The 288,358-nt window shown below is 37.1% G+C and overlaps 6 protein-coding genes and 2 pseudogenes across 14 annotated transcripts in view; 6 read left to right on the top strand and 2 right to left on the bottom strand.

The window, feature by feature from the left end:
* LOC109101121 (zinc finger protein 644-like) overlaps positions 1 to 3,463 on the bottom strand; it is a 7,426-nt gene extending 3,963 nt beyond the window's left edge. The window contains exons 1-2 of the mRNA XM_042725796.1: positions 912 to 3,463; positions 226 to 753 (exon numbers count right to left, since the gene is read on the bottom strand). Coding sequence (XP_042581730.1) covers positions 226 to 753; positions 912 to 3,405 — 3,022 coding nt within the window. The 5' untranslated portion in view covers positions 3,406 to 3,463. The remainder of the gene's footprint in view (positions 1 to 225; positions 754 to 911) is intronic.
* Positions 3,464 to 56,109: 52,646 nt separating this feature from the next.
* LOC109092049 (transforming growth factor beta receptor type 3-like) lies at positions 56,110 to 162,289 on the bottom strand. Its single transcript, XM_042725794.1, has 16 exons — positions 162,057 to 162,289; positions 154,431 to 154,591; positions 121,134 to 121,321; positions 97,137 to 97,274; positions 84,193 to 84,376; positions 80,744 to 80,906; positions 79,489 to 79,636; positions 76,980 to 77,169; positions 76,174 to 76,467; positions 75,266 to 75,420; positions 74,285 to 74,431; positions 73,896 to 74,078; positions 68,605 to 68,901; positions 65,578 to 65,740; positions 62,026 to 62,133; positions 56,110 to 57,665 (listed from the first exon to the last, which is right to left on the bottom strand). Exons 2-16 carry the CDS (start codon positions 154,498 to 154,500, stop codon positions 57,547 to 57,549), a joined length of 2,547 nt encoding a protein of 848 aa, XP_042581728.1. The 5' UTR covers positions 154,501 to 154,591; positions 162,057 to 162,289; the 3' UTR covers positions 56,110 to 57,546.
* Positions 162,290 to 166,527: 4,238 nt separating this feature from the next.
* On the top strand, positions 166,528 to 190,027 carry LOC109092050 (bromodomain testis-specific protein-like). 3 transcript variants are annotated; one of them, XM_042725792.1, is made up of 21 exons: positions 166,528 to 166,675; positions 169,058 to 169,354; positions 169,466 to 169,603; positions 169,694 to 169,835; positions 169,944 to 170,065; positions 170,345 to 170,710; positions 170,798 to 170,926; positions 171,020 to 171,229; positions 172,237 to 172,412; positions 172,689 to 172,963; positions 174,956 to 175,048; positions 175,139 to 175,267; positions 176,620 to 176,681; positions 176,831 to 176,993; positions 177,192 to 177,524; positions 177,781 to 177,869; positions 181,683 to 181,794; positions 181,890 to 181,957; positions 182,045 to 182,238; positions 183,903 to 184,101; positions 188,848 to 190,027. In XM_042725792.1, exons 2-21 carry the CDS (start codon positions 169,157 to 169,159, stop codon positions 188,914 to 188,916), a joined length of 3,267 nt encoding a protein of 1,088 aa, XP_042581726.1. In that variant the 5' UTR covers positions 166,528 to 166,675; positions 169,058 to 169,156; the 3' UTR covers positions 188,917 to 190,027. The 3 variants fall into 3 exon arrangements, with proteins under 3 accessions (XP_042581726.1, XP_042581725.1, XP_042581727.1); XM_042725791.1 differs by having other exon boundaries at positions 166,539 to 167,298; XM_042725793.1 differs by lacking the exon at positions 177,192 to 177,524 and having other exon boundaries at positions 166,541 to 167,298.
* Positions 190,028 to 190,998: 971 nt separating this feature from the next.
* On the top strand, positions 190,999 to 203,707 carry LOC109092051 (epoxide hydrolase 4). Its single transcript, XM_042725790.1, has 7 exons — positions 190,999 to 191,700; positions 193,888 to 193,973; positions 195,641 to 195,798; positions 197,220 to 197,348; positions 198,313 to 198,416; positions 199,671 to 199,819; positions 201,918 to 203,707. The coding sequence occupies exons 1-7, from the start codon at positions 191,458 to 191,460 to the stop codon at positions 202,159 to 202,161; spliced, it is 1,113 nt and encodes a 370-aa protein (XP_042581724.1). The 5' UTR covers positions 190,999 to 191,457; the 3' UTR covers positions 202,162 to 203,707.
* A 2,411-nt stretch (positions 203,708 to 206,118) lies between these two features.
* Positions 206,119 to 235,710, top strand: LOC109106314 (AP2-interacting clathrin-endocytosis protein-like). Of its 4 annotated transcripts, none has more exons than XM_042725789.1 (19): positions 206,119 to 206,309; positions 207,727 to 207,885; positions 210,369 to 210,548; positions 210,700 to 210,833; positions 211,024 to 211,141; positions 215,551 to 215,640; positions 218,388 to 218,468; positions 218,594 to 218,690; positions 220,564 to 220,652; positions 223,434 to 223,536; positions 224,171 to 224,353; positions 224,433 to 224,606; positions 226,262 to 226,391; positions 227,378 to 227,439; positions 228,464 to 229,049; positions 230,795 to 230,882; positions 230,991 to 231,103; positions 231,191 to 233,062; positions 234,777 to 235,710. In XM_042725789.1, exons 2-19 carry the CDS (start codon positions 207,782 to 207,784, stop codon positions 235,310 to 235,312), a joined length of 4,740 nt encoding a protein of 1,579 aa, XP_042581723.1. In that variant the 5' UTR covers positions 206,119 to 206,309; positions 207,727 to 207,781; the 3' UTR covers positions 235,313 to 235,710. The 4 variants fall into 4 exon arrangements, with proteins under 4 accessions (XP_042581723.1, XP_042581722.1, XP_042581720.1 ...); XM_042725788.1 differs by having other exon boundaries at positions 206,120 to 206,309; positions 207,743 to 207,885; positions 228,461 to 229,049; XM_042725786.1 differs by having other exon boundaries at positions 206,120 to 206,309; positions 228,461 to 229,049.
* A 15,916-nt stretch (positions 235,711 to 251,626) lies between these two features.
* On the top strand, positions 251,627 to 260,774 carry LOC122137667 (annotated as a pseudogene).
* Positions 260,775 to 261,333: 559 nt separating this feature from the next.
* Positions 261,334 to 266,016, top strand: LOC109092043 (annotated as a pseudogene).
* Positions 266,017 to 268,630: 2,614 nt separating this feature from the next.
* Positions 268,631 to 271,939, top strand: LOC109092371 (protein Dr1-like). 4 transcript variants are annotated; one of them, XM_019106149.2, is made up of 4 exons: positions 268,631 to 268,905; positions 269,147 to 269,376; positions 270,405 to 270,568; positions 270,731 to 271,939. In XM_019106149.2, exons 2-4 carry the CDS (start codon positions 269,157 to 269,159, stop codon positions 270,875 to 270,877), a joined length of 531 nt encoding a protein of 176 aa, XP_018961694.1. In that variant the 5' UTR covers positions 268,631 to 268,905; positions 269,147 to 269,156; the 3' UTR covers positions 270,878 to 271,939. The 4 variants fall into 4 exon arrangements, with proteins under 4 accessions (XP_018961694.1, XP_018961693.1, XP_018961692.1 ...); XM_019106148.2 differs by having other exon boundaries at positions 269,098 to 269,376; XM_019106147.2 differs by having other exon boundaries at positions 268,632 to 268,905; positions 269,011 to 269,376.
* Positions 271,940 to 288,358: the final 16,419 nt, after the last annotated feature.

Raw genomic sequence — 288,358 nt, 5'->3', positions numbered from 1 at the left:
GTACAGACATATAAAACCAAGCTAATCAACTCAAACATTGTTTTGAAATAAAGGTACTTTATTGAACCTTGTTACTGAAAGAAACACAGCTGCAGTACTGGTGTTTTAAAATTGTAGTTCTGAATTTCAGAGGTTGACATAAAATAAGCTTTGTAAAGTAGTATTTAATTAATTTTCTGGGTAACAACAAATGACACATGAATGTGTGAGTGTGTGGTTGCTAACCTTGGCTCCAGGTAGGATCCAGCTTCACAGATGGTGTTCTGGGTAAACTGCCACTAGTGGAGGAGATGGCCTCCTCGGAGTGACCTTCAACCTCCATTTCCTGCTCCACTTTCTTATTCCCCAGCAGATCCTCTAAAGTGCTAGATTGGGCCTTATCGGTCCTCTTTCTCTCTCTGTCACCCTGGACGGTTCTGATCATAGTCCATTCATCTGGTGGGCCAGTTGTATGGTGGATCTTCATCGGAATGCCGGAGGATGTAAGAAACAGTCCATCGCTGCTGGCAAACTTCTGAGAGACAAATGGTTTTGACAAGTGCGGTCTGGAACCAAACACCCTTACAATGTTCTTGTACTCCATCTCATCCTGAAGAAGTTCCGTCAAGATGCAGAGAGGCGACTTGCTAGCGCCCGAAATTGGCTTGCCAATCCGCTTCAGGTGACCCCGCACATGATTGGAGAGGCCGGTCTTAGTGTCAAACCAGCCCAGGCACAGCGGACAGGTATGCTCGGTTTTAGACTCTGGCTTATCTGCCATGATGAAAGCACATAATTACTTTAAATGAATAAGTTACATGTAGAAATGTTTGTACACATACATAAATATAGGTTATGCATGTGTGATTTTAGTTTGAGAACATTATCTAAAATCACAATGACTTGAACAAGGAAAGGTGAACAATAATCACCTTTTCTGATTCTGCGATTCACTGAGGGGATTCTTCTGCGTATGCGAGGCTGGCGGTCCTGAGATGCCACTTGTTCTGGTGACACCACATGACGAGCATCATAACTTAGCCCCACCCTATGTAAGTGTCCTCTCACGTGGTTGGACAAGCCCACCCCAGACTCAAATACTGCGGGGCAATAGGGACAGCACTTCCTGCCCACCAAAGGCAAAGGGTTGACAATATACTCTGCATAAGGGTCACTTTGCTGATAAACAACATGATCAGGGTTATCCTCACTTATTATACTCTCAATACACTCTTCCTTCACTATAAATGTACAAATATCCTCACTGTCCACCTCTATGCTATTGTCTGGATTAGTATGATTCGCATAGTCCGGAATGTTGTTGTTGAAAGGGATGAAATAATCACTAGAGTTATTGCTATGAAACCGATCCGAAGACTCTTTGGTGCAGTCGCTGAAATCCTGAGCACCTTCATAGTCATCTCCCTCTTGTGGTGTACTAGAGTCCCATTGTGGAGACTCAGGCTCACATTTTGGAAGACGCACATGAGGAATATCGGCATGGGTGTTGCGATATGGGATTGACATTTTTCTTTTCGAGGGTACTTTGTGCCGCAGTGTTTGCAGAGCTAAAGTACTGCCGGTTGAAGGATCTTTGGGACAGCTCTCAGTGCCAGGGTTCAGACAGGCTGCTTTACTCACGATCTCTGTTTTCGTTGTAAGATGTACGTCAAAGCTGGAAAGATATTTTGTCCTCTTTTCGGAGACAGCGCTTTCATATTCTTGATTGTCTTCTTCGACATACGGGAGACCTGTTGTCACGTCTATTTTCTCTGTAGGCAGAGGGGATAATTTGCTTGGCTTGTCACTTCTCAGTGAGAATGGTGACAGCTTGTTTGCTGGGCTGCCAGGGCTCCATTTGATCAGCGAGGAGCTGAAACCATCACAGGCTTTTTGTGTGTCTTTGCTTTTCACATTAAGGTCAGCTGAGCCATTGGGCCTAAAGGGCAGCTGAACTCTGTCCTTAACAGACCGCCGCTTCTCTGTGCTTTGAATCTTTGGCATAAGTAAAGAGGAATCCATGTTTTTGGGTTGGTCCAACACAGCTTTTATGTGGTCATCCACATTGCTGTGTGGTTGAGGTTCATAATTCTCAAAATTTTGCCCGTGGATAAGCTCCACGTGCTTTCTGAAACCATATATGTTCTTACTTCTAAATGTGCAAATTTGACATACAAAAAAGTCGCCAGTCTTGCCACATGTATTGTGGTGAGCTGTGCACTCTTGTGCCTCCATTTCAGTCGTAGTCATGTGATCACATTCCTCACAGCTATAAGACGTCTTCTCCTTCTCATTAGTTTTGCTATGATGGACGAAAGTTTTGGGGCACTTCGCTCCAAAGACACACTGGGGACACTGAAGACAAGCTCTTCTTCCCTCGACATCTATCTTACTGAAACCTTTAATCTCTTCCATCAGCCTCTCCCTCCGCACCTGGTGGATTATCATGTGCTTTTGCAGAGAGGTTAGATCTCGGAACGAACGCCCACACTCTCTACATATAAAGGGTCGGGGAATGTCTTCTTGTCTCACCTTATTATTCCTATCTAAATGATACATCATATGCCTATGCAAATGCCTCTTCTCCTTGAAATTATCGTTGCACTTTGAACAGGGGAAGAAGGACAGCTCCTCTCCTGTTTTTGTCTCTGTCTTTAACTGAGCCGATTTTTCACCCATGTAGGTGTTTGTTTCTACGTCGCTGCCACCTTCATCACATCTCTCTTCCTTCTCGCTTGAAATTAGCTCCTGCATGGCAGCTGACTTGTCGCAGAATTTCTCCAGGCGCAAGCCGGCATATGCTTTCAAACTTTCCGGCTCTTTCCTGAAGGCATGTTCTTTGTTAATGGACGACTCAAAATCTGAGTCTTCATCGGTTAGGGAATTCTGGGATGCGTAATCAAAGCCATCATAAACCTGTCCTCCAGTGTCAGCCCTCTCCATGGCATGATTTTTACGCATCCTCCGTCTTCGCTTGGCAGGTGGAGCTCCATCAATCTCTACCTTTGTTCTTACTCCATCACCTGCTACGCTGCTTTTCAACAGTATCCGCATGAACTTCTCCTGCAGGCCCCAGTTCAGACCATCACAGTCATCAGAGGAGCTCTCTGACAACTCCGAATCAAAGTCCCATAAGCACCCTGCTTTGATTCCCTTTCTAGCCAACAGTCGGCTGATTGGCCTGTTATCCAAGCCTTCCCCCACCAGCACATCTAAGGGGGCCTCACCTTCACTGTTGTTTGATTCAGATGAGGCCCGTGCGGGCTGCACTTTTAGGGCGCACCCTTCTGTTTTCTTCGCGGGTGTCTGATTGAAGCTCACTGGGAGGTGGTAACACCTCAGGGCTGGTGTCTGTCCCGGGAAGAGGGGACATGTCTTTGTTGTGGACACAGGGCTCCTCTGAGGTACAGTGTGAAGCAGCTCCATTAACAAGTGCTCCTGAAGGCAATGAGTCGTTTGTGCTGGGGGCAGCAGGGACGCTACCACAGACAAATGGGTTCGGCTGGACTCCATTTAAAGGGTTTTGGTGGCTGTCCAAGGGCAGGGGCTCTGGTGGATCCAAGCTGTTATTGTTGTTGTTGTTGGGAGAAGATGTGCTTGTCAGCTCTTGAGTGTCATCAGAGGAAGATTCCACCTCTTTGTCTTCCTCTGCACTTTCTTTTACTGCCGCCATAACAGAGACAACACAGTCTGCAAAATAGAGACAAGCGATCAGTTTCAAGTCAGCATCTCCATATAACTACTTGTAAGGGTCAATGTCATGGTGCACAGTGTCCATGATAAAGGGCAATAAAACATATAGATGCCAAGGTCTCTTTGTATGTTTTTTTTTAGCTTTCACAAAAGTTTTCTTTTCTTTTTTCCCAAATATCAAAAATATTTATGAAGATGGTCCTCTCTCTGATAAACATTCCTGTATCTTGTTTTTTTTTTTTTTTTTTTTTTCTGTATGTTGGTTGGAACATTTTATAGGCAGCACGACATACCTTTTAGCACTCAAAGGTAATAAGCAGTTAAGCATTTTTGTTATTTAAAATATTATAATTCATTATGATATAGGTACAGTTCTTTTTGCACTGATTGTTTTTTATTTAAGCAATCAAACAATATATATCAAATTAACGTTTAATTTCTAAATGAAAACAGATATCAAAAAGAGTTCAGGTCATTATAGGTATGAATTGTGTTTTAATGTATTTCTGAATAAATTAATATATCCTAAGGAAAAGAAAAAGTACATCACAAATACGAAGCATCAAAGAATCAGGCTCTTTAAAATGTACTAATGGTGGCCTAAAAACCACGGCCATCATTTTTTTTTTTTTTTTTTGCCACAATATGCATCTCAAACACCCACTGTCACCACTTTTTTTCACAACACACCCCAACGTTAGCCCTAGAAGTCCTGGTGAGGAAGCTTAATTATGTGAATGCACCTCTGGGATCTAACCTTCCTGTTTCTTCCACCAAAGTTCTCAGCCGCCTGCTAAAATTGACCAATTTCCATGGGAACAAAGCACACCACCAATAAGATCATATTATTCTGTCTTATCACTCTCTGATGGTGCCAAAGCACATCCCAGCACGAGACTGTTGTTGCTTCAAACCTGACAAATTGGCACACTGCAGACACATACAGTATACACAGGGAGACAGACACACACACACACACTCAGGTAGAAATGCTCCCGTTCATGACTAGCCAAAGAAATAAACCTCAGGTGTCATCAGCCGATCTAATTATATTTGATGGTTTTCAACAGCTCAACACCAGCAAACCTGTGGGACAACAGGACTGTGTTTAAAGGGTGTGTTAAAGGGGCCCAGGCTTGCTGTTGTCCTGCTAGGCCACAATATATGCTCCGAGGATTTGACATTCAGCACTAGCTGCTCTCAACAGGAAGCCGCGTTGCTAACGAAGTGTTAAATTCAGTGTTAATGAGTGGCTTCACTGTTACCACCTCCTAGGTAAACCTTCCGAGCTCCATATTCTCTCCATCTGTTGGGGTGTGAGGGGCTTTCGGAGGGAGAACAGACGCTCTGCATTTAAAAACGAACTTCACTGCAAACCTCTAAACAGCAGGGTGGCAAAGCCTCAGAATATGATTTCAGCTTTAAATTTACAGGCCTCATTAGCTTCCAGTTTCCACACTGATCTGTTCCATACATAACAAACAGAGTTCAACTGCAATGCGTCTTTTAAAAATTCATTCGCTTCTATTTACTTCATTTAGTCAATGTTAAAAGGCTGCCTTTGCCTTGCTGGAAGCTATTTACAAGGATTATGAGCTTAAATATATTTACGCTCGGCGCGGAGATCAATCTGAAGCGATTAGCTCTTTTTCTCAATCTCGCTCTAACTCTCTCCTTGAAATATGCTCAGTAATGAACATGTTTGAATTCACAAACAACAATGAATCAGAGGAGGTCCCCCTGTGATCAGTCTAAATTAACTGCACAAGTAAAAGAGCACTTAACACTTACACGACACACATATGTCATGTGCTCTCTTTCTCTCTCTCTCTCAGCCCCTATTCTTTCCATCAGCACTTGTTCTAACACTCGAGTTGCACCTCATCTTGAGGTTACTGCTGAAAAAATAAGAGGTGATAATTGCATATTATCATTACACATTATTCTGGAACCCCAGAAGGTAAACTTTTCTTGGATATTTATTAATCATAGGAGAATACAAACTACTTGCTATGTTCCACTTTGGTGTCTTCAACTTTTTTTTTTACCTACTACACTTTTATGATGGTGACAGAAGGCCAAAAGCTGGAAGTATATGTTCCAAGAATACAATTATGTGGTGCACTACAAGTGCAAAGAACCATTAAGTATATGAGACACACTCACAGGGACAAAGAACTAAAATCTCTATCTCTATTTAAAAATAGCTAAATTCCTAAAGTAGGATGAAGACATGGAGCTATAATGCATTTTCCATTTTTAGATGTAAGCTATGAAACAGAAACTGATTGCCAAAACACTTCAGACTCATTCAACTGAATGAAGCTGTGAAACCTCTTGTAGTTTCCTCAGATGCTTCCCCTAAAAGAGAGGACTACGAAAACAGGACCAGGTGGGGCAAGTCATTCAGGGCAGTTATCTGTCTATGTGAATCGGCAACATGCCCAAATCCATTTTACTTTATCTATTACTCTCTCTCTTTTTCTTTCTTTTACCTGTCCTTCATTTCCCCATCCTATCTTTCCTTCACAGAAAAAAAAAACACATCTAAACAAAGAAGAGAGGCCGTGGCCCCTCAAGTACAGAGCAGAGAATCTTCCTCGGTTAATGGGGGTTATTGATTTGTTTGACACACTGTGAATTTATGAAGCCGCCTCTCAAGTGTGAAAGACTAACAAAGCACCGCTGTGAGCAAACAAACAGGTAGCTATTCAACCTGACACCTCACAGAGACTGAGGAGAGCCTGTCTTTCTCTTCTTCTCTTGCCATGTTGAGGAAAAGCATTGAGTTCAACTCAAACAGACTCATGAACACAGAGCAGCAGTGACATGGGAAACTCTTACTGGGTTTCACAGCACATGCTACAGGTTTTTTTCACACACTCATATATTTGGGAATTTCATGTTATAATTTGATTTATAATTAATAAAATTACTTGAATTAGAATTTGCAAAATGAGTTTAGAGGTCTCAGCTAACAAGTCTGGGTAACACTTTATTTTAAGGTGTCCTTGTTGCACCTGTTGCATGTACTTACTATTAGAATAACAATAAATTATGCATAATTACATGCAAGTAAGCCAACCCCTTTTTCTAATCCTAACCATATAGTAAGAACATGTGGTTATTTAATATTACTCAGTCCTTAAATGTATAATTACACTGTAACATCTTAAAATAAAGTGTACTAATGATAAACTAATTATAAACATATTGCAAATTGTTTCTCCTGCTTCACTATTAATTTATTTAACTTAAAACAACATTATTTAAGTCTCACAACAGTAAGGAGCAGTGTCTACACCTATAATAAATGTAAGCTATTTGCATTTTGATCCACTCTGCTAGTTATGTTTTTCTACTTAATTTTTCCAAAAATGTTACTGTTTATAAAAAAAAAAGACCTTTCCACTTATAGATCAAATAGGTAGCACTTTATTTTACAGTCTTTTTCTCATGTACATAGTTTTTACTTATTATAGTAATTACAATAACTAGGTAATAGCTAGGTACTAACCCTGAACCTACCCCTAAACCTAATCCTACCCCATGTAGTTACCTTATATTACCAGAACTTACTTATGTAGGTACACGGTAAGCACATTGTAAGTACATGCAAGTACACGTAGTGTAAATAAAGTGAAACCATTAAATGTTTATATTAGAAGATTTGGCAGAAGCTTTTATCCAAAGTGACTGCATTCAAATTATATATTTTTTCCATGGGAAAAAACCTTTGCACCCCATCACCACACTGTCTGAGCTAAAGGAAAGCATATATACATTAGATAGCCATCATTTGTTGCACACAATTTTTGTACCATACATTACAATTCTTGCAAAATGTTGAGGTTGTTTATCCCCCTCCCCCCTTTCTCCTTCATTTTTAAAATAAACTAAGATGCACGCAGAGTGGCAAGAATCCAATTTCTTTTGAACCCTGTGTGGAAATTGAGAGCTCAGCAATAAATCTGCTTCAATACACAATCTCCACAGAGTGCAGGGGCAGCTACCTTAGAGATCTCTCCCTCTGTGTCTAACAAACCGCTGCTTTACCAGGAGCCAAGGCTGCCAACTCTAACATCTCGGTTGCCACAGCACTGCAAAAGTTGCATTTTCCAATGCCATTCATAGTCAAGGTGATGCAACGTTGCGGCTTTGTCAACTAACCCGGATAAAAAAAAAACAGTCCACACAAATTTGGCTCTTGATTTCAAAACAAAAGAGCACATCCTTCCACAACCCAAATTAAAGAGCATCAACACGTACTCAAGGACTCAATCACGCAGCTCGCCTCAGTGCTCCTTCCTAAAATAGAGCGAGTGAAATGCCTGCTCCTCCTGATGGTAGATTTAGGATCGGGGAGAGGGGAAAGGGGGGTCACTGGGCATGATAAAAGGGGACAGGGAGTGAGTGACAGTTGGGTTAAGACAGAAGTCATGTTCAATAGCAGGTAAGGAACATCAAAAGGCGAGTTCACAGGAAACCTATGCAACCTTATCTAGAAGGAGGATTTTCTGTTGTGTGAAGTAGATTAGTGGTGCCAGAGCTGCTGACATGGCCTCATTTGCTGCCCTGTAGTGTTAGAGGAGGATTAAACCATATAAACTTTGAAGCCTTAAACAATACCTTTCAAAATTAGACAGATTAAGGGAGGGATGTCTGATGGGGATTTCCCGTGGCTTTGTCAGTTTAAAACTTCTCTTTTTTAAAAAGGGAGCAAGAGCGCAGGAAAAAGAAAAAGCTGAGCAGGTCTGGGGTTTCAGTTTTAATGAGGGCGCTCTTATAGTGAGCCGGGCAGTGGGTGCGAAGTACCGCAGGTCGACAGGCCCTTAAACCAGTAGCCTCTCTCTCACATTAAAGAATGATGCAAAGAGTTTGTCACTTAAAGAAGGGGGCGAAAGTTTTCTGGCAGTTGCATCACTGTGGTAGTTTTACACGGTGGCACATATCTTGATGAAAAATAAACAGTTGATTGTTCCCCTTTATTCTGTGTAAAATATGAAAGCAATGCGCCATAAAATATACTTCCTCTCAGGTCATGAGTTGTGTTGTACGGCGTCGATTTTTCTTTACATGAAATGTGATGATTACTGGAGATCTGATTTGAATATGGTGGGGCTACGAGGGCGTGTATCTACCGCTGTGATCGAGGGCAGACGCACATGCGTCTGTCTTGCTTGAGTAGTGCGAAAGAAAAAAGCTAACTTTGTCACTGCCGCTTTGCTGAAGACACGTGACCAATCAGATGAAAGCGTGTCAATGTCAACGCTTGTCTACATGCTGAGGATGGGATCGGGTCTAAGCGAGCAGACATCAATACGCTTAAATTTGGAGAAATGTCAAGCACCTCAGGTTTCGGGATGAAACAACTTTTATTACCTTTTCTTAAAACGTAATGTGCCGCGCAAGCTAAGACATGAGCAACATAATAAAAGTGAGGAAAGCGGAAAAGGGTAAATATAATGGCAGAGGATTCCTATCTAAATTAGGACCAAACATTCAAACTGACTATCTGTTTAACCGATACTTAATCTAAAATAACACTGCTAATCATAAAACGACCCATTCTTAACCGCACAAAGCAATGTTTGCACTTTCTGGTCCATCTCCCCCTGAACAGGCTCCCTTAGGATATTAAAAAATCATCACATTTTTATCAGTGCCTGCTGCTTGTCAATGGCATCTATTAAAGCTGAATGAGGGGGCGGAGCTGCATCCAGACTGGTCATTAACACCAGAGCCCCACTCAATCAGAGCAACTCCCAAACATATCAGAGAGGAGGCTGCATGCGTGCAGAAGGAGAGGTAGGGGGTGTGCTCGGTAACCTGAGAAAGGCCCCATGGAGAGATGTAAATAACCTCCCGAGAGACTCCCGGCAAGCTGTAAAGAAGATGCTAGCTGGGAGACAATGGGAAGCTAATGAGTATAACAGTAAATGTATACAAAAGACAGAAGGAGAGGCCCTCCCTCTTTATTCCAATTAAGGTGCTCTTATCAATAACAGGGCGCTGAAGCCACTTTCCCTTGCTGTACCGTCTGGTTGTACGTGCCATGCAGCACTCCATGAATGTAGCTGACTGAACCAAAAGTGAACAAAATGTGGTGTTTGATAAGCAACAAATCAGTTGATCTTTTAATATTTTTGCTATATAAAGAAACATAGCATGGTGTAAATATATTCATTTCAGAAAACATATGTAAACATTTACCAGTTCTGCCAAGGGCAGGTATATTGGAAATTAATTTTTTTCAGCATCAATATAAAATAAATACGAGATTTTAATGCTTACACTTTTAATACTTAAACAGGTCTCAGCAAAACAGCTAAATGTGATTTTCTGCCACAGATGTAACCTGCACAATTCAGTTCTTATTTTACAAAAGTGCAAAACAAGCACTGTATTTATTTAAATCCAATATTCTTAAGTCACTAATTATGATTATTTTTATTTATTATTATTATTATTATTATTATATTTACATTTAAGCCACGAGCTAACAGAATCTGTACTTCCCACTGGTCAGTACCACTGATGACCAACAGATGGCTCTAACAACATTTGACCATACTTTCTATAACCAGATTACATAAAATAAACATTTAAAAGCAAAGAATACACACATAAAAAAAAGGAAAGGAAAGGAAAGGAAAGGAAAGTAAAGGAAAGATATAAAATAAAAAATCAAGAGCAAAAAATATATATTTGTTTAGGGTTATATTTAATAATAAAAATAATAATAAAAGAAAGGGTTTGTGTAGCTGTTTGAGGACAAAAGTAAACGATTTCTTCCTTTTAATTTTTTTGTTTAATATTTCAAGATTTTTCTTAAAAAAATATGAAATTATAATAATTAATGCTTTGACATCAATTTTTCTATTTTTAAACTCTGATTGTACAAATGGCGTTTCAGAACCTTCTTGTGAACGCATCAATAAGCAGAATATCAGTATATGTAATGACTGCACAGGTACACCATTAACACACTCTCATCTCTCTTAATACCACGTATAATTCAGTGATCTCTTCCTGACAGAAATGCTCTATAATCATACATCACCCTGCAACCTCTGTTCAAAGCTCTAAAATATCACATCCAACTCCTGGAATAATTGGGAAATTTAATGAGATTGGTGAACCACAACCTTGAAGGATTTCGCAAGAAAAAGGTTTTGGGGGCTTGACAGTTAATTCTCAGGCAAACTTTTGCCTTTACCCTTTCAATCAATAAAAACAGTGGATTTAATTTTGGTTAATTGGTGCTCAGTAAGAGACACCCTTCAGCGTCGATAGAACATTCTTACGGCCTTGGTCCTATTGATTCTGGAATCTCTTACAAACACGTCTGTTCCGATGGATTCTGTTCCTCTGCGGTCACTTTTTTTTAAATGCAAGAGACCTCAAATAAAAGTGGTATTAAACAAGTATGTAATTTCACTCAAGCAAAATCAATGCACTTACTATCAGGCACTACAAAAATCAAGCAATACACAATTTTTCCAGGTATTTCCACAAAGTTTTCTGCTGTTCATATAAGGCTAAGCAACACTGTCAAACTGTTACCAACATTTCATATACTGACACAACTAAGATTATTTAAAAATAGACTATGAATGGCATAGCAGTTAGTGAATCTTCAGAGAGAAGCATTCATATCTTTTAACTGTAACAAAGTTTAGCACCCTGCAGAGCATTAGTGATCAAATCCTGGCCCCTAGTGGTGAAGTCATCAGAGTGAGCTCTGGAGCCCGAGGCTGCTGCAGTCCGTTTGTAGCTTTTGGTGAGCTGAGAGACTTTACGTGTGTAACTTCTCTCATAAAGTCTTTAATAGGAAGAAGTGTTCTCATTTGCTTATCTGGGGTGCGGGTAACTGAATGGCGGGACACCCATGCCATTTCTGTTTCAAAGTTGTGAGAATTGCACTAAGAGAGAGGCAAGCTCTCGACTTGGAATGAGACTAACCGGCGACAATCGCATCTGTCAAATAATTTTGGCACACATCCCAAGACAAACTTCAGAGACAAAGATACCGTTTGAATGCAGAACGCAGACAGGTTAACATTTTTCGCACTATCATCTCGATTCTGTTGGATCATTGTCCAATTACACAAAATTATTTTGGCAGTTTTGCTCACACAACATTATACCCAGATTCCTCTTTCTGGCCTTTTTCTGGAGGGCTGCTAGAGGAAGATGAAGGTTGCCAGGTTTCCAGGCTGACTTGAAGTATGCCTGTGACAAGCGTAACTGACAGCTCTGATTTAATTTGACTGGTGATCACACCCAGCTATAGTATCAGAGCAGTTCACACATCTGTGCCTCAGCTCAAGGTGTTGAGACATGCCACCAAATATCTGGAACATTACACACACCCCTGGTGCTGTGTATAGGCAGCGAGAGCACTGTCACTCCAGCTTTCCAGCAACATTAGCGAAGACACAAATCTTACATTCGCTGTTTCCATCCTAATTCTGTCAGCATTTAATCTCTTTTTAAATGAAATTTCCACACGTTTATTAACAATTTGCAATGATTAATGAGACTATTGTGATTTGCTACAATACAGTAAACAAAAGACTAACACTAAATTGATATTCTTTTAAATACATATATGGTTCCTACCAGTCTTTTCCAAAGCATTGGCACCCTGTAGTTTTCAGTAAACCCACCTGGAACATGAACATATAGATAGACAGAGAATTGTTAATATTAGACATGTCACATTAGGAGGTTAAAAAGGATATGTGTGGCAACATGTAAGCCACAAATAGCAAGCGACGACATATTAGTAGTAGTAGTTAATCAAAAAAACAGTATATTATTGCAATTTAAAATAACTTTAAAAATCAAATGTATTCCTTTGATAGCAAAGCTGAATTTTCAGCAGCCGTTACTCCATTCTTCAGTGCCACATGCTCATACTAATATGCTTATTTGGTGCACAACATTTCTTATTATTATCACAGTTATGCTGCTTAATATTTTTATAGAAACCATGGTGCATTTTTTTAGGATTCTTGAATGCATAGAATTCTATATTTTTGCTACAGTAACACATATAAATTGCTGCTATCCTATTCACCAAAACACAGCTGCTTAATCATTAAGCTCAACATCTCATTTAAGCAAAAAAGCTCATTACATTCTAATACAGTGATGAGTCTGGTGGCTGTAATGAGAGGTCACGCTAGAGGTTAAATGATATGGAATGAGCAGCTAATAGTCAGAGCATAGCACTGGATAAATAGGCCTCTCTCTCTCTTGGCCTCTTCCTCTAATAGATTTATGCAGGTCTCAATGTTCTGGCTAGATCAACAGCTTACTGAAATATCTCCCCGGCCCAGCTGCAGTAGTGCTGGCTTGCTAATTCAGGCCAGTGTACTTCCATTAAAACAGTCCCCTGTGTCTTCATTTAGAACACATCGAGCTGGGAGCGCAGCAAAAACAGGGAAGATGGGACCGATTTTTATCATTCTGCACATTCTAGAAATGCGCCTCAGTGCAAATATTTGACCTTGCTGAGTGACACATAATCAATTTGTTTGAAATCGGTTCTGGAGTCTGGCTATGTAATCTGTCTTTAAAGGATTTGATTATACATTTGCGGACATACAGGTTGCAAGGTTGCATGTGCCTGAGCCCTGTTCCTGGTCTTGACCCTCCTCATTTATCTTAAGTAATTGGATTTTCCCCCCTAAATCTCTGTTAAGACTGCTGTTTACATTATATTACGGTGATTATTATCAAATACACACGGACTGAGGCAAGGCCCTGTGATGACCTCTGAATTTACTGTTAGCTTTTCAGTAGAGAAAAGCATCTTTCAGATGCAAATGAAGTGTGCATTATACAAGCTCTCTGAAATTCTTGCTTCTGATTGGTCATTTGCTAGATCCAGCAGTGAAATAATTCCAAATAATGATTCTTGTCCATGGCAACACTTCATTGCATTGGGGAATAAACTGCTCATGTCATTTGTGTTCTTGTGTTCAACATCTCTACAGTCTCTATAAGTAAAATAAAAATAAAACCCAAATCAATATTTAAGTAACTGTGAAACTAACACTGTAATTGTGGTTCACCTCTATGATAAAACTTAATACCAATAGAAAGGGTGTTCTTTTGTTTTCTTGTGTTTTCTTGGCCTCCATTTATCCAGTGTTCATGGTAACAAGGCAAACAATATCTGTATGATCACTGTATGCAGTGTAAAACAATGCTCAGATAATTAAGAATGGAAAAACAAAGATTTGCAAAGAACTAATGATCCAGACCATAAGGGTACTTACAGCACATGAAAATAAAAAATAGAAGAAAATTATGCAGTCAAACATTTGCATTAACAGTCCACAGAAACACCAACAAAGCCAACAAAGCCAAAACCTGGGTTATATTTCCGAACAAGCCAAACTTTCGTTGATATTTAATAATAGTAAACCGACCAATGGAGGTAAAGTGGGATTTATCAAAATTAGAATTTAGATGGGCCATGGTCATAGGTCACACACAGGTATGATGTTATTTCATTTTCTAAAGCTATAAAAATGCATTTACAGCTATTAAAAGTTCTGGGAGCGTGCAAGAAATTTTCATATTGGGCCTATTTTTAAGCACCATTCAAAATGATCGACTGTGGTTTACAAGAGAAAGCAATAGGCGGCGGGATGTTTGTATGCCGCGGTGCGCAAACGCGTTGCGCACAGATTCCCTCCAATCAAGGTCGCGCAGAGCGCCTTCAAGACGAGCGTCTAAACGCGTCTGCGCTCTTCAAGTGTCAAACCCGCGACACAAACTCCCCGCTGACACGGAAAAACGGATCGTCTCATCCAGTGACTGACACCGCTTTGGATCGATTCTGACACCCATCTTGTAAAAGTGTGTATAAAGTGGCTTTCACGGGGAAACGAGAAACGGCGCGAGTGCGCTCAGATGTCAGGGGAGCGTCCAACTTTTCCCCAAATGCGATACTATTCAGAGCAATAGCGTATGTGACAACGGAGGGGTGAAATGTTAGCTTGCGCGATTCGCGACTGGCACGGTGTTGACATACCTGATGCCCGTGTATAAGCTCTCGTGCCCATGCAAGGACTCAAGCCACTGTACCCTTCGCGCACTCATCTCCCAACACGGTTAAACACACATCCGTCAAGGGAAGACGTTTGTAAGCTTCAAACCTACCTTCCCAGAGAATGACACTATAACATGGGACAAGTTTGTCATGGTACTTGATTACAGTCCTTTTTTTCGTCCTCCATCCGTTACAATGTCGCCATTTTGCCTAAAATTCTGCAGGTTGAACTAAAACTCCAGCAGGGATGTTCGGTCTGTGCGTTCACAAATCACACCATAAACTAAGAGAAAAAGAAACGTTTACATCCTTTCGAAGACAAAGTGAAAAGTTAAGGTCGTGTTGTTTTTCACGGAGAAATGGTGCATTGGGTGTTTAAAAATAGGAGTGAAGTAGAGACATACTGTAAATCCCCCGCTCGCGATATGGATTATTCCACAGACAGAGGGTGAATTCTTCTTAGGTGAAGTTACTGCTGGTGTTGAAAAAAACACAGGAAAGATGGTGGGAAGGTGGACTTGCACACCTAGCGATGTGGTGAATAATGGAATGCTTTTTATTTTGTCATATTATAAACATTTCTTGCTGGAAATTGTAATTGCAGTTATAAGCTGTTTGATAACACCAGACACACAACTGTATTGTTTACAAGCATACAATACTGAATTAACAACACAATTTTTTATGCTAAGGAAAGGAAACACACACACACACACCCGGACACACCACTTGAAGTTGGGGGTTTGGTGCCTTGCTGGAGGGTCTCACCTAAGTCGTGGCATTGAGGGTGAAGAGAGCACTGGTTATTCACTCCCCCCACAGACAACATATATTTTAATTACAATATACAATTATTAGCACAGTTACATAGTAAGCATTCGACAAAATTTACACTTTTTTGTTGTCATCAGAAGGGCTATAAATGTCTAACATTTTTGTTTTAGACCTAAAGGAGCGTCTGCCTTTATTGTTTGAAAGAATATATATATATATATATATATATATATATATATATATGTGTGTGTGTGTGTGTGTGTGTGTGTGTGTGTGTGTGTGTGTGTTAAATATTTTATGTGTGTGTGTGTTTGTGTTAAGAAACAATTTCTAGTAAAATGTTATGTAATTTAAAGTTTGTGCATCAAAATTATCTTTTGTAATTTTAATTGCTGTTAATAGTTTTTCAATGTAAAACAAAATTCTCTATATATGAACATGCTATTATAGGTCAGGCTTATATTTCTGCTTCCTTCCTTTCATTCACAGCATCTCACAGTCCTGTACAGCTTAACATGGTTGAAATCGCTTCACATTAATGAGCAGATGACATCTCATAGCATCAGATGTGTTTGACAACTGAGCGGTGGGTTCAGAGAGATGTGTGATAAAACAGTGAAATCAAATGAATATTTTATAAAATAAAATCTACATGTGAAACTAAAACCAACACTTACAGTTTAAAATCATATGCTGGAGCACCTTATTTTCTTGCAAAGACCATTAAACCCAGGCAAGTTAATTAATCTGAAGAGTGTATTTTACATTTCTGACGAAATATCAGAATTAACTTTAGGCCTCTGTTTTCAGAGCATGAAGAAATTCTTTTAATGGCCTGCCAAGCGTACACTGAAAAGTTTGATTTTGGTCTGCTGGAACAAGAGCAGAGAATAATTTATTATGCTGTTTGTGTCTCATGTTAGTAGTTATTCCCTACCTTGGGGTACAATGGGCCATTTTTATCCATTTTCACTGGCTCACATTTCTTCTTGATCCCGTACGCTGCCGACTAAGCTTGAGCCTGGAGCAATGGTTTCGAAACATCACAGGAAACTACATTATTATACTGCTGCCTGTTAACAGGCAGAAAAGAGACGGTGTACCCGTTTTAAATCTCGGATCTGGGGGCAGAAGAATGAATACAAAGGATTAGAGAGTTCATCATTTTACCAGAGGTGGTTTGTCTTTAAAGCAGGGCAGAGCAGACAGCACACTGTGTTTCATTTGTCCTGTTCCACAGGCAGATTTGTGACCTAAACATATTAATGAAAGACATTCTTTCACTCGCTTCGCCTGTCAACTCAAGGTCACTTGTCTGTGCTCACCTGTCCTTAAGGAAGAAGTTCAGTGTTTTTAGGAACACACTGTTTAACTATGTCTCATAATTGTTTAATTATGTCTGATCATATATATATATATATATATATATATATATACACACACACACACAGCGGGTAAAATAAGTATTGAACACGTCACCATTTTTCTCAGTAAATATATTTCTAAAGGTGCTGTTGACCTGAAATTTTCACCAGATGTCGATAACAACCCAAGTAATCCATACATGCAAAGAAAACAATACACATAAGTATTATTTACTAAAATTATTAAATACCTTTCCCCTGGGTCATTCCATTTTATTACACAGAACTTAATTTCTGACTTTATTTGTTTTGCTTTTATTTTTTACGTTGTTACCGACATCTGGTGAAAATTTCGAGTCAACAGCCCCTTTAGAAATATATTTATTGAGAAAAATTGGCATGTGTTCAATACTTATTTTACCCGCTGCGTGTGTGTGTGTGTGTCTGTGTGTATATATATATACAAATATATATATATAATGGAATGGAAAGTATGGAAACATAGAAGTGAATGTAAGAGAAAAACATTTCCATTCCAGAATGAAGTCTCCTCTTTGCAGAAGATGACAAAGCCACAAGGTGGCAGAACGTCTCAGTGTGCGGACATGCAAGGTCTTGGACAACATGAATTGAAATTCTTCTAAAGTATTCTAATAAATTATACATTTATAGTCTATTGGGGCATCAGTCTTTCCAGTCTGTTCATGCAACAGTTCAGTAGATGTAACATTTTGCAATAGCTTTCATGTTTTTACGGAATGCTGTTTAAAAAAGGACAGGCAATTTCTTTGTCTTGTGTGCAGTGTATCAAACGGTATCATTTAAATTGCAGCATTTATTATTTATAATCATTTCATTTTATGATAATAGAAACATGATCTTCCCTCACAAATAGCCAAGAAGAATAATGATCTTGTTTGCTTTCTCTTCCTTCTCTTTTTAGCCAGTCTGTGTGTTGTTTTCAGTGTCATTATATGTAAATGTATTGAATTCATCTCCACTTACCTTCCTGGAGTTTGTTGTTGTGGGAAGTGTTGACAGCATTTTTGTTATAGGTTTATTTGATTCTTTTAGTTTTCACTCATAATCATTCACTTTCCCACTCTGTATTGTCTCTCTTCCTAGTTTGAAAGTGTTCTCTGAGTTTCGAAACTCTGAAAACTTTCCCTGCCAGAGGCTTCGTCTACCTCTTTTAACTGAGTATTGCATGCGTGTAAACTTAGCAGAACTGTAGTTTATATTCTTTGTGCTGTGCTTTCTGAATGTTATTAGCAAAGCAATTATGGCAAAACAGAGAGTTTAGGTTATCACACCAGTTCAATTATTCATGTCAGAGAGGTAGTGATGTCTTCCCAAGAAGTTTTGTAGTTGATCTTTCTGTAAACAAGTTTTAAGAATGCTGGATTTGAAATAGATTACAAAGCCAGAGCTCTTTTGAGTGCAAGTCTTCTGCTTTGATGTTGCCTTTGTTGGGGGTGCTGAACAACGTTCATCAGAAATGGAGAGACCTTGGGCAACAAGCGAAGACTGATTAGTTCTGCACACTGGAGATATGGGCAGCAATGAATGTTTCTCTAATATTTGTTTTCATTCCACTGAATATCTGTGGATGAAGAAAAAGAGAAAAGCTTTACATATCACCGATTCTTTTTCTCTTCAAAAGACTAAGAAAATCTTGTGATTCTTTTGGTACGTCCTATGTTCATGCTCATTACTGCAATAAGCCGTATTTGCGCCTCCACAGATCATTCTAGAAAGAGAATTGTCAATGACCCACTGCTGTTTTCCACTTAATGTATTATTACAAAAGAATAAAAGAAAGTGGCGGGTTTGTGCCAAGGCTACAGGAATACTGTCAAAAAAAAAAAAGACCTCTGGCTGGAATGTTTGTTTTGGGGCCCCGTCAAATAAATTGAGTCCTTTGGTAGATGGCTGTGTTTTAAGCAGAAATCTGGAGATTTGCACTGTCTGTTCATCTCCATTCTTTCACAATTAGAAGCAGCACTGTTGAGAAACAACAGTGATTTTTTTTTTTCAAAGAGAAACATAATTAAAGCAAGTGTCTATGTATCTTATATCTGTGCAGATGTGTGTTATTTGCTCTGAGATCTGGATAACTACACCGGGGAATCAGAGTTCAATCAACACTGCCTTAGGAATCTATGATGATGTATCTTTCACCCTCTTTTGTTTATGTTTTACCATTTTTTTCTAACCCAGCTCTCTTCATACAATATCATCCAATTTTAGCTTTTCGGTTTAATTGCCAAAGTGTGAAATAAAACAACAAACAAATATTATTTCAATGGGAGAGGCAATTTTTTTTTTAACCTTAATGATTTATTGATCGTATTGTCACACTATTGTCACACTATATTGGATAGATTGTTAAATGCCCACGACTGACATAACAGAGTTTTCATATAGATTTATATAAATGTAAATACTAAATATAAAAATGTAAATAAACAACAATAATAACATAAACTTACAAAACCCCTGTCTTGGTTTTATTGTTGTCTCTTTTTTACCCAACAACAACAACAACAAAAAAAAATGATATTGAATAATGAAGCATTTGCGCATTTGGACGTTTGACTCAAAACCAGTGACAACTTGCCCCGGTCTCCCCTACATTGTCCATGTAACTAGTTAATGATAACAAATTGAATCTAATTAAAGGGGCTGAAAGTATAGGCTGAATAAGAAGTATAGCAGGCTATTGATTCTGATTACAGGTACTAATTCATCTTACTAACTTCTTCACTGCTGTAAGTTTTAATTTATTGAAAACGACTGTTAAAGAAAAACCAAAAAAAACCATGAACGCTAAATGCATTGTCCTGACTCTTGAAACAGCAAGGAGGCCAGTGCCAGTGTAGTTTTGTATTCGACAGCTTTCTTATGTAAAAGACAGTTTTGTACTTAAATTTAAAGCTGGATACAACTACGATCTGTATAGGTCATCAGCAACTATGAAAACGGATCTTGTGCTTTCTGATAACCTTCCCAAGAGGTAGCATATTAAAGCTACAATGATGGTGTATTTCACTTGATACAAAGATGTCTGAAGCCTACAGAGATTCTTGAGTGGTTGTCTCATTGTGCAGAAGAATTGCAGTTTGTATTTCAGTAATTCGCCCCCACCCCCCTGTCTCCTTCCATTGGCATCGTAAACGGTATCTGTCCAGCCAAGCAACTTCCCGTACAACCAGCTGCAAATGTGCACATATTCAGGGAGCATACGGCAAATGACTGGAATGCAGACTTTGGTATGATGAACACACTCTCTCTCTCTCTCTTTCCTTCTAACAGGCAAGCGGCTTCACTGCCAAAAGCGCAAAACATGACTAGAAATTGTCTTCAAAATGACAGTTGTGAATGTGGGCTGAACAGAATTTTAAATGCTATATGACCACTAGAGGTCGCTGCCGCAAACAAAATCACCGCTACTCCAAACAGCTGACAAAAGCTGATTCAAACTCATAACAAATACATTCTCTAATGTTATGTAATGGGTTGAGAAAATGGCATTTATGAGTTTACTGAAAAGAGTGACCGCTCTACAATAAAACAGAACAAGTTTTTGTGAATACTAAACAAACATTTAATTACTATAGGCTAATACTGATTTCTCGCTAGAACTAACATCAAAAGTGCAAAAAGTTAGTCAGAAATATACATTTACACACAAACTGACCACTAAACTCAACTTTCAGATGCAATCTTTATTTTTTAGCTCAACTGTCACGGAATGGAACACACAGGATTGTGGGAAATCAAAGGAGGTACCTCCGGAGACAGGAAGTAAAGCAGAATTTGGATTTGAATGTGCCTTGATCAGGGACTTACCCATTGCATTAAGAACTGACATATGAACGGTTGCTGTTTACAGTGTTTATTACCACGACAACCGTCTGAGTCTGTGGCACCTGCAGGTGTACGGCTTTACGTACTGTGAGTACCATGAGTGCTCAGACTGACCCTGATTTGCTCCGCAAACATTTCCGCAGTTATCATAGGCCTGTGTGTGTCCCGCATTTCTGTCGACTGAACCAGCCATGCCATTAATTATGAATTTATCAGTCTTTTGCATGCCAAAGTAAATTTCTGCATAGAAATATTACGAAGCAGAAAATCGTGAACTTTTTGAGATCGGGTTAGCCTACAAAATTTAATTTGTTGGCTATTTTACAAATGGGAATACAACAAATTGATGACATGGATAAAAATAAATAAAAAAAAGAATTGACATATCATACAAAATTGTGAAAATCCTTTACATGTTAAGGTATTCAGAACAGAACAACATAAAAAAACTGAAAAAGCAAGCTATAAAATCATAGGACAAAATTTACATAGCCTATATATGCCATTATAATTTGATTTTAAAATTTTTAATTGTATAGAATTATAAAATAAAATGCAAATTATAATCGGGCCTGTTCTCGGCTTTTCCTTATTTTCATATTTTAGATATCCATCAATTATGGTGATGAAAAAATGTCCGGCCAGGTCACCCTGAGGGGCTTCCTGGTCACTTGGATATCCCTTCTTGCTGACGCATCGAGCGGGAAGTGGAGGTGGCAGTTGCGAGAATCTTCTTGTATATGCTGTCTCAGGTGATGCTCCCCTCGCCAGAGATTTGTAAATTTGAGCTTGCCTCTCCCGTGCGGTTCGGCACCTCTGCGATGCTTAGGAAGCTTTAAGTACGCTAAGCTCTGTGTACTTTCTGAAAACCATATGGTGGTGAGTGTGCACGTGGAACACTTTGCGCACTTTCTAAAATCCACATAAGTGGGAAGTGTGCACGCAAGACTCTGCGCACTTTCTGAAATCCTGTACGGTAAGGGTTACGCGCTCAGCTTCCTTGAGTTGGTTAGACCTTGGTTCCTTGGGCTCCACTCAGCCAGTGTATCTTTATTTATACACTTCAAGCATCGCTTCCCTCAACATGAGGGGCTATTTGGGCGGTTCTCGTGGTAGTTTAGCAGCACTCCCCTTTATCAAAAAGGGTCGCCTATGAGTGCGCTACTCTCTTTCTGAATTCGGAGTTCTCCTCTCACGTGAGATTGAGTTCTCTGTTTTTCCTCCAGAGCGCTCCAGCATTATTACCACAGATCGAGTTGATGACTCTCAAACATATTGTTTTGGGATGCACCATTCCATCTATGAGCTGCTCTATCAGAGTGCCATGAGAACCCCCTCCTTAGAACAGTATTTAAAATCCATGTTATGGTAAGTGTGCATGTGAACTCTTTGCGCACTTTCTGAAATTTACACTGTGGTTAGTTTGCACGCTAGTGCTCTGCGTTCTTTCTAAAATCCTATATGGTGAGGGCTTCACGCGGTTGCTTCGTGCCCTTTCTTGAGTTGGTAAAAGCCCAGTTCATCTTGGGCGCCACTCCACCTATGTATCCTTGGATACCTATCTAAACAGGGTGTTGCTACTGGAGATCTGTTGAGACAGCTCCTTCAGCAAGCTTTTGCGAGAGCAAGCGGTAGCCCCTGTGTGACAGGCAAGACTTAGTATAAAATGCTAGGTTCTTTGCCATACTCCTTTAAAGGAATCTTTCTTGATTCCAAGCCTTCAGCTCTACCCCAGGCCGAGGCCCTAACAGGTAAGTTAGGTATGTAGCCTAGGCCTTTGGCCATTAGGGGTAATGTCACAGACAGCCGTCTAACATCCCAGGGGCAACTCCCATGGAAATGGTAGAGTTGGTACTTAGTGTTCGCCATGATTCTGGCCTGCACTCCCCTCAGCATGGCGGTGTGGGTATACTGTTCCCCATAGCGACCCCTAGAGGACGCAGTTCGAAGTTCCCTTGAAAGGGAACGTCTCAGGTTACGAATGTAACCATGGTTCCCTGAGTAGGGAATGAGACACTGCATCCTCTAGCTCCCTGCCATGTTTCGGACGCAAGCTTCAGACGAAGAAGTGAATGACGTGTCCTCCCGGTGCCTGTTTTACAGTCGCACCGGTAGTGACGTCAGGGGCTGTCGCTGGCCAACTCGTTTGTGTTTTTTCAATGTATGCTTCAGACACGGGTCACGACGAGGTGTTCCCCATAGCGACCCCTAGAGGACTCAGTGTCTCGTTCCCTACTCAGGGAACCATGGTTACATTCGTAACCTGAGACGTTTTCTTTATTTTATAAAAGCACAAAGTTTTACTGATATTGTGAGTGCACACAAATAAAACTAGCCCCTTTACAGTTTAGAATGAGGTATTACTCTTACCTTTATGAGCAAAAATGACTGTGTATTTAGTTGTTTCCACTGTTAGAAAAAAAGGCAAGTGATCGCACCGGCGCCTCCATGTCCTGCAGAGCGAGCTTCAGCTTCAACTCTCCACACAAACGTCTAGGTTAAACATATAATCTAAAATTGTGATATGCTTGAACTGTTTTATATCTATAGATTTTATTTTATGCAAGTCGTGATTATTTGAGAATGCTAAATTGATATACATATAGGCTATGATCAATTCACTGTCTGCAGCTGGCTGTTAAACACACACACACACACACACACACACAATTAACAAACAAAAAATGCTCCAAACATTTTTCTAAAGCTTGCTTTTGATATATGTATTTAAAGCCATTTAACATGTACATGAAAATGTAAAAACATTGGACACAACTATGGGGCACCATTGTGCAGCAGCAAGCATCAAATCAAAAACCTCAAGGTTGATCTAAGAAAATGTGTGAAAATGTATAGGGCCCCATTCCTATATTTTGCCTGGGGCCCCCTATTCACTAAATCCGACCCTGGCCTTGATGCCTTCCTGCCTTGGAATACTGCCTCCGAAGGCAGCATTTTAGAGATTTCGGATGCAGCCAGTATATCATTGTGGCATTACACTGCCATGCCAATAGATGGCGCATCAGGCGCTCATGAAAGACGCAAGAGATTAACCTCTTGCTGGCCGGCGGGCTCAGTAATAAACTGACTGCCGCTGTGGAAAGATGTAAGATGTATGTCTTCTCGTGTTTTTCACAGGTATGAATATATTTCATTAAAATGTTCATTTCATTGTACTTATGTAAATCAAAATGTGTAATACAAAGAATTTGAGTTAGTTTTGAAGTGTATCTAATCTAAAAAAAAAAAACAGACACTCAACAGGTGTTGCATTTCTTCAGTCCAAAAGAATTGAAACCAAAAGCGCCCTTCCATTTAAAAAAAAGTGTCTCACATGGCTCCAGAGGGCGAACAAAGGCCTCCTATAGCGAATCGATGTGTTTTCGTAAGAAAAATATCCATATTCAAAATGTAATAATCACTTTAATCTAGCTTGGGCTCACTGTTGCAAACTAAGCAGTTCTGGGATGTATGGGGTCAGCGTAGCACGTGTGCCGGTGAGTCTCGTGAAAACCAACGTTTGTTTATAGGATCAAAAGAAGCAAAGTTTCCTTACTTTAGCAAAGGAAAATAAGTCTCCTCTTTGCTTATATCGAAATCCTCTGACATTCTTCTTTACAAATCCTCGTTTTGTACTTCTAATTAGTGACCGTTGTTTTGTTTTGATTTCTCTGCTGCGTTTCCGTATGCGTCACTTCTGAGCGGCGCATGTGCAAAGCTCACGTCATACATAATTCCCCCGGAACTGCTTAGTTTACTACAGTGAGCCCAAGCTAGATTAAAGTGATTATAAAATTTTGAATATATTTATCAAAATATATTAATATATTTTTCTTACAAAAGCGCATCGATTCACTACAGGAGGCCTTTGTTCACCCTTCACACCACCCCCAAGAGCCGTGTGAGAAACTGTTTTTTTATGGAAGGGAGCTTTTTATTTCACGTCTTTTGGACTGAAGGAATGCAACACCCGTTGAGTGCCATGAAACGGCTTGTATGAAATATAACTCTGATTGGATTAGTCTGAAAGAAGAAAGTCATATACACCTAGGATGCTTTGTGGGTGAGTAAAACGCAGACTAATTTTCATTTTTGGGTGAACTAATCCTTTAAGCATTCTTTTGTTCTGCAGACGTTTTCCTCTTGTTTTTTATCCACCATCTCTGTTTTTCTGTTGCTCGGCTCGGCTAATGTCCGTTTGAATGTTCTCTCCTCCACATCATGAGTAGACAGGCCCCTTACTGCTGATTGGCTACAAGTTTGTTTTGCTACTCAGCCCAAATCAGTTTTCTAAAGCGTACCGTGGCAACGGCACCGTGGTGAACAGATTGACTTCTGTAAAACAGGAGAGAAACGAGGAGACAGTGCATCAGGTTCGAGCTCTCTGCAGTAATTTATTTTAAGAATTTTCTTCAGCAAACATCTCTATTGTTAAGAGTCATTTTATGTTTCACATATTACATATTCAGTGTCTTTTTTAACATTACAATGAATTTTCAGTGTCCATGTCAATACAAAATCCATAATAAAATAAACCTCTTAGCACCAAATGCATGTTCACTTACTCTTCGTGCTTGTATTTTACACTATTTATCAAAATGAAATGTAAAGACAATGGTAATATTCACCAGCTATTTTTAAGATACTTAGAAACTTCCATTCACAGTATTTTATCAGTATCATGTCAATACAGTACTGCAAAATCATGCTCAGAACTAATAAAGTGCTTCAAATATAACTTTAAACTTCATTTTAAACTGTAACCATTTTTGTCTACACTCATTGAGCAAAAAACATTTCCAACCGATGGTGGGGAACTAACATACAGTGAGCTAAACATATCTGTTAACATTGCAAGCTCAAAAAAAATATCTTCATGTGCATATTTACATGGGAAAGTGTGTTGAGCTAATTTGCTCTCTAACGTAATGTGCACGTTGTCAGTCGACCATTACTCTGCTGGACTTTGCCCTCTCATCTCAAACTCGTTTCAAACAAAATCAGAAACAGACCCTAACGAAAATTATTTCACTAAAACAGTCCACTCATATCTCACATACATTTCAGCAGGGCTAAATTCTAGCTCTGAGTTATTTTTCTACATTTACCCACCTGTAAAACAGGAGAGAAACGAGGAGACAGTGCATCAGGTTCGAGCTCTCTGCAGTAATGAGAAACTCACACAGCTACAATAAACCCGTCACCCGACCCTGCCCCTGCTGGCCCGGAGCAAACACTACACCATTAACTTTGAAGTAGGAAAATCACATAAAAATAAAAACCCTTGAGATACTTGTTTTTAAAAAAAAAAAAAAAATAAATAAAAAATACAATAACTTTTGTTCAAATAAAAGACAATAATTGTCATTTGCATTTTTTTATACTTTTTTTGCACTGTCATTGTTAACTATGATTATTATTAGAAATCTGTATCTATCTAAGATTCTAAATATATATTTTTTCTTATACAAGTATACACTATATTTTGATCAAAGGTATCCCAGACAGCAAGCAGTTTCGGCCCAGATCCGGGCTATATCTGGCCCGCATGGATTTCACGCGGGCCAGATGTGGGCTGGATCTGGGCCAACACTATGTTGCTGTCTGGTATATTTTGCATACTCTTATCAAGTGTACTTCTGGATTTGTTGTTTGTTTAAATTGTATTTCACAAAATTGAGAGTGTTCAGTTTTGAAATAATTTAAAGAGAAATTAATGCAGTAATAAACTGCCTACCGCTGTGGAAAGATGGAACTTCTGTCTTCTCGTATTTTTCACAATTTATTCATCGATCCACAGTGCCTAATGCCTGTATATCATTTGCTGCTGGCCCAGATATCCCCTAGGTCTGGGGCTCGTGCAGGATCCAGCACATCTAGCCTGGGGAGATTGTCATTGCAATGGTGGGAGCCTGTGCCCAGTGTATCAGGGAAGACTGCCGTGTCAAGTGTCCAGAGAACAACTGACACAGGTGATGGATCAAAATGACTACCTTAAACCAACGCCGGGTGGTGGTCTTCAAGATCCAAAAGAAACTTTCAGATTGGAGTCTTAGTCAGTTGCAGACTGTTGCAAGTTCCATAAATGATGGCCGTGAAACTTGCCATGTTGCAGATCTAAGTAAACCCAAACTGTATGACCTGATTGTCAACTACACCAGAAGTGAGAAATTAAAAGCTGCTGAAGATTAGGGCATGACTCAGCTTCTTTGCCCTTTTGACCTACTCGATGTGCTATCAGCTCCAGACACCAGAGCCGCTGAACCTGGTAATGTTGCACCTGTTTTGATGGGGGATTCACCAACACACCACCATGGTCACACTCCAACCGATGACGCTGAAGAAGCTCATACATCATCCTCTCATATGAACAGAGACATTCGAACACAACCATTGCTTATGGACAGAGACACTCACACACAACCCTTACATATGGACAGAGACATTTGCCTGAATACAGTCCCTTGAATCTCTCTTCACTAAATTCAAGATTCAAGATTTTTATTCGTCACATACACGATTATATAGAGCATATATAACCAGCAGTGAAATGTTAGGTCTGCTACATGGACAGTGCAATTATTAAAGAATACAACACAGATGAAAATATACATAAATATATGTATGAAAGAATTAAATAAAAGTAAACAATAAAAATATAAGAATACAATATAAAAAATGTGTATGCTGTAGAATTAAATATAGAATAGAACATAATGTGCATGAAAGTATACTCTTAAATATTAAGATACATAGGATTGTACAAGAGGCAAATGTGCATATGTGCATTGTACTGTAGTCTTAAATATTAAGATACGCAGGAATGTGCAAGAGGTGAATGTGCAAACAAGTTGTGACACTGTCAGTATGTCAATGTGAGGTAGAGAATGATGAATATCTTACTGATTAAGTAAAAATTAAGTGGAGTCATGTAGATGTTAAGAGGCTGGTTTTGAGTTAAGGAGCTTGATGGGCTGGGAGAAGAAACTCCTCCTAAGTCTCTCAGTTTTTGCCATCAGGCTATGGAAGCGCTTACCTGATGGCAGCAAAGTGAAAAGATGGTTACTGGGGTGAATGGAGTCCTTGATGATTTTAACAGCTCTCCTTTTGCAGCGTTTGAGGTAGATGTCCTGCAGAGAGGGGAGAGCAGACCCTGAGATGCGCTCAGCTAAGCGCACAACTCTCTGTAGGGCTTTGCAGTCTTGACTGGAGCTGTTCCCATACCACACTGAGATACACTGAGTTAATACACTTTCTATGGCCCCTGAATAGAAAGGTTTCAGGATTGCTGGTGAGACCCTGAATTTCCTCAGCTGTCGCAGATGGTACAGTCTTTGCCTGGCTTTATTAACCTGTGTTTGGATGTGCGAAGTCCAAGTCAGGTCCTCAGAGATGTTTACATTAAGGTACTTGAAGCTGCTCATCCTCTCCACAGGGGTCCCGCTGATCATAAGAGGAGTGTAGGGCTTCTGCTGTCTCTTCCTGAAGTCAACAATCAGCTCTTTAGTTTTGCTCACATTCAGAGAGAGACAATTGTCCTGGCACCATGATGTTGGTTTCTCTACCTCATCCAAGTATGCAGTCTCATTATTGTTGTGAATGAGGCCCAGAACCACAGTATCATCAGCAAATTTGATAATAGATGTGGAGCTGTGGGAAGACACGCAGTCATGTGTGTAGAGAAAGTAGAGCAGGGGACGTTCAGGGTGATGGAGCTGGAGGTGAACTGGCCTACTTTCACCACTTGAAGTCTGCCAGTGAGGAAGTCTTGAATCCAGTTGCAGAGTGAAGAGTTTAGACCGAGGTCTGTGAGTTTAGAAGCAAGCTTGATGGGAACTATAGTATTGAAAGCTGAGCTATAGTCGATAAATAGCAGCCTTACATAGTTCCCATTATTGCTGTCAATGTGCGTGAGAGAAGAGTGCCAGATGTGAGAAATGGCATCTTCAGTTGATCTATTTTAGCAATAGGCAAACTGAAAAGGGTCTAAAGTATCTGGGATGGAAGAGCAAATGTAGTTTTTGACCAGTCCCTCAAAGACCTTGATGACTATTGATGTGAGGGCAACTGGACGATAGTCATTCAGACAAGAGGGTTTATTGTTCTCATGCACAGGGATGATGACAGATTTTTTAAAGGAGGTGGGAACCACCAAGGTGGCAAGAGACTCATTAAAGATGGATGTAAACAAACCTGCAAGTTGATCAGTGCAGGACCTCATAACACGGCCAGAAATCCCATCAGGACCTGCTGCTTTCCTGACGTTAACTCGCTTTAGGGCCCTCCGAACCTCGGCCTCAGACACGGTGATTACATGATTATCGCTGCTCTTACTGCTGCTTCCTGACACGCTGATCGGCAGATTCGCGCTGCTTAGATTGTTTTCAAAGTGGCCGTAGAAAGAGTTTAGCTTGTCAGCCAGCGACGGATCTGCTCTCACCTCTGCAGAGGATTTATTTCCAAAGGCACAGATGGTCCTTAGTCCCTGCCACATGCGTCGGGAGTCATTGAGCTGGAAATGTGACTATTCGTTCCCTGTAACGGAGTTTGGCAGCTTTTACTGCGTGTTGGAGAGCATAGCACAATCCTTAGTACTCGCTCATGTTTCCCGACCAAAGGCCGCCGTTGTATGCTGCAGTGCGTTTGTTTACTGCTGCACGGATTGTTCTGTCCACCCATGGTTTCTGATTAGAGACGGACCTAATAGTTATTGTTTCAGTTGCTTGCTCGGCTAGCGTGTTTACAAAGCTTAATGCTACATCCTTGAACTCGCTGACGTCAGAGGAACTCACTCGGAACATGTCCCAGTCTATGTCATCAAGAGCCGCCTGTAGCATGGCTTCAGAGTGGGCGGACCAGCGCGTTACCACCCTCTGCACCAGGGGTTCTTGAATGAGCCTTTGTTTATATTCCGGTGTGAGGAAAATGGCGGTATGATCCGATTTGCCAAAAGCCTGTAGTGAGTGAGCTTTGTAGGCATTCTTAAACTAAGAATAGCAATGATCCAGTGTATTCGGTCCTCTGGTTGGACAGGATACATGCTGTTAAAAGTTCAGCATAACCTGCCTGAGGTTGGCTTTGTTAAAGTTCCCAGTGATGATAAGAGCAGCATCAGGATGTTTGTTGATGTTGCCGCTGAGTGCATCGTGAAGCTTAGACAAAGCCAAGTCTGCTTGTGGTGGGATGTAAACAGCAGTAACGAAGATCGATGAAAACTCCCGGGGCAGATAGAATGGGCGGCAAATAATAGATAAATGTTCCAGATGAGGCAAGCGGGAGTGGACAGAGTGGAGATATTCCTGGGGTCACACCATTTCTTGTTAATCATGAAACACACTCCTCCACCTTTGGATTTACTGGCCTCAGCTGTTCTGTCCATCCATAAAACAGAGAAGTTATCAGGCAGCATTACAGCAGTCTCCGGGACCAAGGTCATGAGCCATGTTTCAGACAAACAAAGGATGTTACAGTCCCTTATGTCCCATTGGAAACTTATCCTGGCTCTAAGATCGTCCATCTTATTCTCCAGAGACTGGACATTGGTGAGCAGAATGCTCGGTAGGTGTTTCTTGATCCATCGCCTCGGGTGGTTATTCAAGTGGCCATTGTTCATCTCGGTGTTTCGGAGAATCTCAGATGGCCAAGATGGATTGGAGGATAAAGTACCCTGAAACAGGTCTGTGAAGTGGTGTCCAATGTCCAAAAGTGTTTCTTTGTCGTAAATGATCAGTGCAGACGTTATGTGTGTTAAAAGAAAAAGAAAAAGTAATTTAAAAAGTAAATAAAAACACAATCTAAGGGGAGCAATCTGGACAGTGTCCAAAATCGGCGGCTCCATCTTAACCAGCAATGTCCAAGTCAGTCCTTGGAAATAACTGGAGTTAATGGCACCGAGGTACCTTATGAAGGTTGGGCTGAAGTCAACCTCCAGATCTGTAGCCAGAATCATGGACAAATGTCTATCAGAGTCCCACTTTTAATCAGTCAAAACTGTAGCTGTCCTGTTTTAGGTAGCAATATCATAGCCAAGGTCATAAAAGAAAATGCCAGTCAGAACAAAAAAGTTTATGTTTCTACTATTCTGGAAGAAGCTTTAGGCATTAGTGGTGGCCCTCCAGCAGGTAATTCTGGCCATAACAGCACAATGTCCACACTGGTAAGAAAGGTGTAACAATACCCGCTGGACAGATTCGGGAAATAAAGAGTCGGATCCAGGAATGGTCAGGTGGTGGGACAATGCTGTTTCAGCCTATTGTGGAGAATGACTGCACTGATGGTTTAGAGCTGTTTCCAGCTTTAGTGGATGTTCCCAGGGGATTGTCAAACTGTGTCAAAGTTCCAGTCCAGAACTCCACTAATCATGCTGTCTACCTGCGGGATGACACAGATATTGGTTGCATCCCTGACCTGCAACTCAAAATCTGATTAAAAGATGATACACTAGTACAAAAGTCCTATAATACGGTCCCAAAGCCCTTGTATAGAGAGGTAAAGGAATATGTTCAAAAGCTGCTTGATCATGGCTGGATTCAAAAGTACATGTCACCTTACTCCTCCCCCGTGGTCTGCGTGTGGAAAAAAGATATGAGCCTACATCTTTGTGTGGACTAAATAGTAAAACAATCCCAGACCGCCATCCCCTTCCACTTATTCAGGATCTATTGGATAATCTGGCACATTACTCATGGTTTTCCATATTAGACCAAGGCAGTGTATATCACCAGGGCTTTGTCGAGGAGAATTCTAGGCATCTGGAGGCTTTCAGCATGCCTTGGGGATTGTATGTGTTAGGGAAACGGGTCAATTTAGCTCAAAGGGAATCATTTAAGATTTTAAAGGGAATTTGAACAGAATCACTGTTTTACGCCTGATCACTGAGTCAGCCAGTGATTCATTGAACGAGCGTATAACATCAACTATTAAATAGGATATTAAAATCCAAAATATAGTGAAAACACTATTAATTAGCACAGTAACAAGATTGGCAGTTTAAGACATTAACTTGTAAGCACAAAACACAAGATACTTCTCTTTTCAATATAAATAAGGCTTTATTAGATAAATCTAAGACATATAAACTAATCTAACACATAAGCACATGCACTCACATATTCACACAAGTTGCAGGGAGAGAGAAAGTGAGGAAAGAATGAAAATGTGAAATCCCAAGTTTACAGCAATATGTGCAATTGCATAGACCTGAACAACCATCAATCACTTAATTAACCTTCGAATTGAGCTCCTCAGTGAGGTTAAAATTTATATTAAATGCACCAGTTCAGCTAGAATCTGGAGGTACTTGCATTGCCTGTGTAAGGGGTTCCCTTTGTTGTCGTAGTTGCAGAAAAGGGGGTTTCTCAAGGTTGCTGATTGGCTGGAAGTTCAGTAGTCATTGAAGTGACGTCTTGGGAAGCCAGTGGTTGGGTGCTGGCTGAAGTTGCAGAGTTGTGGGCTGGTTGAAGTCTCGGTCTCGAGTCCCATGGAGGAGCTCCGGAAGGATAAAAAGAGGAGTTACGACAGTGAAGTACGAGAGAGGACCAGGCCTGGATTTTATTTTGTGTTTTGGTTCTGTTTGTGCACGGCAGTCATCCGCGAGGGGCTGTCGTGCTATTTTGTGTTTATTTTATTATTAAAGTTTTTATTTAAATGTTCACCTGTTCCCACCTCCTTCTTCCCGATTTACAAACGATTGTTACACTGGTGCCGAAACCCGGGAGGAAGGAGGGACAAGCTGTCAGAGAGCCCTCTCTGCTGAGGAGATCGGGCAGCAGGAAGGCGCGGAGACCACGAGTGGCTGCCCGAGATGGTGGTGCTGAAACGATGGAAGACGAGGTGGGACGGAGAGCTCGTTGCCGCGCTCCTGGGTCGAGGAGGGTGGCTGCCGTCTGAGAGGGAGTGGAGGAGTCGGCCCTGTTCGCCAGGAGGCCGGAGCCTGCGGCCATCCACCACGATTGGGGAGGAGCAGGGAACAGGGGACTCGCTACCAGTTGCCCTCGACAGGAGGAGCCATCGCCATCCGCCAGGAGTCGGAGGAGCGTCGGGCCGTCTACCAAAGATGTCCAGTACCATCGCATGGCACCGCGAGTGATCCGGAACAAGATTTTTTTTTTTTCCCTCTCTCTCTCGTCTCTTTCGCTCCTCATCCTTCTGTTTCATCCACCGGTCTCGAGTCCCTCCGAGTTAAGACAGTGAAGGACGAAAGAGGACCAGGCCTGGATTTTATTTTGTGTTTTGGTTCTGTTTGTAAGCGGCAGTCGTCCACGAGGGGCTGTCACGCCATTTTGTGTTTATTTTATTATTAAAGTTTTTATTTAAATGTTCACCAGTTCCCGCCTCCTTCTTCCCAATTTATAGTGTTACAGTAGTATCCTCACAATTATATTCCTTCTTAGAGAAAAATGGTATCTGTGAGGATTTCCAGTCAGGATTTAGACCGTATCATAGCTCAGTACTAGGACCGTTACTCTTCATGCTTTACATGTTACCCTTGGGAAATATCATCAAGAAACACGGTGTTAGCTTTCACTGTTATGCTGATGATACTCAGTTCTATTTTTCTTCGGACCCGGTGAAATATACCAATTTGAAAAACTAACGGAATGCATAGTCGATATAAAAAACTGGATGATGAGTAATTTGTTACTGCTAAATTCTGAAAAAAAAAGTTAATTATAGTGTTAATTATAGGACCTAAAAACTCTGCATGTAATAACCTAGAATGCTGTCTAAGACTTGATGGCTGCTCTGTCAATTCTTCGTCATCAGTTAGGAACCTAGGTGTGCTATTTGATAGCAATCTTTCCTTAGAAAACCATGTTTCTAGCATTTGTAAAACTGCATTTTTCCATCTCAAAAATATATCTAAATTACGACCTATGCTCTCAATGTCAAATGCAGAAATGTTAATCCATGCGTTTAAATTCAGATTGGGGGTTATTATGAATGGTTTGCTTTTAATTTGTTTTGAAAGGTTTGTTCTTCAGAACTGCCTTAAGTCTACGTGGCATTGATTCAACAAGGTGCTGAAAGCATTCTTTAGAAATGTTGGCCCATATTGATAGGATAGCATCTTGCAGTTGATGGAGATTTGTGGGATGCACATCCAGGGCACGAAGCTCCCGTTCCACCACATCCCAAAGATGCTCTATTGGGTTGAGATCTGGTGACTGTGGGGGCCATTTTAGTACAGTGAACTCATTGTCATGTTCAAGAAACCAATTTGAAATGATTCGAGCTTTGTGACATGGTGCATTATCCTGCTGGAACTAGCCATCAGAGGATGGGTACATGGTGGTCATAAAGGGATGTACATGGTCAGAAACAATGCTCAGGTAGGCCGTGGCATTTAAACGGTGCCCAATTGGCACTAAGGGGCCTAAAGTGTGCCAAGAAAATATCCCCCACACCATTACACCACAAGCAGCCTGCACAGTGGTAACAAGGCATGATGGATTCATGTTCTCATTCTGTTTACGCCAAATTCTGACTCTACCATCTGAATGTCTCAACAGAAATCGAGACTCATCAGAGCAGGCAACATTTTTCCAGTCTTCAACTGTCCAATTTTGGTGAGCTTGTGCAAATTGTAGCCTCTTTTTCCTAATTGTAGTGGAGATGAGTGGTACCCGGTGGGGTCTTCTGCTGTTGTAGCCCATCCGCCTCAAGGTTGTGCGTTTTGTGGCTTCACAAATGCTTTGCTGCATACCTCGGTTGTAACGAGTGGTTATTTCAGTCAAAGTTGCTCTTCAATCAGCTTGAATCAGTCGGCCCATTCTCCTCTGGCCTCTAGCATCAACAAGGCATTTTCGCCCACAGGACTGCCGCATACTGCATGTTTTTCCCTTTTCACACCATTCTTTGTAAACCCTAGAAATGGTTGTGTGTGAAAATCCCAGTAATTGAGCTGATTGTGAAATACTCAGACCGGCCCGTCTGGCACCAACAACCATGCCATGCTCAAAATTGCTTAAATCACCTTTCTTTCCCATTCTGACATTCAGTTTGGAGTTCAGGAGATTGTCTTGACAACTTTAACAATCTCCTTTCTGAGTTGGAATTGTCATTAAGTGTTTTATTTATGAATATCCTGTGTCTTGGGCCTCCTTTGGAATTCGGCTCCTCGTGTTAAACCATGTTCTTGATTGAATCTTAAATTGTCTGATTTGAGGTCTGATACCCTACATATGATTGGATACACCTTCCCTTTGGCCTGACCAATGCGCCGGCAGATTTCCAAAGGTGTATGGAAGGTGTGCTGAATGGTCTGAGGGATGAGTGCTATTTCCTATACTTACTGTTGATTATGTTCTTTGTTTTTCCAGAACATTTCAGGACCACGTAAAAGACTTGGGAGAGAGGTCAAACAAACAAATGTTTTATTGACCTTTTTATATATCAACTAGTCTTCCATTTGAGCTACAGTCCATCGACTATTTCCAACTTGAACCAAGTAAAGGAGGCTACGAGTATATCTTAGTTCTTATAGATCACTTCACTCGCTTTGCCCAGGCCTACCCAACACAGAACAAATTGGGCAAAACAGCCGCATGAAAGATTTTCTATGACTTTATACCACACTGTGGGTATCCACAAAAGTGGAGTTTGAGAATAACTTGTTCCAACGACTTCAGCAACAAATAAGATTGCCTCTGAAAATAGCAAGAGTTGCTCTGCAAAAGGAAAAAAATACTATGATCGTAGTGTCAGAGGAATTGTGCTTCAGCCAGGTGATCACGTGCTTGTCTGCAACCGATCTGAGAGAAGTGGGCCTGCTAAACTCCATCCTTCCTGGGAGAACAAAGTTCCCTGTGTTGTTGAGAGGATGAGAGACGGTCCTGTATATCAAATTCAAGCTGAAACTGGTGACCGCACCCTCCGTGTACTGCACCGTAATCTCTTTTTGCCTGTGCTTCTGCCACTTGAACATGATGGTCAAGACAATCAGACATGGAAACAACAAAGACAGAAATGACACCACATGAACTGCCAGCCTCAAATGTCTAATACCTTGGAGAATGAAGCCAGTAATTCCTGGGACGAGGAAGTATATGCATGTAATCTCAGACCAGTACCAGTATATGAAAGAAAGAAAGTCATTCTCAAACAGTCCCATGGTGAACCACACAATAATCTTTGAGTAGCGGTACCATAGTTTCGCCCGGTATGCCACAGAGCAGAGGCTGATAACCTCCAGAGCAGAGCAATTGTTTTCAGAATTTAAAGAGAAATTATTGTAGTAATAAACTGTCTGAAAGATGTAACTTCTGTCGTCTTGTGTTTTTCACAGTTTATTCATCGATCCACAGTGCATAACGTATACTTAATTAATACCACGCCAAGAACTTGTTCTATTAGGCAATAGCAATGACCAGAAGTAGTTTGAGTGGACACACACTTGTGGTCTTTGCACTTGACCACTTGTCTACTTAAAATATGTATTTCCTGTATTTGGCCCAAGTGAAGTGTCTAAATGGTGTGAAGATTGCAAGTGTGTGACGTGTGTAGAACTTCAGATTAACTAATGGGACACATTTACAACATAGTGTTGTAAAAATGCATCTTTTGATCTTTATTTGCACTTTTAATGCATTTTTTGCACTTTTAAATAAACTTCTAAATTTGTGTTTATTAGCCACTGAGTGACACAATTTAATTGTGGTGCTTGTAATTATGTGATAAAAAGCAGTTGCAAATGTTTAACGTAATACACATATTAATCTCACTAGGCTATCAATAAAATGTGCAGCAGTTTACATTTTACACAAATTATTTATGATATCTAATTAAATTAACTCACTCTGCAAAGTTTTCCTTGACATCTTGTGATTCTGAAGCATTTAAGTTCCTGAGCGTAATGAAGGATACACTTAGCCTCAAATACCGTTCCGGAGTGGTATTACAGATAGTGTGGATTTAGTGTGCGTTAAGGAGACTGATCTTTGTCACTTTTCAGACCTGGGACATGCTCTCACATGGTCAAGACTGCAAGTGTGGGTATTGGGACAGGCCCATAAAAACTACTTGACACCAGCTGCTGTGCAAAAAAAGCTAAGAACAGTGAAGCTAGTTGTGAGAAAAGAGCATAATTTATGTATCTAGCATGATTTATTACAGTAAATGCCACTAAATGTACAAATCAATTAAATAGTACAAACAAATCCAAACGGTGTGCTTGACAAATCTGAAACTATTATGGAGATTTTGTGACTGTACATGAGTGCTGTGAACATGTCAGTGTCTAACAATATAATGTTGAGTGTTATACTGATCACAATACCTCAACCTTCTCAGGGGAATAGAGTTTAAATATGTTACGTTATCTGCCTTGAATATTGGCCTTGAGAGAACAACAAATGAGCTCATACTACGTCCTCCACGCATATACACACACGCCTGGACATTGTCCAGCTCTGAGAGTGTAAACAGGAACTCACCAGAGAAGGAGAATCGGACACCATAAAACACCATTAGTGTTCAAACACTCCCTGTTCACCACAGTTACATCCTTCTAGGGAAGAAAGACAGTAGAAGGACACATAGAAATATAGCAAGAAATAAGACAAGCAGTTCTTCAGTGATTAAAGCCACAGAGTCCCTGTTGCAAGGCCTGCGCTGAGTGTTGCAGTGATACAGTGCAGGTCTGTCTGTCAGAGACTGGGTCTGCTTTACCAGGGTATGGCACTTCAATTGCTTGTACGGACCCAGGGACATCATGCACCTAGTTTTTATTTGAAGGGGCAAAAGTGACGGGGTAACAGTGCCAGGACCCTGATACCCTAGCAATGGTCGGGTTCAATTCCTGATATAATATTTACATAATGATCCCAGTAAAACTCCAACTGAATTCGATTGCAAGTCATCGTCAGTCTTTGAGCTACTATTTTATTTTGCTTACTATATATTACTACTTTTTTTGTTTGTTTGTTTTTTGTCTTTTGGAAGTTGCATTCAAGTATATCCTCTATATGACAGGAAAATACAAGCCTGTCACAGTAAGATTGTAGAGTTTACACAACCCAGGCTGGCCCAAATCCATCCCAAACCTTTCTGTCATAGTGAGAAACCTCAAATTCCCAGTTATGCCAGTCAATGTAGCTCAGAGTTGCTCTCCTAGCACCATCTAAAAACACAAATATTGAAGATAGACAGCTGGATATACTCTCCTCGCTACACACTCACAGGAGATGACTGGATAGTAACATAAGAACATGTATAAGAATAGAGTGACTCTGTTTTTTTAGACTTGTATTTCAGGTGTCAAGCAGTTCAGGATATAAGTAATCACTGGCTTGTGAGTGACATATTTACACTGTGGATAATTACTATAGGTCTGTTTTATATTGAAGTGGCAGTTGAACTTCAACTGCTGCAGTTAATTCTGACACAGAAAGACGCTGATCTCAAGTAAACTTTTTCTTAAACATAATACTTGACATTTAAGCAAGGATTTCTAAGTCATGGAGACTAAATGCCCTCTAGTGGTCTTTTTTTTAGGTATTTTTGGGGGGAACATTCATTTCTGTCAATCTTTCTGGGAAAAAGCTTTCCATTAACACCAATTCATCTACATGACAATTGCTTGGCTGGTGCATGTACACAACGCTCTCCAACAAAACTAAAAAAAAAAAAAAAAAAAAAAAAATTAATGTATGAATAAATAAGAAAATAAAATGCACTGCTGAAAAATCTAACATTAAAATATGTTGCTTTACATCATATTTGAGAAAGTAGAAATAGAAAAATAGAAAAGAAAGTAGCATAATTTGTTCGCTGTCTTAAGGTCCTGTGTCATTTTTCATTTTCACAACACATTTCCATTTTATTTATTTTATTTTTTTTTTTAATGGAAAGATGTATTTTCAGTCTATATAGTCCTAGGCTATTTGTTGCATTGGCCTTCTACCCCTTGGTCCCCAGTTTTAGATTTTAGATTTAGATTTAGATTTAATTAGATAAGAATATCTAAAGCTTGACCTCAATTGTCTGCCAAAAACAAATAAAAAATACAGAGAATACAAACACCAGTTGTTTTAATTGCAAAGGACCATAGTGGCTTGCAGACAGTTCTGTCAGAAGTCTGGTAGAAGGATGAGTTATCCCTGCTCCGCATCCCGCCAAGGACTAAAGCCTGACTGATCCGCAGTGTCCCTGGCCAGCAGATCCTCACGGGAGCCCCTTCCTCACTGCACGGAACGTTCCGTCATCTCTGTCTCTCCTCCTCTGTCTGGATGCATCTGTCTGCTGGCACTAGAGACAACGTCCTGCTACACACACACACGCTCACACACTTCCATTTCTCCCGCTCTTTCCTCATTCTCTCTACCCCACTCTGCTTCTCTCATCTTTACTCTTCTGTGCTTTCCAAATACAGACAGTTTTCTGGTTGCTGTCCTAGGACACGTGTTTCTTTGCTATCCTGCAGTGAGTAGCAGGTGGGACTTCAGCAAGTACATCTCAGATAAAAGCAAGCAAAAAAAGACAACCATGTATAGCCTACATATCACAAGATCTAATACATTACATCTCAATGTCAGTGCAGAAGAATGTACCATATTTGCATATTTGTGCTTGAAGTTATGTTAAAATATAATTTATTTGTTGTTTTACAGTGACCTATTTTTCCTACTGAACACCTGAGGAACACAATCACAAGCACATTTGTTTACACACCAGGAACGTGTGTGTCGTGCTGTGTTTATTTTATCTTTGATAGTTTTAAGTTTTTTTTTTCCAGTATTTGTTTTTTTTACTTTTTTTATTTAAACTGGAAAGAAAGTTTGTGAAATGCATTTGTATCAGCCACAATGTTTCTAATTCTCCCCATTTCTCTGTTTTTCTTCCTCTGCTAGTGTAATTTCCTGCAGGACAAACATATTTACAGTTTAAAGTGTGTAAAGTCTTCATTCCATGAGAATGACCTGCTGTCTGAGCTTTTGCTCACATGTTTAGTTTGCTCTAATTTCTAAAGGGACAAACTGAAGGAGGCTTATGAAAATCTCTGTAGCAAGTTAGGAGAGCAGAAGAGGGTCGTATGGTCAGGCAAAAGCCTCTTCATATAAACATTTTTCCATACTTTCATGAAGTGTTGATGAGATGTATTTGCTCATGAGAGTGAGATATTTTTTTCCGAACTGAAATTATGTGGTTGAACATGCAAAGTTAATAGTTCACCGGTACCCTGCAGACCACATCAACACCTCTTTCTGGATAGATGAATATTCCAGATCTCCCACCACTCAACCAAACATAAACAGCATTGTAATTCACACTGATTATGTGTTAACACACATGTAACATGTGCCTTGAGTGACATGGTGGATGGTACAACACTTTATAGTACAAGGCATGCTGTAAATGCAAACCATGTTTGAAACCTCTTAAGCAGGATAGTTTGAATAAAAATCTCATGTGCTATATTCTTCACCAGCAGAGATCATGATGAAGAGAGCAAAATCTTTATTAAGTGATAATATTCCACTTTGTTATCTGTGAGGATTTGACCCCAAGAATCATGTGTACTTAAAAAAATGTAATTTTGGCTGAACTCTTTGATTTTCACTTGTAAATAAGAAGAATAATATCATACTGTGCCCATTGTTTAAAGGAATAGTACTCCCAAAGGGAAAATTCTGTAATTAATTACTCACTTTCATGTTGTTCCAAACCCACACAATCTTCGTTCACCCACGGAACACAAATTAAGATATTTTTGATGAAATCTGAGAGCTTTCTGACTCTACATAGAGTGCAATATAACTGAAATGTTTCCAGACCCATGCAGAAACATAGTTAGGACTTTGTCAAAATAGTGCATGTTACATCAGTGGCTCAACAATTCTTCTCTTCGGCATAACCGTCCTCCACCATTATCAAGAGTACCACAATGCATGTGCGTGCTCCTGCTGACATAGAACATGTGCTGCGCCTTGTTTACAAGCAGAGGAATGCACACATTTTAACAATGTTCTTACTACGTTTCTGGGTCTGGGAACATTTCGTTTACATTGCTGTCTATGATGGGTCAGAAAGCTCTTAGATTTCATCAAAAATATCTTAACTCTTTCCCCACCATTGATGAGTTATCTCGTCATTTAGAAGACAACACTTCCCCGCCATGGACGGGTTTTTACGGCTTTCCATGTTTTCACTGTTATACACTCGAAGGGCGCTATTACACATCTTCTGAACAAGTACAAACCCGATTCCAAAAAAGTTGGGACACTGTACAAATTGTGAATAAAACAGAATACAATGATGTGGAAGTTTCAAATTTCAATATTTTATTCAGAATACAACATAGATGACATATCAAATGTTTTAAACTGAGAAAATGTATCATTTTAAGGGAAAAATAAGTTGATTTTAAATTTCATGGCATCAACACATCTCAAAAAAGTTGGGACAAGGCCATGTTTACCACTGTGTGGCATCCCCTTTTCTTTTTATAACAGTCTGCAAACGTCTGGGGACTGAGGAGACAAGTTGCTCAAGTGTAGGAATAGGAATGTTGTCCAATTCTTGTCTAATACAGGCTTCTAGTTGCTCAACTGTCTTAGGTCTTCTTTGTCGCATCTTCCTCTTTATGATGCGCCAAATGTTTTCTATGGGTGAAAGATCTGGACTGCAGGCTGGCCATTTCAGTACCCGGATCCTTCTTCTATGCAGTCATGATGTTGTAATTGATGCAGTATGTGGTCTGGCATTGTCATGTTGGAAAATGCAAGGGCTTCCCTGAAAGAAACGACGTCTGGATGGGAGCATATGTTGTTCTAGAACTTGGATATACCTTTCAGCATTGATGGTGCCTTTCCAGATGTGTAAGCTGCCCATGCCACACGTACTCATGCAACCCCATACCATTAGAGATGCAGGCTTCTGAACTGAGTGCTGATAACAACTTGGGTTGTCCTTGTCCTCTTTAGTCCGGATGACATGGCATCCCAGTTTTCCAAAAAGAACTTCAAATTTTGATTCGTCTGACCACAGAACAGTTTTCCACTTTGCCACAGTCCATTTTAAATGAGCCTTGGCCCAGAGAAAACGCCTGCGCTTCTGGATCATGTTTAGATATGGCTTTTATTTTTGACCTATAGAGGTTTTGCCGGCAACGGCGAATGGCACGGTGGATTGTGTTCACCGACAATGTTTTCTGGAAGTATTCCTGAGCCCATGTTGTGATTTCCATTACAGTAGCATTCCTGTATATGATGCAGTGCCGTCTAAATGCCCGAAGATCACAGGCATCCAGTATGGTTTTCCGGCCTTGACCCTTACGCACAGAGATTGTTCCAGATTCTCTGAATCTTTGCATGATATTATGCACTGTAGATGATGATAACTTCAAACTCTTTGCAATTTTTCTCTGAGAAACTTCTTTCTGATATTGCTCCACTATTTTTCGCCGCAGCATTGGGGGAATTGGTGATCCTCTGCCCATCTTGACTTCTGAGAGACACTGCCACTCTGAGAGGTTCTTTTTATACCCAATCATTTTGCCAATTGACCTAATAAGTTGCAAATTGGTCTTCCAGCTGCTCCTTATATGTACATTTAACTTTTCCGGCCTCTTATTGCTACCTGTCCCAACTTTTTTGGAATGTGTAGCTCTCATGAAATCCAAAATGAGCCAATATTTGGCATGACATTTCAAAATGTCTCACTTTCAACATTTTTGATATGTTATCTATATTCTATTGTGAATAAAATATAAGTTTATGAGATTTGTAAATTATTCCATTCCTTTTTTACTCACAATTTGTACATTGTCCCAACTTTTTTGGAATCGGGTTTGTACAAAACCTCCCGAACAAAATATATGCGAACAGAACGGAAAAACTAGCAATCTCTTATGTAAACAGATGCATATGATAAATAATGCAATCATCAGCAATAGACTGCATATAAATGAAAACTGCATAATGTTATGTAGTAAAATGATGATCCAGGAAGTGGTATATGGCTGTGCGAGCTTTAGAGGTGTTGATGGAAGCAATTTACTGGATTTATACTTTGATAATCGTACTGAATATTATCCAGATGTAGTTTTTGATAAAAATGTGATTTTCTCACTTTTTTGCTCATAATTATACATTTTTATGAAACCTACCTATATTCAAGTGTTGATAAAAAAAGAATGCTTTAAGCTAGAATAAAACTTTTTTTTTTTTTAAACAGAGGCTTTGATCTTTATTTTGGTGTATTGCATATTCAAATATTTATACAGCAAAATATAATGTAGGCCATCAAATGTTAGTGAAAATCATCAAAATCGCTGGCGATGGCTGGCAACTTTTTTAAAAATACTGGCGGGGAAAGAGTTCATTTGTGTTCTGAAGATGAACGAAAGTATTACGGGTTTGGAAAGACATGAGGGTGAGTAATCAATGACAGAATTTTAATTTTTGGGTGAACTATCCCTTTAATTTTGAAGTTACAACCACTTAATTATGAACTGAGATAAAATCTGATTAAATAAAAACAGGATTTAGTCATGCACCACAGGCTGTTCTTTGTATTGTATAATGAAGAAGGTCATCTTCACACAGTTTTACACAAGCTGTCCCAAATCATCACCAGTGTAGCATATCCTCCGTGTCAGACTCTGAGCCTTACATAAGATTTAATAACTTTTTTTTTTCTCTTATGGCTACAGTGCCCAGATCCTAGATAGAAAACACAAAAGACCCCATTCTTCTGAGGTTTGGCCATGTCTGCTTTAATTTTATTCCTAAAAGCCTATTTCTCTGGCCCATCACTTTAATCATGCTTGTGAATAAACAAAACTGAATCAAAATCAATCTCCAGAACATTCTCTCACCCAAAACATTGATTGCAACCATCAATTGTCCTAAACCTTTGCCGTGGAGCACAGAAGTATTTTCCAACAAAATTTGGTTCTTCCATAAACAGACACACAGCTTTAATTATGCATTGATTATGTTATATAAAAATGCCAACACATGTCAAATGATCATTGTCTTGAAAGAATCCATTGGGAATTGAGTTTACTTGTAAATCATTTTAACATCTTGACTTGTTGCCACCCTGTCTTGTTAATTATATATCAAGCACCATTTATAGGCTGGCATATTACAGTCTGGAGAGTCAGGGATAAGCACTGCTGAAAGTGTGGTTACCTTACGTCTCAATGCAAGCCTGGTAATTATTACTGCCGTTGTAGTAATTGTTTCCTCTTGTTTTTCTGATTGTTTAATTAGCTTGATGGAGAACACCTGCATTACAGATCCAGAAGGATAAAAGACTCAGGTAGACTGTTAAACAGTGGTGGAAAGCTGAGTAATGGAATGGAATGTACATACCCATGTTACCAAACTTAAACTGACCAAAAGATAAAGAAAAACAAAAAGCCATTGAACTTTTGAACAATTTGATTTTGTCCAGGTCTTCACTGTAGCAATGTTTACCAGTCATTACTATTTACTTATAGCACCTCATCTTCTTGCATACTTGATTCACCAAATGCCCTTAAAAATTAAACATGTTCTTTAATTGTTTTTTAGTTATTTTTTTAAGTTTAAAATTTTGAAATGCATATTTAAACCTTCTAATCTTTATTTACGTCTTCTCTAGGACCTTCAGTCATATTGGTGAAGTAAAGCCATCCTGCTGCATTTCATGGTTTCTTGTAATAGGCATATGTGTGTGTATGAGTCAATGCTGCGAAAATATCTCGACTTGAGCATTGCGAAAATATGCAGATGGACAATCCAGCTGCTGAAAGCATTACTCATCAAAGTGTGTTTCTCTCATTGTGAGGCATTTGTGCTACAGTTTGCCACCTGTGCAGACCATAGAACACAATATCAATAAGAGCCCTTGATTTAAAGAGCCAATGAGGTGTTAGTGGACCAATAAAACCCAGTTGTTAGTGTGGGTGGAAAAAAAAATGCTTGTTAATATGTGGGGGAAAATGTTTTTCCTACTACATAACAGGGAGAATAGGAATGGCCAGTATTTTCATGGACCATTATATGAAATTTTTAAATCTCAAATGTCTGAAACGTTGAATTTTAACGCTTGGAGTCCTCATTCATATCCTTCACAGATGACAGATAAATCACATATTTAATGGTTAATTCGACATGTTGTTGTCATGTGTTTTTCATAGCAAGTCATGGTATTTTGCACAGCTGTGCTCCACTATAGGATAAGCTACCTCGATAATATATATGCATAATGGAAGACTGGTTACAGATGGTAGCATAAACAAGAAAGTCACTTTAAATAAATAGTCCTGGATTTACCCTTGTATTTCTTTTACATTTGCCTTATTTGGGGAAGAACTTTGCTTAGTTTGCACTCCAGATGAAGTCCAATGAGAGGCTTGTGGGGGATTGTTTACATTTGGAATAATCAAAATGATATGATTTTTGTGAAAACCATTGTAGAATCGTTAAGAGATCATTTAAATCATAGCCCAACCATTTGACAGGTTCAAGAGCAGATAGATACAAATGTCTCAGTATGAAGGCCAATCCACAGATGAGAACTGGCTTTCAGGTCTGGGTTTTCTCCGAGCTGTTTATGTGATCCACACATGGTAACGTCTCTGGAACGTTATCGATCCTACAGAAGAGGGAGGTTAAAGAGATCTGCTCTTTCTGACAGCATAAACTTATAAACAGCCTCCAGCCCCACTTCTTCTTTCGTTTTCATTAAAACAAGAATAAACTTAACAGAACAGCTGGTATGGAACGTTCCTGTGGTAAACTACTAGTAGTGTGACGCTGTTACAGGAATATTCTTATTTTAGGCATTTTATTAGTCAAAGCCTAACATCAGTCTCAGTGCTTACAGTTGAATGGTCCTCTTAATCACTGGAGCACATAATGAGTAATTATGTAATTATAATTTAAAAAGGGCTTTTTTTGCAGCTGATTTTAACACATTTATAGCCAATATGTACGCATTGCAAGACATGATGTTAGGTGTTGAGAAACTGACAGTGGCTAGGAGATGTTGGGGATTGAAATCAGGACCTCATAGAGGCTAAGCACTTTTCTGTACTCTTGTATGTTTACTTTTTATTTCAGTCAAAGTGTATAGGCACAAATTGGGAGATGTGCAAGGGATGCATTAAAGTATTGACAGCTCTTGAAAAGGCTGGGGATTGAACCTAGGACATTCACATTTAAGTAGCTGTAGGTGTTCTAGTGCTTTTCACGTCAGTCATAAGCAATAGGCTCACATTGGGAATTATATGGCCTAACATGTATGGCATGCATTAAAGAATTCACAGTTCTTGAGGATGGAGGGGATTAAACCTAGAACCTCATACATTCTTTATTGGAAATGGGACATATTAAAATATTGACATTTCTTGGAAATGCTGGGGACTGAACCCAGGACCTCATACATCAGTCTTTGACAATATATAGGCTCAGACTGGAAAATATATGCTCTGACATGCATGGCATGCATTATAGTATTGACTGTTTGTGGAGCTGCTTGGAAATGAATGTAGAACTAGAATATCATACATGCTCAGCATGTGCTCTATATCACTGAGCTACATCACTAGCGACCAGCATGTTTTATACTCCTGTATATTTTCTAGTGCTTTTTACTTCCATCATAATAAGGCCACATTGGTAGACATATGCTCTAATGTGAATGAGTAGCATTAAAATATTGTGATGCTAGGGATTGAACCCAAAACCCCCTTATATGCAAAGACTGCACCCTACCAGTGAACTACAGTACAGACAGTTATTGGAGATGCTAGGGGGGAAAAAAACAATTACTATTAACTGGAATTTTAACCAGCAAGTCTTATGAGTGTACCTGTAAAAGGGTTAAGAGAAGAGATACTAAGTAAAAGAGAATGACACATGGAGAGACACAAACTCTGGCCAGGACTGACCTAAGTGCAAAACAGACTGAACGTCTGCTATTCTGTTATTGACAGGAAGTGCCACAGGACTCCTAAGGGAAACCTTAAGGTAACAAGCCTGAAAAATCCAGCCATTATTTCGACAAGTCCCAAAAGCACTGCCCTTCTCACAAATACCAGCTGCTGGCTAAACACATTCACATCAGAGCCAGTGTGCTACTCACAAATACCAGCAGCTGTCCGCAAAGGGAAATTAGAAGCACTTTATGCAGACAAATTCTTCTCTACCTCTCATTATTTAGTCGAAATAAACATGTGAATAAAGGGATCTATGATAAAATATTTACATTCCACAAAATCCATCAGAGATACATATATAAATAATATTACATAATGTGGGTTCACAGCAACAGCTTCAAAATGCAAATGGCATACTTAAAATCAACTCCAGAACTTTTACCTGCTTAACTGATGTAGAAATAATGAAGGAATAGCCCACATCTGTCCATGAAATAGCTTCTGTCCAATTACTTTTGGTCCATTGAAAAAGAGGGGAGGGACATATTAAAGAGCTGTAATTCCTTAACCTTTCCTCCAAATTGTGATGAGAATAACCTCAAATTAAGACTCAGAGTGTGCACTTTAAGTTCATATTCATTATATAACTGTAGCTTGAATATGTTTTGGTCAATAGTTAAAAGAATAAAAACTATGCCTGTGTCCAAATATATATGTACCATCACAGTACTAAATTGACAATTTTGATCTGAAATGTGCATTTCTCAATTAAGTTCATGTGTGCTGAATGGTTGTATAAAAGGAGTATCACACTCACTATCATACTTGTGCAGAAGAAGAATAAATATCAGCATGGTTGTGTTTATCTGTGGCCAATCAAGCACAATCTTGCTTAAATATACAATATAGTACATGATACGGAAAAGTATCATAGTTAAAGGGATACTCCACCCCAAAATGAAAATTTTGTCATTAATCACTTACCCTCATGTTGTTCCCAACCCGCAAAAGCTCCATTCGTCTTCGGAACACAATTTAAGATATTTTGAATGAAAACCTGGAGGCTTGAGACTGTCCCATAGACTGCCAAATAAATAACAGTGTCAACTTTATGAATGATTCCTTTGTTAACGGTCTCCTCTGTGTCTCTCCATATCACCGTATGCTGTGTATGCTCTTCTGTATCATCCACACCACAAGGATGCACTGTTTCTATGTGTATTTAGCTTTGATTTGAAATAAAATAGCGCATCCTAGTGGCGCAGATGATACAGAAGAGCATATGCAGCATACGGTGATATGGAGAGACACAGAGGAGACCGTTGACAAAGGAGTTATTGAATAAAGTCATTATTTTTGTTTTCTTCACTTACAAAAAGTGTTCTCGTCGCTTCATATAACCCAGATTGCACATCTGATGGCAGATGGAGTATTCTGACGACGACTTTTGTACCTTTTATGGACCTTGACACTGTTACTTATTTGCCAGTTTTACGGGTTTTATGGGTTTTTGGCTTTTACAGGTTTGGAACGACATGGGGATAAGTGAATAATGACAAAATTTTCTTTTTGGGGTGGAGTATCCCTTTAACTGATAGTAAACTGAAAGAACTGAGGGACAGACATACATTTCATCTACTGCCATTATAACTTGTCTTCCATGTTAGTTTTAGGCATTTTGAATATCAATTCATATAAGAAAATGGGGTGTCTTATTTTGAGAATGATCCATTTCCTGGTAACAGTAAAAACAATAAACACTAGTGTAGTGTCCAGTTGTATGAGAAGAAGGGAGTTATTGCACAGGAAAACGTGAAAACAGAAAATAGGGCAGAGGAAATATTCACATGCCTCTGTGAGTCCAGTCGATGAGGCTGGGTGGTCACCAACAAAGCAGCCTCTTCTTCTCTACATGGACCATCAATCAAACACTGCGCTCTGATGACTAAAAGCTTGCTCCGAAAAACACAGCTCTTACCACACATGCACTGCGCCCTGACCGACTTTAACATTTCTCACATTTTTATCTTTGAACTGTACATGGCCTCTGCTCCCAGAGGAGTCAACGCAAATACACAAAATAACTGACCCTGCACATCACCGATGACCCTTCTCTTCTACAGTCATGGGACACACTCCTCCACTGCTTGCAAAGAGAAACATACCGGAAGGTTTTAGGTAAATCCAAACAGAATTTAGGATAAGTCTCAAAAACTGAAGCAAGATAATTACAGTAAAGAAGGGATTACATCTCTGGTAGAGTTCATTTTTACACTAGTTCTTAATTTTTTATTTTGAATGATTGGTTGTAGTCATTTTTGTCTATTATTGAAACTTGTATAATTGATGTTTCCTATGTGTCCTCTGGTTTCAACCCCAATCCAAAGACATGCAGAATGTTTTTAGAAACATTCACCAGAAAATAAAAATAAGTGTTAAAACTGTCCTTGTTATGAAAACCTGAACTCCTGAAATAACATTGTTAGTACACAGTTATAATAAATTGTTAAAAATTCTTTGATTTAGTTAAAAAAAAAAAAAAAAGTTAAAACGGTCCTTGTTCTAAAAACCTGAACTCCTGAAATAACATAATAAGTATTATAAAACAACATTGCAAAGTCCTTATGATTTAGTTAACTATTCACTGCTTCCAAAATTTTGTCTTAGAGTAGGTACTGCATTTGATATTTTAAGAGGAACTTACATTGTAAAATGTAAAAAGCATATTTAAAAAGAATGCAAATGTGCCGTATGAATATATTTCAATCTGCCATATTAGCATGGTCGTGACCTGCATCAGTCATGTCTGTTTTAGAGCATTGCAATGAAATTCACATTCACAACGTGACTTACACATTTGTGCAGTCATGTCATGTTTAGCAGAAGCAAGTTATAATATTATGTTTATGTTGAACTCTGACTTGCCAAAGTTAATGTAGATCAGTACATAACAAGAAGAACCATGAAATGATATCAAAACTGGTTGAAGTCTCACATTACATCAGCCAATTCCAAACATAAAACCATGTGCAGCATGACCTAATAAAGGCTAAGGCATATTCCAGTCATGTTGTTCGACAGGAGGTAGCAAGAAACATGTGATCATAGAGGCCCATTCTTGAACTACATTTCCAGTATTGAGACATGTCTCAACACCTGCAGCTGTTGAGTGCATATCTGTTTCAGACCTGAGGCGGAGCCAGTGACTAAAAGAACTTGCAGTCATGACAGTCATAGAACTTTCTGCATCTGCTTTAACTTTCAGTTGATCTGGCAGTTTTTCTCCTCCAAATTCAGGTGCATAGTGGTGGCAGGTAGTGCATCTGGTTGTGTTTACAGTCTGGTGAAAAGGGGAGATACTGAAGCTGTGGTGTATTAAAGAGCTAGTTGATAGAAAAGTGCAAAAATTTTCCACAAAGAGCAACTGGCCCTCCTAAAGAATCTAGGCCACACGACTTGCAAAAGACCACAGCTGGGTTCTTTACTGAGGGAACTTTTCAAGAAGGCTTAATTGGAGATTAAATGGAGTTCTAAACAAAGGTATGGGAGGAGCTGGTTCATCTAATTGTGTCATATATAAAAATTACATTAATGACAAAGCAAAAAACAAATTTGTGACAACTTTGCAAATTTATTACAAATAAAACATTGAAATAACTTCACTGTATAAGTAATCATACCCTTTTCAGGGACAAATGAAATTTGAGCATTCCAACATTGCTTGTAGATGTTACTATGCTTTGAGTGAAGTTATCCTGTGGAAATTGAATGGGTATGATCTGGAAAGGCACACCTCTCAATAAAAGGTCTAACAGCTGGAAAAAAAATCATCAGAGGAAAAAAGAACTGCCTGTAGAGCTCAGAGACAGGATTGTGTCAAGACACAGATCTGGGGAAGAGTTCAGAAAAAAATAAAAATCTGCTGCATTGAAGGTTCACAGAAGCATTTAGCCTCCATTATCCTTAATGGAAGAAGTTTGGAATCACCAGGACTTTTCCTAGAGTTGGCCTCCTGGCCAAACTGAGCAAACGATGGGCCTTGGATAGAGTGGCGACTAAGAAGCTGATGATCATTCCATGATCATGTATGGAGATGGGAGAAACTTGCAGAAGGACAAACATTCCTGCAACACTCCACCAATCTGGGCTTTATGGCTTAGTTGCCAGACTCAAGCCTCTCCTCAGTGAAGACACATGAAAACCCACTTGGAATTTGCAAAAAAATAAAAAAAATAAAAAATAAATAAAATACTTATTGACTCTCAGACTGTAAGAGACAAGATTCTCTGGTCTGATGGACCTCAGTTCCAAGCATCATGTCTGGAGGAAACCAGGCAAAGCTCATCACCTGCACAGTACCATTTTCAGCGGCAAGGACTGTAGGACTCATCAGAGTAGAATGAAAGCTCAACACAGAAAAATATAGAGAAAGTCTGAATGAAAACCTAGTCTATAGCATTCAGAACCTCGGACTGGGCATAAGGTTCTCCTTCCAAAAGGACAATGACCCTAAGCACACAGCTGGGACAACGCAAGAGGAGCCTGTGAAAGTGGCTTGTAGACTGTGAAACACCCTCAAATGACCCAGCTAGAGCCTTGAGGCTTGAACCCAGTCAAACATTTCTGGAGATCCCTGAAAATGTCTATCAGCCCCCATCCAACCTGACAGAGCTTGAAAGGTGAAAAGGTGAATAGAAGAACGGCAGATCATTTCCAAATGCAGATGTGCAAAGCTTTTCACATCATACTCTTTAAAAAGACTTGAGGCTGTTAAAGGTTGCTTCAAGTACGGGGTTGAGTTACGGGTTTGAATACTTATGCAAAATTTGCAAAGTTGTCACAAATCTGTAAACAGTAAGCAATGTTAATAATATATATCATTCTGGACACTGTTATAAATTTTTGACCCATACCTCACTACCCTCCAGCTCAAGCTGAGTGTTGAATCTTGGACAGCAAACCAAAGCTGTTACCTTCATCATACTTAAGTACTTACACAGCACAGTATGAAGACAATGATCATTTGTTTTTAGTATTATCTGCAAGAAATCTTTCAGCTGGTCTTGATCAATGTTATTTAAAATGGCAAAGAAAGAAAAATAGATACATGTCTTTGATGAAAATTGAAATAAAAAAGAGAGGAAGGGATTTGTGTATTTTGACTTTTGACTCAGTTGTGGCCCCCTCAAAAAAGCAAAACAAAAAAGAGCAGCGGATGAATAATAATCCTTCTCTCTCTCTCAGGGAGTGATTCACTGTATTGAAGTCAGCCACAAGTGCAGTTTCATTGGTAAAGAGCCAAATGGTCATGACAGAAACCCACTGAGGTTAAACACAATTCATCACCAGTAGGGTTTTTAGTCATAGTGCAGTCGTTACAGTTTACATGTAATGAGGACGAAATGATCCTCACACTCCTCCCATCTCAACCTCCACTAATATTGCAACTCTCAGATAAAAGTCATCTGTATCCAATTTTTCCATTATGTGTACATAGAAATATTAAGTCATTTTCATCTCCCTCCAGATATTTCATGTGTGGGGCTTGAAGCATTTGGTTCTCATTTGGGCCTGAGGCTGCAATTTGGGGCACAGTTTCGTCTCCATGCCGATACGGTTGTTGATGCTGGTGTGTGGTCCATGGGTGCCATTGCATTATTTCGCTAGTGTAGTTGCAAAGTCTGGGGTTGACGGTGTTTTGAATGATAACACGATTTATACACAGCTTTCACAGATAAGAGTAATTACACAAATACCCACACATGCTGGATGATGACGCAGAATAAAGAAAGTCTTGTTTCGTTCTTTTGTGGTTTTTGCCCTCATATGACCCTGTTGTTTAGCATACTGGTAACAATTTACAAAAAAAAAAAAAGAAAAAAAATAGTTAACCCGAAAATGAAAATTCTGTCCTTGTTTTCTTACCCTCATGTCATTTCAAACTGGTTTGATTTTCTTCTGTGGAACCAGAAGATGATATTTTGAATAATATTTCAACTGCATATTATGAAAGTCACCTAAATTCACAAGTCACTTAAATCACTCCAGTTTTAATCTGTTCAAAGTGATTGTGAATTAATTTCACAGAGTGATTGTGAATTTATTTATATAAGGTTTTGGATCCCATTGACTTTCATTATATGGTCAACAACAGCTAAAATGGTCTTCAAAATATTTTATGTTCTGTTAAACAAAGAAACCATGATGGTGAGTAAATGATGCTAGAATTACAATAAACCTCACATCAATGTTAATTAATACAACTTGAAATGCTAAAAATATATTATTTATGTAGAAAATATTAACCCATTAACAAATGTTTTAAAGTAATATTCATTATCAGTCCCTGATGCCTAAAGTATTAACTAATGTTAACAAATGTAATTTTATTGTAAAAAGCAGTTTTTGAAGAAGCACAACACAAAGGCACGTTTCTGTACATTGGCAAACACAAATGTGTGGGTGCCTATCTGAATAAATTCATATGATATATGTATGCATATGTAAACATACATTCATAGACTTATGCATTACGTAATAATACACACATGCACTATTACAGTATGTGTGGATGTGTGTATTTGAGTGATGGTTTTTGTTGGCACGCAATCATGACAGAGCAGTTTCATTATATGTGGTATAATTTTATGGCTATAGATTTCAGTGCTGGAGACTCTCCAGTGTTTCCAGCCATAAATACTGAGTTCGCCCTCCCTCTTTAGCTAAATATACAGTAACCCCAGTGCTGTCATCAAAATAGAGTTGGCGACTCAGCAAAATTAAATGCTTTTTATTGATACTGGCAGCCATATTTAATGCTGTATATTTAATCCATCATGTGGCTAATTGGCCAGCTGTTGGGGTGGGACTAAACTGAGAACCGACCTCACAAATGTGGAGATTTCAGCCCCTGGAAAAGGTTTGCCAAGGAAACAGAATCTTAGGTGCAGGTGTAATATTATATTTATTTCTTTATTAGACCATCAGTGCAACAAAGAACCCAGAATAATATTCCGAATCTCAGAAAATACTTGTGCCTACTTAAAGGTCATCAAACCTTACCTTGTTTGCCTGCAGAAAAATCAGTTAAATTACTTTAATGTATGCAAAATGTTATGTACCTACTATTTGTATGTCTGAAAAGATTAATAATTAAAGAAAAAAAAACAAACATTTTAAGCACTTTGGAGTTTAGAGTTTAGACAAGGGCCAATAACATAATTTGGTGTTCAATATAAAGTATTTAGTATTTTAGGCTCTTGCTTTAGGAACTAAAACATCCCGGACGAGCCCCCCAGTTTTATGTCTTTATATAGTGTATTATTTATATTCCACTTTATATATTCCACTTGACTATTTTAAGTGGTTCAACGGTGAATATCAACAATGGGCCTCATCCTCCACATCACCTTAACCCAAAATAAACTCTGATGACCTACATTGAGTCATTGTTGATTAAGACTCAAAGCCTGTTCCATGTCAAGTGAATCAAGTATATTTTTTTCTGTAACCTATTGTGATTTGGTCATCATGATCTCAAACTGGAAAAATAAAGTTGATAAACAATTTGACGAATGACATTACAAGTAATATTATTCTGGAAAAATATTTTCATGGAAACGTCCCATAAATGACACAGTCAGTCGATCATGCAGGCTGACAGTCTGGGCTCTTCCTGAGAAGGTGATGTCATATGTTTATTGCCACACACTGGACAGTGTTGACCAGTTTGAAAATTATGTCACCACTTCACAATTCTCTAATAACTGTTACTTAAAAAAAAAAAATGTTATTACTATATATTATTATTACTTTATTTATTTATTTTTAATTGACTCTGATGCTGTCCAGTCAAATTTAGGCAAAGGCCAATATTGTCTATGTTAAAAGTCAGTAAATATTGGATATGTCGGTGTAGGCATATATATGCACATTATGCTCATAGGTGTGGGTGCCAGATCTCCACATGGTCTACATCAAGCAATGAACTCATTATCGAACAGTATGGGGACTAAACAGTCCTAACACAGGATAACAATACTTTATAGAGGCAATCTACATAGCAATCTGGCAGACAATGTTTCATAGATAAAAGAAGAAAAAAAACAACAACAACAAAAAAGTGCATTGTGTAAGAAATGTCATGGTTGACACTCTCCATTAGTGGACACAATGTGCGGCTCGATTTACACTTTTAAATGAGTACAAAAATACACTCCCGAAAGATTACAAGTATTTATTTGGTATATACAGAGCATACATATAGCATGCATATTTACAGCACATTGTATTTACAAACACTAAACAGTTTCACATACCATCGGAGGAACAAAACACAAAAACTGTCACAAATAGTGTATAGTTTCAGAGCAAGACGGTCTGAATAATCTGAAGTCTAATTCTGAAAGGTTCACATTTACATCTTTCAGATTTTCCCCTTTTGTCAGAAAGTCTGATGACTGAAACAGAGTGAACTGTCAAATCTGTAAGATAAAACCTTTGATGTGATATATTTTATGTAACATCAAGCTCTACACAATATGTACATTAAAATATTCTTGATGACAAGACAATGAAACCTTATACACACATAGACACACAAATGAGGTAGATAACAAACACAAAGACAGCACAATCAATTTCAAGCCACGGTGTCAAACACAGTGGTTTGAACTTAAATTTTAAAATAAAGAGTTTATCATGAGTGTTTACTGGAATGAGAAAAAGGCCTTTTGATAAATAAAACCAATAAGGCCTTTGTTAACTCTACAGCCATTAAATGACCCTTGATTACACCTAGCAGAGATTCAAACTCTGTTAAACATGACAGCATTGTTTTAAACACTCCCAAAAGACACAAGACAAGGACTAGGCATATACTTATCCATTTAAACCCACAAACATGGATACATAGAGCTTACAGTGTGACCAAACACACACTTAACAGATCTTTAAATGGCGGAGAGCTTAAAAGAGAGATAAAAACATTTGCATCATCAAAATCTATTTTATATTCCAAATATTATAGTGTTCTCATATAAAAGATAGTTGTAAAAATATATAGCTATAATAAGACATCTTATTTTGTATGTTTATGTCAGGAAATTATCAGTGAATGCAGAAATGCAGCTCACTTCAGCATTATGGACTATGTTTAGATTTAGAGAAAACACGTGACATTATATAGAAATATGCCCACAAAAATTCACAGTATGCAGATAGAATTATAGGGTGGCTCTATATATATCTCTAGAAAAAATATAACTTTATACACAAATAAATGTTTCATCTCTTTCCTCTTACAGGAGACATTTATACAAGTATATTTTACAATGAAATTAAAGTTTGAAATAAAGTACATTCTATAGGTACAGTCTGTAGCAAGCAACACACAAATAAAAAAAGCAACATTAGATACTAAAAACTAACATCTAGATGCACCGAGATTTTTACATCAGTGGGCATATACTGTGCCTAAAGCAAAAGCAAACACCACTTCCCTTCTTGCCTCATTTTATCTCATAATGCATAAACTCAAAGGTAAGGCAATTATAATGTTATGACATTCATGTAAAGTTTTGACGGTGGGATTACTCTGGCTTTGCATTCATACATTTCTTGCACTTTACAAGTGTATCTGTATGCATGTTCTACACAAAATCCCAAACTGTTAAATAAACATACACAGCAGAAATAATGATTTTTTTTTTGTTGAGAAATGTTGATTTTGTGTTCACTTTAGTGGTAGGTTAGTACCTAAACATACACACCACCGCAGGGGCTGCTGTAACACTAAAAGAGAGGAAAGTAAATGCCCATTCTTTGGCATTAGGTCATGTACATCTTTTGTGACTATGCACATCAACTCCTTCTCAACAAACGCTTATTTTGATTTTTAAATTTAAGGACAAAATATCAAAACATTACAGTCTGCTGTTTGCTGAAATCATTACTTTTTATACTAATGTTGAATAATAATGCCCAGCATTTAAAAATCACATTTTATAAAATCTATAAGTCCATTTTGAGTCATAAAATGCTTATTATTACTATTATTATTATTATTATTATCTGCAATTATCTGTACATCAGAATTTGGGTGTAAGAAAACTATTATACCACTAGTATCTACTACTTCTTATCATCTTGCGACTATCTTTTAAAAGGTCAATTCTGGGAAAGCGCTTGTGCATGTATATCTGTTAATTAATTCATATTTGCCTTTATGATTAAATCTTTAATTTTAAAATTATTTTATAAATGGTGTATAATCTTCTGATAAATATCTGGTTTTAGTTAAAGTTTTTATGGAGTTATTTCCACTTTAAATCTATGCATTTCATACAGTATTCACAGAATATACATTATTTTACAATATACATTGAAAATGCCTCTGATAAGGGCTTTTACACCATTCACTCATGGCATCTCGATCCTGAAGGCCAGTCAGAATTAAATAGAATTAAATGATTGGGTTTTTAAAACATATTGAATAGTTTATATTGATATTGGCCTATTTATTAGAGGTGTCTCAAATGTGTATGCTTGATTAGGCAAAGCACTGATCTTTGTTTGGGTGAAGATTGAGCCTTTGCGTAACCTCGCAGAGTTCTAACTGTTCCTCTAGACCGACTTCATGCCATAATGACTGGTGTAAACAGCCTTTGTTATTTTCACACGGATCTCAACCATATAAGGCAAAACAACACTCTCTTGGGGTTCGAGAAAAAAGCAACATTAAAAAACTCTCTTGGATCTTGATTCAGTTATTTCCCTCACCTCTAAACGTAGCTTTTTTCATCCATTTGGATATTCAGCCTAAACATTTCAGTTCCAAATAATGTAAAATAATAAGGCCTCAGGTTATGCTATGAAATACATAGAAAGCATACAATGCCAATGGAAGCATCATCAGTCCAGCTGCTCTATGCATTACTGTTGCTTGAACACGGTGTGCTCTGTGTGCTGCCGATGCTGTGAGCCGCGCTGCTGTTCTCAGACACCGGCTGGGACTTTGGCACCTGCTGCTTTGTTGCTGTGCCACCTGAAGAGGGAGATGGATAAAGAAGACGTTTAAAAGAGAGATACATAGAAAAAGACAGTGTTCAGATTCATGAAGAAAACAATGACTCGCACTAAATGTGACTTTCTGTGATTCAGATCTCTCAGAATGACAGAAGCTGTTAAGCCCTGAAAGCATAGTAACCCTTTCAGACATAGACAACATTTATGAGTTTTCTTTTTTTGTGTGTGTGTTTGTTCTGTTTTTTGCATTAGGTGTTCTTGTCAGATTATATTCATTTTGTGCACTGATTAGCTTCAGAATAGCTTCAGTAGCAGCAGACTGGAAAGTTTGTTAGAGATGAGAATGTTTGATTTGTACAGTATCACCATATCACCATCTTTACTCTTAAAAATAAAGGTTCTTTATCAGCATCTATGGTTCCAAGAACAACTTTTAAAATCCATGGAACTCTCCCATTGCACAAAAGGTTATTTACAGAGAACAAAGGTTCTTCAGATTACTAAAATATTCTACACACTAAGAAAAAAATATTCTTTTAAGAGCTGCTCACTGAAGGATTCTTTGGGGAACTCAGGATGTTTCTTTACAGCACTGATGCCATCTCTTATATTTTAAATATTTTATTTATAATATTTATATTTTAAATTATTTATATTTAAGTATTTATTTAAATGTAGTGCACCACCTGACATTTCGAGGAACAACAAATATTCATCCCAATACCTTAATATACTCAAAAAAAAAAAAAAAAAAAACCTTTATGGGTACAACATCTTGTCACTGGGGCAGTACCCTCAAAGGGGACACATTTGTACCTTCTTTATCCCTAAAGGGTGCATATTAGTACCGCAGAGTAGTCACACAAACCCTTAAGGTAGTAATATGTACTCTTATGGTACTATTACTGTATAAACCCTCTTGGGGTAAAGCAGATAAAAAGGTGTCCCTTTGATGGTACTGCCACAGTGACAAGCTATTTTTGCACATTTTTTCTGAGAGTGTATGCAATATTTATTATTATATATAGTAGTTTAATACTATCAAACCTACATAAACATTCATTTACACTTACAAAATTAAATGTATAAATTTCCACACGGTCACATATCTTTCTTTTCACATATCAAACAAGTCGTCAACAATTCCCCCGTCATCTTTTGTTTAAATTCGCACTGGACTTGAATTGCTTTCCCTTAAAGAAACGTGCATTGCTATATTTCAATTTGGCCAAAAAAGGCATCTAAGGAGGGTTGTATACTCAGTTTTGGAACAAGACTTAACGTCTGTCTCATTCCTCTCTCTTTGTCTTCACTGATTATTGTTCTAGATGGATATAAACATTCCTCTATCAGAGGCCTCAACTCTGAAGCAGAGCGGCAAGTAAGAATGCATGTAATTCATCTTGTAGAGAGCTTGCGCCTGACAGAGGGTTGAACAGTTTTAATCAAATTCCAGGTTTGCTTCACATACTTGCCATTTGACTAAAACACCAATATTAATAAGCACTCCGCTCTCCTACACTACATTCATCTTAAATCTCTGTAAAAACGTCTGTAAATGAATTCCACCAACCCTCTATTGTAAATTGGAAGTGTGTATATATGCGTGTGTTTCTCTTCTCAGCTCAACTGGACGTGTGTCTGCTTCCCTGTTTTAGGCCCCTCTGCTGCTAATATGTGCCAGAGATGTGCTGCCAAGAGCTCCAGCTAAAAACAGCCTATTTCCTCATCCAGCGCTGTGTACTAAACTCAGAGGCTTATCTGCCTCTGTACACCTCTATTTTACGACCAATCATCTCGCGAACGTACACAGTGACAGCGCGCAGATTAACAACATGTGTTGGTTGTATAATTATTTGAAACACTACCCCAAACAGAGATGCATTTTGGCGTATGTGTGAGAAAGAGTTTGATGGCAGCTTGTTGACCTCTTCCACTCGACCGTGTCATTTCATTGTGTAACTCCTACTCTGTGTGCACAGGGGCAACGTCCTTAACCTATCAGTGTGATCTACGACACAGATGGTGACAGGATTACAGGAGCTGTTTTCTAACAGACTCCTGCAACATTCCACACGTAGCTTTCCCTAAAGTAGAAGCATCTCTAATGTATGTTTTACAATTATGTACTCATAATCTTGCATTTATTACACATTAGTATTTTAGTGTAAAAGAGTGAAGGATGTGCATTAAGTGTGAATTGAATGTTTTACTATACTATACTATACTATGCTATGCTATGCTATGCTATGCTATGCTATGCTATGCTATGCTATTCTATGCTGTGCTATACTATACTATACCAGTGTTGTTACTGTTAGGTAAAACTACATTCTACTAAAATAAAGCTCAAATTAAATAAAATTAAGTGCTAATAAGTATTAAATTAATGTTAAATTTAAATATAAATTTAAATATATATAAAATTATTTGCTATTAAAAAAGTAAAAAACAAAATCAGTAAAAAAATAAAAGCTATTTCAAAATATTAATAAATAGTATAATACAATATAGATCATACTAAAATTAGTATGTACTATGCTACATTGTACTATGCTACACTAGGGGTTTGCAAACTGGAGTCTGGTTGACCCCCAGAAGCAGCAAGAAGGAACCAAGGTTTCCTCTATAAAAAAATAAAATAAATTAAAATAAAAAATTAAAATTAAAATACATTTAGAATTAATCCAATGGTTAGAAGAAATATGCTGTTAATTAACAAAATTAGAGCAAATTATTTCCATATAATATTTGAATCACAATTTGGCTTTAGTACAATGAAAATAAAAATGCAAAAGTATGTTATTTTTTTTTTTTATAATGTTTTGTTTTTATTATAATATTATATTATTTAGGTTTATTGTTATTGGAAAGTCTGTAACCCTTGTACTGCACTGCACTGCATAATATGGACTATTATTTGTCTTTGTGAAAGCCAAAGTAACAAGAAAAAACAGATAATAATTTTGCGGGTCTAACTGACAGAGAGAGAAGGAGGATTTTGCCTTTCATTTCACTAAAGCCTCTATCTGGCATTTTCTTGCACCTCCGTGTTTTCACATTTTTCTTTATCTTTTAGCATTTTTTTTTCATCTGACATAAGTCAATAATTTAAGCTTTTCAAAACTGAAAAGCACTTGGGGTTAACGTCAGTATCAAAAATGATTCCATATAGGGCTATTTTAGTATGATTGAATACTTTACAATACTGTGGTTTAATAGGCTTTTGGCTTGTGTGAAGTAATCAATGCCATTATGAGAAACACATGGCTGGAATGATTAGAGCTTACGCCACAACTACACTTTTTTTTCTTTTTATTTCAACATTTTACACCTGTTTCTGACTAGAAAAATCATGGTTTTGACCTTAAATGAACTTAAAGGTTAGTCAAATTCAAAAGTATGGCCCTGATCTGAGATGCCAGTATAAACAGGCACATAATAATAAACTCATTCTCTGGGGCTACCTGATCTGAGCTCTTCAGTCACTTTTAACAACAGTGAGCAGAAACACAGCTGGATAATGTCATCCCAACTGAATACCACAGGCAATATTAATACAAATTACACTGATTTATGTTTAAAAAAAAAAAAAACCTGGAATAAAAATGAAAGCTAATAAAAGCTAAACATGACTCCTTTTATGTCAAGACACGGATATATCCAAGATATACATGTTCTGAAAACCCAAAAATAGATCAAATCCAGAATGGCTTTGATCCTCAGTCAACATACTGATAGTCATCGCCCTACACAACTGCAGATTCTGGAACAGTGACTCCCTTCAATCATGTGCCATGAAACGATTGCAGGTCAACGGCACTGAGGACAGAAACATGTGGCCGGACTAGCGGGAATGCAAAAGGGAGGAAACGGGGGCTAAGAAAGCGCATGCGCTTCCTCTGGAGGGTCAACAGAGGTCAAAGGCCTGGCAACGACAGGGCAATGCAGGGAGGAGGGGCGGGTGATCTTGGCATTCAGAGGGAGGATTGTATATGTATTTTCCTGTGAGGCCTGGAGACACCCTCACAGCAGACAGGGGGAATTCCAGTCCCCTTCGGGCTATTGTACCCAAAATACTGCCGACCATCCAGCAGTCCCCCCCACCCCACCAATGCCTGAAAGAACGGAAAAGACAGATGCGCTTCTGCTGACGAACGGGATATATTTACAAGCTTGGAGTCAATATGTTATTGTTAACATATCGCTGCAGCAAAGAGAACTGGCAAGCCCTTCCGATTATTAAAAATGAGCATGTTTCCTTTCTTATTTTGACAATATGACAAATGACAATGCATAACTCTCAGTACTAATTAGTGTGATGCAGGGAATGGGAATGAAGGTCAAGGCTGTGATGTGAATTTGCAGTATTTTCTCACCTGTATGCGAGTAGATGAACCATAGAGCTCCAGTCAGAAGGGCTCCAATCACAAAGGCAGCAAAAGCAATGCCCACCACAGTTGGGGTGTCCAAGAAATATATAATGCCTGCAAGAAAAATGTTAATAAACATATTAAATTATGTCTGTTAAGCATGTAGTGGTTAACATTTCTCACTCGGTGGTTGAGGTTTCAGTACAGCAGTTTGGTGAACCGTATGGTTCTTTTATTTTTTACAAAACATTTGACTTCTAATGTCTGTGTTTTATCTTAGGATAGCGTGCATGATATGGTTCATGATGTTTAAAGGCTGTGTGGTGTAAGTGTTTGGTGGCCATGTGTTGTATAAAGTAATAGCACATGCTTTGTATGGGCTTCGCAGTGGCATCCGTGAGCAAGCCAAGCATCTCCTTGGACTCGCGCCACAAACCGAATGACTTTCAGAGCTCTAATTAGCTCTAATGATCACAGATCATCACACAGCACAATAGACCCTGTGTGGCCACCAGCTTCATAGCCTGTCTGGTCCAGCGCCAAAATCCCAAGCACAATAGAGGCTATTCTCAGAAAGAGCACCTTCAAATTTTCATCTCCTCTGACAGACTGATGACAGACCATCACTGGAGCGCTATGTAACAGCTCCCACCTCATGCTTTACCCCTTACCCTGAATTCCCACCAGAACCGTCCCCTATATCATATCTGTGCAGAAAAACATAAAGCTTGCCATCAGCATAACTGTCTTTATATATGTGTTTTTAAGGCCCGGGCAAAGAGGGAACATTAAAATGTTTGAGGAAGGTAAATGTTTTTATGGTTCTAAAATTTTACCTACCTTAAATTTTTAAAAGTATAAAAAATATATTTAATACACTAAAAAAGTGGATTCCACTGATTTTCCTGATACTGTCATTTGTGTTCCAAAATCATACTGGTTTGGAATGCAGATGATAACAGAATTTTCCATTTTGGGTGAACTATTCCTTTAAGCAAGGCAGAAAATCAGTAATAAAGTAGAATCTCAGCATGTACTGTATTTATGGCTTACAAGAGGAAGCAAAACAGAACAGAGAACAAAAGCTTGTATGTTTAGAGGATTCCTGGGAGAAACTATGTCAGCTCAAAGTTCAGAGCCAGGGATGTGGTTTACTCCGCCGTTGCCATAAGTTTGGCTGAGCTACTCCACCCACAATCCCTGTAAAGTATCTCAGAGGGAAGTAAATGAACTAGCCCTAATGAATTGGACAACATTTCTATGTAGTCACAACCGCCCAAGATCTCATCCCGAGTGTCAGAACGTATTTGTGCTGTTCTTTACTTCGCCCTTTTTTAGGGCTAGCTGGGTTTCAGAAAGGAAGTAAACTTGAGTGCAAGAACAATAAGCTTGTGTGTATTTTTTGGACAAAGATGGGACAAACTTCAACAAGATGATGTGTTTGCCTGATTCAGCAGTATAGAGCACAGAAGATCTAGAAGTAAAAATTCCATTTATTTTATTCATAGAAAAATACTGTTTTAGCAAAAACCTAAATCTATGAAGACAGCTGTTAGGTGGTGGTATATTATTTCATAGAAGCCACAAGTGACCATGGAAGTTGGAATCCAATCACACAGAGGGTCCAAAAAATCGTTGCTTATTATGTCATTCACAACGCTTCACAGAATGAGGAGTTCTTGCCTCATAAAAAAGGTTAAGTACACAAAGATATAAACCATTTTTTTTTCTCAAATCAAGTTTTTAGTACTGTTTTATCTCAGACCTGACTGGTTTGGTTTAACACTTAAATTTAGTTGTTAAACATTATTTTTTCATAAGGTTTTGGAATTCGCTACACAACTTTTAGATGTTTTGTCCTCCTGATTTGCTTTTTGTAGGAATCGGTGCTAGTGCCCGAAAGTCAGAACCAGTCTGCAGATTTTAAGCTGTCAGATTTGACAGATTTCACTGAAAACTGTGTAGTGTGTGATGGCCACATCCTCCAGCTGGACTAGTTCAGTCTGTCAGGCTATCAAATATGTTGATATGCTGATTTTTGATTTTTCATGCATCTCCTAGAAAAGTTTGTCATGTCCACAATCAATTCAAAACCAACCTAAACTTGATTAGCAGCACATCAAATTAAAATTAAGACATTTACAACCATCTAATTTAACCATCTAACCATAACGATAGGGAATTATTGTTTTCTGATCATAAATCTGTTTTTGGATGGCAACGTTTTGTTCTGCTGTGTTTTTCACAAAGCATGGCACTCCCACAAGCTGCCCTCTTTGATTTGTAGATTAAGCCAAATACTTTGGGATCCAGTCCAGAGCGGCGCTTTGAGCCTTTTTGAGAGGTTGCTTTTCTGCCATGTCTGTACAAGAGTCGTCTTTGTGTTCAAAATGAGACGCAAAGCCTGTTTTCATTACTTTTATGGCATATCTGTGTTTACCTAATCCACACCAGAGAAAATAAGCCTGGCGTTGGCAACATACACAAGCCTGTTTATAAAGAATGAGCCAACATTGGATTCATACTGAATTCAGATACAATCTGGATTCGCTCCCGATTTCCCAGGTATGTGTCATCTGCTTGCCATGTAACTGATCTTTGATTTTTTTTTTTTCACTCAGAAACAACTAAACCTACATAAGACTTGACTTGAGCCAATAAAATCCTACAGGAGTGGCAATCATTTCCCTAATCAAGTGTAACTAATAGACACATGCTCCATTTGTTACAAGCAGAATAGCAACATTGTGTTATTAAACCGGAATGATTTTCATTAAGGCTGCGAGTCAGTAAAGTTGAATCACTCTAACCGCAATAGGTAAAATAGTGCCAAGAGGAAGCGGGGAACAGAAAAAAATCAGTCATGTTCAAATTAAGTTTCTTTGTGAAACATTTAGACACCACCCTGTTGTCCTCTAGTACGCTGCACAATCTATCTATGGCAAATGCACTCTGCCGTAAAGGAGACTGCAGGTATGCAGTGCATAAGAGCCCTTTTTTAAATCACTGTCATGTTTTTTTTTTCTTATCCTCCTCTCCCCTATTCCCCTCTCACTTTATGGGAAAGGGAGGCCTTAAAGATTGTTTAAGTGAAAACAAATGCTATCCAGAATTGGAAAGCTGGTCTTTTTCCTTTCCTCTGATGCATCTATGAGTCCCTTGTCCCACATCTCTAATGAACCACATTCTGTATACTCTCAAACCAAACCACATCGAATGCACAATAAACACACACATGCAAATACACACATACTCAACACTGCCACATATTAAAAGACTCCAGATGGGAGTAATGCACCACAAAGCAAGACAAGGCCTCTGATCTGTAAATGTGACTGACACTTATACAACTTCATAAACACACATTCTCCCATGATGCTTCATTTTTGCTACGTTCTTCAAAATATCTAAGCCTAGAAAAAATAAAACAGCTTCCTCTACAACACTGAAATGACTGGAGTCTTCATCTAATGTGAATGATTTGAAATATAATTTTCAAAGGATTGATTTTTGTAGATTTTTTATTAGAATATTTATATCTATATATGCAATATTTACTTGGATGTCGTGAACTAGGTGGTTCCACAGGTATGTTAACAGTGACAGGCATGTTGTCGGAGACGACCACAATTGGCTTGGTGATGGTCTTCATCGTGCTCATCATCATGAGGAGGATGTTGTCCACACTAAGGGAAGTGCAGGCTTCATCTGGTAACATACACTACAAAGAGAGAAGCAGAAATGTTAGAACAAGATCCAGGTGTAATCTTCGGCATATGGGCACCACAATCCTCAGAGAACATCATGAACCCCACTCATGAGATAAAAGAGCTTACTATAATAAACAGGCTGCATGTCCTTTATTATGAGGAGAGGCCAGATTTTGGAATCTGCTGCAATTTGGCAAACAGAAAACAGAGATACCATTTGTTGTAAAATATTGCTGATTTGTTAACTGTACACAACAATGCAATACTGGCCTTAGATTCAGCTGGCCTGAAACACTCTCACAGTGACCCCATCAGACCATCTTTATTTTTAAGCCCTGTGATGTACAAAATTGTAACTTTGTTCTTCATAAGCATGGATTAGTGTATATAATAAGCCATTAAAGCCATTCTCTGTGTTGCAGCCATTATGCCCGAGCCAAACCGAGCACACGCTCTTTGCAGAAAAAGCACATATTTCATACACAATTATATGGTTTGACGTGTCACGTCTCTTATCCTCGTCCAGATTATGACTGAACAGTAAACATCTACAACTAAACAATGAGTCACTTTCACGATCATGTGAGGTGAGACATAAACAACCTTAATGTGCAATATGATGATTGGAGCGTCTGAAAATGCAGGAGATTAAAAGGATTATGGCTCGAAGCAAGGGAGTTAGGAAAATTTGAAAAAGGACAGTGAAGGTTGGAGATTTGTTTTTCCTCTGTGGATGGTAACTGAAGTAACCTAAGATTTACGCATCCCGCACTCACAAAGAGTGGACTGATGCTAGCAGCTGATGTAGAGTGGCCTGTGCCAAGGCAATGAATCGAAAAGCAACTCTTAGGATGGACAGCAAAATCAAACAGACTATTTAAATGAATTAAAGATTGTATTCATGTCGTCCATATAATAAAGCAATTTCTCTGAAAATACGTCCTAGGGTCAATAAGTTATCTGCGTTCCTGTGCTCTGAATTAATGAGATCTGATAACCCTGTGCAGCCTAAAATTAAACAAACATACACAGTGCAGCTAATTTGGATTTGGTTGATGATGCTGATAATGCAGTTGATTGATTTTCAATCAGATGTGAAAGCCAATACACCTACAGTTTATGTTAATCAGTTAAAACTGATTTGAATTGGAACAGTTTTATGAATTGGAACTGTGTTATCACAGGGTCATCTATAAAGATATGTATAAATAATACAAAGATATTATGTAAAAGAAAGAGAAATGCATATATGATGATAGCAAAGATGAAGGAGGTAAAGGCTATGTACCAAAACATGGTGAGCTGCCTTACTGCCTAATTAGGAAGCTTCTTTTTAAGACAGCATCATAACTGAAATGGAGGTTCATGAGTGACCCATTTGGAAAGCTCTACATAGCAGCCGCTCTAGGATATTGTTATCTTGAACATGAGAAATGCTGCAAATGTAAAAATATATTTATTTGTGCTAGCTTTTTGTTATCTTTCCAAAGTATTTCTGTAAAATCATTAACCTGAGGGGAAAAATGGGATTCACCGAAAATTTTTAATTTGCTGTTAATTTACTCATCCTAAGGCCACCAAAAATATAGGTGGCTTTTTCTTCAATAGAACATTAAGAAGATTTTTAGCTGAAAATGTGATCCTTGGTCAATCATAAAATGCAAGTCAGCCACAACTGCCACTGTGAGAGTCAAAAAAGTATATCAGGGTACAAAATACCCTAATGATTGAGGTGTTAACCCCATTGAGGTGTTATGAAGCAAAACGATCAGTATGTGCAAGAAACTGAACATTGAGGTTACTTTATTTTAAGGTCCAATTCTTGCTATTAACAAACCGTTAACTATGACTTTTGCCTCAATAAACTCCTAATTTTCTGCTTATTAATAGTTAGTAAGGTAGTTGTTAAGTTTAGGTATTTGGTAGAGAAGGGGTGTAGAATATGGTCATGCACAATATGTGCTTTATAAGTACTAATAAACAACCAATATGTTAATAATAGGCATGCTAATAATCAACTAGTTAATAGTGAGAATTGGTCCGTGTACTAAAGTTTTACCAACATTGTTTACTACATTATTACCAGTAATCCATTCAATTAAAAAAGGACAGTGAGCCAATAAACCTACAGTTTAAATTAATCAGTTAAAATTGATTTGTATTGGAACATATTTTTAGGAAGTGGAACTGTGGTATCACAGGTCATCTATTAAGATATATATAAATAATACAAAGATATTAAAGAAATGAGGAAATGCATGTATAATGATAGCAAAGTAACTTGTAAAACTTGCAAACTATTTTAGACTATTTTAAATAACCAGTTCAAAATAATGATTTATTTCATCACTCCAGACCACATGCTTTAGGGCTATGATAAATGATGTCCAGTTTCTAACACAAACCAATCATTTCACTTCATAAGGCCTCAGTATAATGTCAGGAACCCTGGGTATTAATTTTCCCTGATATGCTTTTTGTTTTTTTTTTACACTCAAGTGATGGTAGCAACTGACTTGCATTGCAGGACCAAAAATCGTCACCTATATCTTGGATGGCCTGAGGGTGAGTAAATTAACAGCAAATTTTCATTTTTTTGGGTTAAATATCCCTTTGAAGAAATGTACAGGTAGCTACAGGTAATCTTACTGTGACTAATTCTAATTATACAAACACATTATGATTATTGGTGAGTTGTACTACAAATCAACACAATACAGAAAATACTGTGATCATTTTTAAGGAAAAAAATATATTTTGGAGAGGCAAAAATAAAATTTTATAATGTAGTAGCAATTCTGTACATTCTACAAAATATTGCCTACAAAAGGCAGCTCATTAGCTTAGAGCTGCTATGTTAGATGATGGTTTCTACCTCTGGCAGGTTCATCTCCTTGTCATTTCTTCTGGTGCATAGGGACATCTCACAGTGCAGGAAGATCAGTGATACATCGAACTTTGATCTGAAGGTGAAACTGAAGCGTTTTCTGTCCATCTGAGCATGAGGGATGGGGAAATCAGCTCGCTGAGGGTAATAGCGCACAGAGTCGTCCTTAGGACATATGTTCTCTATGACAACATAGTCCGACGGTGTAAGAGGACTGGAGTCTGGAGATATGAAGCAGGTCTGGATCATGAACCCAAGGTTAGGATCGGCTTTTGTGGCTGAAATCTGCGGAGAAAGGTCACATGTCTCTGTTAATAAAGAAAAAGTCATTTTTCTGTGAGACAAAATATGTTTTTGCTGCAAAAAAATAAAAGAGAGAGACAGCAAGACAAAGAGAAAAAGAAATACTGTTTTCTTTATCTTGATTAATACTACTTTTTTGACCATTTTTCATAAATACCATCAAAAGTGATTCATATAGTAAGAGATGGATCAGCAGAGTGATGCTTAGATGCTATATATTATGTCTAGTCCTCTGGCTGACACGCCCAGTCTATCTTTTTTGATCGGTCTGAGTGAGTTTTTTTCCACCAACTCTCTCAGGCATCGATTCAAATCAGCAAATAATGTACAGAGGCTGTCAATTTGTTTTAACACGGCAGACTGTATAAAGAAACACTGTCAGAGTGGTTATTGTTCCAAGAATAACAAATTCTGATGTCAGATTTCTGTGCCTCAAACAAATCTTCAAGGATCATTCAGTGGTAAAAGTTAGGCCATCTGACAGATGACAGATAAGAGCTGCCACAAAAAAAAAAAAAACAAATAAAACATTGCATTCCATTTCCTCAACAGAGCTTTGCCAAGGAGGTGTCATACTCTGGAGAGTGGCCAAATTATTTCAGGTAGGCAGACGATGATCCTCAAACAGTACTGTGTAAGATCCATACAAAACATGCATTTTCAATTACAACAGACTGTCACACACACAGACACAAAACACAACAAAAATGGCTTACTACATTTCTGAAGTAGCTTTGTGTGATTGTGTGCATTTAAGTCGTTTTCTACTCAAAATCATGCAACACAACACAGATGCATTAGTTATATGTATAGATGTGTTTTCAGTTACACATTTGTCTTTTTGTGGTTTGAGAGCTTGACTAAAGTTCATGTTGAATATAGGAAAATGTATATGACACCCTTTCTTTTTTAAACTACTTTGTTCATTCTTTAAAGCTGCAGTCTGTAAGTTTTGCCTCTTTGTCGCCATCTCTGTTTGAGACCTGCAATTGCAGGTATTTGTGGAATTATCTTCTTTGCGTAGGATTGTGCACCGGCATGGCTCTAGCATGGATGAATCTAATGTTTTGAGGAGTATGTGTGGCTACACTGCACCAGTGTGGATACTATACTTCAGATTCTAGTCTAATCTCTAATTGCCATATCTTTTGAATTTCATATAAAGAAATTATTTCAACCCAAAAAGCAAATTATTCTTCCTTAGAACTGGTTCTCTTTAAAATACAAATCTTATGTAATCCCACATATAAAGGCTATCTGTAATCAGATGCACATTTAAAACTGGAATATAATCTAATTTCAGTCACTTACATATGTTTCATAAACACATAATCCTCTCTGGATTACAATCCGTCATCAAAATGATAAATTTAATTATTCCAGCTGCTGTGAGAAAAGGCTATAAACGATCCGCAGGATCCTCACATGTGATATAGCCTACTATCTTGGCCACCTTCTTTATGTTTACAGATGTGATGTAATGACTTGGCGGCATGCTTGAATTTCCCATGAATTCCTACCAGTACCACTCAAATTTAGAAAACATTATTATAATCTTACTGTTGTGAATCGGGCTATGGTAAGGAGATTTTTTTTTTTTTTTTCAAGTTTTAAACACAAAAAAATTAAGGACTGCAGCTCTAAGTAAACCCACTGTATAATGGTTTTGTGACAAGCTTAAGAATAAATCATTAGCTATGTTTCCATCCAAAGTTGCGAATTTTACTTGTGCGCAAAATTGGAATATCACAAAAAACATTCACAAATAAAGCACCGTTTTCATCTAGTGAGATCATCCCTTCCTGATAAACTGGTGCCAAATATCACTAAGAAAAAGGTAATTTGCTACAGTAGGAGGCTGCAGTTTCATACATAAATTACTTGAGCCTCAGAGCGCGCAGACGAAATGCAATAAACGCAGTCATGTTCTCTTGCTTTCGAAGGCGGATGCCTGCTGTTTAGGAATGCAGTCATGAAAGATGTCCTGGGATGTAATTATACCGAACCACTTAGACTATAGACTTTGGCTTAGGCATTTAAGAATGACCAAAACAACATTTCAGATGCTGTGCAGCGAGATCGGGTTAGTCCAGTTATGCCATCCCATAGCCCAAAATCACTTTACTTTGTTAATGTGCATCAAGGAATTTATTCTGTAAATGCGTTTCCACCTAGTTTGTGCACATTTTCTTATCAGATAAAAAACTATCCAACTCAGTTGAGCGCATACGTTTTTTATGCACATTTTTAGAATTTATGCACATTCTTTGGTGTTTCCATTCAGCGTTTTTTATGCAATATTCCAAAATGTGCATAAAAATATGTGGATGGAAACATAGCTAAAAGCGACGATCAGCACTGATCTGTTATTTTTCATTTGGCATATGAGCTCGAAAATCAGTGGACATATATAATGAAAAAACTATAACCCTGAAAGAGAGAGGGTTATAAACACAAAGTGAGGACCTAAGCATTTCACTCTGAGATCAAATATTGTCTGCCTTCGCCTCTTAAAACCCCACTGATTAATGACAAAAATGACATGAGCCCGGACCAGACAGAATGTAAACACACAGCAGACTCCTGACTTCTTTCACAGTGATAGACAGAAAGAGATCTATACACACGCTCACAAATTCAGGACAATGTCTGATCAGACACACAGACACCAGGCGCTTATGTTATTAGAAACATGAAACAATACACAATGAGAACCACACATTATGGTTAAAGGGTAAAAGCAGATCTTGTATTTTAAGAGCTTTTGGCAGTGACTATATTTGTGTATATGGTTTCTCCTTCAATTATTAAATTAGATTCCTAATGTGGTTACAGAACTGGAAATGGTTTTATTGAACCCCAAAGGAATCTTTTCCATCATAATGCACATACAGAAAATATGTATTAGACAATGTAATGTCCCACGGTTTCCACATATACACTTCTGTTCAAATGTTTGGGGTTAGAAAGAAATGAATACTTTTATTTAACAAGGATGCATTAAACTAATCAAAAGTGACAGCAAATGTTTGTTTTACTTTCTACTCAATTCATTAAAGAATTCTGAATAAGTTTCCACTAAAATATTACGCCGAACAACTGTTTTCAACTTTAAATAATAATAAGAGCACCAAATCAGCACAGATTTCTTAAGTAATATCATAGTATTACTGTTGTCTTTAATGCATTTCTGATCAAATATGTGGCTTTAAAGAGCATAAGAGACTTTTCAAAAACCGACGCCAAAATTTTGAGTATTTTGTACATGTAGGTGCTCATCTCTAAAACACTTCTGCGTTTAGAAAGCATGTGAGTGTGATGAGTCAACAAGCAAGGAATGTCATCTTAATCGATCAAGCCACCGCCCTTTTTCAAAATTATTCGAAAGTGCCACTCTCAGAGAAATAGCAATGATATTGTGGTCAATAAAACAAAATGCATTTGAAAATAAACATGACAATGTGTACAAAACAGCAAGTAATTGTTCAAAAGTCGGAAAAATCCTGTTTATTTTTTACATATCTGTCAATCTGTTGCTATGCTTATGCCTGAAATTCCACAATCTGTTCGGAAGCCTTCTATGTGCCTATTGGGTCGCCGGAAGGAAAAAATAAACTTAACAATATTTTAAACTTTTTTCATCCATAATCAAAGCTATAGTGTGTCGATTTGATTATTTAGAATATTACATAATTCATCATTGCCCATTTGTCATGTATAATAGGCTACACTAACCACATCTGGCACAATAAGTTAAAATTTAATTGGACAATAATGAGAAGTGGAGCTTTCATTTTGCGTTCTTATTCATAAATCAGTTGAAAATTACATGGACAGACGAGCTTACATTTGTGGAGCGATCTGGATCTGCGGTTTGTCTCATTTTATAAATCAAATTACATCGCTGAGAAAATGGATGCCAAATGACTACAAAAGCACTGCACAAAACCGTGCAGCGCCAAAAGTCGCAATAATGGTAATAATCAGTATTCAATTCACTTATATTTATGTATGGTACGTTTACTATTTCACGAAACTATCATAGTTAATGAACCCCAAGTGCCACCTATGGGCCTGTTATGTGAAGTGTAGGTTGGCGAAATGGTGACGTGAACAGACTTTTTTATATTACCATTTTTGATAATTATGCAGCATTATGAAAGTGTCTTATGCTCATAAAACCTGCATTTATTTGATCAAAAATACAGAAAAAAATTGTAATATTGTGAAATGTTATTACAATTTAAAATAATGTTTTCTGTTTTAATATTCTTTAAAATATTATTTATTTATGTGATGCAAAGTTAAAATTTCAGCATCATTACTCCAGTCTTCAGTGCATGATCCTTCAGAAATCAGTCTAATATGCTGATTTATTATCAATATTGGAAAGAGTTGTGATGTTTATTTTATTTTTATTTTTTTTTTGTAACCTGTAATACTTTTTTGGGGTTCACTGATAAATGAAAAGTTAAAAAGTACAGCATTTATTTAAAATACAGATGTTTTCTAAAAAATATAATTTTTTTCTCTTCTATCTCTGTTCTATCAGTGATATCCTTGATGAATAAAAACAATTTTATTTTTTTTAAATACTGACCTCAAGCTTTTGAACGGTAGTGTAAATTGTTATAAAAGTTCTATTTTAAATAAATACTGTTCTTTTTTTTCTTTCTTTTTTTTAATTTATCAAAGAATCCTGAAAAGGTATCACAGGTTTCCAAAACTGATAATAGCTTAAATCAGCATCGCATAAAATTTATTTTAATGTAGATTAAAATTTTGATCAAATAAATGCAGGCTTGATGACCATAAGTGACTTCTTGCAAAAATATAAAATAGTAATGCATCCAAACTTTGGACCAATAATTTATTTATTTATTTATTTATTTTTACATTGCCCCTTTTTTACATCTGAGCCCCTGCCCCTGAGGAACTCTCTGCACGTCCCTGTATATGAATATATATATGCTTACCTCCACATAGATGGGCCTGTTCTCAGTGATGGTGAGGAAGGACTGAGTGCTTGGGTAGTGAAACGGATTGTTATACAGTTCCATGTTGAAGGTAACATTGCCTAGAGATTCTACAGTGAAATCATCAGAAGGGATATCACTGTCAACTGGGGTGTCCTGGTTTTTACGGTATGTGCAGTTAAACTAAGGACAGAGAAACAGAGAGTTGAAAAATATTAATATGCATGGAAAATGACTAACTTTAGTTAATTTGACTTATTTTTTCATCACATAAACGCAGTAGGAGAAAAAAAGACTCAAAAAATGTCTTCATTTTTTATATTAAGTTTTTGGGTGAACTAATCTTGAAGTACCATTTATGTATACTACATGACATGTAAATATCATACCAAGATAGTCGCACGATGTTCGTTTTCAGGTGAAATTCTTTCTGTCACATCCGGATCTCCTGGCATTACAACATCTCCTGACTCCAGATCTTCATATTCAAAGGGCCAGCCGCTTCCATCCTTCTGTTCTGATTGGCTAATAACAATCTGTCAATCAAAGACACACTTAGTTCATGACTTCTCAATAATAAGTCAACATAAACCCAACAATTTCCTAACAATTGTACAATTTCCTCTATAAAACTCTCCTTCGAAATGACATTGTTTCACTCTGTTGCTTAGCACAGATACAGTCAAAGATAATCGAAATGCATCCTTGCCAAAGGTCTCCCAAAACAGATGAGAAAGCTGGATTTAATACATGGGAATGCACAATTTCAGCAATGCGACTCCCAAGGCAGATGAACAAAAAAAACCCATCGCAGTTCTTCTCATCGGAAAAAATATGGCAATCCATTCACATTAAATTATGAGAATCACACTTCCTTTTTTGGCTCAGAAGAGTTTGTGGGTTCAAAGGTGAAAGAGTCCTAAAGAGTGTACATTGTCTAATGGAGGTGACATTGATTCACACAAGACTTGTCAATTTGTCATAGGATTGTCATTGCAAAAACAACCTCCTTTGATGCTTTCTGGATTTTTCTCTGTGAGCCAGTACTGTGTTCTGACCATACGGGTCACATCGTTTTAATTGCCCTTGAGGTTTAGAGTTCACAGTAAAGGATAAATATTTGGGAGGTCGCCCAGTTTTTTTAATGGGTTCAAGGCTAAATGCGTTGTTAGGAATTATCACAGAAGATCAGTGTGGATGTGAATCATCCCTTTTGGGTGAAAACACACTTACAGGACCAATAAACAGAGAAAACAGAGTGTTGGAGGGAACATTGACCCTGAATACCCGCATGCATCAGACAAAGCAACGCAAACAAGGACAATTTCACAGTCAGATACTATTGATTGTATATTTGCTTTAGTACTCACTGAATTGATATAAAGGACCACTGGGCTGGGCTGGGAGGGAATTTTGGTGGTTTGGCAGCCAGACAGGGGCGTCTCCAGTATATAGTGTGTGTTGTTGGAGGTTGCTTTGCATTGGGAGTCCTGAAGAGTGATATTGGGTTTTCCCAAACCCATTGGCGAGAGGACATTAGAAAACATTAATTCAAAGGAAAAAATCTCAACCTTTGACAACATATCAAACAATATATTTTATCAGTCCTCAAGGTATTGCTGTGTAAATCTGAAAACCATTGCGTGTTTCAGTTTCTGACAGTGACAAAGAAGACTTGCAAGCTGGCCTAACTCTGCTCAAAACCATTTTGATTGTAGAATGAGGGTTTTCTCTTCCTCTGAAGTGGTCTAGTACACCACTCTTTGGTTTCTGACATCATTGCATACGGCCCACACATTCTGGGAATTTTGACACTGCATCAGCTAGATGGAAAAACAAAGTGTCTCTCACGCACCATTTCTGCACTTCTTTAACCTTTTTATATTGTTCTTACCAGTGTTAGAGAAGCTACTTTGAAACTATAGCTTATCTATAGTAGTTTAATAACACTTAATCTACAAGTTTAAACAAGTACAGTAGTACTCTACTAATAAAGGAACAAAGGAATATAAATGCATCAAAAGTGTTTAAATATTCAAATACAGCCTTCAGAATTTTAGGTTCAAGGGTTTGTTTTTGTTTGCTTGCTTTTTAAAAAATTTATATGTTAATTTAGCACAAATGCATTAAACTGATCAGATCTTGGGATTGTTACAACAAAAAAAAAATCTGTAAGCTAATGAAAAATTTAAGTAGTAGTCTCACTACTTTTAGTTAGTTACTCTGCAATACTCATTCTTACATCTCAATATTTGTGCGTAGGTTATGTTTCCTGTTACCTGTAGAGTTTCCTTGTTGATGCTGACAACCATTTTGTTCTTCTCACACTGCACATTGAATCCTACATTCGAAAGCCCCTGCTGCTCCTCGGGACCCCCAGCCTGATGATCGTGCTCCTCCATAGACGGGGTCAGAGGTGGGAATGACAGGCCCTGGCCAGCGGATGGAAGGAAGGGAAACGGGAATCTGTTCCGTGCAGAGGGATCCCGGGCGCTGGGCTTAGGAAGTGGGTTGGTGTTAAAGAGAATGGACAACTCTGGTGGGAACATTCCCTGATCCATGATCCCTAGATCTGGAAGTGACAGCAGTTGAGACTGAAACATCAATCTGACTCACAGCTTATTGTAAATGCAAATGCAAGGAAATCACACACAAAGCAAATACAGTAATAACCAGCTCACATTAGGTTGTGAATTGTATAGTTATTTTTAGCAATGCTGATTTTTTTTCTTCAGTGACTTGAGTATTCTTATCTTGTTTTCCAGTACAAAAATACCACCATATAAAAAACAACATATTAATGATTTAAAAAAAAAAAGACCTATGTCTATAAGATTTTTTTTTTTTTTTATTAAGCATTTTGCAGTTGTTTTAACACTAGCATTTTAATGTACAGTATATAAAAAAGGTCACTTCTGAAATAAATGTATCTTGTTTTGAGGATGTTTAGTGTGTGTATTGAAATCATTTTTTGCAGTGCATTCAATTCATTAGGTTTATTTATAATTAAGACATATTTACTAATTTAGCGTAATGTAACCATTTTAAGTTTATACTTTTCATATCTTCAGTTACTGCTCTTGCCTTGTTCTCTGAGGCGCAATTTGAAGTGGTTGGCAACAGGGGTGTTGGTGTAGGAAGTGACGGGTTTGAATCCATTTTCCTCTGCCCACTGGATGAGAGCCTGAGATCCTGCGGGCAGCTTCTGTTTCACCGTCTTTGACACCTGCATCAGCTTTTCTGTGTCTTCACTCAGGCTGACAGTATCTGACGTTTGAGAAGGACAGAGGGGAAAAACAAAATAACACACATTCACTTCACATGCAGAAACATAAAGGAATACAGTCAGAAGAGTTCGTTCTTTGAGTCCAGTTCAACTCCAAATTATTTTTTCTGAGACACATTTCACAACTCTTAAACAATAAGCCAAAGTTGTTCTTGTTTTCATTAACATATTTTGATCTAATACCTTATCTTATGGTCCAAATTAACATTCGCTAAGCCCCAAATGGAATTAAAGAAATGTTGGCCAGAAAAGGAATTGCAAAATAATGCATGTTTTAAATCAAATTGCAAGAATGGTAAGACATCAGTGTTTAAATGCCAAACAATGCTTACATTTTCAGTGTAAATTTACCATCAGAACTAATTCCTAATTCCTTTTTTTATGTTGAATATTTTGATTTAATATTAAAAGGGGAAAAAAAACTGAAAATGTATTTTTCAAAAAGAATTTGGCTTGATTTTTCCTAAGGTTAAAATCCTAGAAAATGGATAAAAATATTCAAGCTGTCAATAATTCTGTTTCCAACATTAAATAAAAAAATGAATGAACACAATGTACTTGGATGCATATGTCTGAGCTTATAGTTAAAAGTATGCAACATTAAAATATTCATTCATTGTCATATCGATGCAATTACATTTTTTTTTTTCAAATCACATGACATTGGTCTTTATTGCAAAACTTTTGGACCATCTGTAGTTTCGACAAAGTGAGTCATGCTGCTGTTAATCTATGACCAATTTACCAGGTTCAATTTGATTATGGTTTGATATGCATCAAATTACATAGGAATGATACGTTAGCTTCTCTTTGTTCTCTGTTGGGTGTGAAGGGCAGATAGTCCTCATTCCCAGCCATGTTTCCCACAAATGCCTCACCAGGCTGGACAATGAGTTTGAGCCAATCTGCCAACAGTAGCAGGGCTTTGATTTTACAAGGCTGTGGATCGTATCACATGCATAACTTACATTCTCCCATGCTCTAAAACACTGTAACTGATTCACTTGGACACAGACATGTTCAATCAAACAAATTCACGGAGACAGATGCTTTTCACACTACCTTAGACATTCACATAAAAATTCTCTAATGAACTTCATGACTCTTTGACTGCCAATCCACACTACCATAGCATAATGTGGGAACACTGCACCCCAATAGTTTAATTCCGAAATTCTGTGTTAACTATTGAGTCTTGGAGCATGTCTCTGAATTGCTGCCATTTAAAAATATAAACATTCTTATATAAAACTGCTGTTGTCTACTGTACTGTTTTGGTTTCTGTCTTTGTATATTCAATGAGAGATCAGTATGTGAAAGAATCACACTTTACTTGTACATTACTCTTTTCCGGCTCAGAAACACATCCATAAGTTATCATATAAACACCTTAAAACTCTTAAAAGTAATGTGACTTGTCATAATGACACTGCAGATTTTTTCTGGTAAGCAGCACTTAAAAACGCACAAATATTTAGCATTAAATTACACAGTGTGCGCAGTGGCTTTCCAAGAGCAGTGCAGTGACAGTTTCAGCGGTCTTGTGCTGCGCTATCTGAAACCAGCAGCCAGACGCTCCCATAATTCATATTCTGAAGTGCCAGGCCAATACTACAATAAAAACACTCCAAAGGCTCTGGCTGAGAAAGAAAAAAAAAAAAAAAAAAAAAAAAAAAAAAAAAAAAAAAAAAAAAAAAAAAAAAAAAAAAAAAAAAAAAAAAAACTCACTACACTCCTACTTCTGTTATTACTCCATTTCATGACAGGCCTCCAGATCTTCTAACAGTCATTGGATCAACTTGCTATCTTTTGCTCATTCTTTTGACACAGAGAAAATAAAAAATATATAGTTTACTTACTAACTATTAAAAAAAAAGTATTGATTTTTTTGATAGTAAAGACATAATGTTACAACCCTGAAAAAAGAAACTAAATTGTGGTTTTCCGACTTCATTAAGCCATATTCGAATGTGATAATAACAAGAAAGCCTTGTTGAAAATAAGAATGTTCTTTCAAAAACATAAAGAAAAATCTACATATAACAGTATTATTTATCTGATCCTTTTCTTAATTTGTTCAACAATACAGTTGGACTTTTATAACAATGTGTAATTTTATAAAAACAATCCTGCTAAAAATTATTTGCATAAAATGCAATCTTTAATCAGTATATTTGTCTTAAACTTCATCTAAACATTATAAATTAGTATGTAAAACAACAATGGAAAAAAATAGTCATGAGGGATTTGCTGTCTTTGCATTTACATTACATATTTTGCATGGAACCAATAATTGCGAAATCATACCACAATGTCCAGTTTGCCGATGACGCTGTGGGCTTTGATTACCCAATTCACTGACTTCTCACATTTCAGAAGCAACACAACGTCACGATGGAGCGGGGCGTCACCATCCAGCGGCCTTAAATCCACAATCACGTCCACCTGGAATGCACTACTCGGAGAGAAAGAAAGAGAGAGAGAGAGTGGGAATGGAAGGAAGGCCATAAGAATCTTGGAAAAATTCATCTTCAGTTTTAACATGTTTTCTGTGTCTCGCCAATTGATTAAAAATCTGGAACGCTTCCTAGAAAACAAAGCTGGACACATGTGAAACAGACCACATAACACAGTGCTGGGATCCATCATGATGCTTGCATATCTTTAGATCTGTTTTTCATTTTTGAGTCACTATTAGGCAATAATGAGTGATATTGGCGGGACAGAGAGAGTTCTACCCAGCATAGTTTTCCAAAATTAATAATATTCTAGTTCCCTAGTTTATTTCCTATTTCCAAATAAACTTTTCAGGAAACACAATGACAACCTAAAATGACAAATACAAAGCGACATGCATGCACATTTACACAAGAAAGCTAACACACCCACCCATGAGCGCACACATACACACAACATGGTACACTAAACACAGAAACACATTTATTCATAGTATGTACTTCTTTTATGTGAAATGGATGTCTGGAAAGGCCTTCAGGTGTCTTTCAACAGCAGATTAAATCATATATGCTACCATTCAAAAGTTAGGGGTTAGTAAGATTTTTGTTCATGTTTTTGAAAGATGTCTCTTATGCTGCATTTTACCTGATCAAAAATGCAATAAAAACAGTAATATTGTGAAATATGATTACAATTGAAAATAACTGGTTTCGAAAATGTTATTCATTTCTGTGATGGCAAAGCTGAATTTTTCACCAATTTTTTTCAGGATACAAATTCAGGACAAATTTTTGAATGGTAGTGTACATTAATTGTATTTAATGCAAACTAAATATGAAAGTGCAAAAGACAGCGATTTTACTTGAGTTTCAAATTGTTGTTGTAATTACAACTTCTAAGCATCCAAAATGAGTATAAACTTTTAAGAATAACCTGAACGTTTACTCATTTACACTTTACTCTGCAGGAGCCGTATTACAGAAACTTCTTAGTTTAATTCCTGACATAAGATTTAAGAAAAGAAAAAAAAAATAATAACAATGTTTGGATATTTTTGTTACACAGGAGAACAAAAAGGAATGCTGTTCAACAGTCTTCTCCTCACCTGCTGGAGTTTGGTGCCTGGAGCTCAATGATGTGGACCTCCTGGTCATGATCAGGACCTGAGAGAACACACCCTGTGGATGGCTGGGGCTGGATGTAGCTTGCCAGGTAGTTTAGAGACAGGAACTTGTTATCGATCTTACATGTTTCGGAGAAGACGGGGTCTGAAACAAATATGAGATACATTTAGGCTAAGGGCTAGAGATTTGGAGGACACAGACATGTTTGACACATTCACCACATTCACCAACAGTTAGTTACAGTCCTATAATCTTATATTTAGTATAATAGCACTGGAACATTTCACTGTTTGTATCACTTGGCTTGTCTGTATCTGCTGTGTGCCAGACCACAGCACAAGAGCAGGAATGGAAACAGAGTTTGTTGCTTTTTTCGTAGTGGTCAAACTAATTTCAATGACCACTGGTGATGCCCATACCGTAAAAGCAGGTTGGCCAAATGCCAATATCATGTCAGAATATAAACAATACTGTTCAAAGGTTTGGGGAGCGGTAGGAATTTTTTAAATGCTAAAAATATACTGTGAAATATTATTACAATTTAAAATGTTTTCTAACATTTTGTAAAATGTAAATAGTTTTCTATTTTATTATTAATGTATTATTGTTTTAAGAAAAATTATTTAAAAAAAATCCAAAAGAACAGCATTTATTTTAAATAGAAAATACATTTATAAAAAAAATAAAAAAATAAAAAAATTCTTACGGTCACTTTTAATCAGTTCAAAGCATCCTTTCTGAATAAAAGTTTTAATTTCTTTCAAACATCCAAACAAATAAATAAATTCAAATCTTACTGATTCAAAACTTTTGATCCAAAAATTAACTGTAAATAGACATTTTTCAACATTTAATTAAAACAACGATAACGACATTCTCACAAATGGCCAAATATTGGCATATTAATCCCTTATAAATTCTTATTAATCAGTGAAAACACAGTACTCTGACTGACTTGTCCAGTTGCAGAAAATAAAAAATAGTTCCCTGCAAAAAATAAACTATTCCCTGAAAAATAAATAAATAAATAAAATCCTCTCCGCTCTTGAACACTGTTTTCTTTGCTCCTGCACAAAAGAGATAATGGCTCTTCTCTTTGCCCCAGAGAAACAGAAGACAGATGCTTCCTTATTTGGCCATTACGCTTTTGGACAAAGCGCAAGGTTGTTGAGTGTGAACTCATCATGAAAAGGCTGGCATCTCATACTCTCGGCTCTTCCTGGCTCTTTGAGGTACTGGGGGAAAGAAGGTTGCCTCTTCTCTGCAGCAAACAGATCGGAAGCATGTCCGCTCTCATGCCGAGCTACAAAGGGTAGAGATAGAGTAGAAGGCCAGAACTCTCCTGTAGAGGTAAACACAGCCTTTTGAGTCGCTGCCAAACCACAAACTCAAAATGTCACGGGGCCAAATGTTTTACGGGCCTGACCGAAACAGGCTCAGAGACTGGAAAGTGTACTTTGAATGATGCAGTCATTACTTCCTTCTAGTACTTGAATCTTATGTTCTTTTACGGACTGAAAAATGAGCACCAGCAGTTTAACCGGGCAACCTGACAGCAGAGAGATGCTGAAGTCAGACGTGTAGCTGGTTTGGTCTTAGAACTCAGCGGGGGAAACACGATGGAGCCCTGGGTGAAACACACAGCCGGATCTGTCCTTTTTTTCTTTCTTCAAACAAGTCCTGCGGCTCCCTGCGCTAATGGCGCGTATTTTGCAAGAATCTGTTTCTACTTTCTCTCTTTCATGCCCTCAACAAGTAAACAACAAAATCTATATGAATGTGGCAGCCATGTCTGAAGTCCAACAGACGGTTTCAAGTTAAATTCCCCCAAACCGTTTCCTTTGAGAATAAGCCAGTACCCCCCCTACAGCTCATGTCATCAGGGCAGATGGCTAAGATACTTTGCCATCTTGCAGGGCTTCCTGGTACTGCTATAAATTTGGACTTTCTGTTTTGGGCTCTATTTTCTTTTGTGCTTGTTCTATACCTCCTCTGCCAAACTTTCCCTTTGCACATTCCCTTTTTCCTCTCAGTCTGCTATTCCTCCTCATCCTTCTCTTTTTAAAAGGACTGTTGTGAAAGGTTTCAGGTTTGGCAAAGGGCCCGTACGCACAAGCTGGCAGTCAAGAGTTTTTGCCTGAAACTCTTCCCGTATGTTTACTTGGCCTTTCCATCAATTCTCCATCACTCGGTTGCTTATGAGTCTAACAGAAGAGAAGGGAGTGACACGCAAGCAAATCAACTGATACAAATGAGAGGCAGAGAGAAAATCTGCCATTTAAAAAGCCCACAGATTTTGCCATGTTGTTTTTAAATGAAACTGAATGTTGCCCAGTGGAAATCAGAATGACTTGAGGTGGCTTCTTTGGTATTTGTGTTATTACCCATGGGTTTGGTTACTAAACACAGTCAATAGGCACCATTGAGAGTGAATTAACGTGCTGGGCCATGAGCTAAAAACACAAATAATTTTCTTAATCAGTATTTGATTTGGAGTAATCAGTTTGATTGTCAAATAAAAACATCCTTAAAGCAAAATAAATGTACTAATTACTTTAGAAATGTTATTGTCTACCAAGTGGAAAACTGTCTTTGGCACAACAAACATTTATGAAAGAGCAAATAAATATTTTATATTAGTGCTGTCAATGATTAATCATGATTTTTATGATAGAGAATATTAGTTTTTTTTATTATTGTATTTTTGTGTTTGTTTTTTTTTTTTATTAAGAATATATAAATACACACACATACAGTATACATTTTGAAAATATTTAAATATATTTACATGTATATATTTATATTCATATAATTTATATTATATATAAATATTTTTAATATATAAACATACTGAAGTTACATGCATGTGTGTATTTATATATACATAAGACATATAAACAGTACACTCATATATGTTATGTAAACAAAAACGTATTTTGGATGTGATTAATCACGATTTATTGTTTGACAGCACTATTATACATATATAAAATCTTGTTTCATATTATATTATCATTATATATCAAATTCTAATAGAATAAAAATCAATTAAGTTTATTTTTACATCTTGAATTACGTTTATTTTTCTTATTTATTTTTACATCTTGAATTACGTTTTTTTTTTATATATATATATATATATTTATTTAAGTTTATTTTTCTTAATAATTTTTTTATATATAAATATAAGAAATTTGTTGTGATAAGAAAAAAAAATTCAAGATATAGTCACTGTAAAGTCTTATTATATTACTATGTTTTTTGGTTGTTGTTGTTGTTGTTTGTTTTTTTTTTTTACAAAAAAGACCAAAATACTGATTTGAACCTTTGTCATGCACTCAGAAGTATATTAATAATTATTATAAAAACGCTTTGAGCAACAGGTACCTAAAAAGGGAATTATAAAATGTGTGTGCTCATATTTACATACCCTCTCCAACCTTGATGTAGACGTCATGGGCCATCTTGAGCTCGCTAAAAGAGGTAACTGCACGATAGCGTTGATGGGCCCAAGAAAGCAGGTGCTCATTGCCATGAGGAAGATTTTCCACCTTCACCTCACACGACTCAGAGAAATTTCCTGCCTCAAAGTGCACTTCAGATCCCTCTGCAACCTAAGAATTCAACAAAATAAAGCCGTTAACACATTTTCTACAACAGCGATGATTGGTTGATTGATCAATTTTCAATAACTAAACAGCTATGTAGTAGTTCCAGCTTTAATATTTGCCAGTTCACTTTGACACAGTAGCTTCTGAATTAGTAATGGAAATGTTTAACAATTGTTTTACAAAGAAGAAATGTCAGGTTTTTGCTGCCTGAGCCACCCTAACGTACAATACAAACCCCTTTTGTTAAATTGTGGAGTGTTTTCCCCCTTGACAGTTCAAGAGACAAAGATCCCTCTGTTGATGAAGACAGGCCCATAAAACTCAAAGCTGTATTGATATGCACATCCCATTTTACAGCGAGAAGGTCTGAAGTAATAAAATTTAAGGGCAAAACTATAGATTATGAGAGGAAAGGAAAAAGAGTATCACAACAGGCCTTTCCAAAATGAAACCTTCCAAGCGATCTTTGCCAAAACACATCTTTAACACTCTGCCCTGATGGTTTTTTGAAGCCGTCTTTGAATGTGTGCTTTATATTTTCACACATGGTCCTCTTACACAATAAGGTGTCTGCTTTCCACTGTTTATATAACACACTGCTGTGCATCAGAGGAGACGGGCAGGAGGTTCTTTGGATGGACGGCACACGGCTGAGATTAGCCTTATAGACAACATATGTACACGCTTTCACACATGCACACCATCAAAGTCAGACTTTAAGGGGATCAAATACTTCATGTCAAGCAGTATGCAGCATTTAGACTCTGCAAATGTGCACAGAATACTAGACATTTGCCAAAATATGCAGTATACACATTGATAACGCTGCACAAAACACTATCGCAAAATGCACTCATTCATTTCCATTTTCCATTTTTTTTATATTCATTCAATCCTATTCATTAGTTAAAGTATACTGGTATTACATTCCAAATATGAGCTTAATGTATAGCAGACAGTGATTGTTTACATGCAGACCTTTTGTCCATGTGAATAAATGAAATCTGACTGCAGATTGCAAACACACTGTTTATATCTACAGATGTGCATCACATGTATTACGAAAACAATTTTTGTGCATGCGAAGAGCAGCATTTAGGCTGGGAAATGCAACCAGCTGACTAAAGAAGTTAGTCACGAGAAAACCAATAGTAACTTTTCAAGAATTAGATTTTTGATACGTATAAAAACACTGCACTATGTACAGTATGTATGCAAGGTGAAAACAGTTCAATTTAAAGGTTAACATGCAGATTATTCTTCAGCATAACTAATCATTAAAAATATGCACCTTCCAAACATGCATTCATTTTAGACAGAGTTTAGTTTACTTTTTCAACTGTTTTCATTTTAGTACTTTTCGTTGTATTTGAGCTATCATTTTGATTATAAAAAGATCATTATTCTACATGTAAACATAGTTCGACAGAGAGCAAGTGAGAGCAGTGTTAGTGTAGTAGTGTACAGGAAGAATAACACAGTATGTACACTTCACAGCTGTCATAGCAGCTCATGACTGAGGAGTCCTGTCAGCATAAGCACTGCTGTGTACTTCTGCCAGCTAACCTTTCATCCAGGATACTCTAACTATGTGTTACGTGCTTGATTTCCTTCAAATGCTATGTTTAAAGAATGAGATGCAAATTATAGCAATTACAGAAAGTTTAATGTGGGCAAAAGATCAAAGTAGGGTAAGAGGTAGGTAAAAAAAAAAGGTGTGTGTTTAAGTTTTATTTAATAGTTGTGCATATGCTTTTATAATGTATGAAGCATTGTGTTGTGAGTTTCTCTGCATGTCGTCTTGCTTGACTAGGGCGTGCTTTGCTCCGAAAGTCCTCCCTTTTGGCTCCGAACGGACCTTGGGTCCACATGCTCCATTTCAGAGAGATAAACATTCACATATGTTGAAAAACTCGCCGTACAGCTCCACACAGCCAAGCACACGGTCTAGACAGCCCATACTCATTACATTTCCATGCTTGTGAGGTTTTTTTACCACTCATTTCTCTCTCTCTCTCTCTCATTCTCCCAAAGGTGTACTTTCTGCGCTCAGCCGGCCCCGTGCTGGCAAACCCAATTAAATCATTATATCACACCACAGCTTTGATGGACCCCATACGAGCTGCGCAGAGAGCCAGACAAGAATTACAGCCAGGGACTTGTGTACTGTTGTGCGGTGACAGACAGAAGAGGTGTAGTAAGGGAGAGGGAGAGATAAAGAGAGGTATATGATGTGCTGAAGGAGCTGAGATCTGTCCCGGTGCATGACCCAGTACCAGGAGGAACATCTGCTCGACCTCTGGATGGCTCCCCAGGCAAACGCCCCATCCTTGCCAGAAGTGATAAATTTCAAAAAAAAAAAAAAAAAAAAGCATGAGGCCGTTGAAGAATTTAGGACTCGGTTGAAGGTTATTTTTAGGGTTCCTCTGTACTGTAGACAGTGTGTTGAACTGTGCAGTTTTACTGTTAAAGGAATATTTAGGGTTCAATACATAAAGTTCGTTCAATAGCATTTGTGGCCTAATGTTGATTATAATAAAAACAACATAATTTCAACACATTATTTTTTATTATTAGAATTTAATTTATATATTTATTTATTTTTAATAAAACTTTTTGTTTTATTATTAGAATTTTATTTGATATATTTTTTATTATTTAATTTTTTTTAAATAATTATACATTTTAAAATTCATGTGATGGCAAAGCTGAATTTTCATGAATATTATTTTATTTCTTATGTGCTGCTTTTCTATTTGATTTGATTATTTTATTCATTTCTCTTTTTTTTTTTTTTTTTTTTTTGGAAACCCTGAATTTTTCCAGGATTTTTTGATATCAGAATTAAATATAAAATATAATTTTTTTTTTTTTTAATTATTGTTTTATATGTCTTTTATATGTCTTAAATACATGTCTTTTAATCAATTTAACACATTAATGCAATGATGAAATAGTTAATTTCTTTTAAAAAATTTCACACTAATGTCATTATGTTAACATGCATATTGTTTACATTTTGTGGCTATACTACGGAAACAGTGAATATTATATGTTTTAAATTTTGGGCACATTTACTTCAATTGAAAGTGTCTCCGATCTGTTTGCATTGTGATTTATTTATTCATTAATTTTCATAGAGGGACAATTGAAAATATAATTTATATAATTTATATATGCAATAATAAACACTAGCTACAGTACAAATGCCGTCGATTTATTTTACTTGAAAAACCTAAAAGAGGAGAGGAGAGGAGAGGAGAGGAGAGGAGAGGAGAGGAGAGGAGAGGAGAGGAGAGGAGAGGAGAGGGGTTTCTTCTGGCAAGCCCAACTGAACACAGAGGAGTTTATCGATTTAATTGCAGGAATAGGGCTGTAATTAGTCTCAAGGAATTAGAAGGGATAACCTAAAACTAAATTAGCTCCAAGCTTTGGGAAGAGTTTCAAACCTCAAGAATTCCAAAAGGGAAAATGAAAGCAATAAACCCACTCTGGAGTTCAGCCAGATCCCCGACCCCCAACCCCAAACCATCTTCATCCCTTCCAAACCCATCAAACTCAATGACAGCATACAGATGGACACATGTTTTTAAACGATTATTGCATATAATACAACATGTGTCTAACTTTTAGTATGGAAATCAAAAGTACAAGTTATATGATTGCCTTCAAAGCTTTAATTTGAGAGATGATTAGTTTAAATACTGCACCTGAGAAGGCCCCCAAAAATAAAATATCTGAAATAATAATAACTTCAGAGTGAGAGGTAAGTAAAAACACAGATAACTTCTAGTTTATTTACATAGACTTTTGTAAACAAAAATAAAACAGAAAGCAATTAAAAGGCAGGTTTATTTTCAAAAGTGTGTCTCATGAGTGATGTGGTAAGTGTCAGTAAAGTAAGGTTAGTGTGTGCTGAAAGCTGCAGCTCACCTTTATTGAGCATAATTAGTGGTGTGTGTTAACAGCAGAAACTCTCCGCGGGAGGCAGTTACCTCAGGCTGTAAACCCTCATCCCAATCCCAAAAGTCAGTTCTTATTTCTGTATATTTATGAAACAGAATCCAAGGTAAATAAGAAAAAAACTGAATTCAGACTATTAGATTATGGTTATGTTTGTTATTCCAACAAGCCTTTTTCATCAGAGCATCTCAAAGGTAACTTCTGCTTTTAATTTAAATAATACAATTATTAAATAACATGTTCTTTTATATAAAATATAATAAAAACATTTTCATTTATAAACAGAGCATACAAAATATATTAATTTAAATATTTTGAAAATTAATACATTAAATGTTCTCAGGAGTGATTATGCAGAAAGCCCTTAAATGGAGATGGTTTGGGTGTATACAAATTTAGAAATTAAAATTAAAATCAAAAACATCTAAATTTAAGGGTAAGAACAAATGTATGCATTTATGTGCCTGTTTAAAAGACATTTTAGCATGTAGGCCATTAGTAGTGAATATGACCCATTGAGTGACGCTGCTCAGCTTTGCACTGTATCTTTCCAATAAAGATACAAAAAGACTAAAAAGATTCTGTCCACTGAACAGTGTCTGTATTGGAGCAGAGTCTGATTTGAGAAGAATGACGTTTTCCTCAGTGTCTTGAGTGTCGTTGCTTCTCAGTCCTGCTCTTCTCACTCTGACAAGCCTTGCATAAATCTTCCTGTTTATGCCTTATCTGTCGGTAAACAGGTCCAGACTGGAGCTTAGCCCTGGGTTAGCTCAGCGATATGAGCTAATGTCCATGCTCTGCTCTCAGGAGTCTGACTCTGTCTGAGGCTCACGGGAACTCTGAAAGAACCTGTCGGATTCAGAAATGTCCTACAGAGCTGCTGAGTCTTACACAGCCCAACTAAATATCACATCATTCAGCCAAACCAAAATGTTTTATCTACTTCTGCTGCGAAAGCAAGAACAGCCTGACATCTGGCATTTGCTGATCCAAAGGTTTGAAAAATTGGGTTATGAAATTTTACACCTCACTGCTGCCATGGTTTTTACACTGGTTTTGTAACGCTACCTACTGTACATTTAAGGCAACATTTGCACAGTTTCCATCACACCTGTGTCCTCAGAATGTCTTAGATTAACATCTGTCCTCCACCTAGTACCCTGCATGCTTCCTAAAAGCATATTTCACTGGATTTCCTGGACTTTCTGTCTATCAACATCTACATATTACAACCATATGTTGAGAATAAGAAAAGATGGGGGGCCAAATGGTTTATATCAATTATAAGCGCACACTAATCTCACTAGGAAACGCCCTCTTCTTGAGAAAGCACTAATGACTGTAGTAGTTGATGAAGTGTTTGAAACAGACGTGAGAGTAAAGAGATGCGACGTGAGCTTCAGGGGGGGAAAAAACGTGCCATGACGTGCTGAAGAGATGGAAGACGGTAAATAAATTTGTTGGTGATTTGTTCCGTTCACTCCAGAAAGCTAATCAAGTTCATGGCAAAATTCCACGGTCGTGTTTCTGTGAACTGGAGAGAGAGACTGCCGTGGAACAAACAACACCATCTGTCTGCAAGCGCCACAGAAGAGCGTTCTTGCAGATCAACCTCCATCGCAAAACCAATATTGGTCCCGTAATGGTTTCAATTAAAAATCAGAGGGAGAGCGAGACTGTTTTTGCAAAACTCCCAAGGCAATGAAAATCAGGAAAACAGCCACTTGGCAAATACAGAAAGAGCAACAAATTTACAACAGCCAAACTTTTTAAAATGTTGCGCCATCATTTCATAAACATCTGCCAGATTGAACACAGTCCCCAATTTAACAAGACCCTGCTGAAGATCACAGTTTAGACCAGAAAGAATTTCCAGGCTGATTAGTGCTGGTTTGACGCTGGTCTAGTCTGTGGATCATAGTAGCCTTCTTGTTTACCATGGTAAGACTGCATCATCCATCCGTATGCTAGTTTAGAACTAACTCTGTACCTTGTTTACACCATTTGTTAAGGCAGAACATAGCTATTAGGTTGCAAGCTCTCCGATGCTTGGCCGTGAAGTTGCTTGACCAAAAAAGCTATAATAGTTTTAAAGATACCAATATCTCATGCTGATCACCAGCAATGAAAGTACAACATATGCCAACTGTTCTGGTCTCCTTCAGACAAGAACAATATTTGTTTCAAGATGATTTTGATATACAATCATCTACCCATGTCCCCCTTCAGGCTCGTTCACGACTGGCGGTAAATTGGCAATGGCGTCACAGGGATTGTGTTTTACAATGAGATGTTTGGATTTCAGGGCTTTTGTTTTAGGGCCGGGTGATGTATACAAAGCAGCCAAAACCAGCTTTCTTCTCAGACTCCAGGACTCTCATTGCCTCTTTGGACCTCCAAGTGCTGGAACCAGAAAACAAGGGTTGGCAGGGCTTATCCACAGACAACCAGCCTTATAAAGCCATTATTCAACTGTAAAAATGTGTGGCCAACTTTGAGGGCCAGAGACGTGGAAAAACCTGGTTGCAGGGTCAATGAAAAATCAACAGAAGAAAAAATATTTTCAAAATATAGTTCTTAGAAAACGTACCCTTTGTATTCATGTGGGTTTTGATAAAATTTTCTACTATTTTCATCAAAAGTTTAAATGTCATGTAGTGTAACCATCAAGTGCAATAATATATTTTCTTTTCATTTCACATCTATGTTTTTTTAGTTTTTTAATATATTTTTCACAATGACAAACTTGAGTTATTCACTTTCTTTCTTTGAATGAGCTTGTTTTTCCATTATGATATTAAGACAGTGTAACATGCAACATGCATGAGTTCACTGAATTTAAAATTTAGAAATTTAAAACAGGTTTACTGATGTCATTGTATGATTTTTTTTTTTTAGATTCAAACAGAAAATGAGCTCATGTCATTGACCCTGAAGTAGCTGAGCTGAATGAGTTGGGTTGATTTGTGCCTAGACATGAGCAGATGTAAACCCTCTTCTTCTTCTCCAGCCATGTTTGTAAGTTTCAAACAAAATCACACAAGACTTGGCTCAAATGCTACACACTCTTGAGCCATCTGCTGCAGCTATGTGCTGGAACTGAGTTCACTTCACAGAGCGTCGAGCCGGAAATAGTTCCGGGCGTGGAACAGGGTGTGTGTGTGTGTGTGTGTGTGTGTGTGTGTGTGTGTGTGTGTGTGTGTGTGTGTGTGTGTGTGTGTGTGTGTGTGTGTGTGTGTGTGTGTGTGTGTGTGTGTGTGTGTGTGTGTGAGCTGCTCTACGAAAAGGATGAATTCTGTCAGTGTGTCAGGATGCCTGGTAAAGAGGTTCTTCTTGTAAAAGTGTGAGCTCATTGCCCTGGCTGATCTCACACTAACTGTGAGGGCTGTGTGTGCATGTGTGTATTCAGATGATGTCATCATGAGACTTGGGCTAATAAAATCAAAGCCAAGAGCAAAAGGAAGACGTGAAGTAAGGGCTGGAGGTACATGCTGACAGCTCAACAATGGGATCAGGTCCTTTTTCGCAGTCCTGACTCATTATTAAGATGTTCCAGGAGACACAGGGTTTGAGGAGTAAAGTTCCCATTTGCAACGAAAGGGCCAACAGATCACATCATCAGCTCACATAAGGCACCAGTAATTCTGTGCTATCAGTCAAAGCTAACGGTCAGTTTACTTTTCAATGGCCAGTGCTGATGCTAATGTACAGAGTAGTGTGTGTGAGAGACAGAGAGAGAGAGAGAGAGAGAGAGAGAGAGAGAGAGAACATCTATTAACTTGCCAAGCAGGCATAATTATTAACTGATGCTGCTAATCTTGAAATGGCCAATATATCAATACCAATATAACACACAAAGCAACATTAATAGTCTCTCACTTATTAAAGGGATAGTTCACTCAAAAAAGATTCTGGTATTAATTACGCACCCTCACATTGTTCCAAACCTGTAAGACCTTTGTTCATCTTCAGAACACTAAATTAAGATGTTTTTGATGAAATCAGAGAGCATGTGACATCAGTGGTTCAAACTTAATTTTATGAAGCTACGAGAATGCTACGAGAAAACAAAAATAACGCTGGTGGACTGAGCCGGAAGAGAAGAAATCGTTGAAATAAGTTGTTATATTTAATTTCTTTGCACACAAAAAGTTTTCTTATAGCTTCATAAAATTACGTTTGAACCACTGATGTCACGGTCTCGGACTTCATCAAAAATATCTTAATTTGTGTTCTGAAGATTAACAAAGGTCTTTCGGGTTTGGCGATGTCGCTGATGTCACATGGACTATTTTCACAACGTCCTCCTTACTATGTTTCTGTGCCTTGAACGTGGTAGTTGCATTTCTGTCTTTGTAGGGTCAGAAAGCTCTCGGATTTCATCAAAAATACCTTAATTTGTGTTCTGAAGATGAACAAAGGTCATATGGGATTTGAACAACATGAAGGTGAGTAATTAATGACAGAATTTTCTGTTTTGGGTAAACTCTTTAATGTTTACAGTTAACAATATTTTTATGTTAGCATGTTGCTAAATTTGTATGCCATTTTTAGGCAGAGGCTGTTTTTGCTACGTACAAATAGCAATGAATGCTATTTACAATACTGTTGCTTGGCAAAATGTGCATTATTTATGCCCACTACTGTAGGAACCAGCTGGGCTTCTGCTTGTTTTTAATGGCAAAATATTTACAAACAGAAGGAAAAAAAACACAAAAAAGAATATCTTAAACATGTAACATGTCGATTCTATGTGGTATGTAAGACTTTCTTGCTTTCTCTCTCTTTGTGTGTGTTGGAGAGAAACACAGAGCACTACACACTGAAATATTCCGTCCAAGAAATATTCTGTGCATCCTTTGATAACATTCGTATTTGTGCGCTCACTATAAACACTATAAAGTGTAGGCGAGTTAAAATATTTCTGAGCTAAACTTATTCTTAGCCTCAATTAATGGCAAGTGAAATCTAACAGTTTATTAGCCAATGGCTAACGAGAGTGATTTAATCACCATGTAGAGGGTTGACATTTATAATCGACATATCCTTTGTATTATATTTTGGGATTCCCTTATCCACAAATGAAACATGTGAAACTGATCTAGACAGTATCAAAGAAGGCAGACATATCTGTAACATTTCAGTCACTCAGCTTGCATTTAACAAGTCAATCATATTTTTTATGAGCACTTTGAGGATGAGTTTTGGTCAAACCACAGCTACCTGCTGAAGTATCTGTTGCAAAAACACAATCTTCATCATTTCTCATAAGTTGCCCTGAAGCATAAATATGCCAAAAGCATAAATATGATCTTTAATAGCATTGCATACAAAACTAGACATTTACAAGAGCGTTGCCTTGCTAATAAATGTCAAAGGATGACCTCAGCATGTTCTCCTCTTAAATATATTTTGCCCGTAGTCGTCTGCCTGAAATTATATGAAGCCGACATAAGAATACATCCTGTCTCTACAGGAAATAACTAAATTTGCGGTCTAGCACAATATTACATTTTTCTCATCCATAATCTCAGCAGTATCTGAAACCCGAGTATTGGTTACAAACCAAAAAAACATGGTTTACTATGATTTGGTTTCATTCTGTGCTCTGTTTTTGCCATGCAACAAGACTGAAATATGTTGACGGGCAGTTTTATAGAATAAATAGTCCTTTCCCACACCCAGGTGATGAATGACAAGCGATTTGAATTTTGGAGGAAAGATTGAATCTAACATGGTCAAAGTGGACTGACTCACACAAAGAGAATTTAGGGTGTAGTACAGTTGAACAATTCTCTGTGGCCACTAAAGGGGTTATGAAGACATTCATAATTTTTTCAGTATGCATGTTTAAGAAAGTTCCTTACATAGACAAAGAAAGCATGCATTTGATTTGAGTCTGCAGAGTCACATTACATCCATATTCACAACATAAGCAGGAGAGCAGAACTTGTCCACATGGATGGAAATAATAGTGGCTCTCGGGCACTACATTCCTGTGGAATGCTACGGTTTTAAAACACATTTGAAAATGATTATTGCATAGAACCGCTAGCTACATAAAAGTATTTACAGTGTATACAAGGCAGGAAGAGTGTGACAGTTAAATCAGTGAGGCCTCTTGCTCTCACTGCATTGTGATTTTCTCATGTGATAGGGACAGGGTGGGAAATTTACACCCATTACCAGCCAAATGTTAGTGTTTTGGTGCATAATTTGTTTAACAGGCTCGGTTGCGGCCAACTTGTCTCGGATTGGCCTTTACAAAAAGTTCTCATTTAGTAACAATGATGTGCAACGTTTGCAGTAGGAGCAGTGTTGTTATTGTTAACTACAACTAAATCTATAACAAACTGTTTTCATTAATTAAAATAAAGGTGGAAAAGTATACAAATATTAGATTAAAAAAAAATTATGCAAAAAAGTTAAATGGAAATTAGATCTACAAAGATATAATGCTTTTTCTCCAATTTCACCGCAATGTTATTCAGTATTGCAACAAAAATCTAATAAAATTTTGTATTTGGCTCATTTGGCTGGTGGGTAAATAGCGATGCTTATGATCAGAGATCCTGAGCAGCCCACTTTCATTTTCTCATTAAGCCCAGTGCTCTCCTGACTAAATATGGTCGGCTGTTCAGGGGGTGGCTCTCTTTACTTAAACCCCCTTCCAGCTCTCCTCTGAGCTCCCTCAGTGCAGTGAGGAACGCCCTGAATCTTGTCATCTTGTTATTTTAGGGTAAAGAGGAGTGAAGTAACTCTGCGCTGTTTCACAGGATCGCTGGAAAACAATAATGTTGTCAGGGAGAATCTTAGTCGCTGATCTCACTGGTCTATTATATATTTGTGAGTAACATCACTTCCATCAAACCGGTGTCTAAATTGTTTCCACAACTCCCTAAACTCCATGACAAACAAATAAGAGAATCTTTCTCTTTTTTTTCTTATTGTAAATGCCCTCTGCAGTGCAGTGAATACAAAGGGTGTGGATTTAAAAAAGGTAGATGCAGATTCTGATTATGTTCCAGGCATAATAGATGTTTTGAAAGCACACTTGCAGAAAAGAAAAATCTCAGGAGGCAATCTCTTAATATCTCAGTTGTTTTTTCTCGAAAACAATGGGCTCATTTATAAAACAAATGTATGAATATCTGTGTAAATCTTTTGTAAAAAAAAAAAAGAAAGAAAGAAAACTGTCTCATGCAGTGGCATAGATATAATGGATATGGATTTATGAGAAAGGATAAACCATTTAGATTTATGCCATTTTCTTCTTGTGAGTGTTAAAATGAGTGTTAATTGTGATGTAACAGAAACAGTAATAGATAAATTCTTTCATATTACAACATCTCAGTGAAATGGATTATCAAAAAAATAGGTATAGAAGAATAATGTAGAAAGAAAGAAAGAAAGAAAGAAAGAAAGAAAGAAAGAAAGAAAGATGTATGGCTAAATTTGTTCACTATTAGATTGTCAAGACGCATATAGAATATAGAATTTCTATTACATGCCAGCTTTAATATAAAAGGTGGTAATATACTGTTCTCTGATTTGGACTATTTTTAGTCCTGTAATATCAGCCAAATAATTCACCTATTTCATTTATGATCTGTTAAGGTATTTTTAAATCCCAAAATTGTCCATTTCAAGCAATTTCAAGTTTCCTGCTAATAAGATTATTTCTGGTCTACCACCAAGTTTCATTCGGATCAAGCTCAAACAGATCGACTGGAGTGTTTACATGTAGGCTTTTCAATCCGGTTATAAACAGATTATTTGTGTACATGTAAACACAGCTATTGAGGGTACACATCTATCCCCAAAACTACACTGATGGTTTTACAAACAATTTACAAAAATCTGCTCTGCTTGTGTTTCATAAATGAGGCTGTCCTGCTGCTCAGATTTTTTTGCGAAAGTAACAGCGCCGAGTCATTTCACACCTCTCCTCTAGAGTTTCAACAGAGATCTCAGGAGACTTTTACATTTCCAGAGATACAAAATTATGCAATCCAAAGTCAGAAATCTCAACATGAATATTACTTATTTTTCTTATACTAAATAATCTAAGCCATACTATACACATTAATAACTCTTAATAAAATAAATAGCTCATTAATAACACTTTCACTTCATGTCAACAGTTGTCCCATTTTTTTCATCTTAGAATAAACATTTGATCCAAAGTTTATGCATAGCTGAGAACTAAACTACTAAGAATTAAACTACGAAAGAGCTCCTACTGAGCGATAAGTGTTTCTGTGGTGAAAGCGATGGGTAAAGCAGTGGGGAACAGAGTGAAGCCACAACTAGAGTACAAACCTCGGCACCGTCTCGCCACCAAACATCCGTCAGGCAGCGTGGTGAACATCCACAGACTACAGCAGTCAATATAAACCTGTGAGCCTGTGCCAGATGCAATTACACAAGCCTCTGTCTAAAGGATGGTTGTGTTGGCATGGGGTGTGTTTACGTGTGTATGGATGTGTGTGTGTGTGTGTGAGCATGTTTGTATTTCCTCTGGGTACACACACCTGAATGCATCTTTGAGCAAGTAAGACCTCTACTGACAGGAGAGTAGAGAAGTTTGTTTGAGGAAGGTAAGACGAGCCAAAGAGAGTGTAAATGAATTGTGTGTTTAAAGATATGCTTGTTAATTTGGAATGAATGAGAATCTGAATATTCATTACAGGGAAAATGTGGATGGAGTTGGCTCAGAAGCGGTGCTGGGGAGGATGGGGAGACAGACAGGGATGTGATAGAGAGATGGTTTGAGAGTCATAAAGCAACTCGGACTCACATGGAAGATGCGTTTGACTCCTGAGGCCAGTTTCTCTGTCCGAAGCATCCAGAAGACAGGCTGAGGGGAGTTCAGGACGAAGACCAGCGGTTTCTGGTGCACAGTCAGGGACTGGATGGGCCGCAGATGTAACGCCACCTGAACACAGCAAGGAAAGGGGTCAAATGAGAACGGCTAAGAGAGAAGTGAAGTGAGTGCTGAGGACAATGAGGACATTCACGAAAGACAGATAGGACACATGGGGCTCTGGACTGTATAAAGACCTCAGAGCTTCAGCTGCTAGAAAGACTTTTTGTTTAGCATTTTAAATTACAAAATTCTTGGTTTTGAGAAGAAAAGACCAAATTTGTTTTAGGGAATTCATTGACACATTACAGTAGACTTATATTCAACTATGAAAACATTTAGAAGTTTAGTATATTACAAAAGTGTATATATATATATATATATGTATGTATATAAATATATATATATATATATTTATATTTATATATGTATGTATTTATATGTTTAGTATATTTATATATTTATATATATATATATATGTATGTATATAAATAACCAAAAAAACATTTATATTTATGAATAATTCATGAAATTTTAAAATATAGTATAATAGTTTTTACCTTAAAAGAAACTTTGAAATTAACATTCATTATTCTTAAACAAAAAAAGAGTAAAAAATTGTATTTACAGCTGATAATAATCACACCTCTAATTAAAGAGCTAATTAAGAATTAAAAATGTGAAAAAGTTACCTATATTTACAAATCATTTACAATCAATCAAGCTAATAAAATGCTTATAAAATATCATAATGAGGAGAGGCACTGACCTTTCTATTTTGATACACGTTTAGTGTGCGTTTAAGGTGTACAGAAAATGTTAATGAATTTTTATTTGATTCTTACACCATGTGACATTTTTAGAAAATGTCTGAATTTTTTTTTTACTATGAAACATAAAAAAAATTCTCAAAATCATATTAAAACATTCAATATGTTTTCTTTTACTTTTACTTTTCTATATTTGATCACTCTTATTTGTCACTGACACTCTAAAACTGAGTTCCCATTTGCTCTTGCGTGAGCCTACATCTCACATCATATTTTAAGCACAAGACAAGCTGCATATTTCATATGTGCGAGTAGGCAACAGCTATAAAAATCATGCTAGACAAAGCTTTTATTTATATCATAAATAAAATACAGTTCACTGAAATACCCCTACAACTCTATTTGCATTTATGGTGACCCCATGTGTGGTTTTGACCCCAATGTGGAAACCCTCGCTGTCACAAAAACCTCTCATTCCTCCAATCCAAGCATCCAAACTTTCCATTCCATCCTCGCCTGCATTCTGTAGTTCTTTTTTAGTAATGTTAGCGCCAAAAACATGACTACAGCAGCACTGTGAACGCCTGTTACATCTTATCAGAGTTTGTGCTATTTATGTCTCCACCCCACTGATAATCACACAGTGACTGAGAAAGCCGTGTTTTTCTTTGGATGGCCACAATATGTGGCCTCACTGGTATTTGAACTTTCACACACAGGCTCTTTGTTCAGAAAAGATGGTGACAGTGGATTGAGCAAAAGGAAGTAGAAATAGAGAGCTGTTCAACAAGGATGAACAGATTAATTAGAATGAATAGTTTATACAGATTGTTCCTATTTAGTTTGAGCTTTAATATTCATTTATAGTATACACAGATATTTAGCAGATATGTATATTTTGAATGTCTGCCAGTTACTCGACAGAATGGCTTCTTGGATTCAGCCTGCGTTATTTAGAAGCATGTAGACAAATGTCTCTGGCCACTGGCTCATGTTTTGTTTGTTCCAGTGTTTTTAAGAAGGTTCATCAAATCCACTTTTAATAAAATGACTAGTAAGTGAAAATGAAAATATGAAAATATATACTTTTGCACTTCCCTGCTATAGAGGTTTGTGGATTTGGGTTCTGTCACTTCATATGTTCCCAAATCTCTTCCAGATTCTGAGGAGACATTTAGCTGGTGTTTTGTTGCTCTATACCTGGGCCTGCAGTCTCTGATGGGGCCCAGTGGGCCAAATATAACCTGCTGATTTAGGGCCTGCAGTGGGGTCGAAACCAAACTCCATTCCAGACATGGTTTGATTAACTACCTCTCAACACTGGCCTGACAAACAAGAACTGCCTCATCACCTTTAGAGCTTTATTACTGACCCTCCTCATCTGTCAGGCCGAGCGATCACCTACACTTCAATTTGCAGTCATTCAAATAAAAATAACTTCAATTCCTGTTTGTTCAAAACTTACTGCATCAAAGGATCACAATTATGATACTTTCATGATGTTTTTTGTTCTTTGGAAGCTTCAAAATTTCATATCCTGTGCCTACTGGGTAAAAAAAAGATGTGTAATGATTGGGAACGATTGATGATGTTGGTGAGTAAATGATAACTATTTTCTTTTAAACTCTAAGAGGACATCCACAGTTGGCCTTTAATCTTACTGATCTAAACTTGATTCTCAGGCTAATTCTATTACACACATGAGAACATATTCTAACGACTTGATCAGAACAGCCAGTGTTGAATTATTCACTTAACAAATTAGTCAATTAAACAATCAGACAGTGAAAACTTATTCTGGGAATGACATTATCTTATATCCAGTCAAAACACAGCTACAAAGTCTCGCTTTGATGCAGTTACTCAATATGTAAGAGAGAGAAAATCTTGAATGAACTGCATATGAAAACTTTATGTGTTATTACTTGCAGCTGAAACACTGATATCTCATTTTATTCTTACTCTTACGAGCAACATTCAGATCCAGAAGGAAATCATTTCTTGCAAATATTATGTTTATGGCCGAAAACCTAACATCTTGTTGAAATGCCTTATGACTTTTAAGACCCCAATAATTTACTGTACATTACTAAGAATGACTAATAGGTAATGGAGACCTCATCTCCAAGGTAAAAATGGACATGTCCCAAATGGGACATTTGAGGTGAATGTATGGTCTTTTAACTTTCTTTTGTATGTTCCTATACATAAGATTAAAGGCGGTCACATTTTCAACTTATGTCTTAAAAGGTGCTCAATAGCGCCCCCTATGTAGTTGCAATGCAAATTTGATAAGCCCCTTTGAAAACTACGTTGCCAAATTGCGGACTGGATGTAGTAATTTATAAACTAATTTCCTGTACATTATTGAGAATGACTATGGATATCAGAGACCTCATGTGGGACATTTAACATAGATGTGCAATCTTGTGGCCATCACTTGTATCTTTCTGTCCACAAGATCACAGGCTGTCACATTTTCTCATGATTTACAAATCTCATGGTTCGAAGGGTAATCAACAGAGCCCCCTATGCAGTCTCAATATGTCTTTTTATGAAGTATGTTGCCAAATTGTGGATTTGGTGTTTTCACAGTTATTTTCTGTAGATTACTGATTATGACTAAAGGTTACAAGGACATCATCTACATGCAAAAAATGGTTGTGTCTCAAATAGGACAACTGATGTTGATGTTCAGGCTTGTGGTCTTCACTTCTTTTTATATATCCCCAAAATCACAGACTGTCACATTTTTTATCTTATTGTTAAAAGGTGCTCAATAGCGCCCCGTATTCAGCTGCAAGCAGCCCTCAATAAACGTCTTTTTTAGGGCTGAAGGTGCCATTTGGGACAAGATCAGTTTGTACCTAGTCCAACAAAAGTGAATGAGATTTAACAGCCATAAACTTTGTCATTTCAAGTTGTTCGTTTTAGAGGAAGCAGATGTGTTTGTGGATGGAACTTTGATGTGTTTATGTGCTGCTTTAAATGACAGGTAGTTGAGCTACATCTCAAGTGAGCTCTGACTGAAGCTCAGAGCTACGTAATGAGCAGCTCCCCCGCAGATGTGGGAGGACGCTGGAGCAAATAAGAATGTTTAGCAATAAAAGTGTGGCAATAATCATAACAGCAGGGCCTTTGGAGAGCAGAGAATGGAAGATATTACAGAGTGCTTATCACAAAGGGTCTGGCAGACACAGTAAGAGACCCTCGATTTTCCTTCCACTGGATTTTTTTCCATTGACTTGCCTCTCTGTACTCAGTGGAAAATTTTCAATAAGCCTCTAATAACCTCCCCCTTGGATCAATCGGAGCAGACGTTCACAAACAAATCTATCTGCATGGAACAATTTTGAGTGGAAAAGAAAAACAGATAAATCAATCAATTTGATAAATAATTAAAGGGTTAGGTCACCTAATTTTTTTTCATCATTTACTCACCCCCTAAGACTTTCAATTATCTTCGAAAATAATTATCTTCACCATAACAAAATTCTGACGCTTCAGAAAGTTAATAAAGGGATTGTAATTGTTCATGTGCATCAAGTACAGCTGAGCTTCGAAAATTTTCACTTGTGATTTGAAGATGAATGAAAGTCGTATAGGTTTGGAATGGCATGAGGGTGAGTACATTTATATTTATGGGTGAACTATGCCTTTCAACAAGAACCAGATAAAGAAACAGGATGAAAGTTTTGTCTAAAGAAAGTAATGTAGATAGTTATAAGGAGGGGGCTCAAGCACAAACTCTCCTGGTTATAAAAATCATGGAATTTCAGAATCAGACAGAAACAATTCCAAAAAAGTGAGTCATTTAGAGAAGGCACAAACACAGTCGCTCTGCCGTTCCAAAACTGCTCCAAGGTGCGAAGCAAATTACCTTGGCTAGGCATGAGCTAAAAACCCAGCTCTCCAGGCTGAGCTCACATACTCCGCATCACACATTGGCAATGCTGGGAATTGGGAGTGATGATTAATCCCACATCGCACAGGTTCGGTGAAACACCATCTGCGATGCTGTAATGCATACTCTAAACTGCACAATACAACATGGTTTACAAAGGATTTCTACAGAGATTCAACATCATGCACGCTCACTGAGAAATGAGTTCATTCTTCAATACAGCATGTACAGAAGGCATGCAGATGATTCATTTCACTGCAAACACATCTCTTTTCCACTGAAATGGTGCCACTGAAGAAGAAGTGGCTCTTAAACCTGTTTGTCCTCAACTAGGAACTACCATCACTTGTGGCTGTGAAGTGGGATGTTCTTTCCATAACTGCTTAACCAGGAGTGTTCTCCACAGCCCCATTCTTACAGTTTATTTATTTATTAGTTTTTTTTCTCTATTTTTGATTTATTTTAATCTATTTGATTATTGTATTTACTGTAATTTTAAAATTAAATTAATTTAATTGTAATATTACTTGTGGCTCTTATAATAAAGCCAGGATTTGATGGCATAAATCTGCGGAAATAAATTACTTGCATTAAAGAAATGTAAATTAACTCTTTTTAAATGCATGTTATTAATTTTGTAATGAACGATTCATCCATGTTTCATTTTATGTATTTTTTACCTCTGACCAAAAATGGCAAACGTGCCTTCTCTCATTTAGTCAACTTAAACTTTTCCTTGCATTTATCTACCACCATTTTTGAATGCAATTCCCACATATCAAAATCCGATCAACTAGCTACAACATCAGCAAAATCACTATTGCAGTGGAAAACACATTACAGATGGAGCCTCCTTCAATCTCAGTGTCACTAATGGAACTGCTGCTGAATTGCAAACAGAGTTGTTAAACTGAGCAAAGCCAGGCCTCAGAAGAGCGAAGCAGTTGAGATGATCGTGTTTTGAGAGATAAAAAGAAATGCATGGCCAGTGTGAAGCCCAGAGTGTGAGTCTGGACCTGATTTCACAGGCCGCTGCACTAACCGCTGTCTGATAGTGTTGCAGGGGCCCATCAGACCTGATTGAGTTACAAAGAAACTACAGGCTCTGATAGGAGACAGCTGCACCTCCCTGTACAAACCCAGCTCAGAGGCTAGCATTACTGCAGGGGGTGATGGGAAACCGATCACACCATGTCATTTAACACACTAGCAATCTACCATTCAAATCAACAAATCACCCTCAGTGAGAACAAACAATTTCAGCTAGACACCGCAAGCAGTTCCTGTCTATCTGTCTGTGAAACCTTCATGATTCCTGCATTCTCATGTAAAGCATTAATAAATCAACTCTGTCAACTCTCTATGTACCGTTTATCTCTCTCTCTTTCTCTGCTGACAGCAGTTCCCTGTTAGAAGGAAAGGGTGTTGACTCTATTGATAGAGCTCATTATGTGACTGATAGTCCTCCCAAAATTTCAGTTCACTAAAACATCCTCTAATTAGATGCCAAATAATGCAAGATAAGCAAAACATAACAGTCAGAGTGTTCCCTTGGCCATGCAAAGGTTTTGGGGAACGGGAGCAGATGGGTGGGAAACAGGGAGTTTGTTTAGGAGAACGATAGGCAAATGATATGGAATCATACAGGGGAAAATGAGGAAACCGACAAAGATGGTGGTTGAAAGACTAGTCCATGTTAACTTAAAGGGTGTCAAAAGTACTGGTACTTGGCTACAAATTTGAGACTAAAATCAAAATCAGTCTTTCTACTGTATGGGTAGTATAAAGTACCAATTTGGTAAAAAAAATATTTTTTTAATAATTATTATGAATTTTAACAACTATTTGAAAAAGAGTAGATCTTATTTGAATAAGAATTACTTAACTGCTTAAAGGACATGTTAGTATTTTAATTTTCAAAATTGCTCTTGAGGATAGAAATATCAACTATTGATATTTTGGCATTGTGAAGTACAACTGCAACTTTATTTCTTATTTGAAACCCCACCTCACTGTGTCTCAGATCCAGAAACAGTCTTTAACTGCACACATACGCAACATTTACTAAACCCAACAAGAATCCATTAGATCTTAAAAACAACTCTTTCAGTTATCTATACTGTTCTATTCACTATTTCCACTATTCTGGAAATAATGCAATGTTTGCAGAATCTCTGTGACTTGTCAGAGAAACACATTGTTCACATTGCTTCGCGAAGCAGAGATTTGTGCTGTCAAGAGATTTTCTTGTAAATTTGATAAAATCTCTGTCGTGTGTCTGTGCATGATCTTTCCTACGACTTACAATTTTGATTTTAATTTTATTTGATGTAGTGTTGTGTTATTTTTTTGTTTTGTACTGTATTTAATTTTGTTTTTTTTTTTTGTGTTTTGTTTGATCTTGTTTTTTTTTGGATGGCTGAAAGAGAATAAATGAGGTAAAGATTGTGGGTCAGATCAATCTGTTGAGTTCTGTTATCAGCACTGCTCAGTGATCTGTGACCTCTCAACCTGAAGCCATTTAGTGCACTGTGATGTCTATTTGTCTGCGTCTGAGTGCACAAACACACAGATATATCTACCTCATCAGCTCTCAGACATATCAAAGCACATAGGCAACCGATAGCAATCACACTGTGTGTTTGTGTGTACTTTTATGAATTCGGAGGCAAGTTTGGATGATAAATCTGATAGCCATAAGCCTCCTGATGTGTCTTATCTGACAATGTGCACAAACACAAGCTTGACCTCATTAAAGAACACCACAGACACTTCCACTTTTGATGAACATGCACTTTTTTGCCTCAGTGCACAGAAGTGGAATTACAAAACAGCTGCCAAATGCGTGCAGTATCTTAGAACAAAAACCTGTATCGTATGCACTTAATTCCCACAATCCAGTTTAACCAGACACTAAATATGCTAAAGTTTCACTTCCGTTTTTTCAGCATCAACACACCCCCTTTCTATATCAATTAGGCTTATTATAAATTCATAATACATATTTGCCTTATTAGTATAACAAATTATATTCTTATTTTTGTTTATTTTTTCTCTTAAAATATCTAAAAATCCATGATTAGTCCATGATAAGTTTACATGAGAAAATAAATTAAGACTTATTTTTAGAGATTTGTGCCCTTGAGTGTACTACATTTTGTTTTAGTGCACTGATCAACTCACTTGTTTTAAGTTTAAACAATTTAAAAGGATAACAAAATACACAAAACAAACTTATATTCAAGACAAAATCTATTAGAACCAGTCTAAATAGTAAGTGTTGTATGCAGTTTTGCTCCTAAGTAAATATTTGGCATCTTCTTTTAATGTTTATTGTAGATATTTTAACATAAACATAAAATATTGTTAAAATCAACCAAAAGACTTTAGGACACAAAACTCTAAAGAGCCATTTAATGATGAAAACATTGTACTACAAATAAATAAAAACTAAACAAGTTTATTTAAAAATATGTTTGTGATTATTTTCTAATTTGTCAAATGATGAACAAGTATTTTGTCTACTTTTCCGCTAAAAAATATCTAAAAATTAAATAAATAAATACTTGACAAGGTACATTTACATAAGATATTAATAAAATTAATATTTTAATACTTGTGCAGGTTTGCTCCTTAAAAATGTATCCTCTTTCAAGGATTTTTAGATACTTTTAATGTAGAATAATTCATATTTTTAAAATATTAACAGAAAGACTTACTAGAAATTAATTAAAAAGTAATTTTTTGCAGTGCACAAAACTCAGTGCTATTTTTCCTGGTGCAAACATTGTGCTATTAACACAGATAGAGAGGACAAAACGATCAAAATATGATCAAATGATGGAGAATGGCATTAGACACAATGTCAATTGTTCAAACTGATTCTCAGGCTGGAGATGGAGGTGTTGTCACTGTCCCCTTCACCTCGTCAAAATGTAATGTTTGGGTTTGCGAGGCTCCAGTCTCTCTATCTAAGAATTCCACCTGATAAAACAATCATCCGCTATGCCTCACGCTGAGCCGCGGCCAAGAGCTGGTGTTTGATGTTTAACTTTCGCTAAATTGATTAGACAAAGATGGCCTGTGAGTTAGATTAAACTGGCTTGGCTTTGTTTATTTTCAGCCACGCTGTGGAATCACACTCTCTTAGAAGGATAAGAGACACAGGCTATCCGCTGTTTGCTCTCAAGTTGCTAAGAGAAAATTATGTTTGTTTGTCAAAAGATAGAGTGTGGTTATTTTTATGACGCAGCCAGTTTTGACAAGGGAAATGCCACACCCTGTAAATGTTTGATAACTCCCATGGCTCTGCACTGTACTGGATGGCAAAACACCAAAAGTATTCTGATTCTGGTACCATATTTTACTAATACCACATTTACCACATGATTTCACCTAATGTAGCTTTAGATAACAATTTTTTTTTTTTATTGTTTTTTTTGTTGCTGTGTTTTATTCTTCTGAATAATTTCTTCTGTTTTTTTGTTACTCATCACTTTTTTGCCTTTAGAAGTTCTAAATCAAGATTTAATCAAGTTCTAAACTGGTGAGTCAAGACCAAAAATGCTAACAAAAACAACAACAACTAATCAAGCATAGCTAAGACTAGCAATAATCGAATTTCTTGGCCAGGCTGATTAATTAGGCCAGAAGTTTAGTTCTGTTTTCATTTGTTTGGGAATAAATGGAGTGTAAAATAATGTTTCTTTTCATTTCAGCGCATTTGTTTATAACTAATTTTGCTATCATATGGTCATCTACCATTCTGCTTTCTAGATACTGCTATCACCATCACCCACTGAAAAACTGAATGCACAGTTTGCCCTCATTAATTCATAAAGCATCCATTCAAAAGTTTAGAGTCAGTATGTTTGTTTTCTGAAGGAAGGATCATGTGACACTGAAGACTTACAGGAAAAATTATAGTAACATATATATTAAAGCAAAATTTTAAACAATTATTTTTAATTCAAATAGTATTTCACTGTTGTTGATCATAAAAATGCAGCCTTTGTGAGTATAAGAGACTTCTTTCAAAAGCCCCAAACATTTGCACAGTAGTGTACAGGTTAAACTTGCAAAGAAATCTGTGTGCCGAAGCAAAAACCAGCTGAGAACCACTGTTCAAAACTCCTCCAGCTGGTATATTTATTCACATTTTGAGTAGTGCATCTAATCTAGTGTAAATGTGCCATAGAGTAATTCTTCTCTTATCAGACTGCAGAGTCCTCTCCAGAACATACGCTCCTTTCCCCACTACTTACTGGCCTTATCACATCTACTGCCACAGAATGATCGCTTTTTTTTCTAAACGCTCCAACCGTCCACACGCACACATATACAGGCTTGCAGGCAGAGAGAAGGATTCTGGCACTTTGATCTTTAGGTCACTGCGGAGACTGATCATTGCAGTTTTGTTCATTGAGATGAAGGAGAAAGAGTTAACCTGGAACTAAAGGATTACCGCCCAAGTGGCCTGTGTCAAAACAGAGCCATTCTCTGCCGCCTGCTGCAGGAGTATCAGACTACCACCTTCCAGCCAGGCCTTTATGGAGGTGGCAGTGATGGAGGGAGCAGATTGCAGGCTTGAAAGGGCCTCTCTGACTGGGCTGGTTTGCTGTCACTTGCAAGGCTTTCAGTGCAAGTGCGTCTGAAGTGGAGAGAATCCATCTCCCTGAACTCTTTAGATAAGGACAACGAGATCCAGGGAAAGATCTCTTATTTCTCAGCTCTCACAGCGAAGGAAAAGCTGTCTTGATGTACAGGGCTGCAGGGATGGCCACAGACACGGCTCTTTATCAAAAGCGCAAAAGGAAGACTCCTTAATGAGTCAGGATCTTACTGCACTGCCAAAAGAACATTCCACTGCATCGTCTCACGTCATCCCAACCTATATTCTGAGAAAAGCCAATGTGTTGTAACTAATGCATTCCACTATTAAGAGCCCATGAAAGTTTAGTTAATGTCTGTTATATTTAAAGGGATAGTTCACCCAAAAAGGAAAATTCTGGCATTAATTACTTATGCTCATATTGTTAAGGGTAAGACCCTTGTTCATCTTCAGGAACATCAATTTTTGATGAAATCTGAGAGCTTTCTGACCCTTCATAGACAGCAACACAACCAATATGTTCAAGGCCGAGAAAGGTAGTAAGGACATCACTAAAATAGTCCAAGTGACATCAGTGGTTCAACCGTAATGTTATAAAGCAAAAAAAAATTTTGTGCACAAAGAAAATGAAAATAACGACTTTATTCAACAATTTCTTCTCTTCCGTGTCAGTCTTCGATGCACGTTCACAAGAGTACCACAATGCAAGTATCAGGGTGAGTAATTAATGACAGAATATCCATTTTTGTGTGAACCTCTTTAAAAGCAAGCTTTGTTCTCAGCACTCAAAACTTCTCTCTCTCTCTCTCTCTCTCTCTCTCTCTCTCTCTCTCTCTCTATATATATATATATATATATATATATATATTAGCTGGTATAAACATTTAAAATGCAATGTTTCTACTTGCAAGAAAATGTCAGCCATTGACAACCCGTTTTTTTTTTTTTTTTTTTTTTTTTTGACCTTTCCAAAAACCCAATGGTCAATTTAATACATTTGTATATGGCCATAGTGCAACACAGCTTTATTTCAATATAATGAATACATACACAAAATTGCTGCAATAGCATTATTATTTATTTTACTTTATATTTATTAAAGTGCCCCTATTATTGATTTTTGAAAATTACCTTTCATACAGTGTGTAACACAGCTCTACGTGAATGTAAACATCCTGCAAAGTTTTAAATCTGTTTGCCCAGTAACAACTGTACACAAAGCAGCAGTTTGTTGCTTCCCAGCAGGTGTGTTAAGGCAACTAAACTCTGCAGGACACTGGCCCTCCAGCACCGAGTTTGGGCACCTCTGATTTAAAAGATTTCAAATATCAGTTGATCACTGCTGAATTTTGCTGAATTTATGTAAACTGAAGGCTATTGGCTGGTTAAAAAAAGGACAAGACCTTTGATATGTCCAGACAGCTTCCTATTTCAATAGAAAATACTTAAAAACAGGAAAGAACTGAGTTGGTCAAACCCTTTCTTGGAGTCTCTAGAGATATTTCTGCACTTTAGCCTCTTTTGACCAGTATCTAGCCTGGAGGCACAAAAATATACTTGGACAGGACCCAAAACCTGCATATCCATGCATACCTTCATATGAGCACCATCATCCCCCACATCGCTGACAAATTTTATATATATAAGTCCCTGAAGTGAAAGGAAATTCTGTTATATTTTCAGAGAGAGTGATGAGAAAATGAAAGCATTATGCACAGTCACTGCTAGGTGTTCAGTTTCACATAATTAGCCAGTGCTGTGGTGCTACAGTCTTGAGCAGTGCCACGGCTGTAAGGGAGCAAAACGCAGCTGTGCATTTCTCTCTGTTATTGAGAGGATAGCCCTCTGCTGTAACACTGTACAACACACTGGCACTGGGAAAAGAGAGGGACAGGAAACCGTTCCTTCTGATTCGCGCAGTAAAATGGAAATGTGTGTATGTTTGAGGGGAGCAGAAGGAGGGAGGCTGTGCTTGGGAAGGATTTTACACAAGGATGTTAGTTCATTGTGAATAAGAGGGCAGCACTGACACCTTGCAGCTGCTGTCTGAGTCTTAATGTATTTCTATGTGTTAGTGCAGTAAACAATTATTCATAACATACTTTTTCATCATTTAATTTTTTTCCCTGAGGTCCTTTTTAATCTTGGTCAAGGTTTTTGTGCCAAACAGACATAATTTAATTTTATGCAACTATTCTCTAGAGAAAACAGGAGAGAATTAAACTTTAGAATTAAGCCTCTTTGCATCTGAAAATAACCAGCACTTACCACACAGGTTTCAAGTTTTATGCAGAATGGTTTCATTTGTCCTGCCTAAACTACAAGTTTTAATAAAAAATAAATAAAACTCCTTTCTCTTTTTGCAGATACCTATCACAAAATCACAGAAACATACTGGGGAGTGACAGGAAATGGGATTGGACATGTTGCAGGCAGGGATCAAACCTGCATCACCCATATGAGCACTCAATATATCTGAAGCAATCGTGCTAACTCCTTCCAAAACAGTTTGCGCTTTCCAATATTACATTGTGACAAATCAGCTGTGCTAAAATTGTAAATTTGCAGCACACACTTTTAAATTTGGACTAAATTATACAGTGTTAAAATATATATTGTACACTGTAATAAAATGTAAAAAAAAATAAAATAAACTGAATTCCCTGCATGAAAATTTATATTTGATGGCATTTTGCCTAAGCGTTTATGTTTCTTTTTAGGTGTTGCTATCATTTATGTTCTTTTGGGTTTTATGTTAAATTTTATGTTAATCACAAATTTAAGTACAGTCCCTTAAAATGTTGATATCATATTTTTATGGTAAAGTTCTGGCAACTGCAGCTGCTTTTTTACTGTAAATGTAAAATTACATTTACTGTAAATTACAGTGTAAAGTTACAATTTACTAAAAATTACAATGTAATTAAGACATCAAGCACTTAGTTGCAACAGTACTTGGATTAAGTACACACTCCCCAAAATAATGCTTAAGCACAGCGACAAAAAGTACAAAAGTACAGTTCATGACCCCAAAACACTCTTGCTCACAATTCAGAGCTACTGTCTTCACCTCTATCTGACAGGGTTAAGCCTGTGAGGGGACGTGGAGGATTTGGAGCGTTTGGTGACTAACCTTTATTGCTGACTGACCAGCCGCATTCATGCTGACTCTGTAAACAAGCATCTAAGACTTAGGCCAAAACAAACAGGACAATGGCCACTTCAAACAAAATGAGATGAATTTATGAACTCTACGTCCTGCCTTACATTCCAAGAGGATGCATGACAAACAGCTTGCAAATGTCACACAATATGAAGGGCAAGTTATACTGTTATTTCTAACAGGAGTATGCGAGAAAGACAGGGTGCATGTATTTGCTCAGTCTCTGAACTCAGAGGCAAAAATATAAATATAGACATAAGATCCATAATTATAGCAATAAGTCATGGTTTATCACAGTATCACTTGCTGTAAATTATTTGTATATCTTCTAATAGAGGTAGACATGCCAAAGCTCTGTTCAAAAACTATATATATATATATATATATATATATATATATATATATATATATATATATATATATATATATATATATATATATATATATATATATATATATATTAGTGCTGTCAAATGATTAATCACGATTAATCACATCCAAAATAAAAGTCTTTGTTTACATAATATATGCGTGTATGCTGTGTATATTTATTATGTAAATATAATTACAAACGCATGCATGTATACATTTAAGAAAAATATGTTATGTTTATATATTAAATATATTTATATATATAATGTAAAATATAAGAATATAAATATATAAATGTATATACATGTAAATATTTTCAAAATATTTACTGTATGTGTATGTATTTATATATACATAATAAATATACACAGTACACATACATATAGTATGTGAACAAAAACTTTTATTTTGGATGTGATTAATCGTGATTAATCATTTGACAGCACTAACAGTTGTTTTCAATCAGGGGCCAGGGCCCACTAGAGGGCCCCAGTAAACATCAGGGGGGCCTGTTAACATATCCCTTATAAAATTACACAGTACAGACCAATGTACTGAATATGTAAACTTAAGAAAAACACTGCTGATCATTAAACAAATAAAATATGACTCATAACATGTTTAAGCCTTCATCATTTATCAGTTCTGTTAATTACCTTTACTAAGGTATAAAGGTTCTGTTAATTACCTTTACACATCCTATAATGGTTCACAAGTCCCGCTAGTTGGCGGAACCAGGATGGCCAGTAACCCTATCGCCCCTCTAGGTTTTCAACATTGTGTTTGGGAGCAGTAAATCAGGGCTTCGCTGAATTGTTTATGTCTTGGAGGATCTGATCCATCTGTCGTTGAAGGCCGGTGGCGCCTGGAAACATGAAACATGACCCTGCCACAGTCTCCATGCTGGATTAGAACTGAAGGACAGTGTGTGTGTGAATGCGTACGTGTGTTTATCTGTGAAAAAAGGGAGAAGGTTGTGCTTTTAAATGTGATTTCAGTGTGGGTGTGTGAATCCAGAAGGCCACATCTGTGCCAGTGCCCCAGGTAGGCAGTTGTTAATGTCAAGGCTCAATGTGATTCAGCCAGATGTCCTTGGGTGCTTATCTTTCTCCATTTAAGTGGAAGAAGAAAAAGGGCCAAACTCTCTCTCTTGCAGCCGTGACCCCACAATCCGGCCTCAGCCCCTTCCAAACCTCCTCTGTGATGCCAAGGAGTCATGGACAGACAGATTTATCTGTCCTCCTACCATCCAGCCAGGACCACACAGGTGAACAAGGCCTGAGAGACAGTGAGCTAGGTGTCAGGACAGAGTTGAGTTTCGGCAATACATAAAATCTCTTAAATATAACTGATGAAGAAAGTTTTGGCGTGCCAGGTATCCCAGCACTTCTTTATTAGCACAGTGAAGCAAGCCAACGAATATTGTACACGCCAAGCACACAGCCCCGCAGAGAAATGGAGAACATCTGGAAACAGTCCAGAAAAAATAGTCCAAAGGGGTTCATATGTAAACCATAAGAAATGCTGCACACTCGGCTGCAAAAAAGTGTTAAGGACAAATAGTCTTGCATGACATTAGAACACTTCTAAAGTCTGCAGTCCCTAAGGAAGGAAGAAATTGCTTGGGCTCAGCATTCTGTGTGATTAGCAAGACAATGCATTTCTTTTATCTCGCAGAGGACCACAATGGGAAAAAAAACATGAACTTCAACCAGGTTGAGAAGCATATATTAAGTAAATGAGTGCCTTCTTAGAACTGCACCATTCGAATGACCCTGTGGTTTCCCTTTGGGACGTTATTGTTTACTGGTTTCCGAGCCACACAAGCTGAATTCGAGACCAGTAACTGGAGTCATGGTTTTTAAAGGAAACATCCGACCACAAAGGTCACTTTGGACACACAGCTACAGTGTGTCAAAAAAATAAACACTTTCTTAATCATTTTCACAATATGTTTGTCTTCCATTATAATCATACTTAATACAAGATAAGTTAATTGTTGAATAAAATTGACTAAGATGTTAATCTATGTTTTCTTCTTCTTTTAGTAATAGCATAAATCTACTACAATATAGTTTAGATAAGGTAATGCTTAAAAAAAAATGTCAGTAAATGTCAAGATTAGGAACGCACAGACTAAAAATATACTGAAAAAACCCTTGTAGCTATCTGAAACAATATAAGTTGAAGTTAAAATTACTAAAAACTAAAGCTGAAACGAAAATAAATTAAAGCTAAATAGAAATATTTCAAATAAATATGATAAAGGCACAAAAATTACACTAAAAACAGACAATATAAAAATATTTTTTTTATTCCAATTCAAAACATTAATATAATAGTAAATAACACTAAAATAAGTCTAGTTATGGCTGATAGTATACTATTTATATACTAAAACACCAAAAACTAAAAATCAGCCATTTTGAATGTTAGAAGTGAATTTATCCATTCAAACCTAAAAAATAGTGGTCGACCAATATTGTTTTTTTGACAGCCGATGCTGATATAAAGCCGATATAATTTTTGTTACATTATTTTTAATATTTAAGAAATTTGAAATCATTTCACAATGGATTAAAAAAAAAAGTAAAATAAACATACTTTAGATGACAAAGTATTTTTCACAAATAAATAAATGTTTAATAAAAATATTATTAAAAAGGAAGTAAACACTGTAACCAACAGGGCACTCAGTATTCTGGGAAGTTTGTGTGCAGTGGGAATCATATTTTTCAAATACAGCAAGGGCAACACTCATTTTACATACAGCACACAGACAAAATGACATGAATATGACAGTGGGCAAATGCATTAAGCGCAGCATAACTTGAAATCACGAGTTTAAAGTTTAAAGCATTCAATATACATGGACCGTTCGTTAGACAGACTAAAATTGAGTTGTTTTACATATGTTGACTTAATAAATACTTAAAAAATAAAAATACAAAATGTTAAAATATTTTAGCAGTGTACCAGGGCTCCAGACTGTGACCAAACACAGCGAATCACATTTGCGAACAAAAATATTAATTTGCGAGTTACGTTTTTGATGAGGTCGCCACTGGCGACTATATATATATTTACATGTTATGACTTAAAAATGTGCATGTTATGCCTTTTTTCCTGTTCCCGTATTAAACTCAGACAATGCGCATCAAAGTTTTAGTGGAAAAAAGAGTTTCAGACAGTCCTAATCTCAGATAGTCCTAAATTCTGATTCAATTTGAGCTTCAGGTGCATTAAAATATTTGAACTTCTGACCGCATTCTATTAAAAACTATGACCGTAAGGTTAGAATTACCAATATTTTGTTCACTTTAATATTATTCTTTAAACACTATTTCTGTAAAATGGTGCTTTAGAATAATTATGGCAGAAATTATTATTTTATAATTATTAAATCATTTACATTGATTAGCCCAATAAAACCTACTGTTTTTATTTTGGGGGTTTGTGACGATGCATTCATACATTAATTACATTCATTAAAATTATTAATTTTACCTTGGTGAATATGCCGTGGTAATGGTTGCTGCATGACTAGTTTGAAAGTTCTGTGCGAAAGCCTGCGACGGTTGTGGTGTTTGTTTGAGAGTGTGGTTTGGTGTATATGCTGTGTTCTGTTAATGCGTGAACTTCATATTATTTGAAGCACTCTTGCCGTCCAGTAATCACAAAAAAAGCTTTGTTACTTTTAATAAACAAAGTATCAGCTTTAAAATAATGCCAAATTCATAACGAAATTCAAACAATAAATGCAGTTTTGGCGCTCTTTAATGCGGCAGGTGCGACCGCTTTAGCGCCTCATTTCAAGCGACACGTGAACCCATTTAATCTTACTCTTTACTACTATAGTACATAATGAACGTGAATTAACATAAAAAGGTAGGGTATTTTATAAGAGAGCCTACAGTACAACTTACTGAAAAAGCTTGTAAACATCGCAACGTAATAATACATTTGGATTACAGATACAGATGGATTAAAATGCTGATAAAGTCAAGAAAAGATGACATAAACATGACAGTATGATTGAAATGTTAAATAATAATAATAATAATAATAATAATAATAATAATGGTTGCACGTTATTTTACAGTACGTGTACTTACAGTGTATTTATCTAAGAAAGTTCTGGTAATACAAGGTAACTACATGGGGTAGGGTTAGGTTTAGGGGTAGGTTCAGGGTTAGTACCTTGTTATTACATAGTTATTGTAATTACTATAATAAGTGCATAGTATGTACATGAGGAACAGGACTGTAAAATAAAGTGCTACCATAATAATAATAAAACATGTTTATTCTGTGGGACCTAAAAAAAATAAGCTGGCCTAAATATGGCATCTAAGTTTTTTCTTATAGGAGCCAATGGCTCCTTACTCCAATTTTTATTTATTTATTTATTTTTTGTCTGGAGCCCAGTGTACATTAGCACACAGCTAAAGAAAAATATCAAAATTTGTGAAAGGGCATTAACATCCTGGTCCTGCAGTTTCTGAATGTGCGTGTGTGTTTATATTCTGATCCTTAGTCCCTCAGATAGTAAAGATCCCTACTGCGGAAGTGTGTACATCAACAGCTGTCATGATTCTTTTGTTCAGTGCATCCTTAATCTTCCTTTCCAATCGCTGAGCACAATATCTGGAGCGGCCTTTGAAATAACTGTGGCTTGGAATGCAGTGAAAGGAACAGTCTTATCTTCCTGTGAGTAGACAAAAATCCACTCATTTGCACAATGCATGAAGCCTATGCAACTTAAAGGATTAGTTCACTTTCAAATGAAAATTTCCTGATAATTTACTCACCCCCATGTCATCCAAGATGTTTACGTCTTTCTTTCTTCGGTCGAAAAGAAATTAAGGTTTTTGATGAAAACATTCCAGGATTATTCTCCTTTCAGTGGACTTCAACGGCTACCAAATGGCTGAAGGTCAAAATTACAGTTTCAGTTCAGCTTCAAAGGGCTCTACACTAGGGCTGCACAATCGAATGCGATTATCATGCACACCTTGTCAGTAAAGCCGGTTCTGTAATCAGTAGTAAATCTCCATCACGTGCTTTCAGATGGAGCAGCATTTACTACACAGTGCCATAGTTCACTGACAAGTTACACAAAAAAAATCGCAGACAATATAATCGTAAGATTATGAAATCGTTGTGATAATGACAGCTGTTTAAGTAGCTTCTCAGTGAAATAGAGCTCTGTGTAGTAAATGCTGCTCCATCTGAAAACATGTGAAAATACCACATTTAATAACATGCTTTTGCTCCAAACTCACTTAATAATGTCAGCCAAGTGTTTAAAATAAATCCTTCTGTGAGATGTGGCTTCTTACACAGAATAAGGCACACAAGATTTCATAGCATTCTAAACAGTGTTAAATAAAGTCTATGTCGATTAGCATTGCATTATTATATGCTTTATTATAATGAAAATTATAATAAGACAAACTCAGGTAAACCATATATTTTCGTAGTCATGTGTTTATTATTTCAGGTTGAATCAATAAAAGCAGTTAAACCTTTTGTTTATTCAGCTGCAGTGATTTCCTGGGTTTCTTCTTCGGGGCGTATTTGGACTTTCCGTGCAAGAGCACCCTCTGGCCTATGGATGGAGATTTAATGCTGATCACAGAACCGTGCTTCACTGAAAGATACACATGACAATCGCAGCTTTTGTCTAATCGCGATTATAAATTCATTTCGATTTATCGTGCAGCCCTACTCTACACAATACCAGGAATATTGGTCTTATCTAGCAAAACGATCAGTCATTTTGTAAAAAAAAAATTTATATGGTTTACAAACAGCTCTGCGATGCACGTCCATGACTTCACATAATAAGAAATTACGTTGAAAAGGTCACACTTGATGTAGGCGGAAGTACCGACTCAGTGTTTACAAATGTGGAGAAGGAGGACCATTCAAAAGTTGTTGTATGTTCAAAGACACATATTTAGTTTTTTTGTAAACTGTGTTTGACTTAGTCTTTGCATGTTCCATTTGTAAACACTGAGTCGGTACTTCCGCCTATGTCAAGGTGATTTTCAAGGTGATTGCGTATTACATGAAGTTGTGGACGCACATCACAGAGCAGTGCAAGGTGAGCATTTCTGTTTAGAAAGCATATACAATTTTTTTTTTTGAAAATGACTGATCGTTTCGCTAGATAAGACCCTTATTCCTCGCCTGGTATTGTCTAGAGCCCTTTGAAGCTGCACTGAAACTGTAATTTTGACCTTTAACCATTTGGTAGTTGTTGAAGTCCACTATTAGGAGAATAATCCTGGAATGTTTTCATCAAAAACCTTAATTTCTTTTTGACTGAAGAAAGAAAGACGTAAACATCTTGGATGACATGGGGGTAAGTAAATTATAAGGAAATTTTAATCTGAAAGTAAACTAAACCTCTAAGTTTGCTGCAGTTTTTAAAAGTCAAAGTGTGTCATTTTTTGGATGTTAAAATACATTCTCTAGTTTAATATATAGAAATAACTTTAAATAAGCAATTTCTTTATTATTGCAATTCCGTGTGCTGCCACTAATGGCACCAAAATTACCTTTCCACCAGCTTATAACATATTTTAGGGAACTACATGGAGAGTTGTAATGTTAATTTCTTAGCATTTGTACTTGGCAAGCTAGCTTTTGCTTTGTATTATTTGTGTTATACTTATTCTACTCTTTCTTTCAATAAATGAAGAAAAAATTCCATAAGAAAAACGAACCAAGACATATTGCAGTCAGGACTCCAACAAAGACTTAGAATGTGCTAAGGTAAACACAGTCCTGGCATCCATTCAACTGTTAGCCAGATATGTGCAAATAGTACAAAAAAAGGCAAATCTGTTACCAAGATACTGATACAAACCCACAACAATGGCATCATGGGGAATTGAGCTCTTTAGCCATTTGCCAACAAAAACGAAAGGCTAATGGTATTATAGCACAGCAGAAAATGACATGTCTCATTCATCATTGCCAGAGCTCAGATTCGCTTTTAGCCATAGGCTGCTGGAATCCTGATGGCTAGTTTAGACATGCTGATTTTCACACATCTTCAGCAAATGGTTTCAGGCCATTGCAAAGTCCTGATGAAGCACATTTAGAGGATAGGATCTAAAAGCCTGATCAGTGACTCATTGTGCTCGTGCACAGAGGAGTCATGCTATCAGACGTGCTGGAGTTTATCCATGAGGACCTGTGTTTGGATCAATTGCCTAGAGACTAGAGCAGAAATCCTGCTGAAAAAGCTGGTCTCCCAGCCAGGTCAGGCTGAACTAGTTTGCTGGTTTTAGAGTGACTTTATTGGCTCAGACCAATCCAAGGTTTGGAAAGAAGTTTTTTATGCTCACCAAGGCTGCATTTATTTGATTAAAACAGTAATACTGTGAAATATTATTGTAATTTAAAATAATTGATCCTTCAGAAATCATTCTGCTGATCTGGCGCTCAATAAAAATTTCTTAATATTATCAGGTGAAAGTTGAAAGCAATTGTGCTGTTTTTTTTTTATCATCTCTGACTCAGATTTTTTTTTTTCAGATGATAAATAGAAAGTTCAAAAGAACAATTTATTTGAAATGTATTTTTATAGCAATGCCTTTATTGTCAATTTGGATTAATTTAATGCATCCTTGCTGAAAAAAAAAAAAGTATTAATTTCTTTCAAATACACAATCATACTTAACCCCAACTTTTAAACGGTAGTGTACAGAGCTAATTTACAGGCTTAAGTGACTTTTCCAGACCATGAAACCACCCAAACAAGCTACACTAAAAATATATATTTTAGAATATTGGTGATTAACAGTAATGAGCCATTCTAAGGCTCAGTGGCAAACATTTAAGCAATTTATCTTCGTTATATGTTCTGTAAAAAAAATGTTCATATCGGTGGCATATCGGCGGCATATTCGCCGATACCGATATATCGGTGACAGGCTCATTTCGGCCAATAATATCTTCAAAACGATATATATCGGTCTGGCTTTAATAAAAGCATTTATGTTTTTTATCAAACACTTAAATCTTTTGTTTGCAAAAGACTTTGGGATTGACAACTTGCAAACAAAAGCTCTCTCTCTCTCTCTCTCTCTCTCTTCCTCTCCCTGTGTTGCTTACTCTTCTGAGATATGTCAGATAGCATTCCTAGGGCTTTTTTTCACACACTGAAGCCACCAACAACAATCTGATCTCTCTGGCACGGATGTTTACAGTGCTCTGCTCCTGTGCTTTGGCCAGTGTGCTTTTCTTTTCCCTCAAGGTGGAGGGAACAACAACCACTCACAGCGATCCTGATTACAATGCATGAGGGCACACAGTACACGGTATGGATATGAGCGGCTGTCTAATGGAGCACCATGGAGTAAAATCCGAGGGGGCTTTGAACCCTGGCAGGGGTGAAGAAGAGAGCTTTTTGTCTGCGCCGACCCAGTTGAGTGATACTTGCTCCCTGATGCAAAAAACACATGACATTGAAAGCGAGGCGGTTTAAAGCCGTCATTGTCTGTGTCGGCAGGAACCGATATTGTATTTCAATAGAGCTGAGAGTCCAAGCCACAAGGAGTTCAGAAAGGAGAAAGAGCCTTTCTCGATCCGCGTGGCTGATAGTGCCCGACAACTGCGCCCATTTGCACTCTTTCTGTCTTTCTTTCTTCTTCTGGCCCTTCTCACTCTCTCTTTTTCTAATTCCCTTTTCACTCACAAAAGTCCAGACAGAGCCTCCAAAACTTACCCCAACTTTCCTGAGGCCCAATGGTGTTTTTCTTGGGATATGTGAGGGCTGAAAACTTGAAGGCCAATCTTTCTCCAAGTACATATTTTCTTTCCATATTCACTGGTTTCTAATAAGACTAGAACAATGTACACATTGGGTAGAAAATGTTCATATATAAGACTCTTATCTCATTATTTTGTGAACCAGAGTGTGTTTTTGTGCATGTGCTTGAAGAAAAGCTTGTAATTACAGGAATGATAATGCAAACACAAGATTGTACCATCTTGTTGTGAACATCTAGAGTCAGCAGTGCTCTCTGCCAAATTAGTCCTTCCAGCAATTACAACATCAATTCATACACTAACCCTGTGGACGCACCCCACACTGTTTCTGCAACACCCCCACCAACTGACAAGAGAACTAACAACTTAACAGCCCAGCCAACTCACCACACCTCAGCCAAGATCCAAATCAAAGTATGTTTAAACCCACTTCATCTTTGCAAGTGAAACCTGCAAGAAACAGCTCTGCCAAGAAGCCATTTATACAATTCTTCGTTTCCAAGTTTTAGTGGTTTGATGTTTCACAACAGGGAAATTGCTATTTGAACAATCTAAAATAGTGCTTACATTGAGTCCTCAACATCCATTTTGTCAAACATTTTTGCTGGTCTATGTTTAAAGCTGCATGGAAATACTGAAGGAAACAACTGCTAAAGTTACAATATAACTTGTGAAGCAACAAACTAATGCTAATTTAAAATGGTTCAAATATAGTCAAGCCACCCATTAAAATAAAATAAAATAAAATAAAATAAAATAAAATAAAATAAAATATATTTTTTAAAGCAAATACAAACTATATTGTAAAAAATGTTAAAAAAAAAATTAAAAATACACTTGGAACCAAATCTTGTATAACTAAATATGAATTAATTAATATAGTAAAGGTATCTCTGTTTCCAATTTTCCATAAAAGCAGACAACTGTTTTCAACACTGATTATAATAAAATGTTTCTTGTGCACTAAATCAGCATACATTTGTATTATTTCTGAAGGATCATGGGACAATGAAGACTAGACTAATGCCTGCTTTGCCATCACAGGAACAACTGTATTACCGTTTTACTGTATTGTTATTTAAATAAATGGATATAAATAAATACACAAGAAACTGTCTACTGAAAATTATCTTTATAATTATGATTTGAGGGGGTTTCTATTCACATTTTTGTTAACTTTGCAGTCATGCTACTATCCTTTTTTAGGCATCCACCTCATGTTCTAATGCTTCATTATGAGCTACTGAATGCACATAAAAGGCAGATAATGACTCTTTGCTGCATCAGAGGTGCTGGTAAAGGTCTAATAGTGAATGAATCTCACCTCTGCTGGTTTGTCTCTGTCTCCTTGTGCATTGCCTCTTCGTAGGTTGACAATGTGCACCTCCTGAGGAAAGCTGGTGGTTCCTCGGCTAGCGCAGCCTGATAGGGCAGTGAAACTCTTTAACATGGCCTGAACCGGGTGACCCACCCCAACTGGCAAAAGTTCACAAGGGCTCCGAGACAATGGACCTGCAAATAATACAAAACATGGCATGAACATCATAAATAAACACACATTCTGCCTCATTATTCTGCAATAAAAATAGCGTTTCAGTGTTTAAATAATATATCACTGGAATGTATACAGGCTTTTATAAAGAACTCTGTGAAGTCTTTTTAAATCCATGCCACAAGTATGTAAGAGCTCAAAACATCCCATATGACTATGTGCAAGCCAGTTATGATAAAAACCTTAAGCAACAATTCTGCACAATTGAAAATGAAACCAGTGTTTGTGTATTGCAGTTCTGTCATTGATAAATGATAAGGGTCAGCTATTATGAAACCATCTAAAGTCCCAAAACAGATATTAATTGAACTACAGAGAAAATTGTGTTTTAGTTACATATATACGTGTGTGTGTGTGTGTGTGTGTGTGTGTGTGTGTGTGTGTGTGTGTGTGGGTGTGTGTGTGTGTGTGTGTGTGTTTAAACATATTTAAATCCTATTGGATCATGTGAAACATTACAGAAATAAAATACTTTTTTAAATATGTTAAACACATTTTGAGTTGTATACATAGTTGTAAGATTTCTCAACATAACTGTTTTTATTGTATTGTTAATCAAATAAATGCAGCTTTAATGAGCATAAGAGAGTTATGTTACATAATCATTGAATTTCTGGATTACTAGAAATATGATTGTCTTGATAATGAGCAAAAAGTACACCATGTACCAGAGAATACTGTAAGCTTTAAACTATAATATACTTTATTCTCATTTCCAAGACTCCTTCTACCCATCTGTCCTCTTTAATAGCCTCTACTGTCTCTATAATATTCTCTCTCTCTCCGTAAATGGGAATATTTATCCTCTTAGTCACTTTCAGAAAGCAAAAAGGCTTCACATGGTATAGTGCCCTCCTATGTTAGAGACTCTTCTAATTGGCTGACATTCGAGGAGGTCAGCAGGGCTGTTACCACAGAAACAAGAAGTAATATTTTTTGTACCATAGAATCGGAACAAGCACACACTCCAAGCCATGACCTTGAAACACAACACACAAAGAGATCATGGGATAATGAGGAGAAAAACACAAGCACTGTGTGAAGATAACAGCACCTAATGATACAGTTCAGCCATTGGTGATGAATGTTAAACATGACCCTCTTGGCACATACATTGAAATGATGGCCGAAAGGTTCAAGGTGCAGTTCCGTTTCGAATGGTCACAAGACTTGTCTGTTCTAATTCACCACAGGTCCTTAGATCGACATTTATGTTTAGGTTGTGCTTTAATAAGATGTGCACCTTCCAGCTGAAGGTCAACTTTAAACACAGACATGCCAAATGGCAGCAAGATCACAGGGGAGGATGAATGAAGGGATGTTTTTTTTTGGGTTAGGGGTTATTAGGAAACAAATCTAGTAGATGAAGGACCCATGAGGGTGAGTGTGTGTGTGTGGTGCTGACCGTGCAGACAAGAGTTCCCTACAGCTATGCATGTGTCTCTCCTACCAAAAGAAACCAAAGGGCCATGAGATGATTGCATTTACCCATCAGCCACTGAAGATGAGCAGACAAGGCAGTAAAGCCAGTGTGTCTCCAATGAGTTTTAAAGAAAAAAGATACAGAGGGGAAACTTTTCATTGCATTTCATTGAAACTGTGTCACATAAAACTATTCTGATAATTGATTAAAAAAATTAACTATGCTGTAAAATTGATAAACTTGAATTGTATTATATTGTTTTATATTAAGTATGTTATTTAATTTATTTATTTGTTTATTCTTTAAATTTATTTGTTTATAAATAGTAATTCAGGTCTAAATTATATTTTATTTATCATTTATTAACATTTGCAGAACATTAAAAATATTAGAACTTTAAGTTATTTAAGTGAACCGAAATAATAGTCACATAAACTTGTTATAAAAAAAAGTCACTTTAATTTTTTAATTTTTATAATGATATTTATGTCTCAGCTCCCTCTGAATAAAAAAATAAAATAAAATTCAGTTTTCCCAACTTTAAATTAGATTTTGTGCATTAATTTTCACTATAAATATAAATTTAGCCTACACATTAGTATACTACATGTGGCTCCTGCACGGCACATTTATCAGCCTCCCAAAAGAGGATTTGGATGAAAACACAAAGGGCATTTACTTACATATTTTCATGTAATTAATAAATAAATAATGCACACAACTAATCTTGCCCCAACACATAAATAACCCAAAAGACACTTCCCACAAGGCCACTGGAGATTTGTCATCATATCCATAAATGTGTCTAACTGTCATCAAGGTCACAAACCCTGACCCTGAATATATAGCCAACAAAACCTGAAGTTGTCTGTTTGATTGCGAAACACAAGGTTTTTTGAAAAATGGCCAGTTTAATGCTCACATTCCTCAACCGCCCTGAATGACACATGTAAACGCACAAACTCTTTTCCTGAGGATGTAATCTCCCGTGAGAAAGCTTGAGGTTAAGTTCTCCTGCAGGTCTCTCTTTCTCTCTCTGTCCACAGGGACACACACCACTCACATTTCAGCTCCAACATGACAAACACACAACCACACTGCGATAATGATCAGAGAAACATTTGGAAACTATTATAGTGCATGTGTGTGTGTGTGTGAGAGAGAGAGAGATTCCTCTCTTCAGACACTGACACATGTATGCATTCAGGTAAACAGACTGTTATGTAAAGACTGCTGCTCATTCTGAATTGGACTCAATTTCTTGCAAAGAACACAAAAGGTACACCTTTGAAGAAAATTCTTGTCACTCATTTCCACATAATGAAAGTAAACAAGGATGGGGCTCCAAAATGACCAAAAAGCACCATAAACAAACAAATAAATAAATGCAAAAATGGACTTGTGCACTATTCCAGGTATTCTGAAATTTGTTCTTTCTTTCTTTATTTCTTTCAATATCATTAAAAACCTTGGGGTCAGCAAGATAAGTATTTTACAAATATTTTTATTTCAATAAAATGCACTTCTGAACTTTCAGCTCATCAAGGAAAAAATATATTAAGCAGTACAACTGTTTTCAGCATTGATAATAAGAAATAAAAGTTTCTTAAGCACATAATCAGCATATCAAATGATTTCTGAAGGACCACGGGATATTGAAGACTGGAGTAATGGCTGCTGAAAATTCAGCTTTGCCATCACAAAATTCATTTTAAGGCATATTAAAACTGAAAACAGTTATTTTAAATGATTTTATATTGCACAGTATTACTTGTTTATTGTACAAAATTATTGATTTTTCTTTTATGCCAAAAATCATTAGGATATTAAGTAAAGATCATGATCCATGTAGATATTTCCAACTGTAAATATATCAAAACTTAATTTTTAATTAGTAAAATGCATTGCTTAGAATTTATTTTGGACAACTTTTTTGGATTTTTTTGATTTTTTTTTATGATTTTATGTTTGTTTTACAAATATTGTCCTATCCTAACAGCTTAAAAGCTTATTTATTCGGCTTTCAGATGATGTATAAATCTCAGTTCTGAAAAATTGACCCTTATGAATGGTTTTGTGGTCCAGGATCACATATGCTGATTTGTTAAACTGTTGTCCTGCTTAAATTTTTTTGGAACTCGTGATACTTTTTTCTTTGATTCGCTGATAAATTAAAAAATGTAAAAGGAACAGCATTCATGCGAAAAATATATATATATATATACAAAAAATGTTAAGCAGCACAAGGGTTTCCAACATTGATAATAAATCAGGATATTAGAGTGATTTCTGAAGGATCATGTGACACTGAAGAATGGAGTAATGATGCTGAAAATTCAGCTTTGCTTCACAAGAATAAATTATATTTTAAAGTATTTTAAAGTAGGAAAAATGTATTTTAAAATGCAATAATATTTCACAAAATTACTTTTTTTCTGTATTTTTGATTAAATAGATACAGCCTCTGATCCCAAATCGTGTTTGTTGGCTCTTTCAGGCTCACATAACCATTGACATCAACACGTTGCGCAAGGAAACTGCACTTTGATGTGCTCTAATAGGAACAGCCATATTGGGAGAACACGCAGATCAAGAATGAAAGGTTTTAAAATCACAGATAAAGAGGTTAACAGTCACATGTATGACTTCAGTACTCCATCCTCCTCCACTACCTCCTCTTCCTCCCAGCGGAACAGAGTTTGTTGCCTGTCTAACCAACAGCATCACGCCTCCGTCCCTCACCAATCTCTGAGATCACTCAAACTCACTTTTTCCTTCACAGAGTGAACAGAGGAATAACAAGCACCAGCCAGCCAAAGTCTGGAAGACAGCCAAAAGATTACAGCTCTTATTGGGCAGCCATGTTGTTTCTTTATTTAACTGCTTGGGGAAAACGGCCCAGAAGACAAAGTGTTTCAGGGAAGAAAATATGGGTGATTTGGAGAATAATAGAGGGAAGCAGAGCATTTGTTGTGTGATTTTCCAACAAAAATGGAACTGAAATCAGGGGCCATAAACAAAAGTGCGTTCCCATACTAAGGAGAAGGATGTTTTGAAACCATGCGACAAAATCCCACGAGGAAAAAATGAACCTGAATGCTTTCAATACATCCATTTTCAATAAAGTATATTTTAATATGGTTATTTATTTAAAAACTACTCTTATGGGGGAGAGTTTTATTCTGAATTGATGAGGTAGGATTATTCTTTCAAATTATCTGGAAAGACACTCAATTTTTTAAAGACCATAAAACATAAATTTATTAAAGAAAAAAACTGGTGAGTGTAATATGTGTCATCCATGGTTTCCTGCTGAGCTTTGGGAGACAAAAAGAAGCGTTTAGTCCAATGCAAGACAAATAAAAGTTATTAAAAAAACACATTCTTAAGATGAATTTCAAATGAATGCATTTTTTTATTTTTTCCCGGACCAATGGTCTGTCCTTATCTGGAAGGACCTGTGACAACAACATCTCTCTGCTGAACGAGCTGAACACCTTCTTCGCTCGCTTTGAGCAACAAAACAGCACCACTGCACAGAAGACTCCACCTCCTCCCGGCGACCAGGTGATGACTCTGACCCCAGACAGTGTGAGGAGATCCTTCAGCAGGATCAATGCCCGCAAAGCTCCGGGTCCTGACAACATCCCTGGGCGTGTACTGAAAGACTGTGCAGCAGAACTCACTGATGTCTTCACAGACATTTTTAACATCTCACTGAGTCAGGCTGTTATTCCCACATGCTTTAAAACTACCACTATCATCCCAGTCCGAAGAAGCCATCTCCATCCTGCTTCAATGACTACCGTCCTGTTGCACTTACCCCCATCCTCATGAAGTGCTTTGAACGGCTAGTCATGCACCACATCAAGTCTGCCCTCCCCCCCTCCCTGGACCCATTCCAGTTTGCATATCGGTCCAACCGGTCGACCGATGATGCCATCTCCACTGCCGTCCACTCAGCACTCACCCATCTGGAGAAAAAAGACTCATACGTCAGAATGCTGTTCATAGACTTCAGTTCAGCATTCAACACAATCATCCCTCAACAGCTCATCTACAAGCTGAGTCAGCTGGGGCTCAACACTTCGCTGTGCAACTGGCTGTTGGACTTTCTGACTGGAAGATCTCAGGCAGTACGGGTCGGCAGCAACACATCCAGCATCATCACACTGAACACTGGGGCCCCCCAAGGATGTGTGCTGAGCCCCCTCCTCTTCACTCTGCTGACCCATGACTGCACACCGTCACACAGCTCCAACCTCTTCATTAAGTTTGCGGATGACACGACTGTGGTGGGTCTCATTAGCAACAGAGATGAGACAAACTACAGGAGCGAGGTGAGCCGCCTGGCCGGGTGGTGCAGTGACAACAATCTCTCTCTGAACGTGGAGAAGACGAAGGAGATTGTTGTAGACTTCAGGAGAGCACACACTCAGCACGTTCCTCTGACCATCAATGGTGTCTGCCCCGAGAGAGTGAGCAGGACCAAGTTCCTGGGTGTGCACATCACAGAGGACCTCTCCTGGACCGACAACACTGCAGCACTGGCCAAGAAATCACAGCAGCGTCTCTACTTCCTCCGCAAACTGAGGAGAGCCAGAGCCCCACCCCCCATCATGTACACATTCTACAGAGGCACCATCGAGAGCATCCTGACGAGCTGCATCACTGTGTGGTGTGGCGCCTGCAACGCGTCCTGCCGAAAGACTCTACAACGCATAGTGAGAGCAGCTGAGAAGATCATTGGTGTCTCTCTACCCTCCCTCCAGGACATTTATGGAACACGTCTCACCCGCAAAGCCCTCTGCATCACAGGTGATCCCACTCACCCATCACACAGCTTCTTCAGCCTGCTACCATCAGGGAGGAGACTGCGGAGTCTCCAGGCCAGGACCAGCAGACTGAAGGACAGCTTCATCCACCAGGCTGTCAGGAAGCTGAACTCCCTCCCGAACCTGCCCCCCCTCCCCTCTTCTTCCCCAGGCACCACTGAACTATGAAACACCCCCCCCCCCCCTCCCCCACACACACACACACACTAATTATATGATGACATGCACGAGTCACTTGTGCAGCATTGGTCTGCTCACTCACCGCTCACTACCTCATTTGGCATTGAACTACCTCATCAGTCAGTTAAATAACTGCTCTTGGTCACTTGTCACTTGTAAATTTAATCAGACTTAAGATATTTTTAATAAGTGATTTTTTTGCACTAAATCTTTTAACTGCACTGTTGTTCACTTCATTGATTTGCACTATATCTGTCATTTACCTTGCGCTGCTTTATTTAACTTATTTTTAAACTTATTTTTATTATATGTCTTTTTTTTTTTTTTTTTTTTTTTTTTTTTTTATAATTCCCTTATTGTATAATTGTATCTACATTTTATATTTTATCTAGTTATTTTTTTAGGCTTTAATGTTAATGTTATCTGTATGCACCGGAGTCTGAGAGTAACGCAATTTCGATTCTCTGTATGTATGTACTGTACATGTGGAAATTGACAATAAAGCAGACTTGAACTTGAACTTGAAGAGTTGAGGATTTTTGATTCTCTGTATGTATGTACTGTAAATGTTGAAATTGAAAATAAAAAACTGTGGCCCTGACCCATCTTCACCATCTCAAGGTTATCTTTTTTCATTTATTTATTTATTTTTATAAATAATGACAGTGTTTCCCAAGTTTTTGTCTATGATGCACTATGAAGTGCTACAATTTGTTATAATGCTGGATTTTCTCTGTGATTCAGTTCCCTTTTACAATAATAATAATAATAAATATATAAATAATAAATATATAATGAAATAAATTAATACTTTTATTCAGCAATGATGAATTGATGAATGGGGAGGCCAACCCTCAACCCCGAGTTAACTTCATTAAATATTTTTAACGCCGTTAAACTAGAAAACTTAATTGTCTGCGTTGGGAGAACCCATGGGTGAACAGTTTGCACAAGTATTTTTAGTCCATTTTGACACACTATGCAAACATACTAGTGTTATATAATCATCAATTATCATCAATTGTTCAGAGCAATTTGCAAACTGGCTTCAGTAAAAAAAAAAAAAATTCATCAATAGCACATCCAATCCCTACTCTATCTCTGAACAGGTGTAAATAATAAGGTGTAAATAAAAACTGTTTTATTATTTTTTTATTTAATTGTTTTTTTTTTTTTTTTTTTTTTTTTTTGAGTGGAGTAAAAAGTATGACAATATGCTATACAATGTAGTAAAGGGAATGTTTACATATACATTTACATTAAGACATTTAGTATACGCTTTTATATATATATATATATATATATTATATATATATATATATATATATATATATATATATATATATATATATATATATATATATATGTCCTATTGATTTTCCTATGAGTAGTCCATCTAATCCTCCTTATACGGTCTCTGATCAATTTTTGTTTTACTTGTTGCAAATCACTGTTCTACATATCTCCACATAGGTGTAGGCGATATGACCAAAATCTTATATCCTAAGTCCTAAGTCCTAATATCCTAAGTCCTATTGATTTTCCTACAAGTAGTCCATCTCAGAGAGATTTTCTCTCACTGTTGTTTGATTAATATGAATGGCAGACAGGACGAATATTGGACAGCTTCCCCTTTAAGACCAAAATCCGGATCCAATATGGTGTTATGTATATGTATTTATTATGATTGAGATGAAGTCCGGATCCAATAAACTGTTACATATGTGTTTTCTTTTTCAGCTGTTTACTCTCTCTTAAGACCTAAATCAGCTACTGTAATCGTTCAAAGCCAATAAAGCGGCAAAAGATGCGTGTTCCTATCACACAAACAGAGACAGCACTCGCACATAGCTCTGTTGTTTGTGTTTCAACAGCTTAAAATCGGCTGTTTTAAAACTGCAGTGCTTAAAAAACACATTCCCATGCTACAGATGTTTTGTCGTTTTAATATGTCATAATATGAAACAACAGACTTTTTATTTTGTCCATCCGATATATATCGCCATATTGCACAGCCCTATCTCCACATGTTCTTTTCCTTTGTCTCTGTGTTCCCTCTTTTAGTTAGCAGAGGACAAACTGGCCCTATCCAGCAGCTGTTAGGGTCTGTGGCTGTCTGCTAACTCCAGGCTGGACGCCCACAGAAATACAGGAATAAGAGACACTGTTGTTCAGCTCAGCAGACCTGTAGGCTCGAAAAACAGCCTAGCTCTCTCACACCTTGAAGAGCTCAGCTTCAAAACCCAACACTTCAGATACACCTCTGATCTGGTTTCTGATGTTGTATTCTACCAGCTGTACACATTGATCCTCAAAGGGTTTCTTCTTCACCCTCATGGAGGTTTCGTTGCCTTGTTTCGCCTCTATAGGAGGTTTTAGGTGTGGTGACAATGTCTGTGTCCAAAAAGTACTAAATAAGTAAAATTGAATTTGAAGTGTCATATTAAAAATTGAATTATCCTTGATCTTGAGAAATCTAAGTTCACTACTGTGAAAATATTCAGAAACTTTGAGAGCTCAAAACCCCCTATCCAGTGCAAAAAGACGATTTAGTGAAAATAAAATGTAAAAACAGGTCATTCTGAACAGATGAATGCATTAACATATGACTGCCCACATTTACACATCAACAACACCTACTCTGTGTTCAAGTCAGTGCAAAGTATTTCAAATTTTGGATGGAGACAGGGTGGAAAAATGGTAATGTGAAAGCAAGTTATAGCATATTTGGACTAGTTGTCCCTGAGAAAGATTGGTAAATTTATGTAAAAAGACGTGATTTTTATCATACATGACTGTTCCTCTCACACCAGGGTTTCCATTTTTTTCTGACCAATGAATGGCCATGAATTTGCCTGTTGTGCATAATTACTGGATAATGATTTAAAAAAATAGCCAAACAATTTCTAAAAGATAAAATATTTTAAGTTCTGTCATTAAAATATGTTTTTATTATAGCCACCATTTAAATGTTTATATTTCAACAACCAATTAAAAATGGTATATAAATATATATAATTTAAATAAACTACATTATGCGCAATTAAATTTTTTTACATACTAATTTCATATACTGATATAATGGAGTGTTGATTATTAACTATATTTGATGAATTACTTGAATATTAAGTAAACCTTATTTTTGTTGTTGGTTTTTGACTAAGTGAAATTTTTTATTTCAGTTTTAGGGGGGAAAAAATGTTTTGTGCATCACTAGTAAATATGTTACTACATTTTACTTAATAATTATACCACATTACCTTTTTAGTAATTAAACTTTTCTTTATAATGCACACCTATTTATCAATTACCCAAACTAAGCCAAACGTGAACACCATAAACAATATGTATTTCTCACAGATACCTTTTATAGCTCCAGAGCAACTGTGTAATGTAAACACATACTGTGTCGGAAAAAAAACGATCATGACAATCTGCCACAGCCTGTGTTGCCCTGCAAAAAAAAAATGTGTTTCTGACACCCACATGCACCTGTTTCATTGAGTGACAAACCCACACCACATCTGTAACTGGGTCTACATCACACATTTCTGACAACATACACACAGCTCCCAGCCATTTACAGTAAATTCACTTCTATCTCCACAATCATCATCTTGCTTACTTGCAAAAATACTGCATTTGCACCTCTGTACATAGAAACCACATACACATCCTGTCACAAATTCTCAGGTGGGGAAATACAAACAGTGTCCGCAGTCACAGTTGCCAATTTAATGACCTGAATGGCAGGTTGTGGGCAAAACCGACCTCCCACACTGTTCTGACCAAATGAGACGATACAGCAGAAAACAGAGAGCACAGTAGTGTGTGTGTACAAAAGTAAGAGTGTGAGAGAGCACATGCACGTGTGTGTTACCCCGTTGAGCTCATGCAGTGAGAAGCATCGACGCATGACTTTCCAGTGCTTTACATGGGAGCACGTGTGTGAGCTTCCATACTGAACAACACAGAAACTATTCAGAGCGTTCACTGAGTGGGAGAAAGTGAGAGATGTGAAACGAAGAACCCCTTGCACCTGATGTGGCTCAAAAACATTTCTGTTGCTCAGGAGAGCTTTAAAGGCATAGTTCACAGCAAAATGAATACCCCTGTTGATTCAAACTTACTTTCTTGGGTAGGATACAAAAGTAGAAGTTTTGAAGATTGCACTGGTCACTCTTTTCTATATAATTACAGTGAATGGGAACTGAAGATTTCAGGCTATACAAAGGAGTAAAAGCACCATTAACGTGTCATAAAACAGGGCTCTAGATTCCGTTCAAAATGGTCGCATTTGCAACAAATTTTTTGAGAATGTGAGAGTTAAAAATTGATGTGGTCACATTTGTGCGAGTGCATGGATTGCGCTGCTCCAAAGCGTCTGCTCGGCTCCATACAGCACGTTATTTAATAGCGGCGGATTGTTGTAGGAGTAGTATTTTTTTGATGATCTTCTTGTGTTGTGGATGGTTTGTTTTTGACTCCTCAGCACCAGTGCGAAGGTGCGTGCCGCACATGGTAAATATGTTGTGAATATTGAGGAAATGATGGCAGACGGAGGATTGGGTTTTAAGCTAAAGTAAGTGAAGGTTTCTTTTATTAGAGAAGGTGAGGTTGTTGTTTTTGTTTTGTTGTAACATGCAAGTCCTGTCACCGACAGCCAGTTTAGTTTTACTTTTCTTTTCATTTTGAAAAACTTGTTATCTTTGCTGTTTTACCTCGCATTACACCATGAAGGCTTTCTTTAAGTTTTATATATATATATATATATATATATATATATATATATATATATATATATATATATCTATATATATATATATATATATATATTTGATTCCTCAGTGTCTGCTAAACGTTCTGTAATTTATTAGTCAGTAGGCTATATAATACAGCATGTGGTGTATGTCATGCCTCATCTTCGTTTTTGTTAATAAATGTTATATAAGCTAGTTTGTCATTGTAGCCTACTATTTTATTGTTGTGCTTTTTAATTAAGAATAACAATGAATCTTTTGTTTTCTTCTTAAAAAGTGAAAGGTGTATAGCTATAAACAAAACAATTATCTTTTCTTGTAAAATGTGACAACAATATCCCAAATTCAAAAGCAAAAGCATCCGAAGCCCAGCTTAAAACATAGCAAAATAAGAACTCTCATTCACAAAATTCAAATTACAAAAAAAACTACTGATAAAAAAGAATGTTACCCACGCTCGTTACCATATAACTATAAATTATGATAATAAAAGTTCATCAGCATGCGTTGATTAATCCCATGTTATAGCAAAAAAAAAAAAAAAATGCAATCAAATTATGTGCTTGTGCGACCAACTTAGAAAGTTAGTCGCAAAAGAGCGACTAGTGGAAAGAATGAGTCTAGAGCCCTGTACAAATAGACTTGTAGAAGTCTTCTAAAGTCACATGATAGCTTTGTGTGAGGATTAAACCACCATTTAAAGGGACAGTTCACCAAAAATGGTTTGAAGAATGATATATTGAAGAATGTTAGGATGTAAACAACAGTGGACTCACTGAAGGTTTGAAACAACATGAAGGTGAGTAAATGAGCACAAATATATATAAATCATGGACACATCAAGAATTTTCAGTAAAAGTAACCTTTTTTTATAATTTTTGAAGCTGGAAAGGCTCAGTGCCCATTCACTGTAATTTGGTGGAAATCAGCAACCAGCACAGTCTTCAGAGTTTCGTCTTTTGCTTTTCCACAGAATAAAGAATCTCACACAGGTACGGAATGATGTGAGGGAGAGTAAATGAGGACTTTTGAAGTATTGCTTTAACAGACAGCAGAAAGTGGAGAGGGATTCTGGCACTTCCCTCTCACTTCACTTCTAATACGCCACAGTTTGCTTTTATGTCCACGGCTCTTCTGAGAATTATTTCTGCTTTCACGCAGATTAAATCTTCAGGGTAAAATAACAGAGGGTTATCTCAAACCGCAGATGCTCAAAGCAGCGTTTGAGCGTGGTAATTGATTCAGAAAGAACAGCAGAAGCAGTTTATCAGAGACTTTATTGAATTTAAAGAGTGAGTGAAACATGGTGAAGAGTTATAAAGTCACATGGAAAGGCAGGAAATGCTCTCGTAGAAATTCAAAACAAGAACATTTCTGGCATAGAGGGTACTCAAATTACTTCTAAAGAGCCCACTTACACTGAAGCTAGAAACATTTCCAAGAATAATACTTGATTCCTAGACACTTTTGCTAACAGGCCAAGGGCCTGGAGTAGGGCACAGGAAGTGATGTCAATACCTCAATGCCAACAAAATTAAATCAGATACAGCATTTCCAAAGAGAAGCAAACAAACCCTCTTACTTACCATACCCAAAACCCAGTGTTTTTGATTCTCATTGTTCTTTGTTGTAATAGTAGTGAAGAAAATTATTAACTATGTGTTTTTTTTATATGTTTTTTTTTGGTCTTTTTATATATTTTTATGTGTATTTTTTTTAAAAATGTTTTTATTTTCAGTTATCTTGTATTAATAATCATGCTATTTCTATGTAACAACTATGTAATAACCTACCTCTGAAAGAGTCAGCTATTTTTCCAATTCAATCAATTTGCAAAAGATAAACTCGAGTCCCACCCTACATTTATTCTCATTGAATATTGTGTTTTTCGCTTCAAATGCATCAAATTGAATTCATGTTGACATTAAATATATCATTTGCATTTTCAGACACACCTTAAAAAAAAAACAATGTTCATGCTGAGTTTTCTCACAACCTGAAACCTGATCATGTGAAAACTCAATCTACATAAACCATAAGGAAACAAATCTTTGTTTCCATACTGAATAAGGGATTAAGTCCAATCCTCCAAACCTTCTGCCTCTTTCCTGCTCTATGAAATTCCCAGGCTCTGTGAAGCTACACCAAGCACTTTTAATGAACACAATATTCTCCCTGCTTGTGTTTTTTTATCTGTAATAAACTCGACCTGTGCTGCTTATCCTACTGTAACTCACTCCCAATCCAGCCAGAAGCCACAAATACAGGAAGCCAATGCACTCTTTCACAGGGAATAGAGGGAGTTCAGTTCATCTGTGTGTGAATGAAATATGGCTTCGCAGAATGCCACAGAGGAGCAACATGTAGCTGAGGAGAGGTGGAGAGATGGATGGATGAAAGACAAGAAAGGTAGTGGGAGGTAATTCTGCATGCTGTTAGTAGAAGTGATAAACTTTAACATCAGTGTGATGTTAAACCTGCATGTATCAAATGGCAAAAGAAGCTCTTTTAACATTAAGTGGTTGGTTTTAAACAACTACTAAATTCTCAGCTATAGAACTTTTTTGAAAACATGAGGGCAAGAAAAACATCCATGACTAGGAGAGTATAGTGGGCTGATCAAGGTATGACAACAGTTTTGTACTTTGCCAAAATAAAGTTACCAGCCAACTGGCAAATACAGTGTAACTCAATTTTTGCTCTGCAAAGCTACTTTTTACTCACGTTTGTCACTAGTTAAGTGTTAATTTTGGATCCCATTGGCAGCCATCTAGAGACTGTAAAAAAACTGCAAGTGACAGATTTAAGATGTACTTCACGGGCGACTTTGTTAATAGTCACTTATGTGGCACATTAATAGCAAACATCTTTTGAACCACACAAGAGACTTGACAATGCTAGAGACCCATAAAACAATGAACAGGAGAAGTCACAATGCTAGATATAATGGTCAGAGGAAGTCCTGCCTTTCAGTTGAAAGAGCCAATTAGCTTGTTGGTAAAAGCACATAAACATTGCTTGTTTATTTTGTGTTTTGAATTTAGCAAATAGTTTTGATGATTTTGTCCTTGTCTAGAAATTAGCTAGCTGTTACCAAAATGGCCACCAATGAATTGACTCAAAAGGTCTAATGTTTAGATTTGATTCTAATATTAGCATGTGGCTTAGCTAATAAGCAAATACTTTCAATTAAATATTTTTGGATGTCTTCCTTAATATACCCATTCTACTAACGGGTTACAAACACATGTAACAAATAATATATTAAATAATGCACTTTAATCAGAAGGAACCAGCCTGATCTCACCGCAGTTCGTACATATTTTACAAGGTGGCCAATTCGTACAACCTCACTCGTACAAATTCATATGATTTTTGCTAAATCATACGTATTTTACAGTTAGCACAATTTGTATGAATTCGAACGAATGACCTACACCTAACCCCGCCCTAAACCTACCCGTCACTGGGGTCTAGACAAATCATACGAGTGAGGTCATACGAATTAGCCACCTCATAAAATACGTAAGAATTGGTCGTGAGATAGCGCTGGAAGGAACTGTTTCTTATGGAAGCCCGTACCTGCCACTGAATAAAAAAATTTAAATTTATATTTTTTTTTTCTTGAAATTATGAGTTTACATCTCGCAATTCCAACTTTTTATTGGAAGATATAACTATAAAAAAAAATTGAGAGATATAAAAATCACAATTGTGACTTACAGGGTCAGAATTGCAAGATATAAACTTTTTTATCTCTCACAATCCTGACTTTCTTAGATTTTTGATATATAAATACACAATTCCAAGTTATAAAGTCCGGAATTCCGGATATATGAACCTGCAAATGTGAGAAATAAAGTCAGAATTGTGAGTTTACATCTCACAACGCTGACTTTTTCTCACAATTTCAAGTTTATATCTGACAATTTTGACTTCTTTTCTCAGAATCATGCGCATCTTGTCAGTATAGCCGGTTCTGTGATTCGGTTCTGTGATGATCGCCGATGAATCGCCTGCGATTATGAACGCGATATTGCGTAGCTTGTCAGTGAATTACAGCTCTGTGTAGTAAATGCTGCTCCATCTGAAAGCAAGTGATGGAGATTTACTACTAATCACTGAACCGGCTTTACTGATGAGATGCACATAATAATCACATTCGATTATTTGCACAGCTCTAGTTTATATATCACAATTCTGAGAAAAAGTCAGAATTGTGAGATATAAACTCCCCATTGCGAGAAAAAAGGCAGAGATAAGTTGTGATTACCTTTTTTATTTTTTATTCAGTGGAGAAACCGACTTCCATATTTTTCTATTATATATTTCAATATTGAATAAAACAAAAAGTATATATTAATATTTTACTCGACTTCTTCCACCATCTCGGATTTTTTTTTTAGAACATGTTGCAAAGCATTATGGAATTGCCTTATCCACCATGCAAGCTATACTGCTATGCATTTAGGTCAAATTAAGAATCTCTGAGTTAGTATAACGGCACTACATACAGTCACATAAAAAAAAAAAAAAAATATCTAGGTTTTTAAAAAAGCAAGGTATTGGGCTCATGGTGGAGACAACAGCAGAGGACTAAACTAAATCCTTCAGACTAAGTATCCCTTTGTTCTATCTCCAAATATGTTACCAGGTGTATTTTTGTGTGTGTATAAAAGGGCTGTAAATCAATGTGTGGGCAAACAGTAAAAAAGTTCAGGGACAATTGTGGCATTGAACAGGGTTTCAGATGCTCAAGTGCGTATCGATGGGGACACATCTTTCATTTCTCAGGCAGGAGGAGAGTAAGGAGAAGAGGCAACTCAGGGGTCAGAGCACAATTCATGACCGTCGTTACTAGTCTAGAGAGACGGCAAAGCTCACAAAGATTTGGGAAGAGCTCATGTTTTTCCTTCGTCCCTCTCTCATTTTGTTTCTCCCTCTCACCGGTACTATTAAGGTAGGTATAAATCAATGTTCTTTGAAGTAAAGGATGACATGGCCATTTCCCAAAGGAAAGGAGAAGAAAAGAAGAAAGGAGAGGAAGACTCTCAACAAACAGGTCGACAGCTGCTCCATACAGACCTGCACATGTGTGTGCATGACCGGCTTTAATGTCCGCCCTGCCGAAACATACAGTCCACCTTTACTGCTGACACACACGTAAAGAAACAGGAATGTATGCATAGTCATACATCAACATGCACGAGACAAGAGAGATAGAGAGCAGCTTAGCCCAACACACAAAAGCAAGAGTAACAGCCAATATGCATCTAACACACTCTCATGGCATTTTTTTGTATGAATCAAATCGTATGAGTTTTCTACCAAAATCACCAAACCATAAAAAGTTACATTTCCTCCTGAGGATTGGGTTGGAAGCATTGATTCACAATAAACATCACTAATGGGAGTTTCATTAACCACATATTGGGGCAACTTTTGGCCCAGTGGACTTAAAGTGTTTGAAAACACTCTATTCATTTAATTTGCACTTTAAGCGTATTTAATTTGTCCATTACAAACATCACACAAACATTTTATTCTGAAAGTCAAACATTACCAACACATTATGTGGTGGGAATGACATTTTGAATAAAATGTCTAATTCCTTGTCTTGAAAACTGTAACATTTTAATAAAAAATCGAAGACACAGACCCAATACAAAATACTGCACTAGGCCACCAAGGTCAGTTCAGAAGGCAATGGCAGACACACAATGTATGTTGCACTTGAATGTACATTGTTTTCGCAGTCACTTCATTAAAGTCATTAAAATCAATAGTTTATGATTCAAAAGCTCCATGGAACAGAAGGACATTGATGGTACACAGCATTTTGATTAGTAGAAAACAGTCCTCCATTCAGTCAGGCAGGGAAAGAGTGCTTTTCAATGATACTTGTACAGCTTGTTCCCTGCAGTGCCTCTTACCGTAATAGCAAACTAAACATTCCTCTGACCTCACTGCATTGTTAGCATAGGAACAGCACAACTGCTGACTCTTTAACAAAGGGGTGCAAAAAGGGGAACGCCTGTTCACTCTCATTTTTAATAGATACATAGCCATTTTTTTTTGCTTTTAAATCAGTAAACACTGTCCTAACGTCTTTCTTTGAGGTCCTTGGATATACTCAAGAACTCCTATTTCTCATTTGAATGTACTAGGAATTCCTGGAAAGAACATATTTCTTTATGAATATTTCTTGTTTGGCTAAATATTGTCTGTACTGTACACAAAGAAAGACACAAGCACACCCAGAAGAGTGTCCTCTGTAATAGCACCTGAATAAACTTGAGGCAACTGTTGTCTGTAGCACGTAAACAGGGAAGGAAAGGGTCCAATATCAGAGTAAACACTCCAAGTCCTGCGGCTATTTGGACAGTGATTCTTTTATCCTCTCCACGGCAGCTCATCTACTAGGACTCTCCTCAGATAAACAAAGACGTCATGTTCTCCAGTCAGCGGTGAGAGCCGCCACATTCTCTCTGAAGATACGATCCCAAACCTTCCGAAAGAGTTGAAACGAGCGGAGGCCACTGAAGGGGACGCCTTCAAATAGACGCATTTCCTAATGTAGTGAACACATGTGGACTGCCTGTGATGTTTTTAGCTTCAAAATCTTTGTAAATGAACGCAAAACCGAAAAATAAACTGCTGTTCAAAAGTTTGGTAGTAAAAATCTTACTGATCTCAAACTTTTGAAGGGCAGTGTAAATGGGGGAAAATAATAAAAAAAAATTCTCTACATTCATCTACATTCACACTGAAATATTCTGCAGATTTTCACCGATTAGCAGTGTTAGTGTCACCGATAAGCAATGTTACAGTAGAAAAGAATGTAGAATGAGGAGCAAGAGTAAAGCAACAGTAAAACCATACTAAAATAAAACTGTAATTTGTTATATTCACTTCATTCGCCCAGCTGTCTCAGTGATTGATGGCACCCATGACAGGCCTGTCAGAGTGGGCACACAGGAAATAAAGGTCAAGTGTGAGTGTGAGAGGAAATGCATTTTGAAGGCACGAGCATGAGAATCAGTGTTTCAAAAGCAGTAAAACACTCAGAGGGCATACCATCATCCCTCTTAAGGTCAAAGAGCAGGCAGTCAATTAAAGACAAGTCAAAAGTCAGGCCTCCTTCTTGCAAGCACATAACAGTCTTTGGGTCTCAGAGGATAGGAGGAGATACTAAAGGTTGGATAAAGTGTGGAGTTCTGATTAATAGAATCAGGATGACATCCTCATCAGTAGGGCTGCACCAATTTGTATTATCGATTAGTTGGGTCTGTAAACTTTGCATGAAGAAACTCTAACAGCGATGTCACTTCACAGCAGCGAAAAATACATTTCGCATGAAACAAAGCACATTTAACAAGTGTTAAAAAAACTTGTCTTATTTTGTGTCTTGTTAGTGCTCACTTGACACATCTTCCTTAACTGTAGTTATACAGAAACTTATTCTCAGACAAACCCACACACATAGCAACTCATTGGGCTGAAACACACACACACACACAATAACAGAGAGAAAAAGGTGGCCCTTCCATTGTGCTTTTTTTCATTTCTGAATTCTCGCAATTACATAGCTGTCTTTGGCAGACAGGACACCCCTGAGGACTGATCATTATCTATCATTGCATCTGCGACTACGGGACACTGCAGAATTCTGTAGAACTTGACACAGTTGTTGGATATTAGGCACAACAAAAAAGGCGGAAAGCAATATCATTTACATGTGGTTACTAGGGTGTTAATATACACTACCAGTAAAAAGTTTTTGAACAGTAAGATTTGTAATGTTTTTTAAAGAATTCTCTTCTGCTCATCAAGCCTGCATTTATTTGATCCAAAATACAGCAAAAGCAGTAATATTGTGAAAAAAAATTCTTTCTATTTAAATATTATTTAAAAATGTCATTTATTCCTGTGATCAAAGCTAAATTTCCAGCATCATCACTCCAGTCTTCTGTGTCACACAGTCCTTTCAGAAATCATTCTAAAATGCTGATTTGCTGTAAAAAAAAAAAAAAACAAAAAAAAAAAAACATTTTAAAAAAAAAATTATCAATATTTAAATCAGTTAAGTACTTTTTTTCAGGATTCTTTGATGATGTTACAAAAGATTCCTATTTCAGATAAATGCTGTTCTTCTGAACTTTCTATTCATCAAAGAAACCTGAAAAAAATATACTCAGCTTTCAACATAATAATGTTTTTTGAGCAACAAATCAGAATATTAGAATCATTTCTGAAAGATCATGTGACAAAAGTTATGATGCTAAAAATTCAGCTTTGAAATCACAGGAATAAATTACATTTTAAAATATGTTCAAATAAAAAGCAGTTATTTTAAAAAACTTAAAAATATTTCACATTTTTGCTGGTTTTGCTGTACATTGGATCAAATAAATGCAGGCTTGGTGAGCAGAAAAAGTACATTATTTTTAATAATGAATTTCCAAACTGCTGCAATAAGTACAACCAATGCATAAATGTTGACAGATTCTGTCAAATAAAACTAAATCTGCTTTTAGTGCCACTCACTAGACGTACATGAACCGATGTAATATTGTTTTGCAGAAATGTTTGGTGTCTTTCCAATAAGCCTAGGTTGTAAAGTCACTATGAGTCACTACATACAGAATTTTTTCCACCCGCTTTATTGTTCGCCAGGCAAAAATCATTATCAACAAGACACCTCTCCTCAACATGCCACATGATTTGAGGTGTCCCTGCACTGAAGATTAACACTTAGGATTAAGGTTTGTTCAAATCTCTAACCCTAAAATGCTCCATTTATCAAGTATTTACTACCTAGATCGACAACTCCTAGAAATCTACATTTTCCCAAAAAAAAAAACATTCGATCTTTGAGATCTTTCAGAAAACCTATCTTAAATGTAAGAAAGGTAAAAAAAGATCACGAGAATGTAAAAGATGGCCAGGAAAAGCAAGTCACAGCACCGTAAATATCTCGGACCCTCCAATGTCTGAGTGAGAGACTCCTCATCACTTTTGCTGACGTGCAGAGAGAATCAAGCTCAGTAAACAGGACTGGGAGTTGGATGGGATCGAACGGAAAATTCTGCAAAGAAACGTCTGTTTGCCCGAAGCCAAGTATGCATGCAAAGTTGTGGCCATAATAAACTTCATTATGCTAATGAATCACACATTCCTGCACAATATAGTAATACGGTGATGCTCATAATTCTACATAATACTTTCAGACTTATTTTTTAAATAAGACAGATCATATAATATGTCTTTTTATCAATACAGCAGTTTGACAATTCTTATATTCGTATTCACAATTCTACAATATAAGATAATATAGAATATTACTTGAGTAAAAGTTTTAAATTTTGTGATATTTGTTGTACTTAAGTATGAAAAGTATTTTTTTTATTAAAACATACTTAAATATTGAAAGTACAAGTATAAATAAAGTATATATAATAAATGTTCATACACAGCTTGAGTAGTTTTAACTCTTTCTTCCATTTTGTATCTTTGGGTAAGAATAAGAAGCACTTCATCCGGTACTTAGTGTCTTTCATTCCAACATAAGAAAACATTTCTGGAATCTGCATCTGAAATGGCATTTAGATGTATTTACACACACAGTTTAATGTATCTCAGAGAGGACATGGATGCATTTAACCTACAGTTACAGATGTATAAATAATGTTTTGTTTTTAACATAAAATGTTGAATACTGATATTTGAAATGATTTCAGACATGAAAAAATAGTAGAGATGTGTAATTAAAACCTCTAGTAGGTGACTGTTTAATGATTGAGTCATTGAGATTCAACTGATCCATTCAAACAGCTGATTCATTCAGGAAAAAAGCGTTTGACTGTGTTAATGTGTGAATCACTGAATCATTTATTTAACTGATTCGTTCAAAAAGCTGATTCATTCAGGAACAAAGCATTTGACTGTGATAATGAGTGAATCACTGAATCATTTATTTAACTGATTCGTTCAAAAAGCTGATTCATTCAGGAACAAAGCATTTGACTGTGTTAATGAGTGAATCACTGAATCATTTATTTAACTGATTCATTCAAAAAGCTGATTCATTCAGGAACAAAACATTTGACTGTGTTAATGAGTGAATCACTGAATCATTTATTTAACCGATTCGTTCAGAAAGCTGATTCATTCAGGATCCAAAGCATTTGACTGTGTTAATGAGTGAATCACTGAATCATTTATTTAACCGATTCATTCAAAAAGCTGATTCATTCAGGAACAAAACATTTGACTGTGTGTTATGAGTGAATCACTGAATCATTTATTCAACCGATTCATTCAAAAAGCTGATTCATTCAGGAACAAAGCATTTGACTGTGTTAATGAGTGAATCATTGAATCATTTATTCAACCGATTCGTTCAAAAAGCTGATTCATTCAGGAACAAAGCACTTGACTGTGGTTAATGAGTGAATCACTGAATCATTTATTTAACTGATTCATTCAAAAAGCTGATTCATTTTCAGGAACAAAACATTTTGACTGTGTTAATGAGTGAATCACTGAATCATTTATTCAACCGATTCGTTCAAAAAGCTGATTCATTCAGGAACAAAGCACTTGACTGTGTTAATGAGTGAATCACTGAATCATTTATTTAACTGATTCGTTCAAAAAGCTGATTCATTCAATAAGTAAACACCGTCCATTGCTCAGTGATGCAAACAGTGCTGTGATCTTCGTTTGGAACTATTTTTCATTTGCAAAATTGAGCAAAACAGCCAATATTGTGTCTAAAATGTAAGTCACTTAATGCTAACTTTATTAAACTTGTATAAAATAATTATTAAATTTGTTTTCATGCTGATATCTGGAGAAAAAAACGGCACTCTTTGTGTGATATAGATTAAAAATAAGCTATATTAAATTACATAAAAATATAAAAAGCAATACAGAAGCATTTTTGCCATCTACAATTTAGAATGCCTTGAATTTTGAATTTTAATAGACTAATAAATCACGTGCACTCTGTGTGTGATTTGGTGATATCAGATCGCACATCATTACAACAACACTTACCATATTATCGCAGATGACATACTGTATATCGCACAGCACTCCCCAGCCTCGACTTGAGAGGAAAATGAAATCGACTGCGGTTGTGCAAGCACTTGTTTGCACATGAGCAAAGGTATTTTTTTTTGCAGATGCCAGACCACTGATTCATCAAATCTGCTTTCCTGCAGTCTGTGTTCTTCTGACTTTATTTTTGTAGTAAGTAACGAACATGCATTGGGGAACTGTATCGGAGTAAAAAGTATACATTTTAATTAGGAAATGTAGTGAAGTAAAAGTAAAAAGTTGGCTGAAATCTAAAAACTCAAGTGCAGATACTCCCCAAAAAAAAATACTTATAAGTACTGTAACAAAGTATTATTATTTTGTTAAATTACACCACTGACTTTTTCACAATACATTTTAATTCAAAGAAAAAAGCTGCTTATCAAGTGTCACAAATGGTAACTTAGACTAAGAACAAAAAAATACTTTAAAGTCAAGATCTCAAAAAAACGTGTTATGCTGAAATCACAAGAAATGTCACTTGATATCTCAAGAGAAAAAAAAAACTGAAAGAAAGGCTTCCACAGAGTTGCATCAAAATACAAATATTCAAAAAAATGGCATGTAAATGGGTTTGTAGATGTTTGCCCTTGTCCTTGTAGTATGGTAATTCTTTTATTAGATTTATATAAAATGTGTAAAGATATTTTAGATTTCTTCAGGCAGTTTTAGCTACTTGTTCTTTGCACAGCCAGTATAAAAGGAGTTAACTGTAGCTATGATTCTTCCCATCTTTTTCAATGAATTCACGGCACGCTCCCTAGACCTCTCCAAATCTTGTGGCCTGTGTTTTTTCGTTATCTTTTCTTTTTTCCTGCACTCTATGAAACACAATGGAAAATGCAGGGTCACACCCCAGCTGTTCTCCATTAGGTTCCTGGCTGAGGTTCGTCCACACACTCACTTACTGGCATAACGTTGGTTGTGGTGGAGGGGAAAGAGATAGAGAGAGAGCATCAGACTGACTCGGAGAGATTGCGAGTCGCGGTGTCGATTGCAGTAACCTGTAATTAAGCCAATGGCGGCTTGCTGTTGCTATGTAAACATCCCTACAACCTCTCCCCTCGCGCCAACACAAGAGCAGTGAAGGAGTCCTGGTTACTAACACTTAAATCACAGAGCAACATATGGTTTAGGAAGGAGATCTCTCTCTCTCTCTCTGTGAATCTTTTTGTTTACGAAGGAGATCTCTCTCGTATGGAGTGTGGTGGTTTGGATGCTAGCTGCCTCCACAGCACCGCGGCTCAGATTGCAGCGGTTGCGCAATACAATTTGGCAGCCCCTCATATACCACACAACACAGACGTTATGCACCATTTAGACGTAGTCAGTTTTACACAAAACCATAAAACAGCACATAGATCATTTGTCCTCAAACATTTGGAGAAGGCACTATTATAGTGTGTCTGATTCTGTGCCTAGTTCATATGAGAGGGAAAGCGGATGCAGTCCATTTTTCAATGAGATGATGAAAATAAAATGTTGTTTGGTGTTCGTGTCTCAGAGCAAGAGACTAAACAAAACAACTCTTGTTACCTCAGAAGGGCTCAATAAATAGGATATTTCCCCCCTTATTATTATTTTTTTTTAAGCTGCCAATAATTTGTGTGTGTGTGTGTGTGTGTGTGTGATAAATATATATATATATATATATATATACACACACACACACACACACACACACACACACACACACACACACACACAGTAAAACCAAAAATTATTCAGACACCAGATATAATTTTTGATATTTTTTTACTAATAGGTGGCAGGACACTATAGTTAATTTATGTAAATGAACTGTGATTATACCCAAAAAATTTCATACAGTGGGACTACCAGGAAAATTAGGGACCAAAAATGTTGGGACACTTTGACCTGACCATGTTTTGCTTAAGTGTTTTTTCTGTAATAGCTAATGCGACCTTTTTTTATACCACAGACTGAACAAAATTAAGCATTGCTTGGTAAATGGTTGACTGATATAAATGAACAAAAAACTGATATAAATACTGTCCAGTTTCTTGCACAGACTGATCATTTTGTGTCTTTTTACACCATCAATGTATCGTCACGAGCCGCAGGGTTTAATTTGGTTTTGTTTGTGTATGTTTTTGTTTTAGTTTTATTGTATGTTTTAGCCATGATTCCCATTCACATCCATTATAAGACTGACAGACTGCAACGTTTTGAGTTTAAAAATCTCAGTTTGTGTTGTTCTACTGAAGAAACAAAGTCACCTACATCTTGGATGCCCTGGGGTTAAGCAGATAAACATCAAATTTTCATTTTTGGGTGAACTATCCCTTTAAGACATAAAAAACATGTACATTATCATTGAACTTAGTGAACACACCTGACAGGGCAACTGACAATTCTGTCAACTAGCTACATTTTTTTACCACTGGCCTTGGGCCATGCCTATTATAGAGCCATGCTTTGATATAGTTTATTTAGTGTTTTGGGTCATTGGTCTCCCAAGCACCTTCAAGCCCTTTATTGCTTTTAAATGAGGATGAAGGACTGATATCCATTTTAAAGCTGTTCATGGAGCTGAATATAACTGCGGGTATATTTCTGTAAACTCACCTTTCAGCACTAATTCTATTCATGTCTTTGTCACATGACAGGATGGAAGGAGAGAAGAATGATCTACATGGGGCCTACGGGCACGACAAAACTGTCACTCATCCCTGTGAGCTGTGGGAGGATAAAAATGATAGAGCGCTGAGAGGAAAGCGAGGCGTTTCGCCCAGTTACATGAGCAGACGCGTGTTCCTGCAGCCGCCCCACAGGCCACACGCTCAGCCCTCGGCGTAACCAACATCCTGCAAGAGAGCTTACTGTTTTTGGCAAGTGCTGCAAATTAATTTCTGGAAGGATTTCTGCTCCATTCTCCACCATACCAGTGAAACCTGAGGGCTTCCAACAGCCCTGCCATCCCATAATAACAGGCTGTACTTAGAATCTACAGCAGCTTGGCAAAATGAGAGACCAAAAAAAGGCAACTCAGACGTACAAAAAGTGCTTAGAAGGGAATGTCTGACAAATGAAGGAATGAAAAGAGAGAATGAGAAATAGAGAAAATGAAGAACAGACAGCTTATTTAAAAACACTTATTAATAAGAAAGCTCATCCAGAAAAAGAAAATTCTAGCATTATATATTCAACATTTTAAATATGTCTACTTTTTCTTCAATGGGACACCAACAGAGATATTTAACAAAATGTTCAAGCTGCTCTTTTCCATACAATTAAAGTGGATGGGGACCAGGCTTTAAAGCTCCCAAAAACAAAAAAAAAAACACATACACAATAAAAAAAAAGTTATATTAAAGTCACATAACTTGTGGTCATCCTCCAATTTTAATATAATTTTTGTGTTCATATGTCGTTTATCATACAACACCAAATATGAGAACATTGGTACCATTAACTGCTGCCTAACACAGGTTTTTAAGTGCCACTAATTCATAATTTTATGTAATATTTTATGCTCTGAGTGGCTCTTTATTTGCACGAAAGACATTAGTACCCCTCGCCATGAATCTAAAAAAAATAAATGATTTGAAAACGAAGTGTTTGTGTCCGCCTGAACAGACACATTAACAGCCGTTAATTTACATGAAAATCATGTGGATAAAAGTGTAAAGAGTAATGTTAATGTTTGCACAGGAAGAATGAAGTGAGATGAAGGAAAGAGAACATATTTTATAATTTTTTTCACATCTTGATACTTCTTTAACTCATTATGGCCCATTATAAAGCAATCACATGCAAGTCTCAATTACTTAAAAAAGACCTTAAAATTATACACTGTGAAAAACTATTCCTGGTCTTAGCTTGCTGTATGAATCTCGTCACATGAGTGAGAACCATCCTGGGACACACTAAGACAGATCTTCTTCCTGTTTTGTCATATAGATTACACATTTCTCCACTGTCACAGGACACACAGCACTGAAGAAGAGACGTTTTGGTGACAAGGTCTCAAAAGACATAGAGATGTTCATATATCTCACCTCTGTCATCTTTATAATCAGATGACTAGAGCTGAACACAGGTTGTGACTGGCAGTGATCTGAAGTCCATGTGGAAAGGGCTCAGAGCTGCAGTCACTTTGATGCTGCAGATTAGATAATGTCCTAGTTTTTAGAAAACAAGAGACTTCAGGAAGTCTCCGAGGGAGGCTGCTATGCTCTAAAACAAAAGGAAAAAGATTGAGTTCAAGACAAATATTGAGCATGCCAAGATCTGGCACTCATGAAGTTTGTTTAGACTCCAATTTATCAAAATCTACATCACCCAAGACAAGGGTTTGGGACAGCTTCATCAACAATACTACAAAATAAAATAAACTTTAAAAAAAGAGCCTCAATAAATGCGCTCGAGGTAAATGTGCCAAAATGTCTGAGAAAGTACAAATATGTAGTGCAAAGCAACAATGCTTGCTCAAGAGCCATAAAGGAAGAGATAGGTGGGATTGTTTTCAGGCCAAACTTCACTAAACTCGGGGACGTTCTGACACAGTGGCCATTGTCCTCCTGCTTCACCATCACTAACAGAAACCATTCCACTGTGAGCAGCCCAATCTCACTCTCTGTTAGGATGTTACTACATTTCAATAAACATTATTTAACTCTTAAAACCATATAAAACCATATAACACCCTAATGAAGGCTCATTAGCTGCAACACATCATTGTGCGGTCACTTGTTAAAGCTATGTTAAATGGTTTTTTCATGAAAGTGTTTTTTTTATGTGATTGTTTTATTATAATAATGTTGTTATAGTTTAGTAGGGCCTTTGTTCATCTTCTGAACACAAATTAAGATATTTTTGATTAAATCCGAGAGCTCTCAGACCCTCCATAGACAGCATCACAACTACCATGGCGCTGCTGCTTACGTAATACGCACATGCGTCAACCCACGTATGCGTCGTTTACATGAACTGGAGGCAAGAGCAAAACGTTTTCTGGACCTGGGAACATTGCCGTTGTGTTGCTGTCTATGGAGGGTCTGAGAGCTCTGATTTAATCAAAAATATCTTAATTTGTATTGTGAAGATGAACAAAGGTCTTGTGGGTTTGGAACGACATAAGGGTGAGTAATAGTGAACTATTCCTTTAAAGTGCCCCTATTATGGGTTATGAAAGGTTCATATTTTGGTTTTGGGAGTCCCCAATAACAGGCTGACATGAATGCAAGGTCACTTCCATTGTCTTATAATATGCATTTATTTTTACCTTATTTGCTCAACGACTCCCAAACAATTCACTCAACGATTAACTTTTTCCAAACCCCTCCTTTGCGTGACGCTAATCTGCAGTGACTGGTCCGATTGGTCGATTTCATTTCTATTTCATCTTGCCTGTAATGCATAGCAGCGTTTGTGAGCGCAGTGCGGCTTTGTGTACAGCCGTTACCGGGGAAACAGCTATTTTACGGCTCCAAAAGCGGCAGCTAGTGGCAAAGAATTAATTTGCATTTTCATTTAAAACAATACGAAAATTGACTGATGGCAGGGGCGGATCTACCACCTGCCACCCCAGAATAAAATGTAAATGTAAGCAGTGTTTCATGTGCTACTTTTCAGCCACAGTGATGACAGAGTAACACTAAATAATGGCAAAAAACATGTCTTTCAATAAGCTGTGCACAACGGTTGCACGCGCCCACAGCATGTCAGTATAGTCGGCTTCATTAACAAATTACTCTTATGAACTGGTTCTTTTTGAGTCAAAACCACAAAGCACCGCCCAGTTCACTACCAGTTCACCAGGTCACTAGGTCATGAACTGTTTTTACATTTGTTTGTGAATCAGATAATTACTGCTTTTCAGCTAACTCTGAAGTCCTCTGAGAAATCTGATCATGTTCAGATTAGGGTTGCCACTCGTCACTAAAAATATGACATCATCCCATATTTAAAGGTAAAATGATGTGTCCCGTATCAAATCAATATGAGACGCGATTTGTCCCGTTTTTTACAAATGCCAACACATAGCTGAATCAACAAATAAGTATTGTGCACTGTTTTTAATACTTATCGCATTTATAATTAAATCAATTTCATAAGAAGTATTAGAGAAGTTCATTTTTGTGTGTTTGCATTTTGCCGTCTTTGTTATCATAGCGTCGGAGTCTCCAGAACACTGTTAAAGCCCTTTCACGCGACCACAGGATGCAGTAAACCTGCATGGTTTAAAACATCTAGAGCTCACATCTGCCCTTTGAACACAAGGCTCTCCAGATGTAGGGCTGAATGGGAAAGTTATCAATGGATCTGTCCAGTAACTAATGATGAACGCGCACAGTTTGCAGAAAAGCTTGCCCAAAAAATTTACATTTTGTCATTGTTTACACACCCACAAGTTGTTACAGACCTGTAATACTTTCTTTCTTCTGTTAAACATAAAAGAAGATACTTTGAAGAATGTTGGTAACCAAACAGTTTCTGGTCCCCAATGACTCTGATAGTATTTTTTCTCTACTTTAGAAGTTACTGAGGGCCAGCAGCTGTTTAGTTACACAAATTCTTCAAAGTATCTTGTTTTGTGTTCAACAGTAGAAAGACCTTTATGCATGTTTAGAAAAACCTGGGTAAATTATGACAGAATTTTCATTTTTCTGGGATGAACCATACCTTTAAAGTGACAGACACATCCGTGCTTCTAAAGGTATAGGCTTATTGTTTTATTAAAATTTGGATAGTCTATTAATATAATTTATACATTATCAGAGCTTAGTAGACATAATTATTATATTTTTAGGCATTATTAGGCAGATTAATTAATAGATTATAGGCCTATTTTATGTTATACCCTATTTATTAATTTATCATTTATATTAATAATAAAAAATATACATAATAAATAATCATATAATTTGGCATTTTAAAAAGTTTTAAAAATGCTAAATTATTTAGGCAAAAATGGGACAAATAATTACATAATAATGTAGTCCTAATTTAAGCAAATGAATAAAAAAATTTAATAAAAATTCATCCCATCCTGGTAACCGCTGCAGGTCTGTCAAAAAAGACTAATAAAAATTAATAATTATAAATAATAAAAATGTAAAATAACAATATTAATGTGTTCTGTTGCAAGTTTACATAGCCTTTTTTTTCTTTTTCTTTTTTTTTGAATTGGGTGGCAACCCTAGTTCAGATATGTCTGAGATTCATTGCATAATTGTTTGGTGATCTAATTCTCCGACTGCTCACTCCACTTTAATCATGGATATAAGCTGTAACAATAACATGAAATCAATTAGAAGATGCCGAACACGGAAACTAATAGCAGAGGGTAAGAATCTACTCATATTGCAGTTTGCTCGATTGTTAATATATATAACTGATTTTATTTGTTATATATAACAATTTTTCCCCCATACCAATTGATTCAGTTTACACATTACTCAAAAAGTTTAACAGTAAGTTAAATATTAGGTAGCAAAACTGATGACACACTTATCAGAATCTCTGCATCCTAACAACAGAGAGAAGAGAGCTGAATCAATCATGATCTACAGGGGTTTTATACTTGTACATACAGTATAATTACAGTACAGTACCAGTACATTAAATAATGGAAATTTCACTAAACACAAACACACAATTAATATTATGGCAAAGGTGTTTGCAAATGTTTGCTTTTGAGATGTGTTTGTGCTATTTTGAATGCGGTGCTTCATTTTGCAAGAGATGTGAGGCATTTTGAGTTTTTTGTGTGCAATTCTTGGATTTGTGTGTAAAGTTTTGAAAAAAAAAGGCAATGTTTTGAAATTGAGTGTAAGCAGTTAAAAAAACTAAGAAAAACTGTAATAACTAGATTGATATGTTTGGAAGACAAATTTATGCTGGCTTGTTTTAAAGGGTTAGTTCACCGAAAAATTAAACTTATGTCATTAATGACTCACAAATGTCTCATGTCGTTCCAAACCCGTAAGACCTCCGTTCATCTTCGGAACACAGTTTAAGATATTTTAGATTTAGTCCGAGAGCTTTCTGTCCCTCCATTGAAAATGTATGTAAGGTATACTGTCCATGTCCAGAAAGGAAATAAAAACATCATCAAAGTAGTCCATGTGACATCAGAGGGTCAGTTAGAATTTGTTGAAGCATCAAAAATACATTTTGGTCCAAAAATAATAAAAAATACAACTTTATTCAGCATTGTCTTCTCTTCCGGGTCTGTTGTGAGCGCGTTCACGACGCTGATCACGTATGACGCTGCTGAAGTGTTTTCTGGTGCGCCCAATAACAAAGATAACACGTCAGCAGTGTCGTACATCAACTGTCACAGCAGTCGCACTCACAACAGACCCGGAAGAGAAGACAATGCTGAATAAAGTTGTATTTTTTGTTATTTTTGGACCAAAATGTATTTTCGATGCTTCAACAAATTCTAAGTGACTGAAGATGAACGGAGGTCTTACGGGTTTGGAATGACATGAGGGTGAGTCATTAATGACATAATTGTAATTTTTCGGTGAACTAACCCTTTAAAGTCTTGTTTAAGAAACATAAATGATTTGGTCAGTTAGATGCTTGCTAAAGTGTTGCTAGTTGGTTGCTAGGCTCTTGCTATGAAGTTGCTGGGATGTTGCTAGAGTATATGGTTGATAGAGTTTGCTCTGGGTGATTACAGACATCCCCACTTCTGTTAATAACAGAAAATCAAAAATAGTTTTCAAAACTGATCCAGTTTCAGTGTAGTCGACATAAATCACCAAAAACCCATTGAGTTGCTACAGGAGGCCTTTGTTCACCCCCCGGAGCCATGTGAGACACTTTTTTTATGGAAGGGCGCTTTTTATTTCACTTCTTTTGGACTGAAGCAGTGCAACACCCGCTGACTGCAATGATAGAGCTTGAAAGATCAAAGACAATTTTTATATAACTCCGACTTAAATGACAAAGCCTAATCATTAATAATATCTGATTAATTGTATTAATTTTATTGTTGAGTGATTTGGTCTATAACTCCAGAAGAAAAGCATTCGGTTTGAGTGACAGAGAAATCACAAATCACACGCTGAGAATGATCCGTGAGATCTGTTACCAACAAAGAGACGTTCGACAGAACAAGTAAGAGCAAAATCATAGAATGACATGAAATACATGCACTCTTAAATCATAACTCTCCATCCCGAGAACCCAGACTTGATGACTGTCATAATTTTGCCTGTTCCTTATGTTTGTTTTGTTGCTGCCATATTGTTTTCTTTCCCTTTTTTTCTTGCCATGCAACTATCTGTCAGGCTGTTGTGCCAGAGGGGAACAAATCATCACTCTTCTGAAGAGACTGAGCCAACAAGACCTGATCAATCACACAGATAGGGCTGCCTGAGTCGGGTTAGAAGAGGCATAGCTGACGTGCGGCACTGGTGTTTCGGGCTGAGAGATTGAGGCTGTCAGCACTTTCTTAATGCAAATCCCCCCGGCCTTTGCTCTCTGACAGCCAGATCTAGAAGACTCATGCTGGGAGGAACCGGGGAAATTCCGAACACGGGGCGAATCGTGATTGCCTGACAAAACTCTGTCAAGACAATGAGCAGTGAGCATAGCTTATCGAGAACACGCCCTTCGAAGAGTATCAGCAAAGATCATGCCTCGTTTTCTAAATCCATACTAAATCCAGTCAAATATTGTTTAGTGTGAATTTCGTCATCGAAGTTAATGATGAAAATCTTTAGTAATGTTTTTTGTCAATGAAAACGAAGATGAAATGAAAAATCACATTATGATGGTAACTGAATGATTTTTAACTGAAAAAATATGCTATCGCGTTAATTAACTCAAAGACCACATCCTATATATGTAAGATTAATCTTACATTTTTAAATAAATAAACGCAGCCTTGCTGAGCACAAGAGTTTTCTTTCAAAAACATTAAAAAACCTACTGACCCCAACATTTTTTAACTGTAGCGTATATTCACAACATAAACTTAAAATTAGAACTTGCATTAATATAAAATCATACAAATGCACAAGTGACTTTGTAACTCACAGCATCGTATTATGTGTACTTATTATAATGTCATTTCAAGAGCTAATGTTTTCATAAGCTATCCAGGATAGTTTTCACATGCAGTTTTTGTTCAATTTTGATTTATGGTGTAATTTTTTAACAAACAAGCTGTTTCTATTATAAAATTTAGATGCCATTTTTGAGTAAAGCTGACAGAAACTATTACTAAAACAAAAAAACTATGTAAAACGAACATTGTCTTTTATATCAAAATGTTGCAAGGTCATGTGAATAATAAAAATATATAAAAATTGGTCTTAATGGCACAAATATTTGATGGTAACTTCAATAACGCACTTAAGTACTGAGGTTTGTTCTTGCTATGATAACGTCACTATGCACGGTTCCAAACACTGTTGTTTTATTGAGTTGTTGGATATGTCAGCTTTTGGCTTTACCAATGGCATGAGTTTTGAGACTACCTTTTTGTTTAAACAAAGGCAGATGGGGTCCGTTTGGCACTGCTTGGTGACCAGAAATTTACACTTTACATAAAACGCACACTTTAAACCATCAAAATTTCCCAAGTGTTTGAGCACTGGTATTCACTTCATCATAAGCCATGACATAGCGGCACTTTTAAAAGGCTGTTTAAAACACCCCTCATAAATTCCCATTCTTTCCTTCATCTTCATAAGGCAACGTCATGCTACATTCACTCACTCTTGACCTGTTATTCCAAAATCCCAGAAGATAGATGATGGGTTACAAGGATAACAGCGCTTACCTGCAGAGACCAAGCTGCTGAGGGTCAAAAACAGGATGGTGGAGGGGCGTATGTGTGCCGTTAGCCACATGACTGGAACAGAACGCTTTCCTGAAGCTAGACGTGGCAGAAAAAGTAGCAGCAGGGTGTCTTCTTGAACGGTCCCCACTGGCTCTGTAGAACTAGAGAGAGAAAGATGTCAGTCAGTGACCAGGCAGCAGGGTATTAGGGTCTTAATGTCACATCCTGTGGGTTTAGATGGGAAGAGACAGCAGGGCTCTGGTTGAGGTGGCGGCGCTTGTTAATCTCAACCCACTAATTAAGCCTTGTGTGAATGGTGGGAATAAAGAGAAAAAGAGATAGCCTAGGTCATCTAACAACCTCAGCTGCAGTATCAAAAGATGCAGCTTTGCCATTTGAAAATATTTAAAAGAAAAAAGTTATTTTAAATAACTGTTAAAAAAAATTACATTTACTGTACTTTTGATTTAATAAATACTGATTTGGTGAGCATAAGAGACTTCCTTTAAAAATTACAGCTCACATTTACAACATAATAATACGAATAAACAAGTGAACTTGAACTAACTTGCATCCTGGTCACACTCTGAATACAGTACGCTTGTTTCATAATAACTCGAACATGTCTAATCTCCAGAAAATGAAAAACTAATGCATAAAGAATTCACAGTATCAAAAAATACTGTGAACAGCCACTTTTCAATATGCATTGTGTTTTAAATAACACAATAAAAGATATGCTGCAGTGAAGATAACAGTCAGGTTAGACACCTGGAGTTTGCTGTTAATACTATTAACAGACGACAGCTAATTAACACGACCACAACTGAACTTGAGGTTTAAAGCGGCCAATCGAAGTTCACTGGAGGATGGGCTAAAGCCAACATATGCCACACCAGTAGAGTTTAAATACAGCATGCATTATCCACATTAAGTTTCACTTAGTCCCCTACCTGACAAAATGATGCAATAATAAACATACCATCTGCATCATGACAGATATTGAGTCATTAAATAAAAACCTTTCAAACAATTCTACACTGGCATTCAAACATTTACGTCTGCTCTGAGTCTCTGAAATGTCACGTCAGACTCGATTCAGTTCATTTAATTCCATTTTGACAAAATGAACTTTTTGAAAAGTGAAAGTGAAAAGTTTTCCATGGCCACCGTCCCAACCCAATAATACACGTTCAGTGTTTTTGAAGTAAGTAAGAGTGAATGTAGGTCCAAACATCAGCAAAACTGATCTTAAAAGCAATTTTCTATTCTTTTCAGACAGTTTATTATTATAAATCCATAAAAAGGTTCATATTTCTAAGAATTTATAGTTCAGAGTGCAGCAAGACTCCAGAGTGTGACTGTTGCACAACTCAACACAACATTGCTGCCTCTCTGATGTTTTTTTTTTTTTTTCATTAGCTTGTAAAGATTACCTATTACGAAAGTAGCACCATCCCACACAGTGTGCGTAGATACATGTACACATGCAGGCCAATAACACTCTTATTATCCTGACCAAACAGTATCACAGGTTTGCACACTAGTTTACTGAGGCAAAACCAGGCGTTTCACTAATGGGTTTAGCAGTTACATTCAGCACCCGTGCAGCAACGGGGGAGGAAAAGTCCCTTAACCCACAACACGCTACCCCAGGGTATTGTGGAGAATCAATATGTGTAAAACTTACACAAAGATGCACAGTGCCACAGGTGGATTAAAACCTCAAATGTCAATCAGAACATTTATCAGTGGTTAAAAACAACCACATGCTTCACTGGGGGTGTCCCCAAAAGAGGAGTAACGAAAGCCACAACTTCTTCAGCATCTGAAACTATCTCTAGCTTTCTCTCTGCTTCTTTCTTTCTCCTATTTTTCTGGCTTTTTCTCATTTTCTCTCAGTAAGGTGAGAAGAGAACGCTCCCCCCCCCCTCTCTCTCTCTCTCTCTCTCTCTCTCACACACTCTCTCTATCTCTCTCTCTCTCTGCAAACAGCTGCCGGAACAAAGAGCCATTCACGTACGGGCAGCTGCTGAGGCTGGGAAGTCATTTTGGAGAATCTCAACAAATATTGCACTTCCAGCACAGGGGCCCCAAGCCAGTGCCCTCTGCTTTTGATTTGGTGTCACACCAAGAGCAGAGGCATTTTGGAATCCTCAGATTTAAGAGGATGTGATCAAGGGTGAACCAAAGCAAAACAAAGTCAAAGCAAAATAAATAAAAGTACTTATTTTTTTCTGATACCTGGGGCCTGTTTCATAAAACAAGTTTACCAAATAAACCAGGTTTATTTCAGTTAGTCTGACTTTTTGTCAGTTGATTTGGTCCAAAATACGTCAGAATTGATATATGCCTGGCTTATTTGGTAAACTTGTTTTATGAAACAGGCCCCTGGTTGGGACAAAACTAAATAAAAAAATAAATAGAGCTTTAAAAAAAAAATTGATTAAATAAATTTAAATAAATTTCCGCTGGATTGGGCAGAAAAAATAATTAAACAAAACAACATAAGAGCGCTAAACAAAAAAATAATCTGTTGGCCTAGTTGAGGCAAAAAAAAAATGTAAAATAAAATAAACCAAACAAAAAGAAAATAAATGAAAGTGCTTAATGAAAGAATTCTGCAGGCCTAGTTAAGGCAAAACAAAATGTAAAATTAAAACACTGCCCCAGGCACATTGGTGTTATGTTACGGTACACTGCGTGTTATTCTACAGTTAATTATTTGACTGTAGCGAATATCATCCTCTCGAATAGCTGTGTGAGTATAATATCTGAACTTTTTAAGCATGTTGACCAAAAGTGGACCAGTGGAACAATAATAGTGGACCCTAAACTAAAACCATGGGCACATGGGCAACTCTGTTTAGCTCAGTCAATCATAAAATAAAGTGTGTTTGTTTCATTTTAAAGACTGATCACCTCATATGACTTCTGCTGAAAGATTGTGTCTCTCCCTCTATTTCTCAGCAGAAAGATATAGTACAATAACATTCAGAAACAGTCTGGAAATGTCATTAGAAATTTCAAGGCAGCAGACCCCAGACTGAACATAATAAGTAGCTACTCCACACTATTACTGTGTAGGTGGAGTGGCGAACACCATATGGTTTAATACGCAGCCTCGCTCTGAACTCAAAAAGGCACTTCACTCTGGAGGAAGAAGCGTGCCTTAAAACTATAAAACCATCCACATTCAGTTCAAAATGAAAAACTGACTTAATGAAAGATACAGATCATTCACAAGCAGGTCAAAATTTATGTTTATCACATTAGGTTTCTTGTGTAAAATTATATTCTGTATAAAATCAAGGATTTGCAGAATACGCATTCCAGAGTTGAGATGAGCTCAACTTGGCAAACTGTTCCTAAGCCAATCCCTCCAATGTCAAAACCTGTTCTTTAAAGAGCCCATGAAATGATTTAATGAATGCAATGTTCTTTCCTGCATTGACATACTTCCTACTGAAACACTAAGTTTGTATGAGACAGGGCTTCTCCTTTTTTAAGCTGCCAATAGATTTGGCAATTTAATCTAGGGCTGAATGATTAATTGCATTTGCGATAATATCGCAATATGAAAAAACACAATTTTTCAATCACAGAGGCTGTGATTATGCTAGGTCACGTCACACGCGAGAGTAAAGAGGTGTGTTTGAATGAACTTGAAGATCGATCGGTGGATGGCATCAAAGTATGTCCGCTCTCTTATAGCTCTCACAATACTTTGATGACACACAGGTTTTGTCGTGTCGCATCCAGTGTAGACAGCGTTTCTGAGCCTTGATCGTTTAAGGATCCTTGCTGTCTATGGGAGGGTCAGAGAGCTCTAGGAATGCAACAAAAATATCTTAATTTGTGTTCCAAAGATGAACAAAGGTAATACATGTTTAGAATGACATAAGGGTGAGTAATTAATGACAGAATTTTCATTTTTGGGTGAACTATCCTTTAATGAGGAATTCTTTGAATCATTCATACAAATGATTAATTCAAAAGGGCTGATTAATTTAGAAACAAGGCAAGTTGCTGTCTTTACAAACAGGTTATTGAATCATGGATTCAAATGATTTGTTCAAAAACAGATTCATTCCGGAATGAAATGCCACAGTGTTGCTCTGAGACGCGAAAATGTTCTTCCCCGGCTGAACTGTCGTATCAAGTTAATATCACATTTGCGATTGCACTGATGCACTAATATTTAGGAAAACGACACTTTTGCTTGTGTGATGTTACCTAACTATTTAAATATAAAAAAACAAACCTATGCAGGAATAAGTTTTAACTTTCAGAACTCGAATTAACGGAGCATTTTAATGCATCCTTATAGGCTTCATCAAGCATATAGTCTTTTGGACTTTCAAAATGTGTTTCGTTTATATTTTTTGCTAAATGAGTGGCACACTCAATAATGGCAGCTCGCATATCATTAAAACAACAATTCTGATATTATCGCACACCCCTCTTTTGTGCAATGGAAAAGTTCCATGGATGTTAATGATCCCTGCCAAAAAAAGAACTTTTATTTTTAAAAGAGACAACATCAAAGTTAACAGACATGGACTAAAAGTCATAAAACTCCAATTTTTTATTCCATGGAGTATTTACGGTATCTTAGACCATGTCCTTCTGAAAACCATCGCAGCATGAGAGGACAGACCAAATACAGCATGACCTCTAGAGAATAACACACCACAACTATTTCTAGCCATGTATAAATAAAACACAACTCACTCCATCCTACATTGTTCCAGCCAAGAAACATGGCATGAGTGCTTATGAAAATGTGGGTACCTGTAGAGCACATCATCTAGGGTAGTAGAGGCCTACCGAAAACCATTGTGAAGTCCAACATGGGCCTTTTGACTGCTAATGAATTTTATTTGGATTGAGTCATTCAGTCTAAACAGAGTGTGGTTTCCCGTTTGCGTAAGTGAACGGTGACGGGGGCCTCTTTGACATGTTTATAATGGAAGATCTGCTCGTCGGCCCAAATGGATCCTCTCCGTGTTGGCTGTGAGCGTAGCCACGTGTCAAACAGTGACACACTGGGGACATGAAGTGGCCAGCTGCACTCAAACAAAACCACAACCTCCAACAGTGATACAGATTGATCAATCTACTAGACTTACTGGGCCAATTTCGCATCTCTGGCACCGGACACGTTCATTCACACAGCATGCACACAAACACACACTAAATCATACCTCAGGGCTGCCGCTAAGACCACATTGCACACACACACTTGAGTGGAACATCTGCACATCTGTGTGTGTGACCCTTTATTTGTGAGTCACATCAGAGCATGCGAAGTAACTCACATACACTTGCATCAACATGCAATTTTTACTCATACGCCTCTAGTTATGAATCATCAGTGACTACTACTCATAGAACGCCAATATGATAAAGACTGAAAAGAAGATGAAAAAGGTAGTGAAATTCATTAAAATACATAATCTTGTGTTAATCATTTCTCTGCTATGTGCAGTGAATTTAGTTGCCTTCAAAAAACACTGAACTTCCTCTGTCTCCCTCTATCTTTTTAGAATGTAATAAGCTGAGAGTGAGTGATCACTAACTCTGAGGACCTGAATCAACATGTCACAGGGGTCTTGAGTCAGATAACAGTCACAAGTCTGTTGTTCTCGTGAAACCACCTTCACTCCTCACTTCATCTCCAAAACAATAATCACTGTATGAGAAGTCACTTTAGGTAAAAGTACTTACAAGAGCTCAGACTAGCTTTTTGCATGGAACTCACTACCCAACCCTCGTTTTCTCACGTTAAGACACTTGCAGGGATCATCTAATGTCTGACAGGCATGAAAAGCCTGACCGGGACCCAGAACAAATCCCCCTGAGGAGATCAGCCAAAGAGACTTACAGTCTCAACTAAAGACATTACTTTTATAAATGTGTAACTAGTAACATCACATGAACAGGTTAAGAATTAGGTTATATAAAATATTATATTAAGCCACTTTGACAAACTGAGAAGATGAAAACTGTCTATTTTGCAACCGAACACAGCATGATAACTGGAGTAATAAGGAAGGACATCCTCTGCTTTACGTTTAGACTGATTTTGATCTATGCTATGCTGATGCACACTTTTGGGAGGACTTAAAATGTAAAGAAAAGACGTACAATCAAACTTAAGCAATACTTTACTTACTTAAAAAAGATAAACAAACAATCTGACAGTCCAGGTAATGCAGAATAGATTAGATTATATATATATATATATATATATATATATATATATATATATATATATATATATATATATATATATATATATATATATATATATTTTTTTTTTTTTTTTTTTCAGTCTTATATATTTTTTTTTTTTTTTTTTTGATTTTATTTTGGACATTAAAACCCAACACAGTCCCGAAAATGTTTATCATACACAAGGAAACAAAAATGACCTTAAAATCAAACACTGAAATGTTTGATTTACTGATTGATTTATAGTTTTAGGTCCTGTTAATGCTGGCACCTGTCTAATTTAACTTCTTCAAATAACAAATGGATTTGTACCAAAAATATTGTAGAATTCCATTCGTTGCACAGCATTAGCCGACAACAACAAAAGATATGGGAAGCGTTTGGTCTTCTCTTTTCAAAGTTGACGTACAAACTAAGTATGTTATGTGCATTGGATTATTTGCATTGCTTTCCCTGATGTCTGTGACCTTATCAGAACAGACTTACAACACATTTTAGGGTCCAGTCCACCAGATAACAACCACTGGTCTAGAACTGTAAATCCACTGGACAATTAACATAATTAAACTTCTCTGCTATTAATCCCACTGAAGAACCTTATCTAAAGAATGCACTAAGTCAAATGATCACTCAGTGACACAAGACATCATATTTATGAGTATTTTCTGTTTCATAGCAGTCACTTGAACTTTAGATTTTATTAGACAAAACTATTCCCAAAGGTGTAATATCTAATACTTACTGGCCTGTTTGAGAATTTCACAATACCTGCAACTAGTAAATGGAAGAGGCTTTTGTCTTTACATGCACTGAAAGAGATTCATGTCATGACTGTACCTCCAGTGATATGTGAACTATGTACATTAATTTGATTAAATGAAATTCCTGTGCAGGGCAGTCCACTCATCCCAAAAAAAAGTTGGGCTTCATGTTAAAGGAGAAAAAATACAGTGAATAAATTTTCTGCAGGATAACACATTGCAGTTCAGCTGTCAGAAAGCACCACAAGTAGGCTAAAGTTTCACAGCTCATGACCAAATCACAACATCTGCAGACAACGTGCATATTTAACTCTTTAGTTCAGTTCAAAATCACGAACATCTTACAGTCTCTTATGAATTCTAATGGGCTTTATATCTTTACATGCACTTGAAGAACGTCACTTTGCATTATAGACATCAGTTTCATTGATCATAATGGATGCGTTCTAGTTTTGTCACGTCGCAAGACTCAACGTGCCGTTAAACGTGCATGCGCGTCTATGAAGTGTGCATGCGACTGTAAACATGCTATACAACTACATTTCTAACAAGAACCCTAAACTGGTCTTACAATTCTAAGACAATTTACACGCAACGCATTAAAGCAAAGACAGAAACAGGGACATACCAGCGAATCCTCAGTAATGCTGAAGAAAACTTTCTTAGGAAGTTCACGGTGTAAGGTTTCCTTCGGCTGATAAAATAAAGGACCAGAGCAAACGCTTCTGTCAGTATGGTAATTAATCGTGCGACTAACGCCACGGTTTCAAGGATGACAAAGCCTGTGACAGATCTCAAAAAGTTTTAAATACCTCTCCCGCTTTCTGTGTGTCTGTGTGTATTTCAGTGGGAGGGGCCAGTAGTAGGAGGCTGCGATTTACATCTATCAAGACAAATAAGAGGATGAAGTGGGCTTGAAAGCCCATCAACTTCCGCAGTCATGACACTTGAGTTTACTTTAAAAAATATTGTTGTTGTTGTTGTTGTTGTTGCAATAACAATAATAACATAGTAACAATAATATTTATTAATATAATATAAAATGTATTTTATAAACATGATAACAATATTATTATAACATTATTGTTAGCTATATAAAATAATAGGATAGTTGAGTTTCAAAAGTTTTGTGTTTTTCTTTGCTTTTATTAGTGACAAATTCTCTTTAACATTTTTTAAACACTATATTTGCTTTATTTCCACTTATTTTCACACATGAAGTCCTCTTCATATAGCATATTCCTCTTCATTAGAGGATTATTATGAGGTCATATAATTCTATTTGACACAACATGTAGCTATTTTGGCACCGACCCAGCATCTGCACAAACAGGCTTTTAGGCGTAATGCTGCAAATGTCTCTTTCTATTTTTTGGAAGTGTATAGGACAGAATAAATAAACATGATAATACTTCCACACTAACATTTCTTTATACATTATTAAAACAGAAAGAGGCAAACTCACACTCTTCTTAGCTTTTAAGCTTTGGGAAATGTCTTTTGTGGCTCTTAATTCTAGCAACATTTTCAAGAATCCCCAGGAGTCCATTTAAAAATAGAGTTACTCCACACAAACTGTACAGAGTAAAAAAAAATTAAATAAATGTTATTAACTGTTTATTAGATTACAATTCAATTATTAATCAAATGTAATAAAAAGTGCCCAGTATTGTGTCAAAGCTAAAATATTCACATGCATTAATAACATGAAAAAGAAGTTACAATTTTTAAGACATAATTAATACATTCAAAAAGTTTATGAACTTCTGATTATTATTTATTTATATTTAAATGCATTCCTGTTCTGTTAAGCAATGACATTTTAATGATACAATTTTTATTTTATTATTTTTTAAGCCCCGGCAAATGCTCCATGTGTGGGATGCTTCACCTCACCTAATGGACTACTATAAACACTTACAAAGAATATGACCTCGATCATAATCTAATCTACCAAGTACCATCCAAGAGACCTACATTCATCTCAATATGTGGTTCCACAACCCTCAGAAGTATCCACAGTCGGGGGACAAAAAAAATACAAAATTTAGATTCTATATCTGAAACCCTTCATCTGCATTTATTCCTTCTTATACATTTATATTAAATCAGCATTTTCCTGATGTGAAGCATTTTAAGACATGGAAATCTGTCATGACTCAACATGAAATAAGGTGAAATCGTACTAATCATTTCTATAGATATAGTAGTAAATCAGATCTTCTGTAGTGTGTGTCTTATCTGTTAAATGTTTTAGCGATAGCAGTATCAGTCTGTCATTGCCAACTGATTTGATTCAAGGCAAAGAGCATGCTGACCTGATTTTAGACTGGCCTTTCCTTAGACACTAACATCTTTTTTGGACCAAAAACTGGCTTCTGGGCCTTAAATATTTACTAACAAGAACTTGATTGTGGGATTAACTAATTAATAATCCACTGGCAATCAATTATTAACTTATTGCAATTGCAATGTTTCAACCCAAGCAAGGTCTTGTTGTTGTTTTTTCTTTTTTAAGCTATTATAATTTATATTTTTACTTACTTTACTGTATATTCTATATTTTTTACATACTTTGTATTGCCCGTGTAAGTTATATTTGTTCCCATTCTACCTTTCATTCTCGAGAGCAGTAAACAAACTAAGAATTTCATTGTACTAGTACATATGACAATAAAGTTCTTGAATCTTGTTTGCACTGCTGCATTATTTGGGTCTTATTATATTAAAGTTACATGAGAGCAGATAAAACAGTGTGCTGTTTTTTATTTCTTTCATTTCGATTCTTTTTGACTGAGCACCTGTTCTAGTTACATTGGGATATGTGCACACTACTTTGAATACTTTCAATAATTAACTGCCATAAAAGAAGTGGACATCAATGTGGTCCAAAATACATACGCAAGCATTGGTTCTGATGTTTTCCATTTGCAATTGCATTTGGTCAGATATGCTTAGTTTAGTTTAAAACATAAGCAAAGGAAAACTGCAACATCCTTTGTATGGTTGTTTGTGAGTTAAACTCAGGCACAGATGCATGTTTGTGTCTGTTTGTTTTTGCAGGATATATTTGTTTACTTTTGATTTGCATTTTCATTTTTTTTTTTTATTCTGCCTCTGCCTCCTCTCCTGGCTTGTTTTCCCGAACAAACAGACTTATGTTGTCTGACTGAAATGTTCCACTCCGTTCAAAAGGAAATGGAAATGCTTTACCACTGCTTATAGTGTAAATGTCAGAGTCGTGATTTGCCACTAATGAGACAGCACCCTTGCAAGATAGAAAACTTTGTTTTGGAGCTTCTTGCTGTCTTGAAAACATTGATATGCTGCTTTTGAGTGTCAATGAAGATGTACTCAGAGGCTTCATGTCATTTTTCACTTCTCATGCATATGTATGCCTCAGAACCAGGTCTACTCAAAGCATCTGCACAGATGGGGAGGAAGATGCAACGTCCTGAACGTGAATCTTTGCTCTAATTCTTTGATTTCCTTTGTTTTGCATGCATTTATCATCTTTGTCAAACCCTTTGAATTAAATAGTTTTTCTTAAAAAATTAAGGACATTTGTAAAATTATAGAGAAAACCATCTGTAAAACAATAGACAATTTGGTAACACTTGACAAAAAGGTCCTATACGTTAACATTAGTTAACCACATTAGTTAACATAAACTAACAATGAAAAATATTTCCAAAGCATTTGTTAATCTTAGTAAATAATTTCAACATTTACTAATAGATTATTAAAATAAAATTTTGTATTTATTGAAATAATTTAATAAAAAATGTATAAAAAATATTATTATTATTATATTTATTAACCTTTTTATCAATTAAATACTGCATCAAATGTTGCTCATTGTTAATGGTAGTTAATGCATTCATTAATATTAACTAATGTGACATTGTAAAATGTTAACAATAATTTTTTTTTTTTTTTTATTGCAATATATCCAGTGCTTAGTAGTGCTTAGTAATATACTCTGATGATACTGCATTTAATAATAAAAGGACTTACCATATCTTCTACATACATAACAGCTGCATGAATACATATATCTCTTCTCCCATCATGGCCATATCTCTCTCTATCCATAGATGTGATAATGTTTTCCTGAACAACACTTTTTCATATGAGAAGTGACCCTGTGGAATGTCGGGTTCTGAACTCTTGACCTTGGGGTCACATTGCACGATGAACCCTTTCATCTGATGTATGAGCAAATACAGGGGATGTTTATGTACGGCTACTTAGTTGCCTTAAAGACAAAAATGAGAATAAAAAACAAACATGACATCATTAATCAACATGTATGACATAAGTTATGTCATATTGCTCTCTCTATTTATAAAAGCAAAGTTAAGCAGAGGACACTGCTAATCCATTCCTTTTAGTAAATGTGCATTTGGGCAGTGTAAGCCTATTTAAAAATAAAGGTGATTATTTTGTAAGATTTGTATAGCAGCAGTGTAAGGTAGAAAACAATCGTAAAAGCATTTTCCATTCAAAATAGGGCTTATGGTGCCCTCTTGTGGAAAGTTTGTTTCAAATGTTGTTTGCTGAACAAGTGAAGCGGAATAAAGAGATAGATAGACCAAATGGAAATTGTCATCACCTTTATGTTCGAAATCCGTATTCATTTTATTTCTTTCCTAGACTATAAAAGGCATTGTTAGTTAGAGTGACTCAGTCACCATTTCCTTTCGTTGTACGGATAAAACATTAATGAAAGTGAATGGTGACTGAGGCTATCATACTGCCTAAAATCCCCTTTTGTGTTTCACAGAAGACAAAAGGGAAACAGGATATGATAACAAAATATTCATTTTGGAGAAAACTTATATTTTATATAGTTTTACAATAAAAATTTTCCAAACGCGGATTTTCAGTCATAGAAAGTATAATGCACAGAGATTTTCTTGCTCCATTTTTTTGATTAAAAAACATGTTTATTTATTTTGTTATATTTTCCATAGACATTTCTCCTTTCTATGTATTCGTCTTGGGTTGTGTTTAACTGATGAAGCTTGCTTGAAGAGGTTTAATGCAGGTTGTACGGCGTCAACTGAGAAGCCAATCGCTGTTAAGAAAGTGCGCATGCGCAGTTTGCGGTCGCCTCCCTTCAGCTTTGCTCAGCGGTCTCATCATATCATAGTTCTCTTTGTGAGATTTTTCAAGCTGCAGGGATGACCGATGTCCAACACTCGCCAGAAGCTGACAACCAAAGCCACGGAAAAGAGCCACAATGTAATCATTTAACAGACACTAAAGAGGGGAATCGAGCTATAGCGATCGACAGAATGTTCTAGAATGGTCATGTGACGTAGACCAGCTATGTCGCACTTTTAAAAAAATACTCTGACGTGCGTGTCTGTTTCTTTTCGGAGTCCGTTCGCTATAGTAAACATAAACAGGTTTAATTGTAAAACAGCGCTTCTGAGTTGTTCAGGGTATAAAATAGAGGGAGGTTTCGATGCAATACGGTTTAAAGGAATATTTTCTCGTTTTTAAAGCAGCGAGGGGGGGAAGAAGGGAGCACGTGAGGGGTCTTGTCCAATGGGATTAGGCGCTTTCAGCAGGAGGGTATAAATACCAGGCGGTTGCCGTGAGAGACGTCCGCCATTGATGACTAACCTTTCAAAGAAACAGTGTTATTTCAAACGTATTCATGTATATGATGTTAATTTGTTCTTTTGGCGTTGAAAACCAAGCTCAAAATCTTTAAGTCGTTTTCAAAGAGGGTTTTTCGGGCGCAAAGCATCAACAAGATCCTTCGGTTGGTGAAGTTTTCCAGCAGAGCTCATCCTGCACTGCATCGTCTGTCTCAGTTCGGCAGTTTAAACTGTCTTTGTTGTTCCCGAGACGGAAAGGTAAAATTTTGGATCCAGGTTGAGCTAGCTTCATTTAGGTTAGGGGAGGGACTGTTAACTGAGCTCAATGTCAGCCTCTGACGGGGCGGGGTAATGTGTGGCTAGCTGTGCTAAAACTAGCCAGGCGCCATTTTGTGGCTCGAGGCTTGCTAACTCGATTATTCATGGGATTCATGTAAAATATACCCTAATTATCTGTAGTGTTTTATGCTTGTATAAGTTAACGTTTATCCCCAAAACTGGTTATTTAAGCAACGGCGACACTTCTGTGGCAGTAATGTTGAGCCGGAAGTTAGTAGTGTTGCGTCATACATAAGAGGTCGTCGTGTTTATATGACGCATGGCCCTGGATTGTGTAAAGGAACAAAATATATATTGCCTATAAACGCAACGTATGGTATATATTACACTCCTTAAGTATATTGAGCTTTTTGTAGTTCAATATTTTTAATTTTTCGTCTGTTTTGTTGACCTACAAAGCTGCTTCTTTTTCAGAGTAAAGTTAGATGAATGTGCAGTCTGCAGTTTAACAAATTGGCACGTGTTTGTCCACAACACACGAGAATAAACTGTCACAACGTCGCTACGTTTGTATATACAGATTCAGAACTTGTTAAACTTGTAGGTGTGAAAAATAAACAGAATCTTCATCTCTGAAGTGGACTTTATCGATGATGGACAACATTCGCTTCTCCCCTCCAAAAACAAAAAGATCCCCTTCCCAATCATAAGCAAACCAGTGTGAAACTAAGTGTTTTATATAACTTACAAAAAAAAAAAACATAATTTTTTTTTTTCGAATTGTTTTTCTTGTGTAAATAAATTTTGTAAGTTCATAGGCTTCTTGTACAGTGATTTCTTTTACATTTATTTAAATAAAGTGCACATAATGATCAATATAGTTTGTAGATGTTTTTGTGTATGAGAAAAATACTACTTTACTTTACTGAGCAGGACGATGACCTTTTAGTTTGTGGTAAGTGATGGAGGATAACCTCTGTAGCTGAGCTAAATAAAGCGTGAGAGCTTCAGAGACGATTTAAAGGAGTTTTCACTGTCCAGATTCTGAAAGTAAGAGTTATTGAGAGCTGTTATTGATCTAATGAGTAACTTTTCATCTAGAAACAGCAGTTTAAATTGGTAAGTGTTGCGCATATAAATTAAGGATATAAAGTTTTGCCTTGAAACAAATGGTAGAAACAAAGTAATATCAGTTTCTGCTTTTTGTGTTTAAGTTCATTTTACATTAGTCTGAAAAATGTCACATCGGCAGTTTTCATCTAAACAGCAATGGTCTATTTGTAATGTGCTGGACAAGTTCTCAGTATATTTTAATATCAATTTGTTTTTGGAAGGAAAGAAAGGTCAGGATATTAAGACTTTTTAGCTGGCAAGTTTCCTTCCACATGTTATTTAGTTTTTATTTTAAAGTTATTTTGAGTGAGGTATTTCAGATACTGTATTTTCAACTAATAACGATGCCTTTTGTCTTGAGTGGAGCTGAAAAGCGTTGTAGTATTCATTTAATAGGCAATAGAGGGCACTGCATACTGCATGAAACCTGCAGTAGTCCCGAGGGCTACAGTGCAGTGTCATTAACTAGGACTTTATACAGCATGTGTGTATTACTGAAGCTATTACACTTGTCATAAAAGGACTGTGTTTGCTCTAATCTGCTGCTTTTTCTGAGTTCCCTAAAAATAATTAACAGCAGTGCAGAATGGTATGAGAATGTTGACACTGCTCTCCCTGTTTACAGTGGCTCAGGCAGTGGAAGTGTAATGCTCACTGAGCTGCCTAGGTTTAGTTGCAAAAGCCTTTTCCATACTGGTCACCACTTCCTGGAACAGCTCAGACAATGTCTGATGTGAAACCCTCACAGAACCTCACCATGAATGGGAATCCCCCACCCCCCGAGTTCAAGAACTCTAAAATGCCTGGGCGCCTAACCAATCAGTTGCAGTATCTAGAAAAAGTGGTGATAAAGTCCCTGTGGAGACATCAATTCTCCTGGCCTTTCAGACAGCCTGTGGATGCGGTCCGACTCAATTTGCCAGTAAGTCTCAGCGTGCTCTGTCATTTAAAGGCTATTTTACTGATTACACAGATTTTAGGTGCAAAACTTTATAAATCTTTATGCTTGCTTCAATATTTCCACTTAATTTAGGATTATTATACAATCATCAAGAACCCTATGGACTTGAGTACCATTAAAAAGCGTCTTGAAAACAATTACTACTGGAAGGCAATGGAGTGTATAGAAGACTTCAACACCATGTTCACAAACTGTTACATGTACAATCGGGTGAGGACTCTGCTGCTGTTTTATGTAATGTTGCTAAGAATTGATGCACAACATTTGGTTTCAAACTTTTTTGTGTGTTTGTGGTTTCAGCCAGGAGATGACATTGTTCTGATGGCTCAAGCCCTTGAGAAGCTTTTTTTGGAGAAGGTGGCAAAGATGCCTCAAGATGAGTTTGAGATCTCTGCTCTGACCACTAAAGCTCCTGTGAAAGGAGGAAGGAAGCCAACAGCAGGTATCCAGGCCATTTAAATAAATTGATGACAAATTACATGTATCAGGTTTCTGCGTTGTGTATGCTAGTGTACAGTGAAAATGAAGTTAGTATTTGCATTTTTTGCAGTGTTAAAGAGGCCACAGTCTCCTGTGTCTGAAGTGGTTTTCCAACAAACAGTGACCGTCATCCCTCCAGATGCTCTCCACACAATTCCCTCTGCTCCCCTCTCTTCACAACTCACAGCCAAAGTCAGTTCCTCTCAAACCTCCTCCACTTGCACCTCTAACATGTGTATCAGCTGTATCATAAGCCTCTTGTACAAACTGAACTCGGGTGTTAATACTCATTGTATGCCACAGTAATTACAGTGATTTGATAGGAACATCCTATTTTTTTCCTGAATTTCACAATCAGTACGTTTATTTGTGTTGATTGTATTTTTTTTGGATGTTTAGTTTTGTGTTTGAAAAAAAATTTTTTTTTTTTTTTTTTAGTTAACTGTATTCTGCATGTACCCTTTCTTTCAGTTGAAAAATGGTGTGAAAAGAAAAGCAGACACTACGACCCCTTCTGCCTCTTCCATCACCAGCTGTGAGTTGTCCCCTTGTGTAACAGAACCAAAAGTCCTTAAGTTATTCTCCAGGCGAGGCAGCGGCCGACCCATCAAACCTCCCTGTAAAGACCTTCCTGAATCACCACCACAGCATCAGGTGGGCAGAAGGACCAAACTCTCAGAGAGACTCAAATACTGCAGTGCCATCCTGAAAGAGATGTTTGCCAAAAAGCATTCTGCCTACGCCTGGCCCTTTTATAAGCCTGTGGATGCTAAGGCACTGGGCCTTCTTGATTATCATGAAATCATTCACCAACCTATGGATATGAGTACCATCAGAGTGAGTACCATGGTAGTGTTAATATTTTTGGATAAGCTTGGCTCACTGTTATTGTTTTTATGTAATGGACTTATTTTTTTCTATTAGAAAAAGATGGAAGCTTGTGAGTACACCGATGCATTGCAATTCGCTGCAGATGTGCGGCTCATGTTCTCAAACTGCTACAAATACAATCCACCCAGCCATGAGGTAGTGGTCATGGCAAGAAAACTTCAGGTGTGTCTTTAGATGGTTTGATCATCTTTTAAAATCCAGTGTTTGTCTTATTTTTCTATGGGTAAATGCGGAATATTTGTATTTTTCACCCAGGATGTTTTTGAGTTTCGCTTCTCCAAGATTCCTGACGAGCCGAGGAATTCAGCACCATCCTCTAGTCAGAACAGAGTAAGGAAGGAGAGAGCACACAGTCCGTCCAGCTCTGAGAGCAGTGACAGCGAATCATCGTCTCCATCAGAAAACTCCTCAGACACAGAAGATGAAGAGGAGAGAGCGCAGAGGCTTGCCAGCCTGGAGGAACAGGTGAGACTTGTAAATAGACATTTGAGTCCTCTCAAACATACACACATTATAGTCACGCCCAATGTGGTGCTGCCTCCTTCAGAGAATTTTATGGCAGTATTGCATGTGTTCTTTGCAGTAAAAACAATTCCAGAATGTTCTTTGCCAAAAAGCGAGAGAGGTCTCTTTTAGGTACATACTTGGGAGGACTTTAAAGGGATACTCCACCCCAAAATTAAAATTTTGTCATTAATCACTTACCCCCATGTCGTTCCAAAACCTTTAAAAGCTTCGTTCATCTTCGGAACACAATTTAAGATATTTTGGATGAAAAACAGGGAGGCTTTTGACTGTCCCATATAGACTGCCAAGTAAAATACACTGTCAAGGTCCAGAAAAGTATGAAAATCATCGTCAGAATAGGCCATCTGCCATCAGTGATTCAACCGTAACGTTATGAAGCGATGACAATACTTTTTGTATGCGAATAAAACAAAAATAATGAATTTATTCAATGATTTGTAGCCCCATTTTGGCAAACCTGAGCAGTACGCAGGCACAGAAGAGTGTACGCTGCCTGTGTACTGCTCAGATTCGCCAAAATTTTACTTGGCAGTCTATGGGACAGTCACAAGCCTCCCTGTTTTCATCCAAAATGCTGTACATTGTGTTCCGAAGATGAACAAAGCTTTTACAGGTTTAGAACGACATGGGGGTAAGTGATTAATGACAAAATGTCAATTTTGGGGTGGAGTAACCCTTTAAGTCTGTGCAATTACAAAGTGATTTTTACTTGTGTTATTATAGTGTTGTGCTGTAAACTTAATAGGTGTCACGCTTAAGCATGTTGCTAAATCGAATCTTCCATGCCAGTATGAGCATTCAAAATCAGCCTGCCGTGAGGGTTTGGATGCTGCCCATTTGTACAGTAGGCAGTGGAAAAAATAGCTTGCTAAGTTTTGAACTATAGATTGACAGTGTTTATATGTGTACCCTTATATAATGTCATTTCTGTCTTTACTCACCAGCTGAAAGCAGTACGAGAGCAGCTGCAGTTACTGACCCAAACACCTCTCTTGAAACCAAAGAAAAGGGAAAAGTCCAAGAAGAAGAGGAAGAAAGAGAGAGAGTCCAGTAAGCGGAAAGGTGAAGAAATAAAGAAACCGGCAAAAATAGAGAAGAGGTCTAACAGCAAGTCATCAGGGTAAGAAAATGTGTGGTGCTTGTGGGTGCACATCATGCCCATTTCTACCCTAAGTATCCACCTTGCCACCTGATATTGCAAACTGGTGTGACTGGTTATTTTAATGTACTAGCCCTATATTAATTATGCACACACTGGTTTGTAGTACAAACACGTTTACCATTTACTGGACTTTGTTATTCTTTTCATTATTTCCATACAGCAGCTAATGAATTTATGTTTATGTCAAGAGACAAATTCTCAAAGAAATCAAAATTACATCAACTTTGTTCTCAGGCGGAAGGAGAGCAGAGCATATGACTCCGAGGAAGAGATGAATACATTACCCATGTCTTATGAGGAGAAACGGCAACTGAGTTTGGACATTAACAAGCTTCCTGGAGACAAGCTTGGCAAAGTAGTGAACATCATCAAGGCACGAGAACCCTTGCTTAGAGACACAGACCCTGAGGAGATCGAGATCGACTTTGAGACTCTTAAACCTTCAACTCTTCGAGCTCTCAAGTGCTATGTTGTTGCTTGCCTCCAAAAGAAACCGAAAGAAGCTGACAGTAAGTACTGTTCGGTCAATATTACGAGCTTTTATGCTGAGACACATTATATATATGAAAGATGGTACTAAAAGCTTTTCACACCACGCGTAATACAACTGAATAGCATGCAAATCTGAAATATTTGCATATGTTTTTCATACTACAACTACATACGCCAAGTCAGGGGACACTTTTCATCATTATCTGGAAAAAATGTAATTCCCGCAGTATATCAGTACATTATTTTTGCTTCACTGTGAAAGTGTTCATAAAGGATTTTTTCCCTCACTTTTTCTTTCATGTGTATGGTTTACCTAAAAGACTAATTAAATATATATATTTTTGATTATTATTTAGAACTTAAACATGGTTAGTGGTTAAAATACGGAAACTTATTCTACAGCTCTTACAAAATTGGTGTGTAAAAGGAGAATTTTTATCTTATACAGGTCCTTCTCAAAAAATTAGCATATTGTGAAAAAGTTCATTATTTTCCATAATGTAATGATAAAAATTAAACTTTCATATATTTTAGATTCATTGCACACTAACTGAAACATTTCAGGTCTTTTATTGTTTTAATACTGATGATTTTGGCATACAGCTCATGAAAACCCAAAATTCCTATCTCAAAAAATTAGCATATTTCATCCGACCAATAAAAGAAAAGTGTTTTTAATACAAAAAAATTCAACCTTCAAATAATTATGTTCAGTTATGCACTCAATACTTGGTCGGGAATCCTTTTGCAGAAATGACTGCTTCAATGCGGCGTGGCATGGAGGCAATCAGCCTGTGGCACTGCTGAGGTGTTTATGGAGGCCCAGGATGCTTCGATAGCGGCCTTAAGCTCATTCAGAGTGTTGGGTCTTGCGTCTCTCAACTTTCTCTTCACAATATCCCACAGATTCTTTATGGGGTTCAGGTCAGGAGAGTTGGCAGGCCAATTGAGCACAGTAATACCATGGTCAGTAAACCATTTACCAGTGGTTTTGGCACTGTGAGCAGGTGCCAGGTCGTGCTGAAAAACGAAATCTTCATCTCCATAAAGCTTTTCAGCAGATGGAAGCATGAAGTGCTCCAAAATCTCCTGATAGCTAGCTGCATTGACCCTGCCCTTGATAAAACACAGTGGACCAACACCAGCAGCTGACATGGCACCCCAGACCATCACTGACTGTGGGTACTTGACACTGGACTTCAGGCATTTTGGCATTTCCTTCTCCCCAGTCTTCGTCCAGACTCTGGCACCTTGATTTCCGAATGACATGCAAAATTTGCTTTCATCCGAAAAAAGTACTTTGGACCACTGAGCAACAGTCCAGTGCTGCTTCTCTGTAGCCCATTTGCTGCACACGCCTGTGCACGGTGGCTCTGGATGTTTCTACTCCAGACTCAGTCCACTGCTTCCGCAGGTCCCCCGAGGTCTGGAATCGGTCCTTCTCCACAATCTTCCTCAGGGTCCGGTCACCTCTTCTCATTGTGCAGCGTTTTTTGCCACACTTTTTCTTTCCCAAAGACTTCCCACTGAGGTGCCTTGATACAGCACTCTGGGAACAGTCTATTCGTTCAGATATTTCTTTCTGTGTCTTATCCTCTCGCTTGAGGGTGTCAGTGATGGCCTTCTGGACAGCACCTGACGGCAGTCTTACCCATGATTGCGGTTTTGAGTAATGAACCAGGCTGGGAGTTTTTAAAAGCCTCAGGAATCTTTTGGCGGTGTTTAGAGTTATTTAGTTTTTTAGTATGATTAGGTTAATAGCTCGTTTAGAGAACCTTTTCATGATATGCTAATTTTTTGAGATTTTGGGTTTTCATGAGCTGTATGCCAAAATCATCATTATTAAAACAATAAAAGACCTGAAATATTTCAGTTGGTGTGCAATAAATCTAAAATATATGAAAGTTTAATTTTTATCATTACATTATGGAAAATAATGAACTTTTTCACAATATGCTAATTTTTTGAGAAGGACCTGTATTTATTGTGTGATCTTTTTACATTATTAGAAAAGAAGCTCCAGAAGAAGTCTAAAATCAAGGAAATGGACCAAGAGCTGCAACACACACATGGAGAATCAAATAATAATAAAAAGGGCAAAAGTAAGTATAGGTATTTATTTGTTCGTTCTTTTTTTTTATGTCGTCATATAAATGCAGTGTAAACCTATATGTTTCCCCTTCTGTGTGCAGTTGAAGCGGAAGGGGAGTTTAAAGACATGAGCCGTCCGTCTCGTCTGAGTGACAGCAGCAGCAGCTCGTCCAGCTCTGACAGCAGTAGTAGTGACTCTAGCTCCTCTGATAGCTGTGACTCTGATTCAGGTTAGCTGCTTCACACCTACCCACCAACCCTTTTATTCACTCACTGTCTCTGAGGCCAGTCTGTTCCCCCTGCTATCAATCTGGCCACTGGTGCAGAAAACAAACCAAAAATTGTCAAGCTTACTCGGACACGCCCCCAGCATTATAAAGTTTCACTTATTTCATCTTAACAACTTTTTTTTCCCCAATTAAAAAATGGTGTTTGTTTCAATTTTTTGTGTTCACTTCTTGTGTTTTACCACTTTTGTAATATAAAGAAAATTGTGCACTTTTGGCTCTAGATAAAAGGTAAAAGAATGTTTTAAAAGAAAGTTTTATTTTTTCTCTCTCGCACTCTTTCTGTAGTTTTTGTTGGGTGCTATTATTTATTTGTTGTTTTCAAATGTTTGATATTTTGTTCTTGTTTCATCACAATCACTTATGTTGTTGCTGTAGTTTAAGACCAGCTGGCTCTTGGTATGGGGTTTTCTTTGTTTTGTACACTCACAGCACTTTCAAGTTCAAAATAGTGGTAAGGGCTTAGAAGAAACGCCAGTTTCTAATTTGGACCTTCACCAAACATACCTGAGAGCACAGCAGTTTACGTGTCACATGCTATTGTCCCAGTTAAGAGTTACAGCTGGTCTGTTTTAAACTGCTGCTTTGAATCATTACTGTGTGGTTTCCCCTGTTGCATTACATTGTAATTTCACTTTTTGTTCTTTGTTTGAGGTTATGCATAGATGTATATGTAATGATAATCTACAATAGATTGTAAAAAGCATACATCGATATGTTGTATGTGAGGTACTTTGATTGTAAACTATAGTTGGAACATGGAAGGTAGGACCAAAACAAGCTGTCATAAGTCTGTTGCATATTTTGTAGATGTGTGAATTTTTATTTACCTGAACAGGTATAAAGCTTACTCATTGAGCTTGGTGTTTAACACCCAGGGATTTAAATAAAACACATTTTCATAGACAACTGTTGTATGTTAATATAAGTGTTGTGTTTTCTTTCCCTTTGCTTTGTCATTTCACATCGTTTTTTTTTTTAATTATTATTATTTTTTTATTCTTTATTAATCACATTGTTTACTCGCATAACAAAACACTTTAACAAGTTGCTCACACTACTTTGAAGAAAAAAAAAAGACCACTTGTAATGAAACTTTTTATGATTTATTTGTATTTATTTACAGGGATTGTGACACTTTATAGTACTTAAATTGCATACACAGTTTGTCTGAACTCCAGTAATAAAATATAAACGGAGCAAACCAGCAGGAATGCCCTTGGGATGGGGTTGGCCTTTGCCGCAGTCATGACTGAAGTGAAATGACCTCAGTGTGCATTGTGCATGTCTTACAGAGCAGAAAGCTAAGAGGAAGCAAAGCAAATCCCCTGGCCATGCCCACAAAATTAAAAACAAGGTAAAAAGCACACAAGCCAATAAGAGACAACCAATATTAACTGGCCTTCTCCCACTCCTTTAATATTTGGCACATGGAGCATTTCACTTCATGTAGTGCCAGATATTTCCTGAGTGAAATATTGCCCCCTTGTCCCCCTTCCCAAACAGGCATCGCGGCAGGCCGTTGCTGAGGTAAAGGACTCTTCTTCTGCCTCAGTCATGATGTGCCAGTCTCGTCCAGCATCACTAGTCTCAGAGGCAGACTCCAAAGACCTGTTTGCGTCACAACAAGTAAAGCATCCTGCCGAGGACATCATTATGGCATTCCCAGGTTAGGCTCGGTGCCATTGATCAAACTTCTGTTCACTTAATGTGTTTTCTGTGGCCACATCATGATGTACAAAACAAATTAAATGACCTCCGAAAATGATTTCTTTATTACTCATATGGAGAACAGATAGTTGTTGGCAACTTTGATTTTTCACCTGAACACTTTTCTGTCCATCCCTCTACCCTCCTCCTGCAACAGCATTACACAGTCGGCTGCCTCCTCAGCCGTCCAGACCTAGTGGCAAAGCTGCCCCACTACCTCATAAAACCTGGACTGCCCCTTTACCGCTCAGCCTACCTTCAGACCAGGCCATCAACCCTTTATGTAACACTTCTGTCACCTCCCCCTATAAAGACAACACAACCACCCCACTCAAATCTTCCCACTTGTCGATTTCCCCACACACACCGACCTCACTCCTTTCAGATCCGTCATTCCCCCGTAGTCCTTCACTCGACCCGCAGGTCTCTCAGGTTGGCCCCCCATCACCTGCTGCTGCAGAGAAGCCTCCACTTAAATCTGAGCAGGAAGGTAAGAGGTCGCTTGATGTGTCACCTCCGCCGATCTCCGTCCCTCGCTCGCTCCCCTCGCTCTGTTAACATTGTTCATCTGCAACTTTTCCCTTCCATTGTGAGTTGACATTGTATGTTCATCATAACTGTGGTTTGTTTTGAGTTAGTTGCATGTCATTGCTGTCTCTCACTTATAGTGCTGCTTTAATGCACGTAAAACACGATACCAATTCAAAGTAAATTCCATCTTTCTCTTCCTCCCCTCAATCTTGCAGGTGTTCTTCCTCTTCTGTCACCACTGACCTCACCTCCTGCAGCCATTCCTGTCACAGGAAGCCAGCCTACCTCCAGCTCTCAGTTTGAGGTAATATATATTTCTGCTAAACTTGTCTTTGTATGCAGAAAAACTATGCAAAAAGACTTTAACTTGTTCAATTTATTAGATTAAGTTGTCATTTAAAATAGATTGTTAGAATAGTTTGTTGCAAACACTTTTTTTTAAAAAGTACACTACACAATTTAAGGCTGGAATACACTACACAATTAAAATTTGAACCGGTTTTAAAAACTAGGCATCATACGCTTACTGACTTTGTACTCGGTCACATAGGAAAAACTGGCCATTATACACTAAACAACTGAGGATTACACTACAAGACGTTAAATTTGTTCTGATCACAACAAACTTACACAGAAATCATGTAACTTGTTCCTAGATGTGACAATGATATGTGTTCTAAAATCAGCTCAACATATCAAACGTGTTTGATATCCTCCGACTGGCTGGAATCTTTTCATCCAAAGATTCAAATTTAACTTGTGTGGAAAACTGGCATAATATTGCATAAAACGTTTGTGAATAAAGCGCCGTTTCCATCCAGTGTTTCAAAGAGAACAAAATCGTTACTTCCTGATTAACTAGCACTATATTGGCGCTTTTCCGCTGCATGGTATGGCTCGGTACGGCACGGCTTGCATTTCCACTGCCGTTTAGTATCGCTTTAGAATGGGCGGGATTATTTACACTTCGTTATTGTTGTGCCACATCTACTGCCACAACTCTTAAAAAAAACTTTTTCAATCCGCGTCACCCCATCAAGCTCTCGCTGGATCTGCTCCTCTGCTATCAACGAGATGAAAGTCTGTACTTCCACAACAGACAACAAAACTTTTTGGTTGTTAAAAAAGGTGCGCTCGTTCAAAACGGTTGCATTCGATCGTTGGCTGGCTGTGCTGATTTAAATCTAGCGTTTCTTTTGTGTTTGTGTCGCAAGTTCAGTGACGCAGGTAGCGACGATTCTCTCCGGCCAATCCGTGATCAGCAGAGTTTACAAGTCACGTTTTGGTAACGGTACTGTTCACTAGGAACCTCGACCGAGGTAGTACTAAAAAAAAGTACCAGGTACTGTACCCAGTGGAAAACCCCCCAAAAGTGATACCATACGGTGCCATACCGAGCCGTACCATGCAGTGGAAAAGCAGCATATGTCACTTACCTCCTTGACGTAAGGTGTTGTGGGGATTCGTAAACAACAGTGGTAGTCGGGACACAAGATTTAATCTTTTCATCTCATGTAGTGTGTAGTGGACGACAACCGATGCCACGTCTGTGACGCTTCACAACATCAACACAGAAAGCATAAGCATGTTTAATTTTTTTTCCGTTGTCCACGACGAGTTCCGTCACATCTGTGTAGTCCGACATGTTTGTTGTTACCCATGACACGACAAGATTTTATCGTTCCCTTTTTATCATGGGGTCCTTTCTCCTCTCAATTCTGTGCCCGCTTGAACTCACCCGTTATCAAACGGTCCTGCTTGTTTTTTATTTGTATGTGTGTGCACACTGACTTTGCAAGTTTACGTAGTTTTACACATTCGCAGATCTTCCCATTATAACAAAATGAGAACAAAGCATACATGATGTACTGTCACAATATTGAAAATATTTATTTTACCATGAAGGCGAGCCAATGGATGTCACACAAGCAACGTGCAAACTTTGTGCAAGAGTTACGCCGGTGAACGTGTTAACTTCAGTCAATTCACTACACAAAGTTAAAGTAAAAAAATCTCACAGATCTTAACGCTGCATTAACGCCGCATATTCTCAGAGACAATGAGAGACAAGTCTACTTCAACATATGCTGAGAACGGTATATAACTGTCTTAAATTATTCCGTTAATATTTTTCTTGTGGCCCGTATAGTGAAAAACATGAAAAGAAACATATTTTGCACTAAACAGGTTGTTTTTGAAAATCAGTGTATGAAATAAAGCTGCTCTTTATTTTCATTGACAGCAGTGTTAATCATTTTAATTATAGGCCTTTAATTCATTGTATAAATTAATTTTATACAACATCTTTTTGTTTTGCTTTTTAAATTAAGCTTATAACCTAATCTTTTATTATCCTCACATTGTGTTATGTGGTGATGCGCTATGAATTTGAGGAATTGGGCAAATTATTTGTAATTTAATAATAAAAGTAAGTGTATGAGCCATATTCATTTTGTATTATTTTATGTAGTTTTGTCCTGTGCCACTAGGGGGCTGTACGTGTTTTGTGGCCTAGCTGATCTCAGGTCAGCCCAAGTAGGGCATTTAACTCAGAGGAAATCCAGACACAGGTGTTGCTGATTAGGGGAAGCAAACAGTTTTCGACTGTGCTTTTGTGTCTTGCCTTAGGTGGTGAGGAATACGGTTTGTTGTTTTGGTTACATGTATTATGAGTTAAGATATTGCCGCTGTATGATATACGGAGGAAAATAAATTTGCTAGATAATAGTAACATTACTGAACTCTCCGTTTGTATTATGTGAGGACGCAAGGGCACACGTCTAAACTTAATCCGTTGTATTAGCAACCAGTACTAGACTTCGTGTAGGACTTAGTCAGTACATATGTGAGGTAGTAATGGTAAGCGTGTTAATTTGATGAGTTTTATTGGCCTACACTAATTGGAAATGCTAAATCCTCTTAATATTGCCAATATTTGATGCTTTTGACATCTCTGGCAATAGCTGACACATGATATGCCGCAACTTGTCTCTGACAACCCGATGTCTTAACAAACCTGTGCATTAAGTGATGCAGAGAAAATTCAGAGTAACAAAACTATAGCAGCAACAAGTCTGTGTTGACTGAATATACTTAACAGCTTCTACAGTTAAAGATAAAGCTTAGAGCACCCTTTTTGATGAGTCCTTTCAATGTTTAAAAAATTTAGTTTTTGAATTAAATCTTAAAAATGTCTAAATATTTAATGCATTATTTAATTATAATACCATTAATATTTACTTAATTTAAATATCCAAATAGTTAAGTACCGGTATTTAAATAATTAACCCTTCTGTGCTGTTGGTGTCTGGGTTTATTTGTTTACTTGTTTTTTAAATGACATGAGACTTTAAACATTCCTGAACATAATATTTAGCCCCTAAAATGTGAATTTTACCAGGGGAACCCCATTAAAAAAAATTGTATTTTACCCCCTGGAACCCGGGGGACCCCCCTTGAAACACGATTGGGCTAGTTTTGAGTAGCAATTGGGTGGGTTTTGTTGTGAAAACCTGGTAACCCTGATGAAATCTGTCAACTGAAATCTAGAGACTGGCTCTCATTGTGTCTAAACTGGACGTGACAGAGCAACTGGCATTACTGATTAGAATGGGTTCTATAGCATTTTGTTGCATTGCGCACTGCTCACGTCCAGTATAGACACGGTGTCTGACTTTCGGCAACTAGTGTCAACTTCTCCCTGGAGAAAGAGGAACGAGAGAGAGCTTGTAAACTCCAGGTGGAAGCTGATCGGAGAAGACACAGACAACAACTGATTCATTTAGAAACTAATCAAGTGCCAGTCTTTATGGATGCATCACTGAATCAAATGATTCCATCAAAACATTCATTCAGCAACATTCATACTGCAGTGTTGCTCTGAGATGCACAAATGTTCTTCTTCACCTTTTTTTGTGGAACTGTTTTCAGTGAAGAAACAGAAAAAAAGACAATATTGTGTCTAAACTGACTCAGTGTTAACTTCTTGTTTATTAAACTCCTTAAAAAAATTATACAAAGTTTGTGTAAGAAGGGTTTGGATCCAGATGGATGGTGTTCGGCCTGGTTGTTGTTGGTGACACACAAATCACTTTTTGTGCTTGCTTTCTTTCTGCAGCAGTGTAAATTGTTGTCACCTCTGCATGAGAGTCCATTAAACAACATGAGGGATGAGCAGAGCTGCCCAGAGACACTGGAAGAGCCCTCAATTCAGCTGCACAAAATGCACGGTCAGCATTTTTCCTGCCGTTTTCCTCCGGAGTCCTCTCCTTTTTCTCAATGGTTTCTTGAAATTTTCTTGAAATGGGTTCTTCACGTTTTCTAGGAGCTAAGTATGATAGCAGTGAACTATGCAAGCCCATTCAAGATGCAAAATCCAACCTGCCTAAAAAGGTACCAATGCTTTATATGGGTAGCAGATGAAAAATGCACTCTTTGGTGTTCTCTCCGATAACCTGGACCTGTTCACGTGTGTTTAAGGATATTGTCCTAAAGCATGTTGACTCCTGGACAAGCTTGGGGAAGATGGCTACTCAAACTGCTTGCCCAATCAAATCATCTAAGGAAAGTTTCCAGCAGTTTCGGAAAGTTGCCATGGAGAAAGAGGAACGAGAGAGAGCTCGTAAACTGCAGATGGAAGCTGGTCGAGAGAAGAGCAGCACAGACAAAAGCGGGTATAAACAGAATCTTATTTTTAAGGCAACAGTATATAAAGCTGTGTTATGTAAGTTTCATTTTGGAGAAGTTTCAATCTCTGCATGGCTGGAGACATAATTCCAGCTGACCACAGCTTCCCATGGCTCTGTTTCAAAACCTAGCGAGTTTGACAAATGCATGATCTACACTGATCAAAATTATAAGCCTGACACTTTTGTTTTTGCCCTCATTTTTCATGAGCTGAACTCAAAGATCTAAGACTTTTTCTATGTACACAAAAGGCCTATTTCTCTCAAATATTGTTCACAAATCTGTCTAAATCTGTTTTAGTTAGCACTTTTCCTTTGCCGAGATAATCCATCCACCTCACAGGTGTGGCATATCAAGATGCTGATTAGACAGCATGATTATTGCACAGGTGTGCCTTAGGCTGGCCACAATAAAAGGCCATGTGTAACCACACCAGCCCAGGACCTCCACATCCAGCATCTTCACCTCCAAGATCGTCTGAGACCAGCCACCCGGACAGCTGCTGCAACAATCGGTTTACATAACCAAAGAATTTTTGCATAAACTGTCAGAAACCGTCTCAGGGAAGCTCATCTGCATGCTCATCGTCCTCATCGGGGTCTTGACCTGACTGCAGTTCGTCGTCTTAACTGACTTAACGGATGAATCCCGGTTTTCACTGTACAGGGCAGATGGCAGACAGCATGTATGGCATCATGTGGGTGAGTGGTTTGCTGATGTCAGCGTTGTGGATCGAGTGGCCCATGGTGGCGGTGGGGTTATGGTATGGGCAGGCGTATGTTATGGACAATGAACACAGGTGCATTTTATAGATACCGTGACGAGATCCTGAGGCCCATTGTGGTGCCATTCATCCACGACCATCACCTCATGTTGCAGCATGATAATGCATGGCCCCATGTTGCAAGGATCTGTACACAATTCCTGGAAGCTGAAAACATCCCAGTTCTTGCATGACCAGCATACTCACCGGACATGTCACACATTGAGCATGTTTGGGATGCTCTGGATCAGCGTATACAACAGCGTGTTCCAGTTACTGCCAATATTCAGCAACTTTGCGCAGCCATTGAAGAGGAGTGGACCAACATTCCACAGGCCACAATCAACAACCTGATCAACTCTATGTGAAGGAGATGTGTTGCACTGCATGAGGCAAATTGTGGTCACACCAGATACTGACTGGTTTTTGGAACTGTACAGGGCAGATGGCAGACAGCATGTATGGCATTGTGTGGGTGAGCGGTTTGCTGATGTCAACGTTGTGGATCAAGTGGACCAAAACAGTAACATTGCACATTTTAGAGTGACCTTTTATTGTGGCCAGCCTAAGGCACACCTGTGCAATAATTATGCTGTCTAATCAGCATCTTGATTTCCCACACCTGTGAGGTGGATGGATTGTCTCGGCAAAGGAGAAGTGCTCACTAACACAGATTTAGATAGATTTGTAGAAAAAGTCTTAGATCTTTGAGTTCAGCTCATAAAAAAAATGGGGGAAAAAAACAAAAGTGTTGCGTTTATAATTTTGTTCAGTGTAAGTTTCTATTCTATTATTAATTTGCAGTCATATCCCCATGGCCCACATTTGATTATTATACGACTGTTCTCACTGATCTAGCTAACAGTGTGGCCTTTTAATGATTTATAGTCTAACGCAGCAGCTTCAGAAATCCAAACTGGACTGCCCGCCTTCAAAGCCAGAAGTGGAGTCAGCAGAGCTGCCTCTGATGGCAGCCATCTTGGATACCCCCAAAGCCCCTGAGCCCTCCTCTCTTCCACAGAGCTCTGTAGACAGAGAACGCGAGATGGCCCGCAAGAGAGAGCAGGAGCGCCGCAGGAGAGAGGCTGTAAGTACTTTGCACACCAAGTATTTTAGGAAGTAACTTTAAAATGTTGATATTCAAAGGAATAGTTCACCCAAAAATGAAAATTCTGTCATTACTCACCCTCATGTCGTTCCAAACCCGTAAGACCTACGTTCATCTTCCAAACACAAATTTTTTGATGTAATCCGAAACTTTCTGAGCCTGCATAGACAGCAATGTAACTACCACGTTCAAGACCCAGAAAGGTAGTAAGTACAATGTTAAAATAGTCCATGTGACATCAGTGGTTCAACTGTTATTTTATGAAGGTACGAGAATACTTTTTGTGTGCAAAGAAAACAAAAATAATGACTTGTGCCATGGGACTCTCATGAACGTGTGTTGAAGACTGGCACGGAAGAGAAGAAATTGTTGAATAAAGTTATTTTTCTTTATGCACAAAAAGTATTCTCATAGATTCATAGCATTACAGTTGAACCCCTGATGTCACATGGACTGTTTTATCGATGTCCTCTCTGGGTTTTGAATGTGGTTGTTCCATTGTTGTCTTTGCAGGATCAATATCTAATCTAATATTTATGTTCCGGAGATGAACGAAGATGTTAGGGGTTTGGAACGATGAGGGTGAGTAATTGACAGAATTTTCATTTAAATGCAGTGGATGAACTATCCCAATACATTTAAAAACATTTTATCCAATTAGGTATGTTCTTCTAGATTTATAATAACCACATACATTGTTACTTATTTTATTATATAATTATTAAGGCTGCCCCATAATAGTCGTTTAATTGTTAGTTGACTAGAAGAGGCTTGGTCGACCAAAATTTCATTAGTTGCTTAGTCGCAGAAAAAAATAAATAAATAAAAAGATCCACTGGTGAAGTCACGCAGTCCATGACTAACAGATTGCTAACATTAGTTGTTTTGTTGAAGTAGAAAATTAATAAATAAAAAGATCCACTGGTGAAGTCACGCCAGATGGAGGCGTCGGTGCGGTCACATACTCCTAAAATAGGCTACTCCGTCATTTTTGGTCTTACAGATAAGAGTAATACTTCTTTCAAATCTGTGAAAACAATAGGTTACTGTTTATAACCCCGGTTCTCTGAAACATCGAGTGGAGAGATTCACCTATAGGAAGGGAATCGGCGCCCGACCTCTACAGAAGCATCCAATTGCACCAAGTCTGGCTTGACCGACAGGAGGGCGTGCCCAATGGCAGGTAAGGGGCCGCCCCTTAACAGAGCGCATATAGCCCCTGCACGCACTTCCTTTTCTTGGTGAGCATATTCCCTGCTCGTGCAACAAGCGGGGCAAACTTGGTGGATCTCTCCACTCAATGTTTCAGAGAACCGGGGTTACGAACAGTAACCTATTATTCTCTTTCATCATCTCGTGTTTTAGAGCCACATATGTGAGATATAGACAGCTCCCTGATTGCCCAGTACACTCACAGTGAGGCCCTGTGAGCCAGAGGACGGTCACCTGGCAAGGCAGTGATTGACACATCACCAAGTATCTGACCCCACAAAAAAAGAGAGAATGCAATACTGTCCATGTAAGAAATGACATGTGGTAACATACGAGACCTGACAACAAATATAATGCCAAGGCAAATATTATAGAAATATACATGTGTATAGATTGACCTTTAGATACATAAAATAGAATAATGTGTCTGGAGAGGGTACAGATGACCTGCTTAATGAGATAAATAAGCCGGGCTGGACAACCCAGGCTTAAAAAAGAAGCCCAGCTTGCAGCAGCACAAATGTTCTGCAAGGAAACCCTTTTAAACGACACGTAAGGCCACTATGGCCCTAATGAATTGCGCTCTGAGGCCCACATGGCTGCACTCCATTTGATTCATATGCCAGAGAGATGGCTTCCACGAGCCAATGAGAGAGGCATTATGGAAATGGATTTTCCCCATGTTCAGGGGACCCATTAGATGAAGAGCTGATCACTCCTCCTGAAAGGGCTGGTCCCCGCACAACGGGACATAAAGCATTTAGCCTCTGAACCTCTGCAGTGGAGGGTGATAAGCAGAAGCTCAAACACTTTACAGGTGAAAGCTGGGAAGCATTCTGGCATAAAGGCAGGGTTAGGCCTGGGAAAAAACCCATCTCCACTGCGAGAGAATTAGTGCACGAGGGATGAACAGAGAGCACGTGCAAATCACTGACATGTTTGGCAGAAGCCAAGGCCAGGAGCAGAGCTGTCTTGAAAGATAGAACCCCCGGGGAGCCCCAATGTGTTTAAGTTTGCTCTCTCATGGGCCAGGCCCGAGAGAGCCACCCAGTCTGGGTGAGGGTGGGGGATTTCCCCGTTCGCTTGGGACAGGAGGTCCATGAGTAATGGATTGTAAGTGATTTGTGAGCATCCCCATACAAACTGGAGAACTGCTTAGAGCTGCTAGTTCGGCCGGTTTGCGCATTTGTGGTACAATGTCGCCATCTCGGTGGGTAACAAAGGAGTGACGTGGGGCTGTAAAGAGATTCTTTCTTCTCAACGAATTCATGTGATATGTTTGATTTTTATCTTTTTTGTGTGTTGGGCAACACTGAGGCCGGAGCCTTTATTGAATTTGTGAGAGAAGTGTGAAGGAAGCTGTGTGGTGACACTGCTTGTTCACTTTTTCCTCACTGTATTCCCATCTGTAAATGGGGAAACACAATGGGCTACATCAGGAACAGTGAAGCCCGTGCCAACACCCCTGACTCCTCCAACAGATAACCTCAGTTGTTTAAACAGGGAAATATGAGGGGCAGAACTGGTGTCTGGAGGGCTTGCTGCCTATGAACTTGAACTCAAAGCCACCTGTGGCCGTGCAACAAGCTGACCACTATGCTTTAAATCATTGGGAGTGGGGTTAGGGTTTTCTTTTGTATTTAAAATTTTTTTAATCCGGCCGCACAGAGGGAATCTGGCGTGGCGCAGGCTTCCTAGGATGGCAAAGTTTAAAACCCTCGTCCTCCTTTTCCTTATTGTCGTAGCACTGCTGTATTAGCACGATGGCAGGACCGAAGAGTCTTGACCGGCGATTAGCTTTCAGGGAGACCTGAAAGATTAAGCCACAAAGCATGCTCTCTGACCACCGAGAGAGCCATAGTATACGCCCACTTGTTCGGACAGTTTGATGGGAATTACGAAGAACAAGGTGATTCACCATGAGTAACTCCTCCCAGAGAATGTGGGTTATGGCGACCCTTTCTTCTGTCATCCCATGTCGACCAGCAGTTCGCTGGTAAGCGGATGGCAGGGAGTAGACGCCGGGGCTTAATAAGAGGCCTGATGAATGAATGCGGGAAAACGATCCATTTTGCCTGGAAGAACAGGCTGTGATGCTACATGTGTTTCGCACATGCAGAGAAAACCGGGAGAAGCAACTTTTAAGGGCCGGGGAAGGTCTGAGAAGACTCTCATCGTACGAGTCCTTTTCCTGGTCCGACGCATTTGAAGTACTGGCCATTTGATATTGAGGCGTGCAGCTGCTCGCACAAAACACGAGGAGGACTGAGCCGTAGGATCATAAGCCTGAAGGACTACAGATAATGGGATGGCATCCTCGTCCTTCCAGCCGTAGAAACTGCCTTTATCGTCCGCGTCTCCGGAGCCGGGCGGCCCGTCAGTGAGATGGGGATTGGGCGGCAAAATATTCTCAAAATGAGATCGCATTGGTCGGCCCGGCTAAGTGAGGCTGCTCTGCGGGAGGCCCCTGGGAGAGCATTAATCCCATCAGAGTCAGACAACCCCAAGTTTAACAAATCCAACTCGACAATCCCTGTGTGGCGGCCACCTTGAAGCCGAAAACAAAGAAAGCACTAGTTTATCAAATTATTAAAATGTTAATGCAGTCTCCTTACTGTTTTTCCCTGACCCATTCATAGCTTCTGCAATGCTCTGTGGCAAGCTTTATGTGTGTGCTTGATCGCTTATTGGGCTATGTAGGCAATTAAAAGCTCATTATAATGATTTTAAATTGTTTATTAATAAACGTGCGATTAGTCGACTATTGCTTAAAATGAACGAAAACTAGTCAACCAGAAAAAACCTTAGTTGAGGGCTGCCCTGCGATTAATATAATTGTTTATTATAATGTGTAATAACAAATATCTGTTTTGCTGTTTATTAGCATTAAATTAATAACAACAGTAAACATTGTTACTGTTATTGTTCTTACCATATAATTGTTGATTTACGATGATTATAATTATTAATAGGAAAATAACAAAAATAATTATTAACAAATATCAGTTATGTTTATAATCAGTAATAATAATATACCTTATGACATTACTGTTATTATTACAATATAAAGATGATTTACTAATTAGGTTGTTTATTATATACTATAATTCATATTAAAAGAATTACAACTATAATAACGTTATGTTGTTTATTAACCTTCATAACAAATATTATACTTAATGGTTATATAAATAACCACAATAAATATTACTGTTATTATTGCCATATAAAGATGATTTACTAATTATTTTATTATTAAATTTATTTATTTATTAAATTATAATTACTATTAAGATAATTAAAATTGTAATAACAAATGTTATATTGTTTATTAACATTCATAACAAAAATTACACTTTATGGTTTTAATAATAATAACCACAATAAATATTACTGATGTTATTGTTGTTGTTAAATATAAAAATATTTATTATTACTACTATTACTACTCCTACTAAAAATATTAATGTTTTTATCATGTTGTTAAATCATTTTTAATGTTATTTCTCTTAGATGTCCGGAGTCATTGATATGACCATGCAGAGAGACATAATGGCAACCTTTGAGAAGAACTTGGACTGAGATCGACAAACAAACAAATAAAGAATTTTTTTGCTTGTGTGTGTTGCGCTATTGTTCGGTGAACAGTGTAGGCTGTCTTTTCCCTTCCCCTACTTGCTCCAGGAGTCCTGGCGACTGAAACGGGTCTTTAGTCATTTGACGGGAAAAAATACTGCAATACAGCTGCATCACTTTACATTTGTACTAAGTTAGCTCTCGTAAAAATAAGAAACCAGTCGTTGACAGCATATGATGTTGTAAGACCAATATTTGCACCAATGATAGTGTCGAGTGTATATTCTTGTTGTTATTTTGATACGTTTGATGCTTGGATTCAGAAATGCCTGCACTGAAACATGTCTGTAGTTTCACAACAGTTTTTGTGTTCCCTAACATGTTATGTTTTTTAAATACTGAAGAATGTTTACTTCTCATGTTTATTATTGCAATCGGATTCTTTGGCACATTCCATCGACTCTTCTGCTGTATGAATATTGCATAGCTGGTCGTCTTGCGCTAGCTGTAGTCAGAACTGTAAGGGATATTCCTGTGCAGGGCCCCGTCCCTGTTTATTCTACTAGCTGGTATTTCATGTATTTGATGTAAAGCAGCAATTTAAACAGAAAATATGCTGGCTGCGTAAAACTTGTCCTGTTTAATTTATATATATATATATATCAAAAAAATATATATATATATATTTCTGTAGTGTCAGAAATGTAACCTAAGCATGTATGTATAAATATTTAGCATTTTGTTACAGGACAGCCATTTTTTTCCCAAGTGTCTGCCTATGAAGAATAAGACTTATTTAGAGGAGTTATTGCACTTCCTGTATTTCTGTTTGTATCCATTTGGAAGTGCAGTGCCATAAAGTTTCTCTTGGAGATGATCGGCAGTTCTCTGTGCCTAAAGTCAGTGGCTTCTCCAAAGCCGTGTTGATTTCAAGGTGTGATCTGGTAATTGTACTGCACTGAATTCTGACTATAATGGTTGTGTGGCAGTTTTCATCACAAGCACTTTATTCATTACACCACCATGCTGAGGTGTCACATGCTATTGTGGGGAAGAATAATATATTATTTCAAAGAAATCACATTCTAAAAAAATCAATAAAAGTATTTTCAGTAAAGTTTGTATGTTGTCACTTTTGATTAAGTTGAACGGGTCATTTTTGTAACACAGTATATATGGATATAACCAGCATATATACACTAAACTTTAAGGTGTTTTTTTTTTTATTTAGCACATTGAATTGATAAAAAATAATTTAATATTATTTATATAAATCAAAGGCATTACTGTTACTCATGTTACAAAAAATTATATTTCAAATCAGTGTTTTTCAGACCTTTTTATTCAACATGTTAAGAATCACCGTTTCCACAAAAAAAAAAAGGAAAACGTCTTCAAAATTTGGCCTGAAATATTTTTTGAGCACCAAATGAGCACACAGGATCATGTGACACCGAGGACTACTGACATTTTAGCTTTGCCATCACAGGAATAAATTACGCTTTACAATGTATTAAAACAGAGTTGTTTATGTAAATTGTATATATCGCAATATTACTGTTTTCAAATAAAAGCAGCCTTAGTAAGAGACTGTATTAAAACGTTAAAATCTTGCCCACCCAAACTTCTGAACGGTTTGGTATATGGATGGATGTTAACTAAAAATCGTTTTAATTTTCAAGGCTAGGCTATATTCTTTTTGAACATTAGTGAACATAAGATTGTCTGAATAAGTTATCGTCCATTCTGGAATGCTTTGTGCCATTAAGTGGTTTGTTTCATTCAAAACATATTAGATGAAATCACAAAGGTTGGTATATTAATTTTTGAAATATAATTAATTTAAAAATTAATTTTAAGTGACACCTTTCATATGCAGCCACGTCATCCTATTTATTTAAATAATCATCGAGCTGTAATTATAAAATTGACATGCCTCCGTCCAAAAGTTATTTGAATCCCCTTGTCTCTAATGATCATTTATGTTTCCCAGCTATGAGTGAATAAATCTGTATAATATTGAATATCGAATATGCTCTAGGCGGAGCTTAGGGTCTCACTGGTCTCGGGAAAACATAATTTTAATGCACCATGAGGCACATTATATTTTATTGTTGTATCCAGGGTAAAATAACAGCTACACTTAATCTACACTGCGATTGAGCTCTCCCGTGATCGACGCAGCTTCTTCTGCTCGATATTAACGTACCGGCAGCGTTCGCGAGAGTCCAGAACTCTGCGCGTGGACGGTCTGTGAGTACGAGGTGGGCCCAGGCTGTCTGGACTATAATGGGAGCCTTCTAGTTTTGTCAGTGTAGGTGGGCTGTAATGGTTCAGTCCGAGGTGCGAACACCTTTGGGACTGAGCATCTCTTCTGTCATACGTAAGCGTGACTGACTCTGTAGCGTCTCCACAGGGATCCTCCCCGGTCAGCATGCGCTCGTTGACGGTGCGACGGAGCTATTAAGATGCGCGTCGGTTTTGAAACACAGGCAGTTGAGTAAACAAATCAATAAAAGCCGTGATCAACAAGCGAGTAATGTAAAGATGGCGAGACTGCTTCATAACTTGCTGTTGTTGACAGTCGGGCTGACGCTGAAGATCAGAGTTATGGGATACTGGTCTCTCATCTACGGATACTGCGCGCTATGCACGGGCGTAGCGCTGCTCAAACTTGGCTGGAATATCATCCTGCGACCGTCAACAACCTTCCAGTGGACGGTTCGTGAGACACCCCCTGCGTGCCTGAATGACACGTCCTTGGGAACCCACTGTTATGTTAGAATCAAGGTAAGATGGATAGATGGTTGACAGGAAATGAAAGCATGTATAGTCTACATAAATATAACTTAGCTTTTTTAATGCTCAGATGTTGCTCTTTCATTTTTTTTTTCTTTGAAATATTAACTTTGCCTCAGATGTTCCTTAGGAGAAATAAATCAAACGATTGCTGAGTAACTATAAACATAAATGCAGGTAGCCCACATAATTTCATCTTAAAAGAATTCCATGAAAAATATTAGTGCATTGAGTTGTTGATGTTTTCAGGTTTGGTATCTTGCCAAACCTGAGCACAGTTTGAGATATTGTTGAGAACAATGTTGAGATTGTTGATGAGATACATTAAATCACCTGGTGTTTCACTAGAAGCAGAAGATCAAGCAAAAGTAGGCTATCAATTTATACTCCTTTTAGCCTCATTGGTCTCTAAGAGAAAAATTAAATGGATAGATCACCCAAAATAAAAATTCTGTCATAATTTTACTCATCCTCATGTCATTCCAAACTCTCTTTCTTTCTTTCAAAGAACATTTACATTTATGCTTTTGGCAGATGTTTTTATTCAAAGCGACTTACATTGCTTTCCCTGGGAATTGAACCCATGACCTTGGTAGCATAGCACAATTCTTTATAGGAAAGGGAAAGCCCTAAAGATATTTAAGGAAATGTCTTTTTTTTTGGAGGAATGTAATCCAGCAGTAACTCACACCTTTTGCTTGCCAGCATTCTTTAAAATTTCTTCTTCCATTTATTCAGCAGAAGAAAGAAAGTCATACAGATTTGAAACAACATGAGGGTAATACAGTTTTCATGTTTGGGTGAGCTATGTTTTTTCTTAAGGGAACTATCACTTTACAGGGATCTCATTTGTGATTTTTCTTTCCCATGGGGCTGCTCCAAGAAGCAAGCAGTTTCCATCACTGAGCATCTACTGAGCAATGTCTTGCAGCAGACAGCAGAGTGATCAGTTTCCCACTTGGCTGTCCACTGGAGTGGTGCTGAAAACAGCTTAGGCAGTCTCAGGATAGATGTGATGAGTATATACCTGCAGAGCTTTGAACATAACATTCACACATTAGGTACTCTGCATCTGCACTTTTTCTAAAAACGTAGCATCCCAGGTGAAAGAAAAAGTACACTTCCATAATTCCACTTGCTCTATTTTTTCGGACTAGTTTTGTACTTAATGTACTAAAAATGATTATCTACTTCTTAAGATAAACTTAAGATCATCTAAGTGTACTTTACTGTTCTATTTTAGAACGCCATGAATATGAACTAAAATCCGCTTTTTAACATACTATCTTTGTATTAAAAAAATTTATTTAGTCACCACTTGTAGTACATTTGAGTGTACTAGTGTATGAAAGATGGTTCCATTGTACTACAAGTGGTAACTAAATACATTTTTTAAATACAGAGATAGTATGTTAAAAGTGGATTTTTCATATTCATGGTGTCCCAAAATAGCACAGTTGAGTACACTTAGAAGGTTATCTTAAGAAGTACTAAAGAATCATTTTTAGTATAAGTACAAAATTATGTGTAAAAATAGAGCACTTTAAGTACATTATGGAAGTGCACTTGTTTTTCATTTGAAATCTTAGAAAACAGCCACTTTAAGTTTTGTTCCTGAGTATATAACTTTTGTAACATGGGATATACAAATGTTTCTAAAGAAAAATATTGTTAAAGTCTCTGCAACTGCTGGAATTGAGGGATTTGGTATAAAAACTCTGAAAGTAAAAAAGCAAGTGACCTTGAGGATATAATCTCATTTTTTAATGCCAAATGAAAACATTACATTTTATCAGATATTTTTTGAGGTGAGATGTTTTTCGCGCCCACAACTTGTTTGTATTCAAAAGGAAAATTTTGCATTGCAAAAAATGTTCTTGAAATAGCCAGACAACCAGAAGATACTATCACATGCAAATTTATGCAGGCTGTCATTTAACAGGGTACGAATTTTCCCATAAATGTCAATGGAAGATATTGCTTTAATATTAGCTGTAGCCTGCGGACATGACTCCCTCTCTCTGGTGCATTTTATAGCTCTATCAAGCAGAGAGTGATGTGAGAATGGATTGTACATCAGGATGGACAGGCTCATGTGATTAAAGAGAACGGACTGCTTTTATCATATCCTCTGTTTATGGTGAAGAATAACTGCCTTTGGTCTCTCTATGGTTTTAGGAGTCTGGGCTCAGATTTCACTATGTTGCTGCTGGAGAACGAGGAAAGCCACTTATGCTGTTTCTGCATGGATTCCCTGAGTTTTGGTGAGACTCAAACACACTCGCACACACGAGGGAAACACTTCTCTACTGGGATGCTGCCAGGCACAGATTGGAAATATGTTGTTGTGGAATCAGTCCACATTATACACATGGAGTCATAGATAATATTTGAGACTCAAACCTTCCATATCAACACAAATCTTCAGTCAGAGTCAGAGATGTGTGTATTATTGTTATGAAAATGTAAAACAGGCAGTATAATGAATTATACAGTCCTGAAATGTGATATGGAGTGTTGTGACATTCGGACTCTCTTGGGACCAGTGAAGCTGTCGTTTCAGTGAGCTGCCAGACTGCGATCAGGACAGGACTGTGCCTAATTAATGTGGCATGGCTCCTTTCTGCTTCACTGGCCAATCTACTGCTCCAGAATCAGTGATGAACTCTTGGAGCAAGTAGAGGAGACCTGGAGGACGCCCTTTTCTTCTGACTTCTGCTCCACTTTAGTTTGGTGCATTCAAAAAGTGCAAGTCAAAGATTTCTCTCTCTGCTGAGCAATAGAGAAATGTGGAGGTTAGGATAGGGTGTGTGTGTGTATGTGTGCGTGCTAATTTAACACTCATCTAAATTCTCACATATTGGGTTTGGGTCCTTAGAGCCTTTGCTGCACTGACTCATCAGAAATCATCCATTCTGGTGTCTATCTTTTGTCAGTCCAATGAATTCTTACTTTCCACAAGGTCTTTAGGCATAACATGTAAGACCCCTTCAAATATAAAGGTAGCTATATTTACATTTATACTATGAAAAAAAAATACTTGTAATATTATTTAATATTTGGAGAATATGAGCTCCTTGATCATTTAATGAATGGAAAGTTCAAAAGAACAGCATTTATTTGAATTAGAAATGTTTTGTTACATTATAAATGTCTTTACTGTCACTTTTGCCCAATTTAGTGCATTCTTGCTGACCCCAAACTTTTGAATGGTAGTGTATAAATGGAATAGAAATATGAAACTACGACTGTCAGTTCAATAAAATAATTGTGATTTCTTCATTCATTCTATTTACCTTTCCATGGACTCAGTTCTATACCATCTTAGTAAACGCAAAAAGGTCAGACTTAAGCGGGGAATCTGTGTCCTAGTGGTTAGGGAGTTTTGGTTATAGAGTTTGGGTTTTGGGTTTGATTTTGTGGGACCGGCAATAACGAGTGTGGTGTGCTTTTGAGAGGGGCAGAGAACCCAAATGCTCCCCGGGCACCGCAGCATAAATGGCTGCTCTGGGTGTGTGTTCACAGTGTGTGTGTGTTCACTGCTGTGTGTGTGCACTTTGGATGGGTTAAATGCAGAGCACGAATTCTGAGTATGGGTCACCATACTTGGCTGACACCATACAAGGTGTCCTTGTTACACGTTACATGTACTTATTATTATAATAACAATAAATTATGCATAATTACATGTAATTAACCCTAATCTTAACTCTAACCATATAGTAAGTATATAAAGTGATTTCATATTACTCAGTACTGAAATGCATAATTATACTATAACAAGGACACCTTAAAATAAAATGTAACCAGGTAAAAAAACAAACAATGTAGAACAGAGAGAGGTGATCTAAATGTAACAAAAATGTGTTTGTGTGTAACCTGTAGAATTCTCACTAAATATTTATCAAAAATCTACCCCTTGTTTTGCCAGGTTCTCCTGGCGTCACCAGCTGAGGGAATTTAAGAGCGAGTTCCGTGTTGTTGCTGTAGATATGCGAGGCTACGGGGAATCTGACCTGCCCTCCTCCACTGAGAGCTACAGACTGGACTACCTTGTCACTGACATCAAGGACATTGTGGAGTATCTGGGTAAGAACAGACTGCCTCCATTACCTCAGCCCTGTTTCCATTTCACATTCCAGCCCGTCTAGAGGTTTTGATGAGGCTGTTGTAGTGGTGAATGCTAATGTAGCACTCTTCCCAATAGTCTGTAATGTGAAGGTGACCCATTCACAGATGCCCTTGGCTTTGTAGATTTGTATTGTCAGTTTAGGCTGCTTAAAATGAAGTCTGATTGTCTGCTTCTAGATTTCAAATGTGACACAATCACTAGTTGAGCTATGCTACAATGTGACTCCAGGACAAGTGTAGATGAACAGTGTATATATCATGTCGTAGTTAAACTCATCTGTCTGCTTGCACAGAGTGGCATGTGTGTAAGCGGCTGGCGGTGTATTGTGACAGGCCGTCAATGACACGTTATTAGGATTCATGATGATGTCTTGCTCCAGGGTCTCAGTTCCTTGACATTGGAATCACTCTATTGCAGATGGTGGAAACTTCCACCCTGGCTCACAGCAACGGAGTCATTCATCCTGAGTCAGTCCTTGATATGATACTAAATGAACTGCAGCATGATATATTATTATTGCAAAAGAAGACTTACACAAAAAACAACAGTGTAAACATTGTTATTGTGCTAAAATGCAAGACCCAACATAACAGAATTATTTCCTGTTATATATTTTTGAATAAAATGAATACTTTGGGATTAAACAGAAATAGTTCTGATTTCGAAGTTTACTTAATCGGCTTTTTGTACCATATTTTATATTATTTTATTTCTTTTGTATGGAGACCTGAACATGACATGCATGGATAAAGATAAACAAGATAAAGTGGCCATGAATTAATAATTTGTTTATTAATATGATTGGAAAATGATGCAAACTCTTATTGTCCAAATGTGTCGAACTACTATGGCACAGTTACAACTTAAAACTGAATGTCGAATGGGAATTAAAAATTTTGACATTTAAATGGAAAATTATGGAGCTTTGCACAACATGTTGGAAAAAAGTTGTGATTTAAAAATGTATTTATTAATTCCCTCATTTTAATTTAGTTAACATGGCCATGTTTGGACTAATACGAGGAAAAAAATTCATAAAAAGCGCTAATGCTAATGCTAAAAAATGCTAATATTTTCAAAATATGTACTGTATGTGTGTGTATTTATATATACATGCTAAATATACACAGTACACAGCTTTTTTTTTTAAATGTTGGTGAGGAAAGAGAACTGTGTCCTAGAGGTTAGACACATTGTGCTATGGTGCTTATTTGGAAAATATGAGATTGCATTGTATCTCGATCCTTTTTCCTCTGATTTTGCTACAATTTCCTGTCTTGTCTCTCACTTTCCCGTATTAAATTATGTGGCATATACACACACAACACCACAACAAACACAAACATGCCAGCTTCCTCCTTCTGATCCTCTCCCTTAGGATACAACAGATGTTTTCTCGTGGGTCATGACTGGGGTGGCATCATCGCATGGCTCTGTGCAATTCACTACCCTGAAATGGTGACAAAACTCATAGTGCTGAACAGCCCTCACCCCTGTGTGTTCACTGGTAAGTCCCCTAAACATCTGACAACCAGACTTCTTGTTCTATCATGCCTGCCCCAGAGACTGGTTTTAGGGATCATTAGTATGATCTGCATCATTCACAATGAAATATTGTGGTTAGGCCCAGGGAATCATGGGGCTTTGCCCTCCATCTGTCTGGTGCGCTCCAGTCTGGAGGAGGAGGTAATTACAGTACAGACAGGCTTCTGGCAGAGACACGGGACCCTCTTATAATAACACTCAGTACCTGACGAGAGTGACACGTACACGACTACACCTTTTGCTTTTCTTGTTCTTTTGAAACATATCTCCGCTTAATGGGCTGTCTTCAGTTTTAACCTTCTATTGCACGTGTTATGAAACATGATTTGATTCCATTTTCTTACATAACATGGATCTCATTACTGAAATCAAAAAAGGTACGTTGCCTAGAAACAACGCTGTGAAAAAAAATTAATCAAACGCTGATAATAAAACTAAGATTGGGAAGGAAAAAATACTGTTTTCTGTGTATAGTAATACAAGGAAAGTAGACATTCTCTTTATTCATTGCAACCATGTCTTATTCAGTGTTGCACATTTTCTTAAAGGCAAAAAACACATTAATTAACATGCAGATGATGTATAAGACTATAAATGTTTTACAGTTAGGTTTATTGACCTAACAAAAGTGAATCATGTTTTTGATGGCTGAAAAATCAATCAAATTAGCTTTTCTGAGGGCAGTTCTCCGAAGCAAAAATGTGTGTCATCCACACAGAGTGTCATGCCAGATTTGAATTGATTTTAAAACGACTGTCAGGATGTGACCAAAAAATCTTTATCCCTTCATTATTAACCATTTCATTGCCGATTTATATGTGCGTTATGTGCTTAAAAGTGAAGCAGATGGGTTTGTTACCCTGGAGCCACACTGTACAATGTTGGGCTAAGTTTCCTTTTGCTTTCTCTCTTCTCTTCTTGTCCAGATTATGCCCTTCATCACCCCAGTCAGATGCTCAAGTCAAGTTACTACTTTTTTTTCCAGTTGCCATATTTCCCAGAGTTAATGCTCTCCATCAATGATTTCAAGGTGAGCTTGACTCAATATACTACCATTTAAATTAAAGAAATTAGACCTTTTTTTCAGTAAAGATGCAAGAAATTGATCAAAAGTGACAGTAAAAGCTTATTGCTACCAAAAAAAATTAATAAATTGTTCTTTAGTATTTTCTATTCATTAAAAATCATTAAAATCTTGATTTCCATAAAAACATTATGCAACACACATGTGATAATAAGAAGAAATGTTTCTTGAGCACCAAATTAGCATATTAGAATGATTATGGCTGCTAAAAATTCAGCTTTGCCATAGTAGGAATTAATTACATTTTAAAATATATTAAAATAGAAATGAGTTATTTTAAATAGTAATAATATTACTTTTTTTTTTACTGTATTTTTGATCAAATAATTGCAGCTTTGGTGGGCATAAGAGACTACTTTTAAAATCATTTAAAAATCTTACCAACAATGTATATACTTTGGTTACCTACGTAAAGAATTAAAGACATGAATGTACATATGTATAAACTGAGAATTACTAGAATAGGTAATGATAACATCATTCTCTCTTTTTTTAATTACCCATTATTTTATATAACTGACCCGCTTTTGGGTCCAGCATGTGAATTTGTTTGTGTAAGAATTATGAATACAGAGTGAATCAGCAGGCCAAGATTATCCATCTGTCTTCAGCACAAACAGCTTAGTCATTATGAATCAGCTCTGGATACACATTAGTTTTAGTGTGCTGATGATTTTATGCATATTATGCATTCTAATTGCCCAGCTATAGTACTATTGTTGAAATACATATTTAAATAATCCAGTTTGAAGTTGTCTAGTATAATATGAAGAGGATATTTATGACAAGTAAAATATTTCAACCTTTTTGCTCAGCTGCCTTTGTAAAATAAAATAAAATAATAAAAAAAAAAAACATTTTTTTTTAATAGCATGTATAAAATTAATGTTTTTGTTTTTTTAGTTCTATTGTGATGTGACCAGATTGAATTATGGAACCCTCTTTATATAAAGTGTCTTTAACTACTATGTACTTATAATGAAATTAATAATTTGATACAGTGCACTTATTGTCTACATGTTTTATGTTTTAAAAATGCCTGCATGTAACTACATCTGTAATCTTCAGTTACATCTTGATTACACTGCATATTGGACCTAACAATTAATGCATTTATTGAGACATAGTAGTTAAAGCCATCTAATATATAATAGGACTGAATTCTTCAAGCTCATTCTGCTTTTTCATGTGGATTTTCAGGCGCTGAAGAGTCTATTTACCAGCCGCAGCACAGGTATCAGCTGTAAGGGCCGGTGGCTCACCACAGAAGAACTCGAAGCATACCTGCATGCCCTCTCACAGCCAGGGGCCCTCACTGGGGCCCTCAACTACTTCAGAAATGTCTTCAGGTGCCTGTGTGTCTCATTTAAAAATCGGTGTATTTTTCTTTTTCATACAGCTTTGTAGGTGTCTTGAATGCCAAAAAAGCTGCTTAGCTAATTTTACAGAAAATATCGCCTTCTAGTGTCTTAAATGTATATTTATATTTATTTAATATTATATATTTATTAACTTTTTGAGAAGTAGCTGATGTTTTTGCCTCAGCAGTAATGCTTATAACAGATTTGTTTAATTGCTTATAAAGAAAAAATGTGATGTGTATTTCAAAATGTTATGGACATGACAGCAAAGAAATCTATAACATCATGACTTAGACAAAATGAGAACTAAATTCATAAGTGCATATGTCCCTGCCAAGATGGAGAGATATTGATTTCATGCTCTCTGAGCTGTGCATGAACAGCAGTTAATTCACTGCCAATGCTGTGAAGATATTCTTTCAAAATTAGTTAATATCAGCACCAAATCAACTGCTGGGTGTCAAATGGATGTTTCAGTTAATTTTTTAACAATTGTGGACACCTTGGTGTAAATACTCTGCTTTAATTTGCTTGCGGAGGTGCATGTGTTAGGAGCATGTGAGACGTGCATGCATGACTGAGCCCTCCATCTGCTCCTGAAGCACACTTTGATTATGTCTCAGGGCAGAGCTGCGCTGACTGTTTGTGTGTGTGTGCATGAGTGGGTGTGTGTGTAGGTGGGCAGGTGGGTGTGTGTAGGACGGCGCTGACATAACAGTTTCTACACAAACTAGGAACACATAAGTCCATATCAGAACTGAGGAGAGGAGGGTGTCCAAACCTTTAAAATGTTCTAACATCTATTTAACTAACTCGTCTGTGTGTATTGGAGTTTTTAGGGCTGTCAGAGAGAAATATTATAGAGACAAAAAAATAAAAATTTATTTTTTTTATTTTTTACCACCATCAGTGTAGAATACTATGAAGAATAGTATACTATAAGAATACTTTGCATCATCTAAAAGTGGATAGAAAAAGGTAATGTAATTACCTAATGTAAAGTCAATATTGGTTTCAGTGCAGTAATAAAAACAAGTTAATATATATATTTTTAATTAGCTGTTTAGTTAAATATTTTCTTAAACAACTTTTTCAAAATGATGGATGTGGAAATTCAGTATTTATACTTTGTTTTCCATATCTTGACTGACAGTACTCGTGTTGCCATGTTGAGAGAAATCGGGAGTAAGTGCAGAGGCATTGTGCGCTGTGTGAACATGATGCTTACTGTGGTTCTAGACTTAATATAAACATGTATTTACTCATCTAACCTGCACAAAAACAGATTCAGTATTCCTCAAAATGAATAAAAAGTCAAATGCAAACTCAGAATATTATACAAACCTGCAATAATTAAATATGTTAAATAAGACAAATATCATTTATGTATTTAATCCTATTTTATTAACCAGTGGCTAATGACATTCGATGATTCAATTCCACCATACTAAGCAAAAATGACATTTGTGTTTCAATTTTTTATATTGATGAATAGTGTTCTCCTGCGTCATATTCTTCATGCAATTTGTTGAAGCTGTGCCCTCTACTGTACAGACATGAATTTACATTTCCTTCAGCCTGAGGCAAATTCATTTCACTTTTGTTGTGAAAGTGCTTTTACATTTGTAAAAGATTTTTTTTATATTAAAAACAAACAAGAAAGCCCTGCCTAGATTTAAAAAGTAGCTCAAAAGTAACGTAACGGATTACCTTTCATAAAAAGTAATATAATTAGTTAGGCTACTTTTTTCGGGAGTAAGGCAATATTGTAATGCATTACTTTTAAAAGTAGCTTTCCCCAACACTGTGTGGCAGTGTGTTCTTTTACACGCTGGCAGCTCACGATCCAGTGTTTCAGAACAGCTCAGATCACAATAAATAAATCCTAACTAAAAGTATAATGTTCATTAATATGAAAATAAACACATATTGGTTATTTTGTGCAATGTCTATTCAATGTTTTACCCATCTACAACAATATCATATTTTCATCTGCAAGATTTTTTCAGCAAACAGTATGTCCAATTATTTGAGAAAATTTGAATCAGCTGACAGCCATAATTTTAGTATTATTTGTAATCCGCAGTGTCCTCCCACTGAGTCAGAGTGAGGTGAAGTCTCCTGTATTGCTGCTGTGGGGAGAACGAGACGCCTTTCTGGAGCAGGACATGGCCGAGGCCTGCCGCCTGTACATCAGAAACCATTTCCGCCTCAACATCATCTCTGGAGCCAGTCACTGGCTTCAACAAGACCAGCCCGACATCGTCAACACACTCATATGGACTTTCATTAAGGAGGGAGAAGGCCGGAAAAACTACAGGAACTTATAATGGGGTCCTTCTCCCTCTGAGCTCACCTGAAGAGGGGACCAGGGAAAAAGATACAGACACAAATCAAACTTCAGTGAAGCGGAAAAAGAACAAAAGCACATTTCAATCAGAGGGGTTGCTTAGAGAGTAGTGTGTTTAATCTATTTTTCTCAAGTTTGCACATGACATTCGCCTTAAGGTTTCTTGGTGACAGTGTTTAAAAGTGTGTTGCAAAATATCTGTGAGTAAGCTGTATTGTGTGGTGCCTTTCGACATTTTGCAGCATAAAAGATGTGCCATGTCTTTTTGAGACTGAGCTGTCAGTCATCGGATTTGCTACTCTCTGCACTCTCTGTAACCCAGTCTTATGGGAGTCCTGAACCCCTCCACCTCTCTATCAGGTGGTGTTGTCTTAGTGGAAGCTATTCTGTTTTGTATCTTTGACAATATTTTGCTTAAACATTTGAGAATGTCATTATTTTGATCGTCCTGTATGATAAAACAAAGTGATGTTTCAATATTGTAGACTTTTTTGTATCTTCTCCTAAACACTGCATCTAAGAACCAGCTCTGCACCATTTTGATTTTCTAAGCAAATAAATAATAGCGGAAAGTCACTGACTTGAATTCATAATTTGCTCTCTCTGTTACTGTTGCTCTCTCTGTTCATATACAAGAATGTTCTGCAAAGTTAGTATAAAGTAAAAAAAAAAATTAAACAAAGTTATTGATAACATGTATTTAATAAGATGCTTGCAAATTTTAAGATACGTGGAATGTTTTAAGTCTGAATAAAGGTGAAATGGCAAATTTTCATTTCAAATAAAGTAACGGAAAAAGGGAGGAAATACATTTTATTAATTTAATTCTTATTTTAACATTGGGGTGAGGTCAATAAATATTTTCACACAGAATTAAATTCATGTAAATTACATTTTATGTTTAAAAAATACATTACACACTCAGTTTTGTAATGTGATTACTGGTAACACTTTAAAACAAGGTTCTGTTTGTTAAAATGTAAAGTTCACTACATTAGTTAATTAACTAACTAACAATGGAAAATACTTTAATACTTTGGAATTTATTAATCTTAGCTCATTTTAATTTCAGCATTTATTAATACATTATTAAAACTATATTTGCAACTGTTAATATTTATATTTAATGGACCTGTGCCAACATAAAATAACAATAAACAGTAACAAATGCATTGCTAATTATTATGTAATGTTAGTATATGCAATAATTAAAGTTAATTAATGGGACCTTGTTGTAAAGTGTTATTGGTTTACTCAACACAGCCCTCCTTTTTAAATCCAAGTCATTAGGGTAATGCAATAAACACTACTCGATGTGCAACACCAAGTTATCAAATTCAACCTCAGTCTCTACTAAATAAAAGTATCTACTTAATGTATAAATCACACAACAATTTCACTTTTCTATATTATTATTTTTGATTGCTATTATAAATCAAACTGTCGTAGGTGTGAACTATTCATTGTGAGATTGTATTATTGTTTTTCCACATTCATACTAAATAAATGTATTTATTTTTCAGTGACCCACTTTACATATACAGTATTTTTTAAAGCTTTCTAGCACTGTACAAGAAAAAAATTAATGTGACATATCATTGAAATCTGAATTTTCCAGGTTTATAGTGCTATCAGGTCCCCAGTGCATCTACCAACCAAGGACATGTAAAAAAAGATTAACTCAGTTGTTTTTTTTTTTGGTAAGCCTTTTTCTGCAAGAGTCTGAAAAAAACTAGCATCTGATTTCGCTCCTCTAGTGAGCTGCAAAGGCATCTCCTAATATGTCTCCTTTAAATTGGTTAAAACAATTTAATCATTTCTGTCTTGTGCAGAAAATAAAATTTGGTACGAAATAGGGACTCTGTCCTGCTCACATTACACTTTTTTGTTAGGTTTCAGGACCTCCGCCTCACTCTCCCACTAAATGTTAAAATCAGCTTAAAGGCACAAAGCAGCAGCACAGATTGAAGAGTGTGACAAATGTTGTTTTAATTAGTTTTAATTACAAAATGTAAAGACATATGACTTCAACCATTTTGAAATATTATAAAAGGATTTCTTGCAAAACATAGGACTAGCTTAGTTAAAGGCAGTATTTAGTTTTTTGAATAAAGCTAAATAAGTAAAAAATAAATAAATAAATAAATAAAAAAACAAGAGATAGAAAGGATTAACTGAAGCTCCTTTGCTCCTACAGGGCATGGGTGCTGTCTGTGGAAAAAGAGACTGCACAGGTGCTGCCTACATGTGGAAAGGAGGTGGGCACGGGTGCTCCCTGGGGCCTGGGGGAAAGGACAGGAACGAGTTTGCCATGTGGAAACAAGGCAGGCTTGGGCACTCCCTGTGGGGAACAAATGGGTGCTCCCTGTGGGGTCCTGATGTGATAGGGTGCTCCCTGTGGAAAAGAAGCTTGAGGGAGAAGAAGCCTCTGCTTTTGCATCTTCTGCTTAAGGATACTGAGTTTTGTTCCATTGTTACAGAGAGGCTTTTTCGCAATGCTAAGCAGTGGCGGATCATAGTACTGTATAGGTAAATAGGTAAAACTGTATCCATCTACAATTAAAAAAAGGCAAAAATCTATCAATCCAAAAACTTTAGTCACTCAGAACAATAGCTTATCAAACAAACAAAAAACACTCCTCATTTTTAATATCACATAAGATAAGATTAACCATTAATAGCAGGTAACAAACACTGTCACAGTGAAATGAGTCAATGTAAGCAGTGTATAAATTTTATAGCTTACTTTTCTAAAAATTTCTAAATTCTCATCGTTCTAGAGTCAAGAGAACTGTCAGGATAAACCCACAAACCTGTGCGTTTAAACATTTCAAATTTTTTATATTAAAATACAATTCAAACTGAAAACAGTTATCTAGAAAAGCAAAGCACAACAAAGGGCCTTATGTTCTTATATCGGCATCCAGAAGGTCATGAAGGTTTACGTTTGTTAAAGCCGGATGTTTTCAACAAAAGCATTATGTTCAGTACCTTGAACTACTGAGCACTACTGACATCAAAAGCAGAAAACAACATCCTCATTTAACAAAAGTGGTCCTCAATTCATTATTCATTTGGGAGTCACACTTGTGTTGTTTGCAGTCAAAACTGACCGGAGGCCATATTCGTGTAATCATTTTATTTTTGTGAAATGAATATACTATATTTCATATTTATATTTTGCATTTTGAGTGTTTGTCATGTTGCTAATTAATATTCATGGCCTATATAAATTATGGACAAAACATTTAATGCAGTACTTAAGTTAAAAATAGAGCAAAAGTATTTAAAATCCATTTAATTAAGGCAGATTTGTTCCACATTGTGGAAAAACATAAAGAATGTAGCTGCAAGCAGCGATTACCGATGTTTAAGCACTTACGACATTTAAGCACATAAGGAAAAAGACATTGTGTTAACATAGCTCTTACCACCTAAATTAATAATATAAAAAATAAATAAATAAATAAATATTTTTGGCAAATCCAGGTAATTTACCATAGATATATGATGATTTTCAACATTTATCACGGTTATAGCGCCACCTATGGTCGAATTTCCATAAAATGTTGCATGCTTGTTTAGAATAATCTATCGCTTATGCTCACCTAGTTTCATGAAGTTTTGAGTTTTCGTTTAGGATTTATAGGTTTTTGGGTATAATTGGCCACATAGCTTTAAAAAAGTGACCCTGTTGTAGCTTGTCTTCACAGGCTAGAATGAAAACAAAGCACACGTTGAAACAAAGAAAATACCTGTAAAACTAGGTCTAGATTTGACATTCATTCGTTCAGTTTTTTTTTTAATTTCTCAGTTTATAATTTGGTTTGTTGCTTGAAAACTTTCTTTCAACTACACTGTGCACAAATCTAACTTGACAACCTTCACCTACTTTGCACGTCATGCAATTCACACTTGCACCGCACGAGGACAGCAAAACAAAGGTAGAAATACTCCCAACTCCCAGACAGCACTCCCCATGTAAATCGTGAAGGTTGTGTTAGCTGCCAGTTTCGTGTGGACTGCTAAAATTCACTTTCTCTAGCAGACTCATTTGTGGACATTTAAGTGCAGATGTGGATGTTTCTCTTCGAGAATGACGCGGTTTTCGGTGTGACAGTGCCTGAGGTAAGTGTCCTCATCCAGTTGTCATTGACAACACGACAGCCTCACTGATGCTTTTGAAATGTCATTGTGCCTCAGTGCTCTGGATTTACCGTCAGCAAGACGATATGAATATTCCTCTTTTTGTAGATAATTGTAGATGAACTTATAGGTAAGAATAACAGAAATATTATCTCTTTTTGGTTAATGACAGTTTAAATGCTAATGGCTAGCATTCTGAATCAATGAATACACATTCACACCCTTTATTTAAACATTTAGCACAACATTTGGGGATATTTGGAGTGGTATTGTGTAATAATTATTTTACGATTGGTTTATTCGAGCAGGCTTGTTTTGATAGCTCTGTGAAATGGTAACTCAAAGGTGTGAATGCTAATGCTAACAGTGAGAAACCTCAATGGACATCAGATCTGTCCATATAAGCTTTATAATATTAGCAAGACTTTTATTTGTCTCTTAAGAGCAAATAAGCCTGATGAGTCTACGCTTTAATAATAAATAATTAACTTTATTATTAAAATGCATAGTCTGCTCTTAGATGAACCATCTTTAACTTGACGTCAGTTGTCTAGTGGTCAAAGATCTGACTGGGCAAGAGGCGATCAAACCCCATTTAACAGAAGTGCGTCAGTGGTTCATGCACTGTTTCCAATGAAGTTTTGAAGGAATTTTAAATATTAAAAAATATTAATTAATTTGTGTTTGTTGTATAGGCCTACTTTAGAGAGAGAAAGAAAGTGAGAGTGAAAATAATATATTGAAAAGTTTTTTTTTCACGTACAGAATTAAGATCTAATCATAGCCTTCATCAACATTCAAATGGATTTTGGTACAATATAGTGCAGATTATTGATATCATGTATGATAGTAGTAATAATAATAATCTAACTAATGATTTTTTTTTCATTTTTTTTTTATTTCTATAATAACATCAACGTTATTTGGAAAAAAATATTATATGTGATGAGAAATATTGAGGATAGCATTTCTTTAGGTCATAAAAACTTAATTGTACACACAAATAATAAATCATTAAAATATAATTTATATTACATGTAATATTTATTTTATAGATTTCTTCCCAGTGGATATATAATGGTGTTTTTTTTTTATAATTTTTATATAATTCTTCTAAACTAAAACTAAACAATGACAAAATAAATAAACAAATAAAATTGACCACATAGACTTCTATATATATATATATATATATATATATATATATATATATATATATATATATATATATATATATATATATATATATATATATATATGTATATATGTACTTTAGGACACTTTTGACAAAAGCGTCTTTGAATAGTGAATTTGTGATCATCGTCATTTATTATTGTAGAATAAATATAGTAAAGTTGTGGTTTAAAGACTGAATTGTGTTTCCTGTTTCTCTCATCAGATGTTTATTATCACAGAAATGTGCTGACGTATGGGCTCAGTAGTTTGGCAATAACATGTCGTCCACTGAGGCTGCCCGGGAGTTCCAAGCTAAAGAGCGCAAATGCAGAAACCAGCTGAAGAAGCGATTGGCAAATGCTCTGTCAAGAGATCTGAACCGGTAATTATCACCTTTAACATGAAAGACCTTGGTTATTCTTTTTCAAAACTAGTCTGAAGTGCTCAGAGCCTATAATATCAATGTTGTTATATGATGCACTCTTAGCAACCAGTGTAGTCAAATCGCACTAACCTCCTCTAGTGTTTGCAAAGCTCATGCCACTCCCTTCAGTGATTTCATATGCAAACTCTAATCATTTGCTTTATGTGTAAATGTAGTCTACCAGTTAAAAGTATGTAATTGAAAAAGACATTTCTGTTAAAAACAGAAAAAGTATATATATATATATATATATATAGAGAGAGAGAGAGAGAGAGATTTTTTTATTAGGACATTTTTTAAATAAATAATTCCATTCACTAGTGTAGCATTAAAAAAGACAACATTTAAAGGGATACTCCACCCCAAAATGAAAATTTTGTCATTATTCACTTACTCCCATGTCGTTCCAATCCCGTAAAAGCTTAGTTCGTCTTCAGAACACAATTTAAGATATTTTGGATAAAAAACCTGGAGGCTTGTGACTGTCCCCTAGACTGCCGAATAAGTAACAGTGTCAAGGTCCATAAAAGGTATGAAAGTTTTTTTTTGAGTACTCAATTTGTGATATTTTGTGCATTCTGGGTTATATGAAGCGACGGGAACACTTTTTGTGAGCGAAGAATACAAAAATAACGACTTTATTCAACAATTCCTTTGTCAATGGCCTCCTCTGTGTCCCTCCATATCACCATATGCTGCGTATGTTCTTCTGTATCATCCACACCACAAGGATGATACAGAAGAACAAAAAGTGTTCCCGTCGCTTCATATAACCCAGATTGCACGTATGATGGCAGATGGAGTATTCTGACAATGACTTTCATACCTTTTATGGTCCTTGACACTGTTATTTACTTGGCAGTCTATGGGACAGTCACAGGTCTCCTGGTTTTCATCCAAAATATCTTAAATTGTGTTTCGAAGATGAACAGAGCTTTTAAAGGTTTGGAACGACATTGGGATAATTAATGACGATTAATGACAAAATTTTAATTTTTGGGTGGAATGTATCTTTAAGGAGAAATGGATTCGTTGTTTGTTGATTTGTTATATGTTAGTTTTTGGGTTGTTGTATCTGATATCTGATTGATTGATTGATTGATATTGGATATTTAATGTTGCATGCTTGTTTACTCTCTTTTTAGATTTAGTATTTGAATTGTAATATTCTCCATTTATTAGTTGCTGCCCATAATAATAAAATTAATATAAACTAAATTATCAGTATTGGCCAGAATTGTAATGATGGTACACCCCTACTATTGTTCCTTTGAGAGATGAAGACTGTTCATTGCACCACTAGTCTTAGTCTTGTTTTCATAGTGATTTCCAACTGTTGAAAGCTAGTATCCTCTTTTTGATTCCAAACTGAAGTGCACTGTAGTCTTCTGCCATCTGTAAGCTTGTGGCATCACACTCGGTGCTGTAATTACTACTGATGGAACAGCATTTTTAGTTTGGATGGAAATGCAATTCTCTTCTCCACTTCTTCATCTCTGTATGCATACATTGGAGGAGAGAGGACTGCAGTCACACCAATGGCCAGCACAAAGGCCTAGGGCTGCTTAGGATTCTGGGTCACCTAAATTCGTCACACTGCAGCAGAAGATGCCAAAATGATGCTGACAATGATGTTGATGTGGCTGTGAAGCTGAGGGAAGAAATTTTAATAACCTTGGTATCTGTGATACTTCGTAATAGTTATGGTGTTCTCTAAAGACACGAGTGGTGCTGTGTTTTAATGTGTAGTAACTACACAACGAAAGTCTGTGTCAGTAAAATATTAAATGGCCAACTGAGATATAAAGTTTCAAATAAGATATAATATCAGTGACATATCATAGTTAAAAAAGAAATATTAATGAACTTTTTTGAGCTCGAATACCACCAATAACACTGCTTAGTCTTTATTTGTTTACTTTCTTTTTCCTTTTCCTTTTTCTTTTTACTCCTTTAGAAGCCTGTCTATGCCTAAGAGTAAAAAAAAAAAAATATTAAAAGGTAATTGTGGCTTTATATCTCATAATTGTGATTTCTCACCGAGTGAATTTATTTATTTTAATTTCTTAAAATTTTATAAGAAGTTATATATAATTCTTATAATATAACTTTATATCTTTTTCATATTATAGACTTAGGCTTCCTGTTACTCTGTAGAACCTTAGAATAGAAATGAATGTGTGTTTCCATAACAGTTCTAGTGAAATTGTAGTTAGGTGGAGTCTGTTGAAGAGTTTTTGTTTTTAACCATTAGGCGACATTATTTTTGCCTAGTTTACTTGTGTATTGACACCTATTTTTAATATAAAAAATCCGTAATGTAGCATCAGAAAATCTCTCAGCAGTGTTTGTTTCTCAAAAGGAACAGAACTGCTACATTTGTTTTGTTTTGTTTTGTTATTTTTATATTATTTGAAGATGAAGATCTCTTTCTCCAACAGGCTGCTGCAGGAGGAGCAGGAGACTGACGTCACACTGTGTGTGGGCTCTGCTGTTCGGTTGAAGGCCCACAGGGCGGTGCTGCTGGCCCGAGCTCCTCACCTCCTGCAGGGAACCGAAGCAGCTACACCTGTCATCCACCTGCAGGGGACTGAACCTGCAGCCCTCAAGGACTTTATACAGTACATAATGACATTTTCTGTGCTATTACTATAATTAATAGCATTAAAATAGTTTTGGATCCTTTAAAAATGTAAAACAAAACCATAGATCAGTCCAGTCTTGTGCTATACATGTTTGGTAACAATTTATATGTTGCTCTTTCTGTAACAGAAAGGTGTACACAGAAGACAAGTGCCTGGTGAAGGAGAATAGCACCTTAAACATACACAACGGCCACTCGCTGGTAGTGAACGGCACTGCTGTAGACGGCCATGATGTTGACTCTCAGGTCAGCTCTGACCCAGGTAAGGACAACTTTTCCAGATATATACTTTTTTCTTTACTGTTTTGATCCAGAAATCGTATTGTTCTTTATTGATCAGTTCTGCCAGCTTGAGCTGCAATAGTGCTAATGTCTGTTTGTGAATAGTAAGAGCCAGCATTACATGTTGTGGCATTGTTACTCATTCTGCTTAATTTCTGTTTGTTTGTTAGGTTTAGAGCATTTAGAGCCAGCATCAGGGCTTGGGGCAGATCTTTTGGCTCTGTATCAGAGGGCTGATATGTCTGACATCAGCATCCAGGTGGCAGATAGAGTCTTTTCAGCACACAGGTAAAATCATCTTGACCAGCTTTCTGCAGCTTTTGCAGAAATTTAGTCATCTGCTTGTAAATCTAGTATTTTTTTTTAAATAGAATTTTGGAAAACAAACTTATGGCATAAAATCATGAAGTAATCAAATCTGTTACATTGTAACGAAGGACAGATTTTCTTTTTTCCATTGAAGCACAGAATGCTCTTTGAAACATTCTCAAATCATATTGGATGGCATGATCCTCATGCTTTACACAAGTTCGTGCAGCTCAACAGGGGTGATTTTGAATAACCAGAGGTCCTTGGGTTACAGCATTGCAGTAGGCCTCTCAACCCCAAGTAAAAATTCCACTAGGCCATTAGTCAATTCATAGACATTTTAATTTGTGCTAAAGTATGACTAAATTCAAATTACATGACTTTCCCTCTTTGTTTTTCCATCTGAAAAGTCCTTGATAACATCAGCAAAATCCAATTTTCGGAGAAGGTCACTTTCGATAGAAATTAGCGTCTCAAATTCTGTCTTAATGAATGTGCAATAGGATCTGTAAACAGTAATTGTAGTAATAGTGATTAAAGTAAAATGATAGTCTAAAATCGTATCACATTTGAATTGACGTGGGAGTCAAGGCTTAAGTTTGTGCGTCACATTAACTGACAACAGAGTGAGAGCGGAGTATCTGACACAGACCACAAAACTCACTGAAACAGCTCCGGTGGAAGATAGTGGCTTGATCTAAAATCTTCAGATGACACTCAGATTATATCCACACCTTTGTAAGTTACTCTACCCACGTTCAGCAAAGAGTGGCTCTCTCGCACTGTATATGATGTTACAGAAAACTTGTTATCTGGTTCTGTTCACACAGCAGAGCTTAGCAAAAATGAGCTTGTTAGTCTTGAGAATGTACGGATGTGAGTTTGGTTATAGAATGCAGTTGTTACTGCTGTAAATTCCTATATATAAAAATAATTATTGCAGCATGGTGTGTCATGCAGCAAATGGGACCCTCCCCAGTGTGAGCCCCTGAGCTTCAGCCCATGGAAGTCTGTGCATTACTTCGTCCCTGAGCTCAAGTGCTGCTGTCATTAAGCAAATGATGCCGGACATAAGTTCTGAAATACATCAGAAAATGCATGTGAAAATATAAACCTTTCTAATATTGTCATGCTTATGTTATCATTTGTAAGGGGAAAAAATAATTAAAGAATTCAGTTTCAATTTAGTGGTCTTAGACATTTGGCCCGTGTTACATGGAGGTTTACTGATTGCTAGTTTATCATTTCATCAGCTGTGACATTCTCTTTCACTTTCACCGCTTAGTAGAAGCTTTTTTCCTGAGAATTAACAACTCAACTGTGGCTCTTCACTCAAACCCAGTGCTTCATGCAGAGATTCAACACTTATAACAGGTTATAATCGTTAATGGAAAAAATTGATGAACTGTTCCAAAAATTGAACAAAAAACTAGCAGCACCAAATGAAAATAGCCCATAAACAAGTTTACCAAACACCCAAAACACAGTCTACCATTTTTTTTTTGCCAAACAAGTCCCACCCCAAACCCAACTCACATTAGATTATAATGTATCAAATGTAAATTAATCAGATTCTTTTAAATAATTTGTAAAATTACTATTATTATCGTGCCTTTAGTGTAGATCTAATCATAACAGTGTAGGTAAAATTACCTCCACAATTTATCAGTAAATGTATATGCAATATAGCTTGATACCGATACCGAAAATAAAAAAATCTCTAATATCAGTCAATACATAGTCCTGTGCGTCCCTAATTTTCAGTCAGTTCATGCTTTCAGTAAGTTAATGCTGCTAAATCCTAAATTTCCAGAAGGTGGCAGAATTACAGTTTACTCCTTCGTGATGCAGTAAAGGCGAAGCTAATCAGAAGCGAACTGTATTTACTAACTTGTTCTAATCTAGCACTGAATATACAAAACATCACATTTTGCATACACACTTATCTGTAGTAATTAATCTCTAATGATATGCGCGTGCAACACAGGTCATGTTCTGACTGTCGTATCTGTGTAGTTTCCTGTCATTGAGTGTCTTGTTAGCACCTTTGTTTGGTGCTGCAGAGGTTAGAGCAGTTGCCATGACCTGTTACTATAGAAACAGGCTCTCCCTCATCATCAGCAGCCGGTAGCAGCATCTCTGCGGGACGGGTTTGGGTTGTATGGATGGAGAAAGACGCCCGCAGTCCTGATCAGTATGTCAGACTTGAGGTGACTGCTACAGATCTGTCAGTCTCACTGCAGGATACACACACTGAAACAGCACTGCTAATCCCCGTCTCATCAACCCTCCCTCATCTGTCCATGTGTCTCCCAAGAGATGAGGACTGTCTTTTATCACACATACAGTATGTGCCTCTTACAGACACACACATTCAGAATGAAATGCCGTAGAATCAACTGTAATTCATTATAAAGCAGGTACATAAGCATCGTTTTGTGTTAAATAATTAGTCGGGACAGTTTTGGGTTGGTTTGTGCTTATGTGCTCGTTGGAACTTCATGCATGGCTAGCTTATGAATATTAAATGGACCATGTACAAATAATTTAAAATGGCTCTTTTAAGTAAATTAATTAATTAATAATATGCATTTTTCTAATTAAAAAAATAATAATTAAATGATAACCTTACAATTAAAAATGTTTAAAAATAACTTCTTTTAAATATATATTTAATTGCTATTAAATTTAAACCTAAAACAACATTAAAATATCTGAGAGAGAGCAGTAAATCGTATTACCCAGTTAAAGTGTTTAACTTTCATGCATGGCTAGTTTATGAATATTAAATAGACCATGTACAAATAAATGAAAAGGCCAGATAATTTGTTAGTATTATTCTAATTTGAAACTAAAATGACAACATTACAATTACAAATGTCCAAAAATAATTTCTCTGGCTAATTGAATTGCTATTTTATGTCTCACATAAAACAACATTAATTTAAAACATTTTAGAGGGAATAATAAATCTAATTAGCCAGTTAAACATGTGACATATCTAATCTGACAGTGTCATCCACAGCCATTGACAGCTGCTTAATTTTGTAGGTCAGTGCATAAATGTGTGTATCATCAGTTATACAGTTTGATTACTATTGGTCAGGTCTATTTTTTTGAGTGAGGCACTTTCAGGCTTCTAATCTACCCTAATGTAACCAGTAAATAGAACCCACAATAGCAGTTCAACGAATTTGTGTGAAAAGTGGGATTTTGTTTTATCATTTCGCTGGAATGGATATCAAGCTGTGAAAGAGGAATAGAGTGGAGTGCACATCTGAGGGCTGTCTGACAAATGAACGAAATGGATGACAATTGGAGATGCTTCCTCTGAAATAGATCCATCGCTGCCACGGTCCATTTCATCAAGTGAGGACAAAATTGGCCAAGGCGAAAATATGTAGACAGTTTTTTGTAGCCTCCCTCAGTCATCACTGTAAGAGCTGCAGTTTGTTCTGAGAAGAGACCAGGAGCAAGTGACACATTAGAAAAAAAGAGTCTATTTATAGTGAATGTTTATGACAGATGGAGAATAATAGGTCTGCTGGCTGAGAAAGAGATAAAGGAGGACTGGGAGGGAGAAGATGTGGGACATATGAGCACACCAGCTGTATCTAATGCTGCCTTCAGGCAAGTGCCTACATATGGCTTCAGAAATCGTAAATATGATTTGGTGCAACAAATGAAGAGCGAAGGATGTACATTACGTGTGTAAAGTATGCATTACAGTATAGATGCATTTTATCATTCTAGTGCTGCTGTAGAGGATGGTGGGAAATGCAGTTTGATAATACAAGCCTGTTGCCTCAAACTGGTTAGATTACAACAGTTTTTATGAAAAGTTGATGCTATTCTTCATGAACAGTAGCAAAAATGCACATTTGATCTTTAAAAGGTGAATAAAAAATGTGAAAAGTGTGTATATATCCTCATTTGTAAGTAGCTTTGAATAAAAGCGTCTGCTAAATGACTAAAATTAAAATGAAATTAAATAAAGTATGTCATTTAGTATAATAAGTCAGGGTGATGGAACTCTCCTGATGTCATAATGAAGAATAAATCTTCATTAAAAGGATTAAATGCTTAATCATCTCTCTAGGTTTTGAGATAGAGCCGCCACAGTCATCATCATTTTCTAAAATAATGCTGAAATAAACCATTACGTCTCCGTTACCAAATTTTATGAGGTCTTTATTTATTTTCTTGACTTTTTTTCTACATGCCCAAGCATATCAGTTAACGAATAATACAACACAAATACATACATGCACATACATCTTCCAGGGCTGCTTGACAAATGTGGAGCCAGGGTGATGTGGTGTGAAGCATGTGTGAGTGATGGGAAGCTGATGATGTCTGTATGTATGTGTGTTTCTCCTTTCCCACAGGGCCATTCTGTGTGCACGCTCAGAGTATTTCCGAGCGATGTTGTGTGGCAGCTGGATGGAGAGTTTGTGTCAGTGTATCACTCTGCAGGGGTAGGTTATGCAGGACACCCATCAAAATGGGATAAATGACTGCAGTATAGTATAAATAGAAATATCAAATACTCTGTCATGCTTAAAAGGTAAAGTATGTGTAAAAGTACTGTACAGCCAGCGAGGTATTTTAACAAAAACTCTACGTAGCTCTTGTCGGTTCCTCTTTTACCGGTTTATCTTACTAGGAACTCATGATGTTCAGGGCACCTATAAAATATTTTTTTGATACTTGATACTGCAGGCTACTTTTACAACAGTTGATAACCATTTCTATTCACAAAAGCAGTTAAGTTGAGAGGTCATGTGTGTGACTTCACATGTTCCAGAGTTCAGCACGAGTTCTCAGACAGATCTTCTACCTGATGAGGATCTTCCAGCCTACTAACTATCAATTATTCATAGCTCAGTCTGTGTCTGGGAAAACCAGGATACTTCGTGTAGTGTTTCATGCTGACCAATTCAATCCAATTATGTGTATAAAAATGAGACTTTTGTGGATTTTAGTCCATGTATGATATCAGAGCTGATTTTTCTTCTAAAACCATGCTTAGCATTTACTGTAACAGAACAGGAGAACATAATACTAGCTGTTGATTTCCTGAGCTCTGACACAGTGTCTGGAAAAAGTCATTGTCTTTTTATTTTTTTCATGTTGATAGTACACTATAGCCCTCCTCATCAGATCTTCAGAAGAGCTTGTTCTGATCTCTGATTCTGGCTGGTCTACAAGTGTAGGTGGTGGCCAGAAATCCTCAAAGGTTGAATCTTAGTTTTGCCAGGCTGTGACATAAACTTAATATGTCCACCCCAACTTCCTTTTTTTTATAATAAGAAATATGTCATCAACACAGAACTGAAAATTGTGTTGTGCAAATCAGGGCTTGAAAAAAATTCAGTCGGTTCACTCCGAGCAGAATCGATATTTTAACGTTTCTGTTCCTGCGTTCCTGTGATATTATTACCATTCCGAAACCGGTTTGGGTGGAAGAAATACCGGTTAATGTTATTTTTTAAAAACAATTTTCTTTGCCTATAATTTGCCTAACAATAATAATAATAATAATAAAGTACAGCATTTTCTTTACTCAAAAAGAAAAGGAAAAAAGAGAGATCTGGTAATGTTAGCCAATAACCCGCTGCGCTTAGTCACAGCCAATACAGCATCATCTTTTCTAGGTTTTGGCCAAATGTAGGTTACTAAAAAAAAAAAAAAAAAAAATCTGTCAACACTTTAAAGACAAAGTATTTTTAAGATCTTTAAAAATGTTTGCTGCATTGTTAAAAAAAAACACTTGTATAAGATTGCGTTTTGAGAGTGAAAAAAAAACATATGTTGCGGCTCACGTCGCATTTTATTAGCCCTATTACTTTCCGAAATAATGAAGGCTAAAATGCCTGTAGTCTAAAGCAAAATGTTTACAAACATTATAAAAACAGTTATTAGTTTCTCTCAAAAACAAATCCTCTAAAGTTTAGGCTATAAAAACGTCAATCCAAAAACAAATTAATTTAAGGTGAAGCTGATGCCTACCTCTCTCATCAGGCATGAATCCAAATGTTTCCATGTTACCGATGTATCTGGATGCTAAAATATTATTTATTAGCCTATATAGTGTTTGTACTTTCATCTACATAAAAAAATCATCTTTCACTTTGGCTGTATCAGCACAGTGAGGCGCGGTCACGCTGAACGCAACAAATTTTGTACAATGGAGCAGTGTAACTTTTTATTTGTTTCTCTAACTGTATTTTATTTTGATAATGAACAGGCTTCAATATAGCAAAATTGTGTTGTGTGTGCGCGTAAGGCGTCGGCGCGATGGTCATTCCAACGCTGGTTGGTTATACAGAAGCAAGACATTATTCAAGCTTTTGCAAAATAATTCAAACTGTAAAGCTTTTGCAAAATAAAGAAAACTACTCTCTGCTGTTTCGTTTTCCTTTCCGAAAACTTTGGAATGTGTCACAAAGAACCGTAATTTAGCACATTTTTTCTTCCGTTTTGTTAATCTGTTAATATGATTTAAGTGAAATATATTTAGTGTATATTCCTATATTCCTTTTTATGAAATCCTATAGTTTTTCTGTTTTCTCCATTCACAGAAGTGCTGCAGGTGTGTTTGATCTGTTGAATTAATCTTACACTATCCTCAGATAAACTCTAAGGGTGGTGTATAGCCATTGCGACTTACCTATGATGAGTTCACAGCTGAGCGGACATTTCACTCGTTGGCATCAGCGTCACATTTGCATAGGCCGTACTACTGGAATTCTTGATTGGTTGACAGCAAATTTCAAATATTAAATGGAACGATAAAAACAACGTTATTAACCGGTTAATGGCCATTTCAAATTTTCGATTCTGTTCATAACTATAAAATTTTATTTAGTTTCTGTTTCTGGTTCTGTTCCTGTCAAAATTTCGTTCGTTTCCGGTTTTCGTTTTCGTTCCTTGAACCGGTTCAGAGCCCTGGTGCAAATTATTTAATGGGGTCTTTAACAGCACATTTTGAGAAGAAAAAAAAAACAGAGATTTATTTTATTCGCAAGTTAACTACAAACTACACTTCTTTTTTTACTATGTAACTAACAAAAGTAGATACATTTTATACAAAATATATTAGAAAATGCATTAATTAATGTTAAAAAATTAGACCTCATTGTGAAATGTTTTTTGTATAGCTTGTAAAATGTCATGATCTGAATGTGTTTTTTTTGTTTGTTTGTTTTTTTTAATCAATCAGTCTGGGTCCAGATGAAATGGAAATTCTGCTTCATTTCATGTACGGTGCCATCGTAGACTTCCCACCAGGAACAAATGTCAGGTAAACACCCTCTGTAGTGACATTTCCTTTCTTCCAGTGTGTTACAGTAAATGCAAAAAATGCAATGGCTTTAGTCAGATTTCACAGGAATGTCAAGACGTATGTTTGTTTGTCTATGATTTCAGTCAGGTTGTGTTAGCAGCAGACATGCTGGGTCTGGAGGGGTTGAAAGACGTGGCCGAGATGGTTCTGACTCGAGACTATTGCCGCTTTTTCCCCAAGGTAAGAGAGAGTATGGGCTCACAGCACACACATTCAGTCTATTAAAGGTGAGGAGTGTAAATAGTCTTTTTAAGCAGTGAGTCTGTTGTCAGGTAGTGCCAATAGTACTATCGTCTTGTCGTTTATTAGCCTTTAGGGACACATTATGTGATTTGTATTTGTGAGCGAGTAAAGTCTGGGCATTGGTTCAGCTTTTGTAAAGCATTTAATTTGTCAGCCAAAATGGCCTTATCCCTGTGTTGTGGCTTCAGACGAGGATTCCTCTCATTTAAGTTGTCTGATATGGGTATAACATCTCTTTCTACAGCCATATTTTTCTTCTTCTCTTAGAATAGAAGCGCTGCGGCAGACTCACACCATGTTTACACAGCAAGTGCAGATTGTCATGAACGTAAGCTCTCTGGTACAAAAGCAGTAAGAAAGTCAAGAAGTATAGTGTTTGACAGCCTTCTCGCAATTCGTGAAGAACAGTTTTGTTTGTGCTTCTGAGTCTCTCATTCTCACTCCCACCTTTCAAGAATGCTTTAAGACCAGGCTAGTTTTTGTTCTTTCAGCCAGTAATTTCATCCTACACAGAGAAGAAAGAGGCATGCATTTACTCCCTCTCCTCTTTCAAAATAATTTGACCTTTTAAGTGTTGGAAAGACTTGATTAATGGCATGCTAAGAATTTAGTTTTGCCCCTACAGAAATGCATAATACTTTTGATAAACTATTTAAAGATTTGGGGATGCTAAGATTTTTTTTTTTAATGTTTTTGAAAGAAATCTAAATTGTAAGTTTTGTGCTGCTTAATATTATTGTAGAATGGGAACCATTTTTTGTTAGGATTCTTTGATAAACAGCATTTTATTGAAAACAGCATTTATTCCACTTAATTTATATTAAATAATGCATTCCTTTTTTCCCCCCAAAATTACATTTTGGCAATTTCCTGTTGACACGCATAGCATACGTTTATTCAGTTTAATTTTTTTTTCCGTCTCACTCGCACAAACAAATATTATATATTTCAAACTCCATCAAAACACATGCAAACACATTATAATATATAAATAGTAAAATTAGAAGTCAATAACAAAACAACATTGCTCACACTTTATGAACATAGTCTTAGTTAACAACTAATTCTATAATTTTGTTAATAATTCAGTGGTCCAGACTTTGCAAATTGTATATTTCTGCCTCCTACACTCTTAAAAAATAAAGGTGTTTCACAATGCCATAGATAGAAGAACCTTTTTGTCTAAATGGTTCAATAAAGAACCTTTAACATCTGAAGAACCTTTCTGTTTCACAGAAGTTTCTTTGTGGCGAAAGAAGCTTCTTCAGATTATTAAAAGGTAAGAAAGAGATGGTTCTTTAAAGAACCTTTGACTGAATAGTTCTTTGTGGAACCAAAAATGGTTCTTCTATGGCATCGCTGTGAAGAACCTTTTAAGCACCTTTATTGTTAAGAGTGTATATATCAAGATACAGTTTTCCTGTAGTGTTCACATTGGCATTTCTGTGATTGACGGTGATTTGCTCATGGGTGATTTCACTTGTTGAGCTTCAGTGACCATACAATTTCACCATACAAAGAGTAGAATGGCTTTAATTTTCACCTTATCTCGTATGATTTCTCCATCATTTACTGGTAATCAGGTGCTTTGAAGTAGCAATTTCTGAAGAAATGTAGCAAATTGTAGCTTTCATGAAGTTCTTCAGTTTAATTAGGATTTAAGTTGAATAAAATATAATTAAACAAGCTTCAGACAGCTGAACTCTATACTGTATATTAACTTATGGCAGGCTTCAGGCTATCGATCCACTAAAATGTTTGAGATGAGGTGTGAATATCAAGAGTCAGTCCTTCTACTCATTTTCTGCAGCCCGTTGATGGAGTTCAGAGATCTATACTGGAGTGCCTGGCCATTACGCACTCTATAGGCCTGCAGGATCTCTACTGCTCCTGTGTGAGGTGAGGCTTTTCTGCACTTCTGTGGATGCTACTGCTTTAAATAATGGATTTTAAAATCACTCTCCCTTCTTTTCTGATTGTACTGCTCCATTAAGAGTCATATGCAGTGCACTGTACAGTGCAAATGAATCACTAAATAATAAATGACTAAATAAATCAATAAATAAAACAGGTTTCAAAATGCTTTTTATTTCTGAGGTTATGCTTCTGTCCAAATGTGGATGCAATCTGTTTTGCAGATATTACATTTAAAGGGGTCATATGATGCCGTTATTTTGTGTATTTGGTGTAACAGAATGTTGACATGCTTAAATGTTCAAAAAACACATGATTTGATTTCCCCGATTTTATTGATTAATTCTAATTTAATGTTTCGCCACAATTTTATTTTTTGGAAATCGAGGAATCGCGATTTTGAATAGAAATATTACCAAGCGTTAGAATTAGACACTTTGACAATATGCCAGTGATAACAGTAAAGAGAAAAAAAAAATGCATGGTGGCGAAAGTGATTAACCGCTCACATGTGACGTACTGTGTGAAGGACCATAAATATAGAGCTAAGTGCCTTTCACACAGAATGCGCTTTTTTGTTGACAAAGATGCAACGCAGGCAGTGGAATAGGTAAAACATGCTAGAAGATGGGAGTGAACTTCTTTTAACTTGAGCACCATGTTCTTAGAATGGCATTTCATGCATGAGACAGTCAACCACATCCATGTTTATACAGAAAAAACAATAGAAAAGCAGCGCAATCTAATAAAAACCTGTAAAGAAATACTACTGTATGTCTGATATTTCATGTTTGCATCATGGTGACAGGCTGAAAGCTGCTGTTGTTTTTAAAGAACATTTATAGTTAATAAAAGTCTACTGGTGTTATACCTTTAGTCATTCTGAATTTGAATTATCTTGAATTTTGAGTTTTTCAGCAGAGCTGTTTCTGTTACCCAGTTGGCAGATCAGTTGAAAAATATTTTCACCCCCTATTATACAGAACGATATTGGCTTTGCTCTTGTTGTGATGAGACCAGTCGTCAACAATTTGTTTGTTTCACATTGGGTTTAAAAGGGCCTCTAGGCAGTACAAAAAGACTGATTTAAATGAAAAATTCTTTCCATCTTTAGATTGTGGTGACCATGCAAAAAAAAAAAAAAAATCAATAAATAAAAATAAAAATCCTAATAAAGTCATTCTTCTTTGATTTTACTCTTAATTGTGTAGGGATAAAAAGATAGAAATATGAATAAGTATATGTCCCAAGATTCTTTGACTGACAACCTGCACAGCAGAAAAAAATAAATAATTGACCTTTAATCATTTCATATCATCACCATTACTTAATTAGTCAGCTCTGTCATTGAATTGTCTTTGCTGTAAACTCAGCGCACTGCGGTAAAGCAGCTCAGAGAGGCGTGTGAATGTAGGTCGGGATTTTTCCAGAGAGAGAGAGAGGGACTGTGTGCGTGTGTTGTTTCTGTGATGTTTTGGTGCTGCCTCCGCCGTGGTTAGGAGAGTGAAGAGTCACGCATCAGGATGAGAGGCTCTCAGTACAGCATCAATGATCTGATGGTGTAAGATCAGCGCAGCACTACTGCAGAACCTACAGCCCTAGTGTTACTAACCTAGATCACGGTTTTAACTTTTTATTTGTATAGAGCTTTTCACAATACACATATAGCAGTTTCATAGCAGCTTCAATCATAATGATAATGTTTTTAATACCTAAATGCATCATATAGTCCACATTTAGAAGGTTAGAGCAGTTTACATTTGACACTGACATAAATTATCAACCAGTTGAGATTTGCTCTTAGTATATAATGCTAATTGTGTCATCATTTACTCACCCTCATGTCGTTCCATACCTGTACTGTGCGTTTCTTTCTTGTGCTGAGCACAAAAGAAGATATTTTGAAGAATTATGAAGAACTAAACAGTTGTTGGTGCCCACTGACTTCCATAGCAGGGAAAGAAATACTATGGAAGTCAATGGAGGCCATCAACTCTTTGATTACCAGCATTCTTCAAAAATAACTTCTATTATGTTCATCATAAGAAAGAAACCTATAAAGGTTTGGAAAAACATGAGGGCGAGGAAATGATGACAACATTTTCATTTTTGGGTGAACTATCCCTTTAAGATTTTGGTTGTTTCGCCTGCCCTAAGCTGTTCTATTATCATTTTCACATGCTGTTTGAAATGTTTATTCTTCTCTTGTTTGAACACAGATGTTTGGCATGAATATTTAACAGAATTATTTATATTGACAGATTAATGCCGACAAGATCCAAAAAAGAGAAAAAGACTATAAAACAATAAAAGTGCTACAAAAATACTTCATATGACTAGTGCACCATATTCCAAGTCTTCTAAGGATGTACAATAGCTTTTATGTGAGGAACATGAAGTTTTACTTATAACCTTTACAATTTTATGGTACAGTTTCTAGCTTTTTGAAGTCTGACAGAATAATTTATTACTGTACCATACTGGATTTATGGAGTAAACTGGACATTCTTCAAAACGTCTCCTTTTGTGAGAAAAAAAAAAAACTGCAGGTTTGGAATGACACCAAAGTGGGTAAATTATGAAGTGTTTTTTTTTTATTTTTTTTGGCTGAAAGATGTTTCATTTCACTGTAACTTAAAAGTAACAGTGGCAAAAAGCTAATTTTGTAGCTTAGCAGGAATTGTGCAGGAAGTTAAAAATTTTGCTTATTTGTAATAAAAAATAACGCTAAAAGCTTACGCTCTTGATGTTTGTTTCAATCCACAGATGGGTAGCTGAGCACTTTGTGAAGTGCTGGTCAGAAAGAAATTTTGCCCTCCTCCCTCCAGAGCTACAGAGAGATTGCCTTAATACTATCACCAAAAACATGGTGTGTAATACTCAGACACATATTTGTTTTCTCTTGTGGTGGGGACTTCCCTTTGACTTTGTTTTTATTCTCATCTAATGATACTCAATTAAGATATTATTCAATATGTTTATATGTCATAGTGGGAAACAGCATAGACAAAAAAAAAACTTTCATCCTTTCATTCCTTACTGTCCTTCTGCTCCTGTCTGCATCCTAGTACAATAAGACATTGATGAGATGAGCTCTGGCCTCTGTTTTGAGGATGGCTATTGACTAAAGAGCAATTAGAGGTCTTGATTGAGTGGCTTTGTGTGTGTGTGTGTGCGCGTTAAAGCCACAAACAGCTCATTCGCTTAACCCATAGTCTGGCCGTCCCCTAAAATTCTCTCACGCAGACACACAGACCCAGAACTTCAGCAGCTGCAGTCAGCCAAGTGTAGTTGTATAACACTGGGTTTTCCCCCTCCTGATTTCCAGCCTTGATGTAAACCATTGCTGAAGCATATTGGATTACACTAGGAAATTTGCAGTCACTAGCAGTGCAACCAGCATGAGAAGCAGGGAAGATGGATTCTATGAATGAGACCGTGTGTCTATGAAGATGTTTTTCAGATGGTGCCGAGTATGTGTGTAACATTGTGATGTGTTTCAGACTCTGCAGAGTGTAGTATCTGTGCTGTGTGGCAGCGAGCAGCTGATTGGCAGCCTGCCGGAGGTGAAATGGGCCAAGCAGGTGCTGAGTCTGGCTAGTGAACTGCAAGAACAGTGTCTGCAGATGATTGTCACACACCTGCCCCGGGTCACACACACCGCTGCCTTTCACGATCTCCGAAGGGTACGACCAATTAATGATGTTTAGGCATATGATATAAAATGTTTTGCCAGCTGTGACAGTCAGGCGTGTACTGTTTCAGAGAGAGGAGTTCACACGTGACCCCACTCTCCTGAGGAAGGTGTGCATAGCCGTGCGGGAGGGCGTTACTGTGGAGAACTGCTGTGACCTGTTCACTGCTGTGAACCGGCTGAGCGGTGACCCGAATGAGCTAGATGTTATCACAGAAGACCAAGCCAATCAGGAGGAAGTGGAGGTAAACAAAGAAACAGAACACTACAAGCCAGCATTTAATTACAACTCAGATCATTTAGTAAATGAATCATTTATTTTTATTGAGCCAAACGAGATGGCTGTTATATATCCACACAGAACAATGAACAGCTAATACGTTTGAAAGAAAAGCATAGTCGGTTTTTATGAATAATTATGCATTTATTATAAAATAATTATTTTGAAATAAGAAACAGTTCATTTTGCATAATTCTGTAGAAATAGTGATTAAAAAAATAGAGTTTTAGAGCAAAAGTATTGGTTATTTTGATTGGAAAGCATCACATGCAGTTGAACAGTCACATGTGGTGCAGGTGCAAATCTGATCTGAAATTTCTTTATGCTCATATGGTCAGAACCTTACACAGCTCCCATAATACTCTCCACTGGAAATAAATGACTTCCGGTCTGTTGTTTGTCAGAGACTACCTGCAGCCCCTTCAACCTTAACTATATTAAAAATACAGCACAGCCCCAGATGCCTTGTTTTATAACACGTTTATACAGATTTTCATTTAAACATTATTTTATTAAGCAATCCAGATCAGAACTCTCTGTTCTGTTTTGGTAAATATAAAGTAAATCTGAGGAATACATAATTAAATTTCATCTTGTATCAATTTTCATATTGAAAGGTGGTGCATTCTGTATTTACAGTACATTTACATACATGTTTTTACTTTTCCAATTGAAACAGGATATTTAAAGCATGGTGGCACTACTGTGCACTGGGCATACCAGAATAGTGGTTAAGGGAAAACTTTTATAAAAGTAGGATTTGTGACAGCTACAGCTAAAAAGAACAACCATTTCAGACTTTGTCATTACATTTTCATAAAAAATTGAAAACACACACAAATAAATACATGCGTTTAAAAGGTACATCATGATTTCATGTTAATTTTAAAATGTTAACTGCATCATACTTGATGGATAGATTTTCTGTGCTTCATCAAGTAGTGCATACCTGCAGCAACGTCTGCTGAGCACATTCTCTGTATTTAATGGCATGTGTACAAAGCGCTTCATTTGATCCTGGGATTTAAACTCGAGGATAATGTACGTGGCCAGGCCGGATTACAGTAAAGTGACACTACAAATAGAAAAGGTCATGGTAAACAACTCCACCTCTCATACTTATAGTCATTTTCTGATTTTCTATATTTCTCTCAGGCCATCTCTGTCGCTTCCTGTCTCTTTGTGAGTTCATTCACATCCCAGGGGAAATGGCAGAATGGATTAGTCTGAGAAAGACCAAGAGTCGTGGGTGTGGCCATGTCTAATCTGGTTCCATGTCCATTATAGAGGAAGGCAGGGAGGGACTTGGGAGAAATAAACTGTGGATGGAAAGGCTGAGGCAGAATCTGAAAAAATACAGAGGTTCTTTTTTTTTTAATGAACATTCGGTGCAGAAGGCGGGAACACAAGCCTCTGCTACTGACATCATCCGATTAGCTGGAAAGGATCCTGTTAAGGGTAGAGGGAGGCAACGGCGATCGGTTGCCAAGACAACCAGCCTTTGAAGCAGCTGCTGATTCGCTCCTGTTCTCCTGCTGTTGTATCCACCTTCCCTCCTTCTCTCTCTCTCTTTTTCTCTGACTTGCTCACCCTCTCTCACTCATTCTGTCCCTCCGTTAGCCATTCAGGCGTGAGCTGTGTTTGCTGCGCACGAAGCTCTGGACCTTCCTGCTTCAGTCCTTCTTTGCAGTGCGGCACACACAAGGATGGGACGCACTACAACCCAGATATCGAGAAAAAATACTCGCAGGTAAGGAGAGGAAGGAGAAAAGGTAAGAATGTAGCAATAGCAAAAGAAGCTTTATTGCTTGTTTAGAGATTGAAGTATAAAATAGAGGAGGATAAGAGAGAAGATCATAAGAAATGAACAGCTTTCAAAACCATGCAGCAGTCAGAATGCGCTTGTGTACATGTGTGGAGGAGGATGGGGGTATTTGTTAGGTTTTTTTTTTAGTGGTCCAGTGCAGTGATGAAGAGCCCTCCTTTGCATGCATATTGGGTAGCCAGTGCTGTGGTGAGAGATAAACTCCAGCTCCTGTCAGTCCTTCAACAACGGTCCTTTAATATGACCCAGAGATCTAGAATACAGTCACATCAAAACATTAAGCATTTCTAAGGGGGGGTCGGAGAATCGAGTCCACAGTGAGATACAGTGGATTTTGTGTTGTGCTATTCTGCAGGTGGAAACATATATGCTAGTGCATAAATTATGCATTGCTTTAGGTGTCAAGATCATGCTGTCTAAAGATTTCCTCGCATATGTGAAGACATGCAAATGCGGTGACTCATATGCAAAGCATTCATCGTGCAACAGCAATCACAAACACTCCAGCTGCATTCCTTTACAGGAGCTGTTTGATCCATGATTTGGATTGATTTCGTGGATGACAGCAGTGAAATCAGAGCTCAAATATATTGCTGGGAACAAAGCCTAGGTCTTTGTTTTTATTTTCTGATGATTTAAAGAATGCTCTGGATAAGCTGTGAGATGATCAAAGGCTAGATCTGCGCTGTCTCTATCTGAGATGAAGGAGTAGGAAATCAGTGGATCTCTGCAGAGCTGCGCTGCCACTTTTACTGATCAGGGTTGTGACTGATTGCAAGTATTTGTGTGTCTGATTGAGGAAATGTTTGGCAAACGGTGATTATGGAGGAGTGGATGTTCTAATTAAACTGAAGCTGTCTGTAATCTAAAATTAGTCTTTATTTTCTTCCTCCCTCCACCAACCCTCTCAGCTGCTCTTGATAAAGGAGACTGTAGACGGCTTGGGAAAAAACCTGTGCTCACCAGTTCTCAGGTAATTTTTATTCTGTTGCTTATTTTGGTAAAACTGAAAAATGATGGGATACATACAGATATTTTGGGCCAGGTTGATTAATTAGCCAATATTTGGTCATTCTGAGATTTTCTGCATCACAAATAAACAGAAGTAATTTTATTATTATTATTTTTATTATATTGATGAAATATTATGTAAAATTAAAATACATTCTATATGGTGTATCTATCTGCATTTTTTCAGCCTGTCTGCTTTTTAGATATCTTTATCAGCATCAGCTATTAAAAAACTCAATATCGGTTGACCACTACAAATAAAGTGATTTACTGGCATAGGCTCTGTTAGAACTGTTAGTTCTGATTTTATAAGGTTTTCTTTTACTGAAAGACAAACTGAAACTGAAATGAAATGGCTGTTAAATGAGCTCTGTCTCATCACAACAACGTTAAGGTTGATTCAGGGAAGGTGCTGCAGAATTACTGATCCTGAAAACATAGCTGGATTCCCTGTGAGAAATATTTTCTTAAAGAAAAGGTCCATATTTGTTTGATTTTTTTTAGTCTTTACAAGAGTTCTGTTGTTTAAAGATGACAGAATCATATCAGCTGTATAACAGTTGTCACTATGAGTTTTGAAGCTGCTGTTGTCAGGGCTCAACAATAAGGACGGCCTGATAAGAAGCCCATAGCAAGTATAAATATGCATGTGTTTCGGTGCCTAAATATAGACCAGGGACTACTGGCTTGACAAGGGCAGATGAAAAAACACCCCATTATTGAACTTTAAATAAACAATATGTATATATGACCAAAGTTATATGGATACAGAGACCGTGGGCTATGGAAACAGCTGCCCTTTTTTTTTTTTTTTTTTTTTTTTGAAGAATGTGCTTTTTAGCCTTTAATCCAAAGACCATGGTTTTGTTATCTTTGTTCTTATACATCTGAGATTACTGTGTCAAATGGGTTGCTGATCGGTTTAATAATGAGCAAAGCCATCATAGTATTTTGTTCTCTCTCCGTCTCTCTCCCTTCTGCAGCAGAAACCTACAAAATGCCTTTCAAACACTTCATCTCCATGTGATAGCCCTACTCATCCTCCTATTAAGGTATCACAGGGTCCACGTGCTTCCCCTGCAAGATCTGTAGCTGCAGCATCAGGCACCATGAAGTCTGATGCTCTGGGGCCAACAGCTCACAGGGCTCCTTCTGGCAAAACAAAAGCTAGTAACAACACCTCACTCAGAAGTAAAAATGATAAGGCTAAGCCAACTCAAACGCCAGCTAAAACCAAGACTACGTCTACTGTTAAACCAGTGTTGAATGGCACTGGTGGTGGTGCTCAGCGGGAGAATTCCACCGCTTCAAGTGCCCGTGGTTCACCCACAGGGAAGACGGTGATGGACAGGAAGCCGAACCCAGGAGCAAGGCCAAAGTCTTCCCCTGCTGGGTCTGATCTCTCGGCAGGCCAGACTAAAGGAGGAAAAGTGCAGAAGGACACAATGTCAGGGAAAGATCTGCCTCAGGAATCAGCCAGCAATGCTCAGAATACTCCATCTAACTCTGGCAGCACCTCACCAGACTACAGCGCTGGGAGTCCTCGCAAGAATGGCCACAGTACACCAACAGGTGAATTTACCTGGATTCATAATTACCTTTAGACCAGGCCCGGACTGGCCAACGGGAGAATTCAAATGTTTTTTTTTTGTTATTATTGTTAATATTTTTGCCTTCCCAATGTACCAAAGTGATCATTTCTGATTTTGTCATTCGATAATAAATCGATAGTAAATCGACTAAATTGGTTAGTCTTTACTGGCAGTGCTATACGAATCAGCTCGTCTGTCGTGCGCTTCCGTCAAACGGTTTCGAACAGAGTAAATGATGCGCGGGACTTGAGGAAGGAGAGGAAGCGGCCAGAAGAAGCAGTGAAATGTAGCAAAATTACTGACCTGTTCAGGGCTTCAACTGCAGGTCATTTTCAATCAGTAAATACGCTTCTGTAGTTTTGTCTTTATTAACCTAGTTGAGTAGGCTATTAAATTGCTATTAGGCTATCAGGAGCACCCCATTATTGATAGGCATCATTATTTTAGCAGAATAGCTAATTTAGCAGACAGATATATGGATTTATTGTATAGGGAGATAGCTAGAGCAGACAGCAACACAAAAATATGAGTCACAGCCTAATAATGTAATAGTATGTTTAGTATTAGGATTTTTCAATAAAGATATTGTACTATTTTTGACATTTAGGCACTTTAGAAAATGTGTTTTAAAATATTTGTACGAAATATACTGTAGGTTTGTTAAATCTTGGGCATTTAAGTCATTTTAAGATAAATAACATTCTGTGCTAACAAATGGCAATGGACAAAGTTCTGTTCATAACAGTAGACCTAATGGTGAAGGTACAATTAAAAAAAGGGGGAGAGAGAGATATTGGGGAAAATTAAGAGAAGGGAAAGGGAAGTGAAGGTGCAGTTCAAGAGAGAACCTTTAATTATTTTCTACGGCCTGAAATTGCATCCCAGTCCGGCCCTGCTTTAGACAAATTTAAACTCTACTACATCTCAAGCTAGTCCTTGTTTTACTGTGAAGAGTGGAGGTATCCAGCAAAGCCAGAGGCAGTGAAACAGATCGAGCAGAAATTCAGATCTGAAAACAGCTGTAAGTCCTTGGAAGTCAAGAAGCTATGCTCAGTTTCCCATGTTAGCTCTTGATATTGGAGATTACCTCCTCAGGTTTACTCTTCTGTCCCTGTAAGTAAAAGTTAATTAATAGTATGATCTGTGCTTCTGAGTTTCAATAAAAGTTAGAAAATTAGAACAGGAAAGGAAGGCAAGGGAAAGAAGGAATGTACTGCAGTTGAGAGGGAGAGAAAATTATGAACCTTGAAATCCAGAGATAAAAATATAGATATAGTATCTCTTCCCTTTTTCCTGCTCATTAGTTGGTGTTTGCTTGGTACTGACTTCTCTGTGACTCAGAGAGACTTTGCTCAGCAGAGTAGGTTTTAGCTCATCATTAAGCTGCTTAGCACTACTAAAATTGTACATGCCTGTTACCTTGCTCACAGTTCTTAAGGAATGTAGGTTTAGATAGCACAGAGGTTCTGCAGGACAAATACCAGTTTACAATAAGGTACAAAAAATATCACCTATTTATTTATTTATTTATTTATTTTTTGTGCAGAAAATGTTGAGACCATGACTGTGATGGATAAGTGCTGTTTAATTAGATTAATGGGCTTTACGTTAAAAATGTTTTAAATGATTGTTTTTAAATAACTATATTCTGTGTTGTCAACATGCAATGTCATTTATAAAAATGCTGTGTGGATGTAAAATCTTAATATTCATTTTATAATGTAGGTCTCAGGTCAAAACTTCAAGCCAAGGCAACAACAAAATCTCCTCTGACCAAACCTGCTCAAAAACCAGACACTGACAAGACTAGCAGGTGAGTTATGTTAACAACAAGGCTGTGATCCTCACACTTGCAATACTATTTTTACTATCTCCACTTTCTTCCAGTTGATAGTTCTTTGATCCTTCATTTTGCTTACAGCCCCACTAATAAATCAACCAAGACTAAACCTACTACAACCAGTCGTGCGGTACCTGGAGTTCCTGCATCCCGCTCAGATCCAAAGAGCAAAAGCACTGTGTCAGAGAACCTTGGTAAGAAATACTCGAGCTTCAGAATGGATCTAAAAGTAATTTGTTATTAACAATAATGAGTTCAAGTCTGTTTCCTCTTTTAAACAGCTTCATCCAGACCTGGTTCAGCCCATAGCTCTAGAAAGCCTGCTTCCCCAAGAAAAGAGGTAGAGAAAGATATATCTAAACCTGCAACTACAAAGAAGACCACAAAGGCCATCCCTGAGTCAAGGCCCAGTGTCAAAGCTTCCACGTCTTCCTCCAGGCAGTCACCTTCTGCCCCAAACAAAACAGGACCTAAACAGAAGGCTCCAGAAACACTTCCAACAAAATCATCTCTAAAATCCTCAGGGGCCGGCAAAACTCCTGCTGGCTCTAAAAAGCCAGGCACTGCTTTGAAAGATTCAGTATCCAGCCCTAAACATTCAGACTCTAAAAAGGACACTCAGAAGTTAAATCCAGATTCTAGCGAAGGTAAGACAAGAAGTAAGGAACTGGTCACATCTTGTCTGGAGAGTTCCAAAGTTCCTTCTTCCCTGGAGCAGCATTCACTAGTCAGCCCAGCTGTACTAGACCAGCAAGAAACAGTTCCTGAGGGTATATCAGCAGTTTCCGCTAAGGTTCAAGATATGGAGAAAAGCAGTGATCTAGCGAGTAAATTAAGTAGCACAGAAGTGAAGACTCAGTCAGTTACTCCAGACATGCATACATGTACTTCTGGGCAGAGTGAGATAAGCGGAAGTAAACTGGCCACAGACCATGCCATTCCAACCCATGTCACGGGACCAGATCAAGTCCTCAATTCCATGAACTCCTCAAAGGACTCAGACCTCCCTCCTGATACACCTTGCAGTCTAGGGAGCATTGAGATACCCCTAGAGGAATCATGGAATGGGCTTCATCCCCAAGTTAGCCCAGAGTCAGAGACTGGCAGTGCCACTACTTCTTCTGATGACATAAAGCCACGGTCAGAGGATTATGATGCTGGTGGCTCGCAAGATGACGACTGTTGTTCCCATGAGCGTGGCGTTTCGAAGTGTGGGACCATGCGTTGCCCTGACTTCCTGGGTCGCAGCAGCAGTGACACCAGCACACCTGAGGAGCTCAAGATGTACGAGAGTGGGACTGGACTACGTGTGGAGGTACGGCTCAGAGGACGAGAGGCAGAAACTACAAGTGAAGAAGAGGTAGGGCGTCAAAGGCCACGTTCTTGGATTAGAAAGGATGAGGTGCCAGTGGAGGAGGAACCTTGTGAAATAGATACTACATTAAAAAACTTGAAGGGCGTGCAGGACCACCAACTTTTCTCTTCTGAAGAAGAAGAGGAAGAGGAAGAAGAGGAGGAGACTGAAGATGAAAGATCAGAAGTTGAGGTGTTACCGAGGGGAATAGCTCCCCCAATTGCAGAGCCACCTCCACAGTTTCAAGGTATTGTCAACCTTGCATTTGAAGATCCTGCGGAACAAGAGAATGAGCAACCAGAGTACCAATCAGCTTCTAACTTCCGTCGCTCTGTTTTACTCTCGGTGGATGAGTGTGAGGAGCTTGGATGTGAAGAAGGAGGTGCCCAGACTCCGACACACCAGTCAAGTGATTCCTTTGCACATGGTGATGTCTTCGATGGTGAACCTCACAATTCTCAGACAGACTACCGCTCCCAGCAGTCCACAAGCACAGTGAGGGCCAACCATATCTCCAACCACCAGGAAAATAAACAAGAGCCCAAACCTGCAGTATTCCAGACAGAGGTCCAGGGATCTCCACAGGAGGATTGTGCATATAATCAATCAGATGCCTCTGTGCAAGACAAAGACACCAAGGAAGTTCCTGCTCAGGAGCGCCCTAGTCACCTGGACCTCCGGCTGGTGGAACAATATGGCAATCTCCAGTCCAAACATATAGACAGCAGAAAAGCTGACTTGCGGCTAGACTTACCTGAGCCGCAGCTGACTGCGAGCTCACCCGCACACTCTCCAGCAGGTAATGTATAACATTAGAGCCCATCTCCCCTGACTGCAGCCTCAGAAACATCTACTCACAGTCTCCCATCCTGATTCATTTAATTTAAATATTCAGATAATTCCTTTGACCTCCAGTCATCTTCAATGGGCTGAATCTTGATAGCTCATTGATTTAGATAGTAGCACGCTACTGCCTCCTTTAATTCTCCTATGTAGATGTATATCCTTTGCAATTGAATATTTCAATAAGCTATACACACAAATAAATTGCCTTCTCTGAGGCGCTATGCCCTAAAAAACTCAACTAACAAGTTTACAAGCTTAATATTTACAGCAAAATATCTATCTGCGTGTGGTGAAGTATGCTGAGTCAGACCATCTGTTATGTGGCATGGCTGGGCAGTCACAGTTGTACCAGTGCACTTAAGTCCTCAGTCGTTTTTGTTTGTCATTATCCATACTAAATAGTGTGCTTCTTCCTCATAGGCCAAGTCATTTATATGCTGACTTTTCCATAAGAGATCTTTATGCAAAAGACAAGCTCTATGTGACTTGGCCAGCAAATATATACATAGAAATATATATATATGCACAAATATACAGTGAGCTAAGCTTCCATGATGCTTTGAATGTGTTAGAACAACTTAAGATGTTTTTTATACTCAATATCAATGTTGAGTCTGTTGCTGTTTTGTTTTTCAAGACTCTGTCTGTTAAGTCACCCAAACCAGGAAATCTTGCATGCCAACACTAGGTTTTATTATTGATTTTGTTCATTTATGAAATTCCATGTTTGTATCCATTTTTTGTGTGTTTTGTGATTTGTTTTATTTCTCATTCACAATATATCACACCATCTGTAGTTCTGTAGTAGGTAACATTTCCTCAACTCTAGATTTTTATGTTGTAGATTTCATTTAATTCACTGTATTTCTGTAGAATTAGTATTTTTTTTCCTCCCTGTATGTTGTGTTTCTAGAAAAACAATCTCAAGGTCCTCCTCATGTCTCTCTTTTTTCACACTTGTATCATGATTCTAATCACTGTTAATGGTTTTTGGGGAGTTTTATCTTAACAAGAAGCATATCTTGCCAAGTAAAGCAATAAGCACTCTTTTGCCAGCATGTCCTTCATTTTTTCATTGTATCTTTAAGTTAAGAAGTATAAACTAAAAAAAGCGTTAAGTGCTTGCTTGCATTTCGATGTGTATATTTAAGGACAACAAATGCTCAGTTTAATCAGAACTAGTGAATTCATATCTTTTGTATGTGAACAAAAGTTATGCTGGATATACAGTGGCTGGCAAAACATGATTTTCTTTTACTGTTACAGCACTTGTGAACAAAAGAGACACATTCAGTGTAGGCTTTCTTCTGTGCATCACCTTTATGGCAGCTGTCCATCCTTATCCTAAATTCAGGAGTTGCTCCATGGAAAATGTAGGATTTGCACATTTGCTTAATTGTAAAGCATGTGTCATTGAATCAGATCTTGATGACAATGAAAAGTGAAAACTGCCTAAGACAAAGTGTATATATTTTTTTTTTCATCTAGTCTGTAAAAGGATTGATATTTCAAGCTTAACTGCATCATGGAGGACACAGTTGCACTAGGGGTGATTTTGTACATCATGTGGAGCTAGAAACAACGCATGTCTTCAGGAAAAATAAAAAAAAAAGCCCACGTAAGGATAAAACTCTTGGTCATTGTGCAGTATTGTCAATTATTTTTAGGGGACTTTGATGGTTGTGACACATTGGATCAAACCTGCACACATGACCGGCGGCCGTCTAAAGCCCTGTCCCCCATTTACGAGATGGACCTGGGAGAAGCCCTCGAACAAAGCATGGATGCTGACCGAAGCAATGATCCCCAACAGGAGGAGTCACCTCAGGAGGGTAAAGGAGTAGAGACAGAGGACGTTAAAGAACAAGTGGACAGCGAAGACTGTAAGTTTGCAGAGAAAGACTGGAGTCTGCTTCGACAGCTACTGTCTGACCAAGAATCCAATCTGGGCATCATAAACTCTGTCCCAGAGGATTTAAACCTTGCACAGTATCTGATCAAGCAGACGCTGTCCTTGTCTCGAGACTGTTTGAATGAACAGGACTACTTGTATCACGAACAGGACACATTTAAGCGCTGGGCCGAGCTTATTTCTCCACTGGAGGACTCCACCACCAGCATCACTGTGACCAGCTTCTCTCCTGAGGACGCTGCATCTCCACAGGGCGAGTGGACCATCGTGGAGTTGGAGACACATCACTGATGGCCTCCTGGACTGGAATACAGCCAATGTTTTGATAGGACTCTTTGGATTACTGCATCCTGTCTGTGCTTATTTATTTTGGGGAGAAAGACCGATCAGTTGAAGCTTAAGTTGACTGAAGTCACATGTCATTTTGTTCTCATTGTACAGGTACTATATCAAGGACTGGAACAATGACCTCTGTGCAGTTGTTTTGCATGTGGGCAGTTTTCTAAGTGCTATTGTTTACTTGATGGGTGTTGCTTGAATCTTTGTAGAATACCAAAAATGCATTTTCTTGTTGCTCTTTTTGTCTCTGAATGATGACGCTTCTAACATGTTTTGAACTGAGTGTAGAGAGTAAGTTGTTCTGGTTTACATTCATTGTTGTATTTAAGACAATAAAAGCTGTGTATGAATTTTGCTGTCTTTTTTATATATGTATATTTTAACTTAGCACTTAGAATGGAAGTACAGTAAATTAGGACACGTTTTAGAGGATTAAAATAGATAAATGCAAATCTAATGATTTTATAAAAGCACTGATGTTATTTTGGAATGGCAAGAAAAAGTACTCGAACTTCTGTTTTTCTATTTCTTATAACTTTTTGAACAGGATGATGTGGGGTTTTTTTTTCTACTTTTCTTTAAACATCTTTAAAGGAAGCTACAGAAGATTCTTACATTTCAAAGAAGACAAAATAAGTACAATTTGACCTGATCTTTATGTTCAAAAAGTTTACACCCCCTCAAATTTCCTAGAGCACCAGTAAATGTTTTCAACCTTTGTAATAGTTATGTACTGTATTAGTCCATCAGTTGTCTTCGGGTGGAAAAAAGATCTTAAAATCTTACAGTTACTGTTGTTTAAATATACAGAATAGGCTGGAAGCAAAACAATGTGCAGGATCTGAAGGATTTTTCTGAAGAACACTGGGCAATTTAACTGCTTAGAGAACAAACAAAAGTTCACTTCTCTTTTCCACATCACTGTGAATGTGTTCAGTAAAGACATGAAAGATTATAATTGTTGTTTGTGTGTTGTAAGCATAAGCACATTGTGTTTGTCTATACTTCTGACTTGAAGATCAGTAACGATACCAATACAGAAAAACAACTAATTCCGATGGGTTCACATACTTCTTCTTGCAACTGTATTAAACGTATTATTTAAGTTGAAAAACTGTTCTTTTGAATTATGCGGTCATTTTAGGCAGCAAATTTGTAAAACTGGATACAACTTTACACAGAAACGGTATTAATATTTTTTTTTCCTAAGCTAAAATTATGGTAACAATTATGGTTGAAACAGTATTGTAACATTTATGAACTGACCCCATTCACTTCCATTCTACATGCATCTCTAGATAGATAATAATGGTTGAAGGCGTATGAATTTCTGTATCTCCTGAGCAGTTAAATAAGGAAACTGTAGACTTTTAAGGACAGAAGAAAGGTTGCCCATGCTATAAATTACTCTGTTCTCCAGTGTTGAGGCTGACAGGAAGCACTGAAGGGAAAATCATTCATCTGTGCCCTTGCAAAGTAAAAGTAAAGTGTCTTGAGAAGAGTAAGCACACACACTATGAGCTACACACAGAGCTGAGCAGGCCAGTGGTTCGTCCTCAAAACCCTGCTTCTCCAGGAAGTATACAACAAACTATAAGGTTTTCCATATCAACAGTCCTGATTCTGTATCCTTTTTCTACATAATCCATGAAATGAGTGTGAGAAACTGTGCGGTTTTGGTTCACTTCATTTGTTACAGGAGGTGCCAGAGTGCCAAACCACGTCAGCTAAAAATCTGGGCCGGGTGACAATAAACTAAACATCAGACAGGATCTGCCAATATATACAGCTAATTACTCACAGCATAATCAGGTCAGCGTGACAAGGAGAGCAAGACTTGCTGGAATGTCTTCTACCGAATTTAGTGTTAATGTGCTTTTGTCTGGGTGTTCACGAGTTTGCTTCTAAGCCAAACACTGCTGGAGAAACTGGACCGGTGCACCATACATAGACGATACCTCTACAAAGGAGGTCTGTAATACTCATAGAAAGCTAGCATTCTTATTCATTTCAATGGCACTTTTTCGACTGACTGTACTCCCTCAGAAATTTCTGTTTAATGTTGGAATCGGTGTTTATTTTAAAATCGCAGGTTAAAATTGACCTGCGATTAGCTTGTAGTTGTCTTATCTATCTTTGTCTCCACCTAGTGGAGATATTTGCTCCTCACAGTTAAAGAGGAAAACCACAAGAATGGAAGACTGTGACAAACAAATTGGGAAAAATGCTCTTGACTTTGACTATACACTGGTTATGGGAAAAATCCATGTGCTTAACCAAAATGTAGTGTAATGACTCGGAAGGTTATGTTAGGAGATCCATTGAGACTTTTCTTTATCCACAATGGTAAAAATGCTCTTCTTGATGAGAAAAGCAGAGATTATCAGTGGAATCATTTACACAGTGGGTTTCAGTGTAAAATACTGGAATACTGTACTACTGATTATATGCAGTTAGAACAGAAATTAGCTTTTTATCTATTATTTTCAAAACAAAACGTAGCCTACATTTTGAATGTACATGAATTATGTAATATGACACCTCTCTAATACGACAAGGAGACAGATCCCATTAACAGACGTAACCAGGAGTAACTGAGGAGTCTGTTAGTACAAGTTACATAATCTTCAGCTCATCTGTTCTTGTGTAAAACTAAGTAATCCTCTTCAGGACTGCGACACCCGCTGCCGTTTGGCTAAACCCATTTGTCTTTTTAATTGCAAGTGAAGTTTCTAGAGCCCACATTGTTTTGCTGTCAGGAGGAATTTCAAGCAGATGGACTGAAGGTCAGGCCTGCGGCAGCTGCAGAACAGTAGACATCCTTATTTATTCCTCATTTCCTGTGAGAGAAATAGCCACACAAAATCTTTCATAAAGGCATTTATGCCAAAATAATAAACCAACCCATAAATCCTCCAAGTTCTCCCAGATAACGATATTTCTGCTGTGATGACATGACATGTCAATTTAAAACTGCAAGATGATGTATTTGTTTTGATTTTTTTTTCTATGGGTTTACATCATCTCAAAATATTTTGCCTTGTATTTCTATTTTATCTAAAGATGATCAAAGTAAATAAAAGCAGCTTTTTCCAAGGAAGCACAATCCTGAGTCAAAATGAGTATTTTTTCTTTTAATCAGTAGATCTCATTTGTGTGATGTTATAATGCTCCCAGTGTTCAGCTGAAGAGTCAAGTGTGGGTTCAGTGGGTGTAACGAAATAAATAGAAATGTTTTGTTGGTTCACTCTCTCAATAACAATTAATGTCATCATAAAGTATGTTATTTTATGGAATTATGATATTTGATCATATTTTGATTAATATTTGGGTTTATGTTTTTTTTATTATGATAGCTGTAAGTCACATGGATGTATGAATTTTGTTCATTTAAGTATATGTTAGAGTTACGGCAGGGTTAAAATATTTTGACTATTACTAAATGTGCATATTTTAAGTTAATTTTTTTTATTAATAAATTAGTTTGATATGTTAAATTTTTATTTTTTATTTATTCTTTAGTTTGATAATGTTTAATTATTCATTTATTTATTTGTATAAAATAAACCTACTTAAAGCAACACTATGTAAATTTTGGCGTTCTAGCGGTTAATAAACAGAACTGCACGCATCCCGCGGAAGAACATTCTAACCGGAGCTACTTCTCCAAGTTTATGTCTATGGCGATTCACGCAGGTATGTGTTACTACGCAGCGGTTATGATCCGAACAAGCTACAATAGTCCAAAAATAATCACTTATTATAAATGTACCGTAGTGATTTGGGATAAGACAAAAAGGCGGTTTGGTAGATGTATTTATGTTGTACTCGCTCATTATATACATTTAGCAAATTTTGAACGCAGAAAAGTTCAAAAAGTTACATAGTGTTGCTTTAAATATAAAAAATGTAATTTCAAATAAATGAGATCACACACGTGAAACCCAACAGTGTTCACACTAAGTTGAAAATTTAAAACAGAAATGTCAATTATCTACTTGCAATCTTAATTCTATTATAGTATGTATTCATATTTTAATCAGCTTTTATTTAAATATTTTCAGTTTCATTTTAGTTTTGGTAATTTTGATATTAGCTTTTGTCAGTTTTATTTGTTAATGATTCTGTATAGCATTAATTCAGTTTTTTATTTCAGTTTTAGTTTCGACTTAAACTTCAACTGTTTAATTTTAGTTAGCAAGGCAACATGTCTAATTTTCATTCGGTTTTTTTAAGTTTTTCATTTAAAGATTTTATTTTATTACCAAAAAATATATTTAGTTGGTTAACAATAACAATGCTGTCTAACTGTCACCACAGTAAGTAAATGTAACCTTCATATTCACATTACCAAAAGTATAGCAAAGCTCCATAATCTGATCCCTGAATCATGCTTATTAAACTGCATTATTCATCAGTCACCTATACTAAAGCCAATAAGTGGTGATGCTGTCCCAGATATTGAAACTCTTGTGCCAGCATGTGAGAAGGACACCTATCCTGTCTCCTGCTGACCATGCATGCTACCAACAAAGTGTTTGTGACTCATCACAAGACTGACTAAACTGTCCTCAATAAGAGATCGAACAGGGAAGGACATGCTCCTGACAGAGCTAGGGCTTCTTTAATAAATAATCTATGGTTAAGACATTTATTTTCATTCCTATTGACATGAAGACGTGATGCCCTCAGGCAGACGAGAGAGAGTCTTAAAGTCCTTAGGTGTGTTCAGAGCTCCATAAGCCATGTGAGACACACCTGCACTGTAAAAATCACATTTAACAGGAACATCTTGGTATTGACGAAACTGTTTTTAATGTTGAGTTACCCAGAATGCCTGGCTGTATTGTCCATTAGTGCGTGGCGAAGTGTAAGAGGCCACGATGCTGATGGCTGTGAATCAGGCTGGTCTCATGACTGCCATGGCTCTCTATTCACTCTTTGTTTGTTTGTCTGCAGGCTGAGTTTGCTCTCGATAACAAGTATAAAAGACGATCAACTTCTCCTTTCTTGCAGAGCGACTATTTACAATTATAGAACTGCTTCGGTTGATACAGAATACTTTAAAATTAACTCAAAGACAGGGGAAATAGGCAAGCATTAGAAAAAAACACAATGGGAGACTATTACAGGAAACAGAATGACAAGGTATAGTTTGGTTGAACATCATAGATTTGTCTTTCTTGTAATATTTAGTTTTCAAAGAAGGGGTTTGGACGGTTAAAATTTTAAGCCATCTGGAGTCGTCTTCTTTCTGCTAGCATTGTCAAGTGTTTGACCGTGTGCTTTTGAGGAGATGAGTAAGTGTAAGAAAGAGTTGAGTGAGAGAGAGAGAGAACGGCTGCTCGTCCGCAGGGCCAGCGGAGCCAACGCCTCTCAGCTGGCTCATATGGAGAAGATGCTACAAGAAACCAAAGGCCTGCTGGAGAAGAAGACAGAGACGGAATCAGAGAGCAAAGCTTGTGGCGACACTTTGGGTCTGTATCTGAATCTTCAGATTTAATGTCTGGTAATCTGCATTACCAATTCACAACAGTGATCTGCACTTTACTTATACTTCTTGCTTGTTTTACAGTAAAAAAAAATAAATACATAACTAAATAAAAAATCTAGACTTTAAAAAAGAAACATTTGGTGACCCAAATGACAAGACTTAATAGTCTTTCTCTTTCAGATAAAATCTATAATAGAAAAGAAAAACTTAATGAAAAAAAAAAGAAAAACTTACAATGTAACATAATTATGAAATTATAAAATATTATTTTTTGTTGGAATTTTTTTTTTTGTTATTCTTGCCACATCTCTCTCTCTCTCTCTCTCTCTCTCTCTCTCTTTCTCTCTCTCTCTCTCTCTCTCTCTCTCTCTCTCTCTATATATATATATATAAAGGCTATATTTCATGGTTTTGTGATGGTTTTGTGATTATTGTAATGTTGAGAGTTGTTTGTTTATGTGTTATGGTTTTATTTTTATATGTGGAGCAGAAGGTCCAGCGCAGCAAGCGAGACCGTCGTAACTCTCTCCACCGCACACAGCTGCTGGAGAGTCAGATGAAGACGGTTCGCGGTGAGCTCGTGGGCACGCTTGACCACCTGCAGGAGCTGCGCAACATATTGCGTCGCTCGCAGCAGAACGCAGAAAAGCGGGATGCAGCCATGCAAAAACTGGCCGCTGGGTTGAGGTGAGACGCCACCTGTCTGCCTGCAGTTCATGGGCTCCCACATCCATTCATCTCATCATAAAGACTTTAAAGCATTGTTCATCTGAAATATCTATTTGACTGCACATCCAGAATGATATCATTTTTCACACTGGCTGATTTTCAACCAGATGCTGTTGTAATATCTATATTAAATGATTAAAGCATGTCATTATTCTTTACAAGGCATTTTTTTACACTCCAAAAATAGAAGCAGTTCTACCATTTTGGTTGATGAGAACTCTGTGTCTCTGCTAGCATCCTGTTTTTATTTCCTGTTGTTAGCATAGTGCAGCCTTAAACTATAATTTTCAGTTATAAATAGACAAGTATATAGTCATCCACTGAATGCCTTGTTAGCTTATAAAATAAATTTCACACCCTGTCACATCTGACACATTTTATTTTGCCAAATTATGTATGACAGCTTCAGGCAAGATGTCTTCACAAGATTTGTTTTGTAAGACACGGACTGTGCAATGATTTGTTGTTTGGTATCTGCAAGGTCCAGCATTTCATGATATGGATGTTTTATTCCCTTATATTCTGCTTTTATTATTAAATTTAATCCAACGTTTATTGAACTTTTACATGATGATTACAACATTAATATTACTCACCCATTCACTACTGCAGGTGAACTTTGAAGAATGTGTGTGTCTGGGTACTCTATGATTTTGTTCATTAAAATATTGATATATCCTCCAGGTTGTACTTTATGAAAAGAAAACAGAAACATTATATCCATCAGTTGTGGATTTCCTCCCCATATCCTAAAGATCACTTTTTCATGTTGCTTTCGGGAGCTTTAGTATAAGATTCAGTTCTAAATCTGCTTTTCAGATCCTCCGCTTTGAGTGAAGTTCTCTCATACTTTGCGTCCTCATGCCACCCTTGCTAGCGAGGTATAACACCACTGATCTGTCCTCACTTCACCTTACATGCAGTATACCCCTGTTAAATATGTTTAAAGTCTACTATATTTATAAAGTTGCCAGTCATTTCTTCAGTCATCAGTGGCAAAGGTATAAAATCTGTCACTGGGGCTGTACCCTTTTAAAAGGGTACCTCTAATGTACTAATATGTATCTTTAAGGGGTAAAAAAGGATACAAAAGTGATACATTTTGAAAAGATACCGTCCTAGTGACAGCTTTTTGTACCTTTTTTTCTGAATGTGTAAAGAGGATGACCTCGTGTGGGCAAACATATTGAGATAGATCGCCTTTGCTTGTGGACTAAATTAATCTTGACTTTGAAAAGAAGCAAGCTGACTTCATAAAGTGCATTTCTACAATGGTTGGTAACTGAAAACTGTTGCTTTTGCATACATCCACACCACAAGGTGTCAGTAAACATCAAAGTAGATTTCCACAGTGCTCAGGGTAAGATAAACAAAAATAGTCTACCTTTAAGCCATGATTACTTTATTACACAGTTCAATATGACCCTAGACATTTCCTATTCATACTAAAAATAAATTTACAGAGGTCCACACATGACATGCAGAAGAAAAAATAAATAAATACTGTGGCCACACATTTGGAATTTGTTCCCACAACTTATTAATTTGTGGCCACATTTTATTAATTCATTCCCTTGTTTCAGTTAAATATTGGCCATGTTGTACATGTTATTTAAAAAGGGGGAACGGATTCTTAATTTGTTATATGTCATGTATTTATGGTAGAATATAACACTGTATTAAAAAATCATTTTCCAATAAAAATATCTAAACATTCTCAAAATATATTATTTTAAAATTGGACTTGTTTTCAGAGAATACATCTTTGAGATTATTATTCTTATACCTAATTGACATTTTTTGTTTAAACATATAACTTCAGTTTTTTAAATACATTAAAAATGTTTTATGCTTAAGACAAGAATAAAATTAGTTCTCAACAAGACTCAACAGTTATGATTTATTTATTTAGTCTTTTAATTGTTGACAAGTTGCATATGATTTGTGCTCAGATGGGCTTAAACTGTCAAGGTCATTTACAGGGCAGTGAGAACACTGGGCTGGTGAATCCAAACTGCTATAATCTTCTGGGCTACATAAATCTTGAATGAATCTTTAGTACAGCACAAATTGCATTATGCCTATTTCAGGTTTCTTCCCTCTGGCAGGTTATTATGAATCTTAGAATATCAATTTATCTGTTGGCTGATAAGCATCAATACAGAACTCTATCCAGATGGCCTGTGAGTGAATTTCATCAAATAGATTCTTAATGTGTACTAAAATCCTAGGTGCTTTAGTCGAACCAAACTCTCTCATTACATTATAAAACCTCTCAGGTCACTGCTCAGAGAATGGAAAGTTACAGTACTGGCATCTGTGATACCTGGATGGGCATAGTAACTTACTTGGATCATTCTCAGATAATGGTTTTACAAAGATAAACATAAACAAATGTTTATGTAGTTATTTATTTATTTTTACCATGTGAGAATGGCTCTTTACTTCAGGGCCTTGCTGTTGTTCTCATTGATATATTCATGTTGGCCAGCAGGGCGGCAGTGTTCAGTTTGGCCTTTTCCACTGAAGTCAAGGAGGTTTTTCATCCATTATCATATCCATCTTATAGTTTCTAAGAATGACTTGGATTCTTGCACTTAATACTTAACTGACTGAATATTGTCACTCCTGTATACCATTTTCTTCTTACTGATACACCTTATCTGTTAGATTTGCAATGTGTCATATTCTCAGAAAAATATAATAACTGTCTATAAATTTGTTAATATTTTAGAATTTGCTTATCATTAAAGGTTTTAATCTGATGTTTAACATTTGTTTAGATTTTTCTGTTCCATTTGGTAATCTAAATTTATGCGTTTAAAGGGGTGGTTCATTGCAATTTCTCTTTTTTAACGTTAGTTAGTTTGTAATGTTGCTGTTTGAGCATAAACAATATCTGCAAAGTTACGAAGACGAAAGTTCAATGCAAACTGAGATTATTACTTTATTAAAGTTTTATATAACCGTATATTAAAGCTGACATAAGCAGTAGCATTTACAAATAACAGCGTATCTAAAAGTATGAGACAACAACCAACAAAAAACATAGGCCTACCATTAAAAGCCGTGCTTGCACAGGTTCTGCACAATCCTCTTCAATAATATCCTCTGCTTCTCAATTGGGCTTAACTCGATAAGCTATATTAACGACGCCGTTGTTCACAATACAACCAGAGCACATGCCACTGAGGTGAGGGGCAGGACATGTAGACGCGCACCAGAAGCGGTTTAGCCAATCACAACTGGGGCTACCTTTTTTTTAAAAACGAAGCATAACACATGTTAGACTGCACCTCAATCAAGCTTAGAAAAAACCCACTGAACCGCCCCTTTAACCCAACTTTAAAAAATATGGGTTTAACTCTTTTATTTAAAAAAAATGCTACACTCATAATGTTCTCCTTAAAATGTTGTATGGTCATCATAGTAATATGTTAAGAGTACTTGTTTTTGCATGTGGTCTTGCCATGTGGATTAAGATTTGAATGCATTGCAGAGGAGGAAAAAAAAAATGTGTAAATGACCTTGTCTTTTGGCTTTAAGAGAATGAGATCAAACATTCAGAGGAGGACCTGCAAACGATGAAGGAATGAGAGATACAAAATATATATACAGTGGTGTGAAAAATTGTTGGCTCCCTTCCTGATTTCTTTTTTTTTTTTTTTTTTGCATGTTTGTCACACTTTAATGTTTCAGATCAAACAAATTTAAAAATTCGTAAAAGATAACACAAGTGAACACAACATGCAGTTTTTAAATGAAGGTTTTTATTATTAAGGAAAAACTAAATCCAAAACTACATGGCCCTGTGTGAAAAAGTGTTTGCCCCCTATACCTAATAACTGGTTGGGCCACCCTTAGCAGCAACAACTGCAATCAAGCGTTTGCGATAACTTGCAATGAGTCTGTTACAGCGATGTGGAGGAATTTTGGTCCACTCATCTATGCAGAATTGTTATAATTCAGCCACATTGGAGGGTTTTCAAGCATGAACCGCCCTTTTAAGGTGATGCCACAGCATCTCAATAGGATTCAGGTCAGGACTTTGACTAGGCCACTCCAAAGTCTTCATTTTGTTTTTCTTCAGCCATTCAGAGGAGGACTTGCTGGTGTGTTTTGGATCATTGTCCTGCTGCAGAACCCAAGTTAGCTTCAGCTTGAGGTCACGAACAGAGGGCCGGACATTCTCCTTCAGGATTTTTTGGAAAACAGCAGAATTCATGGTTCCATTTATCACAGCAAGTCTTCCAGGTCCTGAAGCAGCAAAACGGCCCCAGACCATCACACTACCACCACCATATCTTACTGTTGGTATGATGTTCTTTTTCTGAAATGCGGTGTTACTTTTACGCCAGACGTAATAGAACACACACCTTCCAAAAAGTTCAACTTTTGTCTCGTCAGTCCACAGAGTATTTTCCCAAAAGTCTTGAGGATCATCAAGATGTTTTCTGGCAAAACTGAGACAAGCCTTTGTTCTTTTTGCTCAGCAGTGGTTTTCGACTTGGAACTCTGCCATGCAGACCATTTTTGCCCAGCCTCTTTCTTATGGTGGAGTCATGAACACTGACCTTAACTGAGGCAAGTGAGGCCTGCAGTTCTTTGGATGTTGTTGTGGGGTTGTTTGTGTCCTCTTGGATGAGTCGTCGCTGTGCTCTTGGGGTAATTTTGGTCAGCCGGCCACTCCTGGGAAGGTTCTCCATTGTTCCATGTTTTGCCATTTGTGAATAATGGCTCTCACTGTGGTTCGCTGGAGTCCCAAAGCTTTAGAAATGGCTTTATAACCTTTTCCAGACTGATATATCTCAATTACTTTTTTTCTCATGTGTTTCTGAATTTCTTTGGATCACAGCATGCTGTCTAGCTTTTGAGGATCTTTTGGTCTATTTCACTTTGTCAGGCAGGTCCTATTTAAGAGATTTCTTGATTGCGAACAGGTGTGGCAGTAATCAGGCCTGGGTGTGACTAGAGAAATTGAACTCAGGTGTGATAAACAATTCTTCACACAGGGCCATGTAGTTTTGGATTTTGTTTTCCCTTAATAATAAAAACCTTCACTTAAAATTTGCATGTTGTGTCTACTTGTGTTATCTTTGACTAATATTTAAATTAGTTTGATGATCTGAAACATTAAAGTGTGACAAACATGCAAAAAAAAAAAAAAAAGAATTCAGGAAGGGGGCCAACACTTTTTCACACCACTGTATATATAGACTGCTTAGAACCACCTCTCCACTCATTCAAAACCTCCATGTACTATCAGCAGCACCAGACACCACAGTCATGCTGATACATGTTGAAAATCACACAGGAAACATGCAAGAAATTTACTCATTGTAAAAGACTGCGTTTTCAGTGGAGAAGAGCACTAAAGTATATCTAATATATATCAGATATACACCATCACAGCACACATATATGGGATGTTTTGCTGTATTTAATGTGAATCTACAGGACTCAGATTAAGTGTATGCTCTATTTTGTAACTTGTAACATCTTACATGCTTCTTATGTGTATTCTGTGGAAACTATCTTCTTTTTATTATTAACAGCAAAGCATTTAAACCTCTAACCGTGTCTTGCTTCATACATCCTCTAAAATGACCTTGGGCCTGTTAGATGTCATTGCAGAAAATGCTCTTTGGAGCCAATATATCAGCATGTTTGTTGTAGGACTTTGTAATTTCTACTTATAGTCAGGACACAGAATGACTGTTATATGGTCATTTCTAAACACCCAAGACAACTCAAAATTTTAGACCCAAGGCATTTTGGTTATGTGACTTCATTTGATCACAATCAGACTATTGTTGCATGTTTTCTTCAAATTAGACACACAATTGTTCTACAGCAGATCAAGAAAAGAGATTTCGTGCTCTATGCTCTCACTGGGATTGTGTGTTTTGTGTCTTTAAGATCAAAACATTCTGCAATTTATGTATTATTTTCATAGCCCGTTTGATAACTGTTTACATTAGGTTAGTATGGTTTACTTTGTCATAAACAAACTGCAGTGCATTGTAATATTATTCACAGATGTTTTAAAGAGCAAGTACAATCCTGTTCTGTTTGACAGGAATACCTAAAAAAAAAAAAAAAAAAAAAAAAAAACAGAATCAGTTACCTAAATCGCACATTATCTGTTCGCACATGTCTGAATGGCGCACATATCGTGTGAGTGAGACGTGGCATAGCACTATTCTCCTGCCATGAAGTCTGGTGGCATTAGTATGGCTGTACCGTAAGATCCCAGAAATCAGCAACAGGAAATGAAAGTGCTGGAGCATCTGTTGGCCATTCCACACACGTGTTGCTCCCAAATCTCTTTGAGATCATCGTTCACAAGGACACAAGGAACTTTTTTACAGGTTAGCCATTAGTGGTTCAGTTGGACTGATATGAGGAAGGGCATTTTTTGAGGTAAAACCTGTCTTTTACATTAAATGGATGACATAACCATTAAATCCATTAGTATAGTGGCAGTACAACATATGTGTAATTTTTTTTTTTTTTGTTTTTTTTTTTTTGGATTTTGGAACGCTGTGAGGTTTGGGAAAGGGGGGCCAGAGTAAATTTCCACTGGCGCAGGAACAAATCTAGAGCTGCAGAGAGAATAAAGGTTCTCTTCGGGGATTCACATCCAATCCTTCCAAAAGCTTTAATGAAATGGGACAACAAGTCAGTTCACAGGCCAGTTTGTGATTTAATAATCTGAGATTGTTACATCTACCAAGATTTTAACTGATTTTGAAACAGCATCCATCAGACTTTGTTTGGAATTTTTGAATAAGCCTATAGTGCTGGATTTATGCACATTCCTGATGGCACACTCTGCTCACACTCCCCCGGTCTGAAGACAATAGCATTATATCCCTGTCTTTTGTTGCATGTGAGCACTAAAGCACAGTTTTGTATTTGTGGTTATGTGTGTGAAAGAGGTTTGTTTAAGTTTGACAACTGAGGTGTGTTAGTGACCACTTCAGAAGGTATGTGTGTGTCGATGTCTGCGAGTGTACATATACACATGTGTACAGTTATGTATTTCTGTGTGTGCAGGATTGTGTATTAAGGGCGTGTGTTTAAAAGGCAGACAATAGCAGAAAATGCTGAGGTTGTGATGAGGGGTTCAGGGATTCTGCATGAGAGACTCCACACAGGTGCACTCAATCCTCTCCCAAACAGCCGTGTGATTAGTGACAAATACAGACAAGTCAGACAGTCAGTGATCTGAAAAACTAAAAGCAATAAAGTAAAAACTTGTAAAACTGCTAAGAAATAGTTCATTTTCTACATAGCATTTGTCATGGAAAAAGACACTTTTAAATTATCATATTAAAATTATAATGTATTAAATATTACAAAATACACATTTTCAACATTCACATTTAACATTCAGACATTATTGCTGTCAAGTCTGCTATTCACTGATACAAAGTGCAACATAATGTACAAAAGAGTGCAATACCTGTAGGTTTACTTTTATATACACAGCAACAGCTCTGTGTTTACACCCTCTATTGTTGTCATTGGAAACATTTGTTTGTGCCTGTGGTTAGAGATTTATCGTGGCTGGAGCAGCTTCAAGAGACACTTGTTACAGTTTCCTTGAACAGGAAGTTACAACGATATATCTAAAAACCGGTCTTGATACACATTCATTACTTCAGAGATGTGGTTTCGTTTTGTGGCTCTATATACTCAAGCTATAGGCAGCATTGTGTTTCAACACTGGAATATTAAGAAATAAAGTAGTTTCTGTATTAAACAGTACAGAGACATTTTTAAGACTTAACTATTAAACCACTTTAATATAGTATGAAAAGATGCCGTCAGTTTTAACACAAATGAGGACAGTCCCTCACTTGTGGTGCCATTTCCACCACAACCAACAGCTGTGTCATCAATGCCTTTTTTAGAGTTAATGTGTTTAGAACATGCTTGAGATTTAATATATTAGACATGTCATGCATGAAGAAAATATATGCAAAACTTGAAAAAACGTGTATATTTAGGACAACAACAACAAAAAAAATGCTAGATAATAAGTACTGTAAGCCATAAAAAAACTAAAATAAGTCTAAAATAATTACATGAATAGTTAACCCAAGTTAACCCAACTATTTTTGCATCACTTCCTCTGGATCCTCTGCAGTGAATGGGTGCCGTCAGAATGAGAGTCCAAACAGCTGTTTTTGACCTGGAAATGGTGCTTGATCTGTGCATAATTTCTCTTCTGATTCAAACGAGACTGCTTTTTCACTGAAAAAAAGTAATGTTTTAGATGACTCATGTTAGCCAGAAGCAACAGTTTGAAGTCTTAATGATGGATTTCTTTATTACAAGCATGCAGCTTTTTGCTTTACAAGGTGTTAATTTATGTATTCGTGTCGATTACTTTGGATTATTATGATGCTTTTATAATATTTGTGAATAACAGTGAGCACAAGTGAATGCAATGGAAAACAGCCATAGACAGTTGAGGAAACACCACTACAAGGTTAATTTTAGCACGTAGAGTCTGTGACCCTGACTCACACACTCCACTCCGTTTCACGCCACTCCTCCTCACTTTTATTCTCTCATTTCACAGTCCTCATGTTTTAAATCTGAGCAAATCTTTAGGCAGATTTAGCCGTAAGAGTTGCACCTATGATTTCTTTACCCTTCACTTTATGGAAATCCTGCATATAGCTTTATAACCCTAAAGCATATTCAAATAAAGCAGTGTGCTCAGGGCATTACATGATGGATCTGATGAGAATATTAAATAGAAAGCTTGGACCTTCCTAAGGCTGGTGTCTTGATGGAATATTTCAGATTCTCCAGAATATTACAGTAAATCTTAGAGTCTTGTGTTGCCAAAGTTTTCTGCAAGCTGCTGTGAGGCAGACTCTCAGGCCTGCAGGTGTAGCAGAGCTCAGCGAAAGCCTTGAGATTGTAATGACATTGGAGAGCATGAGGGCTGGGTGGAGCAGTTTAGCAAAATGCAAGATCAGGGAAGGGCGGCACAAGTAGTCAGAGAGCGTTATGTAGGGAATGACTGACATGGGGAAAAGTGAATTGTTAGCTGTATTGTGAATCTAATGTGCATGAAGCACAAACAAACAGACCTGACTAGAGCTGTAACTAAACGAAAGGTAGACCACACCTTTCACAGAGGACAGAATGCCATCTCACTGGAAATGTGAGCTTAATGAGCTTAACCTTAAATGTGGGGAACAATGTTTTACTTGAACGACCAACTGCAAAAATAATTCTTTTGAATGATACTGTACAATGAATGCTAACACACATTATGTTAATTAATTTAAAGGAAATAGAAGTAGTGAACACATTTCTTTGTCCTTTGCATGCACTAAAATGTTTGTCATTTGTTATTTTTACACGGTCTCTGAGACATTTACCCCTTCTGTAACCTTGAATTCACATTATTACACTCATTTCATTATGAACAATGCATCTGACATGCAATGCACAAGAAATAAAAAAACATTTTATGTGCCTGTGAGCTATTTAATGTGTGGAACATTTGATCAAATTTACTTTGTCATGCATATGAGTACGTGTACTTTATCATGCATATGAGGAGGCTGAAATACACTGAATCTGAGTACTTTTCGGAAGCTGGCGTTCAAGATGAAAGTATTTCAAAAAAGAATTTTGCAAATTCTTTTATATTTAGTTTTAGTAGCCTATTTTCTCATAATTATAATCCTTTATATTATAAAATATTAATTAGATCATAAAGCTAATAAAGTGACTAAAAAAAGACCAAAACCTTTGTTTTTTTATTTTGTTTTTTTACCATGTGCTCTCATATAGTTTTTATAATGCATTTCATTATAGTGATGTATGTTGCACTGTTCTGTGTCTATACAAGAAGAAAGAATAAGGAGGTATGCTGGTTTATGGTGTGATTTGGTTTGGGGGAGTGGAACAACGTTGCATAATGTGGTTTAGAGGCCTCAGAGATTCATTGGCTGAAGACTCGCATCTGCCTCTCCCCTGAAAATACGGCAGACCATTTAAAGTCTGCTCGCATCTATTGAAACCTGTGAAAACTGAGTCTGGACTAAACCAGGAGCAGCTTCTCAAACCAGATCTGTCTTCATCGCCTTCTGTGCATCTCTTTGACCAAGGTAAGAAAACTGAACTCCCTTTACTTTTAGTCACATAACGTTACTTCATTGAGTCTTCGAAAGACAGCTGAGTGAAGAATAAACTGTTATTATATCTCTGGGTTATCACTTTATATCTGTTACTTTCTGGCGACTTTCTTTCTGGGATGCTTGAGGTAGCGGATTTTATTTCTTTGTTTGCATTTAATAGACTTTCCATTTCCCCGCTTTATGACGTAAAGTGAAGAACAGGAAATAACAGTTTGATTATACATATACAGACGGGGGAGTGTAGCTGCCTGCAGACCGCTTTTTTTCTATTGCAAACTCTTTATCTAACGTTATATTTACAAACACTGCTATTATTATTTTTCGTGCTTTGCAGGCATTTGTGATCATGCGCACTTTTAGAGCCTAACAGGAAAAAAACGAGTTTAAATGATCGGAGAAATCTGAAAATGATCCGAGGAAAAAAAAAGTATGCTGAATGTGCATATGGACATTTATTGTTGTTTTTTGTTGTTGTTGTTTTTTTTCAATTGAAAATGTCAAAAGTTCTTATTTAACCGATTTGTTTCTTTAAAATCCCAGTAAGAAGTTAGAACTTCGTATGTGGGCGTGTCCATTTAGACACGGACGTGAAGTTCTTACATGAATTACCATGGTAACCATACTTTGCATCAAAATATTTAGGTATGAGCTCTAGTTTTAAGAGTTTCGGGTTTATCTAATTAAATTCTAAATGGTTGAAAAGATGCAATTAGTTTATTATTGCAGGGTGTAGGCAATATTTACACCACTTTGATTTTGCTTAAAAGCAAAGTTAATTTTGAGTTATGTTTTCCAGAGCTGAACAGTGAAATTAGACAGCCAGACAGAGAAAAAAAAAATTAATGTAATCTAGCTGTGTATTGTGTGAAAAGTAGTTGTCTGGCTGATTAAAATTGGTTAATGTTTCTGTTATCTTTTATAGTTTATGGTAAATCTCACTGTCCGGTATAATACTATGAATCTGTAAATGGCAGATCTCATGTACATGCAAAGTGTGTTCTTTGCGTTAAACTTTTTCCTGGTAAACTCGGGGCAGGCATGTCTGCCCACAGCTGTAATCATGCAGCATGACTCATTTGTTGACATCCTCACCCGGCTGGGCTGCACCCACCTTCGTCAACACCCGAACAGCCCTTTTCTCCATATGACTTGAAAATGCAATTAAAATGCTCACTGATGAAGTGCAGGTACAGTAATTCACGGATCATATAAAAAGTCTCATATTGTCCTCCGAGAATGAATGCATCTGATGCTTCCTGCATTACTAAAATGCAAATTTTTTACCATCCACACATGCATCCACACGTTTTCCATATATTTAAATAAAATTGGTTGTCTCTTTGTTATAGGGTATTATATACATATTATATATGTGTGTGTGTGTGTGTGTGTGTGTGTGTGTGTAGTAGATTAATAAACCATAGGTCTTTGGTCTTTGTCATTTTTAATGTTGTTGCTATTCCAGTGTATTCCCTTTATAAGATCCATTCTGAAACCTGTTTTATTGCCCTCCTAGTAGTTTCCACCTTCAGACCATTAGGTCTTTGAATTGTATGGATTTTCATAGTTCAGCCCCTGTATTTTTGTATCTTCCAGGAATCATGGTTTTCCATAAAGAGTTCCAGAATGCTGGCAAGGAGCCTGGTCTGCAGATTTGGAGGATAGAGAAGATGGATCTGAAACCTGTTCCCAAACAACTGTTTGGAAACTTCTTCACTGGTGATGCCTATGTTGTCCTTTACACAACTTCTGCTCCATCCTACAATGTCCACATGTGGATGGGTGAGTGAAAATAACCACATTTACAATACAGTGCCCTTTTTTTCTTGTTGGATATGTAGGCTAATACAACACACACACCGTGACACTGTTTATTTGAGGATTTGCATTACTCTGCAGGTAATGATTGCTCTCAGGATGAAAGTGGAGCTGCTGCCATCTTTGCTATGCAGCTGGATGATCATCTGGGTGGAGCACCAGTCCAGTACCGTGAGGTTCAGAACAATGAGTCCGTTACCTTCCTTGGCTACTTTAAAACTGGAATTAAGTACAAGGTAATTATGCCTACAGAGAGCTGAATAAAAATAAAACCCCAGTTTTGTCTATTTATTGATAAATCTGACAAACCCTTTTAATTATTGGAGATGTATTATTGTGTTTTGTGTCAAAAGATTTCTTTATTTGAATGAATTTTTGGTTTTGTGTTTTTATTTTTTTTGGAGTGTTTGAAAAAGGCATTTTAGGAGGGCGTGGACGAGTGTTAACTTTTATAAAGAATATCTCTTGGGTTTGAGAGTTTAGTCTTTGAAACTTTAGGGATCTTATCTATGCACAAACAGCTTGTAACACTCCAAAGAGAAAAGGAAAACTTGAAATTGCATCATATGACTCCTTTAAGAATCTGTCATTGAAATCCTATATTGATAGACCACTAATCTAAAAAATGTTTTTTTTGATTTGTCAACATCTATGTATATGGTGCACGGCCCTGGTTGTAGGGAATGAGAGTTATTATTCCTCAAATAATAAATGTGTTTATATAAAAGGGAGTCAAAAACCACATTCAAAATCACTAGTGGAAAGTTCCTGAATAATTTTGCCTTGCAAATTTATAGTATATTGTGGCAGGTTTAGTCTGTGATGTTTTAATAATTTAAAAATAAGAAATTAATCCAGCAGAACATATCACAGTGTATTGCTGTGATGAATATTTTTATTTCTCAGCTTCCTTTCACGTATGTGCAATATTCTTCTCAGATTAAGTGCATTTTACCTTTTTGTATAATCTTGTCTCCAATTTACTTTGATTGTATCATGAGAAAATCTTTTTTACATTTTTTTTTTTATTGTAACTCAAGAGCCATGAGACATTTTGGTGTATTTTGTTCTTTTTCCCCTACAAAGCAAGGTGGTGTGGCCTCTGGATTCCAGCACGTGGTGACTAATGACATGAATGTGAAGCGTCTGCTTCACATTAAGGGGCGACGTGCCATTCGTGCCACAGAGGTGAATTTGTCTTGGGCCAGCTTCAATCGTGGAGACTGCTTCATTATTGATCTCGGCAAGGTCAGAAACACATGGGGTGGAGTAATGAATGAAACTGCCGTCCCTTTGAGAAATCCAAAATTCACAACCTCACAAATCATATTGTGACTTTTCTAGGACATCTACCAATGGTGTGGGAGTGACTGCAACCGGTTTGAGCGGTTGAAAGCATCCGAGGTGGCTATTGGCATTCGTGATAATGAGAGAAATGGGCGTGCCAGTCTGCAAATGGTTGAGGACGGTGCTGAGCCAGAGGCTGTTATTGCTGTAAGTCTTATCTTCTTCTACAAAACCAAAAAAACTAAATAATGCTGCAAGTTTAAACATGCAGTGCAAAGAATGAGCATGTCTTTGGTTGCTGTGACATGAAGTAAAAGAATAAGTTATTGGGTCAGTGGTGGCACGCCTGAAACACAAATAGACATAAATAAAACATAACACAAATAAAAGACAGCAAAATAGCGAGAAAAGTAACAGCACTGGTTTTCTTGATCAGTTTGTTCTGGCTTTTGTAAAGTTGTAAACCACCTAAGCTCCCTCAAGACACTTTATAGACAAGATATTGTGACTATAAACTGGTAGAACATCAGGATATGGACACATTTTTCTAAATTTACATTTACGCTTTTATACAAAGCTACTTGCATAGCATTCAAGTTACACTTTTAATCAGTTCATGCATTTGCTGGGAATTGATCTCATGACCTTGTCATGATTAGTGGAATGCTGTACTGTTCGATCTAAAGAAATGTACCTTAAAGCAGGTTACTGATCTTATTGGAAACAATTTATCCATGTGTGTTTCTTTTTCTTTCTTTTTTTTAGACCTTGTCATTTTTATTTTAAATGTCATAAATCAAACTTCCAGTGAAACAACAGACTTGTCTGGTGACTTATCCTGGAATTTTGTCTGCATAAAACCACCTCTTACACTTAACTGCAAGCTCACATTCTAATTTGCCTCATTCAGTGGCAAAGTTCAGACATTTGCCTCATTACCTTAACATCATCTGTAGCTACCAATGGGTTTAGCATGATCTAGTTAGCTTCTGCTGTTAGATGCTGTAACCATCATCTTATTCCAAAAAGTAGAAATAAGCTGAAATGAATGGGAACGCTAACGGATAGCTTTCTCCAGATATTGTAGACCATCTTTGTAGCTACAGAAATATAGTCCAGTAATGCAAGCAAGAAATCAACACAACATAGAATCAGACACACTAGATAAATTCAGACAAAATGAATGTAAACATTCACATGGTAGGCAGATTAATCCCAAGCAATTTACAGTGTATTCAAAATCATGCATTCTCTGGGAACAGAACTCGGGACCTTAGCAATGCTAGCACAATGCTCTAGTGTGAAACGCTAAAAGAAAGATGGAATCTGTTTGTCACAGTAAATAGTAAATAACAATTTAATACAATTAGAGTTGCAATCAGCAAAGAAAGAATCCCAGTCCATTTGGTTTTGATTTTGACTTCTTGGTTGAGGTTCTGCATAATAGTCTTTTTGTGTCCTGGGTTTGACCGCTGCCATGGAGAAAAATGGCGGAAACTCTTAATTGTGTTTGTTTATTTTTAGGCTCTTGGGTCCAAGCCCAACATCCCAGCAGGAAGTCCTGACGATGAGACGACTGACAGAAGCAATCAGAAAAAGGGCACACTCTACATGGTACATTTATGTATTATGCACACACTACGATCATTATATTATGGTAATTGTGTTAATGCATGCATTCATTTGTTTTGTATGGGTTAGGTGTCTGACGCTGCAGGCTCTATGAAGACATCTCTGGTGTCCCAGAGCAGCCCTTTCAAACAGGAAATGCTCTCTCCCACCGAATGCTACATCCTGGACAATGGAGTGGACAGCAAGATCTTTCTTTGGAAAGGTATGGTCAAATTTTATTTTGGTGTTCTTATATTACACATATTGACAATTTCTTCTGTTTTAACAACTCAGGACAAAATGCAAACACTGAAGAACGTAAGGCAGCCATGAAGGTAGCTGAGCAGTTTGTCAAAGACAAGAACTACCCCAAAAACACACAGGTATCAGACTTAGATCCAGCATGTTAATGAAAGTAAGTCAAATGAAAGCCAAATTCTAACTAGTCTATCTAACTTTTTGTGGCCAGATCCAGGTTATGCCAGCCGGAGGTGAGACCACACTGTTCAAGCAGTTCTTCAGTAACTGGAAGGATAAGGATCAAACCACAGGTCCAGGCCAGGCCTACAGCATTGGCCGCATTGCCAAAGTTTCACAGGTTCCCTTTGATGCCTCCAGTCTGCATTCCAACAAAACTATGGCTGCCCAGCATGGTATGGTGGATGACGGCTCTGGCAAGGTCCAGGTAAAAATTTAAAAGCTAATAGCACCAAGCACCATAGAGCTATTCAGTCTGGAGTCCTAAAACCCAGAAAAGAATAAGTTTGTTCAAAGAATGGGTTGCATCAGGAATTGGTAATGGGTTTTTAGAATAGCTTTTTCTTTTTTAAGGTGTGGTGACACTATAGACATTTCTGCAAAATCTTAGATGCAAAAAGTTCTACTGTAGTTTGTCAGTAGTGTAGCAATGCATGAAGCACAGCTCACGTAGAAGTCACTTTCAAGCTGAACAGCTTTCTGTTGGTCAACAGCAAATTCTAATGACCAACTTGAAGCTGTAATGGAAAACTGTGTATTGAAATCATTAACAGAACAATGGTAAATGCAAACTGTATCTTTGTTTAACATTACTTAAAGCTTTCAAGTTATTTGTTCTATAACATATACTATACACAGTCATATGTCAATCCTGATTTGATGCGCTAACTAATAGGTTAAGTTGCTACATAAAGATTCCTCAGACAGCCGTTCTAGTCCTTATGTAGCAAGTTTTAGCCTAAGTTGCTAATGCTAAAATATCATTTATTTTATGGTAAAAACAAAACTCATAAATGAAGTTTTATTCTAAAGACCCATTCAAACTCATGACTGAACAGCTATAATTGCCAATATTTCAATAATGAGTTTAATTTTATTGTTAACTACAATGCCACACTTGTATGAAGTCCATGACTCTGACCTCGACAGATATGGCGCTTAGAGGGTGGGGATAAAGTTCCTGTGGACCCTTCCAGTTATGGGCAGTTCTATGGAGGAGACTGTTACCTGATCCTCTACACCTATCGCCAGGGAAGCAGAGAGCAACATATTATCTACACCTGGTAAGTCTAGATAGCCACAGGTTGACATGCTGGAACATATGCTCATTAACCACCCGATTATCCAATATTTAACTAATCAAGTCAATATTTAATGACCTACTTATATGTATTTATTTTCATATCAGGCAAGGTCTTAAGTGTACACAAGATGAGCTAGCTGCCTCAGCTTTTCTAACAGTCAAGCTGGATGATTCCATGGGAGGTTCGCCTGTCCAGGTATTACCAAACACAAGCCTAATTTCTTGAGTCTGGTCAAATTCTATTCCAAGCTTAAATGAAATTTAACTCAACCTTATCGGTTATTATTGTGTAATTGTTGATTAATTGTCATTTTTTATTTACACTGTCTCTATGCCATGTTGATTATAATGAGGATTTCTAGTTTGGTCATAAAGTGACCGGAGCTAGCAAATTAAAAATAATTCCATAATAGTCTTTTCACTTTGGTTTTAAAACATTTTTGTTTCTAGTACAGTATAAACAATGTATCAGTACCATATTGGTTATCAGTTGATATTAGACGGTCTTTATTGATATTGATTCCTACTGGATATGTACACTTCCCTTTAATAGTTTGTGGTATGTAAGATATTTTAATGATTTTGAAATAAGTCTTTTATGCTCACTAAGGCTACATTTTATTTGATCAAAATATAATAAAAACAGTAACACTGAGATATATTATTACAATTTAAAATAGTTTTTTTTTTATTTTAATGTCATTTATTCCACAGAATTTTCAGCTTTCTAATATGCTGATGATCAAGAAACCTTTCTTTTTATTATCACTGTTGAAAACAGTTGTGCTTGTTGATGTTTTTTTTGTGTTTTTGTTGTAACAGAGATACTTTTTTCTTTTTCTTTCATGAATTTTGATTTTGATTTAGAATTCACTGTTATATCAATCTGCAGGTACGTGTCACTCAAGGCCAGGAACCGGCCCATTTGATGAGCCTGTTCAAGGGGAAACCCATGATCATCCACATGGGTGGGACTTCACGTAAAGGTGGTCAAAGTCAGACTAGCAATACACGCCTTTTCCATATCCGCCAGAGCTCCACCCGTGCAACACGCGCTGTGGAGGTCAGTGAGGACAGCAGGCACATACATGGACACAATCAGCAATGGCCATCTGGCAATAACCTTCCTCTCTGACTCTTTCTCTCTCTCTCTCTTCTCACCCAGGTGGAGCCCACTGCATCTAAAACTGAATACTAACGATGTGTTCGTGCTGAAATATCCCAGTGGCCTGTTCTGTGGAAAGGAGTTGCCGCTTCAGAGGAAGAAATGGCTGCTGCTAAACACGTCTGCAGCTTCCTTGGAGGCAGTGCCACAGAAATTTCAGAGGGCAAAGAGCCGGGTGGGTGTCTACCTTTTGTAAATGTCCAAACATTGTAATTTATACAGTTAAAAGGCATTCCTAAACTATTCACGTTTTCTGTTCTTTTGAACTGATTGGTACTTATCTGTATCTTTCTTTCACTCAGCTGGGTTTTGGACAGCTTTGGGTGGAAAGAAGGACTATCAAACATCTAAAAGTCTGCAGAAGACTGTTAAACCTCCACGTCTCTTTGGCTGCTCCAACAAGACTGGACGTCTAATTGTGAGTTATCATAAATGGAATTTGCAACTCATTTAAATTTCTTTGTCAAATGAATGCATACAATTAACTATACCTCTCCTATTTCGTTTCAGGCTGAGGAAGTGCCTGGAGATTTCACTCAGTCTGATTTGGCCACTGATGATGTCATGCTGCTGGACACCTGGGATCAGGTTAGCATTTGAAGTACCGATAATGACTTAAAGTCAACATGAAATCATGTTTGCAACACATTTTACTTCTGTAATCTAATAAACTTCTGAGTGAGACAATTTTCAAACAGAAAATGTGGAATGAGAATAGATTGTAGCCATAATTATTTGTCTGGTTCTTGAAAAAGTGGGTGTTATATACCAGAATGACGCACAGAATGAAGTTCAGTTATAGACCTTAGTCAAGGTAGAGCCTTTATTAATTTATTTGACAAAATTTACATAAAATAATGTTTAAATATAAATGTAACCTGACTTGGGTCTAATGTTAAACTTTAAATGTTTAATTCAATTTCTTCTTCCTTTAGGTCTTTGTTTGGATTGGTAATGATGCCAACGAGGTGGAGCGGAATGGAGCAGATAAAAATAGGTAAGTTAAGATGCTAAAGCACTAACTTTAACACTTACATTTATACAGTTAAGGTACCAAAAAGCAAAATCCCAACTAGAGCAGTCCATAATGGAGGATTTAATTTGATTTAACACTGTGATTGAATGTAATTCCTGATTATTAATGTGCATGTTTCTTTACTGTTAGCCAAAGATTTTCTGGATTCTGACCCCTCTGGTCGCCGTGGCACCCCGGTCATCACTGTAAAGCAGGGCTTTGAGCCCCCAACCTTCACTGGCTGGTTCCAGGCTTGGGACGCAAAGATGTGGGACACAGACCCACTGGATCGCATCCGTGGTCGTTTCTAAAAGCACATGCATTCAGACACACAAACCTTTATATACTTTTGCATAGCTTCCAGAATACTCACCTCTTGTGTTTCATGTATTGATGGTCTGTAAAGGATGCAGATGGGAACACACTATGCAATAATGCTGCATGTTAAGCCACTATGTACTGTATTTTGCTACGATTAATGACTTTTTGCCTTGTTGATTCCTATGCATTGACTTTGCCTTTTTATACAATTAAACTCTTTTATATTTTCTTTTACATGCTTCTGTATGATGTTTTTGACAACATGGTCTTCATGATTTAAAAAAAAAAATTTTATTGATTTTTATGGAAATGGAAAATTTACAAGAAATGGAAATGGAAAACAATAACATTTGTCTGTATTTGACAACTTGGTGCCATTTGGATCGTTAAAAACTGTGTATGGTTAATGCCTCATAAATTTGCAAACTGAAACATCTGAGAGAATATATTGTAGTTGCTGAAAAAGATTTTAATGTATCTCTACAATTATTCTGAATCAATAATAGTAATATGAGTTTTTTGTTTGTTGGTGTTGGGTTTTGTGTTTGTTGATGTGGTATTTGCATATTATGTTGTGTTTTATCAGCTATACCACACTGGTGTATAGACCTTGCATCTCAGCAGTCGTAATGTTATGTATTTTCCACCACATGTCTAAACCATAGTGACACATGGGTCATTCTGCTGAGTCTTTATGCTGTGGATTAGCAGGTGTTTTAGCTCATCTCTCAAGCTCTTACTCATTCTGTCTCTTTATCTTCTTCTTTTCAGATCTCCTTAGCCTTCATTTACTTCTTGTTCTCTTGTCTTACTGTATCATCAGAGAAAGCAGCCATGAATCGGAAGGCTGTACTGATCACTGGTTGTTCTTCTGGCATTGGCTTGGCACTTGCTGTTCGTCTTGCCAAAGATGAGAAAAAGAGGTTTATGGGTAAGCTCCATAGGATATCTATAGTCATATAATAGTAGTGTAGACCAAGCACAGTTGTAAAATGTTTGCTTTTTGTTGTACTGCACAAATACTGTGCAGAATTAACAAAGATTTGTTTTTCTTCAAAAGAAGCAAGCAACTTTCTTATATAAACCCTGTTGAAAAAAACAGCATATGCTGGTTAGGTATGTTTTGACGCTGGGATGCTGGTTTATGCTGGTCCTTTGCCAGCACATGACCAGCATAAACCAGCAAAGGACCAGCATAAACCAGCATCAAAACCAGGGGTTGTACTTAGCAGACTAGTACAAATGAAAATTAAAAGTTAAGTGTTTTTTGGCTTTGGCAGTGTATGCGACTATGAGGAACCTGGCTAAACGTGAAACTCTGGAGAAGGCAGCAGGTCGTACTTTGGGCAGCACACTGTAGATCAAGCAGCTCGACGTCTGTGATGAGAATTCTATCAAAGCCTGTGTGGACAGTCTGCCCATGCGAAGAGTTGACATTCTCAGTAAGGGTCTCCTAGATGTATTTCTTACATCAAAACACAAATGCTATGCTTTAACTTTGTGGCCATAATATCTCATTTTACCTGCATACCATGTGCACGGCGGTTTAATATAAGGCGGAGAAAGACATACAGTAATCGTAACACGCAGGTTTTAACCCTGGGTAAAGGAACGTTTCATACTTGCAATTAAGAAGTGGGTTAGCACCACTTTTTTTTTTTTTTTTTTTTTTTTTTGTTTTTTGCCGAGGGTTATGAAACCCTGCTCTGGTGCAAAGTTAGCATTGTTTTTTAGATGTACGGAGTGAAACGATAGGGCTACACTTGAAATGGTTAACCCATTCTAAACCTAAATCTAAAAAAAATGATGGGGTAAATAATAAATAATCAATTCTGGGTATTTATAAGATAGCATTTCACACTCTACTAAACTTTAACGTTCCCTTACGGCAGTTAACCATGGTTTTATTATAGTAAAAGTGTAGTAACCGTGTTTCTTGTTTTTGGCGCACTGATTACAGTTTGAAACTGCGGTCAAGCCAGCCGCAGTTCAGAAAAACACGGTCAAGCCAGCAGCGATTGAAATTTGTGTGCGCGCGTATTATCATGATTACGATACTGACAGGAACACACAGAGAGAACGCACTTTCAGAGCACTTTTCATTTAGACGCCCAGAATTGAGATATAACAAGATGACATTTTTCGATTTCTTTTTTGCACTTCTGCTATAATATGCGTGGTTTTTATTGGTGATGGACCGTATTTTTCGACCTTTCAAATCATAGCAGGATTCGTAGAAAAAGAGAAATGGGAAATTATTCGATTGTATATGGGACGTCCGATGCTGCATGCATATGAAAACATTTTACATCGGTGTTTTCTAGATATGACACATTATTACAATTTACAGGGCTATAAAGACCCCATTTCTAATAAGTAGAAAAAGCTAATGGTTAGATCTTATCCAGGACGTCCCAAACTATATGCACACCTCATATCAAACCATTTTACTGCAGCGTTTTGGAGATAAGGGACATTATCACACTTTAGAGAGGTATAAAGATCCGATTTCTAAAAAGTAGAACAAATGAATGCTCAGTTCTTATACGGGACGTACTATGTGGACACCTAATATCAAACCATTTTACTGCAGCGTTTTTGAGATATGGGACATCATTCTACTTCAGAGGCCTATAAAGACCAGATTTCTAATAAGTAGAAAAAGCGAATGTTTAACGTCCCATACTATATTCAGACCTTGTATGAAACCATTTTACTGCAGTGTTTTTGAGATATGGGACTATATGGTGCTTTAGAGGGCTATATAACCAGTTTTACTACAAATGAACAAGGTTAGTGTAACAAGACCATGGTTAATTTGTGGTTACCATGGTTTAACTATAGTAACCATGGTTTTTTGGTTTTGTCGTAAATCCATGGTCAATTTTCGTAAGGGTTCTTATTTGCGGTATCAGTGCTTTTGATTGGATGAACGCAGAATGCAACGCTATGTAGACATATAGAGTATGAAACGTCAGCTACTGAGCACCCCAGATTAATTGTAACCCCAAGTATTGGTAGTGTGAAACATGAATCAAGATCACCCACAATTCTATTTACCTGGGGTTTTAGTTGTAATAGGCCTATGCTGTATAAATGGAAGTCCTGCTTTTAGTTAAAAGAACCAGTCTGCTTAGAGAACAGCCAGAATTCTTTGTGGCATGGCTATAACAAAAACCTGAGGAAATCAGAGATTCTGGTCTATGCAGAGCAGACTTTATAACATAATACATTTGCTGTATATTTGGCCATCAGAGTACATTCAGTTTCCTGTTCTAACAAGAGTTGAAGTGAATTTGGGCTTCTGCTGCTACAGTCTATCCACTTCAAGATTTGACATTTTGCATTCAGCATTGCTCTACTGTGAACTGTGCATGGAAATCCCAGCAGTTTATGAGATACAATCAATACAATACAATATGCTTTTGCAGTTGTAGATTAGTTAAAACTGAAAAAAATCTGGAATATTCAAGAATACTTCATGATTTGCTTAATTTGTCTTCTGTGAATTAGCATTGTTGATACTCCCATTGCATTATCTGTGTTACAGTAATGCCGTTATGCAGAAATGCTGAACTGGGGAATGATTGGCCCCATTGAGTGTCAGACCATTTGTGAGATGAAATCGGTCATGGACACTAACTTCTTTGGGCTTGTGCAACTCTTGAAGGAGATTCTGCCTGATATGAAGAAGAGAAAAAGTGGCCACATAGTGGTAATCAGCAGTGTAATGGGGATTCAGGGTGAGTTGTTACAAATGGACAACAACCAACATTTATTAATGGCTGGTTTTCTTAAGCTGATATTTGCATTTGAGCTCTTTATACCAGGGGGTGAGATCCAACTTAGATACTTAAAGGATTAACAACAATGACTAAAGGAGCTCTGAGAGGATTCAATCAGGGTAATCACTGTTGTGTTCACGTACACAGGTATCTTGTTTAATGACATTTATGCTGCTTCCAAGTTCGCTGTTGAAGGGTTCTGTGAGAGTCTGGCAGTTCAAGCTCTGAGATTCAATCTGAAGTAAGTGATCACACTCATATATAGGGATCCAAGCATTGAATGGTGTCAAATACCCCACTACCCAGGAGTACATTTACATTTATTCACTTGAACATGAGTCTAGACAGAGTGGAAATGAACCACATTGCCTCATGCTTCTATGGTAGCTTTGTATGACTAGAACTACTCAAAGTTTACAAGTTTATAAGAGCTCAGTTTTCTTGTTCATGATAATAGATTGCAGCAGTAATTTCAAGATTTTCTATGTGTTTTAAAAGCTTTGAACCCCACATTTAAATTGTAATTGTATTTCCATCTGTGCAGTATCAGCCTCATTGAACCAGGACCCGTCATCACAGAGTTTGAGCGTAAGGTGTATGAGGAAGGCTTGAAGATAGACCTCTCCAAAGCTGATAAAGTGACAGCAGATATGTTTACCAACATCTACTTAAAGAATTACAACCAGATATTCCAGAGTCTTGGACAAACTCCAGAGGATGTTGCAGAGGTACTTTTCCAAAACATTTCATATAGCATTTCATTTATTTCATTCTTCTATCTTTCCAGTGTTCTGATGTTTTGTTTCTGAATTACTAACAGTCCATATGTTGTTTCTTTTATAACCAGCACACATTCAAAATGATAACCATGGCCAACCCACCATTCCGCCATCAGGCTAACCATCCGTACACAACCATGACCAACCTAAAATATGCGGATGCAAACGGTGACCTTCCCATTGAAACCTTCTACAAAATGGTGTTTGAACATGACAAGGTGTTCAAAGCAAGTCTCAGTTTCCTGAAGCTCCTGCGCTGGAGAAGCCATAACAGCTTTTCTTTGGATAAAGACAAGAATGCCTCTTAAAGAATATTCTGCAGTAGAGCTGGGGGTATTCCAGAAAACAGTTTTACAAATTAGTTAAGCAAATTAACTGGGTAAGTTTACCCAAAGTAAATGGACAACCTCAACTTTTGGTTCCAAAAACTGAGGAGATTTTATGGTATGGAAGTAACTATACAGCAAATTACTCTCTAAACATAACTTGCTCCGGAGCAGAATATGTTCCAGGGTTGGTTTACTTCAGAAAAATGCCTCTCAGCCTCATAGATATTCAGCAAATTCTTGCCTTTTTGTTGAGGCTCCAGTGAGCGTAACAACAAAGATAAAGCGTGATATTATCGTTTAAGGCAATATAACACTAAATATTTCTATATAATTTATTAATAAAAAATACAACTAACGTACACATGAGATACATCACACCTTATCACCAATATGGAAGTAAAATGGCTATACCTAAAAAATCTATATACACATGGCAGGAAATGTCTAGTTTTGCTCCTTGAAGGCTACTGTCCTGCAGAGTTTAGCGCCAAAACACCTCCCAAGAAATTTCTAGTGATCCTTAGGATCAGTGGAGGAAAGGCATCCATAGGCTGAATAAACTGCTTTTGTGAGGAAACAGCTTATCATGACAACCTATTGACTAATCTTTAAGATGTTTACCAATAAACATTCATTTTTTTTTTTTTTAATTATTTCTTTTTTTTTGAACAAAAAGTCACAGACTATTTTGCAACAGACTCTATAGTCTGTTCTATAATATCTCCAATTCCTGCTTCAGGAGAGCTATCATCCTGGGGTGCATTTCCCAAAAGCAACTATGGTCACAGGGTTCAACAGAACTATAGTTGGGAAATTATACTTTTGGGAAACACACCCCTGCAGACTTCAGTTCCAATTATCAGTTAACCCTGAACACCTTGATTAGCTGGTTCAGGTGTGTTTAATTGGGGTTCGAGCTGACGTTAGTTCTCCAGGAGCAGGACAGGACACCCCTGAACATAATAGCCATAATATCTTTGTATATCTTTATTTAGCATCAGTTTTTAAGTATCTTTATTTACCATCAATTTTTAAGTAGTAGCAACTGAATTTAAGTAGCCTACCAAAAAATAAAAAAGACAAATTATTTGTTTAAAAATAGACTGCATAATAGCAATATGTGCTTCTTAGCATTTGTTTTCATGGAGTTTGTTTCATGGATTAGAAACTGTTGAGAATATATTTGTGTTCATAAAGTATTTTAACAAAAACACCAGGCATCATACACTTGTTGACTTGTAAATGGTTACAGAGAAAACCTGAGCATCATACACTAAATAACTGAACATTTTTAAAGTGTGTCTCATTACTAGAACGTACTACATTAAAAAAATAAAATAAAATCTGTTCTCAAAAAAAATAAAATAAATAAATAAATAATCATACGCTATGCAATATTTTTGCTAAATCTGTCAACATTGACTGCCGAAAACCTGCAGGCTGGCTCTGACGTTCAGCATCTAGCATCAGTGTGTCCAGACTGAAAAAGTCTGGTCCTGGGCAAAAGCCATGTTGTGTTTTTTTTATAATATTTTTGCTGTTTTTTGTTATAATTGTTTGATTAGTTTAATTTTCCATCCATCAATTGAAGACATCTGAATAAATTAATTGTTCATCTAATCTTTTCTCTCTTTCTTTTGGTCATCTTGAAGTTTTATAATCTAGCTACTTGAGGTAATGCTTACATATAGTACCAAGCAAAAGTTCATCTCTGCCATACTTAATCTGGATAAATCCCTTGATACAAAAAAACAAAAGATGAAGAGTCAGGACATGAGGGAAGAGATTGTATTCTTAACTTTTGGATATTATTCAATTAATCTATGTATGTAATGAATGAAACTGATATGCTATTTTGCCAATTGCTGGAAGAAGAACATAAACAGTTGAAGAGCTATATAGCAGATGCATGTGTCAGGCAAGGGTAAGGAAAAGATGAGGACAAAAATGCAAACATCATGTTGCCATTAGATTACAAGAATTTGAGGATTAATGCAGAGGAAACAATAAAATGTTTAAATAAAGCTTCTGCATGCTACACAATAAATAAATAAATAAATCTCTTGTTATAGCACCACCTTGTGGCCAGTTCTCTCAAAAGGGCATTGCGTTTGTACATCACAATTGTCAGAATCTTCAAATAACTGAAATTATTTTATTGGCCCAGTTGTTCATAGGTTAACTGATCAGGTGTTAGTTTAGAAAAATTCTTGAACATGGGTTGTTCAAAACAAACAGAAAAAAAAGGAAAAAGAATTCAGTTATTGGATTAGATCCAGTCATCCAAAATCATGGTTTAATTGTCTGTATATGTGATGTTCAAAACTTTGATCTTTACCTTTGATCCAAACCCCTCAGACGTCTGACTGTTGAAAAATGAAAAGGGGTTATTAGTTGGATATTTTGTGCTGTTTTGTGCATATTTGAATTGAAAACACTGACTCCACACTAAAAGTTCCACCTGTTGTTCTTTAGTAGCCTACATTGTGATCATTAGTCCTGAGCGCAGATAATCATCTGGATTTGGTAATCTAAACGAGTGTATCAGGGTGATCTAATCCAACTTTGCTTTGAAAAACTGGCACGGAACCTGAATAGCAAAACAAGGGATTATTCTAATCAAGATGAAACTTTTTTAACAACTGGGTCCTGAATGATGATTTGATCAGTTTTTTCAAAAAATTTGATAAAATCTTCTATTTCTCTTTTTAGACATGCAGCACTTCACTAAATACAAACATCAAAAGTTTCAAGTTAATGTCCTAATCACACAGTTAAAAGATTACAAGGAGGATTATGTAAATAGCAACCTTAACAATGACCTAAACGTGATATAATTGGGAGTGCATCGCCTCTTGTCTGTGTGTGCCAATTACAATATAATAATATTATATAACATAATCATGCATAACATAAGGAAGAAGGAAGAAAAGAAAACCATTACAAACATAAGGTTCAAGGAACTGCATGGCTGCAGAACTATAGTCTATAACCACGTGACTTTCCCTAATCTTACGCTTGCAGTTTCAGTTTTGTACTTTTTCAGTACAGAATGTCAGGGGTATACACAATACATTGTTTAATGTTTGACAGATTTCGTGTTTCTGTGGGTAGTAAGAGCGTCTCGGGATCATATTTCGTGATTTCGTACAGTAGGAGGCAGTAGTGTCAAGCAACCCCACGAAACAATAACAAGCAGAAGATTCACCGGATATCCGGAAGTGTTGCATTGTGGGGTTCATTTTGTTAAACGCCAACCGAGTGAGTGAAGTAATGAATTAAGAGCTTCGAATACTTAAAAAAAACAAAAATCCGCCCCGGGCTTTAGCCGAACGCGCGCGGTGTCTGTTAGTTTAACCAGGCAGCTTGAGAATGAATGCGCGGAGTTAAATCATGATTATAAACGCGCACAGGAACAGCAGCAGAAGCAGCTCTGATGTGTGGATGTGGAGAGTCAGCGTAAACTGATCAACCGAAAGGTACCGACTCCTCTCATCCTCCCTTCCTTGTGTCACACACACTCACACTCTTTCCCTGAATTTGAATTCAAACGTATATGCAAAAGCCTGCATTCTCTCTGACAGTGTTTTAGTGATCTGCTATAAGAAATCCGACCACACCATTTGAATCTCCACACAAAGCCGCCGCTGTGGGTGTTGTTTCATTAACAGCCCATTGCACTTCCTCGCCTGCTTTCGATTCCCTTCAAACTCTGAGCAGCTCATCCCTCATGGCCTCTTCATCGGGCAACGACGATGATCTGACGATCCCGAGGGCGGCGATCAATAAAATGATTAAAGAAACGCTTCCCAACGTGCGAGTGGCGAACGATGCCAGAGAGCTGGTGGTGAACTGCTGCACAGAGTTCATTCACCTCGTCTCCTCAGAGGCCAACGAGATCTGCAATAAATCCGAGAAGAAGACTATATCCCCAGAACATGTTATAAACGGTGAGGATGTCACTTCTTGATGACTGTGAGGTCACTAACAGCTAATTAATCCATCTGGATACGTGATGGAGGATTTTATTCAAAGTTTGCTTTGTAAGTTTGAGTTGAAGGGTAGTTCACTCAAGAATTAACAATCTTTTATTTATTCATTTTCATGTTATTCTAAAACCTGTATTTTTTACTTGCTTCTGATGTACACAAAATGGGACGTTTTCTTTAGTCACCGTTCACTGTCATTGGCTTATTTTCCATACAATTCGTGATGAAAACCTGGGGTGCATTTCCCAAAGCAGCTATGGTCACAAGTTCTGTCATTACCAATAGAGTTCAACGGAGCTAATGATGTTTTTGGGAAACGCACCCCTGATCTGCTGGTCTTAGCTGCATTTGCACTCTGTGGCCAGATGCATAAACATAGCTTATATGTTAAGACTGTCTTAAGAACTAGTTTGACTATGTTTGTCCCCTGGTCAGGTTAATCGTTTGACTGATTTTGAAGGGGTTTTGGGCAGTTTTCATCTGTTCAGTCTTGAAGACTTGCTGAAGATGGTCTGGGGGACCATCTTAAACTGGTTGGATTGGCTGGAGTTCATCTAATAATGAAAACTGTTTGGCTTGCTCCACACTTGTATGCTTTTCATTCTTCTTTGGAACACAGAATAAGATATTTTGGAGCAACATGAGGGTAAAAAAAATTATCAATTCATGGATGAGCTATCCCTTTAAATATGTTCATCAAATCCACAATGGTGATTGGATTGTTGTCAATTTGTGGGTTTTAACCTGCAACTTTTTAGGTCTTCTAATGTTTAGATTGTATTAATATAGACTAATTCAGATTAATCTAAAGATTAATTTAGTATTTTGGCTTTCAGTTTGGATTTGCAGAGAAGGTGGATAAGATTGTTACAGTCATGATATAGATTTACAGTATGAATGTTTTTATTTTTTTTAATTTTTTAAAACTGGTTGGACATTTGATTTCCAACAGATGTATGTAACAGGGAATTTATTTATTTTTTCCTCAGCACTTGAAAGTCTAGGTTTTGGGTCATACATCGCAGAAGTAAAAGATGTTCTGCAAGAGTGTAAAACTGTAGCACTTAAACGGAGGAAGGCCAGCTCTCGACTAGAGAACCTTGGCATACCTGAGGAAGAACTTCTCCGTCAACAGCAGGAATTATTTGCCAAGGTAAAAATGCTGGAAGAATTTTAAAAGCATGCCGAACTGTTCACGAAGCTGATTAAATCAACTTCTCACTCTGTGGCTTTCCAGTTTATGCCTTGTATTTGTGTGACAGCATGAACGCTGTGATTTCAAGTGGCTCTTCTGATAAGTTCTGCTGGTTTACAGGCACGGCAGCAGCAGGCTGAGCTGGCACAGCAGGAGTGGTTACAGATGCAGCAGGCCGCCCAGCAGGCACAGCTGGCGGCGGCTTCAGCCAGTTCCGCTCAGCAGGCTGGATCTTCCCAGGATGAAGATGAAGAGGACGACATGTGAATCCCGACAGGCTTTCACCGAAGCACACAGATAGATTGACAAATATATATATATATTTACAGACATGTTCGGTCTCCCACACACACTCTGTTCTCTGTAACCTTAGCAGAGAGAGACCTCTGCAGTGTTCTCTTCTATATAAACTTTTAAATCCCAGATTACCAGTATAAATTCATACTGATGGTTTAGGAGCAATCATGGGTGCTCTCCTGTGATTTGTTGCTATGTTTGCCTCGATTTCACTTGTTAACTAGAATTATTAGCTTTTGAAAATCCCTCTTTTCTTTTTCTCATTTGTTCCTGATTTAATTGAAGGCAGTTGCCATAAGTTTCACCGTATGTGTGTGGGAAGGATGTTAGGTCATGTGATGTGGCTGTGACATGAGGCGCACTATGTTAATTGTCATTGGTTGAATTCAGGAGCCGGCGTTTCGAATCGCATCCTGTTTTAGGAGATTTGCGTATTTCTCTTATATTTGTCTTTGTAAAATAGCTTAAAGAGACACATTTGGGGAACATTTTTTGGAAAGTGATTTTTACAGCCGTTCATCCCCGCTTCTGTATTTCTCTTTGTTCTGCTGAGTGAGATCTGAGAATGTGATTTGTAATGTAGGATGTTGCTTTTTGGTTCTTTTTAGTTCAAGTGAGGATAAAGATTACGTGTAGATAGGCTTTTACCTGCCCTGTGTTCAGAACAGTATTCCAAGGAAAAGATTTACATGTGCAGAATAAAATCTGTCTCATAGTACCAAAGATAGAAAAACTATTAAAAAAAAATTCAGTCACCAGATAGGCTTCGGAAATCTGCTCATGGTATTTGCTCTCTGTATGACGTGGGTGCTTCGGTGCATATCGCACCGAGCGCTCTGTAACTCTCACTTTGTACAATGTTTTGATAGCAGATTTTTCCAGGTGCAATGTGTAAAAGTGGAGTTGTGAATGTGTGGTTAATTCATATCTTGTGATGACTGGTAAGGTGTAGTTGAGAAGCGTTTTCACATGCCTTTGCAAAAGCTGTAAGCTGTATTCTCTAAGCAATAAAGTCAACCCGTTTTATAGACAGCCTGTGTTCGGTTTTGTTTTTGTTAATAAAAATATTTTTAAACAAAACTTTTGAATAAAGCTCTTGATGGAAATTTTGAAAATGTATTTTTTTTTTTTAATGACAGCACGAAGAAATAATGCAGAAAATGTAAACCTTTATATAACTGAAAATGGAAGAAGTGACCTGTTTTGTTTGAACAGAGTCGACAGACGGCGCTGCTGTGAAGATGATAGTCCTGCTATGACAAAGGCTTGAAACATTTATATTAATGACGCAATCTGACGTTCTCCCAGTAACCAAGACTGATTCGCTGAATCATCTGCTCATGAATATTAACAGTTTACGTGACTGGACGCTTCCCGAACGTTACCAGGCAACGTCAGTGTGGCCTAATTTATATTCATAAGCTCAGCCTCTGCCATAGTAGAATTCGTAAATTCCCGCCGAGGACGTGTAGAGAAACTGTTGCGCTCCAGTCTCCACCGTTCCCACCATTCCTTATTTACGCGTACAGAAGTGAAAGGTCGATCATTTTCGGAGTTCGGCTGTATCAGATAAACAGAGACAGTTTTGAAGAGAATTCAAGTGAAGAATAACAATAAGTTAACGAAGTTGTTACAAGCGAACTTTATGAATTGCCATCGACTGAACGGTCGGGGTTGCCAGTATTACACTAAGGCTGTTCTTCTATTCCCGTTTTTCCCTCCACACTAAACCCAGCTGAGATACGGTAAGTGTCAAACTGACAGCATGTATACAATATGTATTAATGTGTACTGCACTGTTCAGGGGCAAATAATCGTGTAAATGTTTATAAACACTGTTGCACGGCTGATTTGTGTACGATATTGTTTTGATCTGGCTTTAGTCAATATTATCTGTCTCGTGTTTGATAGTTGCTGTAAGCGGAAGCCCATGTTCAACAGTAAGAAAATTATTACCATGGCTGTTGAGATTTGTGGTACATTTATTTATTTGCCATGGATGTGTTTCCAGCTGCATTGTTTAGGATATGTTTTTGTCAGTTTAAGATCAGCTGAGATGTTAAACTGTCACCTTTAGACAGATTATTTCTGGTAATATGAAGAAATTATTCCCGTATGGGAGCTACTACTTTTCTTCTGTTTTTTTTTTTTTAATGCTTTTTTGGAAAGAATGATCATTATCAATGTTCTGCAATAACAAATCAAGATGTGACATATCGCAGGAAATCCAAGAACATAGTTCATGTCATCCAGAAGAAAGCCAGAACAATCTGACATGACATGACTGACATGAACCAGATGTGTAAACTTACTGTAAAGGACTTTGCACATTGATCTGTTAAATGCAGGCAGTACATTTCAGGTTAGACTTGCATAGGTATTCTGGGTATTCTCATAAAAAGAAAAAAAAAAATGGTGTGGAAATCTGAGTCTGTTCTGTCAGTGGCATTATATATTATTATTTTTGGGAATGTTTGCTAAAAGATATTAATATATTATTGTATTTACACAGTACACCATTTGAAACAATGGCTGTATGGATGTTTCTAGGTTGTTAATCCTTTGAAATGTCTTGTCAGCAATAGGTCTTAAATCTTTACCAGCTTTCTATGCTTAATTCATTTATTGGCCTTTCTGGTTGGAGTTATAGCTCATGAAAATAGGTGTAGTTCACTCCCCCACCCTCACCCTCTTTTTTTGGTACATTATTATGTCTTTCCAAACCTTATTACTTCCTGTTTTCTGTGGAATACAAAAGTCATAACGTTTTCACTTTATTTCTTATAGGAAATCTGCAGTGTGCAATACATAAAGAGATACTTAAAGTTTATATAAGTGTATATATTTATAGATAATTTCTGTCTGAATACTACATGCTATCAGGCCATAGTCATGTTAACCAATGAATGTGGATTTACCAGTTTGGTCCAGCTTCAGGTTCACACAAGGTTAGCCATTGGCTTTCCCTCTTTACGTAATCTGATTGTTCTGCAATGGATATTCATTTTGGGATTTACTAAAAATTACCTGTTACATTTTTATGAAGTTATTCATATTTTAAAGATTAATTAACTTTAAGTGTTTTCATTCGGCCAATATATGTTCAGAATCATCCAATATCAATAAATGAAAAGTCTTCTTGTGGATTGATAGATACTAAATTTACATTATATTTACATTAAGTAATTTTGCAGATGCTTTTATCCAAAGCGACTTTCAACTGGGGAATTATTATGGGGATTTTTCTTAAAGGGGCAAACAGACACAGGAACTGCTCGTAATACCAAGTTTTAAGCATTGTTCAAATAAGTACAAGCTAGAAAGAGAATGAGGTTTCTGCTTTTTACATCCCTTTCTGTCCCTCTGAAGTCAGTAGATCAGGGGTTCTCAAACTTTTTTGTCTGCTGAACCCCATAGATGTAAAATATTTATTTGAAGTGTTCCCTGAGATTTTAAGTGAATATTTCAATTTTTTTGTTATTAGTCACATGACATGCAAGTAATCTTTTTTTAGTAAGATATTTATTTATATTGTTTGCATTTATATTGTAAAATTGTAGAGAGAGAGAGGTAGATACATGGATAGATAGATAGATAGATAGATAGATAGAAAAAGAAAAAAGTAAAGACCTATGTATGAAAACACAGACAGAAAACACAGTGCTACTTGTCACTCTGAAACACCTAGTACAACTTCTTTAAAGGGGTCATATGACGTTACTAAAAATAACTTTATGTTGTGTATTTGGTGTAATGCAATATGTTTATGTAGTTTAAGGTTAAAAAACAAACATTTTTTACCACATAATATACATTATTGTTGCTCTTCTGTGCCCCGCCTTTCTGACACGTCGATTTTTACAAAGCTCATTGTTCTGAAAAGCGAACTGTATGCTGATTGGCCAGTTATCCAGTGCATTGTGATTGGCTGAATACCTCAAGCGTGTGACGGAAATGTTACGCCCCTTTTCCATACTGTGATTCCCTGTCCCAGCGCAATGAGACAAAAGCAATAAAACCCATTACAAACGAGCCATTTGTAGCATCCAGTGGGGACATAATTACTGATTATAATGACTTATACTGTGTTTTTACACGTTGCGTTGTGTATCACGTCACATAAACATAAAACCATATCTGCATTTGTGATCGGAAAAACGACAAACAACAAGCGCTACTCTACACTGCTCAAAACTCACATTTGAATCGTAAATGTCAAATTCTTTAAATATGAAAACGTACTTACAGGATGTGAGTCAGAAGTTCAGTTCAGTTCAATTTATTTATATAGCACATTTAAAAACAACCATGGTTGACCAAAGTGCTTAACAATGTCCAGAAAAGCGCCAGACTGTACTTGCAAAGTTGGAATCGCCCCACTTTATAGAAACAGCCTTTGTGCACAGACGCATTGTAGGCTTCTGGTTTTTGTGCCACAGACTGCATTGTAGGTCAGTAAGTATCTGAATATTTGGGTTGAACTGTTCTGGAACAGTGTTGTAAATACAACTTAACCACTGATTTCTAGTTATGTCCTCTTTTGGAAGCCAAACAAAGTAGTTTTGCTTTCACACCAACACACGCAGTGTCTCCACGACATGGTGGCGGTAGCAACAATACTACAGCGAGAATCAAAGTTTCTTTGCGTGAACATTTGGGCAGTGTTATGCAGATCTCCCTACACAGTGACGTAGAATAATTTCATACTGCATTGGACAGAAATGAAGCGACACATTGATCTTCTAGTCATATGTCTTTCATTTCAAGTGCTCTCCTCATGTGTTTGCACAATGATGCATTTTAAATTTAATAACTAAACATATCTTTATAAAGCTTCACAGTGTTGTTGCAATATACTGCGGATAACATAATTTTTTTTTTTTCATCAGGTTAGATTTTGATCAGTTACTCAAATCCCTTTCTCTACTTAACTGTTGGCCTCACATATCTGCCATGTTTGTAATTTTTTAAACACTTGTAGTTCTAATTGAATCCTCGTCCAACGTGCATTGGTTGTGGGCAGAGTTGCCAAGTCCAATACGCAACTTTGGGATTCTTTTTTTGTAAAGTTGCGTGAAAAAATCCTGGGTTATTTGTTAGGGAAATCTGACAAGCAACTTCATTTATTTATGTTAGCTGTATCCTCCAATGCATTGATTGACGCTCTGTCTGCTCGCAGTTAAAATCCAACCAGTGCAAAATAAAAGTGCTGCAGTGTAATTTGCCAAATGTTCCGCCCACTCCTCCCCCTTATTGGAAAAAAAATCACGTTCAAAAAGAATGCGCGTGACGCTGTAATCGAAGTGATGATAGAAGTAGATGTAGAGGAGTGGGATGACTTTCTCTTACACCTAATTTTTTATTTTTACAATGTTTTTGTAATGTATTAATTATCACGGGATGCAATAAAAAACAAGTTGTCCTATAAGAGTAAATACATTTGGTTCGAATAGCCTATGTTTTAGTAGGCTATAAATAGGTGGCTATGTTACAGCTCCCCTTTGTGTTTTTTCTTGGCTCAGTCCTATTCTGCTCACAGGTGATTGGAGATGAGTTTTGTTCCCACTTTGTTGCAGTTTGCTGATTTTTGTAATATAACTTCTGTTTTTACTTTTCAGATAAAAGGGTGGTTTCAGGCTCATTTATTGGTAATAAATAATTGATAAGTAATATTGATGATAATAAATCATGAAAAAAAGTATTGGGCTTGTTTTTGAAACGGCGGTTTTTTATTTATCTTGCGAGAGTTGGCAACAGTGGTTGGGGGCAGTATTAGCTGTTAGAGTGTGCACGGATTTGCACTTTGAATTTACACTAAAAAAATAACCAATCAGGTACCTTTGGAATATACCTTTGTAATTTCAATGTACTATGATTTGGGACACACTGATTCTAATTAGAGTATACTAATTAGGATGTATAGTGTGCAAATTGGGATGTAGCAATATTAAAATAATGTTTGAGAACATGTTGACAACATGCTAAAACATGTTAAATCACAATGTGGAAACACATTAACACCGTTAAAACATGAAATCAATGTGCTAGCAACATGCTAATCAAGCTTAAAACATGTTTAGTCTAGCACATGTACAGTAACAATGGCTAACAATACTTTTTAAAAATGCTAACAGTTAGAAACATACTAACAAGGTCTAGAAAATTGTGATCTGATGTGGTTTCTTAGAGATCTTATGAGGTCATTTGAGTCTGAAAAGAGGTCTAAGTGGTCTAATGTGCAGTGGTCTAATATGGTTTGTCTGAGATTTAATTTGTTCATCTGTCTATCTGACAATAAAACCTTCAAGCTTTTAAAACCATTTAATTCCTTGTCATTTATGCTACCAGTCAATAGTTTTTTTTTTTTTTATAAACGGTAAGATTTTTTTTTAAAGAATGCTCTTGTGCTCCCCAAGCCTGCATTTATTTTATCCAAAAATACAGCAAAAGCTGTAATATTGTGAAATATTTTTACCAGTTACTACTAATTTTCAGCATCATTACTCCAGTCTTCAGTGTCACACGATTCTTCAGAAACCATTCTAAAATGCTGATTTGCTGTTCAAGAAACATTTATTATTATTATTATTATTATTATTATTATTATTATTATTATCAATATTTAAAACAGTTGAGTAGATTATTTTCAAGATTCTTTGACGAATAGAAATATTTCATATTTAAAAATGTTAGAGTTTTTGCTACTTTGGATCAAATAAATGCAGGCTGGTACTAGTGTATCTAGTTATAATATGTGATTCCTTACATCATCGTCTGGGTCCTCCCAGTGCATCTTCACTGAAATTCCATTCAGAACTGCTTGCACGGTGCAATCTTTATAATAATGTTAGCACAAACATTGGTAAAAGCCAAATCTTTGCCCCGAAGTAGAGCTGTAAGTGAAAGTTCAGTGCTCATTTTAGCCTGTTGGCACTGAACCTCAGTTTCACCATATATTTATGGACATATTTATTTTATCAATGTATGATTAAGCCGCACAAGGCAGTAAATGTGTTATGACAGACATGAAGAAACATAGTTTCTTTATCTTTTATAAACACACCCTGTACTAGGATGTGACACATTCTGCCTCTGGCCTGTGGAGACTTGGTTTGATCTCTAAGAAGCTGTTATTCTCATCATTAACCAGCCTTGCTCTGTTGATCACAGCAACTCCAGAGTTATTACTTTTTCCATAGATTGATTGGTAGTGGTGTGTTATGGCTGATTTGTTTCTTTGTTTTGAAGTTATTGACCTTTAAAGGTCAAGTGTCTCGTTTTTGTATTAAATTAGCAGTTTAATGTACAGAGCCAACTATAAGTAATCCATTCAGTGGTTGTTTTACTGATAAATGTAAACACTCTGGCTTTATGGCACTTTGAAAACATTAATTATGACGTGTTAACCAACGGCCTGAGTTTGAGGCGGGATTACCTGTTTACCCACACAATGTCAGATGAGGGGCCATTCAGTATATTACACATATCAACTTTAAATATCACCATGAAAAGGGATCCCATAAAATTTTTTGGCATTTAGTCTGTGTTTGCTTTGAATTAATTTGGTAATGTGCCTGTAAACGGATGCACATATTGGGTCTATTTAGCTATCGGATTTGTTAAAACTGTTTCATTTACAATTGGCCACAAAAACATGTCTCTCAGCTGTGTAGTGTCAGGCCACTGGAAGCAAGGAGATATAACATACTCTTACTCCTTAATTTTTTGCCATTTTGGGGGGAGTAACATTTACATTTGGCTACAAATGCATTGACACTTGTCCAGTTGCCCTTGGAATCCATCTCAAACCAGTGATCCCATTTACAAACTGAAATTTTTACAATTGCAGCAATAATACTATTAACTAATTTGTTTAAAATAAATATTGAAATTAATATTGGGAATTATTGACTCACCAGTTGGTGAAAAATGTTTATTTATTCAGTAATGAAACACCACTGTGTGTTGCCTGTAGATGTGCAACAGTTTTGCTGTGGAATTGTCCATTGGCAAAACAAAGCAAAAATATTAAATGAGAATTTTATGTTTAAAATGTGTCTAAAACCTGCAGTATTAACTTCTTGTTTATTGAACTGTTGTGTAAAATCAATATTGTATTTGCAAATATGCTGATATTACAAAAATAAAATGTTATATGATGTAAATATAAGACAAAAGCTCATACATTTTCTGTACTCAGCTCACATCATTAGAACAACATTTAGGATATTATCATACAGGATACATATCGCACACCCCATTCCTAAACAAAATTCTAGTTAAGCAGATATATGCATTTTAAAATGTACAGTCTTTGTCTTCTTGGAAAATGGAGCAAAAATATTGATGACTCATCCTGCACCACAGATTTTTGTCCAATTAGATGCTTTCTGAAGAACATCCACCTAAAACAATCCAGCTGATGTAGCAAATCATGGTAATAATGGTGCTGACAAAACTAATTCCTATTGGCTATTTAAAAGAAAAAGGGATGAGACCTGAGATATATTTCACCTGAAAACTGTTTCAATAACACGTACAACAACACAAGAAAATTCAGTAAAACATTGATATATTTAAGATTTTATTTGGAGTTTAAAATGTCTTGAAATTACCTATATTTTGTCATGTGTGATGTGTGGGTTGTAAAAGATTACTAGTCTTTACTCACTTGCCCATCTTGTTTCCTTATGTGCTGAGTGAGCAATGAAGTTTAGGTTGCCACAAGTTCTGTGTGCAGCCATCTCATGTTTACTGGAAGTGTGGCTGTGACTTCACAGTTAGCAATGTGTGACTCATGATGAGTTTAGTGTGTTTAGGAAAGGTTATGCTTGGCTCATGCAAATGGTTAATTTACTGCATCTTATTTGGGACAAAATCATTATTTTCAGAGGGACACATAAAGCTACATCACACATTAGTCACAATGCTTAGTTAGCATAATGTTCAGGTGTAAGCTTGTGGTGTGGTAGAAGGTATGATACATCACTTAAGGAGCTGGGAGCTATTGGCTTATCCTTGCGGAGACTGTTTGTGTTTCATTATTACCCAGCAATAAAAGTTGCAATAACCAGTAGTTGTTATGCAATTCAGTACTGGATATTCACAATGTATTTTTGGTGATTATTTGTATTATTATTTAAAGGAATCAATACTTTTATTGAGCAAGGATGCATTAAATTGATAAAAATTGAAAGTAATAGTAAAGACATTTTTAATGCTACAAAATATTTTTTTTCTATTCATCCTCAAAAAAATAAAAAATAAATACAAATATTGTTTCCTCAAAAATGTTAATTAGCACAGCTTTTTTTCAATGTTGATAATAAGAACAGTTTTTTGAATAATGGATGCTGACAATTCAGCTTTGCCATTATAAGAATAAACTGCATTTGAAAATATATTAAAATAGACAAGTTTATTTATTTTTTAATGGAATACAGTTTCAAGCTTAGTTACCATAAGAGACTTGTATGATATGAAAAATGTATACCTTCAGGCAAAATTCTAATATTTGATTCTAAATTATATATAGTCATATCAACAATAGGCATTTCTACTGACTAAATCACAAATTATTTTGAGAACGTCTTATTTTGCTAATTTTATTTGCCTTTTTAGTAATTTCTTATTCCTTTGGCTTTACTACCTAAACAGAACATAGACTTGCATCTTTACGCAATGGATTTATTGCAAAAGATACAGAGAACATGAGCTGTTCACCAAAGACCATTTCTACAGTCAGAGACATTCAGATATTTGTCACTATTCTTGTCTTTGGGACTCAGTCCAGTTGGTCTGAAAGCTATACATGTCATTTATGGTGGTTCAGTTCTGCAAATTAGGCAGGATTGTTTGCATAACTATTGCAAAATCTACCGGAGCCCACATTAATCATACCTCAAGCACATTTTCAAGTGGGCTTGGGTGTGATTTTTCAGCCACCAACCAATTCTGATTAAGTAAAACAGACTATGGTAAAAAACAAAAAAGCTTATTAGTGTAGCAATTTGATTGACTGTTTTAAAGGGATAGTTCAATGAAAAAAAGAAAATTCTGTCCATAATTACTCACCCTCACGTTGTTCCAAACCTCTAAGACCTTCATTCATCTTTGGAACACAAATGAAGATTTTGAAGTGTCTATTTACACTAAGTGCATATAGCCCCCCTTGTTGGCAGAGGCTATTTACTCTAATCTAATCTACCAACGTGTGATTGAGGTAGTCAACACTACAAAAGATGCTCACAAAACATCAGTTTCAGTGGTGTAAATGGTAAAGCGTGTGCATTTTGATGTGATCGACCCGAGTTCTAAACCGCCTTTTGCCAAAAACTTTTCTTCCTTTTCAAATCATATATCACATTGGAAAGGCATTTATTTTCAATAAAAATGAAGGAAAAAATCAAAAAGTTGAAATAAATAATCAAAAAGTAAAATAAAGTATCAGGTAGTGTTAGGGCGGTTGTAGGGACGGCTTTATTGTCCCAATGCATCCATTAAATAATTTGAATTAAAATGATAATTTACACTCAGTATTATTATTCTAATTATGTACTGTATTACACTCAATATTATTATTATGTACTGTTTTATAATGTACTACAATACTGAGGTGCAGATAATTGCCACTATTTGCAATAAGTAGTATAAATAGCAGAACATCTTGCTATTTTAACATCTATAGCTATTTGCACTTAGTGTGAATAGCATATAATTGAAAAATACTATTTTCACTTAGAGCGTGCTTACATTGTGAAAGTTTTCTTTTGAAAGAGTGCGATTATCCCCCCTCCACACTCCCCCGCTGGCCTGCACTCACACTAAACATTCCGGGCTGGAGCATGCTTACATCATGTACGTGATAATGGAGAAAACACTTTCGCTAATATTCTGCCGAATAACTAATAATAATTCATTTATAGTTCATGTTGTCCATTGATTTTCACTTGTATGTATCAGAGAATTATTAGAGGCACCTGACGTTAATTCAATAATTTGCAGCTTTACTCTCAAACTACATTTCATGTTCCTCAATAAGGTGAGAACTAGAGCCATTATAAACCTTAGTATACTTGATTGAATTAAATTAATTGAAAAGTGTAGTGGAATAGTAGTTAATAGAATATGTTTGCGGTTGTAATGATGACAGCACACACAAAACAGTATCTGTTTCGTGCTCTGGCATGGTAAGCGCTCACACTGCATGCGTACCGCGCCCGAGCCCAACCGAACCGTGCACTGGCCCACCTCTTCCAACCAGGCCAGGGACGGCTAAACGAACCGCGCATGAGTGCGGCATAGAGCTCTCACACTAGTCACACAAACCGGGCTTTGGGGGTCAAACGTGCTCGGGCACGGTACAAAACGCCTAGTGTGAGTACACCCTAAGTGTAAATAGAATCCATTGCCATTTGCACTTAGTGTAAATAGCATAAATCAATAAGAAAATATGCTATTTTCACTTAGTGTAAACAGCATCTAATTGCTATTTGCACTTAAAGTGTACATAGCATATATTGCTTTTTACACTTAGTGCAAATAGCCACTGCTTTAAGTTTTTTTTTTAAGATATTTTGTTCCAAGGTCCAGAAATGCAGTAAGGACATCAGTGGTTCAACCATAAATTTATGAAACTACTATTTTGTTTATGCACCAAAAGTATTGTCAGGTTAAACTGAACAGGTTACAGGTTTGGAATTACATGAGTAATTAATGACAGAATTTAAATTTTTAGATGAATTATCCCTTTAAGTCATTAATCAGTCATGTGTACAAATGCTAATTACCCATTGTACCCCAGTTGATTTAAAGGGGTCATATAATGTTGCTAAAAAGAACATTATTATGTGTATTTGGTGTAATAAAATGTATTTATGCGGTTTGTTAAAAAACACACATGATTTTCCACATACTGTACATTATTGTTGCTCCTCTATGCCCCGCCCTTTTTGAAATGGGTCGATTTTTACAAAGCTTATCGTTCTGAAAAGCGATGTGTGCTCTGATTGGCCAGCGATCCAGTGCGTTATGATTGGCCGAATACCTCAAGCATGTGACGGAAATGTTACGCCCCTTAACATACTGTGTTGCCGTGTGGCCCAGAGAGCAGGGACAAAAACATTAAAACCCATTATAAACGAGGCATTTGTTGTATCCAGTGGGGACATAATTACGGATTGTAATGACAACAATACCAACTGTTCTCAATTCCAGTCCTCGCGCCCCCCAGCTCTGCATATTTTGCATGTCTCTCTTTGTTAACACATTCAGATAATCAGCTCGTTAGAAGTGAGCTCTCTCCATGAACTGTGTTCCCATTGATATGGTCTCTACACAGTGTTCATTGCTCCCTACTCCCTGAGCAGGGGAAATCTGCTGAAGTTTACCTCACTTTGGAACATTCATTCACAGATTTGCGCTGCCCAACGTCTTCACACGCGGACAAGTGTGACATCATATACTTCGGTAATTAAATACAATTTAAATTCATGTCTCGCACACTTCAGTGCACTTTGAATGGAACATATACGTTCACTTTGAACTGGTATCATGGTGGAATATCCTGTGATGTCCACTTCGCAGGGCACTTACGTTCGAATAGAACAAACGTCTGATGCGATAGGAGAAACATACAAAATGGGCAGAGCAGGGGGGCGCTAGGACTGCAATTGAGAACTGCTGACTTTTACTGTCTTTTTACACATTGTGTTGCATCAGGAAACAGTCCTCTGTAAAATGTGGAGCACACATCTGAATATTTGAGTTGAATTGTTCTGGAACAGTGTTGTAAATAAAACTTAACCACTGATTTCTAGTTGTGTCCTCTTTTGGAAGGTCAAACAAAGTAGTTTCGCTTTCACAAGGAAACACACAGCGTCTCCACAACATGGTGGCGGCGACAACAGCAAGAATAAAAGTTATGCCTTCTTTCTTTGCGTGAACATTTGGGTGGCGTTATGCAAATCTTCCCACATTGTGATGTAGACATGTGGGGGCGTGTTAGAACAAGCCATTTTAGCGGGGTGTGGTTGACTCTTAACTTTTATAAAGAATATCTCTTTGGAACTTTGCAACTTTACAGATCTTCTTTATGCACCAAGAGCTTGTAACACTCCAAAGAGAAAGGAAAAACTGAAAATGCATCATATGACCCCATTAACTCCATATATCTTTCACTTCCAATGCATTGGCTAAATGTATTATTTATTGCAACAGATGTTCGTGTCATCTGAGATGTCATTTGTGGACTTTCGAGCTACTTGTGGGAAGCTTATTGACCAGGAGGTGAATGGACAGCAAAAATCACTAAAGAGCTGGTTAATGAGGTGTCCGCAGATGAATGCCGTGGTCCTGTTATTGCCTACATGGAAAGGAGAACCCTGTAAAAACTCAATGGCTAGGAAATTAACTGGTTGCCTAGAAACTGTACAACACAGTCAATAATAAAGAAACAAAATAGGTTCAGCACCTAAACCAAAACAGCACACGCAATGATGTTTGGTGTAGACAAGCATCTTTTGTCTTTGAGCCAAATATGATTAAGTAGATGACTGAGGTGTGGAAGAATGAGAGTTTGTGGATGTGCTTTGAAGCAAAGAACGACAGTAACTTCATTATGCCTAATCGATTCTGTACTTATGTTTGAATGATTGGGTGTTGCTGACGTGCCATGATTTCCCTTGAAACTGCAGAACCTGAGTTGATGTTTTGTGTAAGCGTGACTCTGTAAATGACCTCAGTTCTCACTGTCCACAAGGCCTTATCTTCTGTCACGGTGTTGTGTTGTTGTGACAACTAGATTACACAAATTGTAGACACATAAAGGGAAATTGAGCCCTGAATTAATTAGAAAAGATTTTAAGCTGACAAAAAAAGCATTATTGTGATTTATACTAACATTAAATCAGCAGTGAGACATAGTATTTGGACTTTGCGTCTAATTTATGACTTCTTGTTTATTAAGCTGCTTCATCTGGAGTGCTTTCTGTCCCTCCAACTCCTGTGTCCCTGACGAGTTTTCTGCTTTGTTGCCTAGTGATCTATAAACCCAGAATGTATGCTGTTATTGTAGTACTTGCCACAATTAGTCTGTCTACTGCCAGCATTCAGACTTGGCTATTACAAGCTTGTTGTGTCTCACTGTGTGTTTTTTGGCTGTGAAAGGATTATAGAGAATTTCTGCGAAGATCTCATATTTAACTGGGTCAGTGACGTTGTTCCTTTTTTTTTTTTTTGGCCAGATCTATTAATTATTCAAAAATGTGTAATGATTTGAAAACATTTTTTATGTTAAATATGTTTTGAATTTCGGAATTAAAATTAATTTTGATATTTTTGGGGGGATTAATGTTAAAAAGGGTCACCAATAAAATGATCAAATTCTTTAAAATAATAAATATATATGTCATAGCGAAGACTGATAAAGACTCATGGTTTTGTATCAATAAATAAATCTATTACAAATATTAGATAATTTGACATTTTTATGGCAAGACAAGGTTAAAAGCAATGTAGCGTAGTCTTAAAAACTTATACCCTTATATATATAGCCTGTATATTTAGAATTTAAAATAATGATTGATTTGTTCACTCGCCCTCATTCAGTGTGCAAGGAAAATATGCTATTATTTTTTATTTGATGGTTTTATCAGATAAAATTTTATTTGTTTCTTAAAAAAAAAAAGTTTTTCAGAACCATACGAACAATGTCTGTATTTGTCAGAGATCAGCTTGTCTGCTGTAACTGCCTAAAATGACCCCTCCAGCTGCTTACAAGAGACTGTAATAAATTTAACATCTCATATTGATACAGTTGCTTTACGTCCACAATAATCATACTATAGTTTGGTAGACTGTTTTTCTTATTCTCATCTCTGATACATAGCTAAAAAAAAAACTGTTAAACACTCAATCTGGCAAGCTCTAATATGATTGCGCAGTCATATACACTCATACTCATATGGATGATTTTACAGATTTATTTATTTTATTTTTTTGCTACAATGTCATGTTTACAATGTGTTTTTGAGGATGAAATATATTCACAGACTTCATGTCCAGAAAAGGTGTAGATAAGCTGGAGATTTTATATGCCTTTCGCAATCGCTGATTTTCATGGTGATTGAAATCATGCCAAATATGAACATGCAAGGCAGCCTCTGTAGAAACATTGGAGGAAATAATGACCATAGGGATTTTCCAAGAATGTGTTTCTCAGGTTTTGTCACGCTTCACGTTGACCTGCATCTGTTGGTTGACAAATGGCGAGCCTTAGGGGTTAAACTGGTTTCACTAGAACATGGTCAGATCCTCTTGCTGATAATGTCCAACCTGATCCAGATAATCAGTGTTTCCTTCTATTTCTGAGTGTTATATCCTGCTGGAATACTTTTGTTGTTAGAACTTCCTTTCACAAACCAAAAGGGATGTTAAAAGTTGCTAAAAATCTGCACAGGTGGAGTTTTTATTACCTGCACAGTTGATAAGTTGCCCAACAGTTGCCCAAGAACTGGAAAAAAATAACCCTAAATGTTTAATACACTTACACACGCACGCACACACACGTTTACTTAGCTATCTAAATTGGAACATTCCATAGGCTTAATGGTTTTATACTGTACAAACTGTATATTCTATCACCCTAAACCTAAACCTACCCCTTACAGAAAACTTTCTGCATTTTTATAATTAAAAAAAAACTTTGTTTACTTTATTTTGTATACCAGTTTTACAAATGAGAACGTTCCCAAAGGGAGGTTTTTGGAGATTTTGTCAGACTTTTGGGTACAAATTTGACCAAAATATGATTAAGTAGGCGCGCACACACACACACACACACACACACACACACACACACACACACACACACACACACAATTTTCTTCCTGATATGTGGATAGTGAAATCTCCCGCTGGGGAACACTGACCCCTAGTGGGATTAAGATGGCAATGCATGCAATTACACCGTGATATAGCAATATTATCAAGCTCCTAAGTTACTTCACATCTGGATATTAGTGTTATATAGAAAAATGTTTGTATTTTGTATTTGCTTATCTATCTATCTATCTATCTATCTATCTATCTATCTATCTATCTATCTATCTATCTATCTATCTGTCTGTCTGTCTGTCTGTCTGTCTGTCTGTCTGTCTGTCTGTTCATCCCGTCCATCGTAACATAGTCTTAAATAAGTTAACGTTTACAAAATGTATTCTAAAGATTTGGAAAGAATTATGAATGAGATTTTTATTTATTTATTTATTTTATTTTGTATTTGTTTTATAATTATATATATTGTGAAAAGCACTATACAGTTAATTTAAATTTGAAGTAAAATTTTCTCCTCAGGTCTATGCATCAAATATTAGTTTAAAAGCAGACAGAATAAATGCACTGTCAGCTTACTAGAAACCAAAACATTTACAAGTATTGTTTTGATCACTTCTTTTGACTTGAGTAGAATGTAAAATATAAAGCAATTATTTTAACAAATTTTTTTATTTCCAAAAAAAAAAAAAGTTAGAAACTTCGGTAACACTTTAGAATAGGGAACACATATTAAATAGTAATTAACTCCTAATTTGCTGCTTATTAATTGTTAATACATGATTACTTTTGGATGTCTAGAGCTATACAATTCGTGGTTAATATAATCTTGGAAGACACTTTCTCCACTAGGGGGAGTCACAGAACTGTAAAAGAGTTTTATATTCCTACAACATAGAACACCAAGTTTCCATCAACAAAGTCACTGGGTTCTTCAATTGCTGTGCACAAGGTCCAGCATGTATATATTATAATTCTGTATATTATCTAATTTAATCCCACCATTATGTGGGATTATATTACACTATTTGCATGCTGGAATGATTATGCTACAATTGCTACAAACACTTCTCACAGAGGACTAAAGTGTTTTCAGAATGGAGGCCCTGTTGTTGTGTCCACTCATTAGAAAAGAAAATTCTTTGTGAAAATTTGAAGTTTCACTGTCAAAACTAGCCTAGCATTGTAATAACATACTCAAGCATATCAGTGGGAGGTCAGGTGTGCTTATAGTTACTCAGAACACAGCCGTAGTTCACGTGAATAAAAGTGTATTTGTTAAATGTTTAAACAGAGAGCGGGCTGGAATGTGTAAAGTGTAATACAATCTGTGATGGAGTGTCATATGGAGCTGCTTTAGATGAGGGAGGCTCTTCTTGGCTGAGAAAGGCTGTTTTCACCCCTGCTGGAGGAAGTGTGGGAAAAATTCCTTTTTCTTGCAGGACAACAAGAGCAGCCGGTTTTGGTTTCAGTCTTTCTTTTGTGTGGATTGATGGCTCGCTCTCTCGGTGCTCATAACCGTGTGAGCTCTTGGCTGGTGGGCTTGCGTTAATGATATGCTATATCTATTGGGCACAGCGGATGTGAATGTTAATCCGTCTTTGGGAAATGTTGTATGTG

Source organism: Cyprinus carpio, chromosome B6 (assembly GCF_018340385.1).
Source record: "Cyprinus carpio isolate SPL01 chromosome B6, ASM1834038v1, whole genome shotgun sequence".
Taxonomy (NCBI): Eukaryota; Metazoa; Chordata; class Actinopteri; order Cypriniformes; family Cyprinidae; genus Cyprinus; species Cyprinus carpio.
This window is presented reverse-complemented; position numbering and strand designations above follow the sequence as displayed.

What these genes read in the sequence shown, in the direction of transcription:
- LOC109092050 (XM_042725792.1), top strand. Translation starts at nt 169,157, where the DNA reads ATGTCTGATGTGAAACCCTCACAGAACCTCACCATGAATGGGAATCCC. An exon ending in ACTGTTACATGTACAATCGG is followed by an intron (nt 169,604 to 169,693) that starts GTGAGGACTCTG and finishes TTGTGGTTTCAG; the next exon opens with CCAGGAGATGACATTGTTCT. An exon ending in AGCGCCGCAGGAGAGAGGCT is followed by an intron (nt 184,102 to 188,847) that starts GTAAGTACTTTG and finishes TATTTCTCTTAG; the next exon opens with ATGTCCGGAGTCATTGATAT.
- LOC109106314 (XM_042725788.1), top strand. Translation starts at nt 207,782, where the DNA reads ATGTCGTCCACTGAGGCTGCCCGGGAGTTCCAAGCTAAAGAGCGCAAA. An exon ending in CAGTGTATCACTCTGCAGGG is followed by an intron (nt 215,641 to 218,387) that starts GTAGGTTATGCA and finishes TTAATCAATCAG; the next exon opens with TCTGGGTCCAGATGAAATGG. An exon ending in CACTGTGTCAGAGAACCTTG is followed by an intron (nt 231,104 to 231,190) that starts GTAAGAAATACT and finishes TCTTTTAAACAG; the next exon opens with CTTCATCCAGACCTGGTTCA.
- LOC109092051 (XM_042725790.1), top strand. Translation starts at nt 191,458, where the DNA reads ATGGCGAGACTGCTTCATAACTTGCTGTTGTTGACAGTCGGGCTGACG. An exon ending in ACTGTTATGTTAGAATCAAG is followed by an intron (nt 191,701 to 193,887) that starts GTAAGATGGATA and finishes CTATGGTTTTAG; the next exon opens with GAGTCTGGGCTCAGATTTCA. An exon ending in TACTTCAGAAATGTCTTCAG is followed by an intron (nt 199,820 to 201,917) that starts GTGCCTGTGTGT and finishes TGTAATCCGCAG; the next exon opens with TGTCCTCCCACTGAGTCAGA.
- LOC109092371 (XM_019106149.2), top strand. Translation starts at nt 269,157, where the DNA reads ATGGCCTCTTCATCGGGCAACGACGATGATCTGACGATCCCGAGGGCG. An exon ending in CCCAGAACATGTTATAAACG is followed by an intron (nt 269,377 to 270,404) that starts GTGAGGATGTCA and finishes TTTTTTCCTCAG; the next exon opens with CACTTGAAAGTCTAGGTTTT. An exon ending in AGCAGGAATTATTTGCCAAG is followed by an intron (nt 270,569 to 270,730) that starts GTAAAAATGCTG and finishes GCTGGTTTACAG; the next exon opens with GCACGGCAGCAGCAGGCTGA.
- LOC109092049 (XM_042725794.1), bottom strand. Translation starts at nt 154,500, where the DNA reads ATGTGGCTAACGGCACACATACGCCCCTCCACCATCCTGTTTTTGACC. An exon ending in TCGGCAAACTGGACATTGTG is followed by an intron (nt 77,170 to 79,488) that starts GTATGATTTCGC and finishes TGTCCTTCTCAA; the next exon opens with ACGTCAGATACTGTCAGCCT. An exon ending in ACAGGCCCATCTATGTGGAG is followed by an intron (nt 68,902 to 73,895) that starts GTAAGCATATAT and finishes CTTTCTCCGCAG; the next exon opens with ATTTCAGCCACAAAAGCCGA.